The 263,161-nt window shown below is 36.8% G+C and overlaps 10 protein-coding genes across 33 annotated transcripts in view; 5 read left to right on the top strand and 5 right to left on the bottom strand.

The window, feature by feature from the left end:
• The window catches only part of LOC120770873 (cytochrome b reductase 1), a 90,035-nt gene extending 47,453 nt beyond the window's left edge, over nt 1-42,582 (top strand). For 4 of the 8 annotated variants that reach the window (XM_040098501.1, XM_040098500.1, XM_040098502.1 and 1 more), the window contains 4 exons: nt 38,740-38,963; nt 39,062-39,290; nt 39,507-39,671; nt 42,251-42,582. In XM_040098501.1, coding sequence (XP_039954435.1) covers nt 38,740-38,963; nt 39,062-39,290; nt 39,507-39,671; nt 42,251-42,392 — 760 coding nt within the window. In that variant the 3' untranslated portion in view covers nt 42,393-42,582. Of the gene's footprint in view, nt 1-1,479; nt 1,621-5,869; nt 6,044-38,438; nt 38,584-38,739; nt 38,964-39,061; nt 39,291-39,506; nt 39,672-42,250 lie in introns of those variants that run through there. The other 4 variants (XM_040098504.1, XM_040098505.1, XM_040098503.1 and 1 more) reach the window with 4 other exon arrangements.
• Nucleotides 42,583-51,660: 9,078 nt separating this feature from the next.
• On the top strand, nt 51,661-77,507 carry LOC120772143 (apolipoprotein D). 7 transcript variants are annotated; one of them, XM_040100573.1, is made up of 5 exons: nt 51,661-51,896; nt 58,951-59,424; nt 76,435-76,589; nt 76,657-76,729; nt 76,940-77,507. In XM_040100573.1, the coding sequence occupies exons 2-5, from the start codon at nt 59,269-59,271 to the stop codon at nt 77,210-77,212; spliced, it is 657 nt and encodes a 218-aa protein (XP_039956507.1). In that variant the 5' UTR covers nt 51,661-51,896; nt 58,951-59,268; the 3' UTR covers nt 77,213-77,507. The 7 variants fall into 7 exon arrangements, with proteins under 7 accessions (XP_039956507.1, XP_039956510.1, XP_039956509.1 ...); XM_040100576.1 differs by having other exon boundaries at nt 59,001-59,424; XM_040100575.1 differs by having other exon boundaries at nt 51,661-51,802.
• Nucleotides 77,508-81,888: 4,381 nt separating this feature from the next.
• LOC120770003 (glycine-rich RNA-binding protein 1-like) lies at nt 81,889-82,212 on the top strand. The gene has a single exon (XM_040097096.1). It carries the CDS (start codon nt 81,889-81,891, stop codon nt 82,210-82,212), a length of 324 nt encoding a protein of 107 aa, XP_039953030.1.
• Nucleotides 82,213-84,604: 2,392 nt separating this feature from the next.
• Nucleotides 84,605-87,883, bottom strand: LOC120772006 (tyrosine-protein kinase transmembrane receptor Ror2). The gene is made up of 5 exons (XM_040100366.1): nt 87,086-87,883; nt 86,737-87,016; nt 86,423-86,665; nt 85,910-86,358; nt 84,605-85,848 (listed from the first exon to the last, which is right to left on the bottom strand). Exons 1-5 carry the CDS (start codon nt 87,611-87,613, stop codon nt 85,045-85,047), a joined length of 2,304 nt encoding a protein of 767 aa, XP_039956300.1. The 5' UTR covers nt 87,614-87,883; the 3' UTR covers nt 84,605-85,044.
• A 100-nt stretch (nt 87,884-87,983) lies between these two features.
• On the bottom strand, nt 87,984-89,234 carry LOC120772007. The gene is made up of 3 exons (XM_040100367.1): nt 89,027-89,234; nt 88,747-88,833; nt 87,984-88,098 (listed from the first exon to the last, which is right to left on the bottom strand). Exons 1-3 carry the CDS (start codon nt 89,123-89,125, stop codon nt 88,063-88,065), a joined length of 222 nt encoding a protein of 73 aa, XP_039956301.1. The 5' UTR covers nt 89,126-89,234; the 3' UTR covers nt 87,984-88,062.
• Nucleotides 89,235-89,816: 582 nt separating this feature from the next.
• LOC120770840 (tripeptidyl-peptidase 2) lies at nt 89,817-100,966 on the top strand. Its single transcript, XM_040098436.1, has 18 exons — nt 89,817-90,295; nt 90,395-90,529; nt 90,908-91,106; nt 91,166-91,335; nt 91,402-91,534; nt 91,602-91,845; nt 92,373-92,503; nt 93,588-93,821; nt 94,352-94,541; nt 94,600-94,721; nt 94,787-94,943; nt 96,803-97,005; nt 97,156-97,319; nt 97,381-97,492; nt 98,179-99,177; nt 99,246-99,564; nt 100,401-100,563; nt 100,636-100,966. The coding sequence occupies exons 1-18, from the start codon at nt 90,119-90,121 to the stop codon at nt 100,843-100,845; spliced, it is 4,062 nt and encodes a 1,353-aa protein (XP_039954370.1). The 5' UTR covers nt 89,817-90,118; the 3' UTR covers nt 100,846-100,966.
• Nucleotides 100,967-110,762: 9,796 nt separating this feature from the next.
• Nucleotides 110,763-132,217, top strand: LOC120772148 (nidogen). Its single transcript, XM_040100581.1, has 12 exons — nt 110,763-111,008; nt 126,051-126,353; nt 126,419-126,595; nt 126,664-127,929; nt 127,985-128,258; nt 128,407-128,549; nt 128,622-129,019; nt 129,087-129,244; nt 131,047-131,301; nt 131,367-131,541; nt 131,606-131,890; nt 131,956-132,217. The coding sequence occupies exons 1-12, from the start codon at nt 110,763-110,765 to the stop codon at nt 132,215-132,217; spliced, it is 3,942 nt and encodes a 1,313-aa protein (XP_039956515.1).
• LOC120772149 lies at nt 129,241-129,826 on the bottom strand. The gene has a single exon (XM_040100582.1). It carries the CDS (start codon nt 129,755-129,757, stop codon nt 129,395-129,397), a length of 363 nt encoding a protein of 120 aa, XP_039956516.1. The 5' UTR covers nt 129,758-129,826; the 3' UTR covers nt 129,241-129,394.
• A 12,990-nt stretch (nt 132,218-145,207) lies between the features above and the next one.
• Nucleotides 145,208-226,981, bottom strand: LOC120771486 (potassium channel subfamily T member 2). 11 transcript variants are annotated; one of them, XM_040099527.1, is made up of 23 exons: nt 226,903-226,981; nt 226,656-226,750; nt 225,453-225,636; nt 216,927-217,190; nt 216,608-216,786; nt 212,185-212,325; nt 195,397-195,546; nt 194,943-195,151; nt 189,523-189,813; nt 182,182-182,496; nt 178,819-178,969; nt 169,426-169,531; nt 169,130-169,345; nt 167,072-167,235; nt 166,885-166,996; nt 166,575-166,760; nt 164,619-164,825; nt 153,710-153,877; nt 149,862-150,085; nt 149,565-149,777; nt 149,450-149,495; nt 146,281-146,469; nt 145,208-146,067 (listed from the first exon to the last, which is right to left on the bottom strand). In XM_040099527.1, exons 1-23 carry the CDS (start codon nt 226,906-226,908, stop codon nt 145,777-145,779), a joined length of 4,107 nt encoding a protein of 1,368 aa, XP_039955461.1. In that variant the 5' UTR covers nt 226,909-226,981; the 3' UTR covers nt 145,208-145,776. The 11 variants fall into 11 exon arrangements, with proteins under 11 accessions (XP_039955461.1, XP_039955463.1, XP_039955462.1 ...); XM_040099529.1 differs by having other exon boundaries at nt 149,450-149,777; nt 149,862-150,067; nt 164,694-164,825; XM_040099528.1 differs by having other exon boundaries at nt 149,450-149,777; nt 164,694-164,825.
• A 24,064-nt stretch (nt 226,982-251,045) lies between these two features.
• The window catches only part of LOC120770006, a 244,279-nt gene continuing 232,163 nt past the window's right edge, over nt 251,046-263,161 (bottom strand). The window contains exon 4 of the mRNA XM_040097099.1: nt 251,046-251,158. Within this exon, the coding sequence (XP_039953033.1) occupies nt 251,046-251,158 (113 nt within the window). The remainder of the gene's footprint in view (nt 251,159-263,161) is intronic.

The following is a 263,161-nucleotide window of genomic DNA, read 5'->3' on the forward strand; positions in this document are numbered from 1 at the left end:
GGTTGCAAGATACACGAATTTATCTACGACTTCAAACTTATGACTGTCATCAGTGGCGTGGGAGTCAAGTCGCGAGTGCGACGAATGTTTGTTTGATGACAGGAGATATTTCATCTTGCCCTCGTTCACTACCAGACCCATTTTCTTCGCTTTCTAATCCAGCCTGGAGAAAGCAGAACTGCGGGTGTTGAGGCCAATGATATTAATATCATCGGCGCGCGCCAGCAGTTGTACACTCTTATAGAAGATCGTACCTTCTCTATTTAGCCCTGCAGCTCGAATTATTTTCTATAGCAATAGGTTGAAGAAGTCACACTATAGGGAGTATCCTTGAATAAAATTCGCTTGGTATCGCACGGCTCAGAAAGGTTCTTCCCGATTCTGAAGGAGCTTTTGGGTCAGCTTATACATCCGTATTAGTTTTACGGGGATTACAAGTTCAGACATAGTGGCACAGAGGCAGTTCCTTTCCGCGCTGTCGAAAACGGCTTTAAAATCGACGAAGAGGTGGTATGTGTGGATCTTCCTTTCCGTCGACCCCTGCCGCTTTGTTTCAAGTTGCTTGAAATGCCGTCTCACAGTTCCCTTATACCGAGTTGCTGATGAGTGCTTACAGTAAGCAGGAGTACATGCCGAGTAGAAAACCATTTCTATGTCGGTTGTGATAGTACCTTTTCGACGTCGTACCCTCCGTGTTCCTTGTAATTGTTGACAGGCGTGCTTTGCTGTCTTCGCTACAACTAGACCTCGCTTGGCCAGTAATATAAAGTTTTATACACATATACATATGTATATAGTGAGTCGCTTGTTTCCAGAAATACGCCCGTTCGAAGCCGCACCTTTGGTGAACACATGATGCAATTAGAATTCAGCGAACCTTTAAATCGAATTTGTGGGATTGACTCCGCTGAAGCTTACTCTCTTTTAGCCGTGATCACAGGCTCTTCACGGATTGTCTGCTTACACAAGAGTTACTTATGTTTTCAGGAAGCGAGGTGAGGACGAAAGAGTAGACTATAAAAATGCCGCTGGATCGTATGAGATCTTAACCCTGCGAAAAGATTTCAGACTTCAGACGGATGGCATTGTGCTGCTTATATTGAACCAAAATCTATAACAATGACGAGTTTACATGTAATATCCATTTTCAACACTACTATAACATAAAAATACTAAAGTTTCATATGTTAAAATAATGCAGCAAACAGCACTGCTACTTAACAGCCACGATTAACAGCGAGAGAGCGCAAATTGCTGTTAGCAACAGAATAGTGATCAAAATGCGCTGTTATCACGCTCACAACGCGACCAAAACCCGTCCGTACAACTGATAAGTAGCTGAGTAAAATTCACAACAACAACAGCAGCAACAATTATAAACAGATTGCTCTTGCACATCCGCACAACCCAAATGTAGCCGGCATCAGCGCCAAAACCGTAAAATGAAAACAAAAGCCGACGAATGAACATCAGCCAGACACAGCCACATGAATTGGTCACACGACGGGCCACCACTTTAGTCGACGTTTGAAATTGGCGCTGATCGGTTGGCATTTAGTGAGTTGCAGTGATCGACGAGCAAAAGTGTGGTTTATTGCGATTAGAAGTGGGGAATAAGGGGTTAGATGAGTGTGATTTTTTTTTTACAAAAAAATAATTTTTCACTTTTTCACCAAAAAAAAAATCAAAGCAAAGTATGTAAATTAGCGTAAACAGAATAAGCAAAAGATAAAGGATGAGAAATCATTTGTTTAGAGTGCTGTTGTGAAGTGATGTGAATACTCGTATGTGTATATCTGTACAACAACATTACATATATACTACAATTGATCGCGTACATTCAGCATATCAGGACTTAGTGTTTACTTCTAGGAAAATAAAGCGTGTTGTGTTGTTTAAATGAAAAAAATAAGAAGCAACAACAATAGAAACAACCTGCGGATTAGCAAAAATCGTCGGCAAGTGAGCGTAAATTAGGTCGTCGATGCTATTTATTTCGGTGAGACTAAACGCATGCTGTCGGTCGGCACTTAAGAAATACAAAAAAATTTAAAAACATAACAAAAAAAAAAATAAATAAAAACAATCAAACGGAAATAACCACTTATAAATAAGAAATTGTTTCAATAAAATTTGTTTTGTGTGCAAAGTTCTGCTAGAAAGCTCAGTTTCACCGCAGATTTGTTTAATAAATGTAGATATGTATGTACATACGAATGTACAGTCGAAATCCAAAGTTCGCTTCACAAAATACTAAATATTGATATGCAATTTTAATGAAATTTTATTTAAAAAAAATATAAAAATGTTTAATAAAAATTTTTTGATTGCTAAAAAAAAATTTAAATGGTTTTTCGAATCGAGTTCGTAATATTTATAACAAAAATATAAAAAAATTCGCTTAAAATTTATTTATTTTTTTTAATATTGGTAAATATATTATTTAAAATATTATTAAAACAAATTTATAAAAAAAATAATAACAATATTTCTAACGGTAATGCTTATAATAAAATAAAAAAAATAAAAAAAAATCATTTATTCAAATGAAATTTTATTTGAATGATTTTACTAAAAATTTAAAATTTAAAAATATATTACGTACTCAAACATAATATTATTTGGTTCAAATGTTACAAGATTTATATGCAAAATATTATTTAATGCAAAATAGTTTAAAATTAAAAGGTTTCAGTAATTTTTTCGAATGGAAAAACGCTATTTCAAAATATAGAAAAAAAATTAAAATACAAATTTCGAATATTGAAAAAATAATAATAATAATAATAATAATAACAATTTCGAATATTGGAAGAAATAGTCTTTCAATTAAATTTGTTAAAAAAAATACTTTTAAAGTTAAAATTTCGAATATTGAAGTAAAATAGCATTTCAATCAAATTTATTATAAAAATTATTTGTAAAGTTTATTTAAAAAATTGTAAATGACTCCTAATAATAAAAAATAAAAAAATATGAAAGAAAAAAATAGATAATATTAAATAATAAAAATATTTTTTATTAGACGTTATTTTTTTTCTAATTGGATGTTATTTATTTCAACTAACTTAACAAATATTTTGTTATTTTTTTTAATTTTTTTATAAACTTTTTTTTTATTGAAACGATAATATTCAACTTTAAAATATCGATCTTAAATTTGTTTCATGAATTGACAAATGTTGAAATAAATAAAAAATAATAAAAAGAGTTTCGATATAAATTTAAGAAAACACGTTTTCATTTTTTTCGAATCCTTCATATTTATTATAAAAATTGTTATAAATATATTCGGATGGATCGAAAAAACCGAAGGTTTGTTTTTGCTTTGTACAAAAATTGGTTGATAGACAGCTAGATAGTTCTAAGAAAGGCGTTCCAAGTAGGAAAGGCCCTCTGTCTAAGGTTTTTCTGTTTTTTTCTTAATATCAGTTAGAAAACTGTGTATCTCGCTACCAACTACTTGAAGAAATATTTTGTTTTATGGATTTTATAGGAAATTGAATGTTTTTCAAAAAACTTTCAAAAAGATCTTTTCGTAAACGTAATAATTTACATAACATTAACCATTAAAACTTGATTATTTTTAGAAAACAACGAATTTTATAATTTTTGTTTATCCACCCTAATGCAGATACATACATATATGTACATATATAAAATGCTATTAAAAATTACAATGAAAAGTTTAGGGATCGTTAATGCGTACCTTTTAATTAATATTAAATATAAACATAAATTTATAATGGTATTAAAAGTTTACAAAAAAATTAAATATATTGAATATTAAAATGAAATTGTGTATAAAAAGAATATTGAAAAAATAATAATAAATAAATAAAAAAGACTAAAATTTGAAATTGAAAAAAGTGTAAATTTATTTTAAATATTATTTAATAAAAAAAAAATAGTTTAAATAAAATATTTAAAAAAAACTAAAATAAAAACATTTTGTTATTTTTTGGAATCCTAAAGCATTAATTCAAATTTGAAAAAAAAATATCGAATACTGAAATAAAATACTATTTCAATTAAAATTAAAAAAACAACTATGAAAGAGTTTTCTTGTTGAAACGGTAATATTCAAGTTTAAAATATTAACAATTTTTAGAAATATTACATATAGAAATTAAATATTTTTTGAATGAAATTTTATTTAAAAAAATTAAAAACACATCATCTATTGAAATATTGTTATGTATTATGAAATCTGAAGCAAATTTAGTTATTTTTTTTTTTCAAATTAGAAAAACTTGACTGTAAAATATTAAAAAAAATATATAAAATATGAATACTGAATATTAAATATTAAATATGAATGACAATTTTTTTAAAGGGTTTCATAAAAAAAAAAATAAAAACTGCCAAAAATTAAATTATTACCGACAAACGATTTTTATTTAACTTTTTTTTAATTAAAAAACATGTTATATATATATTGAATTAATATTATTATAAAATTTGTAAATTTGTAGAATATTTTTTTTTGTTTTGAAAACTTGGCCGTGAAGTATTTAGTTCCAGTAGAGAAAATATCGAATATGAAAGCTTACTTTTTTTAAATACAACAAAAACACAAATTTTAAATAACAAAAACTAAAATTTTATTGGAAAAATATTTAAAAGAATAAATAGTAATACAAATCAAGTAATACGAATAATCTACTAAACTATGAAATATTGTTAAAAACTTAAAAAAAAAAATATTTCCATATTTTAAAATAATGTTGCTGAGCTTGCATATCGAAAAAAATAAATCAGATATTTTTAAATAATATTTAATAAAAATAGGTATTGCAATGAAAAATTAATTTAAAATTTTTTTTTTATATATTTTCGAACCATCATAGTTTACAGATAGTAGTAAGTTTATAAAAAGCTACATTAAATTTTCAAGAAATCATAAGTATTTTTGTATTCGCAAATGTTTTGTGCCATCACATATTCGCAAAACAAATAATTTTTCTATTGAATTGTTCAAAATATATATATTTTTTAATCTATAATATATAATATTCCGCAAATAAAATATTTCATATTTCATAGTTAATTATTTAAACATTTTTTTAATCCAAAATTGCAAGTTGTGGCAAACAATTTTGTAAAAAAATAATTCACATTTAATTATTTAATATATATTCTTTAAACTAATATTGCAACTTTTGTCTAAAAATCTCGTAAAATTATTTTTATTAAAAACTCAGCAATTTACTTAATAAATTAGCGCATACTCAATAATTTACTTCCGATTACACGCGGCGCTAAACGAAACTTCATTTGTATTGAATTAATTTATCTCAATTTCCATTTGAATAATCAGTGAGTATTCGGAATTTCAGTGCAAGCAAATATTTACACAAATACAACCTTCAATAGGGGCTGGCAATTGTTTGTGTGCGCGCGTGTATTTACAATTTTCGATAAATAAACACATACGCACACATATAAAAAACATAAAAACATATGCGCGATTGTGTGCGTGTCAGTGCGCTAATTTCACAGTGTCAAGTGCAAAGCTAATGAAATTGTCGCAAAACATTTGGCTGGAGTTATCTAAAAGGCTGCAACACCCACAGGCGCACACATATATCGTACACACATAACACACGAAGCACATAAATAGAAGCGCTTTTCATTAGACACTTCGTGTCACAGAAGCTGCGCCCACGTTCGCTGATTTTTGTGTGTTTTTTTTTGTTTTTTTATTTGTGACTTTTTTAGATTTTTTTTGTGATTTTTTTTATATTTTTTTCGATTCCTAGTGTTGTTTTTGTGATTTAATATTTAATGACATGGAAAGTGAAAATTTTGTGTTTATCGGTGTCTATTTTTTCAATACAAAAACATTTTTGTTGTTTTCATTTCTCAGCGATTTGAACTTTTCAGTGCCATTTGAACTTGAATCGATAATTAAACTATTATTGTTGTTGTTATTCTACAAGTAAACAATAAAATTGTAGTTGGAATTATATAGACGGAGACTGGATCTTTACATGCGTGATCGCCATTTGAACAAAATGCCACGGGGTGGTACAACAACAGCGTGAGTTTGAATAAATTTGTAAATAATGAGCATGAAAAACAGTGCAAAACGGAATCTATGCCTCGCACAGCTTTTCAGATTCATTAATTTATTTAAATAGCGACACATACATACATACATATAGAATTCGCTGACAACGATTTCATTTGATTTAACGAAAATTGGCTTGAGTCATCTTCATTGAGAATTTCATTCGATGGCCACTCAACAGCAGCAGCGTGGCAATCGCTAATAATGTTACTAACTATTGCTTACTAATTATAAATTCTTTTTAAATTTATGGGTCGCAATTCATTAATTAATTTTTTTTGTGTATAAATTTATTTGGAGTACAATTTTTAGTGGTTCGTTACCCAAATCTAAGTTTACCTTAATATTGTTTTTAACAATCTTTCGCTTCATCATGTACTCTCGAAATTCACATCTGCTCAATACTTCAATATTTTTGCATAAGAACTCCGTTCCCCGACAGTCGTGTTTACTTAATTTATCTCTATTTATATCCGGCAAGGGATACCAAGAACTCTTCTCAAAAATAGGAAAGAGTATTTTATACGATCAACGATCTTAAGCAAGATTCATACTTCAATTACACGTTTCGAGAACTTTATAGAGGTTTTCACCTCTATACTATCAAAACTGTTCAAAGTACTGAGAAAAGAAGCTAAACGTCTTAGGACGAACGATATTTACTCCTAAATAAACGGTATACAAAGGCTGATGCTCTCAAGTATCGGCTGGCACTTCCATAACTAGAAGCAAAGAAAGAGTTAACTTCGGTTGCACGAGAAGTACCAACATAAATACAAATTATTCGCTGCCAGAACTTGAGTTTTGATCGGTCAGTTTATAAGGTAACTAGTCCTCAGCAGCACCACTCCATCTAAGAAGCCGTCGCCTACGCTGGAACTACATTTGCATTACTTCAAGGTGGCGTTCCATTTTCCTCATTGAAAGACTTACATCTGCGCACCTACGTCCAGGTCCCGCTTTGTGCAGAATAGCAAAATAGCTGCCAATTTCGGAATAATCCCCCAGTTTGCTTCACTCTCCAGCATAAGGCTGATTAAATTGTCTGCGTTTATTGAGCCAACCAGGTCATCTACGGCGGTGCGGTCTCATTCCCATCGTACACATTCAAAGAATGTGTGTTCAGTGTCGTCTACGACGTTGTAATGGCATGCCAGTTCCTCGACTTTTTCCCATTCCATACTTTTTGAAGAATTCGTGGTCGGATAACAGCTGGGTTGTGTAAAACTCGACTTTTCCGAATTTTCGGCTTGTCCGTGAGTTTAGATGTCTTATTAGTGTAGCCGTCCATCTGCTGGGACTTTCAATCTCCCATCATCGTTGCCATTTTGTTATTGTATCTTCCTTTATCTATTCTATTGCGCTCTTGTTATTTTCGCAAGTTTTCTTTGGATCCCACAACTTTTTTCTTTCGTATGCCAGAAGGTCTATTGGAGCATTACCGCTTATAACTAATATTGCATTAGCTGACCCCGTTCTGTTGGCTGATTCAACTCTGAGGGCTGTGGTGTCGTGCATTCTGGCCACTACCTTACGCCGGTTTTTCCTTTTTAAGCACATCTCTCCAGATCTCAGCTCCGTATTTTCTGACGGTGACGCTGATTGTCGTCAACATTAGCAGCTTTCTCCTTTCTTGGCTGGAGCCGCCTATGTTGGCCATTGGTCTGCTAAGTTGGGAGGTGATTTTCTCTGCGTTTGTCTTACGCCTGGGTAGTTTACTACTTTTTGTGTGCTAAGATTATCCGTAGTCGTTTGCATACTTGTTTCGAGGGGTATGTGCTTATTTCGTTAACAGTAGTAGCTCTGTTCTCCCGTAGCGAGCTGGATGTTCTGTAAGTCGAGCCATGCTTGCGTCTCTTTGCGCTTCTTCTGTGCCTTGTACTGTAATTACTGATGTAATGTCGTCTCGCCTAGCCGATTAAGTACAATTCGTCCGCCATTTCGAGTTTTATTAAAGCGTCGTAGCTGATATTCCACAAGTCTGGGCATATAATGGATCCGTGTGCTGCTGCTGACGTGACGGCTATCTGTTGTACACCCATCTAACGCTGCTGAAGGGGTTTCGCCAAGCGGCTTCTACAGTTTCAATGTCGCATTTTATATTTCCTAGAATTGATCTGCCGGATCTAAAGCCGCGTTGTCTAGGAATAAGTACTCCAGCTTTTTTGACAGCCGCTTCAAGTCTGCGTTTAAGTAGCCTTTCATTGAGCTTTCCCACTGTGTAATTGTACATGCTTAGTAGGCGGTATGCTGATGACAAGTTGTGACCTCCTTTTTACTGATTAGCAGCAGCTGTTGCTTTTTCCAGAGTTCAGGGATATTTCGACTTCGAGACAGGCGTTGTACATATTCAATAATACTGCCAGTCGCTCGGCAGCGATTATTTTCAGGATTTATACTGAGAGCACGTTCTGTAGACGGCAGCTATATGCTATTGTGATCCGATCGGAACAATTTCTTTAGATATTGCATCGTAGCATTAGGCATTGATCCAAATTTTTGTGAAGATATCTCCTAAAATGAAAAAGTTTTCTAAAAAAGCACTTGATCACGAGCGTTCAGTCGGTATGCAAACTAAATGCTATAGTGGTCCGATATCAGCGATGCCAACAAATGAGCAGCTTCTTGGGGAGAAAGGGATGTAAGCAAAATTTCACAACGATATCTCAAAACCCGAACTTATCGTTCGTGTATATATAGACATTTCAATGTATGAAAGACTTACAAATTAATTGGCTTACGAATTTAACGGACATTTCTACAGTAAAGTTTTAAAGTGTGATATACAAGGTCTGTCGCAAAAAAAAACAGAACTCGACCACAATACCGTGAGGCAGGGTCCTGGCGCCTGTTGCACGATAATGCGCCGTGTCATCGGTCGACGCTTGTCACTGATTTTTTGACAAAAAACTCCTTATTAACCATTAATCACTCACCCTACTCACGTGATCTGGCACCCAGCGATTTTTACCTATTTGGAAAACTTCATTTGCCCATGAAAGGACACTGGTTTCAGGACATTTCAGCTATCCAAAAGGCGACGACCGGTATTCTCAAGAGCATTCCGAACAATGACCTTAAATACTCCTTTGAAATGCTAATTGACCGGGCTAAACGCTGTATCGAAGCACAAGGAAACTACTTTGAATAAAAAATATAACTTTTGAAAAATATTCATTTTTTGTTGTTTTTTTTAAGAGTCCTGCTTCTTTTGCGACAGGCCTTGTATAAGTTTCCTTCGATTATACAAAATTTGGAAACTAGTAAATCGAAAAAACAACTGGTATAAGTGTAATTGACTAGTATAATCAAATACAAGTAAAATTGTATGCGATTATACCGCTTCATTGAGATTGTCATGTTGAGATGATAGCGTTAGACTTTTATATACCATTTAATTTAATATACATCAACTAAAAATATTTACAAATAAAGTGGAATTAATGTTCTCCGATGAGTGCTAGGATATAAAGTCTATCTTGTTTCATAAAAAATAGAAATTTTAATAATACAGTAAGGTAACCACTATACAAGTTACCACTATACTCCTATCTCATTTGTGTCTTGTGAAGACCTTACATTCTCCTCAAACGAATAATTATGTAAATATGTACAAATTTTATAATACAAATTAAATGCATTAAGAGCTAACAAAAGAATTGGCACGAATAGGCACACAATATTCCCGGGAAGTGACAGAATTACTGCTCCTGTCAGACACACGCAAGCAGAAGGCCTGTAGGAATTTTTGAAATGTTAGGTGCAGTGGTAGTAAAGGAACAAATTATAAGTAAAAAGTAATTTGTCTAGGCAAATATTTTTCTTTTACATGTACTTCAAATATTTTCTAATTAAAATTATTTAGAAATAATTATAAATTTGGACGCCTTCTTATACCAATTTTGCAAGCCCCAAAGCAATTTACGAATTTTTTGGCTGTGGTTGTTTGAAAATATACGTATTATACGATATATGTACATATATTCAAGATATTAGTTCCAATGAAAGTTTTTTTTTGTTTGCTTTTCAAACTTTTCCTTCAAGTCGATCATTTTTTATTCGGCCTCTTTCGAGTTCGATAAAACGGATGAGTTTGTGTTCGTTTATTAGACGATATTGTATTAAATTCAATTGATATAATGGATACATTTCATTATATCGTATGTATTATGTATTACCCCTCGACTACTACTTATATAATAATTTATTATAATGCAAACAATTTCAATTGATTAGTCTAATTTATTATTAAATATTTAATATTCAACATATGACTTGTTGGTTATGAATTTATTTATGTGTGTACTCCCGAGTATGCATCACACTTCCGAGGGGCGCACTCTACCAAGTCATGCAATGCAACAAATTATAAACAATTGACAATTTACTTAAATAATCGGGTGCTATGGCATTGCCTCACACTTGCAGCAAGACAACCACCGAGTCTCCATGCATACAAGCAGACAAATTCACAGGCAACTCCTCCATATATGTGAATGTTAGGGGTGCGACTTCATTATATCATATATAATTTCTAAAAACATGAAAATATTCAATAAAATAAATGAAAACACGAAAATTGGTTATGGTGCTCACCTTCCTGAATTCATAATTTATCTCCGTGCCACTTTTCTCCAGCGGTTCGATGAACTCATTTGTTAGTAACTGTAGATTTGCATTGTTGCACTTTTAGTCTCCACGCCAGAATCTGTAGCGTGGTTCTCGAAGGCTTTAAAAAAAAAGATCGCCCTACCGTAGACAGTTTTGAAGTATAGGCTCTACTAAGCTACGTTTTGCACTTGGCCTGGATGGATGTCTTTCGTGTCTACCACTTTCGAACTTAACTCCGGGGTATAGCTACCCAACCTTGGCTATAAGGGCTTAAGAAAGTTAGACAGATCTCTCGTCGTCGCAAGAAATCATCTTTCGTGATCTGTCAATTTTAACTTCGAGATCTCTCTCCTCCAGTAAACCAATGATAATACGGTTGCTGGCCACATCATAAATGATTTAGCTCCATTATTTGTGCCGGCTACTTTCGAGTTAGTTACAAACCCTGCGCTCTTCTGGAAACAACTAGTTCCCTCCGGGTTTTTCCAGGAGATGAGAACTCCCTTAACTATTTATTGCTTTTATTATTCTGCTGGGATACACTGTCCAGACTTAGGCATAAGGCAGCATTTTAAGATGCTGGACCACTGCAGTGTATTTCAAGCTGAGGCCCTTGCTATTGAGAAAGCCGCTGAACTGGCCTCTAATGCACCTGCAGGCAATTCCAGATTCAACATCTAAATAGACAGTCAAGCAGCAATTAAGGCAGTAACCTCGTATCGAATATCGGCCAGAAGTGTCTTCGGAAGCTGGATAGCAGGGAAAGTGTTGCCAGAAGCAAGCAACTTCACTTCTATTAGGTTCCAGGCCGCAGAGGCATCGAGGGCAATGGCTCAGTAGACAAATTGCCAAGAATGGTGTACCGCTAACACCCGAAAATGTGATCAATGTTGGGAAACCCATGCATTGTCTACACTACGATCTAGAGAGAAGCATTTTAAAGAAAATTAAAACCCGATGGAATAAGCTACCTAGGTGCAAAACTGCAAAAGTCATGTGCAAAACGGTAGGACTGAAGTACACAAAAATCATATTACCACTCGATAGGAGAGACTGTATTAACAAGATCGGAATACTCACTGATCTAGTGGCGACACACGTCCGCAGAAGGGAGCTGACATATCGAGAAAACTGCTGGTAAGCCTAGAGCAAGGCACCAAGGAAACAATAGAGCATCTCTGGTGCACTTGTCCCACATTGGCAAGACTACGCTGTAAGCATCTGGAGTCCCCATGGTGTGATACAGAAGGTATCGATAGTGAGGTCATAGAGTCTGTTAAAATTCGCGTTAAGCGCAGGCATCCTAAACGACGAATACTCCTCATGAACCTAGCAACTGAACTCCAACTGGTATCGCAAAGGACCAAATAATACGTTAGTACGAGTATACTGGTTGATGTTTTGGACCAACAATTGTAGGGGAAACTAGGTCTGCTTGCGCACAGTTCACGCTAAGCATGTAAGGCTATCTTATTACGGAGTGCGCCAGGTATCCGTTCGATATTGAGCTAATTGCGGGCTCTCACCCAGCTTGATGCTCGGCGTGGGTCGAACAGGGTTCAGGGGGGTTGACAGGGGCGAACTGTTACCAATCCGTCCTTGTCGTCGTCGTGATACTGTGGTATTTATTCCCAGTCGGTACCATCAGAGAGTTTTCAGCGAATATTTTTGAGTAATACTTTAATTAATAAATTTTTTGGTAAGTTTCGAAAAACAGTCATACCCCTAAAATGCCATGTTTGAAGTAGACCAATTTATATTCGCAACTCCGTCTGCATGCGTGCGTATGTGTGTAAGCAAAATAATTGTTTTATTGCCACTTTCTTTAATCGAGGGACGATCGTGTCATCGCAGACCACCAGTTCCACCGCAGGATTTCTATTTTCGTGCGGCGAACACAAAGGCAGACCGAAGTGCATGCAAGCAAACATATTCACACGCACCTACATACATACATACACATATATCGTGTGCATTTATGCTTGTGTGCGTGACTGATTTGCCGATTTGCCGGCAAACATTCGAGGGGTGATTGCAATTTGTAAACGCTCCCATCATATGCTAGGCTGGCAATTTAATCATTTATGTACATACATACATATGTTTATATGTACATACATATTTTAATATAATGTATGTATGTTTGCGTGAAACAGGCGGAGTGGGAAAACATAATTATTTTAATGCTTTCCCAGCAAAAGTTTCAGCTCACAAATGAAATGTAGCGAGAAAATGTGTTTAGCGGCAACTTTGTGTGTGTTTTTAAGTATGTATGTGTGTATTTATATAAATATGCATGTGTTTGTGTGAATGTGTGCGTATTCTCCGAATCACCCATCAACAATTAACAATGTCAAGTTGTCTGCCTTCAAATAGCACATTTCTATTGTCGCTGCGCTTGACTTATCGCCGATCTTGCCTCGGCACTTTGGTTGCGGCTTCACAGACTTCCTTCCAACTGTGGCTCGCTCATTCTTTTTTGATATTTTTTTTTGTGTTTTGTTTCTCATTTCACTTCGCTGATAAATGAACTTGACATGTTGATTAGTTTTATTTTATTTATTTTTTATAGCTGCTGAAATAATGAGTTTTAACAAACGAGTTTAATAGAATCAGCAGCTGATAAAACAATTACTTGCTTTTGAATATATGAAAGCAATTTCTAAGCACTTGTTGAAACGAATGCTCTCTGACTTTTCAATTAGAGTACTCAAGCCTAACACTCTCGTTAGCGTATGCACAGAGTAAACAATGAGAGCATTTGTTGTAGAAATTGAGCTCAAAAAAGGTTAACCTTTAGTGGATCCACTCAATATTTCGTTAAGGATCCATTGAAGACTGAAGATAACCCAAATTGTAAAATAAAATATCTCTCAAGAAAATGGGAACTTAACGCAAAACACAAAATTTTCTTTTTCGTCTTTATTGGCGTAGACAACGCTGACGCGGTTAAAGGCGAGTTTACAACAGCAGGCTGTTTTCTTCTTTTCATTATATTATTTTTTTGAGATGTAAAAGTGAATGGCACTCAGAGAACTTTCCTCACTTGCGTGAAGTTCTACACATGGTTCCATCCTATAATAAAAAATTACCTGTAGAAATTTATGGTGCATTGTTAGATGAAATCTTAGACAACGAGTTAGACAAGCAGTGACCTCGGCGGACGGTTCTGGCTCGTAATGGATATTGAGTCTAATCATTTTTATTAAATAATACCTTCATTACCTCAATTAAATACAAGAAAGTATTATATATATCGCTTTCATCAAATAACTAGATGCGACGGGTGTAAACGGCCTACAGCAAGCTTCAATACCGGTTGTCCTACAGAGGTCATTCGATTTAGGTCCAAATTCACTAAGTTCTAGTATGTTTAAATCGACTCTAAATCTTTAACAATTTTTCTTTTCATATCATATCCGCGGAAGTTTCTCTAATAAAACCCACAAATATTTAAGGGACTATGATCTTGGTAACGTCTTTCAAATTCCATTATATCTTGATTAAAATGCTGTGCTTATTCAGCCAACAAAGCTCTCATATTATATTTAAATTTAACTAAATGTGAGTGTAATATGTGCATCTTTAAAGGCATTCTACATCCATTGAGGGAGAAATTCTTTATCACGTCGTTGATTTAGTCGTCATAATTGTCAGCCCTATGGTTTCCAGAAAAACCACGCTCTACTGCCTTAAAACTGGCCCAAGTTTTTTTCTCTTCTCATTGAAACATTTGGAAAATAATTCTAAAAATATTTGAAATATGATCACCCGCTCTCTTTTCATCTCACAAACCCCGATTAAAGAGGGCAAAGTCAGCCGAATATTCGAAAATCTAGATATTGGTTATATGGATATACATATATTTTATCAATATTAGGCACAAGGACACATATGTGCAAAACACGTTTTCTCATTTTCATTGATATAACTCACATGTTTGGCCTATATTTGCGGTACAAAATCACTGGAAGTTCAAAAATCTTTATACAGGGTTACCCACTCGAAGTGTTACCAAATTCAAACTGCTATAACTACCACACTATTAATGACAGCGCGCTTAAATCTACACCAATAACAAATCATTCCATTGTTTACAAGCGTACAAAAACATTTTAGTCTGTGTCGTGTGAAAAAAAAGTTATACGTGATGGAATTTAAACGTAATAGTGTGATTGCTTTATATTTGGCTGGAAAATCACAAGCAGCAATTTTTCGTCAGCTAAAACATCTCGAAGTGAACAAAATGTTTGTCGCAGCATCGCAAAACGCCATGGAGGTGGTCATAAGAAAACAGCAACATCACCTGAGATGATTCGAAAAGTGAAGGCTCTTCGACTTGAACGAAATCCACGTCGAAGTGGCAATCAAATGGCTAAAGAGCTGAAAATTTCGCAAAGTTCAATGCAACGACTGTTGAAAAATGAGCTAAAGGTCAAGCCTTACAAGTTCCAAAAAGGACACAATCTTACACCGCAGCAAAAAAAAAGTTAGACTCGAAAGAGCGAAGGAGTTGTTACACTTGCACGAACGTGGCGAATTTCCGAACATTGTGTTTTCTGATGAGAAGAATTTCCCTATTGAGCAATTCATAAACTCTCAAAATGACCGTGTTTACTTGACCGAACGCACGTACGAGAATTTAAGCCTACGAATGGCCACCAGATTCGAAGTAATTTCCCATCGCAAGTGATGGTATGTACTGCCGTGACCGCTGATGGGCGCTCTCCAGTCGTTTTCATCGAGCCTGGTGTCAAAGTAAATGCGACTTATTATCGTGAAAATATTTTGGAAGGTGCTTTAGAGCCGTGGGCACGTAAACACTTCGGCCGGAAAGAATGGACGTTCCAACAAGACTCGGCGCCGTCACATAAAGCGAGAATTAACCAAGAGTGGTTAAAAAATCATGTTCCACGCTTCATTTCGTCGACACAATGGCTTTCGAATTCACCAGACCGATGGACTTTTCCATCTGGTCCATTTTAGAGAGCAAGGTGCGGACTAAAAAATACACCAGTATGGATGCGCTCAAGAAAGCGATTGTACGTGAATGGGCCAAAATACCACAAGCTCCCATTCGTGCAGCATGCAACTCGTTTTTTGACCGTTTGAGGGCCATAGTCAAGGCAAAAGGTGGCCATATCGAGCTAAAGTGAATGGATTCTAAATTTTTGATTATTTTCATACATTTTTGTCATTCGAATCAATGAAAATATTATCAAACTAAAAAATTATAGTCGTTTGAATAGGTAACACTTCGAGTGGGTAACCCTGTATTAGGTACGCGGGATTAAGTATTTATAAAACCATTTTTGACACACATACCCACTATTATTATCAGGAAAGGATGCTCTTCCAATTTCAAATGGATATCCCATACATTGACCTATATGTTCAGTAAAAAGTCAATTATAGGTACTGAGGTCCAAATATTCGGTAGCAATTTTTTTAAATTTATGTATATATTTAAATATTTTTCACCTTATTTTTTACATAATATCAAATAAATCCTAAATTTCAATAGTAATAATAGCAATTTTTTTCATTTTTTAAGATTTATGTTTGTTGAAATCTTTATATTCTGTTGGAAAAAAGGCATCACTATCTTAAGTCTTTTTAGAAAATACAACTAAACGATTGAAAAAACACTAGGTGTGCCCTTTAAGAGTGTATTATGTTTTATGCACAGTTTCGGCGCACATTGGTCCAACTATTCAAATTTTGTACCACATGATGTTGTCATTACATTGTGACAAAAGAGTACACGGAAATTGTAATTTAAACGCAAAATAATTAATTTTTCATCAATATTTAATTTGCCGCCTTTAAAGTAGTCCCCACCAGATTTAATACACTTATGCCAACGTTTTTTCTAGTTCTCAAAACCCTTTTAATAAGCACTTTTTGGTATGGCCTTCAGCACCTTCAGCGAATTTTGTTTTACCTCATTGATTGACTGAAAACGGGTTCCACGGAGCGGCAATTTCAGTTTGGGGAACAAGAAAACATCACACGGAGCCAAATCTGGTGAATACGTTAGTTGATCGATGGTATTCATTGTGTTTTGGCTTTAAATTCGATCACAATCGTAGCTCGGTGCCATGGTGCTTTATCATCGTGTAAAATCAATGAATTGTTCTTCCACAATTCCGGCCGTTTTCTATGAATGTTCCCACGCAAGCTCCTCAATTACTGTCAAATAAAACTCCTTATTGACCGTCTGCCCGACTTTCCCAAAACAATGAGCCTCACCTTCATTTTTGAGCGGTTTTGGCATGGTGTTTTTGGTTTCGGCTGGATTTCTTTACCACCATTTCGGTGATTGTTGACTTGTTTGCATGTCAAACCCATGTTTCATCGGCAGTTAAAATACGCACCATGAATGTGGGAACTGGAAAATATTTTCATTTCTTTATACATATGTTCACATGCACATATATAATACACATGTACATACATGTAACAGAGCCCACTTTAATAACATTGTCAAAAATGTAATAATTTCTGCATAAACGCTGCACAGTTATCACGCTACTTTAAAGTGGCTTAATGATGGCATAAAAATATTTGAAGAATGTTATTTTCTTCTTTCTACTAAACGGTTTGTTTAAGCCCGAATAAGAGCTTTTAAATACGATTTAAACAATTTATTAAAAACACAACAAAAGACCGGCTCATCTCGGCTTTCATGAATAAACTTCAGCGCATATGCTCATTCATGCCATACACTGATAATATATACATATTTACATCTACACATGCATATATTTTCTCTTTTGTTATCGCCGCGCTGCAGTCGCTTTTACTTTTTGCCGGTGCATGGAAATTGTTAAGCCCGTGGCAAGCCATTTGGCAAGTCAAAACAAACATATGTATGTATATATAATTAAATGTACATATGCACGCATATCTGCACTAGCTTGCAGCGAGATAAACAGTTGGACAGGCAGACGGTTGCATTAATGCTGAAGAAGCTACTAAAAAGCTGCGTCTATGCTTCAATGCATTCAGACTTACCTATTCATTTATGTGTGTTTGTGTGTATGTGTGCATGTAAGTTGTGTGTTGCACTAGCATGCGGATGCATGGCAACATTTCACCTTTCTTACAACAAAAATGCAGCCTGCAAACTCGCAACATGCCGGTAATGTTGCAACAACGCATTTGTGCTTTTGTTTTGTTTACATTTGGTGGCAGGCAGACGTGTTCAGTTCGCACATTTGTATTTATGTATGTACGTATGTAGATATATATGTGCATATGGGCAACCACAAATGCATATTAGGGATGTTCTTAACGATAGAACAACTTTATTAGACATTTTATAAAGGATAAGCCATCTCGAGGTTCCTTACTTTTTTAATGAAAAATTACAAAAACTTGAGATTTAATGAGGAAAAAATAATAATAAATGTTTATTATCATCCAAAAGAACATTATTTCGCATTTATATTTGAAGATTATCTCCTTCAAATGTTGGCCGTGGCCAACTCAGATGGCCCATCCATTCAGTCCAATTTTCAATTATTTAAACGAGCATTTCGACCGGTAACTGGCGAATGACACGCGTGATGTTTTGTTCCAAGGCCTATATCGAAGCGGAATTGTCCGCATTGACTTTAGATTTTACATGTCCCCATAGGAGAAAGTATAATGATGTGATATCACTCGTTCTTGGTGGCCAATCGAACGGGCCAAGACGTGAAATTATCTACTCACCGAGGTGTTCTCTCAATAAATTCATTGCTTGATGCGATGTGTGGGAAGTGGCGCCGTTTTGTTTTAACTAAATATCGCCGATATCACGAATTTCAATTTCAGGCTTAAAATAGTCGGTTATCATGGCGCGACAATGGTCGCCATTGACGGTTACGTTCTCACCGGCATAATTTTTGAAGAAAAATGGACCGATAATCCCACTGGCCACAAACAACACCAAGCCATTGTTTTGAAATGTCAGCTCTTGAATATCCTCAGGTTGTTCTTCGTATCAAATGCGGCAATTTCGCTTGTTTTCGACTGCATAATTTGTTTGACCATCGGTCCTACTTATGAAATATTTTTTAAAACTATTTACTATCCGATTTCACTTGGATTTCATCAATCTATAGATATAGTGGCTACCGGAAAGCGACTGAATTCAGGTTCTAGTCCACAAAGGCATTCCAGGAAACCAAATAGCTGCTGAGATTGCCAAAAGGGCCATCGTATAATGCAAGACGGTTGTTGACACAGTTTACAGGTCTCAACCTATTGACAGCACATGCGAACCGTATGGGCGTTATTAACGATTATACATATAGAAAAAGCGAAGAAGTAGGCATAAAAGAGGCTAGAATACCTCCTCTACTTCGGCCTAGATATCTAGAAGCTTCGGAGTTCAAGGTATTGGATGAAGTATCAGAATTAGATATCAAGTCTCCATTAAAATTCGCAAAAAACGTTGAGGCTCTGCACTTCAACTCGTATTCAACTGAACCTCCATTTGTCATTACAAATAACCTCTAGGTCGATGTAGTAGTGTGACAGCCAGCCATTCTAACCTTACACAATCTATATAAAATAAGAGAAACCATACGAGGGTTTTAACAGCAACAAAAACTACTGCCTCCGATAAAGTTTTTCAGAAAACATTAAGCGATTACATGGGTTTCCTCGGGTAAAAAACAGCCTTTTTTCAACAATATTTCATTAGAATTCTTTTATTTTTACGAACGAACACTATTAAAACAGAAATTCTGAAATTTTTGGAAAAAACTATTTTAAACTCGACCATTGCGACGCCATTTCCAATGACCCATCGAAAAAAAGATCCACCGGCGTTGGCAGAAAACTCCTTATAGGATCATCTAATGTGGAAAAATACGTGTTTTTGTGAAAGAAAAAAACTGAAAATTGATTTTTGTAGACATTTTTACAAAAAAATTAAGTTTCAGTGACATTTTTTTTCAAATAGTTGTTATCGAAAAAAATCCTTTGTCAAAGTCTTTAAAAGTTGTATCTCAAAGATCTGTAGAAAATTTAATGAAGGTCGATTGGGTAGTTGATGAATCTTACTTGAAATCCGTAAGCCCATGTAACCCCTTAAGGGGATATTCTGGTCTAGAAGCATGAATTTCAGGTAATTTTTAAAGTGTCGTAAAAAAAGGTAATTAATATTTTTACCATTCATTATTTTATTAGTTATTTGTTAATTTTAGAAGAGTACCTACTGGAAAAAATCAAAAATTTCAAAAATTATGAGTTGACGAAGTGGGGGGTCTCTAAAAATTTAAACGTTACCATACCCATGATTTCAACCCTCCTGAAACCAAAAAATAAAAACAAAAAAGATTATTAATCTCGAATAATGTCGCAATGGCCGGAACTACGGAAAAGTGGGAAACATTTTTTTCACAAAATGGCGACTGCCTGAGAAAAAAAGTTTTTTTGGATCACTTTTTCTGACAATTTCGAATTTTTTAAAAATAATAAAAATAAAAACTTGGGGATGGGGCTAGTTCCAACCATAGACAAGCCTATCAAGAAGACTCTATTAAAATTTCAAGTAAATCGGTCAAGTAGAACCTGAGAAATCGTGGGTATCGTTCCGAAAAAGTCAGTTTTGAGAAAAACGCGTTTAAAGTTTCGTATACAGTCTTTTGTTCGATTTGTTCCGACCGAACCAGTTTGGATGCCGGGTCAGAAAAATGCCTATATCTCCGAAAATAATTTGAGTTTTGGAAAACCCTCTTGTACACATATTCTTGAATAGTTAAACTTCGAAAATATAAAAAAATTCGATTTTTTTTAAATTTCTAGACTAGAATACCCCCTTAAATATGAACCATTATACTCTTCACAAGGTTTGCCATAAAGTTTGTAACAACCAACAATAAATATCAGATGCCCCTTAGTGTATATTTATAAATATATGTTATAAATTATCAGCGTGATGAGCTTAGTCAGTCTCTCTGTCTGTCTCTATGTATATGTATATGCACATAATCGAATCTCCCACTGTCCCTCAATTTTTTTGTAACTAATTTTAAAATATCTAAAGGTATATATATTTTAAAATTTTTTCAATGGGCAATTTAAGGAACCACCCTAATGTAACTCGTAAGCAAGTGCTGGTTTCACTCGATAGCGCAAGCCACACCTTACTACACCCACCCCCCTTACTAATCAGTCCAATACATCCGCTATAGCTATCTACAATGCCATGGATTCTACAGACGACACGTTCGCATCATTGTCAACTATCTAATCATTTGAAGACGAAGAAGCTTTGCTTTAGCTGTTTTGAGACAAAATTGAAAATTTGCTTTGACAACGAAGCTGTTAACGATGCCGAACATAAGATAACGACGACGGCGATGTCTAAATGATTAAAATTATTAAACAATTGCTATTAGTTGTAGTGTGCTGGTTGTTGTTTTTGCTTTTGCAATGCTCTTGTCGTTGGCCGCCGACGGGAAATTTCACTTTTAACTCAAACGCGTCAATTGGTAATTATACGCGCATGCGCAGGTGATTACCGGCCACGGTTGGTGCCCCATGGCATGGTGCCCGCAACTGTTAACTGACAACAACAACACTAGTAATAATAACAACACCAATAATAATAACAACATCAGTAACAATAACAATAACAGCGCGCTTCCTCTGGCGGTTGAAAACAATTGTTGCGGACGCCTCGGCAAGCGATCCGTTTCACCTTCGCACCCATGCACATTATGATCGTCGGTCATAAATAAATGAGGCAAGCAAAGTTGTTTATTAAGCCATAATGTCTCGCTAGTTTTCGGTTGCAAGCGTGACTGAGCTTTGCCACAACGATGCTGCACAATTTATGTTGTTGTTGTTGTCTGTTGGTTGCTGTAAGTGACGGCAAGCATTTGGTAATGATTAATAATAAAGCTTCGCGTGAGCACTTTCTTTTTCACATGCCACCACAAACACACAGCCGCAAATGTTCATGAACTTGAATGACCTTGCCGTGCAATGCAAATTAATTTCGGCGGAGAGTTTCGTTTTTCCGTGCATTTTATTTTTAAAATGCTTGGAATTTCCAACTTTACTCAAGTTTACATCATTTTTTATATTTTGTCTGGCGATTTTCTCCGCCTGCAACCGTGACGCCATGTGACATTCGTGCCACAGGTCGCCTGCCGCATGCAAAAGTTCACAGCTTGCACATCTGGGTGTTGTTGCACGTTGCATAATGGGAAACTCGTCATCTGTTGAAAGCCAATGAAGTGAATGAATTTTGGTTTAATAGAAATATCCACTAAATCAAGAGCCAAATTCGATTTGTAGAGGTCTTTATAGGAGCCGCTGCCAAAACTTGACGATGAGCATGGCACCGCCAACATTTAGGCGTAAACCCATACCTCGGGATCTGCTCGACCGATTTCAACCAAATTTGAAGGATTGCCTTGTTTTGATATTTCAATGCCGCAGCGCGAAAATGTACTACAACCACGCCCAAATCTCATAAAACACACTTTTAAATTTGATCTGATTATTTCCCTTTCCAGTAGACAAACTAAGCACCAATCTGGATAGAACTTGGCATAAATAATGCCTTTGAAGTGTGCCAGTTTATGACCAAAAACTATGCAAATCGGACCGTCCAAGCCTCTAGGTACCGTAGGATTGAGCACCTATAGTTGACTTTTTACTGCAAATATCGGTCAATGACTGAGATATATAATTAGAATTTTATGAGAGTGCTTTTCTGATAACAGTATATCTCTGTATTTTCGAACTTCTGGATGACTTTACTACATAGGATTGGAATTGTATATAATGAGGTACCTGTTGAAACCCTGCCATCATTTTTTTAGTACATATTTGTGGCCTACATATTAGTTGTATATAGTATTGGAGAAAAAATTATAATATCGAGTCAACACCCAAATTATACTATTTATAATGATTTTCGCTATTCTAACAAAGTGTTCTATGCCCAATATATCGGTCAGTGAGTATTACTTATAAGTACTTGTATATAAAACTGCTTCAAAATATGTTCTCGCGTATACCTGAGCGATGTCAAATCTTTTACTACCTCTCTGTCCCCAGTATGCACCATAAAAGGATTTCCATCTTTTGGGTTGGTCAAAATTGATATTTTAATGAAACTAATTGGACAAGTTAATTTTTTAATTATGTGGTTTAAAGCTGAATTTGAATATAATTGGTCTATACTTTGTTCTAAACCTCGTATGCCTAATATAATGAATTCCGATCTTCTGATTGACGTTTTCCACATCAACTCAATATTATATTAAGCCTCTTCGGTCAAGTTAATATCATATAAATATCACTCATTCGAAGATGTTTTTAATATAATTTTAACCTATAAAATAAAGTCCAAGTTTATGACCATCAATATAATCAAGAAGATAACAAATTTGATTGTAATTTATTCACGATTTCATCGAATTATGGATGCTCAATGCTTTTGTAAAATTTTTTAATACAAAGTTTTGGCAGCAACTGAAGGATTTCCCGGTCTTTGATTCTTGTTGCAAGATTATCAAGTGTTCGGTTACACCCGTTCTTTACCTGTTTGTTTTTGATTATTTGATTTGATATATTTTAAGCAGAAAAATCTTTCTGACCGCCACACACTTTTATTCGTAGGTCCTTCTAGTGCATGGCTACGGGATCAAGAAAGCGTAAAAAAAGTTACAAAAATTCTGACTGGCAATTGGATGTAGCCCCTTTAACAACTGCTTTTAGCACAAGTTTGTTTGTCGCTATGATTTGAATATTCATATCTATTCCGATATTTGCCATCTTCGGAAAATATATGGTATAAAATTGCTTTCCATTCTTAAAAACAATTTTTTTAATCATATTCTCAAATATTTACAAAAATTGGAAATGAAATCTTAAGGAATTCAAGATGAACGGGGAAAAAATAATAATTTGTTGTACTACCAGAGGCTTTATTCTTCGGTGCTGTCGATAAGAAAAATAATAACCACTCAAATGTTTTAAGATTCGAAAAACTACAAATGCTAATTTACTAATTTTAGTTATATGTTGAACCTTATAACATGTGTACCTTCTCTGAAAAAGTTTTGGATATAGTCATTAGTTTTTTTAGGCTTGGTATAATTTATTACATACATAGTTACATTTATTCTTAGAACCTTTCCTATGCTTCTAATACTTATTAACATTTGGAATGAAATAATTTGAAGCGAGGTAGACAGAGTGGATGTCTGACGGCGCACCTCGGCATTTAGGAGTCCCATTGTGAAACCACCGGAACTAAAACCTGCTCACTCTATTATGTACTCTCTGAATGACCCTGTGCTTATGTCGAAATTGATCAACACAAAAACTCTTATTAGTGCAACCTGCTGGACTGCATTAAGAAACCATCTGCCGATAGTTGTGACTTTTGTCTTAAACAAAACCTTGCATTACCAAGAAGTATAGCCTTTTCTACTTCTACCTCTTGATTCATTGATCCATTCATGCCATGTTTGTCTGCTTCTTGAGCAAGTTAAGGATTGGCACTAATGAGACTCAGATATATGTATGTATCTATGACATGTTTCCATTAAATACATATGAAAGGCAATTGCCCTGATACTGACTTGTAAGGAAATAGTGAAAACTGCTTTAAAGCAGTAAATTTGAAACACCTAATTGAAAACCATAAAATTTGTAATTAATGACTTGTCCCTATATAAACCCAGGTCAGTTACAATTGCTAAGACCCGACTGTTGTGAACAGCCGTCTGTGCTCTCTCTCCAACCTGAAGCTTCATATTGAGCTATAAATGACGGTAGCTGAAACCGTTGGTGGCGTCTGATTATAAAAGATCATATATCCGCCTTTCAGTTAAAATGAGATGAATTCAGGTGAGATGACTTTCTTGCATGTAAATAATTCGTAGTTTCGAAGAAGTCTTCGGGTTTCGAAGAAGTCTACGGGTGTACAAGTGAAGTTAATATATCATATTCATGCATTCAATCGTACTTCACAATCGTTCGTCAAAAATTGCATTTCAAAACAATTTTCCAAACTTGAAAGCAATATAAACACCGAGAGTGTTGTCAGCGTTGAAACTGAAAGTCAAATAACTGTTGTCAGAAATTGGTATTTGAACTTTTTGGAAAAAAATATTTTAAACTCGGCCATTGTGACGCCATTTTCGGCGACCTCTCGGAAAAAAGATACGCCCGTGTTGGTAGGCTAACTCCTTATAGGATCATCTAAAGTAAAAACAAACGTGCCTTAGTTAAAGGCTGTATCTCCGAAAATATTACTCGGATCAACTTGAATATTTAGGATAATATTCTAAAGGTAGTGTTGAGTTCAATAAGACAATAAAAAAATTCGATTTTTTGAAACCCGCAAACGCTTGTAAGTCCGTAAAGTCTCTAAACTTATTCTTCTGTCAACAATATCCAATATATGTATGTAAAGACTTTCGGGTGTAAGAGTGAAAAGACTGCAAACAGTGTGCATTATGTAATAAGAATTGAATTTATTCGTAAAAAATTTATTCGAAAATCGCTTAAACACGAAAACCGCTCTCCAATTAAGCTATGCTAGCAATTCAATTAGCATTTCGCTAAGTACAAATGACATAAAACGCAAAACTCTCTAATAATTAGCACAAATATTCTCAACTTATTTATATCTGTAGATATGTATATGTACGTATGTATGTATCTCTGTTTATATTTATATGCAGTTAAATGATTAATAAATGAATGTGCTCATATTTCATTATTTGTGGTGACATTAAATATTTGTGCAAAGATGCAAATACAAAAAAAAAGACACCTACATATGTATGCTTGTGTGTTTACAATTGGGCAGTATTTATACAGTAAGCACCGCCACATACGAAATATACGAGGACGGTTCGAATAGTCATTTAATTTTAGAAATATTTATTAATCTCTGCCAAAACTCTTCAAACAACTTCATCCAGTCTCTTGAACACCGAAGCTCCTAAATATCTAACCCTAGTTCCACAAAAAGCCTGACATAAGTAGAGGAGGTATTCCGGCGTATGTTTTAAGCCTACTTCCCTACACTTTATACAAATATCCTCCTTTACATATCCATCTTTATATATTCTCCTTTATATCTCCTCGTTATGGCTATATGTGATGCCAGTATGTCATGGCCTGTGACTAAAAAGCAATATTATTTTCCTTTCGTTACTTTGCATATGATCTTGGCGATACTGCATGCCTTTAAAACCTTCCAATTCATCTTGATTCGTCTGTCACGCCTTTCGGGAATTTTGTTGTTTATCGTTTTTAACAATTTGGCTAGTTCCTGAGCTGGTTCGGTAGCCAACCGGATGACACTTCTGGTAATCTCATTAGCAATTTCGTTTTCCGGCAGCCAGTATATATTCGCCTTCCTGCGATGTGAGCATTGCTTTAACTTGCGCTTGGTTATCAAGGTACATATTTATGTTCTCTATGTCGTTTCCTGCATTATTATTTAACTCAGTAGCTTTACTAAACGAAGCAAACGCAAAGAATCGTGCTTGATAGATACTGCAGTATTCCGGCAGCTTGAAGGGTTGCCTGAGATTTAGCTCTGTGCAATAGCTCCCGACTCTCCAAAATACTCAAAAGCACTTGGTATGATCTTTAATAGTTAAGTCTACTACGTTCAGCCACTGGAGTTATATACATATATGTATATGTATATAAAAGTCGGAAAAGTAGAAATGGAAGAGAATCACGGAGAATATAATGATGTTTTTTAGAGAAAACCATATTATATTATCATACCTTATGGTTTAGTGTGTATGTATATTCAGGGTATTATATTCCAAAATCTATCGCTATAGTTATAGTCATTTTATGCTCACATTTCCACAGAAAATAATACATTTTTTACCCTTATTTATCCAACGATGATTTCTCAATGCATCTATCTCTCTTCTCCGTCCACAAACTTTTCCAGATTCATGGTAAACCTGACACCTAAAATCTGTCTCTCTCGCTTTCTCTCTCTCTTTAGAACACCTGACATCTCTCTATCTCTTTCTCTCTCTCTTTAGAACATCTGTCAAGTTTTATTTTCTCAAAAATTCTCAGTTAGGATTTCAAAATATCACAAAATATCGCCGACTTATCAAACTACTCCTGCATTGTATAGGTATATCCATTTGCACCAATAAATATGTGCTTTCGTGCGATGTCTGTCGTGCATGAGAATAACAGAACTTGAAACGATGCGTTATTATTATTATTCTATGCCTTTTTTGCATGCTTGCAATTTAATTCAATTCAATTCAGTTCATTTCAGTTAAGTTGAGTTGACTTCAGTTGAATTTGTAGTTGCTGGCTATAGTTCACAGCGAAATAGGATCGCCAGAATGCTGGCACAATTTCAAGCTATACATTCATATATATAGATATATGTATATATATATATCTTGCAAGCAGACGATATAGATCAAAGATATGTATAGATAATACTATGTCGTCCAGCTTCATTTCTGGTTGAGAGTGAAAAGCTAAAAGAGATGAAATATGGAAATTTATAATTGACGCCGCCCGCCCCTTCACTGGCGCTAATGAATTATTGCGCATGCGTGTCTTCGCGGGGGAGGCAGGCTTAATACGCTTACCCATACCAGTATACATGTGGTATATTTACATACATAAAAGAGTCTACATATGTTCGTGACGACGCGGTTGCCGCACGAAGACAGTGATCTCACGCATGCAACAATATAATTAAATGAAAAAAACATCGGCACGAAAATTCGATATCACACTTGTTGGTTATTTCAATTCACTTTCATTTATGAATTTTTAACATCTGTTCAGTGAAGCGCATTTGTATATTGAGTCTCGGCATACTTACATACATACACAGTTATTATTGCCTAGACATGCATTTATGCAACAGAGCTCTTTTAAAAGAATTTATGACTGTAAAAATGTAATGAATCACAATTAAAAATATATAAATTATTTTTAAAAAATTTTAAACACGACTGTATGTATGAACTACTTATTATTATTATAATTTAAAACAGGAAAAACAGGAAAAACATGAACTTCGGTTGCACCGAACACTTAAAAAAGTTCCAAATTTTGTCAAGATACCTTGTGAAAAAAATTGTATTCCATACAAGAACTCCAAACTTAATTGGGAATCTTTATTATCATTCGAAAGAACATTCTTTGAAAAATTTTTTTAAAGACAAAGTCCACATTGTTGAACAAAATTTGTCTCGAAAAAGTCGGATCTTCTTGAAACTTTTCAAGAGCCCATAGAACGAAGCGATGTCGTTTGGGAAGGTTGAGCGACTTCAGTTCCTGCACAAGCTGTATTTTGTACGATTTCAATTTAAGGGGGTATTCTGGTCTAGACGCATGAATTTTAGGCACTTTTTAAACTAAGATAAAAAAAATGAAAAACATTTTTGCTAGCCATTTTTTTATATGTTTTTTATTGACATTTTAATAATATAAAAAAAAATTGCAAGGAAAAAAACAAAATTTCGAGGTGGAGTGGGGGCTTCAAAAAAACGGTGCGTCCTGGTTGACGTGATTTCAACCCTTGTAGAAATCAAAAACACAAAAAACAAGATTCTTCATTAGTAAGGATGTCGTTATTGGGTTGACTATTTTCAAAAAAAAAAATGACAATATGGCGTCGACTTGAAAAAAAAAAAATTTTTTGATCCGATTTTTTCGACCTTTTTGAATTTTTAAAAAATACTTCAAATCAAATTTTTTGGAAATCCAAGGCAGTCACGATAGAGAAATGTACAAAGAAGATATATACCAAATTTCAAAGGAATCGGTTGAGTCGAACTTGAGATATCATGTCAACCACCTCAAAAAAAGTAGTTTCGAGAAAAACGCGTTTAAAGTTTAGGAGACAATTCTGGTGCACAGGGACGCCACGTCACAAAATCGGCTGTATCTCCGAAAATAAGTCGAATTTTGAAAAATCCTTCCAAGGAAAGAAAGTCTAAACTTTCAAACTTTGGTAATGGCTCCAAGTATCCACTAGTATTGTATTTCCATTTGTGAATTATTAATATTTATTGCTTGAGAAAAACACCATCAGTAATTAAGGAAACTATTCTGTTCTCCTAGTATTCCCAACAGTATTTACCTTATTTTTCGACTCTTACTCTTAGATGCCCTGCTTCGGGGTTATTCAACTCCTTATCGAGGCTGTATGTAGCGAAATGATCGGCGTGACGAGCTCAGTCGAGTGAGCCGTATCTGTCTGTATGTGCGAACGACTTATGAGTACATTCGGTAGTTACGTTGGGTTTGTTGAGGGTAACCCAGACTTCAGATTTTGTCTCGGTCTGAGTTTTCTGCTTACGGAACGCATTTTTGCATGAGAGGCATGTAACTGATAGGTGGGGTTGTTTTTGTAGGGCGGGGGTAGAGAACTGGGTGCATGTAATTGCAGAATGCCCGATGTGCTCGGATATTAGGGATTTGGGTGATATGGGGATTAGCTGGACTGATTGACATTTAGATGTTAGCGGTGTAGTTTCCACTAGTAGGAATGCCGAACAGTTAGGGTCGTTTGCAAACGAACTATTTAGGTGGCGAACACGTCTAACTGAGAATTAGGGTTAGATTCTTGTGTGAATGGTGTGCGCGTATGGGGCCCAACCTCTGGTCACCAGTCCAGAGCAGTATGGAAATTCAACTGGCAGTTAGTAGTATGACCTGAGGCTCTATTCTGATTCCACGAGGTGGAGGAGCCCTTGGAGTTCGCTCCAACCTGCTTATGCGGACTGGCCCCTCAGGAAGTATCGTGGTGGTTGCATTTAAGTCCCGAATGCAGGAAGAACTGACACTTTGGTTTAGTTAAATATGGAGTTGCATGGCATCCGGGTGCCGTCCACAAAGTACGGCAGAGGTTTTCGATGTGTCTCGAACCCTACCAAGGGGGTTGGTGTGTCCATTTTACACTGACAACTAGCATTTTTGGGTCGCTTATCAACGCATTGATTTTATCCGCTGTGCTTTTGAGGGTAAGGCTGTCGTCAGCAGGTACCTACGTTGTCTGTATTTACTCGAACTTACCTCTAAGTTTATGAGAAATCGATATAAAATTTGAAACACATGCTTTTATATCCAAGAATCGGAACCAATGTGGCATGTATGTAACTGCCATACAAATATGAATGACTAAATTTAAGTTCTTTTATGCAAAACTTGATCCTTTGAAGTGTAACATATTATAGCCCGTTACGGCCGAAGTTAACCTTTTTTATGTTTTCATTACCGACTAAAAATTACCTTTATTCTACATGTTTAGATGCCCAAGGACTTACGACTACTAATGGGTGAACTGTCATTTCGATTCAATTCACATTTTCTAGGTATCTTTTTTCAAAAGCTGACACTCATCCAACTCTTTTCAAAGCTTGAAATCTTTATAAGTAAATTGAAAACAAGTAAGGAAGGGCTAAGTTCGGGTGTCACCGAACATTTTATACTCTCGCATGATAAAGTGATAATCGAGATTTCATTATCAGTGATTTACATATTTTTCAAATACCGTATTTGTGTAAAGTTTTATTCCGCTATCATCATTGGTTCCTAATGTATATATTATACAGAGAAGGCATCAGATGGAATTCAAAATAGCGTTATATTGGAAGAAGGCGTGATGTGAACCGATTTCACCCATATTTCGTACATGTCATCAGAGTGTTAAGAAAATATTATGTACCGAATTTCATTGAAATCGGTCTAGTAGTTCCTGAGATATGGTTTTTGGTCTATAAGTAGGCGACGCCACGCACATTTTCAATTTTTAGAAAAGCCTGGGTGCAGCTTCCTTCTGCCATTTCTTCCGTAAAATTTGGTGTTTTTGACGTTTTTTGACTTTTAGTGATTTTCAACATAATCTTTGTATGGGAGGTGGGCGTGGTTATTATCCGATTTCTTCCATTTTTGAACTGTATATGGAAATGCCTGAAGAAAACGACTCTGTAGAGTTTGGTTGAGATAGCTATAGTAGTTTCCTAGATATGTACAAAAAACTTAGTAGGGGGCGAACTTTATAGGTTTTCGGTTTCCGCCATTTTGTGGGCGTGGCAGTAGGCCGATTTTGCCCATCTTCGAACTTAACCTTCTTATGGAGCCAAGAAATACGTGCACCAAGTTTCATCACGATACCTCAATTTTTTACTTAAGTTACAGCTTGCACCGGCGGACGGGCAGACAGACGGACAGACAGACAGGTCACCCTGATCACTTTGGTATATATAACCCTATATCTGACTCTTTTTTTAGGACTTACAAACAACCGTTATGTGAACAAAACTATAATACTCTCTTTAGCAACTTTGTTGCGAGAGTATAACTAGTAGTAGACTTGTAATATAAATGAGCTTCACTCCTTCTATTACATAAATTTTACTTAAAATAAGAAAATATTCGAAAACTTTCAATTTTTTCTTCGAGCCTGTGTTAAATTTCATCCAGATACCTAACCTAACCTAATTTCCACTTGAGTTCACTTAAATTCCATTTCAGGCTCGCTTGTCTCTCAGTAATCTTTTTTCCATTTCAATTAATTACTTTAATCTGACACTTTATGTCTGCGAATCATTTAATTTTCCTAATAACAACAAAACGAGTACTCATTTGTATCTAGAATACTAAATTATCACAGACACAAATTAAAGCAATGCGGTCTTTCAAGAATTCGAAATTTTACTGTAATTTACGTTACTTGGACCATAAAAATTCACTTTCCTCATTCCATGTTCTATTAACACGACATTACAGGCATCTAACGATGTAAACAAAATTACAAAAATAAAGGCAAATTCCTTGTCTAGGCTAATGTGCGTTAAGTAGTTGTAGTTGCTTCGTTTGTTTACGATTTAAATTCAATTAGAAAATCACAATTTTGCGTTGAACTTCCACCTAAGTGGCGAACAATTGCGACAACATAGCAGCCAATGAATCGCTGTTACTTACAAAATGAGCTGCCCTGTAGTGAGTTTCGATCTTAAGTCAGCTGACTGATGACTTACGTGGCTTAAAACAGGGAACATAAAACAATTCTTCCAAGTTCTCTGGATCAAAAGTTTGTTGCTCGCAGAGAATTAAAGGTTTCTTAAGATTTTTGAAAATTTATAATTAATGTAAATTTCATTAAAGTTCTTTTTTTTTTTGTACTATGATGCCGTGAAATATTCAATAATTTTTAGTGGGGTAGCCTCTGGTCGAATCTTCATGGAACTTTTCAAGAGTCCATAGAGCAAAGCGATGAGAAGATTTGGCGGCTTCAGTTTTTGCACAAGCTATATTTTGTACGCTTTCAGTTTAAGAACTCGACGTCGATGCGCCAAGTCGTTCCATACGTCAGCCGAGTTGCTACGAATGGCACCGAATCGACTCTCCACTGTCTTCGTGTACACTCTCAGCTATGGCTGCTATATTTTCTTCACTCCACCAGGTCTATTCGGTTGAATATTATACTGGGCTGGGTCTCGAGATGGATCTCAAGATGAATGCTGGGTCTCAAGATGGGTGATGGTGTTGCGAGTAGAAGGCCAATTACTCATTCTTTACAGAATGTAGTGCGGCCACCCTGGCTTCAATTAGGGCTGCATGCTGCATTTTTATACCCTATCGTAAAACCTTCATGATCTTAGTTTCTTGTTTCATTGCTGCCATTTAGTAGTCTAAATCGAACTACTTGTATCCGTTATGCTTTTTGTGAACAACCATTCGAGGTTTGCTGCCTGATGTCTTTCAAGTAATCTGTGTCTGATTTGCTTTGAGCTGGTCGATCGTTCACAGAGGAAGTGGAAAACGATTTCATTATGTTGTTTTGGCTCGCAGCTGTGGTAAATATTGTTTGAGGTCATACCAATTTTCAGCACATGTTTTCCAAACGGTCTTTGTCCGGTTATAGTAGCTGTATGTAAGTCTGTAAATACTGTTCCTGGTGTTATGTATGTTCTTAGTTGTATTCTCATCATCCTGCTTCTTCGTTATCTGGCAGTTGGTTAGTGGTTTGCATCTGCATCCATCTGAGCTTAAAGCCTTCCTGCAATTGTTGACAGCGCTGCAATTAATTTGTGTCTTCGACAAGGCCAGCAATGTCGACTGGCCATCCATGGATGCTTTCTGTATCCTTCCGTATTTATATACCTAGTACTTTGGCTTGGAAGCTGCTGACTGAGTTTGGTCGCCGAATAGATAGAGATAAAGATGTCCGCATCATTGCAGTATACACCAGCTTCTATTCTGTAATGTATTTTGGATCCTCCCTATTTATATAGAAGTTGTATCATACTCCCCTAGTAATTATCTTCACTATTCACTCCTCCTAATTTTCTTCTCTATTTAAGTCTATAGGATATTCTCACCCAAAAGTGACTTTTGCAATCTAACCTTCGGAGGATATATTCTGACATATTTAAGTTTAGCTGGTTCAGAATGATGGTATCTCAATAATCCTTCCTTTTTAACCTCCTGATTCCTTTATGCTTATTGCAGAACTTTGCTGCTCTTTTCGAGTAAAGACGTCAATGGCCATTGATGCAGGACTTTTGTTATACAAGTACTTATATATATAATAATCTTCAGTCGGACATGACTTAACTGGCCCGGTAACCTATATAGGCAGCTCACTATGTTCCATTTAACTTCTTGATATTATATTGTTTCTTGTTTCAGTATTGATCTGTTGACGACCGTTTACATCCACAAGACTGTATTTGGTTTAAGACCCCAGTTCCCGCTAAGTATTCTTTTGCAGGTGTCAAAGGTGCTATATACGCTTTATTTGCTCGTTTTTTCAATGTTAATTTTCCAAATCAGATTGGGTGGTCGATTAAAGCGTTCTTCGGCATACATATCTCACAATTCATTTTCGATAAATACTAAAAACTCGGGAAAGTTATGGAACTGCTTACATAACTAACTCTCACTTACTATTTCCTACAGGGTGTTTGCTATTTATGTTTATATGCATTGGTTTAGTTGTAAGTACAAACATTTGTTTGGGTTGTATGTACAAAGATTCATTTATCTAGATCGTTATAGACCATCATTACTCCTACTCGCAGACATTACGCAGCATCTGCATCACGGCGTAGTCAATTGAGCAAGATTTATACGAAGCTCGACTCAAGCGAGCTCTGCTTGCTGTGAAGTCACTTTAATGATAAACACATTTCAAAGCACATCAACATATGTACTTATGTATGTTTGTATGTATGTACATTTATTTGCTTGTCACAAGTTGTTCTTTCAGCTGTCAATTAGCAATTCTAATATTTTCCCGAGACTTGTCTTCCAAAGCCACACACAAAAGACGCATAATTCGAAAGAATGCCAAAGCTCGAGCTCCTACGCTAAAAGGCACTATATTTACTAGACTACAAATACTATTTATCTGAGAATATACTCGATATACATACATTAGGGTGGGTCAAAAAAATATATACATTTTTTTCGCTTGGTACTCTGAAAAATTGGTTTATAGACTTTTTTCTTTTGAATTTTACAATTAAGGGCTCCAAATATGAGCCTTTCTTAAAGGTGTCTTTCAACAGATTTTTCCAGGATATAAAGCGAAAGAAAACATCAGAATTTTTAACCCACCCTAATATACATGTATATATGTTAGTATGTCTGTGCTCTTAGAAATATGTGTGTTAGTATGTGTGAAAGCTAAATTCAGTCATTTGGATAAGTGGATGAGCATTTTGATATTTGATTTGTGTCTTCATTCGTTACAATAAGATTTAGGGAAATTTATATGCAGTTGTTGTAGTTGTAATCTAATTGAAATTGTCTTGTAATTATGCATAATTCCAAAGATTTTTTAAATGAACAATTATCCAATAAAGAGTTCCCAGCCGGCGAACAACAGTAGGCAATGCCTATGTATGCTGGCATAAAAACTAAGACTTCGTTTTAGATTCTTTAATGGGAACTGTAACTGGTAATTGTGGTGACGAAAAATTTTACTTTATCTGTGAGGAAAGGAATTTTGTAGTAATGAAAAAAATACTAATATTTTTCTCGAATAACTAAGTTGAAATTTTAAGTGATTGACGAATCAAATATGAATAAATAAATTATAATATAAATCAAATAAACTTGTATAATCAAATAGCGATAGAATTCTAAGCGGTCATAGCACTTTAGTACACAACTCATATACTCTCATGCAATGAATTCAACGATCGCATTTAAAGATTAATTTTTAACAAGAGAGCAGTGCTACAACTTAGCGACTGGCTAATGGAAGGCAGCTCGCATAATATTATAAGTAAATTTTCTGAGAGCATGTGATGGTTTAGAATATATTTCCAAGCATTGCACGAGAGTAGGATACCCCCCGAAATAATTCTCTAAACTTCCATTCACGGATATTCTGCATAATTTTTGGAAGTAACACCTGTGTGGATTTGAACGATGAGCTATTGTATTTCACTACTTTCAGGCTCAGTTGAAACCTATAAAAAGACTTCTGGAAAAGTCGAAGTTAGCTAACAGTGATGCTGGCTAACACTTTGCTCATAATTTTAAAATTCTTAATTTATTATTTGAAACCTATGTCGTCCCCCTCAAAGTAATCCCTCTTGGCCACAATACACTTGTGCCAACGTTTTTTCCAATCCCAGAAACAGAACAGCCTTCAATACGAATAGCAATTCTCGTTGAATGTCTGCAATGGTCTCCGCAGCGGTCGTTCGAGTTTGCTGAATAGCCAGAAGTCAAAAAAGGAATTCGGAGTGCACTACACCTCGATAATCGAAGAAAACTGTCAACATAACCTTGATTTTTGACTTGCTTTGACGTGTTTTTTTCAACCGTTAACGTGACGCTGTTTTTGGAAAAAATTTAGTGATTTTGGAACCAATCGTGCTTTCACACTTCTTATGCCTAAACGATCTTTGAAAATAGTTTTCACTGATCCTTCCGATATTCTAATGATGCCCGTAAGATCTCTGACGATTAAACTTCTTTCTTCAATAATTTCACTCATAGTAAAAATCGCCGAATGCACTTCATGTACTTCAGAAACACTATAGTATACGAGTACTGGACACCAATGATTATTTTGATGTGACATTTGGCGCAGATGTCACTAGCAGTCCTACCAACTTGGAAAATAATATTCCGACGGATGATTGAATGATAAAATAAAAAGTCTAACTATTTTTGGCCAACAGTAGTATGGCTTTCCCGATACAGTAGAGGTACACTTTTATAATATCAACAACCATTGACTGTTCTGCGATCCTTAACAAAGTACTGATATATAAGTTTAAGCATTATGTGCTTCCAGAAAATGTGGCTTCTTATATTAAGGTTGCCTGTAACCTTCTTAGTTTTTCTACAACAGCCTTTCATGCCTGATAATACGGAACCTATTTAGATTTTCTATTATATTGTCTTACTAATTGGATTGAAATTAGGTGCTATAAATAATTGTCTCCTTTTATTCGAAAAAAGGTTATTTACTTTTCTAGTTACATATGTACATATGTTATATAATATATGTACTTACCAAGAAACTAAGCATTTGAAAGCATTCATGAGACTACTTAAAGTTCCGTTATATCATTCTGCTCTACCGTTTGCTTTAATCTACCCTTGCCGCTAGAAAGCTTATCGTTTTCATTCCGCCTCGATCAGCTTAAGCTGCTTTAAAGATAATCGGAAACATCTGTTCAACTTGCATTAAAGCCGTTTTAACTCCATTTAATTTGGGAATATGATTTTACCTATTTAAATAACCCTATTATGGCAACCATGAGGTCAGTTTGATGTATCAATGACATTTTTGTCTTAACATTTTTTGAGTGAAAAAATTTATTACAGTTTACAGGGTAAAGACAATATTTGATGAAAAAATTTATTAATAAATTCGGAATTTCGTATATAAAGAAAAATATTTTTTATAATTTTCCTGACATTGACACATAGCTTATGCGCTAAAAAAGGATGATCGAACCGAAATGAGTTTATAAAAACCCCGATCCGGAAAAAGCTTTGTTTCGACAGTTTTGGCCTAAATCATCTTATTCCTAAGACCTAGGTCATGAAAGTTATTTAAAAATACACCAGAGACCCAGGAGAAGTTAAACATAGTCGTCTCAAACTATGTATGATGTAAGCGAGATCTATTTCCGACTTAGGACTTTCCCTCGATAGTATTTCTCAAAATGATATCCAAAGATTATATTCTCAAATCCCATAGAAATTTTAATAACTCATCTCACTACAATTCGTAATACAATTTCCGAGATATAAGTATAAAATATGGTGCTTTGCAATGTCCAATAGGCATTCATGCAGTAAGTCTAGAAACTTCTTGGACACTTGTTTTCAAAGTTTTGTTGAGGTGGGTAAGGTAGAAAAAATCTGGCCCTTTCTTTACCATTCCAAACTTTACAAGACTGAAAACATCTCGGTAGCCTATTCGGCGTAGCAAAAGGCATATCCACAACTGGTATTAGCCGTCCCAAAATATTTGTGCTTGGCTCAAAGCGATGTGTCGATTTGTAAGAGTCTTACTATATATTATATAGGAGTTTTAAGGAGCCGACAGACCAGCGTTCTAAGCTGTCAAAATGAGATCCCTGTTAGAATCGATTTCTTAACCGAACGTAACCGAATCGCCTAACCGATAGCCCTATACATTTTTTCTTGCTTGTGAAAATATTCTCTTTCCGAGATCGAGGATCACAACCGTTGTAGTGAGAGATTTAAAGTACTTCCAGAACTCCTCACTGAATTAAATGTTTATTATGAGAAATACAAGAATATCAATTCTTCTTCTACTTTACTGGCGTAGACACTACTTACGCTGTTATAACTTAATTGCAGCCAAGTTCTTCTCAACCTGATCTCTCCAACGGAACCGAAGTTTTTCTCTTCCTCTGCTTCCACCGGCGGGTACTGAATCCTTCAAAGTTGGAGTGTACTCTTCCATCCGGACAACTTGACCCAACCAGCGCAGCCGCTATCACTTGATTCCCTGAACTATATCAATTTCGCCGTATATCTCGTATAGCTCATCGTTCCATCGCCTACGATATTCGCCGTTGCCAATGCGCAAAGAACCATATATCTTCCACCCATCTTCCTCTCGAACACTCCTAAAGCCGACTCATCATCCCGTTCCTGACGGAGCTTTTGCTGTTATTCTACGTCAGCTTACACAGTCGTATTAGCTTTGCAGGCACACCAAGTTCAGGCAAAGCTGCATAGTGGTAGTTTCTTTTCGTGCTGTCGAAGGCGGCTTTAGAATCGACGAAGAGGGGGATTGTGTCGATCTTCCTTTCACGGGTCTTTTCCAAAATTTAGCGCATTATGAAAATCTATTCTATTGCAGATAGACTATAGCCACACTGATCCAATAAAATCTTAAGAAGCAAAAATATATTTCAGAATAGAGAACACACTACGACTTGAAACATAAGATATTTGAGAGAAACCTGTTTCGCAAAAAAAAAAAAATTTTAAGAAAAACGTAAAAAAAACGAAAATCATTGACATCAAACTGCCCACGTAAATTTAAAAAAAAAAATTTCAAGAAATGCATTGCAAATGTTTACATAAGCGTTCGCCTTTTAACAAAATTCAAATGGAGTTAAGCAGCTCTTAAAAAAATAACAACAAATAATACTAAAAAATAAATAAAAATATAAAATAAGCAAATTTCAGCAGGCAACGAAATCGTTTTCGTTTTGGGGTTGAACAAAAAAACTATTGACATTTTCTCGCTTTGCAGACATTTGATATAATTGCTCTATGAGATTGAAGCGGAAAAAGGTTAAAGAACAGAATTCGATGACGATGACGGTTAATGAGGAGTTTATGAAAGAGTTGAATCGCCAAATAAAGCGGCGACCCGAGGCGGAAGCCAATTACAGACGGTTGTATCTAACTGGCAGACGGTTGTTGCCTAAAAACAAAAATAAATTAATAACTTTCATATACAAATATAAAAAAAGACAACAACATGCAAATGCCAACAATACTATTAGAGACTTGATTTAATGGCAAATAATACGAGAATTTATGCATTTCAGGCGCTACGAGGAGGACTCGGAGAATGACTGGAACTGTGGCTCGTGGTTCGAGTATTTGCTCATCGTTATACTCTCCACCATATTGTTGGTGGGTGTGTTGATACTCACGCTCTTCTGGATACTATTCTATCGCGATGGCTTCGCTTGGTCCGACAATCCAGCATTGCAGTTCAACTTGCATCCCACCCTAATGGTGGCGGGCTTCATAACGCTGTCGGGATTTTGTAAGTGGAAAATGTGTATTGTTTCTGTTTGTAGTTTTGTTGAATTAATTTTCATCATTTTTTTAATATTTTTTTTTTCATTCTCTGTATCGCTACAGCGATTTTGCTGTACCGCCTATGCCGCTGCCTGAAACACATCTATGTTAAGCTGATTCATATGTTCTTTCACGCCTGCGCCATACCGTGTGTGGCTTTGGGATTTCTGTCCGTCTTCGATTCGCACAATTTGTCGGAGCCGCCTAAAGTGAATTTCTACAGTATGCATTCGTGGTTGGGCTTCGTCACCATGGGAATGTTTGTTTTGCAGTTCGTTGTTGGCTTCTTCAGGTATGAACATATGTGCGCATGCGCTGTTTGTTGCAAGTAGAATATATATGTGCACTCCTACAGTTGTCACAACACTCCCATGTAATTATTCATCAACTGTTGCTTAGTTTATATTTTCTGTTGTTGTAAATTTCGTATATTTTTCTATTGCACATCTGTGTGTTGCTTCAGCTTGGCTTTATCTATGCTTTATTTTATTTATTTGGTCTCTTGCAGTTTCTTGGTGTTGCTGTGCTGTGAGAATCGCACCTACAAGTGCCGCAGCATTATGGTTCCGATACACGCCAGCTTCGGCTTGGTGAATTTTATGTTGGCAATTGCCACTTGCATCACTGGGTTGGTGGAATATGAGCGCCAGAATGCGGGCAATGCCGTTTTGAGGTAAGCTTTGATTATCTTTTACTACATTTAAGTAACGGAATTATATGCGAATGTCGAAATCTGATCAAATCAAGTAGTTGTCAACACAATTCTTATGAACTCTTATGTAATTTCCAGCGTTGTGACGGCATACATACTTACATAAATTAGTATATAATTTCGGGTGTAAATTATTTATTCCGAAACTTCTTAATTATAATGAGGGCTTAGGGTGCCACTTAAAGTTGAGCCGACTGTAAATTCGAGTGTTGGGTAAATGAGAAAAATGCGCTCGACTCAGCTTTAAGCGTCCATTCTGCGGGCACACTTGAGTATTTTCAATGTAACAGGTCAATTGAAGAGTCCGTAGTAAAGTAGAGAGTATAACACATTTTTTGTTCAATTCACCTTTAAGGGTGATTATAGCGACCCTTCAACTTTTCGATGTCATTTTTGTAATACGATTTGTCCTTTGCTTCAAAATTTCCCTTAGTTCCAATCATCATCTCTTCACTCGACGAAAATTTCTTCCCATCAAGCATTCTTTTGAGATATGAAAACAGATTTCTTTTGAGATATGGATCCGTATGCAATTTAAAGCCCAATTCATGGATATTTGCCATTGGTTTCATTGACTTCTGACACTTAATTTTCTTCAAATTTGGAATTTCAGCGATTTTGTCCTTCAAACAGTCCAATAACGCTCTGTAATAGTCGCTGTAGATGGTCCTTTCTTTTTCAAGGTAGTCAATAAAAATTTAATACATGCGCATCCCCAAGCTTTGAAACGGATTTTTGTTCTTGTTGTTGTAACGGATTACTTAGTTCCCCTTAGGATGGTAAGGATTAGATAATAATAATATGCCATCTAGGACATCCAACGGTAGACTCAGGAAATGTGCTGTTTTGGCGGGGCCGTTACTTAGAGAGAGGTGAGTCAAATGTATAGGGTTAGCTGGGTATGCAAAGAGGTATGTCGAGTTTGATTCTGGATAAGTAGGAGTTTAACCTTCTACGGTACCCAGAACGAACTGCGCTGGGATCACTCTCGATTCTCGCGGCAACTCGAGCTCTTTATCTGCAATGGGTGTTGGGTTGACTCCAAGTACACCATTCACTGAAAGGGAGTGGGTGACGGTGTTAATGACTCCACTGTGAATGGAGGTCAGTACATTTCTGAAGTTTTTTTGTGTCCGAAGTGTGATCGGCGTATTGTTTTATGTCGACGACGTAGTTGAAGAAGGATCTCTTGATGCTCCTAGGAAGTGGTTCCGCTACAAGCAGGTCACTGCAGGAATGATTTCTGCGAAATTGACTAGAAAGAAGTTCATTATGTGCAGCTGTTCGATGCAAGATATCAAAAGGCATCCTGTCGTAGTCCGTAGGGCAATGTTCTCACATGTCTGTAGCTTCCTCGTCTGCGTTTCACTTCATCCAGACGACGACCATATTGGTACGGCATAGTTAAGAACACGATATTCCTGTATCTCCATTTTTTTTCAAATAACTTCTTCACACAAAATTATTTAATTCATAATAATTCACAAACTAATAAACCGACGGCTGTCAAACTTATACACGCGTGTAAGGCCGTGGACTTTCCAATTGAGCTGTTACGGTTGATATTCCTTCGAATTAAAAGCTCCTACTTGGAATCAAATAGAAGACATCTTTGGTCACATTGTCCTTCTCTTCTGTTGGATCGTCTGTGCAAATCAGCGATATGTTGTAGACTTTCGCTTTGGTGCGGATTGTGACTAGACGTTCATCCACCGGGTTGAAAGCCAGGACACGGCGACGGCGTCCCCTTCCCATGACGAATCCCACACCGAATTTGCGCTCCTTTATAGAGCCATTGTAGTATATGCCACTCGAGTAAAAACGTATTTGTCTCAGTGCCTGCCCCATCCATCGCATTTCTTCGACGGCGGTAATGTCAGCCTTTACTTTTATGAGAACGTGAACCATCTGGGCAGTGGCACCTTCCCAATTAAGAGATCGGACATTTCAGGTGCATGTTCTTAAATCGTAATGCTTAATACGTTGCAGTGGTCGTCATCAAAAAGGGTGTCTCCTCCTAGGCTGTTGTATCCTTTTCATTAGGGGTGTTTTTTTAACGTGGCGGGCCCCAAACTCAGCGCACAACTTTGAGGAAGGATGATTCGCCTTCTCACTTTGGAACGCTTTCAAACGGATGTTTTTCGGCTACCCAAAAGATACTTGGTCTAAGGTTTAAACTGCTTGAGCCGTAAAAAAAACGTAAAAGAATCGTTTCTGACCAATCCCTAGTGAATGACGGCCAGAGAACTGTCCTCACTTGTGTGAATTTCTACACATGGCTCAGTTCTCCTAGTAGGATTGATATAGAGTTTGGATTCACGTTTGAGGTTCACCCTAACATATATGCATCAAATACCTCTTAAGCATCTATTATCTACAAGGTTCCGCTCTCCTTTATACATTTAAGAAATAAAGTAAATTACTGTCATTACTACTAAGTCTCATGCTCTTTATTATTTAATTTATATATTTCTTTAATTAAAAATAATTTCTTTAATTTAAATTTAATAACTCATGTATCATGCGCTTCTCCTTCAAAGCTCTCGCAACTCGGAAATCGAACATTACATAATCAACGCATTGGGCATCGTACTCGTCGCCATTGGTATCATAGTCTCCGTCGCTGTACGACGATCGAACGCTCCAGCCACTGCCAAGGTCTACGTTACCGAACGTTGCTGAACACATTTTTAGCGCGCTATAAATCAATTTCATATTTTTGATGAGACAAATTTATTTGAAACCTAAATAAGCTTGCTCGAAACAAAAAAAACATGCAAAATGAACGTTGCCAGATTTTCCTTTAACACTTTTATACATAAGTGAACTACTTTAATAAATAAAAATAAAAATATAAAAATTCTGAAAACCACTTCCTTTCCAAACTTTAATTTGTACAGCCGTGAAATATGCCAAATTGTCAGTGACTATTTTTACTATAGCAAAAACAATAACGGTAAATAGTGTAAACCCACCCAGAAGCCAAAATGCATGAAATAAACGACGCCAGAAAAGTAGAGAACAAATAAAACAAATACCAAAATGCAAAAGGAAGCACAAATTATTATAAAAATACTTACATATATTGTAGTTATGTATAAGCTAAAATACATACATACAATTTCATTAAAAAAATTAAAATAATCAACAACTCGTAATCAAAATTAGAAGCGAAAATCAAATGTTTATCATTAAAAGCATAAAAAATTACACACAAATACATATATACATACATGCATACAAATAAAATTTATTGAGAATATATCCTAACACTAAGTAGCCCAGTATTGCATTACTCATACGACGTGTAGTCCTTTCCACAACGATTATCATACGAAATGTGTGTACGTATTGGCAAAGTGATTGCCGAATTAATATAAATCAAATTGTATCAAAATTTTTCGCAAAAATTCATTAAATTATAAGTGATAAATGTAATTGAAGTGTTTGTATATTTGCTTTTGTTTTTCTTTTCTTAAGCTATGTGTAACTACATACAAACATATATCAGCATACATGAAGTTATGAAGCGCGCAAATTCTTTTGCCGTTATAAATTACCGTAACATACATACATACATACATTAATCTAAGCAATATCCAAATGTATGGAAATATTTCAATGGAATACAAATAATAAATAATAATAAAAGGCCCTTTTTGTAATTTAAATGTAAAATTCTTGTTATTTTATTCATTTAGGCGCTGATTCGGTAAGAGAGTTGAATACTAAAACGATCTGTATATGGCCTTTTGGCTTGCTCGCTGTACCACCCAAGCGGGTTAAGTGTTTGGGGTTGCCAAATGTTTGGCTATTTCGTGACAAAATGTTGTTGAGCTGAAGAAATAGCAAAAAACGAATTATTTTTTTGAAACAGGTGGCAACCTTTTACAGCTATTTTTAGCTAACAGTGACATTATAATATTCTTAATATCTATTTTTATTGATTTAATTTTTTGCCAAACAGGTGGCAACTCTTCTCTACTATTTTTAACTCACCGTAATATCAGCATTCCATAAATTTTGTTACATTGCATTTCTACTATTGATTTTTATTTTTATTTTTATTGATTTAAATTTTTTTAAAGATGTGGCAACCCTTCTCAACTACTTCTAACTCTGAGCTTGTTTATACTCGAAAAAATAAATATTAAGAATGGATTAATATTATCACTTTCCTATTATTTATTTTTATTGATTTAAATTTATTTAAACAGGTGGCAACTCTGCTCTACTATTTTTAAATAACTGTAATGTCAGCATTCCATAAATTTTGTTTTATTGCATTTCTACTATTTATTTTTATTTTTATTGATTTAAATTTTTTAAACAGGTGACAACCCTTTCAACTACTTCTAACTCTGAGCTTGTTTATACTCGAAAAAATAAATATCAAGAATGAAATAACATTCCAACTTTCCTAACATTTATTTTTATTGAATTAAATTTTTGTTAAACAGGTGGCTACTCTGCTCTAATATTTTTAACTAATATTGACAATACAGTAACCCTATATTTACTTTTAATGAGTTAAATTCATTTTATATTTTTATTGATTTAAATTTTTTAAACAGGTGGTAACCCTTCTCAACTACATCTAACTTTGAGCTAGTCTTTACCCGAAAAAATAAATATTACGAATGGATTAACACTATAACTTTCCTAAAATTTATTGTTATTAATTTACATTTTTTAAATAGGTGGCAACCCTGCCTTACTACTTTTAACTCTGTCTTTGTAAATACTCGATAAAATAAATATGTATTAGGAATATTATAATTTTCAATTCAAACTTGAAATAACTTGCAAAGATTTCTGTGAAGGGTTACCAACGCTTGCAATTTTTTATTTCACAATACAATATATATTTTTCAAATTACTGCCAACTGTTTAAACAAATTTTGATTGATCAGGCTAAGAATCACTAAAATATGGGTATCAAAGGATACAGCTTTAGAAAGCTATCTTTTAAAATATTTTTGGAGTTGCCACCTACTAAAAAAGTGTTATGCTGCAAAATTATGTAAATGTAGCCTGCGTATATTAAAATATGGTTATCCAAAAATATGATTTTAGAAAACAGGCTTTAAAAATATTTTTGTAGCTGCCACCTGTTCAAAACCTGTAATGTAGTAAGATTATACATATAATAATATGAGCACTATCATATTTGTATCAAACAATATGGTTTTCGAAAGAAACTTTTTTAGATATTTTTGGAGATGCCACCTATTGTAATGGGGTAAAATAATATAATTATACGCTAAGGACACCTAAAATGTAAGTATCAAATAAAACGATTTTAGAAAGCTAGCTTTTAATATAATTTTGGAGTTGCCACTTCTTCGAAAATTTTAATACAATATACATATATACATATGTAATTATCTGTTTAGGAACACTAAAGTATGGGTATCAAATAAAGCAATTTTAGAAACCTATCTAACTATTAATATAATTTTGGAGTTGCCACCTATTCAAAAATTGTAATGCAGTAAAATTTATCACATTATATAAATTTATTAAATAGGCATCTCACATATTTGTCACACAATATCTTTATAGGTACTGTATGTTATATGGTTTGTGCATGCGCTCGTCCAACAGCGCCATCTGTGTGTAAGTTTTGCTTTAAACCCTACAGTAGCGAACTGAAAAATAATAAAGTATTTGGGATATGTATACAGGTGTCAATTTATTTTTTTACTTAAAGATTTTATACTACAAATGAAAGGATCTGTACAATCAGTCAGAAACATGACATCGGGGAATGAGAGCGGTGCGAAAGAAATCTTGGACAATTATTAATATCTAAGGAGGACCCGATGCTCTGCAACAATTTTTCGCACATTTATGTCGCCAACAATTTGCTACCATCATCCCCAAAGATCATGCAGTAGTACACACTCTTCTAACAAAAAAACAAAAAAATTTGAAAATGAGTTAAACCGGCGGCAGTCGGTTAGACGACACTATCATCAAAACCTTTATACTATACTAAGTTGTTTGCAGATCTTTAAAGAATCAGAAAAAAGCCTGAGGAAATCATCGTCAGTACAAAGCCCATACAAGCTTAAACAAAACCCATTGACATAATCAGTTATAGTCATGATCCACCGACCATAATGCCAAAGATCATAGTCCCAGGCTCTCAACTCTTTAAGAAAAACCTCTTCTACATTCCTCCGATCAGCGCGATAGTTGTTTCTTCTTTTCGCAATGTGACACCAATTGGAGATTCCAAGCGAAGCCAGGTCCTTCTTCCTCTGCCCTTTCCATCGGAGTGGAGGTCTTCCTTTGTTCTGCTTCCATGGGGACTGCATCTAATACTCTCAGAGCTGCAGTGTTTTCATCCATTCGGACGACTTGACCTAGCCAGCGTAGTCGTTGTCTCTTCATTCGCTGAACTATGTTATTGTCGTCTTACATCTCATACAGCTCATCGTTCCATCGACCGGATATTTGCCGTTGTCAATGCGCAAAGGACCATATATCTTCCGCAGAACCTTTCTCTCAATTCTTGGTTGCACCTACTCGATAATTTGTTCTTATTCCCTAATGAATTCAATTGACAGAGCTTTATTTCTCTGCCTTATGAATAGTTGTCTCGCGTTCACTGGTCAATGACAGAGTCAATGACTCACTAGTCAATGACAGAGTCAATGACTCCATAGCACTAAATTTCTATTAACTGCTCTTGAGTTCAAACGTTTTATTAAATTTAAATGGAGGTAAATAGTTTTCAATATTTACTCGACACTTATTAGTAATTGCTTTGTATTGATCATTTTTACAGCTTAAGATCTGAGTACTCATAGATACTTCCACATACGAGGATTATCTTATATATGTATTTCGGGATAAGAGCACTAAAACAAATATTAACCATCGAAAATCGCTTTATTGTTTTTGAAAATATTATTTCAGTAAGACCTACACACTTCAGCACGCGTTTGAACCAAATGTTGAACCACTTTTGCCACTCTGATTGAGTTGTTTCCAAAACTGAATTCATCAGCCGCCTCTTCAGGTGTCACATCACATATATTGCAGTTTACGCACAGCATCAAAATTTCCGGAACAGCAATTAATTTTGTGCAACCTTCACGAAATTCGTCTTGGAGTGATACCATCGATAAACACTGATGCACTGTTGCTGAGTTAAGCCGAGTAGAAAATTGTAAAACATTATCGCGCACTTAATTCCTTTATTAAGCCGAGAGGAATATTTTAAGTTACTGTAAATAACGCCCGTATGCCCGAAGGTTCCGAGTTTACAATAGCGCGCCAGTCTTTCTTCCGTTTCGCTGTTTGGCGCCAATTGGAGATTCCAAGTGTAGCCAGGTCCTTCTTCACCTGGCCTTTCGAATGGAGGCGAGTCTTCATCTTCCTCTACTTACCCCAGCAGGTACTGCGTCGAATCCTCTCAGAGCTGGAGTGTTTTCATCCATTTGGACATGACCTACACGACATGACCTAACCAACGTTGCCGCTCTCTCTTAATCTGCTGCGTTCGATTTCGAGTTTTTGTTGGTGTTAATGCTGGTTCAATGACATACGAAATTAACCACGACTTCGAAGGCTATCAACACGAGGCCAAGTCGCATATGCGACGATTGTTTGTTTGATGACAGAAGATATATCGTCTTGCCCTCGTTTACTACCAGCCCCATTTGCTGTGCTTCTTTGTCCAACCTCGAGAAAGCACGGCCCGTTGGTTATGGTCAATGATATCGATGTCATCGGCGTAGAAGCTTGTACCTTCTCTATTTAGCTCTGCAGCTCGTATTATTTTCTCCAGCCATAGATTGTAGAAGTCTCCTTTTCTGAAACCTTGCTGGGTATCGAATGACTCGGAGAGGTCCTTTCCGATCCAGACGGAGCTTTTGGTATTGCTAAACGTCAGTTCACATAGCCGTATTAGTTTGGGATAAAATGAAATACATATAGATACATATGTATGTACTATACTATACAAAAGATCAGCTTGATGAGCTGAGTCGATTTGGCCATTTTCGTCTGTCGCTTTGTCCGACATCTGTATATAGGCGATATCAGTTTTTGAGATATCGATCTGAAATATCACACACGTTGTTTTCTTACCAAGAAACTGCTTATTCGTCGGAGCCGTCGGTATCGGACCACTATAGCATATAACTGCTATACGAACTGAATCGGATTGGATCGGAATCAAGTGCTTGTATGTGAAACTTTTTCATTTGACGAGATATCTTCTCAAAATTCTTGTAATGTAATATCCAAAAAAATTATTATTCAACTCAAATAACTATAGAATATAGCCGCCATACAAGCTTATCGGTCAAAATCAAGACAAATATTGTTTTATAGGCTTTTATGGTTTAAAAATTGCACCTGTCTCTGTGGGGTATTATAGCTTCGGTGCAGCTGAAGTCAACGCTTATTTTTATTTTTTTTGAATTCACAATGCATTTGTCTGAAGTTTACTGCATTCCATGCCTTTAAAATATCTATAGGTATGTATGTGTATATAGGTATGTAAATATTATTTGCCAGCCATTTCTATTTATTGCTGCAATTTATAGTCACATAAGGAGTTTGCAGCATTTCTAAATTGGGTGCGTCAAAATTAAAAGGAAATGTTATTACGGTAAATACTTAGTGCAAATCGAAAATAGTATGCAAATTGGATTCTTAACTACATTCCATAGTGCAAATCGCTTTGTCTACTGCCGCGTACTGCATTAAGGGGCTGGGCCAGATGAGGGTTTTCAATACATGGAACAATTATTTGACTTAAAGTAAACTTTTGAGTTCTAACCAACTTTTTACAGTTGATGGAACAGTAAAAAATATATACCTGAATTTTTTCAGTTTAGTCCCAGATTGAATAAACATTTGAACGCGTTTTCCAAATGAATCGGTAATGGAACTTCCAACGTACTATATAGGTGTCTACAGACAATTAGCAGTATTATGGCCACCACTCTCAATGTAAAAATGTGCATCGCAAGCGGGTCTGGAGCTGAATTCGTAGAAAACGGATCTGCTTTTGTTCACAAGAAAGCACAAAATTCCTCTAACGAGGTTCCCTTCGATAAATGGGAACCAACTACCTTGTAGCAGTCTAGCGAACTGGGTTCAGAGGCTCGCTGCGCTGTGCATAACGGGGGCTTTAAAAACAACTCCAACGACGGGTACTGAACTGGTACTAAAGCTGCTATATATAGACCTCTTCGCTGAAATCTTATCAGCAAAACCGGCGGGATGACTATTGGCAGCAGGATAATTTACATATAGAACCTACGGGCATAGCTCGGTAGGTAATGACGGTTGGGCAAACACCGACTACATGATCCCACTTTTCAACTGGGAAAGAAGGTTCAAAGTAAACATAGAAAAATATGGTTGGCGGTATGTTAGCTACGTGCAACACTCTAAACATCTATACGGATGACTCGATGGAGTTGGTGTGGGAATACACTGTCCAGAGTTATGCGTAAGGCAGCCTTTTAAGTTGCCGGAACACTGCAAGATGAGGTCCCTGTTATTGCGAAAGCCGCGGAGCTGGCATCTAATGCACCTGCGGGCAATTCCAGAGTCAACATCTACGTCAAGGCAGATCAAGGCATCAAAACAGTAACTTCATATCACATATCGGCCAGAAGTGTCTTGGGAAGCAGGGCGGCAGTGGAAAGTATTGCCAGAAGTAAGCAATTACACTTCTACTGGGTGCCAGGCCATAAAGGTAACGAGAGCAATGAAATAGTGAAAGCGATTGCCGAGAATGATGTACGGCTAACCCGAAAAGGTGATTTACATTGGGAAACCCATGCATTGTCTAAATGACGATCTGGACAGAAACATGGTAAAGAAAATTAAAACCCGAAGAAACGATCTACCTGGGTGCAAAACTGCTAAATCATGTACAAAATGATAGAGCGGAAGTACACAAAATTCCTATTTTCACTTGACAGAAGACTGTAGAAACATGATGCAAATACTAACTGGTCACTGTCTGGTGCCCGCAGGATGGGGCTGAGAGATCGAAAAGACTGCAGAAAATATCTAGAGCAGAGCACCAGAGAAACAATGGAGTATATCGTGTGCACTAGTTCCGCATTGGCAAGACTACGCTGTAAGCATCTTTGGACTCCACGGTATGATACACTGTAGGAGGTAACGATAGTGAAGACGCAGAGTCTGTTAAAATTCGCGTCAAGCGCAGGCATCCTAAAGGCTGACTCCTCTTGGACCTAGCAACTGAACTCTATCTGGTATCGCAAGGTTCCTGGTCTATATGTGTCTCATTGGCCTACCAGATTAACATAATCTATCCAAAGCAAAAAAACTTACGCACTTTACTAGCAAGCCTTATATAGATTAAGACCCTGTTTTTAGTATTTTTCAGACAGCACAAGTGCCTAGCATCACGTCGGTCCTGGCGACGCGCTTAGAAAAGATTATTCCAAAGATTCACCCATTAGTCTCCATTTTGCATCAAAATGGCAATACAAATATTTTTATACCCTGAACAGGGTATATTAAGTTTGTCACGAAGTTTGTAACACGCAGAAGGAAGCGTCGGAGACCCTATAAAGTATATATGTATATAAATGATCAGTATGTTGAGCTGAGTCGATTTAGCCATGTCCGTCTGTCTGTCTGCCCGTCTGTCTGTATATATACGAACTAGTCTCTCAGTTTTTCAGATATCGTTTTGTAATTTTGTAAACGTCATTTTCTCTTCAAGAAGCTGCTAATTTTTTGGAACCGCCGATATCGGATCACTATAACATATAGCTGCCATACAAACTGAATCATCGGAATCAAGTTCTTGTATGGAAAACTTTCACATTTGACAATGTATCTTCACCAAATTTGGTATAGATTATTTTCTAAGGCAACAATGTAATCTCCGAAGAAATTGTTCAGATCGGCTCACTATAGCATATAGCTGCCATACAAACCGAACGATCGGAAGCAAGTTCTTGTATGGAAAACTTTCGCATTTGACGTGGTATCTTCACGAAATTTGTCATGGATTACTGCTTAAGGTAATAACATAATCTCTGAAAGAATTGTTCAGATCGGATTACTATAGCATATAGCTTCCATACAAACTGAACACATAATTACTAAAAGAAATGCACCTGTGAAGGGTATATTAGCTTCGGCGCAGATGAAGTTAACGTTTTTTCTTGTTTAAACTGATATACACTTTAATAAAGCCTGATGAATAGCATTAGGAACCCATTTCCTTACCCCCAGAATAAATTGTTAAAGTTACTGTCTTTCCATGGGCCTACGCAATGTATTTCCAAAGCAAATACATATACATATGTACATACATACATATATGCTTGCCAGTATGCACAAAGTACACTCGTGTGAAATCAACAAATAAATTGCATGCGCAAGTTCACTGCACTTTCAGCACTTCAACACCAAATAAGTACTTCCTATTAATAAACGATCGTCGAGCCAAATCGAGAACTGACTTTTAATAAACACTTTAACTACTTAATATAAAGTATATGCAATTATTGTTGTTGTAGCGCTTATTGTTGCTGCAATTATGCGCATAAATTAAGTGGCAAAGTGCCAAGGCATAGAATTGATAGTGGTAAGGTGCCTTGTATGTAGGTATGTGTGTGATTATGCTCATACACGTGTATGAATGTGTATGTGCATGTTTATTTGCATGTGTGTGTGTGTTTATGAGTAAGTGTTATCCATCAAAAGAATCACTTGGCGCTACTAAATACATATTAACACCACGTTCAAGCCTCAGCGGCCAGCAAACATACCTGCAAGCTTACATACATGTATGTATGTATATATGTATTGGCAAGCGTGTGTTTGTTTGTGCGCTGAAGTGAGTTTGTAGAGCGTCTTGCGAGCTGAGCCAGCGGGCGATCGTACAATGTTCACTCGACCCAGTGCGCCCAACTAGCAGTTCTGTTGTGAACGCTGTAGCGGTTAGTTGTCTTGCTTGTGGCGCTCGCGGTGGCTCAATATACACATACATACATACATATATTGATTATGTGTATGTGTGTAAATTAAATATTGAATTGAAAAACGTTTTCTATTTTTTCTACGGTTTAAAGGTGCTACTGCTTATTATAATTTTATGCGTATGCCCGTCTTTCTGGCAAAGTGCAGCCAACATACACACACGCATACATACGTACATACATACAGGTACATGTGACGCTAAGAAAACATTGCTCGCTGAGTTTGTCTCATCAAAGTTTACTTTGACGCGTTGCGTACCGGTCGGTGGCAGTTCGTCGTAGTTGTCGCTGAAGAAAAGTGAATGTTATTGTTGTTGACGGCAAGTTTTGCACACAAAAATACACATTTTAACGTTTTTGTGATCTTTATTTTCGAAGACTTTTGTTGTCATGTTGAGTGCTAACAGCGTTTCTTGAAAAAGCGACAAGTGTTAGGTGTGCGCGGCTTTAACCGACATTTAGCGGCAAAAAATTGAAAAATAATATTTCAAATAACAGCGAATAGTGTGAATAATTGGCGAAGAAGGTGAAATAAAAAACTAAAAAAAAACAAATTAACAAAAGGCAATAAAAAATGAAAAACTTAAAAATATTATAAAAGTTATAGATTAAAAATAAGAAACGAAATAGTTTCATAGTTTCCTTCATTTTAGTAATTAAAAAAAATACAAACAAATTATTAATCGTACTTAAAATTTTTGAAATTAAAATAAACATACATATGTGTGGCAACTCAACAATGCCATTAAAAATCTACCAAAAAGCATGCATGAGGAACTGATTTCCAAAAATTTATAATATACATTGCATTAAAAAAGTACCTGGAAATTGTAAATAAAACGGAAAATATTTAATTATTCATCAATATGTATTTTGTCGCCTTTAAATAATCCCCACCAGATGTAATATACTCATTCCAAAGGTTTTTCCAGTCCTCGAAACACTTTTCATAAGCACTTTTTGGGGTGGTCTTCAGCTCCTTCATCGCATCAAACTCATAAACCCAGGCATCGCCAATTTTAATGCTCTCCATGAGAGTGGGATCGGAATTCGCACGATCAAGTATGTCCAAAGAGACCTGTTTAGGGTATTCTTTTTGAAAAAAATCAGCTTTATCGGAACGAGTTGAAGAAGAACGCGTTTTATAACCAAAGTATCCACCAACATCATTAGAAAGCACTCGCGAGAGTTCTTGAGCTCTCTTGCCATCTCTCTAATACGGCATTTCGATTTTCAAGCACCATATCCTTCACTTTTTTAATTTTTTCGCCAGTGGAAGGGGTTGAAGGTCGTCCAGAACAAGGCATGTCTTCAAAGATCTCTCGACCGTCTTTGAAGGCTTTGTATCACTCGTAGACTTGTGTTTTTCATAAAATTGAATCACCGCAAGCCTTTTCCAACATCCTCAACGATTCCGCACACGAAATTTGGTTAGTTATACAAAATTTGAGACAAGGTATTTGTTCGATATTTTTATCCATTGCAAAATTTGCAACGCACTACTGAGGTGTGTCGACTAAAGCAGCTGCTGTAAACAAACTGGTTGAGAGATGTCGGGTGCTTTTTTGTCACAATGTATAATGCCCTAGTAGGTGCATTTCTTAAGGTATAGGGTCTAAAAAATTATAAAGAGATATTTATGATGATTTTAATAGGTTCGTTTGTTTGGCTGCTTTATGCTATAGTGATTCGTTCTGAACAACTTATTCGGAGCTTTTCTTTGAACAATAAGCCATACCAAATTTCGCGCGGTTACTTTGTGAAATAAAAAAGTTTTCCATAAAAGGACTTGATTTTGATCACACAGTTTGTGTCAGTAAGCATTAGGCGCGATTCCTTAGATAATAATCAGTGACCACAGCTATTCTATATTTTATAAAGATAAATATAAGACAAGATAAAAATTTTTGCTAAATTTCTTTATAATATAGTACGTGAGATATCGGCGTTTCAGACAAATTCCGAGCAGTTTCTTGAGTAGAAAAGGAAATGTGTACAATGTCGGAACCATGTTTCAAAAACACAGGGATTATTTCGCGTACTTACAGACGCACAGATGGACATACTACTATGAGCAAAAAATAGTAGACTTTGCTCATACTATAATTTGAAAATTCTTAATTTATTCTTCAAAATCGATGTCGTCCCCACAAAGAAATCCCCCGTGTTCCGATAATACTTGTGCCAATGATGTGGAGCGATATGGGTTGACGATTTGGTGAAAAACCCACGCTGAATCAATGCAGTATGCGACGGTACATTATCATGGTGCAAAAGCCTGCAGTTTTTGACCCAAAATTGTCCACTCTTTTTACGAATAGCTTGACAGTTTAGCCGGTCGGAAGAAATTCGGAGCGCACCATACATCGATAATCGAAGAAAACTGTCCATAAAATCTTGTTATTTACCTCTTTGACGTGGGTTTTCAGCTTCGGCTCACCTTTGCCTCGATATTCGGCCGATTAGTCGTCTGCATACGGGTAGCAAGCGTAGATCCAAGATTCATTGCCAATAGTAACACATTTCCTGACATCCTGGTGGCCGGAAAGCATTGTTTAACAGATTGGTTTTAGAACTAATCGTGTTTTCACTTTTCTTTTGATCAAATTTTCTTTCAAAATTGGTTTTCCTGATCCTTCCGATAATCCAACTATGCCAGTAAGAGATCTGCTATCAAAAACATCCAGTGTCTTTGTGATAAGGCTGGTTTGGGCGCCAGAAAACAGCGGGATCTCAGGAAAGTGTAAAGCTGATGACATAGCAAGTAAAAGCACTCTAGAACCGCTATCGGTAGAATGGGACCGAACCGGTGCTACCGTATTCTCTAGCTGGGCTTCGCGGAAGCATAGCCAGCGCCGGGCTACAATCGGTACTTGCGCTGTCGCAAAAGAATTTTTGCCCAAGATCGATTCAGAAGCTGTATGGAAGAAGTTGAGGTGGAAACAATTCAACATTCCTTCTTGACCTTCCAGCGTTTGGGAGGTCAAGACTTAAACGCGTTGGAGTACAAACCTTTAGACATCCCACCGAACTGACGGAAATGGAGACGGGTATTACAGAAAAAAATTCAGTGTTAGACAGTAAAGATAGTAACCGACTCTATTTTTAGGAAATATTACAATACCATTGAAATTAAGTTCTTACTCCCTCACATGCCTATCGAAGTTGATGAAAGAATATCTTCATATGAAAAGAATATGTTGCAAAACAAGAACTAAACTTTCCTAATTGTACTACATTGCAATATCTGACAACTGTGTTTAGTGAGTATTTATTGGTTTCAGGAGCAAGAAATGTGAAGTTTTTTCTTTAAACTTGCTATCTGAGAGAGCCTATAAAGAGTGGCCGATCGTTTATTAATACGATAAATTTAATTGGTGCTGGACTTCATAGATTCATTTTCGAAACTTGTATGCTGTCGTTCCTTGTATGACGGACTGCTTTAATATGTGATCTGAGGCTTTGTGGTCAACATACAATACACAACATACAAAAGCCGCTTTAAGAGTTCAAAAACTCAACATAAGCTCCTGCTTCCCTCAAACATTGGCGGAAATACCCGTATTAGTTAAGGAAGTCGGATAATGACCGCCGTGGCACGTTCCAGTGGAAATGTCATAATTGTGCGCCAGCATTTCCTTCCTGTTCGCACATCGCAAAAGTGGAGTGATTCATGGGGCACGTCTTGTTTGCAACTGCCAATCGTTGTTGCAAGCTATTGCAACACGTTTTACATCAATTTTCTTGTTCCATCATTTTCTTTTCGATTTTCATATTGGCGTGTTGAGTGGAAATTCATGATTTTCCACTTTGCATTTGCTGCAACTATTTAAAACTGTTATTGTTATTTTTATTGTTACTGTTGTTATTATGTTGCGGCTTGAGCTATTGCTTTGTAACCAGCAAGTGCTTTCGCGGTTTTGCTTTCATTGCAAAAATCGTGTCTCAATTATTGTTGTGACACCACCACATCCTGCAGCGGTTTTGTTGTAATACCGTTATGGTTTCTGTTTTCCTTGTGCGCGCCTCCTACTATTTTCTTTTGCGGCATTTTTTCCAGCGCCAGCACTCGACTTTGTACATTTGCATTACAGCCGGTTACATAACGGCTAATCACCTGCCAGCCATCGACTCGATCGATGCGGTCGGCGGTCTGTCGTACTGGCGCGCCGTCGGGGCGGGTGGGCAATTTCGTGTGGCCAAAGCGCTTGTGCGGTTTGCCGGCCTGAATTTACATTTCACTGGGCCAGTCAAGCGTCTACGACGACAACGCGACACCCACACCCCGTCTGGAAAATATTTTGTGTACGCATAGTAATACACAAAAACAACAGTGATTTTTTTATGACAAAAATAAGTGCAATAACAGTAAAAATGCGCAAGTAAAACAAAACTCGAAGAAATTGCGTGATTTTTGACGTTTCGCATATTCAATGAACGGAAAAACTTGTCTGCTTCATATTTGCATTTGAGTGACAACAACAAAAACAAAGGAGGCATGATATTAAAAAACAAATATTTACACTTGTATTTAGTTTAAAGAGGCCAAATATTTTGATATGGAAAAAGAGGTGTATAACAGAATGTAATAAAATATAACAATAAAAATTGTTGCAAAATTTTATAAAAAAAAAATAATTAACTTATACTGTACTTTGTATATACTTGAATATAAATAATATATTAGGTTGTCAAATATCTCCCTTCCGCCTTTTTGGTCTTTATTCAATGCTTTATAAAAAGTGTTACAGTAATCGGATTTAGTTCAAATGTGCGCCGTTTCGTTCGTTAATCTGTTTCCATCTAGACGGCAACTTCAGAACACCTCCCTCGTAAAAGCCGCCCTCCTTATTTGCGAAGAACTGGGACAGCCACTTTTCACAAGCCTCTTTTGAGCTCAACTTTACACCAACAAGGGCGTTCGCCATTGACAGGAACAGGTGGTAATCACTTGGCGCTATGTCCGGGCTATATGGTGGATGCGATAAAACCTCTCATCCGAGCACACGTAGCTTCTGACGAGTCATCAACGAAGTATGTCGTCTGGCTTTGTCCTGGTGGTACACTACACCCTTCCTATTGGCCAATTCTGGACGCTTCTGGTAGATCGCCTGCCTCAAGCGGACCAGCTGTTCGTAGTAGAGGGTAGAATTAAACGTCGGGGCATATGGGAGCAGCTCATAGTGGATGATTCCCTTCCAATACCACCAAACACACAGACCTTCCTGGCCGTCAATCCCGGCTTGGCCACAGTTTGGGATGATTCACCGACCTTTGACCACGACCGTTTTCGCTTGATATTGTCGTATGTGATCCATTTTTCGTCACCAGTCGCCATCCGCTTCAAAAATGGGTCGAGTTCGCTCCGTTTCAGCAGCATATGGCAAGCATTGATTTAGCCCAGAAGGTTTTTTTGCGTCAAATCATGCGGCACCCAAACATCAAGCTTTTTTGTGTATCCAGCCTTCTGCAGATAGTTTAAAATGGTTTGGTGACTAACTCCTGTCTTCTGGGCGATGTCACGAGATGCCGCATGCCGGTCTAACTCGATGTTTTCCATGATTTGATCGGTATTCGTCATCACAGGTCTTCCGCCGGGTCGCTTATCCATGATGTCGTTTTCACCCGCTCTGAATCGTTGAAACCGTTCTTCCGCAGTTCGAAGTGATAGAGTACCATCCCTCAAATCACCTTTAATCTCACGGAACGTTTCTCTAGCGGATTTGCCTTTGACGAAGGAAAACTTTAAAATAGCGCGAATGTCGGCGTTAGTGAACTCCATTTTTACACGTCTATAAATGTTGAACGCAATATCCAAACTAATCATGCATAGTGTCGTTTTGTAGGTTATGTCAAGACACATTTCGATATTCAAAGTAAACTGTCAACATAACCTTGATTTTGGATCTGTTTTGAGGTGCATTTTCGGCTTCGGCTGACCTTCGCCACGATATTCGGGCGATCGACCAACTGTTTCCGGATCGTAAGCATAGATCCAAGACTCATTGTCAGCAATAATACGTTTTATGATATCCCGGTGGTCGGAAAGCATTGTATCACAATCGAATAGGTCCATAGATCTTAATAGATCTTTCAAAATAGTTTTCACTGATCCTTCCGATAATCCATCATTTATAACTAGGGAATGGCTTAACATTTTGAAAAAGTGGGAGCGATCTCTTTTTAGCTTAGTGTACCACTTAAACTACAATAACCAAATTTTCTCACGATAAACCACGCCACAAAAAGCACCCGTTTCGACGCAGCAAAAATGCATGACATCTGAAGGAAACCCCATTCGCTCTCCATATAACGGTACTGTTAAAAAGTACTAAAAGCGCAATGACTCAATTTCTAAATACTTCAAAGACATTAAATTTTACTCCCAAAATGGTATGAGAGAACCTAACCACAGCCGGAGTATAAATTGGACCATGAGCGTAACGCCCTCTTTTAGGGGAAATTACATATCTCGTGACCCGACAGACCGATTTTAACTAAATTTAGTACCAGGCATTCTTCTGACATTCCTATGTAGCAATGCGAAAAAGGGAGAAATCGGACGACAACCGCGCCTACTTCCCATATAGCACAATTTTGTAATCCCATTTGATTCTTTCACTTTCCAGTACACAAATCAAGAAGCAATTAATATAGCGAGACCTACCAAATGCAACCAAAAACTGTTCAAGCCCGTAGGTACCGAATATTTGGACCCCAGTACCTCTAGTTGACTTTTGATCGAAAATATGGGTCAATGTGTGAGATATATAACTGAAATTCAGGGAGAATCCTTTTCTGATAATGGTGTGTCTGTGTATTAAAAATGGGTTCAATCTGCCCCTAGGCCCCATATACCTGATGTAAAGATTTTCGAATTTCCTGGTGACTGTTTTAACGGATATATCAGCCAATATTAGAGTTTTGTCAATGAAAATGAGAGAGATAACATTGTGTCGAACACCCGGATGATTTTACTCTATATGATTCTTTTCTTAGTATGATAGGGTTTGATTTTTTTTTATAAAATGTAAATATACATATATGATTATGATATATGTACATATATAGTATAATATATATATAAATAATATATACATATATAATAAATTGTATATAAAAAATAATAAATTTAAAAATTTTAGGGCTCAAAAAATAAATTGGAACTAGTAGTAAAAACATACATACATACATATAAAAACAAATAACGATTTTTTACAAATTTGCTATCGCCTTTGTAGCTCAAAAGCGTGAAAGCTGTCTGAAATTCTGACAAATATTTACTTAACAGTTAACCACGATCAACACAAGCTGTTCCGTTATATTTCGTGCGCATTGCGGCAATAATTGTGAAAATTATCTTTGATAAAAAGAAAATAAACAAAACAAAGTAAAGAAGCGAGCAAGAAAGCAAAGTAAAGCAGGAAAAAAAATAAATAAAGTGAAATAAAATAAAAAGTGCAAAAAAAAATATATTAAGAAAAGACCAACGATAAGCTGCAAATTATCTTGTGCTTTTGCGTCTTCTAATTTACTGCGAGCATCTCTTAAACTCCAAAATGTCAATTTGGCTGAACAACAAACACGCACACACATTTTGCTGCGCATGCGCCACTGCATTGCTAACACTTTTGCTGCTGATTGACGGCGCAGAGAGTTATGGCTTCGGCAGGTGTCCGAAATATCCATCGATGCCGAAATTCAATATGAGCAGAGTAAGTAAAAAAATTGTTATAAAGCAAAATCAAAATTGCATGCCGTATGAATTAACGGCTTTACAATAAGAGCGCTAGAAAAGCTTTAAATAATATATCAATGATATCCCGGTTTGGGATTGAAAGTACATTCGATGCCATTATGTATGAAACTCGATTTCTTTTGCATGGTCACCACGGACACGCTTGCAGAAATCCAGACGCTGAACTCAATTTTGGACAGTTTTCAAGCATAAATCGGCAGATACTGCTGCAATTTCACATTCGTTATTCATAGGAAGTTCATCGATCTTCGCTGGCTTGTTGGCATAGGCCACAGGCTTGATGTAGCCCCATAGGAAGTGTGAGAAATAGTCTAACGGCGCCAAATCCCACGACCAAGGCGGTCAATTGACGGGGCCAATTCGTGAGATAACACGTTCACCAAACATGGTTTTCAATAAATCGATTGTGACATTCGCTGTGTGGCTTGTGCTGCCGTCCTCTTGGAACCACATATTTTCCAAGTCCATATCATCGAATTCGGGCCAAAAATATTCGGTTATCATTTTGCGGCGGCGATTCCCATTCACAGTAACGTGCCGGTCTTGATCATCACGGAAGAAGTACGACCCAATGATGCCGCCCGCACCAAACCATAATTTTTTCGGAATGTAATGGTGACTCATGGAGTACGTGTGGTTTGCCGCCTGACCAATAACGCATATTTTGTTTATTGACGAAGCCACTCAGCCAGAAAGGAGCCTCATCGCTGAAGATGATTTTTCAATGAAAATCCGGATCATTTTCAAGTTGTCGTTCAGCCCAATTCGCGAACATACCAGGAGTCTGGTGGTCAAGCGGCTTCAGTTCTGGCGTCAATTTGATCTTGTGAAGATGTAGGCCAAGAACTTTTCACAAAATTCGCCACAACGACGGAACAGAAATTAAGAACGGCAGCAATATTCTCGACACTACGGGCACTTCATTGTCTCACTGGCACGACAACATTTTTTACTGTGGCTGTGGTTCAATTTTTTCCACTAGTCGTTCAATGGATGATCTGACAGGGCGATTATACGACCATAAATTGGACGTAGCGCTCTTAAAGTTAAGGCCACTGACTCGGAATTTCGGTAGTAAATTTTAATAATTTCGACTCGTCGTTCGATCGTATATCTTTCCATGATGAAATGGCAAACCTTACTGAAGAGAAATGTCAAAAGAGTGAGAAAAAAGATGGCGTCGTTTTCTGTCCCTATCGGTCCGCTTTTGTAGTATCCTTATTGAAAACCCCGATTTTGTGAAAATGAAATAATAAATTTGAATGGAAAAAGTAAAGAAACTTCTTCAAAGTATTGGCCATTGTCTTTTATACATTAAGTGATCAACCTTTCTGGCAATTTGTCGATACCATGTCAAGAAAAATGTTCGTCTTTTGAAGAAATCCAATCAGACACCCAATTTTCGACTTCTGCGTAGCAGTCGCAGTGCTGCTCAGCCAATGCAGGCACCATCGATGAAAATAAATGGCAAACGGAAGGGGCCAAGTCTGTTGAATACGGCGAGTGGGGCAGCAGCTCTCAGCTAATTACTTTAATAGTAACCTGTACCGATTACACTTCGTGTGTGTTGTGCAACAAAATTACTTTGCCATGTTTTCTGACCGATTCTATTCTTTTTTCGTTCAAATTGATCATTTGCTGTCTATAGAGATTAGTTTTGACCATTTCAGGTTTTAGAAGCTCAAGATATACTACAACCTTCTGATCCCCCCAAACACGGATCATTGCCTTCTTATCGATCGATCTGTTTTGCAGTCGTTGTTGATAGTTATTTCGGATTATACCATGATTTTTTCCGTTTAGGATTCTTAAAATAAAGCCATTTTTCATTGCCAGTGACAATTCAATGCAAAACTGATTTTCATTCGTGTCTGTGAAGCAAAATTTCACAAGTATATTTTCGGTTTTTCATTTATCATTTCATTCAATTCAAGTGGCACCCATTTTTCGCACTTTTGGATATTTCCCACAGCTTTCAAACGGTCTAAAATTGTTTTTTGTGCAACATTTAACACGGCTGTCATTTGTTTTTGACTCAAAGTATCATCTTCATCCAATATTACTTGCAGTTCGGCATCTTCACACTTTTTGGTTGTGTTCAACGTTCTTCATTTCTCACATCAAAATCAATATCTCTGAACTGTTGAAACCTTATTTTGCAAGTTACTTCTGATAGAGCATGATCACTACATACATACTTCGACGAGTAATCGCTGTGATTCTACAGCATTTTTCTTCAAATGAATAAAAAAATATATTGTTTTCCGCAATTCATCAGTTTTCGGTACAAAATTTGATATTTTCAACACATCGAAAAAATGTCATGTTCTTTGTTCAATGACTGTAAAATTATTGAAAACATATGTTTGACAGAAGTCGTGCCTACATAATAGAAAAAAAGGAAAACTCGTTCACTACAAATGTTCCCTACCAACACATTCGTATCTTAACGCTCACTTCATACCACATTAACTTGCAAATAGTATTTTCTCTCCTTTTTCTTTGCAATAAAAATTTTTATTTCTTATCCAGCTATATAAGTAAGTAATTATATAAAATTCCAAACCAGCTGCTAAAACAACAAAAAAAAGCTTAATTTACTTGTGCATATTTTAAAATTTGCAATTACTTTCTTAAGAGTTTTGTTTTTCTACCTTCTAATAATGCTAATAAATTCTTGACAGTTACAAATACAGGGTGTTCCACATAGTTGATTTATTTTGAATATTTCAAAAAATTAATAAAACTTATATTTTTCCAGTTTTTAAATGTATTTTTATTAGAATGCGCACTAATGCCTATTATTTATAAGAGTAGATTGTTCACAGTCATGAAGTAAGTGTCGAGCTCCATTTCACGGTGGATAGCACAATATTCGGCTAAATAGATAGTATCATTAGCTCCCGGAATCGATTTATTTTTTTATCCATCTTTGAGGCGGCTAAGATATTCTTCATTTTAACCCGAACCCATGTAAACAGTTCCATAAATCTATGTATATTTACAACTGCAGCTCCTTGACATGTTAGAATGTCTCAAGTTTTTGAAGATAATATGGTATTATCTATATCTCCCTATATCCATCATTGTTTTTTATAATATCTATTCCAATTTATAATTTTGGATAATTATTCCTCGGAACTCTTTTACTTCTAAAAATAACCTGGCTAGTCCCTGAATGCGAGGAACCTAAAAATCAATCTTGTAACTCCAACAGTTTACAACAATTCCTACGCACATAACTATATAACGGGTTTGTCAGTAGGGACGCTATAAAAGTAGACCGATAGGGACAGCGAACGACGCCATATTTTTTCACGCTCTTTTGAAATTTCCCTTCAGTAAGATTTGCATTGGAGAAATATACGATTTAACAGCGAGGCGAAATTATTAAAATTTACTACTGAAATTCGGAGTCAGCGGCCTTAACTCTAAGAGCGCTACTGCCAATTTAGGGTCGTCATAGTCATTATGTCCGATCAACAATTGAGCGTCTAGTAGAAAAATTTGAATCCAAAGGCACAGTACAGAATGTTCCCGTGCCAGTGAGACAAATAAGTGCGATAATATTGCTGCCGCTAGCGCATCAATTAAAGAAGACCCAAATCAGTCTCTTATACGTCGTTCTCAGGAGTTTGGCATACCGTGACGTGCGGTTTATGGGCCGGCGATGGTATTGGGCCGTGCTTCTTCCATGATGATCAAAACCGGCACGTTACTGTGAATGGCAATCGCTACCGCTCTATGATAATAACCGAATATTTTGATGATATGGACTTGGATAATATATGGTTCCAACAGGACGGCGCCACAAGCCACACAGCGAATGTCACAATCGGTTTATTGAAAACCAAGTTTGGTGAACGTGTTATCTCACGAAATGACCCAGTCTGTTGGCCGCCTTTCTCGGGCGATTTGACGCCGTTAGACTATTTCTCACACTTCCTGTGGGGCTACATCAAGCCTGTGGTCTATGTCAACAGTGACGATTGATGAACTTCGTACGAATATCGAGTGTGAAATTTCAGCAGTATCGGCCGATTTATGCTTGAAAACCGCCGAAAATTGGATTCAGCGTCAGGACTTCTGCAAGCGTGCCCATGGTGGTCATGCACAAGAAATCGAGTTCCATACATAATAGCATCGAATGTACTTTCACAGGAATATAGAATTTCATTGATACCCCAAACCGTTGTAGTTTTTCATTGTTTGTAGCGCTCTTATAAAAAAACCCTTAGTATACCTATTTGCTTCCACAAATTGCTCATTATATTTCTTTGTGGTGTAACTTGTGTCATTTTGAACCATTGGAATTACATGATCACATGTTTTCGTCGCTGTGCAGTGAAAAATTGGTACACGATTACCAATTGTAAATATCGAAGTTGCTGAGTCATTCTCTAACATACTATAAGCACATTACGCTTGCAGCTTTATTGACACACACAATGACAAAAAGTAAAAAAAAAATTATAGTAAAGTAAAAACTAGTTATTTGAGAAACCAAAACAATTGAACTCAGAAAATGAAATTGTAAATCTTAGGAGCACTGCGAGTAATTTAATTCATATTATCGTTTCAAATTATTTTTAGAATAATACTTGCTAATTAACAACCTTAGCCTACTTTCATTTATTAGTAGCTACAATTAAATTAATAATTAATATATCAGCTACTCGTATTTTCCCACTCTCTAGATCAAATTATACCACGATGCCTATTTTATTAGAATACGAGGTGTAGTACTATAATACATTATAAAGCCCACAAGAGATTCCAAGTAATATAAAGAAATATTTCTTAGTTATTTACTGTTAACTAATGAGCTTTCAAACTTTGAGAGTAGGTTAACATCGAGGGGCGAGGCCCGAGTATAGCAATCTTCCAATATTTTGCTACCATTTCTGTAGTGCGATTTATCATCTGTTTCAAAATAGTCGCTGAATTTCATTCCAACGAGTCTGAGAACACGAAGAAGTCGTTAGGGACCAGATCCGGATAACACCGTGAATACAGAAACTATTCAAATCACTTTCTGGATTTTATAGCCTTATCATCAAATTGATATTTCAATGTACTGATTTCCTTTTATATGTATATAGTAATAATCATTGTCGGTTTTTGGTTTTCATTTGTCCCCATAAACCTTCTCGATTTCGGATTAGGATTGAAGGCTGTCGAATGGACTCGTTACTGAATTAATGGAGCCTTGTTTCAACCCTTATCATATATCGATGCTAAAATTTGCACGGAGTTCTCGCATATCCATAGACGATGTGCTCAACACCTTCCTTTAATAGCAAGTGCCAGCCATTTCGATCAACTCCATTTTCGGTCCCCAAAATCCTCTTTCGATCGTTGCAACTTTATTTGCCTGCCTAGTGCTTCTTATGTGGCAGGCTTAGTACCATAATTTAATTACCAACCCTCGTACTCTAGTTAAAGTGAAGCAATTACATACGAGTACCACCAGTAATTGCAGTCAACATGTCTTCCTTTAAGCTTCGAATTAAGTTCTTTAATAATAATAACAGTCGTTACAAGTAATTATTATACTACTGCAACATGTTGCTACAGAGTATAATTGTTTTGTTCACCTAACACGACCTAAAAATAATCGATTTAAATATAGGGTTATATACATATATATATACATATATATATATATATACAAGGCGGGTTCCAAAGTAAACAGCACTTAAAACAAAAAGACAGAACAAATGTTTTTTTTCGACAAAATCAATTAAATTTATTCAAATAGTCTCGAACGAGTGTTTTGGCTCGTTGTCCGGTATGGCCGTTTGTATGCCGGTGCAAGCCTTTTGAATGGCCTCTACGTCTGCATAACGCTTTCCTTTCAAGGGCAAATGCATTTCTCCGAAAAGGAAGAAGTCGCACGGTGCCATATAAGGTGAATACGGGGAGTGGTTAATGGTTAAAATGTCATTTTGGTCATATAATCGGTCACAAGTGTCCTTCGAATGTTCAATGATGATTTCGGCTGATTTTTAATGAATTCACGCGCAGTTTCGTTGGAATTTCCGGTGATCACGGATTTTAATTGGCCCACATGTTGATCTTCAGTTATGTCCTCACGACCACTTTGAAAACGTTGAAACCACTCGTGCACTCTGCTACGGGATAGGCAATCATCGCCATAAATTTGTTTCATCAATTGAAATGTTACGGTAAAAGTTTTACCAATTTTAAAACAAAATTTAATGTTGGCTCTTTGTTCGAAGCTCATTTTCGCGCCGATAATAACATACTGACACTTAAAACGCAATAACTTCACTTCCAGTCGATGAAATTCATGAAATTCTCACTGGACAATCGGTAATGATAGCAGATTCTAACGCACCAGTCGACATATTGCCACCAGGGGGCGCTAGATTCAAAAAGTCCTGTTTACTTTGGAACGCAACTTGCATGAATGTTCAGGATGGCAAGACGAGTTGAATTCCGAGTGACTGTCTGTATTCCCGCCTGTGCCAGCGATAACTTGAGTAATCATTAAAAATAATGAAACTTGGTACACGTGTTTCTTGGCTAAAAATATATGACGCGTTTGTAGATGGACATAATCGGACCACTGCCACGCCCACCCAACGCCATTAATGGAAAACTAACTGCCACAACTATTTGGTATATATACCATTATATATGATGTTGCTTTCATAATCCTATGTTGCAGTGCGAAAGTGGGCGAAATCGGACTATAACCACGCCTGCCACTCGCATTACGCAATTTTAAATTCCAGCTGTTCTCTCATTTTTCAGTATACAAACTAAGCAAAAATGAATGTATCGGCATAAAACTTTGCACGAATAATGTCATTGTGCCAGCTTACGATTAAAAATTATTTAAATCGGACCAAAATTGTTCAATCCTTAGGTACCTAATATATAAACCCTAGCACATATTGCAAACTTTTTCTCATAAATATCCATTAATATGTGTGACATATTATAGAAACTCAGAGAGAATCCTTATGTGACAATAATGTGCATCTGCGCCAAAAATAGGCTGAATTGAATCAATAATTCCCCCAGTCCCCATTTACCTAATATAAGAATTATAAAACCTGGCTTTAACGGTCCAAATCGGTCAATATGTTGGATATCTTAGTAAAATTAACTGAACATATAATATGTATACCCAGAGTAGTTTATTGTCGAAAATATCTCAAATTATATTCTAGTACATGTAATGATTTTCGTTACTCTAACAAGCCGGCATTGAGCCCTACAAATTGCAAGAGTATGAAATGTTTGATTACACCCGAAGATAGCCATTCCTTACTTGTTATATACATATATGCATATGTTCGTTTAAGAAGTAGTCATGCAGCTTTTACATTCAAGTAATTGAGTGCTAGTACTCAGTCAATTATAAAAACTTAGCCATGCTGAGTGATTACTGCAAGTCATGCCTTGTAGGAAAATAAAGAGATTTCTTATTTCTAAAATAAATTCATAAAAAAATTTCTCTAAGCAATTGTTAAAGATATTCTTTTGAATCCCTGATCTGCGGATACTTGAATTGCTTAAGTTTTATAGGCTTTTATTTAAACTATTATATGTGGTAGTTTAGTCTGATTCAGGTAGAGTAACCGGTTAAAAATATTAAAGAAGGTTTTCCTAAATGCAAAAGTTCCCCTGCACAAAAAGCCAAATTTCCGAATATAATTCTGACAATTATTAAAAAGTCTCATATAAATATCTAGACTTTCGGACGTTTAAAATTGTTATGACCTATCAAACAATATCGAAATAACAAAACAAAAAAGAAATTACAAATTCGGCCAAACTTATATCACGTTATAGAAACAATATTATTAATATTAGAAGTATAAGAGTGATTTACTTTAATTATACCTTTTTCATCAGATAATGGTGTAATTTTTCCTTTTGCTCCTACGAGTTATCTAGCTGACTTGTAGAAAGGTCGTTTAAGAGGGGCTCAATGCAAAGTTTTCTCAAAAGGTTAAGAAGGGCACTCCGTAGTGTAATCTTCCACTCCTTCGCTCGAAGAAATGGGTTTTGGTGGGTGAAGGAAAAATTTTTAAATACCGTCTACGAGCTAACCGAAGCTTGCTTAACGTGGTATCCAACTGGGCGAATAGAAGCCGTCAACCTTAGTAAACTGAAATAGTTTTATTTAAAAGGAGGTATAAGATTGCAGGCATCCCTGATTCCTCATTCGAAGGCTCACGTTATTAACCTGTTGATGAAATTAAAAAAAAGTTTATCCTTAAGAGGTTTCACAGAGGCTTAATTTGAGAAGAGAGTAAACAAGACATCGGTTACTGATATAGAAGAGCTATAGAGAAAAGATGGAACTCTAACCAATGGTTGTGTTTAACTCTACAAAACCGTAGTCGGTAATAATGTTTATGATGCATTTGCCTGGTCGAGAGTGCTAGAACGGACTACAACTAAGAAGCTTAAACGGGTCCAAAGCGCGGCTCTCACCGGCATCTCCGAGGCACTGCAGATTAGCAACAACCTTACTTAAATTATTTTACAGAAAGCACCTGTAGACATTGCTGGCAGGTGCATTGCTGCGAAGATCGTTCAAAGCCGCAAGGAAGCTGGATATATGAAATAGTCCGCACAAGGATACGCCAAAATTCTCTTCTCCGCAACTACATTCTTGGATCGATAAGGCTACTCGAGGCGCCATTTTCTCTGCTCATATACCGAAGAGGGATATGTTGGGAAGGTTGGAGCTTTCGGTCAATCTTAGCTTTAGGTTACCGGAACACTGTAGTATTTTTTAGGCAGAAGTGGCTGCTATTAAGGTGACAGTAGATATACTGCTACGCAGTGTAGCCTTTCGCAGAGAGATCAGAACTCTCTCCGACCCCAGATCGGCAATACCAGCGCTGAACTCGCTAACAGTGCTTTTAAAGCTTTTATTATATAGGATGTCGCTGGAGGTCTACTGAACTATCTGACTTGCCAGACGTAAGTTGTCGACGTTGTATTGAAAAAAGTGAGGTAAAAACATTCAGGCACTTTCTCTTTCATTGAGACCTTTGCAAGACTCAGATTGAAAAATATCGGTAATCTTACCTGTGGCGAACCAGGAGACATAGCCGAAACTGACATTCACATCTTAACAAAATTGTAGTTAGCTCCAATCGCTTCGTTGATTTGTGGGGGCATTATATTCTTTTTTATAAGAGTTTTAACTTAACCTAATTTAACATATCAACCTGGAACTACACTGCTACTTTGTATTCCCTTACTCGGGTTCTAAATAGTGAAACACACCAAAGAGTAATAAAGGTGCCTGAATTACATTCGTAAGATTTTATTTACCTCTGTTTATTATAGTTTTCTCTCCCCTACAATTTATATTCATAACCATATATGGTGTATATATTCTACTAAGTTCATGCCAGTATTTCCCACAAGGCCCATTAAGACTTATTATGTACAGCCATATGTGCATTGTTTTCGTTGTGAAACGTACTGACCTCTTGACGGGGCATATTTTAATGTTGATTCTTAAACCTTTGGACTGCTTTCAATAAAATGATTAGACGAAAGGAGGTCAGGCAAAGTGATTCTACAGAAATTATGTTTTTCTCATGAATATGTACTTACATTTTTATATCAAGAGTGTGCTGTTTGATTGGGCACGGTGAGCTCAAATGCGCTGCAACCAGGTTAACTTAATAATGTTTATAAAAACAATATAGATAATTAAATTAAAAGCTAGCTTCTTCTATAATAAATGTGTGTCCTTATGCAAATTATTTCGGCAAGTATCCGGCATTGGTTTCTAGATCAGTTCCACGAATGAATAGTAAATATTAATATACCGGTTGTATAGTCGAATGAGTAAAGTGCAGCACGGGCACGTGTTAGCTCGTGAATTCGCATCTTTCAGGGCCTGAATCTATAACTTTTGAACAATTATTCTCCCTCAACCTCTGGCTAACAATTTCAAATTTTCAGGTAGCGACCTTTGTATGTGTGGTTACCAATCAGAGACATATCAGAAATCGGTAAAGGGTTTCGATTAAGATAAAACTTCTTTATTAATTGTTTTAAAAATTTAAATTAAGTTTTTTGAGAAGAATTAAATTTTTCGAGTTACACCAGATCTCCAAGGCGCTAAAAATGGATGGAACCAAAAAATTTTCACTATTTTCATCCAGTATCGATCTGATTCTACCTTTTTTTGTCAATACTATACGAGTATAGCATGAATATGCCACATACTAGTAAAATGCTCCCTGTGAGTCATTGAGGTACCTCACATACCATAATTAATCATATGTAAAGTTATCCAGACATATAACATGTTATATGGGAGCTAGTTTAAGCTTTCGCTCAATTTTATTCATTTTAGGCTCTTTATGAGTAAACCACGATCTTTCATTTTCATTGAGATGACTCACATATTGACCGATATATGCGGTATCAGGTTACATGGAAGTTCGAAAATCTTTGTATTAGGTATAGAGATGTTCCATACAGTCTTCGATATATTCAGTCAAAAGTCAACCAAAGATTCTGGGGTCCACATATTCGGTACCTGGGAACCTGGGAAGGAAAAATCAAATGGAATTTAAAATTGTTCTGTATGGGGAGTAGGCGTGGTTGTAAATCGATTTCGCCTTTTTTCACACTGTGACATGTGAGAAGAATGCCTCGAACAAAATTTATTCGAAATCCGTCGGTTGGGTTCCGAGATATGAAATTTTTCCAGAAAGTGGGTTGTGCGAGGCCCTTCGTCCAATTTTTACAGTGGTTTTTTCAACTCATCTCGTCATTCTGATCATATATACATTATACATATGTGTATATAACCATATATCTACCTCGCTTAGTTTTAGGTGATACATATAACCGTTAGGTGAACTGAACTATTATACGGACATACCAAATTTATATGTACATATACTTTACTTACAAATAAAATCCGACAAAAATTATTTTTGGTCACCTTGTTAATTTTTGATTTTTTGGATCTCTTTGGTTTGACGATAGCAAACAATCAAAGATATATTTTTTAAGCATTTTCTCCTTTCCGTATATAATGTTCAAAACGAATTCATATTAAATGAATCACATAAAGTATACGATTATAAATACGTACGTACAGACATACTCGTACACATACATAAATATATGTATATGATCAGGTATAGCCAATTAGTAACACAGAGAAGAACGGCAAAATACTGCAGCTGTGCTGTTGATCAGTAGCTCAAGGATGAGCAGCTCAATAACTGTGTAGTCACATTTACAAGTATGCAGTTAAAGAAATAATTTATATATATGTATATATATAGATATTATTGACTTCAGTTAACTGTAATAATTTAAGCTATTATCAACAGTTTAAAAGAATCTCAATGACAAGACTCATCTAAGGCTATAACTCACTTTTGGAAGTTTAAAATTAAGATAAAATAAAGGCAAAAGAGTTTCCAAGATTTTCTGCAGAAACCAAAATATTTACCAACGCGTAAATCGACATAAGCTGTTTTAACATATTGCCATTGATATTTATTTATTATTGATAATTGTTTTTATTTTACAACTTAATTAACCCATTCATGCCTTATCTTTGGTTGTAATTTTAATTTTATTTTTTATACCCTGAACAGTGGTTATTAACTCGCCAATGAAGTTTCTAACACACAGAGATAAACGTTGGAGGCCCTATAAAGTACTTATATACCATAAATGATCAGCGTGTCATCAGAGTCGATCTAGCCATGTTCGTCCACCCGTCTGTCTATCTGTCTATATACGAACTTGTTCCTCAATCTTTTAGATATCGATCTGAAATTTGAACATCTTCTTTTCTCACCAAGAAGCTGCTCATTTCTCAGATGCGCCGATATCGACCTACTATAGCATATAGCTGCCTTACAAACTGAATGATAAATTTTTTATTTGACAAGATATTTGCACGAAATTTGGGAGATACTATTATCCAAAGCAACGCTACAATCTCCGAACATATTGTTCAGATCGGAGCGCTATAGCATATAGCTGCCATATATACTGATTGATCGAAATCAAGATACATATAGTACTATAGATATTTTATGATGTCGAAAATGCAGCTGAGAAGGGTATTATAGCTTCGGTGTAGTCTAAATTAAAGTTTTTTGTTTTTATTTGTTGTTTTCATTTTATAGCTCACGATTTAGATTTAAATACTATAGTCATAATAAACGTTTAAAAAATTCGAAATTCGATTTCGAGGAAATTACTTTTCTAAGTAAATATAGCTAATAAGAAAAGCCGACAACATGTGGTTACAGTTAATCAGTGTCAGGGGTTAACATATCAATTCGATTGACAGATGTCAAGATAATTGGTTATTAAAATATAATTCAAATCATATAAACATATGAAACAGGGTGCGTCATCTTTTGAGTTGATATGTTAGGTAAAATTTGCTGTTGTGTACTCTTTAATGGAAGATTTTTTTTACGTGGCAGATCCCAAACCCAGCGCACAAACCTGTGGAAGAGATGATTCGCCTTCTCACTTTAGCTCACTTTCAGTCGGATGTTTTTTGGCTACCCGGAAGATACTTGGTCTAAGAGCGACAGTCATGAGCTGCTTGAGCCATGTGTAAAAGTATCGTTTCTGGCCCATTCCAAGTGGATGGCGTTCAGAGAACTTTCCTCACTTGCATGGACTTCTACACTTGGTTCCATCCTTCTCTGTTGAAAACTCAGCTATAACCGCGTGATTTCTACGCAAAAAAAGAAGAAGAAGAAGGTAGTTTAAAAGGTCGATCGTAACAGGAATCTCACTTGTGGTACCTAGAACTGCCATTGCTGGGCAATGTAGAAGATGGAAAGAAGATGAAAACTACCTATACCTACCCTGTATTCCGATTGACGTCATTTAGTAGCTCTTGAGCGCTACTCACAGTCGCGGTTCAAAGTCATTGACTACTATCAGATATAAGCACATATGTATGTACTACATACTAAATATAGAGAGTGATCCATTTCGAGTATCCCTAATTTTTTCACGAAAAAACACAGAAACTTCAAATTGAATGGGGAATGTTTATTATCATCCGAAAGAAGATTTTTTCGCATTTATTTATTGAAGGTCATCTCTTTGAAATGTTTGCCGCGACTACGTTTCAGATGGTCCATACGTTGAATCCAATTTTTAATGATTCTCTCGAGCATTTCGGCAGATAACTTGCGAATGACCCAAGTGGTGTTATGCTTCAAGGCCTGAATCGAAAGAGGATTGTCCGTATAGACTTTAAATATCCCCACAGGAAAAAGTCTAACGGTGTGATATCACACGATCTTGGTGGTCAATCGACCGGCCCAAAACGTGAAAGGATTTGCTTACTGAAGTTTTCTCTCAATAAATGCATTGTTTGATGCGATGTGTGGGAAGTGGCGTCGTCTTGTTGAAATCAAATGTCGCCGAGATCACGAGTTTCAGTTCCAGGCATCAAGTAGTTGGTTATAATTTTAGAAGAAATGTGGACAGATTTCATCGGTCCGCAAACCACACTAAACCGTGATTTTTTCTAGATGAATTGACAGCACTTGAGTCTCTTCAGCTTTCTCTTCGGCCTATTTGTGGCAATTTTGCTTGTTTACATACCCATTGAGTCAGAAATGGACCTCATCTTTACTTCTTCTTCATTGGCGTAGACACCGCTTATGTGATTATACGCGATGGACCTCATCACTGACCTAAATTTGGATCGAAAACGTCGGATCTTCTTGGTATTTTCAAGAGCCCATAGAGGGAAGCGTTGTCGCTTTTAATTTAAGATCTTGATATAAAATTGGCCAAGTCGTTCCATACGTCAGCCCGTGTTGCTGCGAATGGCGGCGAATCGACTCTCCACGGTCTTCGCGTACACTCTCAGCTACGGCTGCCATATTTTCTTCACTGCGTGCTGGACGCAGTCGAATATTATCCAATAATGAAGGCTGTGTCTCAAATGGGATGATGATGTTGCGAATAATCAGCTCAGTTGGCCGATTATGTTGACCATAAGTTGAGCGAATCGTGCGAAACACATTATTTAGAGAATGTGAATTTTCGTAATAAAGCTGAATGATTTGTAAACGCTGTTCAGGCGTAAGTCTTTCTATGATCTAATGCTAAGCAACTCTGAACAAAAGTAACATGACAGCTTGACACGACTCACGATCTGTCAAAAAACGGCTATTGAAAAAAATACTTCTACTATTTGGATCACCCGTTATAATGAATACTCATGTACTCATATGTTATCATTTTAGCCCTCTACCCCCCGCATTGTTTTCAAATATTTGCACTGCGCTGATCATCTGCTGTCGCCTCTAGCTCGTTTATGACTTTGAACTAATTTTAACAGCGATTTCTGTTTACATTTTTTTCTATAAGTTTGTATGCATATATGTATATATACATATATCTACTACATATGTATATACATACATATATATGTATGTAAATATGAAAACCAGTTTCTCTTTGAATCGTAACTCAAGCGTTGAAGCTCACGCTCATGCGTATACGCGAATATTTTTGCGCTTGCGCATTGCACACTCAGTCGAATTCGTATTTCTGGTTGTTATTATCATTATAATTATTGTATTATCTATATTTATTATAATTTGCATTAGTATGCAATGTTTTGTCTTGACGTCAGCATATTTGCCACTTACAGATTTGCTAACTTTTGACGCCTAACCTATAATAGGCAAATGCGACAACAAATAATTGTTTGACTATTTCTGAAATACTACATTTAAATCAATATAGACATAAATACATGTCTTTATACGCTCACATATACCCGGTAGTATAGCAACTGGTTCGTAACTACTATACAATTGGTATGAATTGGCCCAGTACGCCAATCGAATGCTTGGTGAATAATATTAAATGAAGGAAGTAGCGGTTTTAAGTATAAAAATTTGTGGTCTTAAGAAGTTTCAGAAGCAAAAATATATTTTTTAATAGATCCACATGCCCAAAATATATGGTATTGGTTGGCTGAAAAGGGAGGCGCATAAGCGTTAGATCGCAGGCGGCCGCACTTAGGCCATCCTTAGGCCCTTTCTGCTCAAATTAGCCTCATCTCGCTACTCAGGTTTGGTAAAAATAATTATTTGTTCCCCACTCCCCCAGCTGCCAAATGTTTCTTAAGTTGTAGCATCGGGAGCCATGGAACATCTCCCGTCTCATCTGGCTGAAGGTTAAGCATTCACATTCATCATCATCTGCGCAAGCTCTGCATTTCGCCGAATCCACTTTTCCAGATTTCAAAATGTGAAATCTTCAGAGTAGGTGCCCTGTGATGTCCCCTATGTAAGTAAGAGCTTTATGGCTTGTCCACCTTCAATACTACCCCTATTTAACTTTGTGGTATTCCCCTTGTTGATAGTATTCCACCATCTTTACGGTCCTTTGCTTCAAATAATCCTTGTAGGAACAGAATGATTAAGAGCAGGTTAGGTTAATTGGGTTTCCAGTCCCAAGCGGGCCAACATTTTCATTTCCTTCTCCTCCTATATGACTAGGTACCCACACTATATTAACCCAGTTAGTTATTACCTTTGACGTAATTTAACGCATTGAGACTTATTTCTCTTCAGTAGGGTTTGCCATTTTATCATAGAAAGATATACGATTCAACAACGAGTCGAAATTATTAAAATTTACCACCGAAATTCGAAGTCAGTGGCCAGGACTTTAAGAGGGCTACGTTCAATTTAGGGTCGTCATAATCGCCCTGTCAGATCAACAATTGAGCGTCTAGTGGAACAATTTGAATTCACAGTACAAAATTTTTCGGTGCCAATGAGGCAAAGAAGACCCAAATCAGTCTCTCACACGTCGTTCTCTAGCGTTGGGCATCACTGCGACGTCGTTGTGGCGAATTTTGCGAAAAGATCTTGGCCTACATCCTTACAAAGTCAAATTGGCGCCAGAACTGAAGGCGCTTGACTACGATTCTGGGTCGTATGATCTGGATTTTCATTGAAAAATCATCTTCAGCGATGAGGTTCAATTTTGGCTGAATAGCTTCGTCAATAAGAAAAATGGGAATCGCTACCGCTGAATGATAACCGAATATTTTTGGCCCGAATTCGATGATATGGACTTGAACAATATGTGGTTCCAACAGGAGGGCGCCACAAGCCACACAGCGAATATCACAATCGGTTTATTGAAAACCAAGTTTGGTGAACGTGTTATCTCACGAATTGGCCCAGTCTGTTGGCCGCCTTGCTCGGGCGATTTGACGCCGTTAGACTATTTCTCACACTTCCTGTGGGGCTACATCAAGTCTGTGGTCTATGTCGACGAACCAGCGACGATTGATGAACTTCATACTAATATCGATCGTGAAATTGCTAGAGTAACTGACGATTTTTACTTGAAAACCGTCGAAAATTGGGTTCAGCATCTGGACATCTGCGAGAATGCTCGTGGTGGCCATGCAAAAGAAATCGAGTTCCATACATTATTGCACCGAATGTACTTTCACAGGAATAAAGAATTTCATTGAGGTCCCAAACCGTGTTGGTTTTATTTAAAAAAACTTTTGTACTGTTCTTATTTGAAAAACACGTTATTATAAGGATTTCGACGTGGCAAACTTAATATATCTTCTTCAGGGTGGGGTTTTAAAATAAATGACATGATACAATATGGGTATCAATGTGAATAGGCTTCTAAGAATAGAAGTATTGCCAACTCTCTCAAAAGTTTAATTGAAGAATATTATTAATATATCCTGGCATCAAATTAAAGGCTCTTTAGAAGATAAAATATTTCGGAACAGCTCTACTAATTCCAAAAAATCGCCGAAGTCTATATATCTACTTAAGTCTACACCAAGTAATAAAGATTGTTTTATAGCACTTTACCAAAAACCTCAGCATTATTTCCATATTTTTAATGTTCTAGAAAACTATAAAGGTGTTTTTTACTTTTATCTCCTCAGGTACTTGGTCAATGGTACGAAGTGGAGCGTTCCTTTTATCTGCCCGAAATCGCGTCTGGTTGCACGCTACTGGAATTTCAACCACTACATAAGGAGAAACTCTCCAAGTTTAATAATTTTGAGCTCGAAGTGGCAATCAAAACGATAAACAGATTGTAAGTTGAGTTTGTAAATAAATAAAAATGTTTTTAAGCTAACAGTTATTTTTAATTTATTTACTAGAACCGGCAATCCGTCGGTGAATCTGGGTTATGCCACGCCTGAGAATCGAAAGTCTTCAATTATGGATTTTAAGGTGAGCATTTGTTTGAAAATAATGAATCATATAAGATTGTGTTATATTACAGTTATGAGAGAAACTTTTGGACTATATACATATATTATAATTGTAATCAGTTAAAATTAATATGATTTTGAAAACTTCATGAAAATATTATATTTTTGTCGTTACATTTAAAAATTCTCACATTCAATACGTAAATGTTGTATATTTCTTCTCTCACAGTTCAACACTCGCTTCCCGGACGTTATCGCACGACTACTGCCTGGCTCTGGCAAATATCAGGTGCTCTACACGGACTATGAGAATTTTGCGATTCTATGGTCTTGTGGCAGTCTAGGCTCGATCGGTTATTCCGATCAAATTTGGGTGTTCGGACGCGATCGCGACTTCCCCGTAGAAGTTCGTACAAAAATCTACGACGCTTTAAAGAAATTGGGCTTGGATCCGGAGCGATTAGTGTTGAGTAAAAATAAAAATTGTCCACAAACATTATAGTTAACTTTGCCATAAAAATTCACACAAAAAAAAATAATTACTTATATTTAAATAATAAATAACTGTGTATATACATAATTAATTTTACACTAAACTCAAAATAAGTTATAGGAAGAAATTGGTAATTATTTTAAAGTAAAAAATGTGAAATTAAAAAAAAAAAGATTATAGCCTAACATAATTATACTAGATTAAGTCGCTGTGATAATAAGAAAAGTGCATCCGAATGATCATTCCGAAAATTGTTTATGTATTAAGATGTAAATAAACGACAATAAATTTATATATAATATAATGTGATAATATTTAGAATTAATAGAATTAGTTCTGGTCTCTTTTCTTCGGTGCCGGATTTTCAGAAAAGGACATTGACATCCGCATTCCAACAAAAATTAGCCTAAAGAAGTCAAATCAAATATTCCGGCACCATTTTCCAAACCGTCTTTATAGGTGACGCTCAGCAAAACTTCTTAAAACTTAAACGAGTGGTTCTTGCAGGTGTGACCTGAACTGTTGTATCCTTCGGGAGCCGCTATTAGAATGATTTTATGATTTATCAGTTCAAGTCTGCTTATGAGCTTGCGACAATGAATTGTCTTTATGGAAGGAGGTAAGCTTTCTTAATAGCATTATGTACGAAACGACTAGCTAAACTAACTTTTTAGACAGATCATTCGAGAGTCGAGTCAAGCTGTCATGTTATTTTTGTTCAGTATTGTTTGGAATTTTATCCTGGAAAGACTTACGCTTGAACAACGTTTACAAATCGGTCAAATTTATTATGAAAATTCACGTTCTGTACAGAATGTGTTTGCACGAAGACCGTGAAGGGTTCATTCATAGTAACTTGGACCGACGTTTGGAACGACTTGGCGAATTTTACGTCGGGATCTTAAATTGAAAGCGTACAAAATACAGCTAGTGCAAGAACTGAAGCCGCTCGACCTTCCTAAGTGACATCGCTTCGCTCTATGGGCTCTTGAAAAGTTCCAAGAAGATCCGACGTTTTTGAGCCAAATTTTGTTGAGCCATGAGGCCTATTTCTGGATCAATGGGTATGTAAACAACGAAGAGGAGAAACCTGAAGAAATTCAAAAGCTGCCATTTCATCTAGAAGAAACAATGGTTTGGTGTGGCTGTGCACCGGTGGAATTATTGGTCCATATTTGTTTAAAAATGATGACGGTGGGAACGTAGCCGTCAATGGCGATCGTTATCGCGACATGATAACCAACTATTTGATGGCTTTCAACAAGACGACGCCACTTCCCACACATCGCATCAAGCAATGCATTTATTGAGAGAAAACTTCAGTAAGCAAATCCTTTCACGTTTTGGGACGGTCGATTGGCAACAAGATCGTGTGATATCACACCGTTAGACTTTTTCCTGTGGGAATATGTAAAGTCTAAAATCTATGCGGACAATAGCGCTTCGATTCAGGCCTTGGAGTAAAACATCACTCGTGCACTCGTGTCATTCGCAAGTCACCAGACGAAATGCCCGAACAAGTCATCGAAAATTTTACTCAACGGATGGACTATCTGAGACTTAGCCGCAGCCAATGTTTGTAAGAGATAATCTCTAATAAATAAATGCCAAAAAGTGTTCTTTCGAATAATAATAAAAATTCCATATTAAATTTGAAGTTGCTGTATTTTTTTTATTTTAAGTAGGAAACCTCGAAATATATCACCCTTAAGTTGACTGCGTGTTTGAAACAAACTTTGCTTACGAGCTGAAGGCTAATCAGATGGAAAGTTTTAACAAGCAAATGGAAAATTTATTAAATTGGTGACACGCCCGTAGTGAATAAAAGGAGGTTATTGAGAAAGTTCTAATGAAGGATTGTATTGAGAAATATTAAATATTTTCTTTTTTTACGGTCAGGATCAAATTTGGAGAGTTGTTATATAACATAACATAATGAAATTTTCTCCCAAGAAAGCATAATCAGGTCCTACCACCGGTTTTAGAGATTTCCGCAAGAGCCTGTTCTATGTCACCGGTACATCCAGTCCGAGAGCTGTTATTTTGGCTATCTAGCCCTGTTTGGATCGATAAATTCTAGTTTTTTTTAAGCTATTTTAGCCATTCTCTGGGAATGCAAAAACTATTCCAAAGTATTGAACAAGATGTCACAAAAAGTTGCTTGTAGCCATCATCTGATACTCCACACCTTTCGACTAACCTCAAAAGAAGTGTAGAAAGTTAATTTATCATAAAAATACTTTTAATTTAATTGATTAGCTATTCCACGTCAGTCTAAAGCTTGTAGAAATGTTTCAAATAAAATTAATGCGCACACCAAGAAATGGAAACCGAAGCTCGGCAAATCATGAAGCGGACTTAAAAGTATAAGCGATTTTAATAACTGGTTTCTATCTGATCCTGATAGTTTGAAATTTGAGTAAATAGTATTTTTCCAAATTGGACTCTTATATAGAGTAGATTCAAAATATACTTCCATACCCCGTTTTTTAGTGTGTAGTATATACCTGTATACCACATACGAGGAAATTTGTTGCCAGTTTTCGTCCACAGTTATTTTTTAAACAAATTTTTCCGTATTGAGTTATTCAAGTATGTCTTCTAAAGCTTTTCGTGCTTTTTTCCACGGGCGAGATATAATATTCTTCGTCTAGTGGTTCGATGTACAAAGGAACTTTCGGTTTTTTAATGTTATATAGGTATTTATGGAAGAAAAAACCGTGACCCATCTTGCGAGAGTTCAATTATGTGCGACCTAGTCCGTTTCGTGGACATGTATATTTCTATACCGTCTTTGTTCCATAACCAGAGTTGTCTTATTTTCTTTGAGAGTAAATCTATTGGAATGACGCTGCTTACCACTAGCACTGCGGATTCGGATACAGTGCAGTATACTGAGCCGCCTCCCAGGACTGTTGTTCTCTGCACCTTAGAAAGTACCATATTTTCCATCTATCTTGCACATTTAATGGTAATGGTCCATATTTTCCTACCATTTACGTGGCCGACTGGGTTGGATCCATTAACAGTTTTCTTCTACTAGCAAACGGACCTCCAGTATTTGTGATAAGTTCTGACAGTGATAGATTTTTTAGCAGCCCAGCACGTGACTTTGTTATCCACTTTTACCCCTAGGAATTTCAGTGCTTTTATCGTTTATGTTGGCGGTGATGTCGTCTGCATAACTGAAGACGTAGCACACACCTGTCATTTCAACGTTTAGAATTCAGTCATGCGTAGCATTTTAAAAATCTGATCCAAATATGTATCCCTGCGCTGCTGCAGAGGGGATTTTGAGTGCGAGTTTGTATCACATTATAGTTCACTTACTTGAAGATAGCTTCATATTATGTTCGTCAAGTAGGGAGGCCTTTTGAATAGATTTTTTAGTGCGCCCATCATAATGACCCATTTTGCGCTATTGAATGGGATTTTTTTTATCATACAAATATGTTGCGAGTTGTTTTGATCTCGAGAATTCGTTCTTCCGGCGCGCTTCTTCCATGTTATTCACGCCCATCCTGTTTTTCAGATAAATTGTCAACGAGGTCATCCAGCGATAGGCCTAGGAAATGTGCTGTTTTTACGAGATTGGAACATAGGGAGAGGGGTGTCAGATGGGTACGGTTAGCTGGGCATGCAAAGAGGTAGTTAGAATTATGAGGGGACTCGTTGCATGCTGGACATACGTTTGATATGTCGGGGTTGTTTCTGAATAAGTATGAGTTTAACTACTACAGTATCCAAAAAGCTGCGAAAGGGTTACGCACGATTCCCGCGGACACTCGAGCACTTCGTCTGCAATGCCCACGACAGCCGGTTCTACGTTACCGGAACTGAGCCGGATTTTATCCGACCAAGAGCTTTTTTTTGGAAATCTAACTTGTTGTTGTTGTTTTAGCGGGTACTTAGTTCCCGTTAGGATGGTAAGGATTAGCTAAGTTGTCGTCACCGTTTCGACGGGATCGGACCATAGGGAAATAGGAGTAAGATTTGTATGGTTAGCAGGACATGCAAAGAGGTAGCCAGTACCATGCGGAGACTCATTGCACGCAGGACATATATTGGATATGTCGGGTACAATTCTGAATAGATAGGAGTTTAACCTGCTACAGTATCTAGAACGAAGCTGCGCAACCTCGTTTTGATCGGTAAGTTTTCACTCCCATCCTCTTCTACAACGGCTCCGAGGGTGTACCTGCCCTCCTCCAGCCATGCATTACACATATATGTATAACAAACTGGTTCCGAAGCTCGTTCTAAACCATTTCAAAAGTGCTCAGCGCCGAACTATTAGTTTGAGTTTTCAGGTTACCGAATGTTCACTGTACACTTAACAAATTAAACGGGGAATACCGCCAAGATTTTCTTACTTTTCACATACAGTTAACACAGTTAATAATATCTTAACACTATTGAACAATAAATTTACATATAAACAAATAGCAGAAAAGTCCAAATAAATCAAATATACTCGAGGCGAGAGGGGTACCTCGAAATCACAACTCATTCATCGTCATTCAATTAGAACACCTGTACTAATTGGTAGATCACAATAATTCTTTGTCAGGCTAAATGACTGTAGAATGGAATTTCAGTTGAAAACAAGTCGTTGCAATTTTAAGATGTCTAAACTGGTTCTCAAAGTGATCCTTTCTATTTTGCTACTGTTTTGGATTTGCGAAATGGTGGCCGCTAGAGGAGGTGGCGGTGGCGGTGGCGGAGGTGGTGGACACGGTGGTGGTCATGGTGGATTTGGTGGTGGTCATGGTGGATTTGGTGGCGGACGTGGTGGATTTGGTATTGGTCGTGGAGGTTTTGGTGGCAGAGGATTTGGTCGCGGTGGTGGCGGCGCCATTTTTGGACCAGGATTTGGCAGATTTTATGGTGGCGGTTATCGAGGTTATGGTCGAAGAGCGCCCGTTGTTGTTGGTGGAGTGGGCGTTGTGGAGTATGAGCGGCCCTACTGTTATTACCATCCTTGGGCGTGTTATGATTACTACTACTGAATGTTGAGTTGGAAGTTTAATAGGAATTGTTTACAAAATTTAAGATAATTATATTTATTAATATTAAAAAAAAAGTATTTACAGTAATAAGCAAGGTTGCGAATTTTTCGATGCAAATTTTTGGATGCAAAATAAAAAAAAATTTAATTTCAGAAATTCCAATATTGGGTTTAATAAATTAATTTTGATATAAAAATTATTAATTAATTGAAATTTAATTATTAATTAATTGAAAATTAATCCAAAATGTTTTGAACTAAAAAATTAATTTTTAATTAAGTTTTGAAAATTACTTTTTTATTATTTTTCATTAATGTATTTAAGATTAAAATGTGTTTTCAATACTTTAGTTGGGTTTAAAAATTTTAAAATTATTTTTCATCAAGATTTTGGGATTACAAAAAAACATTGAATACAATTTGTATGAAATTATTTTTTGATGCATTAATTGCAGTCCTGATGATACATAATATAAAAAATATATATTATATTTATTATAAAAATAATAATACAAAAAAAAATTAAAAATTATATTTTTAATAAAAAAAATAAATCAAATGTATATTAAATTGTTTTGTGATGCATTATTTGCAACCCTGATAATAAGTATTATTCAAAAATATACATATTTATATAATACAAAATATTAATAATACAAAAAAGTAATAAATTATGTTTATAATAGTAATATATTATATTTATAATAAAAAAATTAAATCATATGTGTCTTAAATTATTTTTTGGTGCATTTTTTGCAACCCTGATAATAAGAAATATAAAAAAATATGTTTATATAATTTGAATTATAAAAAAATATTATTAATAACAAAAACAAAATAATAAATTTTATTTATAATAAAAACTTTTTTTGAGTGCATATATGTATGTATGTAATTGCATACACAAATGAGCATTATTCCAATAAACATTTTCCTTTACTTTTTTCACCAATTTTTTATTTATTAAGAAACTACATATGTATGTATTTATAAACATGATACGCTCTTACTTAATATTTAGTACGAAAATTTGTAGTGTCTTTTTTTAAATTTTATTTTATTATTACACAAACATCGGTTATTTGTTATACAATATGCAATTAAGTATCTATGTATGTTTGTTTGTTTCACTGTATATTATGTACAAGTGTATATATTGACTTTAAATATTATTTATGGTATATATTTTCTCAAATAAATCTCTTTTTTTTTGCTTTGCGCATAAATTATTAAAAAATATTGTACTCATAGCAAACAAAATTACTTTTTTATTGTAAAAGTAAATCATTAAATATGAATTTATTTAAAAATCCATCAGATATGTTGAATACTGATGCATTATTGTATGTGTATATATGTATAAATATATAAAAATTATCAGTATAATTCGTTGAGTTAAATAGTGCAGACTAGCGCTGCTCGATGATTGGAACGTGTTTGAGGAGGATTTTTGTTATACAAAAATATTAGATATTTAAAAAAAATGAAATTTTATACCCTTAACAGTGTGTATTGAGTTTATCACGACGTTAATAACGCTACGAATGAAACGTCGGAAATTATGTAGAGTACATATACTCGTAAATGATCAGCATGACGAGCTTAGTCGATTTAGCCATTTCCATCTGTCCTGTCCTCTCCGCTCGTCTGTATATAGGCGAATTAGTCATTCCGTTTTTGAGATATCGATCTGAAATTTTGTTTATATGCTTTTCTCTGCAAGAAGTTGCTCATTCATCGGAACCGTCGATATCGGACCACAATAGCATATAGCTGCCATACAAACTTAACGATAAAAATCCAGTCTTTGTATGGAAAACTTTTTCATTTGACGAGATATCTCCACGAAATTTGGCATGGATTACTAGATAAAGCAACGGTATATTTTCCGCAGAAATTGTTCAGATCGGACTACTATAACATATAGTTGCCATACAAACTTAACGATCAAAATCCAGTCTTTGTATAGAAAGCTTTTTTATTTGACGAGATATCTCCACGAAATTCGGCATGGATTATTAGCCAAAGCAATGATACATTTGCTGAAGAAATTTTTCAGATCGGGCTACTATAACATATGGCTGCCATACCAACTGATCGATAAAAATCCAGACTTTGTATGGAAAACTTTTTCATTTGACGAGATATCTTCACGAAATTTGGCATGGATTATTAGATAAAGCAACGGTATATTTTTCAAAGAAATATTTCAGATCGGACTACTATAGCATATAGCTGACATACAAACCGACAAACCGACAAATCAAAATCAATATTAAGATCTTTTATATGCTCTTATGCTGTAAGAAATGCACCTGTGAAGGTTATTATATCTTCGTTGTAGCCGAAGTTAATGTTTTGACTTGTTTTAACATAAATTTTATATGATTAAAATAAATATTAAATATATCTTATATTAAATGATTGAGTATATATATTTAATAAAAATATATATAAAAGTAAGGAAACTTTTTGAGCTGGACTGCATATGTTGCACACAACTACATAAATTATTGCCTGAACACAACTTTTCTGAGTACTCGTTTGTAAATATTATTATATATTAGCTCCATATAAATGCATAATTTGTGCTTATTGTTGTTGTTACACAATTTTTTATGTGCAAAACTATTGCTATGTCTTATGAACTTAATTTTTAAACCAACCATTGCTGAGTATTTTCGAACGGAAGTGTTTTTCTTGTTGCACTTATACTAAAATATTTCTTTGTATATATGTATATGAATGGATGTATGTATGTATATGGCCAGTTGAAAGTAAGTACAGCTGCTGTTTCATTACCACTTCACTTTTTTTCTCCACCATACGCGCTCTACATCATCGTTTTGCACTCGTACTCCACCAAACTGTGTTGTATACAATGATTGATTTCCGCAAAACTGGGACGTTCATTTGGTTTACGATTCCAACAACGACGCATTAAAGCATACACCGATAGTGGTGTATTGTCCGGACAGCTCAGCACGTTGCCTTCTTTGATGAACTTAATCACCTCTTCGTGTGTCAGCCCAAAGTAGGGTTGCAATGCGAACGAGAATATCTCCCACAAGCATATGCCATATGCCCAGACATCCGATTCAATGGAGAATTTGTTGTACAATATACTTTCGAGTGGCATCCAACGTATCGGTATAACATCATTCTCATCACCCTTATAGTAGTCTTGCAAGTATATTTTATGTGATAAACCGAAATCGGCAATTTTCACTTCCATTTGTTCGTTGATTAGACAGTTGCGTGTGGCCAAATCGCGATGTACAAACTTACGTTCGGACAAGTAAACCATACCGGCAGCAATTTGTGCCGCTATCTGCAGTAAGTGACCCTCATTCAATTCCTGACGATTGCGTTGTTGTATTTGATGCGTGGCATAGGGTGAACAGGCGCGTAAAAATTCACTTAAATCACCCGGTGACATGAATTCGAAGAGCAGACACATGGGTCGCCCCAAAGCGCATACGCCGAGCAGCTTAACAATATTGGCGTGGTCGAATTCAGCCAAGAGGCAGGCCTCACGTTCGAAATCCATCTGCATTTGATCGCTGGCGTCGTCTTTCAGCATTTTCACGGCGACCAGATAGTCATCGTTGCCGGGCACAAGACCAGGTGCTTTAGCCTACGCGATTATTAATTCAAATGTATTAATTGAATTATGCATTTTTTTATTACACACTTACCTGAAACACCCTACCGAAAGCACCTTGCCCCAACGAACGCACATACACGATATCGCCGCGCGGATATTCCAATTTCTCCAATTTCGTGTTTAAATTTGTTTTGGGCTCGGCTACACTGTGTACTGTTGCTGTACTTTTAATTGTGCCACACTTGTTGCTTATGGCCACCGCATTGTTCGAACCTAAAGTTTCTCTGCTCTCTGTCAAATTGCAATCGCCGCCGCCGCGCACCGAAACATTGCACTCGGAAGTTGGTACTGGTTGGCGTTGTTGTTGCGACGAAAATTCTTTGTGCTTGGATATCTTGTGTACTAGTAAAATAATCAAATGTAGCGCCACAATGCCAACGAAACCGATGCCGGCAAGTAGGAAGATCATGGATGGGGTGAAAAAAGTTTCCATTTTTATGGGTGTATTCAAATCTTTGGCAGTGAGATCAATATAATCAGCTGTAAAGAAGCATTAAATGTTTATTAATAATATTTAATCTAAATTTATTGTATATGCACTTACGGCAGAGTGGTATATCGCAGTGCTGCCAACGGACGGACTCATCGAGCGTGTAACACCATGGATAGGGTTCTTCGCCACCGGCATTACGGCAGAAATTTTCACCATTAGCTATTTGTGGAAACACCTGTGGCGGTTGGATATGTTTGTGCGGATGTTGTACGTCCCAGCGTTGACATGGCAAACCCGTTTTCGTTACATTTACCGTGCCGAGATAGTAACGGCCGTTGCCATTGCGACAATCGTCTATTAAAATTTAGTATAGTATAAGAAGAAGTGTAACATAAATATTAAGTTTATGTGTATGTTATACTTACAGCTTACTTCATCTCCTTTGAGCTCCGTTAATCCAATGTACGAGCAATTCGGTTTCTTTGCGGTGGCATTGTGTCTTGGTAGTACGCTACAGTTGGGTAAACGGAAATGCAAGCGACTCTTCAGAAATATATTACGCTCCTTCTTCTCCTCAATCAACACCCAATCGTTGTAGCAGAATTGTAGATGTGTCGCTGTACAATCCTCATAGCATAACGGCACTTTTATTGTACGTCCATTTTCCCTCTGACAATGTGGGAATGCGTAGGCGCACAGCATTTTCTATAAAGAATGAGCAGATTAACTTCCTAAGCTTACGATAATAATTGTATTACAGGTGCGGGCACTCACCTCTGCCGCTTGTCGGCATAATCCCGTCAAGTCGGCAATTAATTCTTCCCACAATGCGGTTGTAATTTGCTCGTTCTTCCAGCCGCCCGTCGGATCTTCACGACTATACCATACCTGTCCGCTTATATATTGCTTACAAATTATACCATTGTATGGCGCACAATAGCCCTTCTCCTCGTGCTCGTATTCGTGCAATCCAGCGGCATTCACGGCAGCGTGCTGATGTTGATGTCGCCCTCCCGCTGTTGTCCCACTATCTCCTTCGTGTGGCGTTTTCGAGGAAGTAGCGGCGGCATTGACGCTGTCGATTGTAAACAAAAATACCGCAGCCACCGCGAGCAAAACAAAAGTCCGAATAAAAAAACAACAAGCATCGATAAAGTGGCCCACAGCGAAATTGCCGCTTTTGCCACATTTCCTCTTAAGCTTAACACTAATAGGCGCACTGCTCCCCACACCCAGCGCCAAATGGCTTCTGGTGTTTTCTGTTAGTTGCGCCCCCTTTTGCACAATGCACGACCACTTCATCGTATCGCCTTTGCGTTGGAAAATGTGAAAAACCGTACTTTTCACTTATTTTTATGATGCCCTTTTAACATTTTAACTACAGAGTAGCTTTAATACCACTTTAATAATAAAATATTCTATTTTTAACAATTTTTGTACAATTATTTGCAGTTTAATTATGCTGAAATTATTTTTCTGCCTTTGAAGACGCCTTATGAAGTGTGACTGACAATTGGGAGGATAATTGATAGTAGGCAATGTTAAGGGTGGTTTTTCCTTCAGTACAGGGATGTTTCACTGCACATAAAGGACTACACAAAGAGGAAGAAAAATACAGAGACTCAACAGCTGACTCCGCTACATTACACTATCAAGGAAATAGGAAGCAATATTTGTTTTACAAGTTTTATTTGATATCCTTCATTAATGTTACACTATAAATGTGATTAAATTGCATATATACACGACATTTAATTACTTTCTTTATCGGGAATGGATTCCAAGCCCTGTGGGAATGAAAAAAAAAATATTTGTATGAATATCCAATAAGGGTGCCTATTTTTCAATTGTAACTGATAAACTAAACTTTTTCGAGTAAGTGAAATATTTAGAATTAAAGATAAAATAAATAGGAACCAAAAAATATATATTTGTACACATTTAAAAACATTGTTTTGGCAGGAAATTTAAAAAATTAGATTCTCTAATAGGGAAAAGAATGCCCTTTCTACCATTTTCTATAAATGTTTTATAACAAAAGTAATATTATCAACGATATACATATGTATGTCGTCATGTGAAGACTGGAAAATATATGGATATATGTATATGTACATTCATTGATGACATATTTTTATAAATTCGATTAGTAATCATGAAAATTTAGTTTTTATTAAGTTACTGATTGGCGCCCTTTAAACAATTAACAATATCTACTTGCTATTGCATTTTGCTTATAAAATTGTCGGTACGGTAAATTGCCAAATCGAATTTGTAGTTAGTAATTTCTTTTTTGAAAATCGGAAACTTTAAATATACCAATAAATTTTGAAAATATTGCAAAAACTAATAGCACTCGAATCCTAACTTTTGCTTTTGTTGATAAACAAGCACTCGCTGAAACTATTATAATTTTCCAACTAGTTGATACTCACATTCTGAATGTATGGATTTTTGGTTAGTCTGCTGTCGCGTTGATACAAAATCCGGTCGAAACGTTCGTCCATATTGCGGCGGTAGGACTGTAGGATAGTTAAAAATACAATTTAATTAATTGATGTAGGAACAACTGTCATAAAGTGAACGAAATTAATTAATTTATAAACTGAATTAAAATACTAATATGTTGAAAAGATGCGAAGCACTACGATCCAGCACACAGTTATATAAGCTGACTGTGTCATCCGGAATATACTTCAACCAACATTTACTTACATTGCCAAGGGTCAATTTGTTAAGACCCCACATAGCGTACACAGGAACTGCAAGTACGACTGTGATAATGCCGGCTGAAGGTAAGATTTCGTACCACATTTTATTAAGTTTGTTACTTTATGATTTGTAAAAGAACGAAACAACTTTCAACGAAATTTCACGCACCAACACAAACTTTTTTCACAATACTTTGACAGCGAGTAGCAGATATGACATTTCGATCAGCTGGCTGTGAGCTGTCAATAAAAAGACAGCAACGCTGCACACAAAGAATTTTAACGCCGACCAAGCAGAATTTGAGCTTAGTTATCGATAACACATCGTGCTATATAGGAAAAGTTTATTTACCCAATTCGAAAAAATTTTACTCGGAAATCAAGATACAACTGGATTAGTTGTGATATCTCTATCATTCTTCAACCAGATTGGAGTTAAGCAATGTTTCAAAGAGCATATTTTAGAAATTAGCAAAGCTATCCATAACAAAAAAGCTATCAAAAATACAGCAACAGTTCACAGTATTTTCACAAAAGTTGCGACACTTTTTTGTCTTTTTTTTTTTGTACTACTTTTATATATACTTATTTCAAAATTCTCAGTGCGTTATTGAATGTTTATAACAATAAACTTGAGTTTAGAAATAATTGTTACGAAAATTATTGGGCTAATTAGAACAGCAGGATTCTCAAGGCGACATCTAGCGTAATTACATCCCAATTTTACCTGTCACCGGCCGCTATTTGTAAAACGGCAATTTGCAAAACAACAACAAATACAGTACCAACAAAGCTGACATCTACAAAACGGTGACAATTGCTTTTCATCGTTCGTTTCATAGACGGCAGAAAAAATTGTTGATTAGACATTTCGGACGGACAATTTATTGTCAATTAGGTTTAAATTAGTTAAAATCAACATTACTATAATTTATTGCTTTTTTGCCCACACAAAGGTGCTTTAAAAACGGCATCAAATTCAAGCAGATTTGTAAAGAGCCTGCGTACAACCAGAGGATACGTAACGATTAGTACCGTTGTTAATCAGCAGCTAACTAAAGGTGAAAAGGTAGAGCAGGAGCAGCCAGAAGCAACAATGGCGGCGAGTAATAGCAGTGGTATCATTGAAGCCACTTTCCCGAGCGGCGCATTGGTGCCCAAAGCTGAAACAGGAGTTTTAAATTTCTTGCAAAAGTATCCCGATTATGATGGGCGTGACACCGTGATCGCCATTTTCGATTCAGGCGTTGATCCGCGTGCATCAGGTTTGGAGGCAAGTAATTTTTTGTTTTAAAATTTAAAATTTAGAGGTTAAGATTTAGTTTATTAATTAAACATTTTATGATATATATTTCTTTCATATCTTCAATAGACTTTATGTGACGGTAAATCTGTGAAGGTGATCGAGCGTTTTGACTGCACGGGTTGTGGTGACGTTGACATGTCCAAAAAAGTTAAAGCCAATGATAAAGGCTTCATCACGGGCTGTTCTGGACGCCAACTTAAAGTAGGTGCATATAGTTTGGAATAAATTAATGTTGATTAGCTGTCGCGAAAAATAACAGTTATACAAAAAAAGTAATATTAATTTTGTGAAAATTAAAATGCGTACGTATGCATATTATATGACACAAAATAATGTCGCGTTAATAAAATTTCGAATGATTAAGCATTTTAACACTAATAACCGGATCGGCCTGCTTAAAATTTATATCTACTTAAGTGCATTTGCATATGTGTGTGTACTTATCTGCTTATATCAAAAATCTAATAATACTTCATTCGCAATTACATGGTGCTCTTTGTTTTGTTTATTTTTGTCATTATACGCTTATAGTATATTATAATTGCAATTCATCTTATCTATATCTGATCACTATTGTAGTTGTCACCGCAAATGACTGCTTCTAACACTGCCAGTGGCGAATATCGTATTGGTATGAAAAACTTCCATGACTTGTGCCCATTCAAAGTGAGAGAGAACATAACCAATTTTTACAAAACCAAGGATTGGGATGGCCCTAATAAACTGGCCACTGCGGCAATTGCACGCAAAATCAGCGAATTCGAAGCGCAAAATTCAGGTTTCTGGAGTAAAATATAACGTTTTCATATTTGATCTATAACATAAACTCAACCGTAGATTTAACGAAATTGAGCTGGGATAAGAAATTGATTAAAGAAGATTTAGATAACACTTTAGAAATGTTAAACAATTATGAGAAGATATACAAGGACATAAGAACAACCTATGACTGTGTTTTGTATCAGACCGCCAACGGTTGGCAAGCAGTCGTGGATACTACAGAAAAGGTGCGAATAGAAAGTGATGAACAAAGAAAAGTTTCTAAAATATTTTTTTTTTTTGATAATATTTAGGGTGATCTTGAGAACGCGTTGCATCTTGGCGAGTATACGAAGACGCACGAAATAAAGAATGTTGATGACTTCTTCTCCATATCGATGAATGTGCATGATAACGGCGATGTGCTCGAGATTGTGGGCATGTGCTGTAAGTGAAAATATAAACAAACGTATTTTAATTCTTATTTATTCATGCCTTCGGCCAACATTTTCAGCATCACATGGCACACATGTCGCTTCCATTGCCAGTGGCAATCACGCGTCCAAGGATGTCGACGGCGTTGCGCCAAATGCACGCATTGTCTCGATTACAATCGGTGATGGGCGTTTAGGTTCGATGGAGACCGGCACAGCGCTTGTGCGTGGCATGATGAAAGTTATGGAATTGTGTCGCTCCGGTACCAAAATAGACGTGATCAATATGAGTTATGGCGAACATGCGCACTGGTCTAATGCCGGGTGAGTTGCACGATTCGTCGTTTATGTTTATAATGATATTAAATTATTTATTATACCGATTTTCAAAATTGTACCAAAACGAATCTACTTTGAAATTTAAATTGAATTGAATTTTACAAAAACAAACACCATAAATATCAAAAAGTCAAATATATCAATATGAAAGTCCTTTGATTGTCGATAAGAAACGTAAAAGGAAACGGAAAGCCTACATGAGGTAATATATTTCCAGCCTTTTCTTTCATTGTTAGACGTATGCGCACACATTTTGATTAACATTTTTAATTGAATTGTGATTAACAGTGCGTTTTGTTGCACGCAACCACAAATACTAGCAAAATTTCAAAGTAAATTCATTTGTTGTTGCCTTAAAAGCAATAGCTTCTGTGTTAATTGATTAATAAATAATTAGATTTTTTTTTTTTTTGTTATTGTTGCCTCATGTTGATTTTCCGTGCTCGTAAATACTAAAATTCACAATTTTTTTAATGTTTATTCTGTTTCTTTGTTGTTTTTGTTTTATTTAGTCGCATCGGTGAGCTAATGAGCGAAGTTGTCAATAAATACGGTGTTGTGTGGGTAGCCTCTGCCGGTAATCATGGACCAGCTTTGTGTACTGTTGGCACGCCACCCGATATTAGTCAACCTAGTTGTATTGGTGAGTAAAAAAACACAGTAAATTTATGTTTTATATTGAATTTTTTAATGTTAAAAAATATTAAAATGTTATGAAACAAGATTAATTTGAATTTTTTGATAAAAAATTAAAAACTAAATTAAAAAGGTTTTATGAAAATTTTTAATTAAAAAATTATTAAAATTTTATGTTCAAAAAAATAAAATTATTTTTATAGTAGCATAAAATTTTTTGTTACACATTTAAGTTAAAAAAAATAAATAAAATTTTACTTAAAATAAACACATTTTATATTAAAAAATTCAATAAGCATTGATTAAAAATTTAATTTATACATATGTATATAAAAAAATTATTAAAACTTTTATGTTCAAAAATAAAATAAATATTGATTAAAAATTAAATTTATATATAAAAAAAGCTCTTAAAAATAAATCACCCGATATAAAAAATGTGTATTAAAAAATGTAAAACTTAAATTTTATTAAATAAATTAAAATGACATATAATAAAATAATTTAAATTTTGTTCAAAATTGATTCAAATTTTATAAAAAAATTAAAACATGATTATTTTTTATATAAAAAATTTCATTTAAAATTCCACAAAAAAAAAATTAAAATTTTATATTAAAAATTAAAGTAAAAATTTTATAAGAAAAGTTTTAACTAATAATTGTTTCAAAAATTGAAAAAGAATATTAAAAAAATTTAAAATTAATGTTTTATATAAAAAGAAAAAAATTTAAATACTATATGAAAAATTTAGATTAAAATGTAAAGAAAATCAAAATTTAAATTTTTATGTAAAAAAATATAAATTGAAAAATTTAGTTTAAATTAAAAAAATTAAATTTAACGTAAAAATATCAAAAATTAAAAATCTTTATTAAAAAATCTGAAAATAATATTTTATACCAAAAATTAAATTTTTATAAAATAATTAGAATTTTATTAAAAAAATAAAATAAAATGTTTATAAAAAAGTTTATTAAAATTTTACAAAAAAATTAAAATTGTATAAAAAAATTAAATTGAAATTGTATATTAAAAAAAAATTAATTAATTAAAATTAATTTTGAATAAATTTTGTTATATTCACCTAGGTGTTGGCGCTTACGTCTCGCCGCAAATGATGGAAGCGGAATATGTGATGCGTGAAAAATTGCCAGGCAACGTCTACACATGGACATCACGTGATCCCTGTATTGATGGCGGTCAAGGCGTAACGGTTTGCGCGCCCGGCGGCGCTATCACATCAGTGCCACAATTTACAATGAGCAAATCGCAATTAATGAATGGCACCAGCATGGCAGCACCGCATGTGGCGGGCGCAATTTGTACGTATATAATTTTTAATAAATATTTTTATTTTTTTTTTAATATTTTACAAATTTTTTTAATTATAATTTTTGAATGTTTTTATTTTACATATCTAAAATTTTTTAAAAATTATTCAAATAATTGTTTAATTAATTTTTTGGAATTTTATTTTTTTTTAGTATGTAAAAAAACTAGTTTTTAATATTTTTAAATTTTGTTGGTTTTCAGTTAATTTTTTTTAATGCTATTAATTTTTTTGTTAACATTTTAAGAAAAATTTAATTATTATTTTTAAATGTTTTAATTTTTTATACTATATATAAATTTTTTAAAAATATTTTAAAATTTTGTTAATTAATATTTTTTAATTTTATTAATATTTTATATTAACTGCCTTAAAATTTATTAAAATTTTTTTAATTATAGCTTTCAATTTTTTAATAAATTTAAAATTGTTTTTTAATTTGTTTAATTAATTTTAAAAATTATAAGTAAAATTTTTAAATCTTTTTAAAGTATTTTTTAAAATTTTTTCACCTACTTCCAGCGATTCTAATTTCCGGTCTCAAACAAAAGGGCATTAAGTATTCCCCCTACAGTATCAAGCGTGCCATCACCAATACTGCCACCAAACTCGGCTACGTCGATCCATTTGCCCAAGGCAGCGGTTTGCTGAATGTGGAGAAGTCGTTTGAACATCTCACACAACACGCTGAAGCGTCTGAGAATATGCTGCGGTACGAGCACTTAATTTATTTGCACCATATATTTTGATTTATTGCCTTGAAATTGCAGATTCGCTGTGCGTTGTGGCGCACAAGCCGCTAAAGGCATACACCTACGCCAGGGCGTGCTGAAGAAACCAATCGAACAGGACGTTTCCATCGAGCCAGTATTCTTTAATGACCTGGAGACTGGTTGGTTTATTTTATTTTTTTTAGATTTAATTTAACATCATAAATTGTTGCTTTATTTTCTTTAGAACCACATCAAAAGTTCAACTTTAATATGCGTTTGAATTTGATATCCTCACAACCGTTCGTGCAATGTGGCGCTTACTTGGATTTGAGTTATTCATCGCGTTCCTTGACCGTCAAGATTGATCCCACAGGCCTGCCGCCCGGTGTACACACGGCAAAGTGAGTGTTTTGAGCAACGGAAGAGGGAATAGTAAAGGTTTTTATACTCTTGCAGTTGCTACAGAGTATTATAGTTTTGTTCACCTAAGGGTTGTACGTATCAAATAAAACTAAGCGAGATAGATACGGGGTTATATGTATATAAATGATCAGTATGACGAAAAAAGTTGAAATCCGGTTGTCTGTCCATCCGTCCGTGCAAGCTGTAACTTGAGTAAAAATTGAGATATCTTGATGAAACTTGAAATGTAGGTTTATTAATACAAAAAAAAAATCGAGTTCGTAGATGAGCGTAATCGGACCACTGCCACGCCCACAAATCGCTATTAACCGAAACAAAGTGCTATAACTATTCATTATATTAGGATATAAAGCTGTAACTTGGTACAGAGGATCCCCGTAATCTGTGGATAAAATTTTTTGAGAAAGTGGGCGTGGCTCCGCCCTCCAACAAATTGAATGTACATATCTCCTAAACCACTTAAGCTACAACAACCAAATTTGTTGAGTAGAAATGTTATAGAACTTCTATCGACAGTGTGAAAATGGATCGGAGGATAATCCCTTTCACTCCTCATGTAACGGTACTGTTCAAAACTACTAAAAGCGCGATAAATCAATAACTAAATACATCAGATATTAAATTTTACCAGCAGGATGGTATTCTAGAGCTTTATAGGAGCTAATGTGAAAATTGGACAATGGGCGTGAAACCGCCCACTTGTTGGTGAAATCCCATATCTATAGACCCGACTAATCGATTTCGACAAAATTTGGTACATAGCATTCTTATTACATTCATGTGTCACGTTGTGAAAATGAGGGGAATCGGACAATAACCACGCCTACTGCCCATATAGCACAATTTTAAACCAGTTTCCAGTACACAAATCAAGAAACAATTAATACGAATAATGTCTTTAGTGTGTTCCACCTTGCGACCAAAAATCGTTTAAATCTAACAAAAATTGTTCAAGCCCCTAGGTATCAAATATGTATTTGAACCCCAGTACCTATAGTTGGCTTTTGACCGGAAATCTCGGTGAAGAAGTGAGATATATAATTGAAATTCAGGGATATTAATTCTTTGACAATAATATGTCCGTGAGTCAAATATGGGTTGAATTGAACCAATACTTCCCACAGCCCCCATATACCTAATATAAAGATTTTCGAACTTCGGGGTGACTTTGTACCGCATATATCGGCCAATATGTGAGTTCTCCAATGAAAATAAGAGAACGTGTTTTATTCATAACGGTCAGTTATTTTGTGTGCCTAAAATACTTTTATATATACATATGTACATAAATATTTTTTAATATTTATTTTTTTAAATTTTTTATTTTTTTGTTTTTTTTTTTGTTAATTTTTATTGTTTTTTAATTTTTGTTTTTTTTAATTTTTATTTTTTTTTAAATTTAATTTTTTAATTTATTTTTTTTTTTTAATTTTTATTTATTTATTTTTTAATTTTTTTATTTTTTTTTTTTATTTTTTTTTTTTAATTTTTATTTTAATTTTTTTTTTTTTATTTTTTTTTTTATTTTTAATTTTATCATTTTTTTTGTTTATTTTTTGTTAAATTTTTTTTATTATTTTTATTTTTTTTTAGTATTATTATTTATTTTTTTTTTATTTTATTATTATTATTTTATTATTATTATTTTTTTTTTTATTATTATTATTTATTGTTTTTTTATTTATTTATTTTTAGTTTTTATATTTTTTTTTATATATTCTACATTTTCTTTATGTATCCGGTTAAGACCTATTGGTCTCATTACAGCTTTTTTATGTGCATTTTTAGAGTTATATTCCCATTCCTCATTTAATTAAAATTGTATTTATAATCTCAGCATATCTGCTTACGACTCCAATTGCGTGCAGAAGGGTGTGCTGTTCCAAATACCAGTGACCGTAGTGCAGCCACATGTCATCAACTGTAATGAGTCGGTCACCTTTGAATGCACATCAACCAAAAGCGATGGCAGCATTGAATTCCAACCAAACACCATACAGAGAGACTTCATTATGGTGCCACGCGGTGCTACATGGGCCGGTAAGTGGCTAGTTTGAGCATAAATATGTATGTATCTATATATTTTTTTATTATTACGTTTTGGCTCATATGCCTTTTAATACATCTAGATTTGTATCTAGATTTCTAATATCTGTATATATTTTTCTTTTTTGTTGTTGTTGTTTGCAGTTTTGCGTATGCGTTCCACCGACAAAAATCGCGAAAATCTTATTGGTAAATTCTTCGTACACACCATGCAAATCTTACCACGGTTGTCCTGTCGTGTCTTGGAGACTATGAAAATTTTGCCTGTGAATTCGGAAAATGACACCACTTTGCATTTTCTATGTCAGGTAAGCCCAGCACATGAAATTATTTTCATTATTTAAATTAATACTGCTTGCATAACCTTAGGAGGACAACATACTGGAGCTGTGCATTGCCAAATATTGGTCCAACTATGGCACAACGCATATCAAATACAGTTTGGAATTCCATGGCATCAAAGCGAACAACACGAATCCTTGTAAGTTTCACTTTAATTTCTGGGTGCTTGTAGAATTTTATACCGAGAACAGGGTATATTAAGGCTGTTATGAAATTTGTAACACTCAGAAGGAAACGTCAGAGCCTCTATAAAGTCGATTTAGCCAAGTCCGTCTGCGCGTTTGTATATAAGCGAAATAGCCCCATAGTTTTTAAGCTATCTATATGAAATTTTGCATACATCCCTTTCTCCCCAAGAAGCTCCTCGTTTATCGGAACTGTCGATATCGGAGCCTACAAACTGAGCAATCAAAATCAAGTTCTTATATGGAAAACTTTTTATTTGGCGCGATATCTTCACACAATTTTGCTTGGATTATTGACGAAAGTACTGTTACAATATCCGAAGAAATTGTTTAGATCGGACAGCTATATCATATAGCTGCCATACAAACTGAACGGTCAAACTTAAGTCCTTATATGGAAAACTTTATTATTTGACGCGATATCTTCACAGAATTTGGCATGGATTATTGCTCAATGTAACGGTCCAATTTCCGAACAAGTTTTTCAGATCGGACCATTATAGCATATACATAGTTGCCATAAAAACTGAGAAGGTTGTGTTTTCGTATAGCTTCGGTGCAGCGGATGTAAACATTTTTTCTTGTTGTTGTTTTTTATTGATTAATTTTTTAATGTTGCCATCTCGATTTCTCCCTTTAGACATCATGCCCGCTGCGCGTGGCATACACAAGCTTGATTTTGTCGCTTTGAAGAGCGAAGACTTGCAACCACAAATCCAACTGAAGACTGCCGCCGTTGTATTACGTCCCACTGAAGCGAAAATCACGCCACTCAGCGCACTGCGCGATGTCATACCCGAGGGTCGTCAAATCTATCAGAACATGTTGACGTTTGTGCTGCAAGTTGCGAAAGCGCAAGAAGTAGCCGTCTATGCGCCACTCTTCAATTCGCTACTCTACGAAGCCGAATTCGAATCACAGCTCTGGATGATGTTCGACGCGAATAAAGCGATGGTCGCCTGCGGCGATGCACACTCACACAAGGTCTACACGAAGTTGGAGAAGGGCGAATACACGATTAAATTGCAATTACGCCACGAGAAACGCGATCTTCTGGAGAAAGTGTACGAGGCGAATATGGTGGCGCTCTTCAAATTGTCCAACGCCATTAATATGGACTTGTATGATCATTATAATAATTGTTTGACCGGTCGGCGCAAGTTTACCAACTGTGTGCTCAAGGACACACCCGCCAAGGTGCTCTACGTGGCACCCTTGCCGCAAGAGAAGCTGACCAAAGCGAATTTGCCGGCAAACACTGCTTGGTTGGCCGGTACAGCAACCTTGGCCAAAGATGAGGCGGTGCGTCGTGTCGATTCATATGACTTCACCTACTACTTGAATCCGCCGGAGAAGAAGAATGGTAACGGCAGCGCGGGCGGCAATGCGGGCAGCGGCAATAACTCCGCAAATGCAAGTAAATCAAAAACCAATATCACCGTGCCGAACGCATCGGTGAACACATTGAGCTCGCTGAACACCGATGTTGGTGACACGGTGACGGCGTCGGGCGATGGCGCGGCAGCGTCGGGTGCTAACTCCAGCCCCGGTGCGGGCACTTCGTCGCCGAAGAAAATGACCACGGACGAGTATGCCGAGGGTCTGCGCGACTTCCAATGCATGATGATCTCCAAATGCGGTGAGTGCCCGGCCAAAAGCGCTTTTTCAACTGTTTGTTATGCATTATATGTATGTTTTCGTTTTCAGAGATCGGCAAGGCTGAGGACATTTACGACGAGGTGATTGCCGCGCATCCCAAGTATTCGTTGGCGCATGTGCTCTTCATGCAAAATATCGAAAGCACTGAATACAAACCCTTGCTGCCGCACGCGTTCGTCAAAACGGTGAACTCGAATGTGGACGATGATGCGCACAAAGAGGAAATGTTGAGAATACGCACCGCCTTGGAGCGTGTGTCGCAGCTGGGTGGCTATGTTATAAATGACATGAAGAGCGAATATGATGAGTTGCTCGCCTATTATGGTCTCAAGAGTGACACCCGTCCGGATGCTAGTAAAATTAAGACGTAAGTGTGAGCGGTTCTAACCTCAAATACTGAAAAATTTTACTTAAACGTGTTATTTTTTTTTTTTTCAAATTTTTTGTTTTTTAATGTTTTGAATTTTTTTAAACTCTTTTTTTTAATTATTTAATTTTCAAAATTTTTATTTTTTTTAAATTATTTTATATTTTTTGTGTTTTTTTTTTTTTTTAATATTTTAATTTTTAAATATTATTTTTTTAATTCTAAATATTTATTTTTTAATTTTTTTGAAATTTTATTTATTTTTTATATTTTTTGTTTTGTTTTTAATTTTTTATTTTTTAACCTTTTTTTTATTTTTAAATATTTTTATTTTTTTGTTTAATTTTTTTTAATTTTTTAAATTTAATTTTTTTATTTTTGTTATTTGTTTTAATTGTTTTTAATTTAATTTTTTTTTTTATTATTTACTACTTCAATGTTTTCTTTATTTTTTTATATATTATTTTTTGTCTTTTTGAATGTTTTGAATTTTTTTAAACTCGTCTGTTTAATTATTTCATTTATCAAAATTTTTATTTCTTTAAATTTAAAAAAAAAAATTATTTTTTTATTCTTTTTTTTCTGTTTTTATTTTATTTTTTTATATTTTTTAATATTTTTTAATTTTTTTTATTTTTTTTATTTTTGTTTGTAATTTTTTTTTATTTAATAAATTTATTTTTTGTATGTTTTATTTATTTTTTAATTTTATTAATTTTTTTAATTTATTTTAATATTTTTGTTCTAAACTTTTTTGAATACTTTTTTTAAATTCTGTATTTTTTCAATATTTGTTTTTCTCATTTAAAATTTTTTTTAATGTTGTCTTTATACAGAAATATGGACAAGAAAAAGGCGAATTTGTTGGAGGCTTTGGCCAGGAGGGGTGTGGCCAAAATCAAGATTAGCATTATCGATGGCAATATGAAGGATCACTTGGATGAATTCAAAGACATCTATGTGGAGATAATCAAGCTGTCGGATCCCACTGATTCAAAAGTGCGTATAGCAGTACCTTGTCAAATTTTCTGTAGGCTTATGATAACATCTTTCATATTTCTTTTATTTTAGGTCATCAACTTCACGCTGTGGCACGCCTATGCGAATGCTCAATACGGTCGCATGTTCAAAATATTGCAGAAAATGTACGATGATAAGCGTCAACGTGAGATACTTGAAGAGTTGAATGCGCTGGCTGGCTCTTTAGGTTTCGCGCATGTGCAGACTGCCATCCAACGTATAACTGTAACCGCATATCCGAACAGCTTCCGTATATTCTAAAAAAAAAAAATAGCAAAACAGCAAAATATATAAAACAATTTCAGTAAAGTAGCAAATATCCTGCTCGGCAGAGCGAAGTCTACGCACAGCATAATTCAATACGTTAAAATAATTAAAAAAACACAAGGAATATACTATCAACTTATATATATATATATAGTTCATATGTTTTCATCTATGTATGTATGTATGTAAGATTATCTTTCTTAAGAAAGTGTGTATTAAGTTTCTCTGTTTAAATTGTTCTTCAGCACTTGTATTGTAAACGTAAAATTTAGCCCATGAATATACTTGTAAACTCCTCAGCAAGCTAAAAAAAAGTAAAATTAAACAATTTTTATTACTCAAAAAAGTAGTGGTTTTTCATTCCAATTATAAGATTGCTACTAAGTGGTTTTTACAGAAAAAATTTTCATCATTAAGATTAATATAATATGTGGAAGCAGTCTGAAGTTCAACTCGTATTTCCGAAACGCTCTCCACGCTACGTTCGCATTAATCATGTTTCGTGATCACCTAGCCAGTGCAGCTGCTATCTCTTGATTCGCTGAACTATGTCAATGTCGCCGTATATCTCGTACAGCTCATCGTTCCAACGACTGCGGTATTTGCCATTGCCAATGCCCAAAGGACCATAAATCTTCCGCAAAAAAAAATATTTTCCAAAATTTGGCGCATGTTGAAAATCTGGTCGGTTATAGATTTTTCAGATCTAATACCACACTGATAAGGTCCAACAGCTCGTTGAAAGTGAGCTTCAGTCTTTCACACACTACGCTCAATAAGAACTATGCCATAGTAAGGAGGCCTATCCCACGGCAATTGGCACAGATTATGGAGTCCCCTTTTCGCAGAGCACACTTAGGTTCCAATCGTCGAGCATGCTTTCATCCGACTGTATCTTGCAAAGAAGCACTGTCAGTTCTTCGCCACCGCATTTGAATAGCTCGGCCGGTAATTCATCGGAACTTGCTGTTTTGTTGTTCTTCAGGGTAATTGCTATTTGAACCTCAAGACAGCAGGGTAATGGAACATCTATTCCATTGTCACCGCTTTCTCTGCACTGCGACACGACAGTGGTCATCTTATCAGCTGTTCTTTCGGCCTTTCCGAAAACCAATGGTTTCGCTTGCAGCTGTACGTAAGGTGTTTGAAATGCCATCCAACAGTTCCGATTTGCGAATGAAAGCTCTCATAGAGCAGGAGTACAAACTGAGTTGATCATGATGACAAAATTAGATCTAACGGCTTTGGGGGCAGCTGTGAACATTTTCAAATGGTTACGATGTTGGTTACAGCTAAAGTGAATCTGTCAATAAAAATGCTGGGATGAAGGCAGAGATAACCTCTTATAAATGTTGGTAATAGATGAGTACGAAAGGCTTCTTGAGAACTATAAACAAATTTATCGTCTCCGAAATTATCAATTGCCGAAAGTATCGATAAAATAATGAAAACCGTTGAGTGATGAATCTTAATTCGGATTTGTACTGTCAACAGTTGGACCGTCTGAAAGCATCAATCGCCTAGAAGTGATTAGCTTTTGTCAATAGGAGGGGAATTGTGTTACATCAGGACCAGACAAGGCCACATAAATCTATAGTGACTCGACAGTAGCTCCGCGAGCTTGATTGGGAGGTTCTTTCTTAGACATCCTTATAGCCCGGACCTGTCACCGAAGTAGTTACTAACGGGGTTTTCAATAGGGACGCTACAAAATTGGACCGATCAGCAAACGACGCCATATTTTTTCATGTTCTTTCGACATTTCTCTTCAGTAAGATTTGCCATTTCATCGTGAAAGATATACGATCCAACAACGAGTCGAAATTATTGATATTTACTACCGAAATTCAGAGTCAGTGGCCTCAACTTTAAGAGCGCTACATCCAATTTATGGTCGTCATAATCGTTCTGTCAGATCAACAATTGAGGGTGTCGTGGAAAAATTTAAATCCACAGGCACAGCACAAATTGTTCTCGTACCAATCAGACAAAGAAGTGCCGTACTTCTTCTTAGATGATCTATACTTTCGGTAATTTACTGTGATTGGGAATCGCTAGAGCTCAATGATAACTGAATATTTTTGGCTTAAATTGGATGATATGGACTTGTACTATACGTGGTTCCAACAGGACTCCACAAGTCACACAGCGAATGTCACAGTGGATTTATTGTAAAGTAAGGTTGGTGAACGTGTTACCGCACGAAATGGCCCAGTCAGTTGGCCGCATCGGTCGTGCGATTTGACACCGTTAGACTATTTCCTGTGGGGCTACGTCAAGTCTATGGTCTTAACCAACAAGCCAGCGACGATTGATATCGAACGTGAAATTGCAGCAGTATCGGCCGATTTATGATTGAAAACCGTCGAAAATTGGGTTCAGCATCTGGACTTCTGCAAGCGTGCCCTTCGCAGGAATAAAGAAGTTCCTTTTGAAGTGCCCTTATCGAAAAACTCTTTATGTGTTCCTGTCTATGCCGCAAGATTTTGCTGTTGAAAAATTCGTTTTCAAAAACGCTTGAGAAAACCGGCTATCCCAGTTTTTGGTCAATGGGGATGAGAATGTCTAAAAGTGGCATTATAAATTTTGAAAAGGCAACGAGTTATCGGTTAACATGTGCATATTTGACCTAAAATGATTTTTCCATATCTCTAATCTTTTTATTTTTCTGTAAATTCGTATAATTAAAAAAACTATCAAACACTTCAATTTCAACTATGTCATTTCCCAATGTTGTTCATTATTCCATAATTTAATTAAAAATATAAAAATAAGTGTTTCTCCCAAGAACACATTCAATATCTCCACGCTGTCATTCAAACTCATTATTATCCAACGCTTGGCGAATGCAACGCGTTGCCAAATGCTGCTTCTGTGCCGCAATTCGCCGCGGCCGCGCTCGGCATGCTTCATTAGCGACCCCGTCGATGTTCGCGCCAACTTCGCTTCCGGTTCACATGAGCATCGAAATGAAAGTAATTAAAGCAAGAACCCCCAATTTTTCTTCACCAACTCAGCCGAGCAACCGAGAACACAGGAAAATGCATGCATAAATAATTAGTCCGTAATATTTCGTGTAGCGTTTCCAAGAAATCTCCACTCCATGTGCGCATATGAAATGCTGCACGGCTGCACATCTGTGTTGCGGTGTGTCTTCTGTGTGCGTAATTAACCGAAAACCCAAGATAAATGATTCAGCATTGTGATCACTCGGCCGACCTACCTACCTATGCGCAGCGCCACTCCTTAGTCCGTTAGCTGTTGTTGTTGTGGCTGTTGCTTTTGTTTTTGTCGTGTGGCAGAAATTTTGGGCACGTGTGGCAAATAAAGCGAAACAATGTTGTTCTTGTTTCTTGAGTAATGGACAATCGAGTTGGGTATACCATTCAGATCTTCTTTAACGCGTGGCTGCCTTTCTGGATCAATCGCAAAGAAGGTGTACTTATTTGTGGGGAAGTAGAAGTTAATGTTCATTGCAAGTAAGTTCATTGAAAAAAAATTACTTTCGACTTAGCATTTTCTTCGTGTTAGGAGCGCTATGTTTCTTGTCTTGGGCACTGGTGAAAAACATCGTTACCACCTCCATTGTATATTCGTGGAAATAGTATCACAGTTCAATTAGCGTCGGAGGTAAATGATTCGTTGCCTCGTTCTGAACAACCTTCGACCTCTTCAAATATTAAAAAGATGAAGAATATGGTGTTTTCAAATCGTCAGGCAGGTGTTTGATAGATGGCAGGAGAGCTCGACATCTCTCGCGAGACCGTTTGAATGATTTGGTGGATATTTTGGGTATGAAACGTGTTCTTGTTCGACTCGTCTCGATAAAGCTTAACTTTTTTCAAAAAGAGTACCGTAAACAGATCTCTTTGGACGTGCTTGATCGTGCAAATTTCGATCCCACATTCATGGGGAACATTATAACTGGCGATGAGACACGGGTTTTTGAGTTTCACATGCAAACAAGTAGAAAATCATCGGAATAGTAGGAAAAAACGAGTCGAAACCAAAAAATTAACGCCAAAGCCGCTCAAAAATCAAAGTGTTGCTTATTGTGTTTTTCAATATTCGTGGTTTGGTGAATTTGTTCTGGAAGGACATACGATCAATGAAGAGTTCTATTTGGCTGTATTGAGGCGTTTGCGTGAGAACATTCGTCGAAAACGGCCGGAATTGTGGAAGAACAATTCATGAATTATACACGATGATAATGCACGATCGCATCGCGCCGCAATTGTAACAGATATTAAAGCCAAAAATGCAATGAATACCATCGATCAACCACCGTATTCACCAGATTTGCCTCCGTGTGATTTTTTCTTGTTTCCCAAACTGGAATTGCCGCTCCGTGGAACCCGTTTTCAATCGATAGAAGGGATAAAACAAAATTTGCTATAGGAGCTGAAGACCATCCTAAAAAGTATTTCGAGGACTGGAAAATCGTTTTCATAAGTGTGTTACATGTGATGAGGATTACTTTGAAGGCGACAAAATATCGGAATTGATGAATAATTATAAGTATTGGATCTATAACCATATTCGTGCTTTTTGCCAAGAGATGGCGTAACTTGATTATTTTTCCATTGTTCCAATATTCCGAAACAGCATTGGAAAGCGATAGTCCCTCTACGACATTTTTAGTATAATGGTATTCATTTGAAGGATGAACTTTACTGAAAACATGTTTTCGCTGGGAGTTTTTCTTCATAAGCCGGAAGTCAGAACATTTTAGTGGAGGTTTATGATGAACATGCTCTAACTGAGCCAACCTGTCAAAAGTGTTGATTTTGGCTTAGATAACGAGGTTTAAACAGGACAAAGTACATCCTGGGCGGCTAAAGAAGTTTGAAGTTGGGAAACTGAAAGCATTACTCGATGAAGATTGTTATCTAACACAAGAAGAGCTCACAGAATATTTGATAGCCACTCAGTCAGCTATTTTAAAGCGCTTCAGAACCAAGGAAATTGGTTACTATATTTAAACCAAGAGACGGTGAAAATACGAAACTCCTCAGAGAAAGAAATCATATGTAAATCTTACCTCATTATGAGTTTCAAAAACTGTGTGCAACCATCAAGCTCATCAAATGGAAACGAGCGATTGCCGAAGCACACCCGGAATTTGCGATCAGGTGCGATACAGTAATTTTCCAACATGACAATGACCGACCTCATGATGCAAGATCGTTTCAAATTTATTTGGAAAACAGTGGCTGGGAAGTTTTGCCTCACTTGCTTTATAGCCCAGATCTTGCCTCTTCTGACTATCATTTGTTCCGGTTGATGCAGAACGTCATGACTGGAATATGGTTCACGTCATAACAGGGTATCAAAATTGGCTTGATTCATACTTGCCTGCCATGCTGGTGCAGTTCTCTTAGGATGGAATCCACAAATTGCCACAAAGATAAAGAAATGAAAAATACTATTATATATGTTTTCTTAGTTATATACCCAATACATATATCAAATCTTGGTTATAGTACACGTTGTGCTCTTGTTCTTTAGCAGAATAATACCACATGCCATTGGTCAATAAACCGCTTCCGCTGTGAAAAAATATTCACATCAACCTAGTTATTTCTATCTGTCATTAGACCAACAACCTTTTCGAGGCTGTGTAAGTAAAAATCATGAATTTTTTCTTTCAGTGCTCTTGCACATAATTTGTGTAATCCTGCATGCCCCTACGGCTTCCAACTCGCCCTGATCCGTCTGTTAGCCCTTCGGGAATATCATTTTTATGATATTTGGTGTTTTCCGCATTTCCTGTTCTAATATTTCGTTTCCTGGAATTCCTTCGTGATCTGGAACACAATATACATACATCCAGCCGTTTTCCGCCAGCCTGTACATCTACTGTCTACTTGCCTCTAAGGACATTCTCTGCTGTAATGCGATTTGAGATTATTGCCTTTATTGCCGCCTGGCTAATAAGAAGTATATGCTTAAGTAAATCTATATACTGGTTAGGCTAGAAGGCTGATCCATCAGTCCACCTGGAGTTGGATAACAGTTAACGGCAAACAATCTGAACTTATCACTAATCTTAGGTGTTAGATGGTTAGGTGTTTTATTTCTATTTCCTCTATTTAACCTTCATGTCTAAATGTATTACATTCGACATATGATTGATCTGGCAAAAGCAGGGAATCCTAGAGGAAGTGTTGTGATCATTCTATCTCATTTTCTTCCCAAGAGCTGATGCAGCTGCTTCCGGTAAGATGTTCAATCTCCATCTTCAATAGAACAGTGTCCAGTTAGACTCATTCAGATATTGAAAGGTGGACCTTGCTGAGTGCGAAGAGCTCGCCAGAACTCTTACGATTTATCCTGGGCTAGAATGACCTTACGACTGCATAGCTGTACAGCTGCACAGCTGGTTGACCAACTCTTGCTGAGCTGGTCTAAGTCCCAATAGTGAAGAAGTGAACCACAAGATGCCAACGGAGCTCCCACCAATTCCCATTTCGCAGTTATTGAGATTGAAGTACCTGTCCTAGCAAACTCATCAGCCTTACAGTTTCCTACTGCTGTGGTCTGGTACACAAACTTTTCTAATCATATAACAACTCGATGCTAGAGATCAGGAGTCTAGACATCCCTTCAAGTGTCTTGAGCGCACGGTCAGCGAACTCAAAGCTAATATCGCTCCCCTACCATAAAGATAATAAAGAAGATAGTAAGCACTTTGAAGCAGTAGATGTACTGCTACCCTCAGCTACCTCCGATTGGAAGACGCTGCATTGGTCAGCAGCCTAAAATTGGAGCTGAGTTTCCGACAGTGGACTCATCTACCAACTCTTCCCGCAAGTTTTGATCCATCCATAACAAAGTTCACTAACCTCGAAACCGAGCCATATTATCCTTATAATATATATTTTTATTTATTATAGTATATATTTATATTATATGTATACCGGCTGTTTACATAAAAAATACTGACTGAGTCATTTATTTTATTATTTTCTACCGAACTACCCGAAGTTATTAAAAAAAAAATATTTATTAGCATTGAACAGTGTTTTTCCGCAAAACATTTTATAACTGTTGTTTAATAAAAACATGATTTATAGAGAGATTTGGAAAATACCTATAATTAGTGTGGAATATATAATTTCACAGATTGTCACCAACAATGTCAGCCGCAAGAAACACGTTCCCCCGTGACGCAAGCGGCAACGCGCCGGCACGACGCCGCATAAAACATAAAATATATCACCAAAGAAATGACTGCATCTAAATTTAGACTTTGCGACTATAATAAAATATTTACTAAGTGGTCATAAATAAGTGTGTGTGTGTGTGCGCCATGCGCCAACAAAAATGTAGCTAAAATAAAGACGAAGTGGCAACACGAATGAATTTTCATAGGCCTACACATATGTATGTATATGTATTTGTGTATATAAAAATATATCAATGTTTATACATATACTTATGAGAATGTAGAGATTTCAGGCCCTAAAGTTCGTTACGACATTTTCCCTATAACATTCCCGGCATTCCTTTTTGTCATATTCATTAAGGGATTTTTGAGTGAGTGATAATGACTTTCACGGTATACTTTGTCAGCCAAAAACTTGTAGCTGAGGTGGATTACATTTATATGGTACATATGTACATTTATTCATATATATTTCCTTTAGGAAGTGCATTCGAAGAACCGCATTTGCTTGCGATCCACAACATCCGAGATAATATCTACTGTGGGCAAAAAATAGTATGACTTTTTAATTGAAATTTCACGCGAAAACCCATTCGTCGAAATACGTTTCTAGGTTGGTATGACTCTCAGAGACATCTGTGCCAAAAATCACATCAGAATAATCATTAGTCTGAAGTACATAATGTCCATTCGGCGATTTTTACAATGAGTGTAAGTATTCAACAAAGAATGTCCATTAAGGGGTTACATGGGTTTCCTCGGGTAAAAAACAGCCTTTTTTCAAGAATTTTTGTCTCATATTAAAATTGAAATATTTTATTAGAATTTTTTATTGCTACAAACACACATTATTAACAAAGAAATTCTGAAATTTTTGGATAACAAAATTCGGCGATAAGTGTTTGTCACGAGCAAGTGTTTTTGATTGATACAAATAATTCCAAGAGGGTCGATAATGCGTTGACGACGAACCACGATCAGGACGGCCATTAACATCAACTGATGATCAACACGTTAATATAATAAAGCAACTGGTGCTTGAGAAGCGACGATTAACAGCCAGACATCTTACTAACATCGTTGGAATATCGATAGGATTAGTGAAAACCATTTTGAAAGATCATTTGGGGTAAAGACAAGTGAAGGCACGACCATCAATATTTTTGAAAATAGCGTCGTGTTAATGTCTGTGAATTAAAGCTTTCCCACTACCAGAATGTCATGAAACGTACTATTATCCGTACTAGCGATGAGTCATGCTTTCGACTCGGAAACAGATGATCAATCGGCCGAATATCGTGGCAAAGGTGAGCCGAAACCGAAAAAGCCACGTCAAAGCAGGTCAAAAATCAAGGTTATATTGACAGTTTTCTTCGATTATCGACATGTGGTGCACTCCGAACTCCTTTCGAACCGCCAAACTGTAAATAAGGTATACTACTTGAGTGTTATGTGACGTCTGCGGGAAGATATTCGTAAAAAGAGGTCGGAATAATCTTAGTTTTTGCATCTAATTTTGCATTTGCACCTAATTTAGCTCCGTGTCACTTCTGGGTATTCAGTAAACTCAAATGACCGCTCTGGTAAAACCGTTTTGCGTCAATTGAAGGCATTGAATGTGACTCACTAAACGCATGCAAGGCTATTCCGGAAACTGACTTTAACAACTGTTTCGCGAATTGGAAAAAACGTCGACACATGTATATTGAGTCCAAGGAGGATTACTTTGAGGAGAACGACTTAGATTTTGAAGAATAACTTAATAATTTCAAAATTATGAACAACGTCTTACTATATTTTGCTCATAGTAGTATGAGCATTCGAAAGATCTATCCGTATATCTGCAAGTATTGTTGTTGCTGTGTGTTGCACGAAAAACGCATATGCATCATCGGATGCGTACGCAACAACGAAGTTTTCCTTCGTTTTCCGCTACTTGCCATACCGAAGACACGCCGAGCGTCCAACGTCGCCGTCGTCGACGTGCTTGACAGCGACAAAGTCGCTGCCTGCTGTAAAGCGTTAAAGTCAAATATTCACACATTCGCATAACTTCTTGCCACTGCCAACGCGATCACTCCAACGAAGCGGCGCGTACACGGTTTTTGATCGCTGATCTGATCGCCGCCGCTGATCGTGTACGTCTTGTCTGCGCTGTCGGTTTCGTGGCTCAGGAGGATACATTCGCCACGAATTCGTATCAGTAGTGAAAGTGTAGCAAAAGCGAACGGTTCGCCTAACGGGTTCTCTACAATACTTTCCGGCAGATACGTCGAGTCGTCCGATCTAAAGTGCTTGGCCCCAATAGCCTTAGCCAAGTAGACTAAATATATTAGAAAACATATCTCCAACATCTTCATTGCCCAACCGGCAGTGAAAATACTTAACTTAAAAACAATAACAAAAACCAAAATAGATGAAAGGAAGCAAAATTAAAAACTGAAAAGTGAAAACTCTGATTTCAGTAGAGAGGTTATTTTTAAAAAATATATTTTTGGAATTTTAATTTCTTTCGCGGTTGCCGCACTGCCGCTACTTGCAATCATGCACAAGAAGAAGTGCGAGCGAATGTGTTGAAGTTTCGAAAGTGTGTGTTTTCATATTGAATTAAGGAAATTGTGAAATATTTGGAAAAAAAATAAATTTCTGTAGGCTGAAATTCTTGTGTGAAAAATAAAATATTTATAAGCTTACAAATTCTAATTTGTGTACGCGCGCAAAAGTGTGCTTTGTTTTCGTGAAAATGTGGAGAAAATCCAAGGATAATATTGCACAATATTTGTGCGCGGCGCTTTTGCTATGTGTGGCCGCCAGCGCTTCCGCTCAATATCAACATTTCGTGGATACTTTAGGCGCCGATATATTCTATGAGCACCAGGAGGGCTCGGAGTCGCCAATTCATTATTTGAATGATGGTGATAGCGAGTTCGTCGCGCTGGATTTGGATAAACCCATCAATTTCTACAGTGAAAAATATGATAAACTTTTTGTGAGTATTTTTTGAATTGTATATATCATTAAAATTCTTTGGAATTCTGTGCATTGAATTGTTGTATCTGCTGAAAAATAGGGACTTATTTGACTACATTTTCCGAGAAAATATCTTCGTGCATCAAGCTTTGCTGTACTATTGAAATTTCTATTTGAAACTGTGGTGCGAAAATTGGTCTATGGTATAATTGATTTTTTTTCCAACTAACGGTAGTTTATAATACCGCAAAATGTGGTTCCAAAATTCTTAGAAAATGTGTTTGACTATAAAAAGATTTAGTTAAAACAAGAAAAAACTTTAACTTCGGCTGCACTGAAGCTAGAATACTCATAATAAATGTGTTTCTTATAGCAAATATGTGTATAATTCGGTCTAAAACGGTAACAGCTAATCATGTATTCTCATATGTAGTCGAAAAAGTCTTTTCGTATTTCTAATCAAACTTCAACTTATTTTATTATATTTATGACAAACTTTAATGAACCAAATATGTACCATTTTAGTCGACCACTTTTTGTCATTTTTTCGCTAGACACATTATTCCATCAGTGTATAACTTTTCTGGTTTCTTGGCGAAAAACTGCGACAAGTAATTTTTTCTTGAAGCCAACTTTACTCCATTAAGGGAGTTCTGCATTGCTCGAAACAAATAGTAGCTCGATGGTGCAAGTTCAGATCTATATGGTAGATGCATCAAAACTTCCCAACCAAGCTCTCCTTGTTTTTATCGACTCATTAAAGATGTGTGTGGTCTAGCGTTGTCTTGATGGAAGACGAAGCCCTTTCTGTTAATCAATTTTGGCCATTTTTTTTGATTGCTTGCTTCAATCTTATCAATTGTTGACAGTAAAATGTATAAACAATCGTTCGATCAGGCTGGAACAGCTCATAGTGGATGATTGCTTTCGAGGCGTCAATCCTGGCTATGCGACCATTTGTTGAGCTTCATCACGTTTGGACCATGATCTTTTTCACACATTATTGTCGTATTTGATCCACTTTTCGTCTCCTGTTACCATTCGCTTCAGAAATGGTTTGATTTCATTTCATTTCAACAAAGAATCGCAGATGTCAGGCCGGTCCAACAAATATTTTACAGATAATTCATGTGGTAGCCAAACATCGAGCTTCTTTTTGTGGGCAGCCTTTTTTAAATGGTTCAAAGCCGTTGATGATGAATGTTAAGTTCCCTAGCCATGTCATGGCTGCTTATGTGATGGTTCTGGTAAATTTTTTTCCGTAATTTCATTGCCGTTTTCAACGATCGAAATTTAAAAAACGGAAGCGAGCGAACTATTGTTGTGCTACACGAACTGATACACCAGCGTCTCCGTAAACTTCACAAATTTCATTGGTGGCTTGCGTGGCATTCTTCCCTTTTTATACAAAAATTTCAAAATATAACTAATTTCTTCATTATTTTCACTCATTTTTGAACAGCTTTAACTTTTTTTCAATTTCCATGCATTTAATTTTTTTTTTGGTTAAATGAAGAAGAGAATCTCACCTTTTCAACACTATATGGTGCAACACAATGTGGTTGGAAGTACTGTACGGAGCACGGTTTCTGACTTGTCATTAGACTTTGAAGGCAATTTACTGAAAAATAACGCATTTTCAGCCTTTTATTTCCTTTCTTCGTTGTAAAGACGAGTTCTTTTCATTAATTTGGAAATTTTCTATATTCTGGTCTCGATCGATTTTAGCTGCGCCAGAGTGTGTGGTTGCTGAGCAGTATTGAGAATGATTATTAAAATATATTCTAATATAATAATAATAATGGCCATTTTGTTGTTGTTTTTGTAGCGGCAGTCGAGTTGACAGTCCTTTGCCGAATACAAATCGGGTCCATTCCAGTTACATAGACCCGACTATCGTGGGTAAGGGTTTTCCGTTTTCTCAAACTCTGGTTAGCAGATATCCCTCAGTAAAGTTCTCGTTAAAAAAAGATTTCTTACCGAAAGAAGGAATCTTGGTTATGTTAACCGTAACTTAACTCACAGATTTCTGCTAACCAGTCATTGAGAAAACGGCCCTTATATAATATTACTATTTTATATCTTCATATTCCTACATTATGATGAAGAGATATACATAGCTAATTTCTTTTTTAGCATATCAAATTATTTGAAATAGCTTGTGACCTTCTCTCTAATAATCTTTTGTAACATTATAGAACAATGTAAAAATATTAATTTCTTGATATAGGTCAGTTCGGACATTCCTCTCTTTGTATATTGAATGGGTTTACTTTGCAAGCCAACTATCGGTTAAATAACCCGTTATTTTACTACACCGGTATCAAAGATTTATGTTAAAACCTCTAGGGCTTTCGTAGTCTAGAGGCATGAGTTTCATGCAAGATTTGGAGTGACGTAAAACAAGGCAATTAATATTTTTACTATCCATTTTTTATTAATGTGACAAGTATGGAGGGAAAAGCAAAAAAAAAGTTAACAATTGCAAAAACTTGCAGCTGCTGAATTCAACCCTCTTACCAATCTAAGCCAAAAAAAAAATTATTAATGTAAAATAATGTCTCAATATCTGGTTATAGGGAAAAGTTTGAAAAAAAGTTTTCACAAAGCAGCAAATGTATGAAAAAACACTTTTTTGAAAGTTTTGAATTTTTCGAATATAGTAAAAAATTAAATTAGAGGATATACATAGTTAGTTCCAGATGTAGGTAAGTGTATAAAGAAGACTCTCTAAAGACCCGAAGTAAAACGGTTTAGTCGAACCTGAGAAATCGTTGGTTTAGTTTTAATACAAACAGTTTCGATAAAATCGCATTTAAAGCTTCAGTTCCCGCCGAATCAATTTGGTTGCCGGGTCAGAGAAAATATGATTTGAATTTTGAAAATTCTTTTGTAGACATATTATATTCTTAAATAGGTAAGCTTTCTAGACTCATAAGCCAATTAAGGCATACTTGACCAATCTAACCGAAACTCTTGTGTACGTGTGATCTTTTACCATTTTCTAACGCATAGGGCTTACTATATTAGTTGCATGGTGTGGTTGTGTTTATGGCACGGTTTGTTTCCGGCATTCCACTTCAATTCTTTTAATGTATTGAAGTTTCGCTGGTCTTAAATTGATCGATAGTACCTTAATATTCATTGTATAAATCTCTTGGGAATTTGGTAATATCTATCGAAAATAGTGGCTTCTTATGATGACCAAAAACGTCTCTTAGAGGATGTTTCCAAATATCAAAATTCTTAATCTTGTGGTATCACGTATTGACTTCTCTCCGTTGGTATCTTGTATGCTCTGTTACGAACTGTCTGAATGATTTGAAATAGTTTCCACGTACTACTTTATACGTAAGAGCAACATGTTTCCAAGCACGTCGGACGGTATATTCTTTCGAAATATCCAAATTTCAATTATATTTAATTATAAATCTATATGTATATATGTATATATTTATGCATACTCGTATAACATATGTATATGACAATGTCGCCAGCTTTGTTTTTGCCGACACTACTTCTTCAAAGCATTTTTTATTTAAAATAAATCAGAATTAATTGTCAGGTGGTACAAGAACTGGATGCTTAACAGCGTGCTGTCACTGACACAATATCTGACAGCAGACAATAGAATTCCGTGGGGTGCCACCCACACATACACTTTGCGACATGATTAATCACAAAATTTAGTGTTACAAGCGGTAAAAAACAACTTAATTAAAGCGAAAACGTTCACAAAAGAATTCCATGTTTTTCGCGCCATAAAATTCTCCGAAATATTATTAATTTAAGCACTTCGCGTGAAAATTGTCACAAAATAAAAATGCCTAAAAAACGATCATATTTTTCGTGAGTTGACAAGTCGCAAATGTTTGGCTGACGGCCAGCGGTGTCAGCCTTCTCGAGAGTAAAGAAGAACTCGTATATTACTGATGCCACATGTGGCCATTAAATATAAAGAATATATGGCGAATGTCCTGTGCGATAAACAAAAAAATCGAAATATGCGGGCCAATAGCCGCTTCGCCAAGCAATATGCGACTAATAAAAGTGAAGAGCGCGATAATTTTTTCCTGACAAGTGTGTCACTAAACTGTCAATATGTGTGTGGCGTCGCATTCAATTAAAGTCACCAAAGTAGTGAGACCCATCTATATTTGTATCTTGTATGTGTGGCCAAAGTAATGTTGACAATGACTGCATAAAAAATGTGGCGCTAAAGTGGCCGACATAGTTCGAATTTGCCGCCGTTTTAATGACTGAAATGCGGTAAATTCTACAGCTAAACACATTTACATCTCGTGTTGCCAATATACGAAGACTTATTTGGTTTATTTTGGTTCACTATATTTTTCATGTATGTAACGGTTATATTTTAAAGAATCCTGTATTTAGGCTTAAGATTCCTTTAGCCTTGAAAGTACTGTTTCCAACGATTGCTCCACGCTAGCTTTATTAAATTTTTCCTGTACCATTCCATACTAACAATGGTATATACATACACAAATTTGTGATTAGAAGTCCAAACATACTTGAGAGCTTTTTCCAAGCCTTTTGTAATCTTGCAGATCTTAAACAAAACTATTCTGGTATTCAAACCCACGTCCCATCGAATAACGAGGAGGACATACTCAATACTAAGCTAAATTGTGGTCGGATGAGGCTTAGTAACTGTGAAATACCGCAGATATTCTTTTTCTTTATTGGCGTAGACACCGTTTACGTGGTTATAGCCGAGTTTATAACAGCGCGCTAGTCCTTCTTCCTTTTCACTGTTTAGCGCCAATGGAGATTCCAAGTGTAGCCAGGTCCTTCTCCACTTGGTCTTTCCAACAGAATGGAAGTCTTCCTTTGCTTACGTCGGCGGGTACTGCATCGAATACTTTAAGAGCTGGAGTGTTTTCAACTATTCGGACGACATGATCTAGCCAGCGTAGCCGCTGTCTCTTGATATGTTTAACTACCTCATAATCGTCGTATATCTCGTACAGCTCATCGTTCCATTGACTTCGATATTCGCCGTTGCCAATGCGCCAAGGGCCATAAATCCTCCGGAGAAACTTTTTTTTTGAAAACTCGTGACGCCGATTCATCAGATGTTGTATAGCAGGACGCACAATAGGGTGTCGCCTTAGTATCGAACGGTTCGGAGAGGTCGTTCCCGATCCTGACGGCTTGTGGTATTTTGCGGCGATATCCAATTCAGACATAGCGGCATAAAGCTGTTAAAAGCTGTTTTAAAATCGACGAAGAGCTGGTGTGTGTCGATCCTCTTTTCATGGTTCATTGCCAAGATTTGACGTATTGTGAATATCTGGTCGATTGTTGATTTTCGAGGCTTGAAGCCACTTTGATAATGCCCATTCTGTTCGTTGACGGTGTTCGTTGACGGTGGATTTTAATCTTTCACACTGTACGCTCGATATAACCTTATGTGAGATGTTGAGGAGGTTTATACCACTGCAGTTGACGCAGATTGAGCGGTCTTCTTTCTGTGGATTGGCCAGAACACATTTAAATTCCAATCTTCGGACAAGGTTTTGTTATATACTACAAAGAAGCTGATGCATGCTCCTTACCAGTTCATCGCCACCGTATTTGAATAGCTTGGACGGCAATCCATCGGTCTCCACCGCTTTGTTGTTCTTCAGACGGGTAATTGTTATTCGAACTTCTTCATGGTCTCTATAGTCTAATTTGTATGCCGATAGCAAATGCCCTAACCCTCTTAATGTCTGTTTGATAATCTTCTGAAATCGCGCAGAATTTCCTCGAAAAAACGGGGGCTCCATGTTGACAGCGGAACTTCTTCCAGGGTGATCCGAAGTAAAAAGAAAAAAAAATCGTGTTTTTTAAATAAGACTATAAACTAGGTTTCGGACGAGGAAAAAAACTAAAAAGTACAAATTATATGGTTGTTAGACATTAAAAAAAAATTGCTTCGAGAAAAACGCGTTTAAAGTTTTAATTGACTATATATGTAGCTGAACTCGAGCCCCCAACTTTTCAAGGAGGTATCTAAAAAACTATTACTCGGTTTAACTACAGCATCCAGAGATGTTATAGAATTAAATAAGACCATAATTTTTTTTTTTTGAAGTCGTCTACCCATGTAACACCTTAAGGAAAACTTAACCCATCCAATGCTTCAAAAAGTCCAAAAATTTGAGTTCATTGAATTCATTGAATTCATTTCGATATAGGTACATAAATACTCGATTGAATAAATTCATTGCAATTTCCGTGCTCATAATCAGTGCAGTAAAGCCTCTTATCAACCGATACATATGTATATTCATATACAAATATACATGCATGAAAATAGATGCTCGAGACGATGTAAATAAACTCGATTTGATCTCGTGCTGCCTTCCGTGCCATCCGTGCCTTTGCACTCTTTTCATACCGATCTACCGAACAACCGATCAATCACTCTTTTTATGTGTGTCGGTATTGTTATTGTATATTGGGTATTGGGTATGTTTGAGTGAGTAGTCTAAGGTGTTCGGTTAGTTGTGCGGAATTTGCTGTACGAAGTGCAACAACAGCTGCTTTGTCTCATTTAGGTCTGTGATCTATTTTCTCTGGGCATTATGTTGTACGTGTGCATGTGTATATGTGTGTGTATGCAAATAAATTGTTGCATTTATAAGCAAAGCCGAACGCTCGAAATTGTGTTATCATGTCAATTGTTTACAGATGTACAGATTAATTTGAATTGCTTTCGCTTCGTCTTGTGGTGTGTGCAATTTGAGTATTTTATTGATTACGTAGAGAGTTAATTAATTAAGAAAATTAGCGTTTATAACAATTTTAAAATAATAATTAATAATAATACTCCATTAGTATATGATTTGATAAGCGGAGTGGATTAAGTTAGAAAAAAAAATACCTCATTCAACTGAGATAAAGCCTAAAATTATAGAAAACAGAGTTTACATCTCGTCAAACGTTGACGACGCTGCTAGTGCCTTTTCGATTTATTAGTACGTCTTTCGTCAGCGACTGAGTGTATATTCCTATTAGATTTAAGTTTATGTGGTGATTATTGAGATTCCTCTCTTAGAGGTCTTAAATAGTCAGAAAAACAATTGAAAACAAGAAAAAACGTTAACTTCGGTTGCACCGAAGCTAAATGCCCTTCACAGGTGCATTTCTGTTAGTAACGATGCGTTCAGTTTGTATGGCAGCTATATGCCATAGTCAGCCGATCTGAACAATTTTTTCGGAGATTATATTGTTACCTTAAGCAGTAATCCGTGTCGAATTTCGTGAAAATACCACGTCAAATGGGAAAGTTTTCCATACAAGCTCTTGATTCCGATCGTGCGATTTGTATGGCAGCTATATGCTATAGTGAGCTGATCTGAACAATTTCTTCTGATATTACATTATTTCTACAAACAATAGTTCATACCAAATTTGGTAAAGATATATCGTCAAATGAGGAAGTTTCCCATACAAGAACCTGATTCCGATCGTTCAGTTTGTATGGCAGCTATATGCTATAGTTAACCGATCTGAACAATTTCTTCGGAAGTTACATTGTTGCCTTAGAAAATAATCTATACCAAATTTCGTGAATATATCTTGTCAAATGTGAGAGTTTTTCATACAAGAACTTGATTCCGATCGTTCAGTTTGTATGGCAGCTATATGTTGTAGTGGTCCGATATCGGCCGTTCCGACAAATGAGCAGCTTCTTGAAGAGAAAATGACGTTTACAAAATTTCAAAACGATATCTTAAAAACTGAGGGGCTAGTTCGTATATATACAGACAGACGGACATGGCTAACTCGACTCAGCTCAACATACTGACCATTTATATATATACTTTATGGGGTCTCCGACGCTTCCTTCTGAGTGTTACAAACTTCGTGACAAACTTAATATACCCTGTTCAGGGTATAACAATTCGCTAGAAGTTTGGCTGGGTAGTCTTTATATTTGTATATTTCATTTATAGTTCGAATCTGGCATCAAATGATTACAGTCAATGTCAAATGATTTTGCTAGGCTTGCGAATATGAACTGCCTTGTTGGTTGCCAGGCTTAGGGTTAGTGTTGCCAATGCGCCAAGGACCATAAATCTTCCGCAGAACCTTTCTCTCGAAAACTCGTATCGCCGCCTCATCAGATGTTGTCATCGTCCGTGTCTGCACCATATAGCAAGACGGCGATGATGAGTGACTTCTAAAATTTGGTCTTTGTTCGTCGAGAGAGGACTTTACTGCTGCCAAGAATTATTTTGCGTTTAATTTCGAGGTTGACGTTGTAGTTGGTGTTAATGCTGGATTCAAGGTGGAGGAAATTATCTACGACTTCGAAGTTATGACTGTCAATAGTGACGTGTGAACCAAGTCGCGTGTTCGACGACTGTTTGTTTGATGACAGAAGATATTTCGCCTTACCCTTGTTCACTATCTGACTCAACTGCTTCGCTTTTTTGTCCAACTTAGAGAATGTAGAACTAAAAGCCGGGTTGTTATAGCCAATAAGCCGGTCATCTACTTAAGTCATGTGTTGTGGTTCTTTAAGCCTACTTTTTGAAGGAGGTATTTTAAGTCAATAAATAAACTAATAATAAAGTACGAACAGGCGGTAATTTTATTAAGTCCAATTCAAAAGAACATATTGAATTCCAATAAGAAAATTTTCATTTCATATTTACCTCTTGAAAGGAGTTAGAACTCAAGCGGGCCTGACTCAGTTATTAATTTATGAGGCGGCAAATTGTGAATTATTAAAGCGCCAATTAGCTCTAAAATTTATCGGCACGCTGCAGTCTTAGTTATGTTGTAATAACAAAAGTCGAACAAAAACAAAAAACAAAAAAACTTCACACTTGTGTTTCTATTAGAATGGACGTATAAAAGACGTCAAGAGTTGCTTAGGGTCTCTAAGTGGCACATATGGATATACATTGTATATGTATCATGCATACATATGTACAATTCACACAATGGCTTGCACTTAAGTACGTACTTAATTTAATGAGCATAAACACTTTATTAAGAGATATATGCTAGAGGATCCTTGCGGAGGGAAGTTGTCGGAAGAAAAGTAAAAATAAAAGCGAAAACAAATGTGCGGCATAATAAAAACAAACCACTTCATTGATCGCACACCACATACATATGCACTCATATACTATACATATGTGTACTCTGGGCGATTTATGTCGACCCATGCACTTGTGTGGGAGCCCTAGTGTTGAGTTTCCACATTGCATTCTTAAGTACACGTATATATATGTATATATAAGTACATGTATATATATGTATATATGCGTGTAGATGGTAGAAGATTGTTGCCTATCTAATGAGCTTGTTAATTGACTTGCATCGCAACATCACACCCTACAGCTGGTGTGATTAATTGTTTGAGCAGCAACAACGCCCGTTAGGGAAAATACCCAAAAAGATATGTGGATATCACTGAGTTCTTTTAAAATATTGCCTCAAATCTCACTATTGAATTGTAAAAACTTTCGATCTAATAATTTAGAGAATTCTAATACACTATCAGCCTACTTCACTTCTTAATAAGCTTTCTGTTAGCTGCTGGGGAATGCTGTCGGTTTGATAGTGTTTAGCTGGATGCAAATCTGAATTAATTAGAGTTATGTAATACTGACTGTTTACGCAACGGAACCGAACGAAATCAATGGTCACTTTGATCCAATCGCTGGCAAAATGGTAACGACTTCCAGCGCTAAACATAAACGATGAAGATAGGAAAAAGTCAAATCCGTTGATTGCGCTGAAATCACGATTACGAGGTTAGATTAGATGGCTGATCAAATACTGCATGTGAACTGATATGTAGTCCTTTGTGAGGCCATATAAATTCGAACTTATAAATTAGTAAAATGCTTAGTAGCCAATAAAAATTTGTATGGTTTGTTTTTAATTTCCATTCCCACGAGTTTAGTGAAGTTATGAGCACCCAAGTGTTTGAATCTTGACCTCCCAAACGCGGGACAGTCAAGAAGGAAGAGCTGAGTTGTTGCCATCTCATCTTCTTTCATACAGCTTCTGCAGATGGCGTCTGGTAGGATTCTCAGTTCTACTGCGTGGACGCCAAAAGGACAATGATCTGTTAAAAGCCCCACAACTAGGGAGAGGTTAGCTTTAGTGAGACCAAAGAGATCACTAGATTTCTTGCGATTAATCATGGGCCAAAAGGTTTTTGCGTCAGCGCATGTACCGATGGTCACCCGGCCAACATTACCCGATCCGGAGCACCGACCCACTCATCAGCTTTACAACTTCTGGCGACTCCGCTGTGGCTTGGCACCCGTACCAGTCTTATCACAGAGATACTCGATGCTATGGTTAGCGAGGTTAGGCACTCCTTAACCAGACCGTAACTCGCTGCTATCCTATCCTCTGCTGTCTGAGTGGATGGTCACTTCAGTAAAGAAGGCTGCACCATAATGGCTGGAATCTCGGCCTGTAAAACACTGTAATAGTCAGGAAATCTAAAGCTGGATTCGACAGAGAGAGAGGGAGCCGCCAGATTTTGGTTTGGCGACTCCATAATCCAAGTGATCCAGTATGAAGTGAAAGTTCCCCACTCACTTTTCGAGAGTTTTTTTTAGGAATACAAATTTTCTAAGTCTGATGGCCAATTTCGCAGCCATACACCTACCGACGATATCTACGTGCAATGTGTGCAAGATAGCGTTAAATGCCATGGCTGGAATGAACCTTAGTGCACCACACATGCTGATGAGCGCCGCTTGTTGAACGCGCTTGATTTTAATTGCAGTGTGTGGTCTTTTCTAGAGCCCTACACCACATAAAGAGTTCATATAACGTAATGGGCTTGACTATGGTGTCGTAGAGCCAGAAAACTACTTTTAGTGAGATTCGTAAACGGTACTCATGAGCTTTCCTTTGACCATAAGCGCTACATCGTTAGCAGAGGCAATCACCCGGCTGCCACGATCTTCAAGTGTTTTAAGCAGGTCGTTAACGACCAGGACCCTTAAAAGAGGAGAGAGAACTCCTACTTGTGGGATTCCCCTACTCACATTTCGCACATATGCATATGCATCTGAAGATGAAAATCACGTTTGTATGACAACTATAGTATATAGTGAGCTGATCTGAACAATTTATTCGAATATTGTAGAGTTGTCTTTGGCAATTCATGCCAAATATCTAAGAAATTAAAAGAGTTTTGAATTCGAAGTTAAATATTAAGTAAATGTCTTGCAACAAACGACTGCCAGCAGATTCGGCTCATCACTACAACACAAATCATGCGTCGATCGTACGCATTCCAACCAGCGCTGAACCAAATCACCCACGGTTCACTTCACAAATAAACACAAGGCGCTGAGGGAGCAGCATTCCAATGTTGTTGTTGTTCGTTGTCAATGATTTACTCCCCATAGTGTTGCAAGCAAAGGCGGGCTGTGGCATTGCGAATGCATGTATGTATGTGAAAAACGGCCGCCACAATAACAACAATGTTGGCATAAGCTCTAAATTTAGTTGCATTTAGTTATTGCTTATGTTGTTTTTGCTAAGCGTTCAACATTTTGTGTATGATACGTGTGTTATTGTAATTAAGAAGTGTTGTCTGTTTTTGTTGTTGTTCTGCAAAGCACTTATTCATTTCTTATGATGCTGCTGCTTAATTTTGCTTAATACACCAAGGCACAGACACACTCATATATGTATATATATATATATTTATATATACATATACTTATGTATATATGTATGCGTGTATGCGCCACGCAGCGGGCGCAAATGTGTTGCATCAGTAGCTGCCACACGCATGCAGTTACTCTCATACATGCCATATGCCTCAGCTGCGGCAGCTGTTTGCGGTTACTTTAATGTTTTTGTTTTTATTATTTTTGCTGTGTTTGTGTGGCTGCTTGTGGCAAGTTTTATTCCCCATCCTGGAGATACGCTTATAAAATTTTACAGTTGTATTATTTCCCCATAATCCACACTTTACACAACACCGAGTCGTCGCAAGAAAAAGTAAAAACAACAACAAAAACAAAAATAGAAATACCACAAAAACAAGAAATGTATTTTAAACTGGAACACAAACAAATATTGGAGTCGTTGCAGCGTTTACATTGTTGTTGGTGTTGCATGTGCGTATATTTAACCAGAATTTGGAGCAAATGCATTGCTTTATTAAAATTATTTGCAAAGTGATGGAATTTTTATTTTTTGTGTAATAATATTCTTTGGAATTTATTTCTGGGGGATTCTTCTTCTTTACTGGCATGGAAACCACTTACGCGGTTATAGCCGAGTTAACAACAGTGCGCCAGTCGTTTCGTACTTTCGCAAAGTGGCGCCAATTGGAGATTCCATGCGAAGCCAGGTCCTCCTCCACCTGGTGCTTTCAACGTGGATGTTTTCCCCCGGCGGGTGCTGCGTCGAATACTTTCAGAGTTGGAGTGTTTTCGTCCGTAGCGGCTGTCTTTCAATACGCTGAACTATGTCAATGCCGTCATATATCTCATACAGCTCCTCGTTCCATCGAATGCGATATTCGCCGTGACCAACGCGCAAATGACCATAAATCTTTTGCAGAACTTTTCTCACGAAAACTCGCAACGTCGACTCATTAGTTGTTGTCATCGTCCAAGCCTCTGCACCATATTGAAGGACGGGAATTATGAGTGACTTATAGAGTTTTTTAGCTTTTGTTCGTCGAGAGAGGACTTTACTTTTCAATTGCCTACTAGTCCGAAGTAGCACCTGTTGGCAAGAGCAATCCTGCGTTCGATTTCTTGGCTGACATTGTTGGTGGTGTTAATGCTGGTTCCTAAATTAGTTTTGAAATTATACTACAACTTCATAAACGTTGCTCTCTTATCGACTGTCAACAGTGAAATCGTGGTGCCTAGTCGCGAGTGCGACGACTGTTTGTTTGATGACAGGAGATAATACGCTCTAAAGCCGCACTGATAAGGCCCAATAAGTTTTTTGACGATGGGCTTAATTTTTCACACAATACGCTCGATAGAACCTTATACGCGATGTTGAGATTGTGAGATTATGGGATCTCCCTTTTTGTGGATTGGGCAGAGCACACTTAGATTCCAATCGTTGGGCATGCTGTCATCCGACCATAGTTTGCAAAGAAGCTGATGCATGCTCCTTATCAGTTCTTCGCTGCCGTATTTGAATAGCTCGGTCGGCAATCCATCGGCCCCAGCCGCTTTGTTGTTCTTCAGGGGGGTGATTGCTATTCGAACTTCTTCATGGTCGGGCAATTGAACGTCTGCTCCATCGTCATCGATTGGGGAAGAATTTTGGGCGATTACCTCTTTCAAATGTTAGTCGAGACTACAACATCCGTTGAGTCCCATTTTCGGTGCCTCATTCGAGCATATAGACTGCTAACTGGCGAATAACACGCATGATGTTTTGCACTAAGGGCCGAATCAAAGCGAAATTGTAAGCATAGACTTTAAACTTTACATATCCCTCCAGGAGAGAGTTTAACGGTGTTATATTACACGATCTTGGTGGGTCAATTGACCTAAAACATGAAATTATCTGCTCACCGAAATGTTCTTTCAATAAATCCATTAATTGATGCAATGTGTGGGAAACCAAATGTCGCCGAGATTACTAGCTTCAATTTCAGGCTTAAATAGTCGGTCGCTATAACGGTCACCATTGACGGTTACGTTCTCTCCGGCAACATTTTCGAAGAAATGTGGACCAATGATTCCACCTTACCGCAAACCAAACCAAACCGTAATTTTTTCTGGATGGAATGGCAGCTCTTGAATCTCTTCAGATTGCTCTTCGTCCCAAATGCGACAATTTTACTTGTTTACATACCCATTGAGCCAGAAATGGGCATCATCGCTGACCAAAATTTGGCTCGAAAACGTCGGAACATCTTGGAACTTTTCAAGAGCACATAGAGCGAAGCGATGTCGCTTGGTAAGGCTATTGAAAAAAGTACCTCTACTTAGATTACTCGTCAGATGTGTCAGGATAGATTCGTAAGCCTTTCTATTTTTTTTAAGACTAAATAAGAAATGCAAATGTTCGAAGAAGTTTTTAATTGTTTATACATAAATTCCTCAGCTGTCGCTCAAAATCGGGCAATTATTGGTAAATATACCTTAGTTTGAGATGACCTAATACTTAAATTTGAACTTCGAACCTGTATATAACAATCTTTCTTAAATTAATGAGAGCGATAATCTGTTCTTCGCTCCCCCACTGTTGAATGGTAAAATTTCTTTAAAATAATACCGACTTTTTAATCCACTTGCTCTGTTGTAACTGTTTATTTTCGTATTACATCATAGTGGTTTTCAAACTTTGGATTTCCTGGTTTTTAGTTGACAAGTAGATTATCATTAGCTAAATTCTTTCTGGTTTACGGTTGGTAGCACGAGTTCTGTTTACCTTTTTGATCTACCATTAGTACTTTACGAAGTTTTCTGCGTTATACTGAAGTTATCGCCCGCTTCGTAGCATCCACTAACATGGAAGGACCCGAACCTTTCATTGTGGTGGGTCCCCGTACTATAAAGTAGTTGCTCCGCAGGGATTAAGGAGTGGGCAGTGAGGGGTATTGACAAAAACTCTAAGACATGCACCTTGCCAAATTGCTAATGGGTGGTTCCCCCTTAAAAGGTTAAAATATGTAATCAATCTCCAAAGGGAGAAAACTCGGGCTACGTGTCGCCTTCTACACTAGTCATTGTAAGCTCTTATATAATATAGACTTAGTTTTTTTTGCGAATTGCCGGGTCTGAGAACTGGAGCTTGAAGCTCAAGAACACCTGCTAATTGCCGCTGTAGGCGCAGGATAAAGGCCCTTGGAGCCATGTTTCCGAATAGGGATCTCATCGCCTCAATAACACCTAGCAGTATATTGAAATTTATCAATACACTTGGGCTAAGTGAATCATTGTGACTTAGGAAAGGGCACAATAGACCTTAGGTCGTGATGCAATCCTAATTTATTACTCTAATCTTATCTAATATATACCGAAGCTTTGTTAATGGTTCTTCCAAACTCATATCATAATATTTCATACAATTTCAGATCAACACAAACGGCATATTGACTTTCAACATCGAATTTCCGGAGTATATCAATCAACCATTCCCGCTGGAGTATCCATCGATTGCGCCCTTCTACGCCAATGTCGATACTACGCTCGCCTATAATATCACCTCGATATCGGTTTTTGAATCAAAAGATCCGTATCAACTGCAAAAGGCGACCAATTTGGTGAATTATGCATACCCCGAAAAGGCGCAATTCGTTGCTGATAAACTGATTGTGGCCACTTGGAAGAATGTGGGGCACTTTAGTGCCAAAAATGATAAACTTAACACCTTCCAGGTTAGTGGGAAAAGTCAACTTTTATTGAATTCTATTGTACTTCATAATAAAATGCACGAACATAGGTTGCGCTGATTGCCAATGAGGAGGAAACATTTGTGCACTTCATCTATGCTTATAACGGTATAAATTGGCTGCAAGGTGAGACTGGCGCTTTGGGATTGCCGGATATACGCGCACAGGCCGGTTTTGTCGCCGAAGATGGACGTCATTATTACATCGATGGCTCGGGCACAGATAGTGTGAGTATTTTGTCGCCTCATTTGTTGAAAAGTATACATATTTTACTATTTTTAACAATTCTCTGTAGGCGCGTTTTACTTTCACCGAGAACTCGAACATTGGTGTGCCTGGTGTTTGGTTATTCCATGTTGGCGCTTTGAATGAAACAGGAAATGTTGAGGTGCCCATTGACCAAGAAGATCTCAATGCCATACCACAGGCGGAGACTTGTGCCGACAGTGGCCACAAAACTTGTAATTTCAACGCGGATTGTCATGATAAGCGCGACGGCTTCTGTTGCGTCTGTCGTGAGGGTTTTTACGGTAATGGTAAGGCGTGTCTCAAAAATGATTACCCAATACGTGTAACTGGCACCTTGGCTGGTCAAATTAATGGACAAGTGATCGATGAACGCGCTAAACTGCAATCGTATGTCGTGACAGCTGACTCGCGCAGTTACACAGCCGTCAATCCGGTTAGCGTGGAGTTGGGCGCACAGCTGCGTTTAGTGGTGCCCGTCTTCAGCGCGCTTGGTTGGCTCTTCGCCAAGTCGTTGAATGGTGTTGCGAATGGCTATCATCTCACTGGTGGTCATTGTGTGCATGTGTCGAAGATACGTTTTGAAACTGGCGAATCTTTGACTGTCAATCAGACATTCGAAGGTTTGAACTACTGGGATCAGTTGTCTGTGAAGCTTGAGTTTTTCGGTGATGTACCCACGGTGAGCAGTAATGCCAAGTTACATATGGCCGATTATGTGGACGAGTATGCGTATGTGTCGCCGAATGAATTGCATTCCGTACATGCGCATTTGATTGAGATTCCAGAAGAGAATCGTGTCATCAACTTCCAGTTGGATCAGTCAATTTACTTTGAACGTTGTGTGCTCGACGATGAAGTGCTACCGACGGGCACAACTGTGCTGCAGAAGGCTTCGAAGATTGTTTTGGATTATTTCGAGCGCGATCAGGCTTTACGTACCAGTGTGTTGACTAAGATCGGTGTAGACGCTGAGTCGAATGCTTGTACCGATGGCACAGCCAATTGCGGCGAACACACCGTTTGTGTGCCCTATGAGGATACCTATCGTTGTGACTGTCGTCATGGTTATGGCCCACAACTGCAGGAAGACGGCTTGGAAGTGTGCGTCGATATTGATGAATGTCTGCTACAAACGCATGCTTGCGATGACAATGCTATGTGCACCAATAATGAGGGTGGTTTCACTTGCATCTGTTTTGAAGGTTATGAAGGTAATGGTTATCGTTGCTTGAAAAATGATACGGCCACTGAGGAGCATGAGCAATATATCCCAGACTACATTATTGGCAGCAACTATCAAGATGAGTGTCAGGTGAGTAGATGCTCAGTTGAATTGTGCTAGTCTAAAATTCACTCTCTCTTCCCAGCGTTGCTCTCACGATGCCGATTGCGTGGAGAGCCGTTGTCAATGCCGTGCTGGCTTCGAGGGTGATGGTTACGTATGCAATCACATCTGTGGTCACGATCAGGTTTTGGAAAATGGCCGCTGCGTTCCAATTTTGTTAGATGAACATCCGGTTCAACCTCAATGCAACTTCATGGGTGAATGTGAGTGTCCAAGTGGTTACGAGTTGATCGAAGACTCTCAAACGTGTCGCTACACCGCGCACTACACAAGTGACTCCAAATCTGAGGAATTAAGTGAGTAGTAAGACAATTAGCACTAATTTATTACATGAACTGGATCACAAAACAATATATACACGAAGTGGGTTGTCCATACGCCCGCTTTAGTTAACTACCACCTTATCAATAGTATATTTTACAATATCCAAATTTTCGCTTTCAGTACCCTGTGATGTGGATGCCAACTGTCACATAAACGCCACATGTGAGTGGTATGAGAATGAGATGCGTCACGCGTGCACCTGCAACCAAGGCTTCCAAGGCGACGGCTACAACTGCGAACTCATCAATACATCCTGTGCCTACGTAAGTACACAGAAGCAGACAAAATAAAGGAAAATACTAAGTGCATGTTCCTTTACTACTTCCATCCACTAGAACGGCGACATTTGCGATCCACATGCCTACTGCGTTTACGAAGAGTCACGTTGCGTTTGCGAGGATGGTTACGAGGGTGATGGCTTTCACTGCCAGCTGGCGCCCGATTGCCGCGACAACTCCAGCTGCGGTCAGAATGCGTTCTGCATTGTGGGCGTCTGTCAGTGCTTAGCCGGTTATGAGCGTGATGTGTCCGATCTTTGCGTGCCAGCCGGTCGTTGTGGTCCTGTCTTTTGCGGCGCAAATGCAATCTGTAAGTGGGACGCGCAACAGGGTGTGCAATACTGTGACTGTATTGAGGGCTACGAAGGTGACGCCTTGGAGGGTTGCCGCAGCATACCGCCGCCCTGCAATGTACGCAATAATTGCGGAGTGCACGCGACCTGTGAGCCGACTGAGTGAGTATAAAGAAATAGATGTAGAGAGCTTATTTTTATTAATGAAAATTTTTATTTCTCTGCACAGCGATCCAGCTAGATATGAGTGCCAGTGCAATGCCGGTTTCCACGGCGATGGCTATGTTTGTGTGGAGGATAAAAACTGTCTCAACACACCACAGATGTGCGATATGAACGCCAAATGTTTGTCCACCAACAACGGACTTGTCTGCGTATGCAATCAAGGTAAGGTTAACTAAAAGACAGTTCCTGTCACTCCCTATCACTCATCACTTTTCCCGCCCTCTTCGTTCCCACTTAAAAAGTAATACACTTCCTCTTTGGTTTTTGGTTTGCTGTTTTTGAGGTCATTCAGGCATATTAAATGTTAAATATTTATTTTTTCCCCTTTTGCTCATACGAAACTGTGCGTGACCCCTCGCTCTTGCAGGCGGTGCAAAAGCAGTAACCGAAAATGGCCAAACCGAGTAATATGTTGAAGTAACCATTATTGCGATCCCAGGTGAGCGGATGTAGTAGAAATTCACGTAAGCCACCAAATGTTGTCATTTTTGGCTTCGGTGCATGTCCACCACTGATCTGCGGTCCACTTGGTCTCATCGACGGCGGCACGGTTGCGTATAGTCGGCTTTGCTTCGTCGGTTGCGGCAGTGTCGGTAGCCCCTTTGCAAAGAGGCCATGCTTTGCTGATAATTTTGATAAATAATGTAATTTACAAATCGAATTTTGAGAAAACATTTTCGTCGTCTATTGAAAAACTTCCTTCACCGAAAATATTGAATTGACACTGACAGTTAAAGCGCTGTGTATTTGCTATAATTTTTATACAATAATAAATATTAGACATCACAAGTATTTGGAGGAGGTTTGAAGGGTCTTATCTGCAAATGCGGTGTTCTGTACTAAAAGTGTTGGATATTCTTATGAGCTTCTACTAATTGGCAGTCGAAGTTGGATATTCTTATAAGCTTCTACTAATTGGCAGTCGAACCCCTGTCCAATAGAGTAAACACTTTTTGCGAAATATGAAGTATGCGTCAGCCCAAATTCGAACTCACAAATCTTTTGGTGGTCATTTGGAATCTCCAATTGGTGTCAATAGCGAAAAGGATGACCGACTGGCGCGCTGTTGTAAACGCGGTCATAACCGCGTAAGCGCATTCTACGCCAATAAAGAGGGAAAAATTGATAGATACTTGGCAGTTTGAAGAAGAATCAATGAAGAAAAGCTCCTCTGTGTTTCAATGTAAATATTTGTATGGACAATTGTTGACGGTGTTAATGCTGGGTCCAAAATAGGCGAATTTATTTTCGACCTCGAAGATGAGATTGCCAACAGTGACGGGGAGCCAAGTTGCGAGTGCGACGACTGTTTGTTTGATGATAGATATTTCATCTTATACTCCAGAATGAAGAAGTCGCAACATAGTGAGACCCCTTTTTTAAAACCTCGTTTGATATCGAACGGTCCAGAGAAACCCTTCCCGGTGCTGGCGAAGCTTTTCGTATTGCTCAAAGCCAGTTTACACATCCGTATTATTTTTGCAGGGATACTAAAGTCAGATATGGGGGTATAAAGGCAGTTTTGTTTCGTGTTGTCAAAAGCAGCTTTGAAACCTACAAAGAGGTGGTGTGTACCGATCCTCTTATTACGGGTGTTTTCCAAGATTTGACGCATGGTGAATATCTAGTCAATTGATCTAAAGCCACACTAATAAGGCAAAATCAATTTGTTGACGGCGGGCTTCTATCTTTCACACAGTACCCTTGATAGAAGCTTATATACGGATGTTCTTTGGCCACCCAAAGCATACTTGGTCTAAAGCCGGAAGCCGTGAGCTGCTTGAGACATATGTAAAAGATTCGATTCTGACCACTCCCAAGTGAATGGCGCTCAGAGAACTTTCCTCATTTGCGTAATATTGTACATAGGACTCCATCCTCTGCAAACGCACTTTTATCTATTATTTCTTATAATCATCTTATAATCAAATATTTCTTATGATTCTTTTCCATGGCACTACCAGGCTTCTATGGCAATGGCTCTCTATGCTTGGAACGTCAACAACATGAATCCGGTTTTCTACTCGTCAGTCAAGGTGTTGTCATCGTGCGTGTACCCCTGAATGGCAAGAACGTGAAACCAATCTCGGTGGCTTCAATGGCTATTGGACTCGATAAGGATTGTGTAGAGGGACGCGTTTACTGGGGTGATATTTCTTCAAAGAAGATTGTTAGCGCCAAATACGATGGTACAGACTTAAAGACTTTCATTTCTGATGGTGAGTAAATGAAATCAATAAAACAAATAATAGAGTTTTTTTACAAACTTAACTACTTTTACCAGATGTAGAGTCACCTGAGGGTATTGCAATCGATGTCATTTCCAGACGCATCTACTGGACCGACTCGGTAAAGGACACAATTGAGGTGGCCAGTTTGGAAAACGCTACACTACGTGCCGTGCTCATAAATAAGAATCTCGTCAATCCACGTGGCATTGCCGTGGATCCGTATAGAGAGTGAGTGCGCGTATTCTTTAGTGCTGATGCCCAGGATACTTATTTATATTTTCTATATTAACAGAAAACTTTACTGGTCCGATTGGAATCGTGAATCGCCAAAAATTGAAATGACCGACTTGGATGGTACTGGACGGGAGTTGTTGTTGGGTAGCGATGCTGTCATCCTACCCAATTCACTGGTCATACTCGAGAGCAGCGGTGAACTGTGCTATGCCGATGCAGGCACCAAGAAGGTGGAGTGTATCGACTCATACTCGAAACGGCTGCGTACTATCTCCAATGATTTGACATACCCCTTCGGCTTGACATTCACGCACAATCAATTCTACTGGACTGATTGGACAACGTAAGCCAATACACATATATAATCTATATTGTCCTTCAAAACGTCTAACCTTATTTTTCTTCCAGTAAAAAATTGGAAAGCGTCGATACTTTTGGCAATCGTCAAAAGGGCATTCAGACGCCTTTCTTCGGCAGTCACAAGATGTACGGCATGACCGCCATCGAGGACAGTTGCCCGCAACTGAACAGTCCCTGTCAGATCAATAACGGCGGTTGCGTAGACGCACGCATTTGCTTGGTGAACAGCAAGGCGCCATCGGGCAAGAGCTGCAAGTGTACAACCCAGTCGAAGACCTGCAATGTGCCACAGTTCGGTGTGCAGTTTTAAGGCGTCGATGCGTTCTTTTCTTATCCATTAAATACAAATATTAAGTGAAAAATTTTATTTATTCGATTTCCTACAGCAGCACACACTTATTGCACAGTTTTCTTACTTGTAAGCACATAATAGAAGCAAAAGGAAGAAAAACAAAATATTTATAAATACCATATAAGCTAAAAACACCAATGATTTTTTTTGTAATTTTTATAAGCCGAGTATATTGTCCATAAAATATAAATATATATGTATGAGTATGTATGTGTTCGATATATATTTTTCGGTAAATCTAAGTAATAAAGAGAAATACATATCCACATATGAATTTGTATTCCAATCGAGGTTCCCTAATTTTTTAAAGAAACTTGAAATTTAATTTTTAGTATCATCATATCGAAAAAACATTCTTTGGCATTTATTTTTTGAAGATTATTTTATTTAAATGCGTGCTATGTCTCAGAACCCTCCGTTGACACCAATTTTCTGTGATTCGTTCAAGCATTTCGACTGGTAACTGCCGAAAGACACGCGTGATGTTTTGCTCCGAGGCCTGAGACGAAGCAGGACTGTTCGCATAGACTTCACATACATATAGTATATCTATAGGAAAAAGTCTAGTGGTGTGATATCATACATTCTTGGTGGCCAATCTAAATAAATCCATTGTTTGAGACAATGTGTGGGAAGTGGCTTCGTCTTGTTGATACCAAATGTCACCGATACTACGAACTTCAATTTCAGGCATCAAATAGTCGGTTATCATGGCGCGGTAATGCTCGCCATTGACGGTTACGTTCTCACCGGCATCATTTTTGAAGAAATATGGACCGATGATTCGACCGACCCACAAGCTACACCAAAATTTGGCTCGAAAACGTGAGACTCCTTGAAACTGATGTCGCTTGGGAAGGCCGAGCGATTTCATTTCTTGCACAAGCTGTATTTTGTGCGCTTTCAATTTAAGATCTCGATATGTCAGTGTTGTTGCGAATGGCACGGAACCAACTCTCCACGGTCGTCTTATGCACTCACAACTACGGCTGCAATATTTTCTGCACTGTGTGCTGGACTTCGGAGATCGATTAATGTACGTATGTATAAGTGTTCGTCTGTCCGATCGACCGGACAGTCCCTAAGTTAATCATAATATCGCACTCAAAATTTTCCACACTTCTTTCCAACTCCAAAAAAGCTGCTTATTTAGAACCACCGATATCGTTCCACTCTAGAATATATCTGCTAAACCAACTTATTAAAGAAATTTAAGTTCATGTTTGGAAAACTGTTTTATTTGTTGAGCGGCCGATCAAAATCAAGTTTTTGTTTGCAAAACTTTTTTCGAAATTTTATATAGAATAACGGATAAGGCAGAGCTACGATCTACGAACATATCTTTCAAACGGGATCATTATAGCATATAGCTGCAATACAAAATCAGAAGACGCACCGCTACTAAGAGCATTCTCTTTCATTGAGGTCAGCATTCAGTCCTATAGCAGAGCGGTATTCTTAATGTGCGATTGCGAGACTCTACTGACCTAGAATAAAACGTAGGAGATCTATTGAACTACTTGCTTACTGAACATTTTTCAATAGAAATTCATGCTGTAATGCTAAATATCCAGGGGAACGCAAACGTTTGAAAGAAAGAAGGTGAGATGGAAAAATCTAGACACTTCTTCTCCATTGTCTAGCTTTCGGCGAACTATAAGACATAACCGAAACTGACATTAGGGACAATAAGAAATTTGTGATAGGCTCAAAGAGCTTTGTCGATTTCTGAGGGTCTCTATTATATATTAGTTTAAGCACCACAACGGACCGGCATTCTTAGCTGTCCCGGTGACAATCCTGTTGACCTCTTTACATAACCTGTTCAACATTTACGTCAAAAAATGGGGCTAGGAAGAAATAGCAAAACGTAACCGTTGAATGAAAAGTTTTACGTATTATGTATTTGATATAAGAAATGCTTCGTGACGAGTATTATTTTTCTAATCATTCTTCGGAACATCATTATTTGTTGGATTGTTTCTACTTCTCTTCTTCCTATTTACTGGACACCGCTGAGTTTACAAAAGCGCGCGAGTATTTCTTTTTTTCGATGTTTGGCGCCAATTGGAGATTCCAAGTGTAGCAAAGATCTTCTCCAGCTGGTCTTCCTTTTACTCTGCTTCCCCCGTTACTAAAGACTTTTTATTTATTCGGATGATATGACCTAGCCAGCGTAGCCACTGTATTTAAATGACTGTACTATACCGATGTCGTCGTATATTTCGTACAGGTCATCGTTCCATCGGAAAAGTCCTTGCCCATCTTGACGGAGCTTCTGGTATTACTCAACGTCAGTTTAAACAGCCGTACTAGTTTTGCAGGGATTAAGACATCGCGGCATAAAGGCAGCTCCTTTTCGTGCTATCAAAGACAGCTTTGAAATCGACGAAAAGGTGGTGAGTGTTGATTCTCTTTTCATGGGTCTTTTCCAAGATATGGCACATGGTAAATATCTGGTCAGTTGTTGATTTTCCAAGTCTAAAGCTACAGTGCTACTACTTCAGGGTTGGACAATGGAACGTCTGCTCCATCTTTATCGGGCCCACATGTGTTTTATTTATAATTTTAGTATGATTCGGGTATTAGTCTACAAGAGTATACTCCGGTCTTGAAACCTTCTGTTAGTCGCCGCAACTTTTCGTACAATTTTCAAGCATAATCCCTGCTGACCAGGATGTCAAGTTCTTCAAACTCATGCATATCGGCCTCTCTCTTTTTTTGCCTGCAAATGTGTCTCGCTTCCCCTCTTAACTCTCGGTATCTATCCCATCCCACACGTGTTGTGGTCGATTGTAACGTTGCGAGTCTTGCAAATGCTAGACAATGAAATGCTTTGATGTTTCGATCTCACCTTTCTCCATACAAGCCGAAGCTTCTTTTAAGGGGTGAAATCTTCAAAGATTTTGTGAAAATTTCAAAAGAATATATTTCAAGCTCGCCATTAAGACGTCGTTTCCGTCAGGAAAATGTGCCTCCGAATTGACAGCAGAACTTCTAGCAGGATCATCAAGAGTAAAAAAAAAGTACGTATTTTAATTAAGACCATAAACAGGGTATTGGACGAAAGGAAAATAAAACAAGTAAAAATTATATTTTTGATAGCTGTCTTTACAAAAATGCAAATTTTGGTCATAATTTCTAGATGCTATTGTTTTTACTTAGTTGTAATTCAAAAATCCTACATTCGAGTCCTTGTAATTTATATTTCAAATTCTCATTAAGATCAGTTGAGTAGCTCGCGAGAACTACAGAGTTTTTAGAGAAACGCGTTTAAAGTTTTAAGTGATTATATAGCGGAAGTCGAGACTGCTGCTTTTTAAGATTGTATTTCAAAAATTGGTTACTCGGATCAACTAGAGATCAATAGTAGTTTGCTCAACCTTCCCAATCGATACGAAATCGTACAGGAATAAATAAATACACGCGCATGTAGGAAACTTCAATGAATATTTTTATTTAATTTAATTCTTTTTTTCATATATGCATGTATGTATACTTCAAATTACATTTTAATCGCTATCAATTAAAATTTAGTTTTCTCAAATTTGGTTTTCAATTGCATTTTGTAGATTTACAACTTTAACGTGTTGTTACTGCTTATTTGTATTTGTATTTGTATTTTTGTTTGTGTTTTTGCTTTTTGTTTTTTTTTTTGTGTTTATGCTTTTCTTGAGATGAACTATGTAGAATGTTACAGTTACAGCGGCAACAATTACAGTTACTTATGACTTCAACATTTTATTGCACTTTTTCATTTTGTTTTCTTACATCCTGCTTCTTGATGCTTTATGATATATAGTATATTCTAGTTTCATTTAAATATAACAGTAAATATAATTAACTAGTTTATTCATATGCTTATGAATTTATGTTATATTCATTATTTAACAGCTATTTTTTACATTATACAATTTGTTAAGCGTAAGGGCCTAATGTGCTGTATGAAAATGCAAAGTAAAAATGGCGGAAAATATGGGCGTGTTCATACAACGAATGGCGTCCAAAGCGCCAATTGGTGCTAAGGTACTTAAATGAGTTTCTTTAAATCCTAAAATTAAACTAAGAAATATATTTTTGGTTTTGATCTGTTATTTTCTACTTTTATATCATTTTAGCGCTTTTTGAATTTTAAAAATGGAAAAAAAGAAACTTCGCGTGTTGAAAAAATATTACTTTTTGAAGAGAAAAAATGCAGTTGAAGCTAAAACTTGACCTGATTATGAGTTTCCGGACACTACCCCATAAAAATCAACCATCAAGGATTGTTATTCTAAATTAAGACGTTGTTGAATGAGCACCGAAGACGGTGAACGCAAAGGACGCCCAAAAGCGGTTACTAGAAACGAAAGCATCAACATCATCACAAGTTTTGGATGACCATAAATGAAAGTTGTTTGAGATAGCAATCACTCTAAAGATATCAACTGAATGTGCACATCATTCACAAATATTAGGGTAAAGAAAACTCTTTGGAAAGGGGGTGCCGCTCGAGCTCACACTTGAACAAAAACAATGACGAGTTGATGATTCGAAGCAGTCTTTGAAGATGTCCAAGCAAAATAAGCCCGAGTTTGAAAATGGATGAATCATGACTGCACCATTTCGCTCCGAAGTCCAATCGAGAGTCATCCGAGTGAACTGCACATGATGAACTCGCTCCAAAGTGTGGAAAAAGGCAACACTCTCTGTATTTTGGGATGCGCAATGAATAATTTTTATAGACTACCTTGAAAAAGGAAGAGCCATCAACAGCGACTATTACAAAGCATTATCGCAGCGTTTGAAGGACGAAATCGCCGAAAAACGGCTGCTTTTGATGAAAACAGAAATGCTATTTCATATCAAGACAAAGCTCCGTGTCTCAAGTCAGTGGAAACGATGGCAAAAATCCTTGAATCGGGCTTCGAATTTCTTCTACATCCACCGTATTCTCCAGATCTGCTCCTCAGCGACTATTTCCAGTTCTCAGATCTCAAAAGAATGCTCAGATATGGGGAAAAATTTTTGTCTAATGAAGAGGTGATTGTCGAAACTGAAGTCTATTTTCCAGCAAAGGACAACTCGTAGTACCAAAATGGTATTGAAAAGTTGGATGGTCTCTATTATCAGTGCCAAAAAAATATGTTTTAGTATAGTAGGCCGAGGACCTTTTAATTAAACGTATTTTTTAATACTATAATTTAATTATAGTCCCATTGCTATCAGACTAAAGGAGTATACTAGCATAGTTTTGAAAAAATGGAAATTCTTTTCTATACTTTATTAGTTGGCGTATTCAAAAAATATCTCTCAAAAAGATTTTTTAAAATTCAATTTATTTCATAATTTGTAGTCGTTTTATTGTCGACGACCAAACTTTAAGGGATCGTCTCAGTGTGAAGTTTTCGAAAAATCGATTTCTTTTTGTTGCATTGTCGGATAGAATACACTTCAATAAATATTCTCTCAAATTTTGAAATCAAAATTCTAGGTATTACGTTCGCTACCACGTTTCTTGTAGAAAGGCAACAGAATGGGGAACGCTACAACTCCAATCTTTAAACGCGTTTTTCCCAGAATGGTGTTTTTCAAAATGGTTATCGCCCTCAAAGGAAGAGTTTTGAAGATATCTAGTTCCAATGTGGAGAGAACACTTTTAGTCATTCTCTATCGCGCTATGAACGCTCTTTTTTTTAAATCTTCCTAATTTTTTCAACGAAAAACTGTCGAAAAATAGAGCCCAATTCGATACTTTGTATGTTAAAAAACTTTTGCCATATTAAAAAAAAACTCGGCGTGCAGCCAAATCCAGTGCAAGTGACAAACAGCGTTTTTAACTCTGAAAGGAGAGAAGACGACGGTTATAAATAGAAGCAGGACGGAATGGATATATACATGTTCGCAAAACAACAGTCGAGGGAACAAGCGTTTGAACTCTGGTAAGATCGGTGGATAAGACAGTACAAAGGCAGATAGACTGCTAAAATTATGAAGGATGCAGAGATGTGGTACAGTGGGAGGTGAAACTAATACATAACATACTTCCTTCCTGATTACTAGTATTTTCGAGAATACTTTACAACATGGGATAAACAAAAAGTCCAACGTGTATTTATGGCGACGAACCATGACGAGACGAAGAAAATCAAACATTCTTTGAGCGTCGTCGATGCAAAGAAGCACGAATAACTTTAGAAAACATGACACGGCAAATAAAGACGAAAAGTTTAGAGGACAAAGTGATGACAGGCAGCAAATTTCATCATTCATTTCAATGTGTACTACAGACTAAAATACAAGTGCTTAGGAGAGCTATTTGTGTTGATTACAGTAACCTAAAATATTCTTGCCTAGCAAAATATCGAATTAAAACGAGAACATTTCCGAGCGACTATTTTCTACAACTTTCGACGTACAATAACTCTTCAATTGTGCACAGATGAACTTAAATCAAGTTTTGACAATGAAACTCCTTGAAGGACCAGTGTCCATCGTTGGTATGGTGAATTCAATAGTAGTCGTAGATCGCTCTAAGAGGGATTTCGTGAAGGTCGTCCTAAATCAGTTGTTGCAGAAGCAATTGATGTACGTACAAAATAGTTTAACGGTTCAACGTTTTGCGACAACTGAAGAGGCGGCTGATACGTTCAAAATCCTTGTTTTGGAGATACCTCAATCAGAGTGTCAAAAGTACTTCGACAATTGGTTACAACGAATGCAAAAGTGTATAGGTTTTAAAGCAGAATATTTTGAAAAACAATTGACCTTCCCAGAAGCATTGCTTCGCTTTATTGGCTCTTGAAAAGTTCCAAGAAGATTCAACGTTTTCGAGCCAAATTTTATTTAGCGATGAAGCCTATTCCTGGCTAATGCTTATTTAAAACAGCGGTTTGGTGTGGGTTGTGGATTTCCAAAAATTAAGCCGGTGAGAACGTAACTGCCAAAAGATGAAAGATCTGAGACGTAGGCACGGCTAACATTTGAAAGAGATAATCTTCAAAAAATTAATTAAAGAATCTGGTTTCGAATGATAATAAACATTCTCAATTAAAGTGTGTTTTTTTTAAGAAAGTAGGGCACTCGAAATTTATCATCCTTTTATGATTTTGTGTCTTCTAATTAATTTAAACATTTTTTTGAACTTAATTTTGCTGAAAATATTTCAACTGTGTTATCTTAAATTTTGGGAAAAATTATAAATTGTTTTCGCAGTTAAAAGGAGAGCTGGCAAATTTATGCAAAACACTTCATATAGTCAAACAGAAAATTTCTCCCTGCATAGTGCTATATTTCGACTTTGTCAGTGATCAAATTAACAATTTTTTGCTTATTGAAAACAACAGTTTTTCTCCAACACGTATTCTAATTGCGCTTATCAACTTTATATATATACATATGCAACAGTGCTAAATATTCTAATACAATATTATATACAATATATAATACGTCTTAACTTAATAGCTAATTTATTTACGGGTGCTCATATACTTAATTTGTTTTAATAAAGTTAATCTAAGGCTAATATACTCGTATGCATTTAAGTCTAGTGAATTTACTTAAAATTTGTTTGAGAACGTGTAAGGCCTTATGAATAAATATAGGAGCAACTACATATGTACATACATGTACTCATATACCTAACCTTCATTACGCGATACTTTGCAGCTTCGAACTTCAGCTTCGAACTGTCACAGCAGTCAATAGTTTTAGCTCGCGACCCTCACTTATGCCTAATAAAATTCATTTTCTAAAGTTTCGTTTCTAGCAGTTTACTTACAGTTTTTGTAATAGATTTAGTTTCTTTTTTTAAATGAAATTTTACACAATTCAGAATTTGTTAGTTTTGGATCTAGACTTATAAATAGCTCTTCTTCGCCTTGTGTCAGCTTGTTTTCATTTTACAAATTTATTCTCCGTTTATATCGTCCCTAATTCACTAATCTCAATTCTTGTAAAGCATTAATAGTATACCAAAGCGTTTATCAGTTTTACTAAAATGTTTCAATTCTCTCTTAGCATAACCTACAGACGTACCTAATTCTTGCACATTCAATACTCATCTACTATATTTGTATATATGTACAGTCTTATAGATCTACTTTTTTTATTAAGTTGTCTAAAACTATCTTCATGACGCCAATTATTTGGTATTTAGCTACAATTATGCTACATTATATACTATTGGTGCTTGTACATACATTTCCATGTACTTAGAAGTGTCTAAAATAATTTACTAAGAAATATCTTTTTTTTAATTATCTCAATTAAAATTGAAAATTGACATTATTTAATTTTATAAAGTGTTATTATATAATATGCGACTTGTAATCTGCATAGATAGTTGAAAGAAAACAATAATGTCGTTTAACGAGTTAAAACGAACAGAATACAATGAGTAGACGAGTCAATTAGATGGAACAATTAAGATCTCATTTAACTGGATAGCTGGGCTTCGAGGGAGCTTGGCAGCGCTAAACTACCATCGATGCTTGCGCTCTTTTTGGCCTGGCCCTTGATCGTAAGAGATACAGTAAGCTCAGTAAGCTATAACTCTATCGGTGTACACGCTGTAAGAAAGCGAACCTTACCGGATGTCAAAAACTACCGTCGTCCGTTTTACAAAGTAAAGATCTCTTCCGTTCTTGAGGTCGCTAACGCTTGGTGGCAGGGAGTGGCAGGAGGGAAGAGGTCCTAGGCCTCATATTAGACTCAATCTTACGGTGGAATATGCACATGGAATTAAAAAGTGGTTTAAACTGTCCAGAGCCACTACGGTCCTTATGATTTGCAGATACCTAGCCGGTAGATCCAGGGGCTGCAATTCAGGTATCATCAGATCACTGTATACCATGATCATAAGACCTATTGTCACTTATGGAGCAGTTGCTTGGGCATCGAAGGCAACGCAGTTCCATGCTCGACCTACGACTGAGAGGTAGTACTATCCAGTTGAACACTGAAGGCTCCAAAAAATATCAGAAGGCATGGGAACAAGCATCGCGGGACCGCATACCGAACTATCCAACTAATGGGATGTTTTCCGATCATGTTTGAAACAGAAGTCTTTGGTGTCTGTCAGTGTACAGGCAACAGGAATGCGCCACGCCAATTATTACTGGGTGGTTACAACTTGGTAAAGTTTAGAGATATAATCGACCTCCACCGAGACAAATTCCGTTCCCTAGGATCTTTCTACGTGAACAGGGATCACATCACCTCGGTCGAGCCCTGCAAACTCCTGGAATTATTCAGAGTGGCTGACCTTTGTGATCATATATGATATAGCAGAGGGCACAATAGACCACACGTCACAAAATCTCAATTATTTGCCAGTTGCAGAAGCTGTATGGAAAAAGACGAAATGGAATGAGTTCAACACTTCCTTGTTACTTGTGCCTCATTTGTGAGATCAAGGCTTAAATACTTGGTAGCTCATACTTTTAGATATCAAACCGAGCTGATGGGAGTAGAAATTAAATGCCTAACCAAATTTGTATTTTGGCTATAAGTTGCGTTTCCGATATAGTTGTTTTATATTTAAGAATTTACAAAGGACTACATAGGACTGTCCAAATGCGACCCTGAATCAGAAAACGCACCTGACCTAAACTAATATTACTTTGATTAACACTACTCCTGAGCTTTCCTTACTGAACTGGCGAGGTACAAAAACTATTGTGCTTTCGCAGTGAAACTATTGCCCAAGGCGCCAAACTGAACCAGCTAAACGTAAATAAACCAGACTATAAGCTCCAAAGGTTACATAGATAGAAGGTATACTCACCAAAAGGGACTATTTACTTTTGGTGAGTATACCTTCTAGACGTAGATGAAGAAGAGGTTTTGTAGGGACGGAGAATACTGCCTCTATCTAAACCGTGTGTCCACTACAGACAGCAGAGCAGGAGCGATTGTATACTTCAATGATCTCTTTTTTTGTCCGCACAAGTAGCATCTTCCAAGCGGAAGTACTAGGTGTACATAGAGAAAGCCTAAGGAGTTCTATTGAATAATTACGGGAGAATACGCAAAGCAACCTTAATCATGGATTGCCAGACGGCTATTATCACTATTAGATTCACTCCACTTGTCCATATTTTGGGTTCCAGGGCACAGGGACATTTTCGGCAACGAAACTGCAGACAAGTTGACCCAGCTAGGAGCCACTGTGGACGAATCCCAGGCGGAGTCAATACCATGCTCGCTGGAAAAGATCAATAGTGAACTTTATATACATTTTGAACAAATAACCTAAACAAACTGCAAGACAGCAAAGCAGAAATGGCACAAATATGACACGAATAGAACCAATATCAGACTTACAGCTACTATATTGGGCCACTGGCCCATCATGTGCTAATTACTATAGAAAGAATAACGGTTTCTATCGCTCCCTTAATAGTTCTTGTTAACAAGTCAGTAGAACACATTACATTTGCGATTAGACAGCATGATCCCAAAGGGTCCGAAATCGACGAAAGGCTTATGTCTATTAGCGCCGTAATTTCGTTAATAGAAAAGTTATATTCAATTCGAATTTGTGGTGTCAGGAAATAAAGCAACGGAAAAGTAAATATCTTAATTGCTACCGATATTATTATAAATACAGTTATATCGGATGTTTTCTACTTACATTCTAGTAACTTACATTATAGTTTGTTTTGTGCTTTGGCTATTATTATTTCACCATTTGTTTGTACAATTTGATAACATGGTTTTTATAATGATTTTTTATTTTTTTTTTAAGAACCTTGTGATTTTCTATAATTTTTTTTTATAAATTTTTATATAAATAAATAAACATTCAAAAATAAACACATATTTTTTATTATAAATAAAGTTTGTATGAAAATAGTCTAACGGTTGTGAAAATAATGTGACGTATTTTGGTTCCTTTTGGTATCTGTTAGAGATTTTAATTATGTTTTTGGGAGAATTATGTAGTTTTCTAGTGGAAAATGTGCTATGATGATTCTACTACAGTCTCAGAAGCGAATTCGAATTACTGTGCTACTAAAGGTTGTTAACTGTTGAGCAATACCAAAAGCTCCGTAAAGATCGGGAAGGACCTCTACAAACCGTTCGATACCAAACGAGGTTTTAGATAAGGCGACTCCCTTTTGTGCGACTTATTCAATCTACTCTTGGAGAAAATAATTCGTGTTGCAGAACTAAATAGAGAAGGTGCCATCTTCTATAAGAGTGTAGAGCGGTTGTGGTTGTTAACTGCTTCCAGTGGTACATATATAGGATATTCTTCATAGCTCTTATACTTGTATATGGATGGAGGCAGTAGCGGATCTATGAGTTATTGCTGGAGGACTTTGCCTTCCAAAATATTTTTAATTTTGATGTTAGTTGATAAATTCCTCTGTATAGGAATGAAATTTCTCCAATTGTGGGGTTCAGGCAGCTAAAACGAGTGGTTTTTGAGACCTAGAACATTGTGGATCCGCCACTGGATGGAGGTGTTACTATTGTGAGAAACATCAACTTCAACTATAGTTCCAAAAACGTGATTAAAAATAAAATTCTCTGCCTAGTGCTGGAGCACGCTTACATAATTTTTTGCCCTTTTGGGCTCTTTGGCCCATGCGAATTCAGACTAAATTTTCGTATGTGTGCACTCAGTTATCGCCTTGTTGTGTTGCGGGCTAACTAAAATATAGACTGTTGCCGTTCCAGAATATATATCTAAGTAGCTGGCCGTTTGAAGAAGTAAGCGCAAGTTGTGGACTTGAAAAGTGGTTCCTTTGTATGGAAGTTGTATTACAAGTTAATTTTTGAAAACGAATATTAGTTTACTAATGTCTACTCTACGCCCGTGAGGATTAGGTGTACACCAGGGACGGATCCATAGAGGGTTTGTCTGTCAAACATGCTCCAAATTCCAAGACTGAGGATTCGGTAATAATTAGAGACTGACGCAATGACAAAGAAGTGCGCGTAGTGTCAAAAATATTGCTGCCGCTAGCGCTTCAATTGAGGAAGACCCAAATCAGTCTCTCACACGTCGTTCTCAAGCGTCTGTGACGTCGTTGTGGTGAGTTTAGCGAAAAGCTCTTAGCCTACATCTTTACAAGATTAAATTGATGCAAGTACTGAAGCCATTTGACCATCGGAATCGTCGTATGTTCGTTAATTGGGCTGAGTAACAAGCTGAAAATGATCCGCATTTTCATCGAAAAATCATCTTCAACGAGAAGGCTCAATTCTGGCTTAATGCCTTCGTCAACAAGCAAAATATGCGTTATAGGTCAGGCAGCAGCCCACACGTATTCCATGAGTCGTCATTGCATACCGAAAAAATTAGTGTTTGGTGCGGTTTGTGGGTTGACGACGTCATTGGGCCGTACTTCTTCCATGATGATCAAGACCGGCACGTTACTATGAATGGGAATAACTACCGCTCCCTGAATTGAATGATATGGACTTGGACAATATGTGTTTCCAACAGGACGGCGCCATAAGCCACTCTTCTCTACGCTCGTGAGGGTTAGGTGCGTACCAGCAGTGGATCCACGAGGTTTTTAGGTATCAAACAGGTCCACAAATCAGAGTGTGATAATTCGGAATAATAAATGACTGACAAAAAGTTATTATGAATTTCTTTACAACGTTTAAGCCTTAGAGAGCGTATTGGAAATGCTTGCCTGTAGTCGGATGTTTTAACATCTTAACCTCGATGAGCAATATTCTTTTATAGCACCCCCGCGCGAAGAAAATTTTGGATCCGCTACTGGTGAAGGTAAGTGGGTACCGAATTTTGGTTAGGACACCCCAAATTTAGATAGATAAATAAATAATCAACTACAGATCTTACAAAGCAAAAAAATAAATATTTTTCAAAATAAATCAAAATATATTTTTTAAACAAAATTTTCGAGAAAATTATCTAAAGAATTATAATTTTATTACCTAATAAATAAATAGGTATTATTGGTAATTAAAAATTATCTACAAACTCAAGAATATATGTATATTCAATATTGTACATTCACAATGCATGTAATACATATTTATAATGAAATAACTTTAGGCTTACCCTAGTACTACAATTGAACGAGTCACATTATTTACAGCTGATCAGCTGATCACTACAAACGAAACTTAAGCTAAGTGATTAGATATACATACATATACTATATATTTTGAAATCGTTGCACGTTTAACGCATTTGCATACGACCACCTGACGTCCGATTCGGCAATATTAAGCGTTTTCCCACTTACGCTACAATTAATAATCTATACATATGTACATGATGTGCGAAACTACTTTGTTGCTATCTCTGCTGCAGTTAACTACGTACGTGCTTCGGTGTGTAAGCTGTGTTCGCCTAACTACTCGTCTTTTGCTTTGGACTCCGCTGCAGTAACGATAGCCGACACTCGTGGCATTGTGACGTCATCGCGATCGTCACGTCGTGTTGACGTTTAGACGTCTTAGCACCGCTCCGATTTCTACTTATATTATATCCATTTATTTTTCTTCGATATCGACGAGCGGAGTCTGCGACCCCACATAAGGTTGTATCATACAATTGTCCCTTGTAAATGTTGCGGTGATTGCATTGGTCCGGATTGTTGTGAATCCTGTTGTGGCACTTGTAGCGGTGAATTGTTGTTACTCGATGTGGGTGATGCGCCCAAATCGGCAGTATTGATGGCCAGTGATGAGCCGCCGCAAAGCGTGGCACCACCTAACGCCGAGGGATTAATACCACCGCCGGGACCACCGGCCACTATGCAGGGTACACCTAGTATGGGTGTTGGTTCTTCGGGTGGTGTGACCTGATATTGAAAGTACAAAGAGTTAGGTGTGGACTATTAAGGCGGTATAATAAATATGATAGTGTGTGTTTATTTTTTGCTTTTATTAGGGTGGTGCTTAAAAAATTAAAAGGCGCAGTTTTTTAAGCTCAACTCGCTTGGTTATTTTTATGCATTTAGTTTTGTGAAGTTTGGAAAAAAAATATTGGCAAAAGTTTAGCCCAACATTTAAGTGCCACCCTAATGTTTATACATAAGCACACTGACCTCCAGTCCTATACTGCCGTTGAGTGCAATTTTAATGGGATTCGTGTGATTCGTTGCTTGCATTAGCGTCGTAAAATGGCTAATGCCGATCTCCTCTAACGAGGATTTTCGTCGGCCATGACTAACACCAACACTGGGTAAGCCTTGCCGCAATGATGAGGAACGCCGTAGCAAAATATCATTGTCGATCTGCAAGTGAAAGTAAGCGGAACGAAACCGATTCAAAAACGGGAAATTCACCAATATTTCAAAACAACAACAAAAATAGGGGTGTCGTTTTTGAGTGAGCGCAAAATACAAAATCACAAAAAATCATTAATAACCACATAAATCGTTCAAAACTCTTCGTATTGCACAAAAATTAATATTTTAAGGTGAATTACGTTCCAAAATGAAAACGAATTAAATTAAAAGTTGCAAACATTTTTTTTTCTTTTTGTTTTTGTTTCTTGCTTTTATAGCAATATTTTGATGCAGATACAAATGTGATGGTTGGGCGACTCCACTGGCTGCCGCATTCCCCACTGACATCAAGCCATCAACAACCGGCAGTCTTACACATCTGTGCAATCACACATCGGTGACGGTGGTTGTGCTGGTGTTAGTTAGTGATTGATACAAATGTAGCTCACAATCGGTGATCGGTGAACGGTGATGCGGTGTCGATGGTTGCAGTTGTGGTGGTGATGGTGGTTGGTGCCACACTGAGTAGTTGCTTGCGGTTATAAAGTGAGGTTGGTGAATATGGGAATGAGGGTAGTGATGGTTTATAGTATTAGTGGGATGTTAGTAGTAGGGCTTTGAGTTATTTATACTATTTTTGTTTACTTATTGACTAACTAAAACAATATCCACAAAATAACCATAATATTTTAATGATTCCAATAATTTCGCAAAGATAAAATATTTTATGGTGTAAAGAAAGGTTACAAAAATACACAATGCAATAAATCTTTTGGCTATCCCTACATTTATTTGTGGTCTAAGCCTCAGCAATGTCGGACAGAATGGGAATTCTCTTACTTATTCCGAAAGAGAGGCTGATGGATTCTTATAAGAATATTATCTAATCTATTATCACATTTATAGCATAATTGGTACTGCGGACAGAAAATCTAAAATCTATAATTACACTGTTACACTCTGTTGGCTAAACTAATTTTTTCATTCTAGAGACTGAATATTACGTAAAGCATAATTTCTCCGTTTTTTGAAGATAGCTTTTTCTATTGATTCGCTGAACTATGTCAATGCGGCAGTATATCTCGTATAGCCCATCGTTCCATCGTCTACGATATTCGCTATTGCCAATGTGCAAAAGACCACAAATCTTCCGAAACGCATTTCTCTTGAACACTTCTAAGGTTAACTCATCCGATGATGTAATTGTTCATACCTCCACACCATACAGCAAAACGGGAATAATGAGTGACTTAGAGAGCTTGGTCTTTGTTTGTCGAGAGAGGACTTTACTTTTCAATTGCCAACTCAGTTCGAAGTACCAAGAGTGATTTTGCGTTAAATTCAAGGCTGATATTGTTAGTGGTGTCATTCTGGTTGAAGAAGCTTCACAATAGGAAATCTCCTTGTCGGAAAACTTGCTTTGTATCGAATGGTCCCTACTGATCATGACGGAGCTTTTGGTGTTGCTAAACGTCCATTCAGAGCTTCACAATTAGCTTTGCGGAGATACCAAGTTCGGACAAAGCGGCACAGAGGCAGTTCCTTATCCTGCTGTCAAAGGCGACTTTAAAACCGACGAAGAGGTGGTGTGTGACGATCTTCCTTTCACGTATTTTTTGCAAGATTTGGCGCATGTTGAAAATCTGGTCGATTATAAATTTTTCAGGTCTAAAGCCATAATGATAAGGTAATTGGCGTAGGTTATGAGGTCCTCCTTTTTGTTGATTGTGCAGACCGCACTTAGGCCCCAATCGTCGGGCATGCTTTCATCCGACCAAATCTTGCAAAGAAACAAATGCATGCATTTTGTCAGTTCTTCGCCGCCGTATTTGCATAGCTCGGCTGGTAATCCATCGGTTCCTGTCGCCTTTTTGTTCTTGAGACGGGTAATTGCAATGGAAAACTCACCATAGTCGGGCAATGGAACATCTATTCCATCGTTATCGAGGGGGATTGGATCGTCATCGCCAGATCATTGCCGTTCAGCAGGCAGAAAAAGTGTTCCCTCAATAACTTCAGTATGGTCTGAACATCAGCCACTAGATCGCCATTTTGGGTCTTAGAAGAGTATGCTTCGGTCTTGAAACCTTCCGTTAGTCGCCGCATATTTTCGTAGAATTTATGGGGTTTTTTTTTGTCTGTAAATGCGTCTCGCTTTTCTCTTAAACTTTTGGTGTCACGCCGCTCGTGTTGTGGTCGATCGAAACGTTGCGATGTAAACTCTATTCTTTATCTCTTCTGATATTTTGCTAGAATCGATTACTAATATTCAATCCAACATTTTTGGGACAAGTTTCATGAGACATATGTTACAAGGTTTCAGAGTAAGTTTTTAAATTTAGAGAAACCTTTACTTACGTACCAATCTCAAGAAAAAAATTGGTTTGGTCCAAGGATCGTGATAGTATTGAAACTTGGTGTGAAGAATGACATACAAGGGGTCTAGTGATGGTTTAAATACGGTTAAAGGTAGAAAGGTCTGAATATCGGTTTACCGGTTCTAGATAATCTCATATACCTAATATCATAATAAAGAGGAAAATGGAAAATCCATTCCTATGTTCCTATTATTCCACAGCTTCCTACAGCTTCCGAAAAACAATTGATTAAACACAGCTATAAATCTGATTATGCTTTTTTCGTCTTGAAACAACCCATTTCAGAACAAATGTCAAGCCCCCCTCCACTATAAAACGACTATCAAACATTAAATATTAATAAATAACAAAAAACTGTGAAAACATTAAATTGTTCTTGCTGTACATGGTGAGGAAAGAGGATGGTGAACAGTTAAAAGTGAAAAATACGAAAGGTTAAGTGTTAAACGAATATAATGAAAACACAACACAAGATACGTGATACGTGACACGAGAGATACGTAAGACCAACGACAGAGAGAGAGAACATAACAAATAACGGAAGTAGAAAACGAAAAGCAAAATAGTGTGTTTAACGCCAATGGATAAATGGATAAATAGTAGCCAACCCGCAATGAATTGCTCCGGCCGCGCTGTGTGCCAACAACCGTCGGACTGTCGGGTAGAGAAAGAGAATTGGATTTAATTTGTTGTATGGGCGGCGAGCAGCGTGGCGAACCATACCCGGCCAACGTCTGTACGCTTTGCATTTGCATCGGATTCAATCCAGCTATGCCGGAGCCACGACGCGAACCCGCACCGGCCGCGGCACTAACGGTTGGACCGCATGCGGCACCCAAATTGATGTTCGAACAGAAGGATATGTTTGATTTGCGGCGTGAATTGTGACGTTCGAAGGTCTTTTGCGCTGAAAACGGCGACGGACGCACCAAGTAGCTGTAAAAAGAAATATTTTAATATTTTTGAAGAGACTTACATATACTATATGACAAAAAGATATCTTCGTTTGGTGCAACTTACATGACATCGCCCTCCTCCAACTTCAGATCACAGCTCGGATTGATTATCACATACGATAGATGATTGCGCTTCTCGCTCACGTCGTCATAGTCGATTGTTGGCAGATTCAGCGACTCCATGCGACTGCGCACCAAATTCGCGATCTCGGCGCGTTCGATTTGTTGCGCATGATTGTTGCGCGCCTCATCGGCCAAATTTATCGAGTACTGAAAAAACATAGAAGACTGCTTTACGATTAGTCGACTTAGTTCGGTTTTATCAGATGGCAACACTACGTTTGTACGAGTATTAGTAGGTGTGTGCTCCAGCTACGGACGTTATATATATAGACATTCGGATGCAAATACGAGACAAGAAGCGCTACAGAGCTTAGTAAATACATATGCAGTTCGTTGTTGTTGTTTATAAAGTGAGTAACTAAGGCATCGCATTGTGAGTTGCTGTGGAGTATTTAGTAAAAATGCAGAGAATTTTCTACGGAATAGCGCTCGAACGAATAAATCTAGCATTTCGGTTTGACAGTACGTGGCATTGCAGAGATTTGAATTTCGAGCATTTTCTAAGTAACTTTTAAATTCTAGTTGCATAAATCGAGCAATAATTCTATTTTATATATATTATGCATATTTTTGGAGAGTTTTGTTTATATACATAGTGCTTTAGCCTATTAGATATAACTATCTAGTCTAGTTGCAATTCAAAGCGTTGGAACTCATACAGAATATGTTTTATTTTTAGTTTTTATATTGTTTTATAATATTTTAGAGGCATATTATATTGTTCAAAAAATAGTCAATACCTACCTTTTTATATTAAATAATAATTTTTTTTACACATATTGTAAAAGTAAAAGAGCTTAGTGGTATGTGTTTGATTACCAACAATTTTCCAGTTTTTAGACAGTTGCGTTATTTAATGTCAACCTTTGAAACCTGAGAAGTTCCACTTTGGACTTAAAAAGTACCGTGTCGTTTCAGTTATATTATCGGTTGGTCCAAGTAGAGGTATTTATTTCAACAGCCTTTTTTTTGACAGATCACACGAGAGTCCTCTCCAGCTTTCATGTTATTTTTGTTAAGTATTGTTTCGCATTTTATCATGGAAAGACTTACGCCTGAACAGTGTTTACAAATCGTTCAACTTGGTTACGTAAATTACGTTCTGTAAACACATTATTTCGCGCATTTTGCTCAACTTATGGTCAATATAATCGGTCTACTGAGCGTACTATTCGCAAGATCATCACCCATCTTGAGACCCAGCATACAACATTGGATAAAATTCAACCGAATAGACCACGTGCAGCATTTAATAAAGAAAATATAGCAGCCGTAGCTGAAAGCATACACGAAGACCGTGGATAGTCAATTCGGCGGCATTCGCAGCGCACTCGGACTGATATATGGAACGACTGGCACATTTTACGTTGAAATTAAAAGGGTACAAAACTGCTTGTTCAGGAACTGAAGCCGCTCGACATTCCCCAGCGACAACGCTTCGCTCTATGGGTTCTAGAAAAGTTCCGTCATTTTCGAGACATATTTTGTTCAGCTATTAGGCCCATTTCTGCCTCAACGGATATGTATATATGTATAAGCAAAATTGCCGCATTTGGGACAAAGAACAACTTGAAAGGATTCAAGAGCTGCCTTTTCATCTAGAAAAAACAATGGTTTGGTGTGGTTTGTGGGCCGGTGGAATCATCGGGCACTTTGTGGAAGATGTTGCAGAAGGATGTAGGTTTGCGGGCTTACAAAATTCAACTCGTACAAGAATTGATGCCAAACGATCAACCAAAGCCGTTTCCCGTTCGGTGAATGGTCCAAAACGAGATGGTTACCGATCCCAATTTTCACAAGAAAATTGTGTTCAGCGATAAAGCTCACTTAGTTGAATGGGTAGAGGGAATCATTGGTTCATATTTCTAACAGTGGCCTTAGTTTCCAACAAGATGGCGCGGCAATCAATACATCCAGTGACGCCTTTGAAGAGAATATTCGACTTGTTGTTGCTGAAATACGGCTCCAATGGCTACGAAATGTGGTCAAAATTGAACATTTTGTGTATATTCGACCAGCCGCGACGGTTCCTTGCCCAAATGTAACGGTAAACCTTTTGTTTATAATAAATCTAAATTCTTAGCAATAACCTTAAATTATATGCGTTTTATTGCTTCACGAAAACCACATTAAAAAAAATACCCTTTACTGAAGAAACATAAAACAGTCGTTGAAGACTTTGAGATCACAAAAACTTTGCTTTACGCGAGTTATCCGTGGCATAAAGTCAAAGGCAGTTCTTGACTCAGGATAGGTAGGATACATATAGCTGTAGATGACAGCAATTATCAGAAAAATTGACATCGGCGTGACTCATTCTTCTTTTCGGATGTGCAGTAATATCGATTTTAGATTTTGTAAATTAAACTTTTGTACATTTTTATAATTTTTGTCAGAAATATCGCCAAAGCAAAAATTATTGTGGTTGTTGAACTGCTACGCTAGCTATTCTCAAGGGGATGACATCTGATTGAAGAGCTTTTCGTTCGCATCTGAAGAAGTTCTTTACGATCTTTGAAAGCTCTATTGATTTATCTGTTTCTACTTAGAGGCTGGTCAAACTTATTGTTAGGTTAGAAGGCTGATAAAAGATGGCACGTGGACTACTATATGTAGTCTTTTATGAGGCCATAGAAAGGAAAAACTCATGTCTTCGAACTTATAAATTAGTAAACCGCTTAGTAGTCAATGCAAATAGTATATTTGCACAGGCGTTTAATTTCCATTCCCGCCAGCCCGGTGGGATATCTGAAGGAATGCGCTCCCAAGTGTTTAAGTCTTGACCTTCCAAACGCGGGACTGTCTAGAAGTAAGTGTTGAGTTGTGTCCACCGCATCTTCTGCCACACATCTTTTTTAGATGGCTACTGGTAAGATGCCCACTGTTGCTGCGTGGACGCTAATAGGGCAATGGCCTGTTAAAAGCCTCGAAAGTACGGAGAGACTAGCCTTACTGAGGGCAATGAGATCATTAGATCCCTTGCGATCGATCGCGATGCTTTCGCGACATTGCATGTACCGATGGTGGTCCAGCGCTGGCCAAGCCAAGATTTCGCGAAGCCCTGCTATCTAGTAGTAAAACAATAGGTTAGGTCAGGTAAAATGGCTGATCGCATGGCGGGGTTACACTTAGACTACTATGTATCGACAAAAAAGACCAGAATCTTTCACTTCTCTGCTTAGGTTTGAGATTCGATTTTATTTTTGCCTTGATCTGGCGACATTCCAGGAGGAAGATTCGAACCGTTGCGCTACCAGATGAAATTCACTTAGATGGGTGAAATCGGATCATTGCGACTTTGTTTTGTTTTGGAGAATGTACTATGGATCTTAGTTTAAAGTTAAACTTACGAAGCCGCCATATTGCGGTTAGCAATTTGATGCTTTTCCGAAAATAAAATTTAGTCAAAATGTTGGTAAATAGAAATAACTTCGTGAAGGTAAACTATGAAGTTTTTGATCATGACGACTCATACTCAGTATTGTATAAATATAAGGGTGAAAATGTTTTCAAAATTTCAACTGATGAAGATATTTTGTTATTTTTTCATCTTCTGAACCAGTTTTTACTACAACAAAATAAAATGTAAAATATAAAAATGTATTTTTCGTTTTCTCCATAAAAACTTATAGCTTACAGTCTAACACTTAAACACACACAAAAACGAGTAAATACCTGCAGGCATACATCTAGGCGTTCAGGGCGCTTGGCATAATGTGCAATTTACACAATTCTGTGATCGGGATTTTTTTTTGCTAATCGTGTTTTAATTATACGTTTTGTACTTACTGATGAACCCTTCCGTTCCGAACAGCCACCCAGACAGGTGGTCGACTTGTGTTGTGATGGATGGCTTTGATGATGATGACCAGAGGCCGATGGTGGTCGGTAGGTAACGCCACGAAGGACTTCGCTGCTGTCCTTCGTCGAATCGGGTGTACCCGCTTCTTCGTCGTACTGTACCGGTACCGTTCACGTGGGCGATTGGTCGTTTTGTCGGTTTGGGCGATTTGTAGTAGTTACACATGAGCGTGTGTTTTATTTTATTGTGGAAATGTGGTTTTTTTGTAGCAGTAATGCAAATGTTAGATACAAAATGAATTTTTAATTGAGTTTCAATTCCATTCTTTCATAAAATATGTAGTTCGTGTTCTTAATAAAACAAATGTGCTTTTATTATTAAAATTAAAAAAAAAAATAAGTAAATAGAGTATCGTTTTTGTTGTAAATATGCATACCATATACATATGCACACACACACATAGGTACAAAATAAAGTAGACATGCATAGCGGATTTTTAAGGGGATATTTTTTGGATTATTTTTGAATAGTTTTGGGGAACATTGTTGAAAGTAATAAGAATATTTTTTGTATTAGATTATTACTTAGAAAAAGTAGTAAAAAGACATTAAGATATACAAAAAGTTTTGTTTCGGTTTTATGACGCCGGGAAGGAATTTGGAAAACAAGCCAGTATTAACAAAAAATTTTTCTTTTCAAACAGAACGTTTTGTCCTAGTTTTAAAGAAAATATTTCAGAAAAATTCTCGCACATACATACATATGTATATGTACCATATGTATGCCAAGGAAGTTATCAAATATTATTGATTTTAAACAGGCTTTAAACTCTTTCAGAGAACCAGAAAGGTTAAACAAAAAGTAGCGTTGATTCATCGGATAATATTTACATGAAGAACATCGATCTAGCGATAGGATTGAATCTCACTCTGGATGCCATTAAGCTTTGATAAGTGCTAATGATGACGTTCGATCATCATGACAACTTCATTCGAGATCTAACATATTTAATGGCGAATTATAGAAGCCATTTATTCGTTGACAAATTTTGCTACCTTTGAAATGGCCAAAGAAGTGTATGTGATACTAAGATGTTTTTGATTTGGTAGTTTGAAAAAGTTAGTTCTTAGGAATTAATATGTTCACAGTGATTTTATAAATTCAAGTGGATATTTTTCATGAGTGAGTAATATAACAAAGTAGTCAGGTTACTTGAAAAAGGGCAACATTTTGAGTATTTTTTTGGAAACACATTAAAAAGAAAAAGGAATGGCTAAAGTGATATAAAATGAAATTCTAAAGAAATTATCGAAATATGGAATGGATGAGCTATATATCAAATGAATAAGAGTCCCTTGGAACAGTATGGAAGGAAATTATAAACTGAGATTGAAAGAATGTATAGCAGCTATACGCAATAGTAAACCGAACTGAACAATTTCTTCGGATATTTTGCCGTATTTCGCAAATAACCCTTGTCAAATAAAAACGTTTTCCATACAATGATTTTAGTTTGATCTGCTAGTTTTTATGACAGCTATGCTATAGTTGTCCTATATTTTCTGTTCCGCCAGAAGAGCACTGTGTTGGAAGTTTAAGGACATATCCAGATCGATATTTCGAAAGCTTAGGTATTAACGGGTGATCCCAGTAGATGTACTTTTGTAAATAGTCGAAGCTGAGAATATACACGAAGACCGTGAAGAATTCATTCTGTGCCGTTCGCAGTAACTCGGACTGATGTATAAAATAGAGCTTGTGCAAGAACTGAAGCCACTCTTTCGTCCTAAGCGACATCGCTTTCCTCTGTGGGCTCTGAAAAAGTTCCGAGAAGATCCGACGTTTTCGATCCAAAAATTTTTCAGCGATGAGGCGCATTTTTGACTCAATAGATACATATGTGAACAACCAAAATTGAAGAGATATAAAGGCAGTCATTTCATTCAGAAAATATAACGACTTAGTGTGGTTTTTGGGTCGGTCCATAGTTTTTCAAAAATGATGCCGGTGACAACGGAATCGTCAATGGCGGTAGTTATAGCGCCATGATAGCCGACTATAGCGTTCTCGGCTACATTTGGTTTCAACAAGACGGCGCCACTATCCCCCCCATCGCATAAATCAATGGATTTATTGAGAGAAAACTTCGGTGAGCAGACAATATGACGTTTTAGGTCGGTCGATTGACCACTAAGATCGTGTGATATTATGTCGTTAGACGTATCCTGTTGGGATATGTAATGTCTAAGGTCAATGTGGACAATCCCGCTTCGAATCAGGTCTTGGAACAAAACATCACGCGTGTCATACGCCAGTTACCAGTCGAATTGCTCGAATGAGTGATCAAAAATAGGGCTCAACGAATAGACCATCTGAGACGTTTCCGCGAACAACATTTGAAAGAGAAAAACTTCCAAAAATAAATGCCAAAGAATGTTCTTTCGCAATTTTAGTTTAAAAAAAAGATCTCCGACGTTTTTTTTGGATGTTGTAAACGTCGTGGCAATCTTAATATGCCCTGTTCGGAGTATGATAAGCATAGATATACCATATATATATGACGAACAGTAAGTATGACATTTGAGGGATACGAACACGGAATTGAAACAGAGCAGAGTAAAATATTGGTGGTCAAACGAAACTGCCATTGAATATTCTATAGAAATTTTGGAGGAAAAAATAAGGAAACAGCGGTTAGAATTAAAAATTCAGTGGAAGAGAAACGGATAGTAATGAAATGGAGAGGCTAGTATGAAAAAGGAATGACACAGTAAGGAGGTATGACACAATAAGGACAGAAAGGGAATGGGTCTAAAATCGTGCGACAACGGAGAGACCTGATATAGAACGCCACATATGTACAATAATATTGCCAAATTTAACAAATGAAAGCGGAGGAAAATAAATGGAAAGAGTAATAGGGAAGAACAGAGTTTGTAAACTGATTTTACAAAAATGCAGAAAAAGAAGAAAGATTATAATGGGATGAAAAGTGAAATGACATAAGGTAGGAGATTGTAATGCGGAACAATCAAGTGGAATCGGGTGGAATGGAAGCATATGATGAGACGTACTGTATATGAATGATCGACATAAAGTGGAATATAGAATGTGATACGATGTTATACACAAAAAATTTTATTATTGTATTCTTTGTTTCGAGTTTGTTTCATAGAACAATAAACCTTTAGTAATGATTGATTTGAATTACATATATATTTTATATTGAATGTATGCGGTGTGGAATGTTTGTTGAATCGTCTGATGAATCACTATGTATGTATGTATGTTCAACTAAGTAACTTTCTTCTACCAGGCAACGTCTAATTTAAATAATATCTACATTGTATTACAGTAAGGACATTCTTTGTTTTTGAGTTTGATCTAAAAAGCAATTCCAACTACGCCAATTTATAAATTATATTTTAAAAATAAAAAGTAAGAAGTTATTTTTTGAATATATGTTAAAAATATTTAATTTTTTAAATTGTGGTTGGTGTAAGAGAAAACAAATTATTTAAAAAAACTTGAAAGTATTTATAAATAAAAAAAAATATATACACGATGGTACTTTTATAGAAAAATTTTAAAAATGTTAGAATTTTTACTTGAATTTCGAAACAACATAAAATTAATTTAAAAAAAAAATGCTTAAAAAATTGTAAAAAAAATTATTAAAAAATAATTAAAAAAAAAAATTTAAACAAAAATTTAAAAATATTTTAAATAATTAATTTTCAAAAAAGAAATTAATGAAAATCATATAAGCAAGTGAAACATGCTGCGGTTGGCCATGCAATTAAAACGGTACTAAATATTTGGTGCATGCAAAGTTTTTCTATTTTATTATTATTTTTTTTTAATTTTCTCTCCAACAATTCGTTAACTCCATATTGAACACAACTAATTAACAGAAGCGTAAATATTGTTGTTTTATTTGTTGTAAATATAACTTTAAATTATTTACAAAATACGCAATGGCATTTGTTAAAACAAAGAAAGAGAGAGTAAGAGAGACTCACTGCGTGCGTGTGCGCAAGTTTCGGGTCAAGTCCAATATACATTTTTACTTAAAGAATTTGTTTTAATTATTTTCAAATCCTTGCTCGCTTTATAAGCTGATGAATCAACTTTTTTTTGTTTTTTTTTATTTTTAAAATGTTTTATATTTTTTTGAATATTTTTAAATGTTTTGTTTAATTTTTATATTAAATATTTTTTGTAATTTTTTTATTAATAATATGTAAGCCACTAATTCATATTTTTTATTTAAAGAAAAAAAACAAATCATAAACATTTGTTTTCCTATCACCGTTATTCCTTGCTTGTGTTGTTTTATGTGTTGCGAATGGTAATCGGCAAGTTTAAGGCGAGATGCAATATAGATATGTATGTCCATATATTACATATGTATGTAAAGTCATTCGTACATATGTACATACGTATTTATGTACAAAAATAGTAAGTAGAAATAGTTTATGTGTGTGTAAGAAACGCCAGAAGCGTGCTTTTAGAATGCTGCGCAAAATTTTGCAAATCAAATATAATTTTTGAAAAATAATTTCGAACAGCTGTGGAAACATTTGTTAAAATAAATTTAAAATTCAGAAAAATATATATCACAGAATTTTGAAAAAAAAAATTTGATTAAAAAAATTTTAAAACAAAATTCGAATACCGACAAGAAATTTTCCAGTTGTGGATTGAAGAATTGAAAATTTTAAAATATATTACAGACTTTCAAAATCATGGATTCTAATTAAAAAAATTCTGAAAAATAATTCGAATTTCGAAAAAAAAACTCAACCAGTTGTGGGAAATATTGCGAAAAAAACTTCCAAAATAAAAAGTTTAAATTAAAATATATAAATTTTCGAAATAAAAAGATTCGAATTTCGAAAAAAAGTTTAACCCGTCTTATTCAAAATGATTAATCAGGAATTGGTAATTAAAAGAAAAATTAAGAATTTATTATAAAATTTGATATCAAAAAATTTAATTAATAATAAATTTCGAACTTCGAAAAAAATCAACCAGTTGTGGCAGAAATTGTAAAGAAAATTTCAAACTTAGAAATAAAATTAAAAATATACTAAGGAATTTTAAAATAAAAATTGTAAGTCAATAATATTCAAAAAAAAAAAAAATCGAAATTCGAAAACAAATTTAACCCGCTATAGGAAAAATTATTAATTTAAAAATTGCAAAATTGAAGAAAATTATGAACGTATTACAGAATTTTGGATTAAAAATTTCGAATAATAATATTTCGAAAAAATGTTAAACTTCGAAAAAAATTCAACTAGTTTTCGGCAAACTTGTTAAAAAATAAAATAAAATTTACAAGATAATTAAAGGTATATTAAAGCATTTCGAAATAAAATTGACGCTTATTCAATAAAATTTCGAATTTTGGAAAAAAAATTTATCAGTTTAGGTCAAAATTCCAAAAAAGATGCAAACCTTACATATATTAAAAATATATTACAAAGTTTTGAAATTAAAACTTCCAAATAAAAAAGTTTTGAAAAAAAGTTCGAACGCGAAAAAAACAGATGCGGACAAAATTCTTCGAAAATTTTAAAATTTAGATAAAATTTAGAAAAAAATCAAATTACAAATTTTGAAATAAAAATTTTTAGTTATGAATACTTCCAAAAAAATCGAACTTCGAACTAAATTAAACCAGCTTAAAAAATAAATTTAAATTTAAATTATTAGTTAATAAAATTTCGAAAAAATTTCGATCATTGTAGAGGATATTCAACTACTTTTGGGCTAAATTGTTAAAGAAAAATGAAAATTTAAGGGAAAATTTAAAATATATATTACAACGTTTTGTAGCGAATATTTTTAGTTAGTAAAATTTCGAAAAAAATTCGAATTTCGATTAAAATTCAACTACTTGTGCGTAAAATTAATAACAAAAAACTGCACAAAATTTAAAATGTATTACAGAATTTTGAAATAAAAATTTCTACCTAGCAATACTTCGAAAAAGTTTCGCACTTGGAAAAAAAATTTAAATGAGTCAATTTAAAAAAAAATTATAAACTAAAATTTGGAGAGAATTTAAAAAAATATTACTTTATTTAAAAATACGAATTTTTAATTATTAAGATTACACAAAAATTTCGATATCAAAGAAGATGTTCAAGAAAATAAAAAAAGTGGAAATCTTGGAGAAAATTAAAAATATATTACAGAATTTTGATATAAAAATTTACAAATAATTAAAATTCCGAAAAAATTAAAATTTCGAAGTTCGACAACAAATTCAACTACTTGTGTAAGAAAAAAGTGGAAATTTTGGAGAAAATTTAAAATATATTTCAGAATTTTGATACAAAAATTTACAATTAATAAAATTTTCGAAAAAACTCAAATTACAAAAAATAATTACAAAGTTGTGGGCACTTTCGAAATAAAATTAACCACTTGTGAACAATATTGCTAAAAAAATTAAAATTTAGGAGGAAAATAAAAAAATATTACTTCGGCTTGAAACAATTTAATTAGTAAAATTTTGGAAAAACTCGAATTTCGAAAAAGTTCGATCGCTTGGTGCTAAAACTAAAGAAAAAGATTAAAATCTTGAAGAAAATTGAAAATATATTTCAGAATTTTGATACAAAAATTTTCAATTAATAAAATTTTCGAAAAATTCAAATTACGAAAAAAAAATTGTGGGTATTTTCGAAAAATATCCAATTGTAAGCAAAATTGGTAAAAATATTATTAACTCATATTTATGAAATAAAAAAACATAATAACTGTAACATCACAACAGTTTCGGTTGCTAGATTTTTTTTCAAAAAAGCATTTGAGATATTTCTTTTTAAATATATGTTTACATTTCTTATAGAAAAATGCAGTCTTGTATATACATATGTATGTTAATATATATTTTCGATAAAAGTCAGCTAATTGTTATTCATATATGGTATATATATATATATATATATAAATATATTTATCAAACCATACCGCTAAATATAAAAATCTCAAAGTCTCATACAAAAACTTTATAAATATTTCCAAGTAATTGAAAGTTTTCAAAAATATGTAATGGAAAGTAGTTAAAAGTGGCGATTTAGTAAAGTCAGGAAAAGTTTGTAAGTTTGGCTAAAGTCACAAGGATCATTGAGCTAGCGCAGCACAGTGGAGTTATTTTGTTTAATTTTTCGAAAATAAGTTACAGCCATATGAATATGTATGTATATAAACTACGAGAAAATACAAGCAAAAAGTATTTTAGTTGGCGTTTTTGCTGGCTTTGCTTCGTGTTACATTAAATGCTTTTTGGAGTTTTGGTAAAGTTAAAAAAATTATTCAAATCAATCAAATAGTATGGAAAAGAAACTATTTAAACTATTTTGAAATATTTTTAAAATATGTAAAAAAATATATTTAGTAAAACTAAGGCAAAATGCAATTAAGAAATAATTTTTGTTAGTGTGCAGGTTTTTGTTTTCTATTGCTAGTATTTGTATTCGAGACATTACGCAGCTAACTAATAACTAATACTTTACTCCTAAAGCACTTCATTATTCGGGCAAGCCATATTACTAACTTGAAAAAGATTTCAACATACGTTTTTCACATTGTGGAGGGAGCGAGAGAGAGAGAAAGTAGTATGACAAGAGCAATATGACGCTAGGTAGTCACTTCACTGGAATTCTCTTTTCTCCACGCGTCAGAAGAGTGTTTGAACTTTGTCTTAGCTTTCGAAATCTACTTAGCTAACTTTCAGGGCGCTAAATGTGTTGGGGTTCTACTTCTTCTTAGCATGAATATACACTTGGATAAGAACTTATTTTAATTAAGTATCCGCAGTACAATAAATTTTTTTTAAGTAGGATCTCCTCTTGCAACAAAAAATAAGGAAGGTCTCAGGGAACTGGGATAGGGGCAGTGTTCCCGAGGGTATACCCGTTCCTGTCTATTTCGGAACCGGCCACCCGCCCACCTGCACACGATGCGCTGGTAAAAACCAACATATGGAGATTAACTTGAGAAATAAAAGTAATGACAAAAACAGCAGCAACATTTGAGCGATGATGATAATAAAGTGCTTAACTCTTCCCAAAAGGCGACGATTGTGGAAACATACGCTTTAAGAGGGCTCCAAAACTAGGTAGGCCCTCGATAAAAATTGTAGTGTTGACAAACCTTTGAGAGCGAGATCATTACCACCAGCATTGGGCGGCACTACTTCTCTAGCAAAGGCGATCCAACCTCGTGGAGACTTTGTGACTGAACTAGCGGTTGCGATTAAAAGGCTGTTTGAGACAATGTGCCCACCCCAGTGATCTATCAACATAGCATGAGAGATGTTCTCGATGCGATATCAAAATTACACGGAAGTGCTTAAAAGAGTATACGACAGGTCCACAAGACCGGGCAGGCGATTAACGGTGGAAGAGCGGAAAGATGAGAGGCAAAGAAGACTCAATGAATGACAAAACGATGGGATGCAAACACAACGGGAAGATGGACTTACAGGCTAATTAATAGTGTACAAGCATGGTTAGATAGGAACCATGGAGAAAAAGATTTTTTGAGAGAGTAACTATACAAATATAGCAATGACGATGGGACGAATTGTAAATTATGAGACAGCAGCGGAGAAAACACGCTGTATATCTTCTTTCTCTGTCGGCGTTATCAAAAGATTAAAGAAATTGATAATGGAACGAGTGACATCAGATAACATATGTAGTCCCGTTTATGACCGAATCGAAACTAGTGTGGGATAGTATAAGAGCGTGAAAGAGCTAAGGCCAGAATGGCGTGCACACCGTCCGGACTGTTCTATGGTAGAGGGAATCATTGGGTCATATTTATTCAAAATATTAAACCGGCGATAATGCTGGGATTGGGAAAGACCATAATGCCATGATTAATGACTTTTTCGTGCCTGAATTGGAGGATGCTGATGTGGACGACCTTAGGTTCCAACAGCGCGACGCTCCATGCAATAAAGCCAACGAAGCAGTCAATTTATTGAAGGAAGCTTTTGGTGAGCGCATTATCTCACGTCGTGGGCCTGGGGTATGGGCTCCAAAATCATGGCATTTACCACTGCTGAATCATTTTTTGTGTGATTATGTGAATTCGCTTGTTTACGCAAACAAGTTCGAGACGATTGACGTCTTGGACGAATACTTGTATATTCGGCGGGTTATTACTGACATACGGTTCCTATAGCCGTAAAAAAGTGGCCAAAAATTGTGCCTTTCAGTAGTAATACATTATATTCAAGGCAGCATCGGCGGTCATTTGCCCAGGCGCAAACCCTTATGTTTATACAAACCACATGTCCAATAAAACACGCTTTTCTTTACAATACATTGCAGGCAAAGCGAAAAAAAATCCTTAAACAATATCAAGTGACTCTTCTGAAGTAATAGGCAGTATGATGCGTGCGAGTATACAAATTATCAGAGCAGTACATAGGAGACAAAAGAGAAGAGAGAGTCAAACGATTAACAATATGGTGGCAGCAAAACCATGCTCAAAGAACGGTGGATCCACAGACTGATACTAGGCAACCATTCAGGTATCGACAGGCGACATGAGGACCTGGATTTCCACCTAACCCAAATACTAAGTGAACATGGTTGCTTTAAGAGCTACTTGTTCAGGTTCCAGCTCGACACGACATTAATCCGAATCGCCCGACGTGTTCAGTGTGCTTTGAAGACTCTGAGCAAGTATTCATTTATTGCCCACGCTTTATAAGTACAAGAGAAAATCTCAAAACTACACTCGGTGGAAAATTTGACGTCATTCATGTGTTAGTCCACTGAGACATGGCAAGCTGTCAGCGAAGCGGCAGCCTCAATCATGACAAAACTGAGATTTGATTAGGCGTCCATCAGACTGTGACATGTCTTATCACTTCCATGAAGTAGTACTTAATCAGGTGGTTCCGTGGAAGAGCTGTCAGTTGAAAGTGCCGCAGAAACGGATTCAACGTATTTACTGTGACGAAAATTCCCGATAAAATATCTGTCACAAAGCGTATTGCCGCTCTAGTACAAGTTTGGAATCAATTAAGAGGCAGTTTCTGGAACATTTAAATGAAATATGACTTATCAATATTAATACTTTAGAGATACAGCCATAGATTCCTAAAGCATATACTCATACTAACAAAAAGCTTTTTTCTATTATTTTTTTTTCTATGTAATCTAACTGTTATTAGAAAACTTCGCGACTATTTCTTAAGGAATTGTTTCCAATAATCAAAAGGGTCCAGCTTTTGGACATTTCACCGAGAGCTTTCGCAACATTTAACGTAGAAACTATTTTAATTATCTACTCAAGAACCAGAAAGGCGATAATCTTAGTAACTATAAATTCTTCACAATGCAGCAGCTAAACTTAAGAAACTTAGTTATTGAGAAATAAGTGCGAGAAATGAGGCAAAATATTCCTGTAAATCTTTTATAGGCAACATTCGATATAGCACCAACAGTTCACTCATCTATCGTAAAGACCTATTCTAAAAAGGTACCTTTACTAAACTAAAGTTGTGTAGCATAAAATTTCTTCTTTGGTGCTATTTTAAGGTTACGTTTTGGTGAGAGGCTATGTAGGTATTCAAAAAGTATATCAATACAGATCTATTGTAATCAAAACAAAAATTATCTCTATATTGATAGTTGTTTAATGCTAGTAGGTTGTATGTAAGAATGTATGCATGTATGTATGTTAGTAGTATTTAAAGGGTGCTCATCATTACTCATTCAAGTTATTATGTTGTAATTAAGCAAGTAGTAAGTAATAGTTATAAGTAGTATTTGTTAATTAAAGTCACTTTGAATTTTTAAATTTTGACATTTTTTTTGCATTAGATTATTCTTTGTTGTTGCTTCGTTATGGACTCACCGATGGTCGCAAGCGCACACAGTGCTTTCCAAAAGCGGAAAACGGTCCCCACTTCTCTACAGGTGAATTACTCACATGTGACGCTTCCGTATTCGATGTGTCCTGAGTACGATAAATGCCGATCGGTATTTCGCAAGTCGTCGAGCAGAGTTTCTGATACAAACGACCATAGGTGCGTATCCACATGTCGTCTTTTGTGATGCGCATCTGTGTCAAGAAAAAAGAATAAGTTTTTTAAAGCAAATTCACCAGGGCTTTCACTCAGATATTTCTAAATTGGGTACTTTGTAATACCAGAAATCTCCTAAAAATGGATCTTCATACATCCCTAAAATATCAAATATCGACTAAGTGCTTTGAGCTTATGTTAACGAAACTAAGTTAGATTCCCACTCGCCCGGATGACTGAAGGAATGAATCCCAAGATAGTTCGACTTTAGTCTTTCAAAAGAGGAAAAGTTCTGAAGAAAGTACTGTGACAAATTTTTTTCAGACCAAATGGATTCATATATATCTATTGCGATCTAGACCAGAAGGATATGGGAATCGCGTAAGTGCTGGTGATAGAATATGCTTACCGAAACTCAGATCTTTAATATTAAACCCCAAGAAATCTGCGAAGCTCTGAGTCGTTTCCTGTTTGATGTTAATGCGACGCGAGTGTTCTTCCTTTCACGATTATCAACAGAACGATTTTCAACGACGCTACCACAGCCATACACCCATGCAATTGTGAGAGAGCTGAATGCAATTCAGCCATATAAGCGGTGTTTGCACCAATAAAGAAGGAGGCACGGCTGTGAAAACTGACTTTGAGCAACACGAACAGCTCCGTCAGGACCGGGAAGGATCTCTCCGAGCCGTTCGATACCTGGAGTGTTTTCAGACAAGGAGTTCCCTTTCCCATAGTTTCTTTAATCTATTTCTGGAGAACATACATGTGATTGGATCTGATTGTCATCGAGGGCAAAGCAAAATATCTACTGCCATCAAAAGAACAGTCATCGCTTTCTCGACTTAGCTCACATGTAACTGTTGACAGTCATAATTTTGAAGTCGTAGATAATTTCGTCTATCTAGGAACCAGTATTAACATCAACAAGAATATCAGCGTAGAAATCTCACGCAGAATCACTCTTGTCAACAGGTTCTACCTTGGATTGAGTAGGCTTTTGAAAAGTAAAGATCTCTATCGACGAACAAAGACCAAACTCTACAAGTCCCTCATCATTGCCGTCCTGCTAAATAGCACAGACGCATGGAAAGTTACAACAACTGATGAGTCGGTGTTAGGAGTGGGCGAACGAAAGGTTTGCCGCTTTTGCAGCGTCGAATATCACAGTCGATGGGACGATGAGCTGTACGAGATATACAGCCGCGCTGGCTATGTTATTTTTTATGGATGGAAGGCAACACTCCAGTTTTGAAGGTATTCAATTCAGTACCTTTTGATGGAAGCAGAGAAAGATCTCCACTCCGTGGGAGCGGTCAGATGGAGAAGGACCTGCCAGCGCTTGGTATCTCGAATTGAAGTCAAACAGCGAACGGAAGAACGGCTGGGGCGCTGTTCTTAATTCGGCTAAAACCACGTAAGCGGTGCCTACGCCAGTTAGAAAGAAGAATGTACTCTTTGACTAATCATCGGAGGGAATGTCTTTAAAAGAAGCTGCACTCGCGGGAAGTAGATCCACTATTATTTTGCTGACAATCGTTTCTGTTTGAAAGTCGCAGTGGCAGTGGTTTGGCTGCAGCAACAAACTGTTGTTTATAGAGAGTTTCTGACACAATTTTTCTTTACAAAACTTCTACCTAACCGTCGATGATACAATTCATATATGAAGAAGCTCATTTCTCTCCGATGCACTCATATAGTATGTTAACATGTTTTGATTATTGAGAATGAAATTTTTTTGGCCTGCCAATCAGTTTACATTTATCTTCACATTGTCTACTTACCGATGTCAGAAAACCGCTGCCCGGCGCCTGATCGATGCCCAACAGCAGACGCACAAATGTGATCACATAGTCCTTGACGAACGCCTGGTAGAGCAGCGTGTCCAGCATGGAGGCGCTGAAGACGGCACCGGCAGCGAAAGGCAGACGAAACATGTAGGAAATATGAGATCCGCGCTCCTTTTCACGCTGGAAGATATTCAAAGCAAAAATTGTGTAAACATATGTATGCCTGTTAATTTTATTACTAATCATTTGCTGATGTTAATAACTTTTTGTCATCCCTAAAAATATTTACATTTCATACTCGTACCTTCTCCATTTTACTCAGGTGCAGCGCATATTTGTCGTGCGCACGAAACTGCATGAAACGCATGTTGGAGCTCTGCGACAGTTCGGTTATGCTCTTGATGCTCGGAAAGAATCTGACAATCGCAAGGAGAGGAGAAGATTCTTTTATTATATGTATATGTATGTATTTTAGGGGACTTTATACTCACTTGAACATTGTCTGCACGGCGACGATGGTGTTGCAATCGGCCAGCGAGTCCTCCTCCGCCGAGTTGGACAGTTCCTTGTTCACCACCACCACACTCTCGGCTAAGGTGATGCCGGCGCGCAGCAGATCATCCAAGCAGTCGATGGAACCGAGCATCCAATAGACCTATGTGAACAAATGTGGGGAAATTATGTTTTAAGCATGAAAAAAAGTCAACTTCGGCTGCAGCGAAACTACATATGGTACCGCTCACAGGTTGTTTTAAATATTAAAACTTGAAAGCCTTGCGTAGTGCTCTGGGTGAGAATTTCATCAGAACCAATAATGAATAACTGTTTTTATTTATAAGGAGGTATAAAATGCCGGATGCATCTCTTCCTTATTTGCCTGGCTCTGGATTTCGCCCGAAAGGTGAAGTACTTAGGCCTCATCCTAGATAGAAAGCTATTATGTAAGTCCCATGGTGAAGAGAGGGTGAAGAGGACATAGCCTTATATTGTCAAAAAAGAACTGAACTAAAGAAGCTACTGGGAAGCCGTTGTGTCTCTCACAGAAAGCTGTGATTTTGCTTTACGAAATCGTAGTTAAGCCAATACTGTTCTATGGTATATTTCTCTGTTAGAGGGCGCTCGGTAAAGCCACACTCACTAAACGGCTAAAACGAATTGAACGAATGGCTCTTATTGCTGCACTACAACACCAACGATGTCACTTAACCCGTGGACATAGCCAGTATTTGCATTACTGCTATCAGTAGCCAAAAAACTGAACACATAAAAGGTCTCAGAGGGCAACATTCCGAAATTCTCTCTTACTTGGACTGCAACCCTGTATCCCTGCATAGCGGAACCCACTCCTATTGGCTTCCTTTTCGCGCACATATTTTCGCACTATATCTGGGTGGACGATAATTCTGGAGAAGAGGAGCAGTGAGATTTTTTACGAATAGATCACAAAGCTCAAGAGGAAAGAGAGGAAGCTTCCTGTCGGGCGCATTCAAAGAAAACTCTTGTTTCAGACTTGCACACCACTATAGTGTCCTGCAATCGGAAGTGACAACCATCAATTTACTTCTTTGAAGTGTAGATTCTTTTAAGGAGGTGCGCATTCGTGGACCTTGAACTCGCTGACATTGAGCTCAAAGCTGGTCAAGGAGTGTACGATCACTCTTTAGCAGTAGCACCAAACTACTTTCATATTCAACTTGCCTGGATGCATAACCACAGCTGAATGATCAAAAACTCTAAAGCCGATGAGCTTGAAAGAAAGAGCAATCTTACCCAAGTCAAATTGAAATGGGAACGAGCAGGGGTTTCCATGTCTATTTACATCCGGGCGTTGGAACACTAATGATTCTAAATAAAGGGGTTTTCGAAAGGGGTAAATCGATTGTCACATTCGCTATGTGCCTTGCGTCGCCGTCCACTTGGAACCACATATTGTTCAAGTCCATATCATCCAATTTGGGCCAAAAATATTAGGTGCCGGTCTCGATCATCACGGAAGAAGTACGACTCATTGTCGCCGCCGGCCTATAAACCGCACCTAACCCTAATTTTTTCGAGATGCAACGGTGACTCATGGAGTACGTGAGGATTGCTGCCTGACCAATAACGCATATTTTGCTTATTGACGGCGCCATTCAGCCAGAAATGACTCCTAATTTCGGTAGTAACTTTTAATAATTTCGACTAGTTGTTGGATCGTATAACATTCCGTGATGAAATACCAAACCCTACCAGAGAGATATGTCAAAAGAGCGGAAAAGAGTATGGCATCTTTTGCTGTCCCTATCCCATAAAATATTCGAGTCGCTACTCATCACTCTTAGATATTTCAACTTAAGCATCAGCCGATTTAATAATTATTATGTTTGGGCAGAAAAGCGTAACTTTAAACAAATTTACTCTACAATGTAAATTTTTTTATGAAAGCCGTTCATTCCTTCATTTTTCGCTTTCATTCAACTCATCAATAAAACTTTCCAATCGATTGCCAACTCAGCTGTGAATATCGCCAACAATCTGAATGCAAGGCGGCTGTGAAAAGTGACACTCACCAGCGGAAAGTAGGAGAGTGCATCGAGAAAGGCCACATCCGGTCGACGCTCCAACAACAATATAATCGGATTTAATGACGTTTTCGAACGAAAGTGCGCACGTAACGGTATGATAAAGTTGTAAATGCCATTCGATGCATAATCCGCCGCCAGAATAATCGTCTTGTTTTGCCATTGATACTCCTTGGCATTGCGATAGCTGCAGTGCTCGCACACCTACAAAATATAAACACATTCGTAGATATATATGCAATATACATTTATCGTGTATGTGCTTATTGATTTTTATGTCTCACCTGTGCCAGCTGCAGACAGCACAATGGTTTTTTCTCCTTGAGCAAGTAACAAAGCGTCGGACTAACACCGATGAACGGCGAGACGGGCGGGAAACCCTTGACGATGCTGCAATAGATAGGAAAAGAGACGACACATATTGGATATGGCATGAGTTGTGCTTTAGCATTTTCTACGTTTTCTTTTCCAGTAATTAACGGCAAACTGCAACTTGTCTTAATTTATATTATATTATATTGATTTTCGAGTAACTGAAGCGTTAATAAACAGTGCATTTAAAAGGAGCGGAAAGGAGTGTGTTGCGGATTGGTTTGATTTTAAATTAAGTATAATTTTAAATTTTCTTAAGCAAATTCATTAACAATTAGCCACATCGAACGGTAAATTAACACATATCATATAATATTAAAAATACATACAAAGGCAAATAGTTGTTGTAATTTAACGATAACATTTTTCGAAATCACTACACCGCAGCCTTCTACAACTGAACTGATCTATATATATACATATCATATAAGCATGTACATACATACTTATTTCTATGTCACACTTAATTATTTAGTATTTTGCTGAGTAAATAACGTAAAGCTCACAGTCGCCTCTCGGCACAAACCTTTGCTTTTCGTGGCATTTGTTGCCAATCTTACCCTCTCACTACTTCTGAGAGCAGTTTGAGAGTTTTTCCTTGCATACATAAATTATTGACACAGTGCTCGTTAATTCCATGCAATTTAGGTTTTATTTGAGTCACATGAACTAATCTTATTTCATTAAAAAATAACAGCTGACATCATATTTACTTACATTTTTCGATCATCAAATTGATTTTTTTTTTTGATAAATATACCTTACAAGCTAATATAATATAATTAATATAACTGTATGATGAAATAAATTATAATGTAGTTAAATTAAAACTAAATTATTTTCCTTAAGTAATATATGACTTTTGATATGGTAAATGGAGTTCAATTATTTCTTAATTGAGTAAATTATTGGTATGTGAGTAAGTTTAAATATATTTTTAACATTCTCAATGAAGCGTTGATTGAAGTTACGGCTAGTCCACAAAAGATGATTATGGCATTAGGTTTGTTGAAACGAAATGAAAGTGTGTCCGCGAAGTTACTCTCTCAAGTAGATATGTTTGTCCACTCGCGGACAAAGTCTGGATCCATTTTAAGACTAAGGCAACTAAGAAATTCTGTTGCAAAAGTGAAATTTTTATAATTGTTTATGGAATCAGTTTGAATGATCTACTTTTCTTTTTTCTCTGAGAACACAACTATTGTAAAATATACATATCTTAAACTTGGAAACACAGCTCGGTTCAGTGGAAAGTTACGAATATCTATATCCATATGTATGTATATTTAGCTGTCTCAACAGAAGCAACTTTAGACCTGTGTAAAGTCAAGTTTATGGTGTTGCTAACTAAAAGAAAAGGTTAACCGACGTAGTGAGTAATGTGAATTATGACAACTGTACAATCGGAAATTTGACTATGCTACCTAATACAAGATAGATGCGCAGTCATCAGTCAGAAAAAAGTTAGTATGTAGCCATTCTTCGGAGGTTATTCTAGTCTAGAGAAATTGTTTTTTTTTCAAAGTTTAACTATTCAAGAATTTAAGTAGGTAGGTAGGAGTGCATACCTGTTGTCTTTTGGTCTCAATTAGCACTGGCAATGTCATTTTGATGCACTATTCGTAGACCTTTTATATTTGCTAGCACGTTTCACCTTCTCTTTCAAACCATTTTGAGGTTTCGATGAATCTACTTATGCATGTCCGATGGGCTTTTTGTAGACATCCATTCAAGGTTTGGTGCTTGCTGGATTCCAAGTGTTTTGTGTCGTTTCTGCGATAGGGCTGGGCATTCACAGAGAAAGTGGAAAATTGTTTTTTTGTTCCATGCTGTTTCGCAGCCACGGCAGATGTTGTTGTAGGGCATACCCCAGTTCCAGTGCCATGTTATGGTACATAGCTATTATTCAAGAATATGAATGCAAGAAGTTTTTTCAAAATTCAAATCTTTTAGAGATAGAGATATGTATATGTAGGTCTATTGCTGACAGGCCATTCAAACTATGTATGCCAAACTTGAAACGCGTTTTTTCGAAACTGTCGTTTTCAAAATGATGCCCACTGTTTCGCAGGTTCTACTGTACTGATTTTCATACTCGGAGTTTTCAGATAGTCTTCTCTATAGACTTGTCTTTGGTTGGAACTATTCTTATCCCGAAATTTCAATTTATACTAATTTAATAAAAAATCGGTGGAGGGCGTTCCTAGCTAACAAACGAGCGGCTGGTTAGTTGTCACCGAGCACCTGGAGAGTCAGGACAAACATTTTCGCGCGACGTGCTTCTGTGAATGGTGCAAGTCGAAATTGCAGCGTTCGTTAGAGCAGAGGTACCCGATTAAATTCTGCGTGAAACTCGGTAAAATTGCGAAAGAGACGTTGGATATGATCAAGTAGGCTTTGCCAGATGTTGCTTTAACAAGAAGTGCTGTGTTTCGGTGGCACTAGGTCTTTTTGGAGGGCCGCTGATGAAGACCGTGCTGGGAGGCCTGCGACTTCGACAAACACCGACAATGTGATTCGTATGCGCAAAGTTTTGAACTGACACCGTCGACTAAGTATTCGTTTAATTGCCCGGATTTTAAATTTATTAAAATCTGTGGTTGATGACATTGTGATGAAGAACTTGAACATGAGCAAGGTGTGCGCGAAGATGGTCCCAAAAGTGTTATAACTATTTGACTTAACATCTATAATATTTTTGGCTTAATTTCAACATAGTTTTGTGATTGAAATGGTGTTTTGCCAGCGTTTTCTTTTCATTACTCTACTTACATATATGAAGAAACCGAAAACGAATCCAAAATGTGTCCATTCGGGCAAACTTATATGAAAAAATGAAATATGTAACCTGACCAACCAGCCAAATTTACGGTGAAGCCGAATATATGACGCCAAGGTAATGCTCGGTATTATGTGCTTCCAAAAACAGCTGAAACCATTACTGGGGTATACCGTCAACAAACGTACGGTTACCCGGAATTCGATTTTTAGTTAGCCCGAACCTTCAGAAGGCGCGTGCATAAGTTTAACGCAGGAAAATCCACATGAAGTCCACTATGGACTTCCAAAAAGGGTTGTTACCGACGAAAACTTAAAAAAAAGTATGCAAAATAATTTTAGATGACCGTAAAGTGCGGTTGTCCGAGATAGCAGAGACTCTAAAGTTATCAACTGAACGTGAACATCATATTGTTCGCGAATTTTTGGGTATAAGAAAGCTCTGTGCAAAGTGGGTGGAGCGCCAGCTAATTTTTGCCCAAAAAACGACGATTTGATGATTCGGAGCAAAGTTTGGAGCTGTTCAACCCTAATAATAACGAGTTTTTGCGTCAATATGTGACTCCGAAGTCCAATCGACAGGTAACCGAGTGGACTGCACACGATTAACGCGCTCTAAAGCGTTGAAAACACAGCAGTCGTCTGGCAAGGTTATGGCGATTGAATTTTGAAAAAAGGAAATATTTTTAAATAAAATATAAGAATTGCATACTTTTTTCCTTAAATAAACGTAAAAATACAAGGAAACTTCGGAAAGCTTATAAAATATATATATACAAGGTGCGTTCCAAAGTAAACTGGACTTAAAATAAAAAACAGAACAAATGGTTTTTTCGGCAAAATCGATTTTTTTTATTCAAAATAGTTTCCTTCTGCTTCAATACAGCTCTTTGCACGGTCTAAAAGCATTTCAAACGAGTATTTTAGCTCGTTGGCCGGTATGGCCGCCAGTATGCCGGTGCAAGCCTTTTGAATGGCCTCTACGTCTGCATAACACTTTCGTTTCGTGGGTAAATGCATTTTTTCATAAAAGGATGAAGTCGCACGGTGCCATATCAGGTGAATACGGGGAGTGGTTAATGGTTAAAATGTGATTTCTGGTCAAATAATCGGTCACAAGTTGTCCTTGGGATGTTGGATTCTGAGCAATTTTTGGTCATCAGTCAATTTAGGCGGAACAAACCGTGCACACATCTTTCATAAGCCCAAATGTTCGGTCAAAATGCGATAAATCGATGTTTTGGAAATGTTCAATTCCATTTCCATGAATTTCAATTGTCCTCACGATCACTTTGAAAATGTTGAAACCACTCGTGCACTCTGCTACGGGATAGGCAATCATCGCCATAAACTTGTTTCATCAATTGAAACGTTTCGGTAAAAGTTTTACCAATTTTAAAACAAAATTTAATTTTGGCTCTTTGTTCGAAGCTCATTTTAGCAACGAAAACACAAACATACTGACACTTAAAACGCAATAACTTCACTTCAAATAGATGAAATGTCATGAAATTCTCACTGGGAAATCGATAAAGATGGCAGATTCTAATGCACCAGTCGACATATAGATGGCGCCACCAGGGGGCGCTAGATTCAAAAAGTCCTGCTTACTTTGGAACACACCTTGTACAGAATTGATTAGTTGGACGAGCTGATTTGATGTAGTCATGTACTTATGTTTTTTTTGGCACAGATTATTACCCAAAGTATTATTATAATATTTGAACAGAGTCTTTATATCGGAAGACTATAGCATAAAGCTCGCATACCGACCTAGCAAAATCAAGTTCTTTTATGGAAACTTTTTTAGTTGTGATTTTTTTTCTTTCTCTTAACCAAATTTAAATAAGTGAGTATGTGTGTATATATATAATACGATTATTTTGCGGACCATATCGTTATTGTAATAGAATATAAATATCGGGTGATTTTTTAAGAGCTTGATAACTTTTTTAAAAAAAAAAAACGCATAAAATTTGCAAAATCTCATCGGTTCTTTATTTGAAACGTTAGATTGGTTCATGACATTTACTTTTTGAAGATAATTTCATTTAAATGTTGACCGCGGCTGCGTCTTATGTGGTCCATTCGGAAAGTCCAATTTTGGGCAACTTTTTCGAGCATTTCGGCCGGAATAGCCCGAATTTCTTCGGAAATGTTGTCTTCCAAAGCTGGAATAGTTGCTGGCTTATTTCTGTAGACTTTAGACTTGACGTAGCCCCACAAAAAATAGTCTAAAGGCGTTAAATCAGCATGATCTTGGTGCCAACTTACGGGTCCATTTCTTGAGATGAATTGTTCTCCGAAGTTTTCCCTCAAAATGGCCATAGAATCATTGAGCTGTGTGGCATGTAGCGCCATCTTGTTTGAAACCACATGTCAAGCCAAGTTCATGCTAACAAACTTTTTTTGCCAAAAATGGAAGAACTGAACTTGGTTGACATGTGGTTTCAACAAGATGGCGCTACATGCCACACAGCTCGCGATTCTATGGCCATTTTGAGGGAAAACTTCGGAGAACAATTCATCTCAAGAAATGGACCCGTAAGTTAGGCCACCAAGATCATGCGATTTAACGCCTTTAGACTATTTTTTGTGAGGCTACGTCAAGTCTAAAGTCTACAGAAATAAGCCAGCAACTATTCCAGCTTTGGAAGACAACATTTCCGAAGAAATTCGGGCTATTCCGGCCGAAATGCTCGAAAAAGTTGCCCAAAATTGGACTTTCCGAATGGACCACCTAAGACGCAGCCGCGGTCAACATTTAAATGAAATTATCTTCAAAAAGTAAATGTCATGAACCAATCTAACGTTTCAAATAAAGAACCGATGAGATTTTGCAAATTTTATGTGTTTTTTTTTTTTTAAAAAGTTATCAAGCTCTTAAAAAATCACCCGATATAACATTGAGGCATTACTGGACTTACTAAAACTTAATAAGCCCTTAGGGATACATTATGTGAATTTCGCAAAGTAACAGTAATTTTATGAATATTAAAATGAGCGCCTAGCTAACTGTAATGATATTTGAAAATATTTCGATACTTACACAGAAAAGTTAATTACATTCAGCATACTAAATTACGTGCCAGCAAAATAATTTACATACAAACATATGCATGTATGCGTGTATGACGGGTATGAGGCACACAGACATGAACTTAAACAATTAGCATATTGGATAATTAACACCAGAACACACTGGACCATAAAGTAATGCAAATGCAACAAACAGTTATGCTTAATAACGGAAAACCAAGTAACTCGTGTCCATGTAAACAGAGTAGGAGCATGTGCGTGTGTATGTTAGTCTGTTAGAGTAACTGTGTCAGTGTTGCGTAGCAGCCGCAAAGAGCGCCAATCCCAAAAATTAGAAGCGCATCCACTGTTACATATGTTAGATATATATACGAGCACGTTTATGGAGTTAGAAGTAAAATCGCAAACGGAAACGGCAAAAAACGCAAACTCCAGCAGGATTCGCGGCAAACAAACGATGCTTACGAGCAGATGATGATATGCTGATTGACTGATGCAGATACAGGTATGTATGTTTGTATATATGACGCCGCATGCCACATTATTACTTACCGCAAATAATCCATAGCCCAGATGGGACGCGCCGCCTTGCCACCACTGCCACCGCCACAGCAACCCGAAGTCGAGCTGCTCGAGGTGGCTGCAGTGCGCTGAGTGCCCGTTGTCGAGAAGGTGGTTGTCGTCGCCGTCGTGGCCGGTATCCAAGTGTTGGTGGAGCAAAGTGAACAATATGTGTCGCCAGCATCGGCGGCAGCATCGACGACTTGTGCGAGGGCACGATTGCGACGCACGAAATTGCAGGGCAACACGCGCCGACAATCGCTATCGCAGCTGAAACTTTTCGCTAGCATGCGATAGCGCGACTCGCTCTGCAAGTGCGGCTGGCTCGTGCAACAACACTGATTATTCGAATCCTCCGACGAGCTCATGATCAGCGAATAGGTGCGCGATTGCGGAAAATGACCGCTCAGCGCACTTAAAAGTATGGAAGTGGTTGTGCGGCGGGTGAAGGGGAAGTGCGAATTCGTAATAGAGTGAAAGAAATATAGAAAGTTGTTTGAGAGGAGACCTCCACTTACAAATTTGTAAAGTATAAAAAAAAAGTGATGTTTGGAATTTTGTAATATTTCATGATAAAAATTAATTTAATAATTGGAAATTAATAAAAAAATTGTATAATTGTCATGGGTCCAATATAACAGGATTTTATTATCCTTGCGTTTAATTTAATTTTTTTATTTTATATTTATTTTATTTTTTTAATTCTTTTTTCCTTAGTTTTTTATAATTGTAAATAAATTTAAAGTTTCTTTCTTTTTTTAATATTAACAAATAAGGAAGAGCTAAGTTCGGGTGCAACCGAACATTTTATACTTTTGCAACTTGTAAGAATCAAAACCAGGGAAATACTTTAAGGTGTAAAACCAATCGTATAGAGTAAAGTCAACCGGATGTTCGAAAATCCTGATATTAGTTCTATAGGGGCTAGGCTAAGTTTTCGCTCAAAGATATCTATTTTAGACACAGAGATACACTGTTATGAGCAAAACACGCTCTGCTGATTTTACTAAGATAGCTGACATATTGGCCGATATATGCGGTACAAAGTCTCCCCGAAGTTCCCCGAAAATCTTTGTATTAAGTATATGGGGAATAAGGGAAGCATTGGTCCGCTTCAACCCATTTTTGACATACAGACATGCCATTATAAAAGAAGGATTAGCCCTTAATTTCAGTTATATATAAAAATCAAAAGTCAACTATAGGTACAGGGGTCTAAATGTTCGGTACCTGCAGCTTGAACAGTTTCTATTGGATTTAAACAATTTTTGATCATTAGTTGGCATATACTAAAGACATTATTCGTACAAAGTTTTACTCCGTTACATTAATTGATTCTTGATTTGTGTACTGGAAACTGAACGAATCAAATGGAAGTAAAAATTGTGTTATGTGGGAAGGAGGTGTTGTTGTTGTCCAATTTCGCTCAGTTTTACAGCGTCACATAGAAATATAAAATAAATACCACACACCAAATTTTGTCGAAATCGGTAGGTCGGGTCTTGAGATATGGGATTTCACTAAAAATTAGGTGGTGCCACGCCCATTGTCCAATTATTACACCGGCTCCCATAAATCTTTCTCATACCATCGGTGGTAAAATTTAATGTCTCTGGCGTATTTAGTTATTGATTTATCGCGCTTTCAGTAGTTTTTAACAGTACCGTTATATGGGTAGTGAGCGAGGTTTTCATGCGATTTTATTCATTTTCACACTATCGGTAGGAACTCTTATAATATTTGTGCTGGACGAATTTGGTTATTGTAGCTTGAGTGGTTTAGGAGATATGTACGTACATATGTTAAACTTATTAGAGGGCGTGGCCACGTCCACTTTTCCCACAAGTGCCCCTTGTTACTCTGATTCTTTGCACGAAATTACAGCTTTATATCTTAAATGAGTGCTTAGCTATGTCATTTTATATGTTTTCAGTTAATGACGATTTATGGGCGTGGCAGTGGGCCGATTTTTCCCATCTACGAACTCGATTTTTTTTTGTACCAAGGAACCTGCACACCAAGTTTCATCAAGTTATCTCATTTTTACTCAAGTTACAGCTTGTACGGACGGACGGACGAACGGACAGACAGATAGTCAACCGGATTTCAACTTTTCTCGTCACCTTGATCATTTTTATATATGTATATAACCCTGTATCTATCTAGATATTTTAATGAAATATATGAAATATAAATATGAAATATAAATAATAAATGTTCGGCTAAAGGAACTTAGCTGTTCCTTACTTGTTTATTGTAATATTTTATTCTTCATTACGATTTTATATACTTTTCCATTTTATAGTCTTATTTTATTTATGAATTTTCCCTTTCTTCAATTAGTTTATTTCATATATTGTACAATTTTTTATATTTTATTTCATAATTTCTTACTTCTAAATACCTTCTTCAACGTTATTTGTCAACAGTTTTGTCCAACACACTTTACATCAAACTATTTTCAAAACATTTTACACAAGCACCGACTTTAGCGGGGTTCACAACCTCAGTTAAGACACAAATGCACTTATCATAACTGTAGTTTACAGTGGGTATTGGACAACAATTAGGGAGTAAAACATATACACACACACTATAACAACTGTAAATATCAAAAACACTTTTTCGAAGACACTAAATCACTAAATATGATTACAAGTAAGTGAGTGTGTCGATTTTGCATAAAAAGTCACAAATAAAAAAAAATGCTAGAACCAACGTATTGCCAGGATTAAGTAGTAGGTATTTACGAAATAGAGAAGTAGTTCTACTATTTTTTAAATTAACATATGTAAGAGAAACAAATTGATTACATGGATATCGGTGAGTTTATGGATTTGGGTGCATACGGGAATATACATACATATACCATGTACAAATATATACATACTTATGACACGTAGTGTATAAATTGTCTATGGACTTACGCGATTTTCTCAGACGGCGATCGCCACGGTACATCATCGTCAATTTCATCTTCGCTCTCATCGCCTTCTTCGCCGTCGTCGTTGCCTGATATGCTGAACGATGATGAGGTGAACATGTCCGGTACGGGTAGTATGGATGGGCGACGACTGCCTAGTAGGTGACGGGAAAGTTAAGAATTCTTCGAGTTAGTTTTTTTTTTTGCTTTTTTTTAATATATTTAAGGAAAAGGATGATAAAATATTTAATAAAATTTCTATCAAAAAAGCTGCGCTCTTGAAATTATTATTTAAGCTGGGTTCCCACTATGTCATTTGAATGTCAGTAAACTGTTATCTCGGACAAAGATATATTAAGGTGTCCGCTTCCTGAAGTTAACCAAGTAAACCTACATCTTTGAAAGAGTTACAGTTAAGTTTGGTTAAATAGTCTGATTTCTCATGAAGCCGCAAATAATCCCACTTTAATTGCTAGAGAGGCCTGTCCGTTGTGATGCGCAGAACTTCCAGATATGAATAAAAAAAACCAACGCTTGATGAGCTCGTGCCAAGCCCATAGATCCATCGCCCGAATACACGGAGACAAGAGGAATCCCTGTTCTTGCCCATCTTAATGGAAATTGGATAAGAGTGCCTTTTCTTACAGGCGTCGACGTAAAACATTTGATAATTTTTAATTAGCTTTGAGCTTACTGTCAACGAGCTCATGGCATGTTTAGCAGGTCTGCCAGCAGATCGAATGCATACTACCAAGGAGAAGCCGTACTTCGGAGAAATACCACTGCTGTTAGCTTGATGTTTGCCACTTCTGCTTCAAAGCGACTGCCAGACCACTGGGCAGTTGAGAAATTATTTCGAAACAAATGGATACCGAATGAATGTCAAGACTGTTTCGAAGCGATCTCCACTTAAAGGCCTACCGTTGGTCAACTGATAATTAAACCAAATTAGGCTCAAAAGTTGCAAGCTACTTCAAAAAGAGTGAATGTACGAGTATTAGGCAACAGAATCTATTCAAAAGCTTTCAAAGACGTGCAGAAATGTTATTGCAGGGATTCAACGTGGTTACCACCCAGCTGCAGTAAGAGTTTAATATGAGTCTCCTGTAAATGAGTCCGGCTACAGCGAAATTGCTGGAAACTGCAAAGCCGATGAGCTGGATAGGGAGGGCACTCTTTTCTCAATTTCATCCGATTAGAGTCGAGTCGGTTCGCCGATATCTGCTTGCGTGTTGGCGTCGAGTCGGTTCGTTGAAGTCTGTTTGCATTCTGGACTATTGGACCTTCTGTGAGCTCAGTAAGCGCTGGTCAACAACCAGAACTTATGCGACTGCGAGATCCTTCTGTCCCAAAGTGGACCATGAGAGGTCATCCGAACTAGTTGCTCTCAGCAAAGCTAAGCTCGCCGAAATTGTAGGTATTCTGACTGGAAACTGTCTAATAGGTTCACATGCGGTACAGCTCCGTTTTCTGTCAAAAAATGTATGGAGGAAAGCGAGGTGGAATCATCTTGTCTCTTCCTTTTCTATTGTCCGGCTTTTGCTAGACTGAGATTGAAATAGGCATAATTTTGTCGAAATTAGCAAAGTTGATAGGATTGATATTAACCGCCCTATTAAATTTGTTGAAAGGACATAAAGGTTCGTCGATCTTTGAGGATCTGATGATCTACCTTTGGATCTTTTGGGTAACACAAAGGACGAGTTTCTGTCCAACTGAGATTCAACGAGTTTGGGTCATCTCCACGACTTGAGCAAACCTAACCGTTGTCCTCCATTTCTGCACAAAAGAGGTTAAACCCGGCATAGAAATATGCTAGTAGGATATTCTAGAATGCTTGGTAAAGCAGTTCAGCAATAGTCTCTTCGTTGGAAAACATTTGATCTTGCAGGAATATTCTGCCACAGTACACAAGGCTGCTTCTCCAGATGGCGTCTGGTAACATTCCCAACCTTAAAGCATGGATGCCAAAAGCCCAGTCAGTGGTACTGAGTGTAAAGAGATCACTGGAGTGATCGATATTGACCAAAAAACAGCGCAGGCCAAACTTTCGCGAAGCCCAGTTATTAAGTAGTAGCCACCAAAAGAATACGGGAGAACCGACCCGCTTTTATTCTATTTTCTGCTATTCCGCAGTCTTATCCCAGTCTTAGCACAAAGACAATTGATGCTACTGATGGCGGGGTTAGGCAGTACTCGACTAACCCTTATCGCGCTATTAATAAGTTCAAGGCTAGTATTGCCGCTCTGCTATCTAAATAATTGGTCACTTTTCTGAAAGACACTGCACTTCGGAGCAAATTCGGTTTGGCGGCTCCATAATCCAAGTGGTCTGGTATGAAGTCAAAATGAGTGAGGGCTTCGAAGTGTTCAGACACGTGTTCTGTTAGAAACCCTGGTTCTCTGAGTCTGGTAGCAACTTTCGCAGCCATACACCTTCGACGATGTCCACGGGCACTATGTGCAAGATGACGTTAACAGCCATGATTGTGTGTGTTGGACCTTAGTGCACCACACATGTTGATGAGCGGCGCCCATTGAACGCTCTTCTGAGTTTCTTTGCAAGTGTGGTTTTTTCTAGAGCCCTCTACCACATAAATACTCCATAGAACAAAATAGGCTTGAATACAGTGTCGTAGAACCAGAGGACCACTTTCAGTGAGAGACACCACCTTTTGCCAATGGCTCTTTTACAGCAGTATAAGGAGATCCATACATGTTTTGCTCCTCGATATTCGGCTTCCGTGGTCTTATAATTTCTAGTAATAAAACCATCTTGGTTTTACTGGGGTAGATGGCGAGATCACTTCCGACTGCCCAATTTGTTACGACACTGAGATGCTAGTGCTTCAACTTGTACACGATACTTTTTTAAGAAGGTCGTTAACGACCAGGATTCATAGAAAAGGAAAGTTAGAAAACTCCACCTTATGGGGTTCACCTACTCAGATTTCGTCAAGCGCGTGCTTTGCTCCATTTCGTTTCAATCTCTCTGTCGCACAGAAGACTGATATTGAGGTATTTGCGGGCACATGACAAACCAGATATAAACTTAATGTAGATAGTTAAATGAATATTTTTTTCGCTATAAAAAAGTATTAACACCACACGGTCATATAATCCGCGGCACTTCATCAAGGCGCATTATAAAACAAATAGTTGGAAGATATTCCTGCCACTTTTTTCACACTAGCCATTTTGAAAAATATTACAATAAAAGTTAATGAATTAATATTGCACAATGAAATTATATATTGCACAATTTGATTGTCTGCTTTTTATATGAGCAGCGTTTATTTAACAATCTTCAAATCTTGCTGCTAGAAATTTGTACATAAACCACACAACACCTTTACACCACACTCACCTCTACGCTGATTGAGCACATCGGGGCTGAGCAAATTTGGATTCCCCGCTTGCGGCACATCCAAGTGATTGCTGGTCGTTAATGTGGCGGTTGCAACACTCAGACCGCCACCGCCACCACCACTACTGCTGCCACCGCTGTAGCCTAAGCCGTTGCCGCCGCTGCCACCGCCACCCAACATAGGCGGTATCGTTGTGGTGACGGTGGTTGTTGTCGTGGCCGAGGGTGTTTGCGTTGCATTCATCGATGTCACCGTTGTATCCTTGAGATTCTGCTTCGAATCGGAGATTATCACAGACGTTAGATTATCAGTTGCTATTTACGGAATGCACACAGAGAGAACAAAGAGAGAATTATTTGCTTTATTTATGGCTTTTTGAGTATTAAAATCGAATATAGGTTTAGCAGCAGCTTAGCTTTCATATTTGTTAACGAGCACGCGGGCGGTAGCAGAGCAAAAGGTGGCTCGTTCAAACAAAAGTGGGTACACACATATATACAGGAATGTTTATTTACAGCGCAAGGCACATTTATAGTATAAAATTGTCACGTATTAGGTCAAAATTGTTGATATGCTTAAATAAAATGAGTATTTACAAGAAGAGCCCCTAAAAGTATGCTTCTCCATATATATATACACTTATTTGTTAGCTACAGCATTTTAAAGAAAGCATGGTAGTTTTCATAATAAATTTATGCAATATGAAAATATGTATGTATATCAGCGTGCAGGTGGGGCAGGGTTGAAGCAGTTATGTAAATATGACAATTTTTACAATAATCTAAAATTTTTGTTAATAGCAAAGATGTTAGAAAATATCAAGCTAAACTAAAGGCAAGTAAATTTGCATTTTTAAACCAAAAATTAAACCACAGAATGCATTAAAATAAATTAAATTTGCATTTAAACTGATAAACATGACATATTACGCCATACACTCCTTGCAGCAAGTCAATTTTTATGCATTTGCTTTGTATAAGAGTTTCACTGTCAGCGCAGTGTTCCTTGAAGCGCAACGAATAAGTTGTTTGTTTTGTTGTTACGTTTGCGAAATTGCATTTTAAATTAAGGTTAAACATGTTTCGCTTATCTTTGCGGCTATCGAAGGTGTGTTTTGTTAGATAAGCTTTTAATTAGTTACTCATACGCCCCAGCGGACCAATACATCTGTTACATATGACAACAATTATTGATTGGAAAACATTAGCAAAGCAAATAAACGATATTGTTGTTTAAATTAACTGCTAATTTGTTTAAAAAAATGTCTGTTGGTCTTTTTGCTAAGTTAATTGTAAGTTAATTTTATACTATTGCAATATGTTGCTACAGAGTACAATAGTTTTGTTCACATAACGTTTGTATGACGAGTTGAAATATGGGTGATTATCTGGCTGTCTTTCCGCAAGCCTAAACTTTTATGGGAGCAGCAGTGAAAATTGGCCGATGGGTATGGCACCGCTCACTTTTAGGTGAAATCCCATATCTCGGGACTCGATCGACCGATTTCGACTAAATTTGGTACGTGACACTCCTCTTACATTCTTACTTCACAGTGCGCAAATGAGCGAAATCTTTAATCAATCACGTCTACTTTCCGTATAGCACAATTCTAAATTCCATTTGGCTCTTTCACTTTCGAAAACTTGACCTAGACTCCATATAACATCCATATCGACCTAGCCGGACCATTTCCACCATCCAAAGGAAATCGTTATTGTCGCACAATCTTGGCTAGATTTAAACGCTGGGCAGAAATGTTACCTATATCAGATATAACAGCTCCAACTGTCGTCAAAGAACTAAATTAAATGACTGGATCTGAAGGTTTGTTGTAGCTGTGAACGTCACTTCAGACTTAGGACGTCAGTACGGAGGCGCCCAATTTCAACAAGTACTGCAGATCTTGGGAACACGCCATTTTACAACCAAGCCTTAACAGCAATTGGTGTCGTCGAAAGATGGCATCGTACTTTCAAAGCAGCACTGCTATGCCATAACACTAGCCAGTGGACTTCATACTCACCTCTTACAAACCAACAGACAGCAAAGCTGATATGGTCAAACAACTATGTTCATCTATGCAGGATCTACGACTATTCGACACCGCTTGGCACGCGAAACAAAAAGTATCTGTCTCCTCTGGGTTCAAAACCTGCCAACAAGTTTTTATTAGAGGCGATCTAGTGCGACAATTGCTATCGGCTCCATACAAGGCTATTCAACAATTTCTCAAATACTTCTTGGTGAAAGTGATCAACAGCGCTATTAAAGTTTCAACAGATCGTGCCTTCATCGGCACCCCACAAGGTGTCTGGGGGGGGAGTATTGCGTAATCTTAGGATTATTAAGACATTGATGGATTTGCATTTAAGGAATAGTATCCCAAAAAATAGACTTCCAAGAGCAGGGTACTCCTATTGCAAAAGTAGGTCAGTGGACCCTCTCTTGCTCACTCTTGTCTCCCGGCTCGAGAGGACCCTAAGGAACAAGGAGGTTGTTATGGGGACCTTCCTCGATATAGAGAGTCATTAGAGCTTGGTGCTGAATCGAATCTTAAGACCCTCAGCGTCAAACCTGTCTGCAAAAGAACGATCATGGCGGAATGGATTATACGTGGGCACGGCGGATCATGTGAAAAGGCACCCCACAAGAGAGAGTTTTCTTTCTAAAAGCTTCAGAAAGTGGGCCGCTAGGCGATTTCTGACGAGGACGACGAGCACTCAAGATTGGGGGAAAATTTCTGAATGCCTTGCATGAGATAACCCAGAGGTATTTTAGATCTTCTGCAACTGGACTGCTAAAAGCGGCCTCGCCATAAATTCTAGCAATACCGAACTGTTTTTATTCACTCGGAAATACAAAACATCGTAGGGCATCTACCAACAGTGAAAGGAGCCCATCTTCGTCCTCTTGACAGAATTGAGTTCCAAGGTCTAGCCTACACAAGAAGCTCAACAACGAAAAAATAGCGAGATTGCCCTATGGGGTGGAGAGTCCCCGTTTCATCAAAGGTAATTCATTGGCTCTATGAAACCACAGTGGATACTTTAATAGTCTAGTGAATTTTTGTTTGGTGAACGGCACTGGAAAAGGTTACTAGCAAAAAGTTAGCGAGAGTTCACTGAGAGGTGCGCTACGAACCACACCAACTACTGAATGTCTTGCTGCATATATACTAGCATAAGCGGATATACTCAGTCGCGAAAACTGTTCCAGACAAATAGAAACCGGGTATTTAGATGACTGCGAGCCTGGGCACTTTTGAATCCTTGCACACATTTCATTCCAAAATATTTATTTGGATCACCAGGTTGCCGAGCCCAGCCAGGGCTTTCGGTATTCTGAACACATACCTTTGTGGGGGGAATGAGAGAGAAGGACTCGATGGAGGAGAGGGGTGGTGAGCTCTTTTAGGTATTTATGGAGGGTTGATAGAGGAATACACTATCGGGAACCTCCCTTCAGTTCCAGTTTTAGGCTTCTTGACCTTTGCAGCGTTTACCAAGTGGAGGGGCTGAAGTAAAAATAGCAAAAGATCTGCTGCTTCAAATCGCAGTTTACTTCACAGTGATTACCATCTGCTCCGATTCAGCGATATTAATCTTGAGTTTACTGACTGTACGAGTATGCTCAATACTACTGAAAAAATATCTTGATTTCTAGACTTTTACGAATAGACTAGTTTGTGCATCTAGCCACAGGGGTATTGCAGGATCAGGCAGCACGGCTCGAAGCGCAGTCTTCTTCAGATTGCTTACTATCCACTCCGATAGTAGCGCGCGCAGCGATATAATACTTCAGTTTGCTGCCTCTGCCCCCAAGACTAGTGAAAGGATACCTAGATTTCTAGACTTTCTTACCGGATGCCAGCTGGATCAGCTGTTTGCAAGAAGATAAGACTTCTTTCCAAAATGTTTTGCTTTTGCCGAATCAAGGCAAAAACTCTTCGGATCTCATACTTGTACACATCCAGGTAAAATAGCGGAAGCAGAAATAAAATATCTAAACTAGATCCAATTACAGGAGTTTCGTTTGGCTTTCCCAAAGACTTTGCTTAATACCCCAAGTGTGTTACTCCGTCATACTGAGCGATCAGTAATCTTACCTATCTTACCTACCTTAACCGCCAGTTTTTTTTTTGTTGAAATCTTTGGCAAAAGAAATACCCACATTAGTAAGTGAAAATTCCCAAATTAAACATCCCAACATTAAATACCTAAAATCATATCATATCGACAAATAAATTCTCTATCAAAATTTTAAAGTGATACCAGAACTCTTTTTTATAAAACGCTGAGAGATACCTAATTCGAAATTTCTGTTATCGCATTTTCCACTATTCACAATTAAAATTCACGAAAATTGCCAATAGTTCAGCAATCTGGCTCACTACGCGTGACATCATTTCATGACCCCGTAATACTATGATATCAAGCTTTCTATGAATGACTGATTTACAAATAAAAAATATCAAACTGTCAGCGAACGCATTCAATTAATTTAAATTCCATTTTAAAAATAATCGAAATATATGCCAAAACCAATTTAAAGAAGTAAGGATGAGCTAAATTCGGGTATAACCGAACATTTGATACTCTTGCAATTACCAAGGATTGAAGCCGGAGGAATACCTTCAGGTACATAACTAGGAATACGAACGAGGTTTCATCAAGATATTAAAATTTTTACTACAGTTACGACGTGCATGGACGACCGGATGGACAGATAGGCAGTCACCAGGACTTCAACTCGTCTCGTCATCCTGATCATTTATATATCCATAACCCTGTATCTATCTCGCTTAGTTTCAGGCGATACGTACAACCTTTAGGTGAACAAAGCTATAATACTCTGTAGCAACTGGTGGCAAGAGTATAAAAATAATAGTCAGCATTTTAATTATTGGCTAACACGATGAATCTGCCATCAAATGAAGGGTCAGGTCAGTGCGGAACGAAAGTACGGCAAAAATAACTTGATGAACGTAACGTGAATATGTGTATATCTCTGTATTCCAGCAGTTATGTATTGACATTTTGACACGTGCAACGCAGAATTGCACGCAACGTCATATAACGGAAGTGCAAGCAAAGGCGTGGCAAGGCGTTGACGCTGAAACAGTGATTAACGGATCAAACGACAGCACACATGCCAGCAGCGATATTCACATGAACGCTTCAGTACATGCAATTAGCTAGTAGAGGCACTAGTACTGAGCCGAGAGAGTACTAGTTCGGAACCGGTGCTGGTTTAGAATAATTAATGTCATTTTTTGAAAGTCTAGGAAACTGATAGTGACTAACGAAATAGTTGGATGGAACAAGCTAAATCGTTTTAATTTAGATGAGCTCTGTCGATTTAGCCACGTCCTTCTATCCCAACAGAATGATATGAATAAAGTGGTTGTATGGAAAAGTTTCTCATTTAATGAGATATCTTCACGAAACTTGGGATGAGTTATTGCCTAAAGAAAGTATGCAATCTTCGAAGAAATTGTTCGGATCGCATCACGATAGCATATAGTTGCCATACAAACTGTACGAGCGACGTCAAGTAGTTATATGAAAAACTTTTTCAGTTGACAAGATATCTTCACAAAAATTGGCATGGATCATTGTTCCAAGTAATGCTATAATCTTCGAATAAATGTTTTAGATCGGATCACTATATCATAAAGCTGTCATATGAACCGACCGATAAAAATCAATTTTGTGTATGGAAACTACTTGATTTATTAAGGGTAGTCTAACTTCAGTGCGACCGAAGTTAACGTTTTTTCTAGTTTTAATAGCATTTGGTCCGTTTCCTGGCGGCATTTAAAAAAATTCCGTTAATTTGAGACTTTGTTAACCAAAAAAGTTATCGGGAGTTACCTAAGATTTTTAATTGTCTGCACCGAAATTTCACCATACACCTTTAGGTAATTTCAAAAATTACTGCTCACAACTTCGAGTTATCGATATCAAACATTGTTGTAGCCTTGCGAACACCAAAAAAGCTTGCTTTCTGTCCCTTCTTCGAGTCCGGTATTACTCAAAAGTTATACATTTTGGAATAACATAATACTTTTTATGAAATGAAATGAAATTTCGTCAAAAAGTTAGCAATATTACTACTGGTCCTTAACATATTACAAATAAACTAGTTCGGTACTACTCAAAATTTATACATTTTCAGATAAAATAACACTTTTTATGAAATAAAATGAAATGTCGTTATAAAATTAGCACAAATGCATTGGTCCGCTTTACATTACAAATGAACCAGTACGGTACTACTCCAAAAGTATTCCCTTTAGTATAAAATAACACTTTTTATGAAATGAAATGAAATTTCGTTGTAAAATTAGCAAAAATGAAACTGGACCTAAACACATTCAGTTCGGTCTACTCCAAAAGTTATACAGATAAAAAAACTCTTTTCATAAAATTAAATTTCGTTATAAAATTAGCAAAAATGCAACTGGACCTAAACACATTACAAATGAACCAGTTCGGGAGTACTTCGTATACTAGTATAACTATATATACATGCACATATAATCAATAATTTTGTGTGTGCGCAAAAAAGCGCGAGCATGCAATACAAATTACGACGCACACATACAAAAAAACACACACACACACATATGCAGTTATGTAATTACACGCATGCGGATGCAACAACATGCGTATGTACAGACGTATGTATGTATGTGTGTGCGTGTTAATAATGACAAAATGTGTCAACATAAGTGGGAAATGTTGTGGTCGCTGATTGTTGATTGTTAAACTTTGTTGCTGTGGTTGTTGTCGGTTGGTGAGCTGGTGAGTTGGAAAATGGTATTTGTGGATATGAGGCAGCAACAGAACTGGTGTTTGGTGGCGGTGGTAATGGCAAACAACAGGTTGATTTGGCGGTCTATTGGACATGGCCAGAGGATAGCGGTCACTACTGGAAGTGAGGTGGGGACGAAAAATTCAACTACATACAAGCAAAGCTACGCGATTATTTGGTTACCATATAAAAAAAGAAAATAAAATTATAGTCGCAAAACCGCTAAGTGGGTATTTACAGTACAGGGTGGTGGAGGTGACGAGCTACAATATTCAAAACAGAGAGGACTCTTCGGTATGGAGCAAAAATTATTTAAAAAATTAGATTTATACATATCTCAATTAATGCGTTATATTTAATTTAGCGAGCGAGTGGCGTATAGAACAAACGTGCAACAAAAAACGAAGTTGAGGGGTCAGCGAGCGAGCGATCGAGCTTCGGTTCATGTGAGCGTTGCAAATAGGAAATTCTTAGCAAAAATATATAAAGAAATGTAAATGATGCTTGTTGTTGGTCACACTCACGCACGAATAGTGTCGTTAAGTCACTATCACTATATGTTGGCGGATATCTTTCGGTCATGGTAGGTGTACCGCCGCCAAAGACGCCGCCGCGTCCCGAGTCCAGGCTGGGACTGTGCGGCACGCGTACACAAACCGATGGCACCGGTGCTGTGCGATTCAATGATGTTGATGTTGTTGTTGTACTAATGGTGGTTGCCGGTGTGCTTGTTGTTGTTGTTGTTACATTCATATGGACATTGATGCTATTCGTGGTGATGGTAGTATTGTTGTTGTTTATTGTTGTTGTGCTAACTAAATACAATGGTATGATTGTATTACAAATACACAGCTTTGTCTAGATGAGCTACACATAATTTGTTTCTAGTTTGATCTTTGTTTGGTTTAGTAGAGTTATTCGTGTGTTGTTTTATAATTATTTTGAATTTTGTTTTTGTATTATATTTTCTAAGCCATTAGTTTTAGTTTACTTATATTACTAATCAATTAAAAAATAACGTTAAAATAACGGTTTATATATATTTTAACCGTTAGCTAGATATCCATATATTTATGAAATTCCCGGGTGCATAGTCTCAGTATGTTCTATTAAGGAAAAATTATGAAACACTAGTTGACTGACAAAAAAGCACTTCAGACATTTTACTTGGTGCCGAAGACAACCGAAAGACCTAACAGTTCTGACTTTTTAGGGCTCTTTAGAAGAAAGTGCCTTACCGAAATTCAAATAAGATTAGTTAACTGAAAAAAGTGGTAAAATCTTGAGTGTTCCATCAACTCTATGAAAGGAGTTTGTCAAAAAACATAAAAGTTCATGAGAGGAATGCTCGCTGTAAACTCATTACTGAAGTTTATTGAGCTCCGCTATTAGTACTATAATAAACTCAAGATAAGATTTGATCCGGACAGCTCCAGAGAGAGAAAAAATATAAGAAATTAAAAAAAAAAAACGTTTTGGCCATTGATGAATAGCAGCACGCTCGAGCCAACGATTTTTTGAAACTCTACGGTTTCTGTGCGGTATTCGACAGGTCATGTTCCTCAACTATGAAAACTCTAGTCCAATTATTTAGTTGGGTCGATCCATAAGATTTGTTGAGATCCTATGGATTCAAAAGCTCTTTGGATGTGACAAAAATTTCTGAACTTCTAATAGCCAAGCTGGGTAAGAACTTTCAACATAAACGGATAAAGGCGGGCCTATCAAAGAAACAAAGTTTTACCTGACCTTTTACTCAGTCTCAGTACAGCTCTTAAAAATATAAGAGAGCTAAAAGTACAAATACAATGGGCGTTCAGGGTATCGAACTATCTTTCTGATTTTGTTTAGTCTTTGGTTTATACTTTCAGCAGAAAAACGACTACCGAGATACTAATAGTAATCTACTGTGAATAATGTAAAAAAGGTGATGCTTCTTGGGACAAATTTTAGGCAGAAAGCTTTCATGGAACCCAAACTTAGATGCTAGGTTAAAGTAACAGCTACAGCACTTCACATGTAAAACTATCGTGGGGCTCAAATGATACCAATGATATGTATGGCAAGTGGTCACTTTCTGGCAGAAAGTTTTGAGATTGAACAATTGATTGATGAAACGCCGTTCAGAGAATGCAATAAGGTTAACTTGAGTCAAGGTTAACTTAAACTTAAACTTCGTTTAAAGGCTAATAAATTTTGAAAGTCAAAGTGTACCAAGTCCTAAAACTAGAATCGATTCAATATGATTTTTAGTTCTGTCCTAACCTTCAAAACTTGACAGCTGTCAAGACGTGGTGAAATGAGATCCGAAGTCTGTGAATGCAGTAGAACCCAAATGTGATTTTTACCGTCGAAATCTTAAAAAAAAAGTCCACAAAATAATTTGGATAACCGTAAAGTGAAGTTGTACGAGATAGTAGACACCCTAAAGATATCAAGATTTCTCTGTACAAAGTGGGTGCCGCGCGACTTCGCTTTTAAGCAAAAGCAACGAAAATTTGATGTTTCAGAACATTGTTTGAAGATGTATGAGCGTAAGTTTTTGCGTCGATATGTGACAAAGGATGAAATATGGCGCCATCATTTCACTCCGAAGTCTAATCGATAGTCATTCGAACTGCATAACATGAACCCGCTCCAAAGTGTGGGAAAGCTCAACAGTCGGCTGGCATAATTATGGCGTCTGTATTTTGAGATGAGCATGGAAAAATTTTTATTGACGTCATTGAAACAAGATGGATGATCAATAGCGACTTTTACATAGCGTTACTGTACCGTTTGAAGTATGAAATCGCCGAAAAATGGCAGCTTTTGAAGAAAATCTAAGTGATGTTTCACCAAGAAAATGCATCGTGTCACAAGTTAATGAAAACGTTGGCAAAAATTCATGTATTGGGCTTCGAATTGCTTCTGCATTCACTGCATTCTCCAGATCTGGCTCCCAGCGTCTATTTTCTGTTCTCAGATCACAAAATAATGCTCAGATCTGTAAGGAAATTTTTGTCGAATGCAGAGTTGAGCGCCGAACCTGAGGCCCATTTTGAAGTAAAAGACAAATCGTGCTTTAAAAATGGTATCAAAAAGGTGAAGAGTTGCCATAATCTGTGTATCACCCTTGAAGGGAACTATGTCTAATAAAAAAGACGAATTTTGCCAAAAATATATGCTTTAATACGGTAAGCCGGGAACTTTTCAATTGACCTGTTAGAATTCGACATTTGAAAGCCCGCGCTCATACTTGCTATATCCTTCTCAATATCGAACGCCAACCGAAAATGCCTTTTAACCTGCATAATAGTGTTGATTACCTTCCAGGGATAAATCGCTAGCTTAAATCCCTAGCTTCACATAATGACCAAACTGCGGTGCATAGTTGTGTTTCGCATCCAAACTCTCCTTTTCTATTCCACTTGACCTGCTTTAATCCGGTTTGGATGCAATGACTTTAATAATCACTATTTGGTCAATCAAGGGTTAACTTTTAATGAACATAAAACCTGCATTAACCATTTTATTCACCTCCAATTAATGTTTTGCTCACTAAAAATGCGCTTTGTTTAAATAAAATGTGACAGCGTTGCCATTTTGCTTTAATATGCGCACTAAATAATATAATACATATATGGATAAATGGATATTTATGGTGTTAGAGCCGTTGTAGTTAACTTAATGGACGTTTGACGAATTTATGGCAAAATCAAATTTATGCGACAATTTATTTTAATTTTCGTAAATAACAGCATCGCAACAGTTCAACGGCGAACATGCATAATGGATGACCAAAACGAGGGAAAATAGAAAAAATGAAATCACGACTTTGATTTATTTCATTTGCACATTTTCATAATTCACTTATGAAACAACGAAAAAGTTAAAATATTGCGAATAAAAAACGCAAAAATCCGAACGCGCCAACAAGAGACAGAAAGAAAAAATGGAAAGAAGTAGAAAGAGAGGGACGCATCTGAATGAATTTATAACCAGTTTCAGTGTAAATTTGGGAGGCAGTTGTGAGAGAAGGAGGTATATAAAAAGAGCCAGAGCGAGAGTGAGCGATCCAAAGCGATTGAGGTGGCTGTGTGACGTTATTAAATCAAATGCAAATATTTATGCCGCGACAAGTCAACAACAGAGTAAGCGAATGGACAAACAAATGAACAAAGACAGAACGAAAACATGGACCGAGGCAAATGCTTACACAAATTCCGAAAAAAAATTAAAAATTAAATTGAATAAATTATAATTAACGCACACACTGACACACATTGAAAGCGTTACTATTTGATTGCAGCAGCCAAAACAGTTATTTATTTAGCTATTGTTGTTATTTGTTGTTGCTGTTAACTTTATACTCAGAAATCCAGTATGCAAATAGTAGAAACAACAATGCAATTAATTTAAGATATGTGTGTATGTTTGTATATATGTGCTGTGCGTATTAGGGATGTCCTTCATTTTTGGAATTTTGTTGCTATTATTTCAAGTGAAAAAAGGGTCCCCAGTGTTGCGCGCTGGGTTTGGGACCCGCCGAAGATAATAGCCTCGGATGAGAGGCTCCCCTTTTGATGACTATCACCGCAACCGTATTAAAGATTATGATTCAAGGGCATGTGCCTGGAATGTCCGGTCACTTAAATGGAAAGGGACCGCTGCACAGCTGATTGGTGTCTTTGCAAGAGTAAAGGCTGACAGATAGCTCCTGACAGTAAGCCCCTTCACTAACCTTCCCAACAAGTTCATAGAGCCGAATGAAATTCGCGTCAAGCGCTGGCATCCTGAAGAATGATCACTGCACATGCAATACGTAACGGAAGCCTGACAGACTAACCGCACTTAACCTATATGTAATTAAATTTGAAATATAACCTAACGGTATGCGTCTATTTGAAAACATTTTAATAGTTCTTTCTTGCATTTGGATGGAAAGATTATTAGTAAAGAAAAATAGTCTTTCTGAAGATCTCTATCTTGATTTTGACCGATCAGTTTGAATGACATCTATATGTAAAATTGAAAGCTAGTAGTAAAATTTTGTCAACAAAGTTTGCCAAAAAAAAATTTCTTGTTTAGAACTTAATTTGTATCAGTTAGTTTGTTTGAATATCTGCTACAGTAGTCTCGGCAATTAAATGACATCTTGGGGAAGAAAGCATGTAATTTAGATTGATATCTCAAAAATCTAGCTCTTCGACTGCGACTTGTATTTATAGAGACAGGCAAGGAGTTCTATTCCGTATCTCTATTGGAAAATGTTTTCTATTCGAAATTCGGTTTTATCTTGCAATTACAGCCTAAGGCCTCTGCTGCCAGTGCTGCTAGATATTTATTTGTAAAATATTAAGTATTGTACAAATAATTTATAAAATAAAAAAATAAATAAAAATCTTGCAATTATGCGAAAATTGTACCACCCTGTGCCAGAATATAAACAAAAATCCTGGAAAACAAGAACATCCCTAATATTTGCTTTTCACTTAATATTTTCGACATAAATCCTTGTTTAATAGAGTTGTACATAAAAAATGAAAAATGTAAGGACATCCCTAATGTATGAGTAGTAAATTTCTTTATGTACTATGTACTTAAATATATATATATATGTATGTATGTATGTATAACATACTTTTAATTAGCGTTTAGTACACATGTTCATAAAACTATAAAATTTATTGCTCACTTTGTGCATAAACACACAAACGCACAGCCACTATATACCACTATATACTATAAATGTAAACAAACTATATAAGAAAGCGCACACACACATACGCCTATTATATAGTATATCTAATGCTTTAAAGACTTACAAATAAAGTTAAAAATAATTTGAAACGAACAAAGATGAACAACAGGCTTATTATTATTTGCCTTGCTGCCTGAGAGACTTAACGGTAATGGTCTGTAAGTGGTGAGAGAAAGGTAGTACATATGTAAGGGCACTTACCACCGTCCTTTGTCGTCGCTTGCGTATCCAAATTTTGATTCTGATTTTGATTGACAACAAAGGCCGAATTCTCCTCCTTTGTTATGCTCATATAATAGCATGTGTCGTCCTTCTTCATGATGTGCCGCGGCCCCGGATTCAGCAGTATGGTGTCCTCGTAGAATTCCGGCAGCTCAGCTGGACGTACACCCACCAATGCAACGCCATATCTGACGAGCGAAAGACAAATGTGAAAAAATAAATTGAAAAACTCCGTCAAAGCAATAAAAAATGAAAAGTGAGTGAATGTCCAGCAGTGAATTTGAAAATCCAATGTTGGAGAGCACAAAATTCAATCAGTGCTAAATTAAATTCACTTCAATTGTTGCTATTAGTCCATGTCCATCAGTCAGTGTTAAGCGTCGCTGACCAAGCGACAGCTTTTAAGTGTGTGTGTGTGTCATCGTCTACTCACTTTCGATGTGAATGAAAGCTGGCATAAGTGAAGCTTTTGCCCTCGTACTCGCCGAAGAAGCGACTGTCGCCGAGCACAATGTGATAGATCTCATTGCCGGAACATTTGCCGTAGAGGCGATGCCATTCCTCCGGTGACTGTTGACCTTCCCTGGAAAATGTTCAATGAGGAAAGCAAATGTAAGTGAAAAATAGTTTTTTGTTTTTGTATCAATATGAGCTGTATAAGTGTACTTTCAGTTAATTGCTAATATGTTTTTAACTCTCCAGTATGTAATGTTTTGGAGGAAAATAGATAAATAAAGTAACTTGCAGCTTTTGCGGGCTTTTTAAAGCTTTATAGGCATTTTTGGACAATTTCGAGAGAAAAGAAAAAAATATGGTGCCCTCATTTTGTGGATTGTGTGGTGCACACTTTAATCTCCATCGTTGCGCATGTTTTCGTCCGACCATATTCTACGAAGAAGCTGATGCATGCTCTTTATCAGTTTTTTATATTTGAATAGCTCTGTCGGGTTTTGCTGCACAAGGGCGGGTTCGTATTTTGGCTGTAACAAGATAGCGGTTCGAGTCAATACTAGAACCTCGGAGCGTACGCACGTCTAAAACACCATAAACCTGTATGCCGTCTATCACAACATGAACGATGGTCGGTGAGTTTTCGATCCGGAGACTGCCAGTTAGTTCGATGAACTTTCCTATGCTGGAATCTTGTATTTGGACCTTGGCGAAGTCGATCAGCATCAACCCATGTTCATCATAGAGGCTGAATGGACCAACCATTGTGACGAATAAACCTTCTTTGCCCACCTTGGCGTTAAAGTCGTTAAGCACGATTTTGAAGACATCTTCGATCATATCGTCCCTCTCTTCCGTCGGAGGATGGGCGCAAATAAGCGATATGTTGAAGAACTTCGCTTTGATGCGGATTATGGTTAAACGTTCATCCACTGGGGGGATTGCGATGACTCAGCGACGGAGTTTCCGCCACCAAGCTGTTGTGTCCTTTTCATAAACATCAATTTAGTTCTTATAACAAAACTTAGCAGAAGAAGGCTCAAAAATTGTCGAAGTCGGACTATAACCCATGTGCCAACAATGGCTAAAATCGAGTCAATACCTCCCTCTATATAAGTATTTTCGAACCTCGGTTGACTTTATACCCCGTCTATCGGTCAATATGTAAGAAATATTAATGAAATTTAAAAGGAATCTCTTTTTAAAACCAGTGATTCTCTTGTCTCAAATAGATGAAATCAGGGCATTCTATGTAGTTTAATATAAGGGTTTGCCAAGTTTTGTATTTCTCGGGTTTTGAAGTTTGAAATTTGACTTTGATCTTTTTAATTTGCGAGAGCATAAACCTTCGTTACTTATTTTTTCATATTTTTGTTTTCTTCTCAATTCGACAACTTTTCCTTGTAATAGGATATCTTTCAGTGATGTAAATAAAAAGTTATGAAAATGACTATATATTTGAATTATATACAAAAGTAATCTACTGTGAGGTAAAATTTCGATAGAATTTCACTAGCACGATATATGTATCTCAAAATATCAGATGAGGTTCCTAAAAGTTTCCTACTGTTTTAAGCATTATCTCCATGGTAGTGGTTTCATTATACAATGGCTGTTCGCAAATTAACTGGACTCTTCATATTTCAAATGGCACCAAATAACTCCCAAAATAATAAAGAAAATTTGCAAAAAGGTTAAAGAAACCTGCGAAAACCTAATTCTAATATTATTTAAAAAATTTTAAACTAAAAGTGATAATTGTCCATTAGAGGGTTAACAAACACTTTGTCTACACATCATTCCTGAGTGCATCCATAAGTAATTAGGTTCTTGAGTACCCATTCTTGAAGTGTTGCTGCCAAGTGTTGTTACAAGTTTGAATTGGCTTGCTAACGTTAGTGGCAACTAGTAGTTAGTTGGGACCCTCCGTTCTGCGTCTTTCTTTTCCCTCTTTTTCTTGCGTTTGCTTTTCTGCACAGCATTCTTTGTTCATTTTGTTCATTTTGCGCTTTTTAGCTTTTTGTTCATTGTTCAGCGAGTAAGAAAGCACACTTTCTATTGATATCAAACAGTTTTCTTAGTTCGTAACTAAATAAGACTTTTCTTGGAATTTCTTTGTCTTCATTTGTGCAATAAGTAAACTAAAGTTTAACATGTCAATTTTGTTGTAGGCGAAGTGGAGTCAGAACGCAACTTTTTAATGGTGATGAAAGTTGGAGGAGTGCTTTAAGCGAGAACATGGTTGAAGTGGTTCATGGATGCCATAATTTTTGAATTTGCTGAGAATTGAAGTCATCCGAAACTGTGTTATGATATCTGCTTTACTAATGAGATTATTTGGAAGGCACGACAAACGCTGCCCTTTTCAGAAGAAGCTTAAAATAATTCCGCTGAATTCCTCTTTATGAGATTTTAGTGATGATAGGCAACTCTTTGGTATGAAAAGCTCACAGTGTTCTTTAATAAACCTTCAAAAATCATGAAACCCTCTCATGAACCCTTTTATGGTTTCCAAAATATGGTGTTCTTTCGATAATATTTAGTTTCTAGTGGCCCAAAATATGATTATGTGTAGTACTAGACTCCTGCACGGGAAAGCACAACACGTGCGAGAATCTATCCCATCTCGAGAGAGCTGATAAAGAAAACGAAACGCTTTTGTAGACGAAAAAGAGAGAGGCCAAAATACATGAGTATGAAGAGCTTGACAAGCTATCCGACAGGAGTAATGCTCAAAAATTCTACGAAAATATGCGGCGACTAACAGAAGGTTTCAAGACCGGAGCATACACTTGTAGAACCCCCAGAGGTGATCTAGTGACTGATGCTTAGAGCGTACAACATTTATGCAGAGAACACTTCTTCAGCCTGCTGAATGGCAGTGAAGGCATAATATCAGGAAATGCCAAACCCGATTCCCCAATCGATGGATGCAGCAAATGTTGCATTGCTCGATCATAAAGAAATTCGAATAGCAATTACCCGTCTGAAAAATAACAAATCGAATTGTCGGCCGAGCTATTCAAACATGGTGGCGGCGTAGAACTAATAAGTAGCATGCACCAACTTCTTTGTTGAATATGGTCGGACGAAAGTATGCCCGAATATTGGAATTTAAGTGTACTCTGCCTAACCCACAAAAAGGGTGCTTAAACTCTTCCCCACTAAAGCTACTAGGGTTATATTCACGAACTGGACGAAGGAGCACAGTATGGATCTTCATATCGCAGTCGGTGACATTAAATTGTGACTAATAACAACCATCACTTCCCATACGATCTTGCCAAAGTACGGAACTGCAACAAACCCCTCAAGTTGCTATTTAGTCGGCAGTACCACGCAAAAAGATAAAGATTCGTTGTTGGCAACTTACAGGGCAACTACGCAAGCATCGATATCGGCACTGGACGTCATTCACAGTGGAGCCATTAAGATGTAGACTGAATATCTCCCAGTAGATAGCGTACTTGGACTCAAAGAGCTCGAATTGCTTCGCGAATGTAGACTAATCTTTGCTTAACTTTGTTCTGGTTGTTGTAGCAGGTTTAGCCCTTTGCAAATCCAATAAATTGCAGTCAGCTAACAGACAAATCATTATGGTTTGAATCTGTTGAAGCAGCACCTTACCTAGGGCTCTCGTTAGTTGATTTGGAAGACAACTAACTTGCGGAAGTAGTTATGTTATTGACTAATATTGTAATGAATAGAGCAAATACTTTATTAAAGCAAAGTGGCTTTATTTAAGAGCATATTTTATATTGTTTTCTCATAAAAAATTCATACTATTGATATCTGTATCTCAATATTATTGATTATTCATATTAATGACAGAAACCATTTAAGGACTGCTTTATATCGGAAGCTTTGTATGCAGTTATATTACAAATCCGTAAATATTACTTTAGTAAGCGGATTATGTCGGCAATTCCACCAACCTACAGATATATACATATATACGTGTTTGCCTCTATTTTTTTTGTAATCTACAAATATATACCGGTAATAGTAATGCGCTTAGACAAACACACCTACAGAACTTACATACCCGATTTGGCGTATCCCACAGGAAAGTCTATTGTCACAGAAATCTAGTGGAATTGTAGAGAAGCAAAGACTTTATTAAAACAGTGATGAGAAAATATAAGAAGTGTAGATCCGAGATAAGCTCTGTTAGGTAAGAATAGGTTTTAGCATTGATCCAAAAGCAATCGATTTTCACTTGGTCAGATATTCGTCCTTTGTGTTACCAACAAAGTCCTAAAAGTAGATCACTAGAACCTACTTGTATTATATACAAGGTCTGTTCCAAAGTAAACAGGAATTTTTGAATCTAGCGCGCCTTGGTGACGCCATCTGTATTTCGACTGGTGCGTTAGAATCTGCTATCTTTATCGATTGTCCTGTGAGTGAATTTGTGTGATGGTATTTAATTGATTAGAAGTGAAGCTATTGCGTTTTAAGTGTCAGTATGTTTGTGTTATCGATGCAAAAATGATCTTCGAACAAAGAGCCAACACTCCCCGTATTCACCTGGTATTGCACCGTGCGACTTCTTCCTTTTCGGAAAAATTAATTAATAAAAAAAAAAGGCTTGCACGGGCATACTGGCGGTCATACCAGCCAACGAGATAAAATACTCGTTCGACATGCTTTTGGACCATGCAAAAAGATGTATTGAAGCAGAAGGAGACTATTTTGAATAAAATAAATTGGTTTTGCCGAAAAAATCATTTGTTCTGTTTTTTTCTTTAAAGTACTGTTTACTTTGGAACGCATCTTGTAGACGAAGCGTTTTGAGCTTACCACAAATTTATTAAAACGGTTAATATTCATCGCAGCCACTTTATTAAGTTCGCCAAAGTGTGTCTACCGAGATATTTCCATTTTAGTCTGACAAAAGCTGCATAATAGAGGAGGACGCGAAAATATTATTCCAACACGTCTTTCTCCATACAGCTTTGATAGAGAGTGTCCGACAGAATACATAGGTGCGGCAAACTTCTTGAATGGTATCTAGTCAGAACAGCTAAAATTGCGGCGAAATTGACTTTGCTATGAGCCAGTACTTCTGAGGATCTCTAGTTCTGGTTGCTGGCCAGCGTTTGCCAAGCTCATTGAAGATTTAAAGATTCGACACCAGTATGCAAGAAGACATCGGAAAAGAGACTCGAATCGGATGAAATTGAGGAAAGAATGTCTTTACTAGCAAGTTCATCGGCTCTACAGTGACTGTGACCGGACAAACAGACTAGTATTGAAGAGGTGTGATGTTATTTCTAAAGAGATCATGTACTCCTTGACTACTTTTGAGTATAGCGAATTCAACATGGCACAGCCGCTCGGCTATCAGAGTGAACGCACAACTCACTGAAGGAAGCTGCACTTCATAGCAGTACATCTACAGCTGCTACATCCGCTTAAAAAACGCTACCATGGTCTCCATCATCTCCATATTATCACGATCTATCCTATCTCTTAACTTCTACCCATACTCCCATGCCTTCGCCCAGCCCACAAGTCTTTCGCATGAGATGGCATATGAGATGAGAAATAACCGATGGGAGAGGATTTTGCTATGAAGTGATCTCGATTGTAGGGATTGCAATCGAAGCAGTGGGTAATTTCAGTGTTTCCTACCCAGGCCATCTCATAAACCCATCGTCCCATGTCTAAATGCCAATCACTTACCAGGTACATATGTATATCTAAATGTGCAACGCCTAGGAGTATGAATTGTGTACAGAAAAAAATCTAATAAAAATTTCATCAACTTTTTCGTAGAGGGTCTTCAGCGGATATCCACCTGTTGTTGGCGAATGTGTTGCGCTCGTTATTTGTAATACGAAATTGTGGAATTTAATTCAATTACATTCTTGGATAGATTTAATAACAAAACAGTAGCACCGCCCATGTGCCAGCCGGCGGCCTGAGTCCACATAACACAGTCACTCCTTTGTATCCATGGCCAACCTGGCTCGACTAACAATGTGAGTACCCTTAAGTACATACAAAACTAGTATGTGTGTGCTCACGTGTGTGCCAGTTTAGCTCGGTTGCAAATAATACCAAAGTTACCCATTCACAATAGTACCTGGTAGTGGGGCCTACTAGTGGGCTATTCACGTGGCATTATGTCATGGCCTTAAATTAATATCCACCCATTTGGTCGTTGAAATGGTCTGTTTGAGTATTAAAAGGACGGATGTTAATCTATGTGGTATACTATATATGTATGAATAACGGTATGTGCATATATCTATATGTGGGTATGTATTGCTGAAGTGTTTACGCTGGCGCAGGATAGTAAGTCATGCGGTGCTCTGGCCACGGCTGAACATATAAAGCGACAGCCGGGCGTGAAATAAATTAATACCGACACAGTTACACTAACAAATGCATATCATTTACAAGCTTACAGCGACATGAACGCGCACATTCAGAGACAACAATGGCGCTGTTGCGCTACTCTACCGCTAAATGGGAAGAGCTGTGTGATTGTTTGAGTTTTTTTTTGTGTTCTCTGACTGTATATGGTTGAGTTTATGTGTGTGTGCGTTGGCAGTCGCGTAAAAATTGCGGTTTTGACTGAAAGGGCACAGCTTATAAGCAGGAGGGCCGGAAAAAAAACTAGGAGCTTCTGCTGAGTGGAAGCTATACCCTTCAACTGCTAATTTTTTTTAGCCAAAAAGGTATAAGAAGATATTTTTCTTCGACTGCACCGAAGCTATACCTTTCACAAGAAGATATTTTTCTTCGATTACCACCAAGTTATACCCTTCACAGGTTAATTTTTTTAGCAAAAAAGGTTTAAGAAGACAGCAGGAGGGCCGGAAAAAGAAGAAAAGGGTATAAAAAGATAATTTTCTTCGGCTGCACCGACGCTATATCCTTCACAAATTAAGTTTTTTAGCAAAAAATATTTAAGAAGATATACTTTACAGGATAATTTTTTTAGCAAAACAGGTATTAAAATATATTTTCCTAGATTTTGTTCTGTTGGTTTGTATGACAGTTTCATGCTAAAGTGGTCGGATCTGAACACCTACTTCGAAGATGCCAAATTTCGGGAAGATAGCTCGTCAAGTGATAAAGTTTCTCATACAAGCATTTATTTCCGATGGTTCAGTTTGTAAGACAGCCGTATGTTATAGTGAACCGATTTCGGCGGTTCCGACAAATGAGCAGCTTTTTGAGGAGAGAAGTATGTGCGTGAAATTTCATATCGATATCTCAAAAATTGGACTGTGTTACGCTTACTGCTTATACTTTATGGCCTCTTCGTCGTTTCCTTTTGGGTATGACAAACTTCGGCGCAAACAGTATATGCCTTATTCAGGGTATAAAATACATATATTATATATACAGACACAGCAACAAGGTTTGCAGGCAAGCGCCATTAAGCGACCAATGCATCTATCTTTCAACGGCTTCGAGTGTGAAAGCTCCAAAAGATATGCGACCTCTTGATTCGGAAGAGAAAACAAGTTGTATAATAAAGGCGGAAGAGCAAACGTTGACGCATTGACAGTAAGCAAATGGGTTATCAGGCGATTGTGACTCTAATGTCCGTTTAATGTCTTCCTGGAAAAATTTCGCTGTGGCTCGAACGCAGTTGTGTAAGTATATATGTATTTATAGATATCTACATTTACATGACTTGGCGTAAGGGTGTTACTACAAGTATAAACCTATATACATACATACTCAGTAGAAATATATATCTGTTGACTGTCGGCTTATGGGCAAAGGTCGTGGCATTAAACTGACATTAAAGTGAAGACAATCGTCGCCATGAATATGTAAAGGGTGATAGTAAGGCTCAGCGGTTACGACGAAAGTAATTTACGAGTTACATTTCGACCAGAAACAATTGTGAAATTGCATAGTAAACAAAGTAAAACTGTGTAATCCACATTTTATACTAAAAAAAAAAAAACAAAAAAACGGGAATCAGTATCTTCGCCTCAAAGACTGACAGAGCATGGTGTTATATGTATCACCTAAAATGCAAAATAACGTAACATCACTTTCCATAAGTTTACAGGCGAAGAAACCACTCATATTGAACAAATTTTGATTTTTTGCTTATAAAGTGGTTATTAATTGGTTATATATTATATATATTGGTTACATATTGGTTATATCTGACTGTGGAAGCTGAAAATTTTATACTACGTATATGTAACATGATTTATTGAGTCGTAAGCAATAAAAAAATTAATTTAGATTTTTTTATGTTACGTCATTTTACATTTTAGGTGAGAATATTTGCTTAGTTGAACCTAACCATTTCAAGTGCAATGAACTCTGTTTGGTTTTTGTGCGATTAAAGTTGACACTGTTAGGTCGTCAAATGTTTGGTATTTAAAAGGCTCATACAGGATTTATATTACAGTCGTACTGTTGGCTTACTAAAGGTCACTTTTATATAGAAACCAATAGGTATATTTTGCGCAATTTAGAAAAGTTTTAATTGAGAGTATAGATTGACAAGTTTATATAATACAGTAGGTCTAGAGTAAACCATCCTGATGTAAAGCATGGTTTAACAAAATGGAGACTAGTCATGGCTAAATAAATAAAATTGTCAATTAATCTAATAGAGACTGCCATAGGCAAAGAACGTCACAGACGACATTAAAAGCGTAATACCATATTCAGACCGACACTTAATCACACAATTTCGGCTGTTGAGTGGTTTATCCCACTAATCTTATAAATTTATCAAGATTTCGTCATACAAAAATGACAGTTCGAAATCACTTCATCGGAGTGATTTGAAACTGATCTACGCTAAATCTTTCTGTGCGACTCTGATTTTGCGCCATCTACTTGTCAGCATTGGAAATCTGTTACATTATCACAGCTGATTTAGACACTACAAAGGGAAAAAAATGTAAACAATCAAATTTTTTTTAAAGCAAGGAATCTAATTTCACCCGAAAATCGACTTAACAAATGAAAAAATGCGCTCATTATTTCCATTATATGGAAAATATTTAAAAGAAGACGGCTTTTATTGCAAAATATTATATGGAAATGTTTTTTTTTAATAAATATTAAGCGATGTGAATTATTGAATGGCAAAAACAGCTGTTTTTTCATCTTTCCAACGGCAGTGAGAACGGTCTGATTAGTGAATGTGATTAAATGTAATCTAATCCCTTTAAATTTTCGGTCTGAACATGGTGTAACTTCACTTAAAGTCTATGGCACTGAAGAACTTTATGAAATGAGTAAGCAAAGATTTTAAATTAGATATACTGTGGGCAAAAAATAGTAAGACTTCGTTGATAAGTTTAAATTCTTAATTAATTCTTTAAAATCTATTTCGTGCCACTCAAAGTAATCCCCCAATACATTTGTGTACACGTTTTCTCTAATCCTTGAAACAGTTTCAAGGGTTTTCAATTTTCTCATTGTCTTGTTAAATTCTACAACACCTACAATATTGTGCTAAACCTTTAAGTTGATTAAAGTAACAGTTTCGGAGATACAGCCGTGAGAATTTCTGCGCTCGAGACTAGTTAGGCTTAAGCGTCTTTAAGCGAGTTTTCTTCGAAACTGTGTTTTTGCAGCCGGTTAATAAGATTTCTCGAAAACTATTTAACCGATCTACATAAAATTTTACACAGTTCTTTGAGATACAATTCTTAAAGGCTTGGACGAATTATTTTTTTCGCTAATTTTCAGTTTTTGTTTTTCTTCGTCCGAAACTGTCGAAGAATTTTGGCCTATTTTCATGAATACCTTCACGCAAAGGACCCATAATACTCAGACAATATTCCGTGTTCACAGTTTGGCTGGTCGTAAAAGAGTCGGAACGCACCAAACCTTGATAATAACTGTGAACATAACCTCAATTTGTGGCATGCTTACATGATTTTTTCGTCTTCGGTTCACCTTTGCTACGATATTCGGCTGATCGATCTTTTTTTTCGGGTCGTAAGCATAGAAAGACTCATCGCCAGTCATAATACTAAACGTTTCATGATATCCTAGTAATCGAAAAACATTGTTAAACAGAAGTTAACGCGACGTTGTTTTTCGAAAAAAATTTAGTGACCTTGGAATCAATCGTGCTCTCACTTTTCTTAGGTTTCAAAATGTTTTTCGCTGATCCTTCCGATATTCTAACGATGCCAGTAAGATCGATTCTCAATCAACTGTCATTTAACTTCATTGTCAACTTTATTGTGCAGAAGTGTTGTTGGCCGTCATGGATGTGGTGCATCGTCAACGCGTTCTCGACCATCTTTGAATAGTTTGTACCAATCAAAATTACTTGCTTGGGGCAAACAATTATGACCGAAGGATCTTTTTCAACATTTTGAACCTTTCGGCACCAGAAATTTGATTCCGCACACAAAATTTAATAATTTTCGCACAAGATTTAAACTAAAAAGTCTTACTATTTTTTGCCCACGGGCAAATTTTTCATATTTTCCAAATTTGCTGAGAGAGTTGTGCAACTGTTTAACTCTTCCTCTAACGACTCAAGTTCGAATTAGTTTAAGAAGATGAGATTAACAAAATCATCCAACTGTCCTTCTTAAAAAAGATGGCGAATCTAGAAATAGGTAAGAGGTGTTCGCTGAAGGTTTTATGGTTTGAATAGTACCACATTCCGGCATTTGCCCAACTCCGGAAATACTCGCCAGCATATAATATAATGTGTTCCAAAGGTTGGATATGTTATCGATATTAAAAAGTGAAGTATTTAGTACCTGCCAACTGGACATCAACACACACAGACAATGAAACCTGTTATCTATGTTTCCCAGTTGGAGTAATAATCAAATTGATTATGATCATAATCGTTATCGGAATTAAAAAGTCACTAACTGCATTCCAAACTACTATCCCAGTATAGACATCTTCGATTCGTTACTTGTCACTATGCGTGAGCTCAGCTTTTTTCACTTTGAGATAGCGAAGGATCTCAATATCGCCTATGTATCGTCGATCGAACGAAGAAACGTTCATATAATGTGTATAAAGATGCCAAAGCTAGACTTGGGCTAAAAGACCTGAAACTTTAGCAAAAACGACTTCGAGTATCGGTTGAAATTGAAGACCCTACATTCAACAAAAGCATCATTGTTTGTGACGAGACGTATGGTTAGGTATACGACCACCGTATATCGCTTCAAAAATGAGCCGAAACCGAAAAAACTACTTCAAGTAGTTTAAAAATCAATGTAGTGCTAATCGTTTTCTTTGGCTACCGTGGTGTGGTTCACCATAAATTCGTTACACAGTGTCAAACTGTCAATAATGAATACTACTAAGTCGTTTTGGAAGATCGAGAACATTTGTGGATTTAAAATATATGGATATTTCATTCCGACAACACGTTTTCTTGTGTCTTCTTAGACTTTTAAAAAGTGAAAAATTCATTTCGAGAAACCCGGCATGAGTCCACTGTAGACATAAAATGTCATACGCTGAATTCACTGAAGGTCATCATAACTCGGGGATCTAACAAGTGTATGCCAAATGGCATTGCCGTGCTTGTTTTGGCAGTAAACGAGCCTATTTTAAAGCGATAATAAAGATTTCTTTAAAAATTTGTCAAAGCATACTTTTTTTTGAATCTGAATTAATTGTTTTTGGTATACGTAACTTATACCAATTTTTGTTTTATTAGAACCGATACTATGCATCTATTGCATATTATTGGATTATATAGTAACTATTGATGCTACCATATTTATTTTGCTAAAATTTTTTCTACGCTTTCCACCACTGTACGCTGTTATATGCTTATTCATCGTAACTTTTCTTCTACAAAAAAACAAATATAATAAATACAAAATTACAGTTAGCGCCATGAGTATGACAACTATTGTGTAAATGCATGACTGTTAGTATTGTTGTTTGTGTAACAGAAGTACATAAATATTTACACACACGTTTCCGTTTGACCCGGTTTCACGCGTCCAGTGGAGGTCGTGTCCATTAGCACAGCTCTTTTTGTAGACATGCGTGGATCTTGCTACACGTGTACCTTTAAGCATATGCAGGAACACAAATAGTAAATTTCGCAGTTTATACCAGTATTAAAACATATTGGCATGCTAGTCAATTCAGGTAATATCTGGTATAGTTAGACTAAGCATGAAGTTTACCTCAATAAAATAGCAGTAGTTTGCTTCAGCTCATGGTAACTCTATAATATCAAAGAATTCTTAAACTCTCGCAACATAATATAATAGTTTGTTTTGGGCGAAATCAGATAACAACCATGCCTACTTTCCATATAATAAACTTTTAAATTCCCTATGGTCCATTTTACAGTATACAAATTAAACTACCAAGTTATCAAATTAAAACTTTTAAACAAATAATGCCGTCAAATTATCTCATTTTACCCAAATAGCAAATATGTGGATGCAGTGAATATGCCTAATTTTTTACTGAACATATCGACCAATCAGTCAAACTTTATATTGGAACTCTTTGAAAATACTTCCCTTAGCCACCACACATTATGGCAAAAAAATAACCGTAAATTGTAGTTAAATTCCACTGGTTAATGATATTAAAAAAAAAACAAGTAAGGAAGGGCTAAGTTCGGGTGTCACCGAACATTTTATACTCTCGCACCATAAAGTGATAATCGAGATTTCATTATCAGTTATTTACATATTTTTCAAATACCGTAATTGTGTAAAGTTTTATTCCGTTATCATCATTGGTTCCTAATGTAAATATTATACAGAGAAGGCATCAGATGGAATTCAATTATATATTCAATTCGTTATATTGGAAGAAGGCGTGGTTGTGAACCGATTTCACGCATATTTCGTACATGTCATCAGTGTGTTAAGAAAATATTATATACCGAATTTCATTGAAATCGGTCTAGTAGCTCCTGAGATATGGTTTTTGGTCCATAAGTGGGCGACGCCAAGCCCATTTTCAATTTTTAAAAAAAGCCTGGGTGCAGCTTTCTTCTGCCATTTCTTCCGTAAAATTTAGTGTTTCTGACGTTTTTATACTCTCGCAACAATGTTGCTAACGAGAGTATTATAGTTTTGTTCACATAACGGTTGTTTGTAAGTCCTAAAACTAAAAGAGTCAGATGTAGGGTTATATCTACCATACCAAAGTGATCAGGCGACGAGTAGAGTCGAAATCTGGATGTCTGTCTGTCCGTCCGTCTCGTCCGTCCGTCCGTCTGTACCAAAGTGTCCGTCGAGTAGTCGAAATCCGTCTGTCTGTCCGTCCGTCCGTCCGTCTGTCCGTCCGTCCGTGCTTTCCGTACATGCAAGCTGTAACTTGAGTAAAAATTGAGATATCATGATGAAACTTGGTACACGTATTCCTTGGCTCCATAAGAAGGTCAAGTTCGAAGATGGGCAAAATCGGCCTACTGCCACGCCCACAAAATGGCGGAAACCGAAAACTTATAAAGTATCATAACTAAGCCATAAATAAAGATATTAAAGTGAAATTTGGCACAAGGGATCGCATTAGGGAGGGACATATTTGGAAGTAATTTTTTTGGAAAAGTGGACGTGGCCCCGCCCCCTACTAAGTTTTTTGTACATATCTCGGAAACTATATGTCTATGTCAACCAAACTCTACAGAGTCGTTTTCTTCAGGTATTTCCATATACAGTTCAAAAATGGAAGAAATCGGATAATAACCACGCCCACCTCCCATACAAAGGTTATGTTCAAAATCACTAAAAGTGCGTTAACCGACTAACAAAAAACGTCAGAAACACTAAATTTTACGGAAGAAGTGACAGAAGGAAGCTGCCCCCAGGTTTTTTTAAAAAATGGAAAATGGGCGTGGCGCCGCCCACTTATGGACCAAGAAGCATATCTCAGGAGCTACTAGACCGATTTCAATGAAATTCGGTATATAATGTTTTCTTAACACCCTGATGACATGTACGAAATATGGCTGAAATCGGTTCACAACCACGCCTTCTTCCAATATAACACTATTTTGAATTCCATCTGATGCCTTCTCTGTATAGCACGAGTACATACATTAGGAACCAATGATGATAGCGGAATAAAATTTTACACAAATACGGTATTTGAAAAATATGTAAATAACTGATAATGAAATCTCGATTATCACTTTATGGTGCGAGAGTATAAAATGTTCGGTGACACCCGAACTTAGCCCTTCCTTACTTGTTTGTTAGTCGGTTAACGCACTTTTAGTGATTTTCAACATAACCTTTATATGGGAGGTGGGCGTGGTTATTATCCGATTTCTTCCATTTTTGAACTGTATATAGAAATGCCTGAAGAAAACGACTCTATAGAATTTGGTTGACATAGCTATAGTAGTTTCCGAGATATGTACAAAAAACTTAGTATTGGGCGGGGCCACGCCCACTTTTCCAAAAAAATTACGTACAAATATGCCCCTCCTTAATGCGATCCTTTGTGCCAAATTTAACTTAAATATCTTTATTTATGGCTTAGTTATGACACTTTATAGGTTTTCGGTTTCCGCCGTTTTATGGGCGTGGCAATGGGCCGATTTTGCCCATCTTCGAACTTAACCTTCTTATGGAGCCAAGAAATACGTGTACCAAGTTTCATCATGATATATCAATTTTTACTCAAGTTACAGCTTGCACGGACGGATGGACGGACGGACAGACGGACGGACGGACAGACGGACGGACAGGCGGACGGACGGACAGACAGACATCCGGATTTCGACTCTACTCGTCACCCTGATCACTTTGGTATATATAACCCTATATCTGACTCTTTTAGTTTTAGGACTTACAAACAACCGTTATGTGAACAAAACTATAATACTCTCCTTAGCAACTTTGTTGCGAGAGTATAAAAATTTGCTAAGTTGCTAGGCCTGTCCTTAATTACTAAACCAAATATGAAGGCGATCTGTCATCCAGTTTGATTTCAGCAGCAATGGATAAAAATATCGATGAAAGAATTTGTCTCCAATTTTATATTTCTAACCAAATTTCGTGAGCGGAATCGTTGCGAGTGTTGGAAAAGTTTAACGGTGATTCAGTTTCATCAAAAAAACAAGCCTACTAATGGTACAAAGCCTTCAAAGACGGACGTGAAATCGTTGAAGACATGGTTCATTCTGGACGACTTTCGACCTCTTCAACTGATGAAATTAATAAAAAATGGTGCATGCAAATCGTCAGGCAAGTGTTAGAGAGATGACAAGAAAGCTCGACATCTCTCACGAGTTCATTCGAATAATTTTAGTGGATATTTTGCTTGAGTCGTCCCGATAAAGCTGAATTTTTTTCAAAAAGAGTACCTCAAACGGGTCTCTTTGGACATGCTTGATCGTGCGAATTCCGATCCCACATTCATGGAGTGCATTTAAACTACCGATGAGACATTTACTTGTTCCCCAAACTGAAATTGCCGCTCCTTGGAACCAATTTTCAGTTGATCGAAAAAATAAAACAAAATTCGCTGAAGAAGGTGAAGGGCTTATGAAAAGTGTTTCGAGGACTGGAAAAATGTATGGCATATGTAAGTAGTTTTCGTCAGGATTACCTTGAAGGTGATAATAATGTTTATGTAAAATTTCCGGGTACTCTTTTATCAGAAGGTATACTTAATATAAATATTTTCGAATTACCGATTGACGTTATACCCTATCTGTCTGCCAATATCTAAGAAATTTAAATTTTAATCTTTTTAATAATCGATTGAATCAGGGAGGTACTTGGCAATACTAATCCGCATATACCAAATTTCAAACATCCGGTTCACTTTATACCTTATATATTGGTCAGTCCGTGAGATTTATTTTTGTTCCGCGATGTAGCCCGTTTCTGGCTCAATGGGTATACTTGTATAAACAAGCGAAATTGTCGCATTTGGGACAAAGAGCAAGCTGAAGAGTTTCAAGAGCTGAAAAAACAACGGTAATGAGCACCGAAGACGATGAAAGCAGTGAACGCTTAAACGAGCTTGTTACTGACGAAAAATCAAAATGTCCACAAAATAATTTCGAATGACCATAAATGGCATATAATTCAAGAATTATTGGGTATGAGAAAGATCTGTGCAGAGTGGGTGCCTCGCCAGCTCACTTTTGATCAGAAACGACGACGAGTTGAGGATTCGGAACAGTGTTGGGAGATGTCCAAACGTAATAAACCCGGGTTTTTGCTGCGATATGTGACAAAGGGTGAAACGTGGCTCCATTATTTTCCTTCGAGTTCCAATCGATTGGCATCCGAAAGGACTGCACAAAATAAACCAGTTCTAAAGCGTGTAAAAACGCAAGCCGGCGTTGAATAATTTTTATTGACAACCTTGAAAGAGGAAGGATCACCAACAACGACAATTACATGGCGTTATTGCATTATTTGAAGAACGAGATCTTCGAAAAACGGCCACATTTGAAGCTAAACAAAGTGCTGTTTCACCAAGCCAATGCACTGTGTCAGTGACAGCGATGAAATTGCTTTCGAATTGCAGTCACCGTGTTCTCCAGGTCTGGCCCCAGCGACTATGTCCTGTTCTTACATTTCAAAAGAATGCTCGCTGGGAAGAAATTTTCGTCGAATAACATGTTGAAATGTGTTCTTGTTTATAAGTAGTTTTCAAGTAAAACTTATTTCTTAAAGACAACTGTATAACAATATATAAATATAAACTAAAACAATGTAAAACGGACTTGGCCAAATGCCTTCGAAGTCTGGAAATCGTGCGCTTAAATTCTTTGAAAATCTTCATACACTTAAATTCTAAAAGCTAAAGAATATTACGAAAAATTATAGCATTTACTTACTGTCCTCGTGACGTGTGCAACAGCAATGTGACCAGCGTACTCGCGCCGGGGCAAGTGCAGTTATTGGCTAACAGCGCGTATTTGAATTCGTCCTCGCAGACGACGTGCTCCGCAAATTTCACATGAAGCTTGTGCTCTGGGCTGCGGTTGGCGGTTGGCGGTTTGGCGGTTTGACGGTTTGTAGTTCGGCGATTGAACGGTTGAACGGTTACCCACAACAAACAGCGAACCGAGGACGACAAGCAACAATAGCCGCCGCATAAAATCGAAATGAGTACGAGGCGATTGCGAGTGGATCGCCATGCCGCGTTGAGTTGCCCGAAATCCATTTAAATCCCAGTCATTGTTGCGTTTGTTGCAAGCCACAGCGTCGCATTGTTGTTATTGTAGTGCATTAGTTTAAGTGGTGTGACGCGAAGGTTCAGTTTACGCGCGTCGAATGATGCATGCGGGGGGTTCCATGTAAAATACACAAAAACAAAAGCAAACATTTGGGTTGAATAAAGTTTCTAATTGTTGTTGTTATACGGTCATAATTAAAAAGCAACTATAAGCATAATTACACCACCAACAATAACAATAAATACAACACGTTGTCGTTGCCCACCCCACCATTCCAATTAACCTTTCCCGTACTAAAATTTCATTGTTGCCCAACAATTTTGCGGACATTCGAGCTGAGCGCCCATTTATCATCGTGATGCGCCTTGCAGCTTTATTTTGCATATTTTGTTCGCGGTGCGTGTGCCGAAGCGGAGCTGCTTAGCGAGATTAATGGCTGCCATTTTAACAATTCGAGCGAGTGTAGCAATGCGCTTTCGGTGCGCTCAAATTTTTATTTGCTTAAATCGAGGTCACGTTGCTTATCAATTTTTCTCGGAAAATTGGTGAATTTAGTGTACCAAATGAAGCTTGTATTTCTCTTGTAGTATCTAGTTTATCAACTTAACGCCCACGTGTCACACGCTGTCTTCATTTTGGAAATTGAGAGGAACATGCATTTGTGTTTTGAAAGTTTGGATGAGAAATAAGAAACCACTAGGCGACCCATTTCAAAAAATCTCTCTCTTTCTCTCTCTTTCTATTTCCTTATTTCTCTAAATGCTATGAGAAAGGAGTTCAAACGACTACCCATGCCGACTAATTCTTATAGATTCACATCCAATTGTGAAACCTTTCTATCCTATGTTGGAACGGTGAAATGGAATCAGACTAATCGTGGAGTTTGTGTGAATACGCATATAAGACGTAAAGTTTTCATTTTCGACTGGTGAACGGTAGAGGATTCTTTCTCAAAAATTTTCTTCTGGAAGTTTCGACAATGATTATAAAATCTTTCCTTTCCAGAATAGAAATTATTCGTTTTAGGCCAATAAAAGCAAAAGCTCTAATCGTGCGTAGTGTATGAAAGACTGAAGCCAACCTTCAACCTCAGGATTGGACCTCACACACCGGCTTTACATCTGGAAAACCTACTTTTTTCACCATACCCCAAATCTTGTAAAATAGCCGTGAAAGGAAGATCGACATACACCACTTCTTCGTCGGATCTCTTCGAGCCGTTCAATACAAAAAGAGGTTTCCCACAGGGAGATTCCCTAACATGTGACTTCCTCAATCTATTGCTGGAGAAATTGATATAAGCTGCAGTGCAAAATAGAGAAGATACAATCTTCTATAAGAGTGTACAGCTGCTGGCGTACGCTGATGATATTTATTTTATTGACCTCAACAACCGCCATTAGTTCTTTTTTCTCCAGACTAGATAAGGAAGCGAAGCGTATGGATCTGGTTGTGAACGAAGAAACGACGAAATATTTCTTGTCATCAAATAAGCAGTCATCGCATTCGCCTATTTTGGAATCAGCATCAACACCAGCAACAATATCAGCCTTGAAATCTAACGCAGAATGACTTAACACAAATTAACACTCATCGATCCAAACGGCGTTAGATCGCGAAAAAACAGCCCTTGGTCGGATAAAATCCGATTCAATTCCGGTACGTAGAACCGGCTATCGTGGGAATCGACGCAGAATCACTCTTGCCAACAAGTGTTACTTTGGACAGAGTAAGCAATTGAAAGTAAGGTTCTCATCCGACGAGCAAAGACCAAACTGTACAAGTCCATGGACAACGACTTCATCTGATGAGTCAGTCTTAGGAGTGTTCGAGAGAAAAGTTTTAGGGATGATTTATGGTCCCTGCGCTTTGGCAACGGCGAGTACCGAAGTGGATGGAACGATGAGCTGAACGAAATATGCGGCGACATTGACATAGTTTAGCGAATCAAAAGACGCAGTATTCGCCGGTGGCAGATCAAAATCCACATCATTGGAAAGATGAAGTGGAGAAGGACCTGGTTGCAAAAAACAATTACCGCGCTGTTTTTAACTCGGCTCCAAGAAGAAATCAATGGCTATATACCTAAACTAATCACTTAGTTCTTGAGATATCTACCTGTACTTTGACGTATGCTCGATTTTTCCCAAGAAATTTCTCATTTGCGGGTACCACCGATATACTTGTACATATGTGAGTTCCCTAAATGGTATGGCTACAATAAATGACCTATGAAAATCAAGCCCTTGTGTGGACAAATTTATATTAACAAGATGTCTTTATATTTTAAAAAAAACTCAATAAAAGGCGTTTCTTTTAAACATGTGGTTATGTTTGGTAAAAACTTTAGCTTTACTAAAAAGATAAGGGCTTGCCATTGTGTTTTAAAAAAGATTTCGGTTTGGTTGTCGTTAAAAAGTTTAGTTGGCTCAAATAAATTCTAGCCCAGAGTTCCAATTTTCAACTTTATGCAGCAATTGGGGCCGTAAGTTTATTGTTTTGTTGGTTGTATGGGATGTAGCGCTATCTTGTTGGAACCGAAGGTCATCCACACCAACATCCTCCAATTCAGATACGATAAATTATTATTGATGACCTTATAGTGTTCTTCATTGACTGTTACAATATGGCCAACTTCATGCCTGAAGAGATATGGACCAATGATTCCCTCTGCCCATAAATCATACTAAACGATGAGTTTTGGAAGACATAACGGCCTTTCATTGGCTTCTAGATTATCATCACTGCTACTGTGGCAATTTTTAAGGCAGCCATTCAACCAAAAGTGAGCTACATCGCTGAAAATAATTTTCTTGTGAAAATGATGCTGGTGGCAACGTATCCGTCAGTGGCGACCGTTATCGCGCCATAATAACTGACTATTTGTTGCCTGAAATTGATATTCGTGATCTTGGCGACATTTAGTTCAACATTTTATTTATTGAGAGTACACTTCGGTGAGCAGATAATTTCACGCTTTTGGCAGGTCGATTGGTCACCAAGGTCATGTGTTAACACACCATTATAATTTTTCCTGTGGGGATAGGGAAAGTCTAAAATCTATGCGGACAATTGCGCTTCAGGCCTTGGAGTAAAACATCATGCGTATCATTCGCGGGTACCAGTGCTCCAACAAGTCATCGATAATTGGACTAAAAGGACGAACCACCTAAGACATAGCTGCGTCTAATATTTGAAAAATATAAACTTCAAAAAATAAATGCTAAGGAATATTCTACCGAATGATAATAAATATTCCTCATTAAAGTTGAAGTTTCTGTGTTTTTTTCTTTAAAAAAAAGGAGAAACTCGAAATGGATAACCTTTTATATATGGATAGTTCAGGTCTTGGAATCATTCGGCTTTGATGATTGAGGAGTTCTGAAGTAAGATATGTTGAAAAGGAGGGGATCGTTTTACATATTAAACTTTTTGACAAAGTTTCCTAGCTTAAGGTTTAACTATAAGAAAGGTGTTAGAGAACAGAACATCGATTCTGGAAGTCTATGCGGCATTTATGGAGCCAGTACAAACAAGGGATTGCTACAGCAGTTAATCTTCACGTGCCGAATTTGTTTTCTGACTTTTGTGAGAAAGCTGTTGTATTTGACTCGAGAGCGAACAACAATCCTGCCGATGAATTGCAGATATGATAAGAAGGGCCACATTGTGGGATCGTATACAAACTTACGTAAAACCTGTTAGTCAATTTAAAAAAATTAATCGAAGTTTTTTTACAGAAGTTAAAAGAAAGAATTACTTGGTTTAGGAGACATAAGGAGAAGAACACCTTGCATTCTGTATCTGCAAATCAGCGGTCAGCAGTTTTCTTGTACTTGCAAAATAAGATGTTTGTTCCCTGCTGATGATCACAGGTGATAATATGGTAGAGTCACCGCCATTCGAAATTCGTACGAAGGTTTTATTAGGCTTGAGATTTATGTAGCAACCCCGGTTCTTTTGGCACTTACAAGCATAGATTTGTGCGCTGATGCTTCACGAATAAACCTTTCATAAGCTTGGCTAAATCTCGTCGTCCGCATTATAATTACCTCACAAAATAGTTCACCCGCATACTTACCGAAATATCTGCACATATTGCGGCACACTCGGCGCAAAATCCTTAACCGCCCACGAACGCAATATCGTGTGCTCGTCGGCTGCAGTCTTATCGGCGTAATTACGAGCGGCGAGTATGAAACATGCCTCGGCCTCATTCATGCGCGCACGTGCCAAATCACCATCCTTTAAACAGGAACCCTGCGAATAAACAAAAAAAAAAAGAAACGAAAGAAAGCGAATGCGGATTAAACGCTTGATTTGATTAACGAAAGTGCGTCGCATGTAACCGAATATCGACGATTGCTAAATCACTGGTATGGAATCCAGCGAGTGCTCACCTGAATATAAATGACCCGTTGCGCCCAAATCGGCACCTGCAATATCATGCGCATCGTGGTGTCCAACTCCATGGGACTGAGCAGCACCACATAGTAGTCCTGTAGCAGTGGGTGCGCATAAAATTCGTTGAGGAAGTCCATGATTGTGTCCGCGTGCAGTGTGGTCGAGCAGACGACGACGTGTTTTTCGCTTTGCGCGCGATGCGATGAATAGCTGCCGCCCAACTTCTGCCGCTCCATCCAAGTGAAGGCCAATTGCTCGAACTAGAAAAAAGGCGTGAGATTGCAACAGTCAAATTTTTTTGAAATTAAAAAAAAGAAAAAACTGGTATATAGAAAAAGAGGTAATCTAGGTGTGTGAGTGGTTATATGTCAGTGGACTTGGCGTGTTTTCGCCCAAAAACATTTCTGCATGTCAAATAGCGCCGCCAATCAATAGCAGCACTGCAATAACCCCGCCGGTCGGCTAGGTCAGTTATGCCGGTCACTCGACACTCGGCTGTTTGACGGTTGACTGGCGGGCCGCATGACTTTCGGTGACAGACAAAGCTACAAAGCTAGTTTGCCCAACGTTTCGCTTACTTTTTTGCTTTTGTTGTCACTTCAATTAGTCGCTTTTTTTGCTTTCTTCCCGAAGAATTCTCGTACACTTGCCAATCAAGGCTTCTTTTCAGTTTTCAAAGCTCTCAATAGTTTGCTGAAGTTGAGTTTTCGCAATTTCTTTTATGCGTGCATTTGCTTGGGAAAGCACTTATTGTGCTCGCCCACACACACGCACACACAAACACATATAGAAATTACTGCGGAGCTTTCATTATTTAGAAAAGAGTAGAAAAAATAAACGGAACACCAAAGCCAAACGCAAAACGCAAAACTTTATACATTTAACGTTCGAATGCAATTTTCTACATGTTGCCAGAGTTGCTTTGTTTGCTCAGTTAACGGTCCAATTGACCGCTGCGACATAAAACCATGCATGCTTAGCATGAAACCTTCCATAGAGCTTTCATTAAAAGTTTTGTTGATGTTTAAAAGAGTTGTGCGTTAACTGCTCTTTTGGTCTGAGCAATCAACTGATCATTATTAAAACCCACGATTTCCTTATCTCTGTGACATAAATATTTTTTGAATATTTTCTTATAAAATCTCTCTGATAACCCTTTTTTTTTATCACCAAACCCGAATTTCAGTGCAGCGGTACAAAGACAACCGGTTCTAGACCAGTCGATTTAGTAACGTACTTTTGAGATACTGTGACCTACATAAGTTTACTCTGATTTCCAAAGGAATTGGAATGACTGAGCACTGCTTCTGAATGAATTGTATAAACAGATATAGTTACACTTGATCCTCCGCAAAGGATGGGAAAGTGAATTATAGCCATAATGCTGTCGACATATGTTTTGAAAGTTGCTTTGCCTGCTTAAGCATGCATAGCTCACTGAATTTAGGATATGTTAGAAACACAAAGATTAAGTTTACGAAAAACCTGACATCTAAGTTAGAAGACACTTCATCAAAACATAAAGCATTTAAGTCCCAAAGAGTAGCTTATTAATATTTTGTATATAATATACTTGTAGATAGTCAGGTTCACATTCTTATACGAGTGGTGTGGTTATCACATTAGAGGTAGAATTGTACGTCAATTAGCTGTGAAAATCCTATGTATCTGAATTCCCAACAACAGCTGTATTTTATATAAAATTCACGCTTCGCTCAACTTATCGTCAACATATTCGGCCTACTAAAGTAACATCCGCAACACCAGCACCAAGAATACTAATTATTCGATAATATTCGACTGAAGCATGTTGTGAAGAAAATATAGCAGCCCTGAGAGTGTACACGAAAACCATGGAGAGTCGATTCGGCGCCGTTCGTAGCAACTGGGACTGATGTATGAAACGACTTGGCACGTTTTACGTCGAGATCTTAAATTGAAAGCGAACGAAATACAGCTTGTGCAAGAACTAAAGCCACTCGACCTTCCCAAGCGACATTGCTTCGCTCCAAGTTCCAAGAGGATCCGAAGTTTTCGACCCAAATCTTTTTCAGCGATGAGGCCCATTTCTGGGCCATATTTCTTCAAAAATGATGCCGGTGGGAACGTAAGCGCCATGATAACCAACTATTTGATACCTGAAAATGAAGCTCGTGATCTCGGCTACATTTGGTTTCAAGTAAACGGCGCCACTTTCCACTCATCGCATCAATTAATGGACTTATTGAGAGATCACTGCCGGGAGCAGATAATTTCACATTTGAGCCCGGTAGATTCGTCACCAAGATCATGTGATATCACAACGTTAGACTTTTTCCTGTGAGGATATGTAAAGTCATATATTTAAAATTTAGTAGTATTCCAGTATACTGGACTGTGAGCCGTCGGCTAAATATTTTAATTAATGCGGTATTAAACCTATTAAAAGGGATCTCCCGAGAAGAAAATGAAAATGCAATTATATTTATTGTTATAAAAATATCTAAAGTGGCGACGAAAAAGTAGTTTGGTCGGAAGGATTTCGTAAACTTCTTTGCAGTGCTGTCATAAATTTAAAGTTCGATATCATTTAAAACTAATCGAGGTAGATGTTTGTACATATATATAGATGAATGGAATGTCAAAAAGAGTTCAACTCCGGGTGACTGTTCGTTGGTATGTGTTTAATGGTATATGGTAGGGGAATCGAACCGTTGACACGCCCAAAGCATCGTCATAAATCGAAAAGCTATAAAGTGACATAACCAAACCGGTATTTAGCATAGAGCATCAAAACAGAGTTTATGTTGAAAATCAATTAAAGCAGAAAAGCTCAATAAATAAATGCATTAGAAATATTCAGTTTTACAACCGAGATGAGATAAAAGGTTTCATAGCAAGTGATTGCGATATTGGAGAATTTGCGTGGCACCACATACCTCTGCATGAAGGTTCGTATTGCAGAACCTGCTCGACCAATGTTAACCAAATTTGGTATGTAGCATTAACCAGTCAAAGCCGGCGAAATTCCTTCAGGTGCTTTCAAATCTTTGTATTGAAAATATTGCCAAAGAATTAAACATAAACATTGACCGATATTTTCAGTCAAAGGTCGACTATAGGCACTGGGATTCTTTTATTCGGCACCTAGGGACTTGAATAGTTTTTTTTCGATTGGTAAAAGTTTTGGTTACCACATCATTTTATATAGGTGCTCTCTCGGCTCTGTAATGCAATTCTTAGTTTTGGATACTATCCAATTTCATGGAAAAAGATCGCAGATTATTCTGATAGATAAACCTTAGAAAGACTTAACACTGCCGTCTTCAATCATAACAATCAGTCTTCTACCCTGTCTTTCTAAAATATTTGAATATGTGTCACTATTAAAAATGTATTTTTTCTTCCACGAGAATAATGTCATGCCAACGCACCAATTCTGGTTTCGTGAAGAACAAAGCACGATGGAGCAAGTAAATAGAATTGCGAAAGAAATTAGAAAAGCATTTGAGCACAGATAGTAATGTACAGTTATATTTCTAGACGTAGCTCAGGCGTTTGATAAGGTATGGCATGAAGGCCTTTTATATAAGATTAAAAAATTCCACCTTTAGAATTGTAGAAAACATTGGAGTTTAATTCAAAAAATTTACAATTTATGGTTAAAGTATAATATTTCATATCAGATGAACGACAGATAAGGGCTGGTTCGCCACAGGTCAGTGTCTATATATCATATCTACAGCATACCTTCCAACAGTTAATAATGTATTGACATCAGTTTTTGCGGATCACACAGCTTTAAAGGGCCGTAACAAATGCCACATTATAGCGTCAAGAAAGGTAGGCGAAGCACTTAACTTCGGCCGAAGAGTGGCTTGACATATAAATGTGAATGAACAAAAGTGTAAGCATGTTACATTTTCGCCAAGACCAAAAATGTTTCCGGCAGTAAAAATGAATAATATTTTAGTACCCCAAGCGAACAAAGTAACTTAACTTGGCACTCACCTAGATAGAAGGCTCAGGTAGAGAAAAGATATATTGGGTAGGTAGTTGGAAAAATTATTATCATATGAGGAAATTCGCTATATTTTGAAATTTTTGTATAAAAAAGGGAAGAATGCCACGCAAGCCAGCAATGAAGTTTGTGAAGTTTGCGGAGATGAAACTTTAACAGTTCATGTAGCACAACAATGGTTCGCTCGCTTCTGTTATGGAAATTTCGATGTGAAAGATGCACTTCGCTCTGATCGACCTATCGTTAATAAAGTCGATGGAATTATGGAAAATATTGACCAGTACCGTCACATAAGCAGCCATGACATCGCTAAGGAACTTAACGAACGGTTTTGAACCATTTAAAAAAGGCTGGCTACAAAAAGAAGCTCGATGTTTGGGTACTACTTGAATTGTATGTGAAAAATTTAATGGACCGAATTAATATCTGCGATTCTTTGCTGAAACGAAATGAAATCGAACCATTTCTGAAGCGAATGGTAAAATGAGACGAAAAGTGGATCAAATACGACAATAATGTGCGAAAAAGATCATGGTCCAAGCGACGTGAAGCTCAACAAATTGTCGCAAAGTCAGGATTGACGCTTCGAAAGGTTATGCTGTAAGTGTTTTGTGGGATTGGAAAGAAATCATCCACTATGAGCTGCTTCAGCCTGGTCGAACGATTGATTCTACATTTTTACGGCCAGTAACTAATGAGATTGAAGCACGCAATCGAAAAAAGAACCACCAGAACTGATCAACAGAAAGAGTTTGGTCTTCCATCAGCACTACGCTAGACCACACACATCTTTAGTGAATCGGCAAAAACTGAGAGATCTTGGCTGGAAAGTTTTGATGCATTCATCATATAGCCCTGACCTTGCACCATCGGACTACAGATGCAGAACTCTCTTAATGGAGTAAAGTTGGCTTCAAGAGAAGCCAGTGAAAATTACGAAACGACTATTTCGACTACCCAATATCTAGTAAAATAATAACTCTAGACTTATCCTGGTCTAAGTTAATGTTAACATAACTGGAAAGTGTTTGAAAGAGATTTAAATCATCATCATGAAAGCAGCTTTCAAAATGGAAATGAAAACATATGATCTTATAAGTTTGAAACCGGTTCGGATATCAAATGGAACTCATACTATATACTATACTTTATATAAGTATATTGCAGAAATACGCGATTTAAGCATTGCCAATTCCGCCTGGTTACAACTCTAAGTGATTGCAATAATTTAAAAAGTCCAATATCGACTAATTTTCCATTGGGACATAATGAGACACTTTGATATATATTCTCTACGTATGAGCGAGCGTTCAGCTTTTACGCTTTAAAAAACGAACGAGCTATTTACTGAGAAATCCATTAGATAATTAAATGTTAATGCAATGTACATACATATAATGTGGCGCTTTCAAAACTTTACTTGCTATTAGCGTCGGTCTGGACCTTCGCGCCGTTAATTAAAGTGTCAAAGCAAATTACTGCAACATTCATGCAATTGAAATTACTTATTATGGAAAAGCGCTTAAATTAATTTAAAAAGCAAACACACACAAACGCTCACATACATATAAATATATAAATTGTGTATGTAGTATATGGCGGTTAATTATATTTAGCTATGTGTTTACTACCGATAACCGCCACTGTCATTACCATTAAAGGGCAATGTCAGTAAATATAAGAACCATTAGTCCGGCACAGAAATGCGCACATGTGGCAGCATATACCATACGTATATGTGTGTGTGTTTACAGTGGAAGTACTTTAAGTAGCGCAAAGTATTTGAGCCAAATTGAAGCTCCAAACATTACCTATAAAGGGTGAACTGTTAGCATAAACAGGTGCACAGTTGTGACAGTTGTCAAAGTCAGCAATGACATTCAGCTGTCAGAATATTGACGAAGGTTTGACACTTAATATTGAAGTATTGGATCTATTTGAGTTATCTTGGGAGAAGTTGCTTATATGGAACAATATTTTATTTTAAGCAGTTCAGCAAGACCGGTCGGGGGTAAAACTAGAAAAAACGCTTATTTCGCTTAATAATCTGTGCCAAGTTTCATGAGAATATCTCATTAATGAAAAGAGTTTTCTAAAAAAAAACTTTACTTTGATTGGTAAGTTTCTATTGCAGTAATCTGTTATAGTATTCCGATCTGAGCAATATATTCAGTAGACGTAGCCTAGTCTTTGGCTATAGTCTGTGTCATATTTAGAGACGACATTTTGCCAATTAAAAATGGGCTTGGTTGTGATCGATCAGTTTATATTAGCTATTACCATAAAGGCGCATCATCTTAAACAATTGCAGATCTATATCTCAAAAACTGAAGGACTTTTATGAATATACAGGGTTTGTCCAAAAAGTAATAGGATTTTCTTCCGCCGGGACTGGACAGGAATCGGTAGAGGGCGTTCCTAGTTAACAAACGAACGGCTGGTCAGTTGTCTCTGAGCACCTGGAGAGTTTCTGTGAGTGGTGCAAGCCGAAACTGCAGCGTTCGTTACAGAGGGACCCGATTAAATTCTGTGTGAAACTCGGAAAATCTGCGACAGAGATGTTTAATATGCTCAAGCAGGTTTAAAAAGATGTTGCTTTGGCAAGAAGTGGTGTGCTTAGGTGGCACCAGGTTCTTTTTGGAGGGCCGGGAAGAGGTCGCTGATGAAGACCGCGTTGGGAGAACTGCGACTTCGACAAACACCTACAATGTGACTCATGTGCGCAATGTATTCAACTCAGACCGTCGATTAAGCATTCGTTTAAGTGCCCAGATGTTAAATTTATCAAAATCTGTGGTTCATGACATTGTGACGGAGCACTTGAACATGCGCAAGCTCACAGCGCCTTTCTTGTGAACAGCTACCTAACCAAGGCCAGCATCCCAACGCTTCCGCAACCGCTCTATAGCCCAGATGTGGCCCCCCTGACTTTTTTTGTTGCCTGCCTGAAAAGGCCGATGAAAAGCAATTATTTTGAGACGACAGAGGGGATCTAAGCGGCATGCACCTCGGCTCTCAAGGCTATTCCTGAGAATGCCTTACGTTACGCCTTCTATGCTTGAAAATCGCGCTGACAGCGCTGCATTGACGCAGAAGGAGGCCAATTTGAAAGTTTTTAAAGAACTGTAACGATTGATTCAATAAATTCTTTTAAATCGACTCGGTCCAATTAGTTTCAAATCAGAGGCAGTAGAAGTCAAGCACCAACCTCTCCGACACTCATAGAAAAGGTGGTGAAAATTTGTTTTCCAACACAATAGCCCCAATTGAGCAGAAAGATACCATCCATGCTAGAAGCCTCAACAGTCGACGAGAAGGAGGTAATGGAAGCATCCCAAACAAGGCACTGAAAATCGCCATCACACATAGCAATAGAGTTTCACAGAACTTTATACAAGCTGTCTAAATAAAGGAGTTTTTCCAAAAGTTTGGAAGAAACAGCTGCCGGTTATTCTTCAAAAGTCAAACAAACGATGACCAAAATATTGGAAAGACTGACTTGCACACGCCTAGAACGTCACCTCCTGAGTTATCTGAAATATTTGGAATCAGAAGACATCGGTTCACAGTAGATGCAATCGGAAAAGTAAAGAGCATTGCGACCTAGGTCATAGAGAGCACCAAATGCATGACATCCATATTATCATGCTTGAAGTAAAGAAAAAAAATTAAAGACAGTCTTATGAAAACTAAGCTGCAGCTTGTCAGTGAAAAAACAGAGGCAGTGCTTATCACGAGCAGAAAATGCTAAAAAGGATCAACCTGAAAATTGATGGCAATAACATTGTAAGACAAAATTCATTGAGGTACCTTGGCGTTATGATCGATGACCTGTATGAATCGGTCAATGTAAAAAGTCTGAACCTTGTTCCAAAAGTTTTCTCATCAGTGACCATAAAAATTTAAGACTGAAAATGGTATGTTATGGATCCCACAGCTATAATGTCTACCAGATACGAGATTAAATCTGTTTTTATACAATTTTTTTCGTTAAGTTTATATATTTTTATCAACTTTTGAATCGTGCTTTCATCTGAGGAATGATTGTTAGACATGATGTAGCAATCATCATTACAGCTTTTTGTTGCAAAATGAGGACTTGTTCTGCTATTTTAGTCAAAGATCCTCAGCAGGAAACAATATTCATCAACAAAGTGTGTCAGATCTAAACAAAAACACTTTCTGGCTCACAGCTATTTTTCGACGAGCTTACTTGGTCAGGCGGCTGAACAGTCAATGATTTACTTCATGGCCATTATTGGAGTCTAAGCTATACTTGCTTAGTCTACGTTATATATAGTTTTTTGTTTTTACTTTGTAGACGATAAAGTACGGCGAACGGAGTACCTGAGCAAATGATGCTTCGAGGGTTTTATATAATTATGCCTACCGACATTCCAGGAAAAATATTATTGTTCATGTGCCTGTTAGCATAAATATGCCTTTGATATTTTGTGAGTCTGTTCAGTTGCATACCACAAATATATATATACATATGTATATGTAATTAATCGGTACTTACCTGCGTCGGCAGCACTATAAGTGCTACGCAAATCATAATCACCATATAAAGCTGTGAGGGCCATATATCGGGCACGAAATCGCCATAACCGACTGTTGAGAATGTCACAACCACATAATACGTGCTCTGGAACAAATTCAAATGACGATGACCGGCGCGTTGAAAATGCTGTATGCCACAGACGCTGCAAATGAGAAGCCAATACAAAAGTACAGTGTGTGTGTGTATGTGAGAAAGTGAGCGAATGAAAATGTGGTAATAAGTACTGACAACAAGTTAATAAGTGCCGTAAAGGACCAAAGGTCAAACGAGTGGGAAGGGGAAAACATGAAAATCTACAAATGACTTCAACAGCCATCAGCTTATGTGAAAATGTATACACATACATGTATGAGTTATGTATGTACGTTAGGGTGTGCGTTATTTACAAAATTTATGGTTTGCTGAAGTTTCAGTTCATAGATCTGACTCGCATGTAGTGTATTACATGGAACTTTTTGACATATCATTCTGCGTTGCTCATACGACATGGCATACCGCTCATGTGAGTGCAGCACATTTGAGGCATAACTTTAACTGCGTATAACTTTTAAAGCATTATATTTATGAAAAAACAATTTAGACCAATTTTGTAGAACAGAGAATTTTGTATTAAAATAATACTCTTTCAAAGTTATATGATTATTAGCTTTCGCGAAAAAAAATTTAATACAAAAATTAAAAAAAACCGCATATAAAAATTGGAAAAATAGAAATATATTATAGTTCATCTCTATATGGGAAAATTTAACGATTTTTGTGCAAAGACTGAAACTTCATCGTCGTTTTCAAAGAAATAACGGACACGCTAATGTACATATACATATACACATACATATAGTGAGTTTTGACTGAATTTGAAGGTTGTGTTGAGCATACTTATGAGCTAAGAGCACCTAAAATTAGATTGCCGAAAATTTGCAATGGACACTTTCTAGGTTGAACGCTACTAAGTGCTGTCAACAGTTTTATGCATATGTGTGTTTGTATTACCATATGTTTGAATTAGTGTAGGTTTGTAATGAGCCAAAGTAACTGCAGCGTTAGTTTCGCTTAATTGCAGCAGCTTCTTGTTATTGCATAAATGCCGCTACAAACGTGCCATTAGCTCGCTGAACGTTCTTTATGAGTTAATTTATAGTTTTTGAAAGACTTCTTAATTACCTTGTGAACACCAGACATAGCAGCGTGGCAGAGAGTATAGTGAGTTGCTGCGAGAGTGCGGATTGTGACTTTTGCATGGCGCGATGCAGATCGTTCTGCGAAGAAAAGAATTAAAATATATAAATATGTACATATATATTATACATTATATATATTATAAAGAAAATATTGTATATACATTTAAAAGGAAATATTAGTTTTTATGTTAATAATTAGTTGTCGGCTTATTTTTTAATAAAATACTTACGAACATATTCTCCAACGATCGCTTCGCCAGCCAGCAATTGAGGAATATGGGTATGAATAAGTTTCTTAAAGGCGACCATAGTATCTGGAAAATTAGGTGTTGTTTGTTATATATTAATCGATAAATATTGATAACGTTTTATTGAATATTTTAGATTTATCGATATTTTATTAAATATAAAAATTAAATCCTAAATTCATATGCAGAAAAAATGCTTTCATATACAATTTGAAAATGAATATAGCTCTAAAAAATGTGTTATTCAGCCGGAAACCTAATCTAAATATCATTAAAGTCTGAAAATAGTCCACAGTTTCACGATTTCTTTACTAAAGCCACTCGATCTCATGACTATTCTGGTTGTCGCTTGTTAGGCCGCAGATACATCGATAAATAAAAAAGTTTGTGCTTACAAGCACTTCATTCCGAACTCCGTTTGTATGGCAAATACTACAAGCTAGTGAGATCCGATATCGGCCATCCCTAAAAATAAACTGTGTTTTCCGGTCTGGTTTATAGCGATATTTTCCTCTCCTCAGAATTCAAGCGAATGATCGCTCGAAATAAATCGGATAACACATCATTCAAATGGGCAGTCCTACTGTGGTTGAGGGTGCGGATAGAGCTGGATCAACGAGTCATGCGTGCCCGTGCCCAGGATCAACCTGGTTGGAAACCAACAGTCCAATCTCAAATAGTGCTTACCGATACCAGACGCTCTACGAAATAATATTGTATAACCCAACTTGCGTAGTGGGGCTATGCTCGAGCGAACATACTATCTCATAGGGAAAAAAGAAGACAAGATATAAGGAGGAGCGATGTGTCTCCTACCAATTCCGTAAGGTACATCTACAATGCTAATTGCTTGCGGAAAGCAGCTTTAATGGATCAATCTTTAACCGCCATTAGTGCCAGCCAAGAAACAGAGATCTTCTGTAAATGCTTAGTCATCAGCCATAAGACCGAAAACAAAGGGCGTGACGCCCGCAAAATCATTTGCTGTTGTGGCCTGTAACCGCATTATTATTGGTGTGAGGTGTGAGCGAGATCCCGAAGGAAAAATTCCAAGAGATCAATGGAAATGGGTACAAGTATTAGCACTATTATACTCTGTATCAATGAATGCCTATGAAGAAGTAGATATTTTTTAAGGCCTTCGAGCACCACGTAACAGAATCTGGCGTGGAGACCAAAAGGGTACGATGCAGATCCTACTGTTACTGAATAAAGAATTCATCTAACCGCTGGCGAGGAATTCATTTGAGGAAAGTCAGAATCACAACCTGCAAGTCGAATGGCGATGCTGCAGGCAAACTGATATCAGAAAAGTAGTTGGCTGAAGTCTAGAAAAAGCTTATGGATTCCTCGAGTGTTGTTGAAAACATCGATTAAGGTAGGTGTACTTCGGTGTCTGAGCTTGTGGACAGATTCTCAAAACTATTCACTGCGAGAGATCTCTTGATTGACTCTCATTAAGATGTGGATATTACATTTTTTAATGCGTCTTCCACAAATGATTCTCCATCACAATAAATTAGCTTCAGTGCTCTTAATTAACAACGTGGCCACAAAACAGCCTGATCACACACTCAATCAGGAGCCATTGGTTAATGGAGGGCATATTTACGTTAGAATATCGGAAAATAATTTAGGCCTAAGAAAATTGAAAGCACGATTGGTTACAAAATCACTAATTTTTTTCGAAAATCGCTGTCTCGTTAACGTCTGTGAAAAAATGCTTTCCGACTACCAGGATACCAAAAACTTATTATTATTAACGATGAGTCTTGGATCTATGCTTCCGACTCGGAAACAGACGCTCGATCAGCCGAATATAGTGAAAAGATAAGCCGAAGCCGAAGACACTACGCCAAAGCAGGTCAAAAATCAGGGTTATGTTGACAGAACAAGGTGTGGTACGTTCCGAATTCTTTCTGGCCGACCAAACTGTGAACAAGAAACACTGCGTCGTTTGCGCGAAGCTATTTGTAAAAAGAGGCCGGAATTATGAACCGACAACTCTTGGATTTTGCACCACGATAACGGTTCGTCGCATACTACATTGATTCTTGGTGAGTTTTTCGCCAAAGTTTCATCCAGTATCGTGCCGCAGCCACCGTATTCGCCTGATTTAGCGTCATGTGACTTCTGGCTATTGAGCCCGCTTCGAAGAAATCGTTTTGAGTCTATTAAAGACATTAAACATGGTTCAATAAAGAAAATAGTGCCTAAGTTCCTATTCTGAGCGTATTTATATCTCTATCTCGCTCTCTTCGCTCGCTATCTCTTACTCCTTAGTAAAGCGTGGCCAATAAGATAATATATAAACACTAGAAACTTAATGCTTCCACATATAACTATGTACTATTCTACAATGTAATCATTACTTACCGTTAATGCAAATGGTATTGTCGTAATTAATTCTAGAATGAAATGAAACGAAAGAATCTGTTGCCAGATATTACCCTGTGAATGAAAATAATTCAGTATTAGAATTCAAATAAATTAATGTTAAAGTAATTGCTTGTAATTTTTAGTAATGTGCAAAAAACATATATATTTATTTAATATGTATGTAGCCGAACTATTCACAATGGAATTTAGCGTTCAAGCTTAAAGCATACATGTATGTAAGTCATTATGAATACGAGAGCAGAGGTGCATTAACTCTCACGCTATTTGCTCATTAAGCCACTTTTTGCATAGTAGTTTTCAGCATGTATATAAGAGTACTTGTTGTATTTGCTTTACTCATACAAAAATAGAATAACATAAGTAATAAGTGTGGCCATATGAACTCATGGAGCTGTCCACACGTTCTATAGTTCTTCAAGTTGCTTTCCTACTTTAGAATAAAGTGTTATTCTTATATATAAAAATGAACAGCCAATTCTTTTTTCTAAATGTTCGCTGAGGTTCAAAGATGGTTGTTACGGCGAAAATATTCGAATAATTGCCACCACTAAAAACATCTCTTTTCTTTTTCCCATACAAACGAATGAATGTTTGTTTGTTAGTAACGCTAATGCTAGAGAACGGCTGAACCAATCTTCATGAAATTTTCAGAGGTTGTTCGCTGTGGATCGGGGAAGGTTTAGAAATAAAGAAAACCGTATGCTTTTCCTGAGGAAAAGTCGGAAAATTGGACAATTCCAAAAAAATAATTTTTTTTCATATACAATTTTTTTTTTCAATTATTTCAATCGTTCAAATTTGTCATTAGCTTTCTTTACTCTGGCTTTTCAGAAAAAAAAATTATTGGAAATTATTCAGCGAAAACGTTATGTGTTTTTCACACAAAGTGGCAAATTACAGATTGAAATTTGTTACGAAGCCACGAAGAGGTCGCGCTCATATCGGTCGGCGTTCGTTTTGCTATCAACATATTATATATTGGCAGCCCAGGGCACATGACAGAGTACTCCCAGGATGCGATGACATACGTGCGGTATTATGAATCGCGGTCAATCAGCAAGCGATCGTCACGATGTCACAGCACGACTTTTCAAACAAGGTTACACCAGATCAAATTGATTAGAACATTTCTGCGGAAATTCCTGATGCAGAGAAAGATCCAGTATTATACGAAGTGACGAAATCCGATATGGTTCATGGTACTTGCGAACACCATATTCCTACTTCGGTTTGTATGTCTGACCATAAATTTAGAAGAGTGAATATCGAAGTTGACAACACATGGATCATACTATGTTCACCATTTTTGTCTAATTCACATTCAAAACTCAAATCAAGGTTTGGTCAAATCGATAAAATACGTTTGTAATTACGTCACCAAAGGAAGAAACATGGCGGTTATTGATCTTGAACGATATGGTCGATATGTGAACTGCAATAAAGCGCTTTGTAGGCTATTTATTTTTGCAATTCATGAACGTTTTCCGACTGTTGTGCGTCTCACAGTTAATTTGAAGAATGGACAAAGAGTGAATTTCAACCCAGAGAATACAGAACAGCCGGTGAAAACAATGCCAGCAACAAAATTAACATTGACGAGTTTTTTCTCAATTTTCTTTCTCTATTCGGAAATACCTTGATATTATACGTGGAATGCATCGTCGAAGAAATAGCTACGCAGAATGCAATTCCAACCAGTAGATGGACAACTAATGCATTAGGACGAATTTACACAATCCAGCCGAAAAACGATGATTGCTTCTACCTTCGGTTGCTATTGATTAATGTACGCGGTTCAACTTTATTTGAGTCATTGCGTACTGTGAATGGTACGGTGTGTGCAAGTTTTGGAGAAGCAAGCCAGCAATTACAATTGCTGGAACATGATAATCACTGGAATCAAACGATAGACGATGCGATAGCCACTTCGCATGCCACTGAAGTTCGCACACTTTTCGCGATGATCATTTCGACACATCAGCCTTCAAATCCACGTGGGATACGAGCAAAAATGACATTGCCGAAGGCATTTTATATCGTATTCGCTAAGAATTGTAAATGGGTCAATTCCGGTTGATACTTCCAGTGGTTTGACATCAATTCCATCTGCCGTTTATCAATTCACGAAAGATGAACTTATCGCGAATGTTCGGACATAGGACAAATTATCGTAACTACGATTCCTTAAGTGCACGCGCAATCTTAGCTGCCAAAAATATCGATGTTGTTGACTTAAACTGGAAGATTCAAAGTAAAATTCCGGGAAACTTGCGCTCATATAAATCGATCGATCGTCTTGACAATGAAGACGACGCAAAAAATTAAATGATAAATTCAACTTTCTTTTCATTTCAAAGCACGTAATTTCACGCAGAACAACGGCTGCGGCGTAAGCTAGTTTTAAATAAATTGCCATAAATTTTGTTTAAACAAAATGTTTTTTTTTTACATTTTTTGTCTTAAATTTTCTTGTTGTACTCACCTTATAGCCTAGATATGTTAGTAGTACGGCCTCTGTGAGAGATACTAATGCTAATATTAATTGCGCTGCCCACAATATTGTGGGCCGATTCACCCATAAGATAGCTTCCCAATTTATAATGGGATTCTCCTGGAATTCCTCTTCCGTTAGTTGTGCCGAAACGAGGAACTCTGTTTTATTGCTCACTGAGCAGCCATAACTAAAACGGGAAAGAAAAGTATTATGCATGTTTTGAGCATGTTATTTGTCTAGGCAGTTATATGAGTTCTAAACAAATGTAGCACAACTAATTTTTATGCCGAGCTTATTTTATTTTCAGAAATAACGAATATCGTTTATTGTGTTTATAATACCATACTTTAAGGTTTGGTGGGCATTTAAATTTTCTTTGACCTAAACAATTTTATTTGCCCAACATTTGCAGAGTTTCTTTAAGTAAAATTAATCTCAAAATAGCTCTGTATATTATTTGGGCTATTTCTTTTCTGTGAACTTCTCCGTAATATACCTTTCACATATCTTTAGAATGCTTCAAGAACAATTTGGTTATCTGAAATTGGGTACCAAAGTATGTAGTATTCTGTAAGTCTTTATTTGTTTATCAAAAATTCTAAATCTTAGATCCACTGTGGATGCAAATCACTGTGCTTTGTATTACGACATGTCATTACTAGAAATAGAGGCTCTTTATATTCACCTTTTCACAGACTGATCAATGCATAAGATATAAATTCAAGCAGATTTCTGAAATAAGGTATATGAAGAATAGAGGAAGTCTTGTCCTGATTCCATTCATTTTTGTGGAGAGGATATACTGTTATTAGAAAAACATTGCTTCAGAATTTCATTAATATTTCTTGAATTGAATTTTTAATTGGTTTTTAGAGGCTAAGAGAAATATGAAGTCGATATTACCCATTTTAGGTACATGAGCAAAATATGCTTCTTGAATATTAATACTGGACTTCAAAATTTGACTGACATATTCAGTAAAATGTTACCCATTTGCAATCGGGTTCAGCCCTGAGGTGTCCATGCCCCATCATTCTGATCAATTAAGTTCTGAATATAACATCATTCAAATGATATCCAAGATTTCTTTTGCAGATTCGATGAAGCCAATTTTCGAGTACTTTTTCTACTAAATCAAGTCATATGCCATGTTTATTGCTAAAGGCCAATGAAGACCAATGACTTCAAATAACCCCACAAGAAGTAGCGTAACAGTGTTAAGTAGTAACCTCTTGGAGGCCATTCAATGTCACAATTTCTTGAAATAAGCGAATCTCCAAACTTTGCGCGCAATACTTCGGTTGTTAGACGTGTTGTGCGGCACGTAGTCCCGTCTTATGGGAATCAGAGGTTGTCTAGATAAACTCATTCCAATTGTGACCATAAAAAGTAGGCTATCATCGATCTACTTGTATACCATTCGGCATTGATAGTAACGGTGTTACTAGCACATTTGGAAAGTAGTACTGACCAGACCAAAATCACACCATACTGTCAATATAGGTGAATGTAGTAGTTGATCATGAATAATTTGTGGATTTTCTTTGTACCAGCATCGACAGTTTTGTTTATTTACTGCACCATTCAGATGAAAATGAGCCATATCGGTGAACAGATTTTTCTTTAAAAAATCATTATCGTTTTCAAGTTGTTCCAAGGCAAAATTTTATTGAGGAGGTTGGCCCGACAAGTTGTGGTTTGAGACTGTCCTAATCCTTGAGAACGTCTTGGAATCGACAAATCGCGGTCTTCAGCCACACTTCACTGATTGGCAGCAACATTTTTATTACTTCGAGCGTTTCTTAGACTTATTGGCACTAAAACATTAGTATGTAAAGAAAACGTACCCTCGATGAAAAGTGAGCAGAGGTGGACGATGATTCGACCATAAGATGGCAAAGGAGCACGAAAAGTTGCAAGGGGAGAACGATTGCTTTGATAATAAAATTTAACAATTTGTAAGCGTTGTTCTTGTGTATATCTTACTATGATGATATTGTAAGCATTAATGAATACAATGAAAAAAAAAATACAGACTATGACATACTAAAATCTCCAAATGACAGTTCCTTCATAACATCACTATTGGAAAATCCGTCATAACAAAGAACCTTTAGGTGAACCAAACTATTATACTCTGTTGCCATATATTGGGGGGTATAAAATTAACCTAGATAACTGGAGACTAATTCCTTTACTAAGTAAACAATCTGTCTTGAATATCATAAGGCAGTAGTCCTGTAAATTTGGGAGCCATATTTGGTCTTATGTAAAAGTATTGCATTGCCAGAGAGGGCGATGAAAATAGAACGAGTTTGGTGGAGTTCTGTTGGCAGTAGGGTCGGTTTAAATGGGAAAAAATAACTCTTATTTCAAAATACTCTACTCTACTACTCAAGTGTAGAAATTTTTCAAATATGGGTTGTAGGGTTCTCGAAAAATTCACACATCGTATTATTATAAATTATAGTGCTTTGTGGTATTCCTGCAATATCATTCAACATATCATCTAAGAATTCCAAACTACGTAGAATACACGAGTATGACTGTTCCAAAACAAAGCTTAACATTAATCTTGCAAAACTTTCGTAATATTGAATGAAAAAATAAGATGTCAGAAAAGAGTCAGTATCCAATAAAAAAAAAGTTATTTGACATATTTATATACATAGCTATAATTGAAATTTAGGTCAATATTCAAGAAAAAAAAAGATTTTAGAGAATTTCACTTACCACGTTGCAAAGGTTGGATTCGTATCCGTTATCACACGTAATATGTACAGAACACATGCTAGTAACTTAAAAAACAAGTCGGCAATTCGTATTCGTAGGCCTGAAAATAGATCAGAAAGTAAGTGATGAGTAACTAAGAGAGCGCATATTGTTATTGTAGGGCGATTAAGCGAAAATATACGAATAATAATAACTATTACAAATAACAAATATATTACAATTATCCGTACATAATTGCCAGCGAATGTTACGGCAATTATGTTTTGTACACATGTGTGTTTGTGATTACAGTGAAGTTGGACAAATAGGTCAAGAATTTTGTATGTAACCCAATAAGATTTTCAAAGTACAAAGAAGCGAAATATGGAATTATTGTTTATTTTAGTGTTAAATAGATATTTGAGTTACAACAACTGCACTGAAGTACAAAATAAAAATATTTTTCTGAAAAAGTATATTATGTTTGATTTTGTTCTGTCTGCAGGGTTAGTTAGCTTTATGTAGGGGGAGTTCGCACACTCAGTACTATGACATTAGGAATATCGAAATTATTTCAACTATTCAGTGTGATTGTGTTGTGATAGAAGCTAAGTTGTGCCCTTGACTGAAACCACGATTGGCATCGAGCGGCTCGAAGAGTATGCCGATAACCCGATCCGGACGGAACTTTTGGTGTTGCTCACCATAGCACCTTCAGACATTATGGTCTGTTTTCGTGCTGTCGAAGGCGGGTACAAAATCGAGGTAGTATTTGTCGATCTGCCTTTCGCAGTTCTTTTCCAAGATCTTAAAATCTGATAGTAGATTTTCTAGGTCTAAAGTAGAGGGCTAATCACTTTGTTAACGAAGTTTATTAAGAAGGCTTATGCCACTGTAATTGCCGCAGACTATGCGATCCCCCTTTTTGTGCATTGGACAGAGCTCTCTTAGATTCTAATCGTCGGGCATGCTGTCATCCGACTATATCTTGCAAAGAAGCTGATACAGGCACATTGTTAGTTCTTCGACGCCGTATTTGAATAGATCGCCGGTAATCCATCGGCCCCTCTCCTATTTGTTGTTTTTCAAGCGGGTAATTGCTAACTGAATGTCATCATAGTTGGGTAATAAAACATCTATTAGGTCGTCAACGATTGAGGAATCGTGTTCACCATCTCCAGATGTTACAGCTTCACTGCCGCTTGGCAGGTGGAGAAGTTTTCCTCCAAATATTCAGTATGCTCTGAACATTAGGCACTAGATCATTACTTTGGGTCCAACAAGAGTATGCTCCGATCGTGAAACTTGTCGTTAGTCTTCGCATCTTTTCGTAGAGTTTTCGGGTATAACCCTTGTCGGCCAGCTTGCCAAGCTCTTCATACTCGATGTCGTACCTTCTCTGTGTTTGTTGACGAGCGTGTTGCTGTACATAGGAGGGTGCGTATGTTCGCTGTAAGAAGATAGTGGTCCGAATCGTTGTTAGGTCTTCAGAGCATACACACGCCAAGGTCACTGAACACCGACCATTTATCACAACAAGATCGATCTGGTTGAGAACTTTTCGACCTCAACTCATTTGGAGAGGTTTTGTCATGGAGGTTGAGTTTTCAGACCATTGGACTAAAGATGCCGTCTTTGCCCACTCTAGCGTAAAATCGACAAGCACAGTTTTTACATCGACGTAAGGGCGTGGGCGCAAATCAGTGTTTTGTTAAAAAATTTTGCTATGGCGCGGATTGTGGTTAAACTGCAGGGAATGCCAGAGCTCGACGACTGAGTCCACTATGAATCCCACACTCAACTTGCGCTGCTTTAAATGTATGTCTGCTTCATTAAATATCACAAGGACCTACTCGTCTCCGTCCTTGTCCCGTCTATTGCATTTCTCGGACGGCAGTGATGTCAGCCTTTACTTTTACGTGGACATCAACCAGGCGGGCATCGGCACTTTCCCAACTAAGGAACCGGACATTGCAGGTGTATGCCCTTAAGCCATAGTTAATGCTTCTACTTGGTTCGTCATCAAAAGTGGCGTCTTCCATATGAGGCTAATTTTTCGTTTTCATTGGGAGTGGCTTCCTTGTGGCGGGTCCTAAACTGAGCGCACAACCTTCCTAGACGCGTAGCATAAAGCTTTATACACATTTATATAGCGAGCTGTTTGTTTCAAGACCGCCGACCGCCCGCAGCTGCCTCTATGGTGAAAAGACGCTGCAATTAGACTTCAGCGAACTCTTAAACCCAATATGTCAGAGTGGCTCCGCTGAAGCTTCCTGTTACTTAGCAGTGACCCAAGGCTCCACACGGATTGGCTACCGCATCTTACACAAGGAATACTCATGTTTCCAGTGTGAGCCGCACCGACGTAAAAGTAGGAATTGGGTATAGTTCTAGAACTGTAACTGCTTACCCAGAAGCATAACTATACCTCAGTTTAACTTCTTCTTCTTCTTAATTGGCGTAGACACCGCTTACGCGATTATAGCCGAGTTAACAACAGCGCGCCAGTCGTTTCTTCTTTTTGCTGCGTGGCGCCAATTGGGTATACCAAGCGAAGCCAGGTCCTTCTCCACTTGGTCCTTCCAGCGGAGTGGAGGTCTTCCTCTTCCTCTGTTTCCCCCGGCGGGTACTGCGTCGTGCCATGGTCGTCATCAAAAGGGGGGTCTCTCATCCGAGGCTGTTTTGTCTTTTTATAAAAATATTTGAAAATATTAATAAAACCAAGAAAATATTAATAAAACCATAAATATTCTCCAAGTGTATTTTGTATTGATCACGAGTGGGACCAAAAAAAGAAAATAACATTCGGATCTGTATACCATAATTCCGACTTTATTCTGACTTTTGAAAGATGCGCCAATTGACAAGTAGGTTGTTTCCTTTAAAATTAGACCAATATTTAGAAAATAATCTTTTTGAGATTTATTGCATTAACTTTCGGATGTTCTTGCTTTCTTTTATTATCCTCAGTACAAATATAGGTAATGTGTTTCTTTGTTTGAGGTTAGCAATACTCACAGTTTAATCCTCATTAATTAAGTACTTTCCTAAATTGACTTAATTTATTCTCTCATTTAAAGACAGGTTAACGCTAATTGCTTTCTATATGCATACTGTGTATATGAGTACAGCGCCGATTTGATGCGATGATTACTTAACTGGAACAGTTCTGCGACTGCATTCACTTCACCTCACTGATTTGCCGGCATTAGAAATACTTCATCACATCATTCGCAGTCATTGTCAGCTCATTATCGGCTCATTATCAATGCAACCTCAAGGAAAATTGTTCATGGAGAAGCGAAAGTAATATGATTTGCTTCACCAGTGTACGAGGAATGCCATCGGCTATGAAGCGAAGTAATGGCAAGAGGGCAATAAGCATACATACATATAGCTACGAGAGCCTGGACTACGCTCAAGATGTTGCGGCGGTAATATAATAGGAAGATATGTGGGGAGAGTGGCGAACGCAATGACAATGAAATAACTAAATATTTGCTCGTATTTGCTGGCGGCATTTGTGTTTATAGTCAATATTATGTGGGCTTGCGGCTGAAGGCTTTAAGCGGGCAATTAGGAATGTACATAAGCAAATAGTGCAAGCCACTTATCGTTTATGTACCATATATATCGTTTATTTACCATGTTTATACTGGTTATTTATCATAAATATACTGGATATGTAGGTACGTGCTCAAAATACAAACGTTTTTGTAATAAAAAGGCATTTATTTAGTCTATGTGGATTGAGAATAAAGGATATAATGCCGAGATTTCATCTACTAACTATTCTATTTTTGCTATAGCAGTTGGCTTATTATGAACTTGAATTAGTGATGGAACAGTATGCGTTATGTTCACTTTAATGAGCTATATGTTATACTATCTTCTATAGTAATGAACTGTATAGCTTGACCATATAATTTTTTGAAAATGAAGAGCTGACGGTTTAAAGTTTATCTATTTGATATGTGAGCTTCAAATAATAAAGAAAAAAGGACAAACAAATGATTTTTTACTCAAACATTGTTTATATTGATTAAGTAATATTTGTTTTGTTTTTAGTAAACCGTTGAGTAACGGTAATGGAGTAAAAGTAAGCATGAAGTAACCATAATGGTTTGTAAATACTATTTGGAGGGATTTTTTAACACGCTTAGTTGATTTTGACTATCTGCTTGCTGGGCATAGAATTTACGGATTTCATTAGTTTTACATTGGCGGTGGGTTTGCAGCTAGACTACAGCAAAACACAAAGAAAATATAATTCTCTAGTAGCCAGGACCCGGTAGACAATGGTGAGCTTTACAGTATTTCGATATCAATCAAAACGTCGCTCACAAGACTTTGATTGTAATAAAAAAGTCGGAAATCGCGAAATCATAGTTTAGTCAAGTCACACACCACATGCGAAAGAAAAGAAAAATTTATTTCATCATAAATTTTTTAATAAGCCAGCAGCCGGTAGACAATGTCAAACTTTTCAGTATTTCCATATCAATCAAAAAGTCTCTCACAAAACTTTGAGAATAGAAAAAAAGTCGGAAATCAAAAAAATTATAGTTTAGTTAAGTCACACACCACATTCGAAAAAAAAGCAAAATTGATTTCTTCATATATATTTAATGATTGTTGTTTATGCTATATAAATATAGAGTATCTTAAGAAAATAATTTTGTGTTAAAAAGACCTCTGAATTCATATATACCTTATACGCCCAACTCATGTCGTTATATTTCACCAAACTTATTTACTTTGCTTCACTTTTCTTTTGCATATAATTCGTAATTTCGTTTGGCTTTCATGTCATCACCTCATAACTGAACATTGCTCGTATTTCTAACACTTACTCTTTTATATGTTTAATCCCATAAACCTCTAATTTGTGTCGTAAATTTATAGGTGCTCGACATGCAAACATGCTGACAAGAGAATGCACTGGAGAATGTGTGGGAATTTAACGTGTTTTATAAACATTTTCTCAACTTTGCTATGAACTTAATAAACTTTAGCTGGTAAGTTGCTTTTGAAAATATATTTTTCATTAAAAGTTAAAGATTTGTAGACGGGATTATACTCAAGCACCCCTTGACAGATGGTAGAACCTTTCGACCTACTTTTTTATGAAAGTAGTTAAAATGAAAGTATGCAAAGGGAGGTACCACAAGCAGTTAATGAATCTTTAGTCTTTAGAGGCTCTGGAGTTAAGAGAGTTTGTAGAAGCGCTTGAAGAATCACAAAGCCCCTGAAGAAGACGAGATATCTACATAGCCCAATCTGCACTTGTGCTATGTTTGCCTGCGCCATACGTTTAAGGTCATAATAATATGACCGTTGTTTAAAGAAATTAGACAAAAATATCACAGCAAAAATTATAAACCAATCACACTGCTGAAAACAGTCTATAAAATATATATTTTAAATGCGGGGAAATAATATCAAGATTTCACTTGTTTATAGATTTCAAGGCGATATACGATGGATCATTTCTTTACGAAAGTGGCTTAAGATAATATAAATAGATCGCTTCTCGGCAAAGCCTTATACTCGTATGTGTTGGTAGAGCCAATAATGTAGTACGGACATAAAAAATTTGTAACGAGACGGAAACTCTATAAATTGCCCAAGACAAGGGGAAGGCCTTTCATGCCAACTATTCAATCTTGCGCTTGAAAAGGTAAAAATAGACTCTGGAGTAAACACTAAAGGTCCAAATTTTTCAAATCGACTCAAATTTTGACTTACGCTGACGATAAAGACATTAGTTCCCCTAGCGGAAGAGGGTGAAATTTGTTCGTGGTAAGCTATGCTTGTCGTAAGAGGCCACTAAGATCCAATATGCACTATGTCTGCTATTTAGCTTGCCTCGAGATTTCAGCACAGTCTTGTCAGGAATACTGCTATAATATTCAGCTTAACCTTGTATTATAGGCTTTGAATGAGATGTCTCTTATGAAAAAACATTTGAAGTTTGAGCGACAAATGTAACCAGTCATTGAGTTTGATAGGTGTCCAACTGGTTGTAGCAAAAGTTAGAAGGTCTGACCGGAGACTAATTGGGTTTGATCCTTTGTGGAGATTCGTGTTTTTTGTGATTTAAACCAAAAGGCAGGAGGAATTGAAAACTCAGGTTTGGAAGTCGCAAGGTGAAAAATGTGTCTTTTCCCCCTGACCAATTGGAACCAAATCATACTTGCAAAAAGCTTGTCTTATTTGGATCGCTGCATCAACACATTCTTTCTGTTCTATGTACTCTTAAGCCACATAAGGTAAGGCCATTATCGGCAAGTACTCACTTAAAGACATGATGCTGTTGTTTCGAAATGGGACAACAGAATGCCATATCTTTTAAAATTGACTCGCTTTTTCAGAAAATCTAAAACTAAAAAGTCGAATTTCCATCTATTCACAAGAAAATACGCACCAAGTACCTTGTGGTAGACTTGGATATCAAACTGCTGTGTGCATGTAGGTAGATGCTTGGCATAATCTGAGAACTTCTTCCCTCTCTCATGCACTGCTGCTACACAGCTATTGTAAGACTAATTCTACACTACAGTGCAGTAGTACGATGGTCTTGCGTACAGAAATCTACCTATTGGAAGTCAGTGGAAAGCGGGTAGAGGCTCGCTGCGCTATGTAATACAGTATAACGGCAGCTCTAAGAACGATTCCAACGACAGCTCTTGAACTTTTGCTAAATCTCCCTTCTAAAGATCTACTCGCTCAAAACTGCTGCTCCCACTTTTCAATTGAGAAAGAAATTTCACAGTAAACATAAGAAAAGGTGGTTGGCGTAAAGGTAAGTTAGCTGCGCGCAACACATTAAACATCTATACGGATGGCTCGAAAATGGCGGACATAGTTGGTGCGGACATATACTATACAGACTTAGACATAAGGCAGCCTTTTAAGCTGCCAGAACCCTACATTATATTCCAAGCAGAGATCTTTGCTATTAGCAAAGCCGCGAAGCTGGATTATAATACATCAGCAAGCAACTCCACAGTCAACATATACCCTCGGTACGCATAACAGTCAATTGTGTCTTCGAAATCAGGGAATAACTTATAAATTGTGGAAAAACTAATTTGATTGTAAATCGTAAGAGTTATTTGGAAAAGGCTGTTCGAATAGTTGTGGTTGATATTTTGTGTATGAAACTCGTTCTTGAGATGCGGTAACCTGATAACTATTTCAATGTTCCAATAATTCAAACATGCGTCAGAAAGCTACGGTCCTTGTGCGTCTTTTGCGGTATGTAGTATACCATATTATTCATCTGAAGCGTGAACAACATTTTGTCACTCAAATATGACAAACTTCTTGCCTGAAAAAGTGTTGGTGGGAAGTTCTTCACCATTACTTCAACATTAAGTAAACCTCAGCCGAAAGTCTTTGTGATTTTGTGAGAGTTTATAATGAACAAGCTCTCGCTGAGGCTTGAAAATTTTGTCAAACCTGCCTTATAGCATAGTTCTCGCCCCTTCTGAAAATGAAATTAATTACAAAACATATGCTTCTTCCTCAGTCCACAAAAGCAAAGAAAGGAAGTTTTTCAATCCCTCTACATTATGTCAATAAGACCACTACTACTTAGTGCTAGCTCTGCAAGTGTTTGTAATTGTTTGTTGTATTCAATTGTGGGCATTTCTTGCTTTCGTAATTTAAGGCGTTCTAAGCGCATGTGGCTTACCAACAACAAATACTACCAATTACGATTGTGTTTACACACACGCACACAAATATTGACGGCTGCGTCTATGTGGTTTGCGGTTAATGGTTTACATAAATATTCAAGTTTAGTTTGGTAAGTTCAGTTGTGGTGTGCGTGTGCGTGTGGCGCAGTTACAGTTATGTGAACCCGATACTTGTTGACACTTGCCATAGGTTCTTTGTATTTTGCCTCCTGCATAATAATTAATTAATTAAGTAATTATGTTGTTGTTATGATTAAGGCCTGCCCACTTGAATAATGACAGCGCAAAATGGACAAGCAAAGCAGAGTTGCTTTGAAGAGTAAGCAAACAATTTGATTTGGAATTACTTAAATGCGCCAAAGGGTTGTCTTAAATATGTATATATATTGGTTGTGAGGAAGCATTAATTGTACATATGTATTTGAATATACTTAGCGACGGATGACCTATAAAGTATGTATATATATACCATAAATGATCAGCGGGCAGAGCTGAGTCGGTTCAGTCATGATCGTCTCTCTGTTTGCCTGTGCGTACACTTACTTTTTGAGATATAGACTTTAAATTTTACACAGTTGTTTTCCTTACCGAGCAGTTGCCTTTTTGTTGAAACCACCGATATCTGACAACTATAGCATATATGTAGCTGCAATATAAACTGATTGATAAAAATGAAGTCCTTGTATGAAAAACTTTTTTATTTGACAAGATATCTTCACCAATTTGCTTACAGATTATTATTTGAGATATTGCTACAATCCACGAAAAAAAAATTTTAGTTCTAAGAACTACAGCACATAGCTGTCATACAAACTGACCAATACAAATTAAGTTTTTGTAAGGAAAACTTTTTTATTTGACAAGATATCTTAACCAAATTTGACACACATTATAACTTAAAGTATTGCTACAATCTCCGAAGAAATTGTTTGGATCGGAGAATTATAGCATATAGCTGTCATACAAACTGATCGATCAAAATTAAGTCCTTGTATGTAAAACTTTTTTATTTCACAAACTATATAAACATAGTTTGGCATGGCTTACTACCAAAAGTAATGCTGCAATTCCCGAAGAAATTGTTGGAATCGGAGAACTATATCATATAGCTGTCATACAAACTGACCGACCAAATTCAACTGTTTGTATGGACAACTTTTTCAATTGGCAAGATATCTTAACCAAATTTGGCACAGATTAAAATTTAAGGCATTGCTACATTCCCCGAAGAAATTTCTTAGATCGAAAAACTATAGCATTAGCTGTCAACCAAACTCAACTCTTTTTTTCTTTTCATTTGAAAAGATGTCTTGACCAAGTTTTACTCAGATTATTATATGCGCAATTGTTACAATCCCCGTAGAAATTGTTTATATCGGAGAAGTGTAGCATATAGCTGACCAATCCAAATCAAGTCCTTGTATGAAAAGAACTATAGCATATAGCTGTCATACAAACTGATCGACCAAAATCAATATACTCAATCAATTCTTATACTCTTTTACATTGTAATAAATGCTCCTCTGAAAGGTATTATTGCTTCGGTGCGGTGATTATTTCTTTTTGATTCATCTTCATGCAACAGAAAACAGTTATTTGCAATATTTATATGTTTATTGCTAGTTTGCTCTTCTAGCTAAATATTTGCGTTGTCAGACTGAGTAGCAAATGTCACAGCTGAAGCAAGCAAAACTTTGCAATACTCACATACATACACAAACAAATGAAAAAACGTTGTATATTTGCACGCTTAGTTAGTATAGCTGTCCAAGTTGCCAGCCTTGTTTGCAAAGTTTTCCTAGAACTTAGTTTAGTTTTGAATTGTACAATTGGGAATTGATTCCCAAGTTGCTTAAAGTGCTCACACGACTTCCCAACATTATTTGTGCAAAATATTTTGAACTTGCTGGCATAAAGTTTGCACAGTTGTGGGTGCAACAAACTTCAAAGGTCACGTGCTGGCGTGTAAATATTTGGAAAATTTTCTTAGACGACCGCAGAAGGCTCAAGCGTGGCTAAGAAAACTCAAGCGTGGCCAAGAAGACCCAAGCATGGCAGCGCAAGTCGAAAGGGAGCGACATCAGCCCTCGTGAATTATTGAAAAAGCAATTTTTGTTGTGGCAAATTGAAGCTCTTAAAGTTTTGTAATCTAAATATTAGTTAGCTTGTCGTATTTTAAATGAAGTTTTGAATGAAAATTGTAGCAAAGTGTTATTAATAGTTAATCTGTAGCTAGTAAGTAAATAAATTTTAAGGCCAAAGTGCTCTAAAATTATTGAAAATAAATATTTCTATGAAATACCATTATATAACAAGCGTACTCATGTACAATATTTATAAATTCTGAAACATAAATTCAAATTGGCGCTTTTGTTTGATAATTTCATGCTCAGTGAAGCACTAAAGGCCACTCGCTCGGTGCATAGCTTCTGCACGCTCACAAATGCTTGTAGTTTACAGTTATTGCATATCGTTATATGGCAGCTGGTATATATTCGCTGTATGACGCTGCAGTGTTGCTTTAGAGCGAGCGTAATGTTTATAAATAGAAATGTATTCGCATTTGCTTATGTATTAGTCATTCGTATTGATTGAAATGCTGCCGAGTGATATATTTGTGGAAAGTAGCTCTGAGAAGTACCGATTGAACAGACTGCTTTAAAGAATACAGAAATGTGTTTTTATTTTGTGCAATTAAATTTTTAAAAACATTAGATATGCATTGGTGTGCCATGACGTATGAGTAACAATTATGTTTGCTTTGGGTTCTTAGAAACCTGACCGGCGTATGGGTAACATTTATAGTTGCTGTGCGCTATAACTGTAGCACCATTGCGTATGGAGAACACTTTCGTTGAAGGAAATACTGATGTGTCATGGCGTATGAGTAACAATGTTGTTCGTGTTTAGGCGGCACTAATCTGCCACTGCGTATGAGTAACGTTAATGTGAACGGAATTACCCATTCATATGTTCTAAAATGTTACTAGGGTGACGTGTCGTATGAGTAACATTTAAATTTGCTCATACATATTGTTATTTATAGTTATTTATTTGAGTAGCAAATCTGATTTAAATTCAGCTAAAATCTATTTTTATTATTTACTGTATATTAAGTGCTATGAGTAGCAGTGAAAATATTGAAAAAAAACCTTGATAAATATAAGGTAATATAATATAATAAGGTAAAATCGATATTTAAACAAGTAAGGAAGGGCTAAGTTCGGGTGTCAGCGAACATTTTATACTCTCGCATGATAATCGAGATTTCATTATACGTCATTTACATATTTTTCAAATACCGTATTTTTGTAAAGTTTTATTCCGCTATCATCATTGGTTCCTAATGTTTATACTCGTATTATACAGAAAAAGCATCAGATGGAAATAGCGTTATATTGGAAAAAGGCGTGGTTGTGAACCGATTTCACCCATATTTCGTATATGCCATCAGGGTGTTAAGAAAATATTATATACCGAGTTTCATTGAAATCGGTTGAGTAGTTCCTGAGATATGGTTTTTGGTCCATAAGTGGGCGTCGCCACGCCCGTTTTCAATTTTTAAAAAAAGCCTGGGTGCAGCTTCTTTCTGCAATTTCTTCCGTAAAATTTAGTGTTTCTGACGTTTTTTGTTAGTTGGTTAACGCACTTTTAGTGATTTTGAACATAACCTTTGTAAGGGAGGTGGGCGTTTATATTATCCGATTTCTTCCATTTTTAAACTGTATATGGAAATGCCTGAAGAAAACAACTCTGTAGAGTTTGGTTGACATAGCTATAGTAGTTTCCGAGATATGTACAAAAAACTTAGTAGGGGGCGGGGCCACGTCCACTTTTTCAAAAAGATTGCGTCCAAATATGCCCCTCCCTAATGCGGTCCCTTGTGCCAAATTTCACTTTCATATCTTTGTTTATGGCTTAGTTATGACACTTTATAGGTTTTCGGTTTCCGCCATTTTGTGGGCGTGGCAGTGGGCCGATTTTTCCCATCTTCGCACTTAACCTTCTTATGGAGCCAAGGAATACGTGTACCAAGTTTCACCATGATATCTCAATTTTTACTCAAGTTACAGCTTGCACGGACGGACGGACGGACAGACAAACGGACAGACAGACAGCCGGATTTCAACTCTACTCGTCACCCTGATTACTTTGGTATATATATATACATAACCCTATATCTGATTCTTTTAGTTTTAGGACTTACAAACAACCGTTATGTGAACAAAACTATAATACTCTCCTTAGCAACATTGTTGCGAGAGTATAAAAATTTGGGGGGGGAAAAAATTTATTCAAAATATGGATATCTTAAAATCAAAAAAAAAATGTTTAAGAACTAATAAAAAAAATTGTTAGAAGTGTGTGGTGTGCCCTTGATTGTCTAATAAAGATGCATATCTTCTAGGCATAGACCTAATTAGTTGTGTGGAACAGAATACCACACCTTTGAATCTTCTCTCAGAGTTCCGACTTAGTTGTCAGTTTAATGGGTCTAATATTTTCCTAAACAATTTTCCTTAAGTTTTCGATCGGATTCACATCTGCTGATTGCACTGGCCAAGCGATATGTAACGCTAACACCATGACCTGAAAATCATGTTTTCTGATATCCCAAAAATAGAAGAAACAGACCCAAACCGTTAGATTGCCACCAAGGGGTTTGAAGGACTTATGTAGGTATAGCGAACGCACATTTCTTTATGCTTCGGATGTCGTACTCACGTCCAACTATTATGCCCTATCGTATTGATTTTTTTTTCAGATCATAAGTACGATTGCATATATGCTTTGACACCTTTCAGGATAATGTGCAAAGAGATTTTTCTGTCGGCCTATTTTTCCAACTTTATTTCTAAAATTTTGAAGGCACCAAACACATATTTTTGGAACATATGCAATATCTTTGCAATTTTTCTTTGTTTGTGACCCATTTCATGCAAATTTTGGACGCACAAACTCTCCCCCGCTGACATGTTTGTTTCGTACTAATATTAAATACATTAGGCAAGATAGTGTTTAGTCATTGTTTAAGCTCCTATTATTGGTTAAACTGATTTCACATCAACTCATAAGTATACACTGAACAAATGTTCGAGTAAAGTTTTACTAACATATGACAAAGCAATAATTTTGAAAATTATAGTTATGTATGTATATATAAACATAAATGGAGGTGATGGATACATATTTGTAGCACAAAGAGGTAAAACAATTTAGATCTTGCTTTTGATTGACACATAATTGGCACACTTGGTCATTGATTTAAAAATGCATACGTTTTATTATGAAAATTATGCACTTTTATATTATTGAAACACTAAAAAAATGCATTTTATATTATCTTAAAAAAAATGAAAACACCAAAATTCTATATGACAACTGGGACACATAATTGCTAAATCTGAAAATGATTTACAAGGGTCCATTTTACCAATTCTTCTAACAGTTAACTAGACGCCATGCCATGCAAACGCGCCCCTGACCATGATACTTCTACCGCCATGGTTAATGGCTTTTTTCGTATACCTAGGGTTAAGGTCTTGACCTTGTGGATGACGTACAAATGTTTTTTTCACATTAATCTATCTTATTTATCTTGATTTCATCGGTCCAAAGCACGTTCCTCCAAAGTTATGCTGGTTTGTCTCGTGTGCCCATTTTGACACGAGTCGTTTCTTCTTGCCAATTTGTCCAGAAAGGTCAGCGTCGTTTTCCTACAAGCTTTCTGGACACGTCCACACTATATACGTCATTAACTTTGATCATAATTTCTCTGACAGACTTAAAAGGATCGGCTTTGTTCTTGCGTACATTGGGTTTGTTAATACTAATATCGGTTTTATGTGATCTTGGCTTTCTTGGCATATTTTTGTTGTTACGGAAAGAACATTGTATACTAGTTTTCGAAGGAAAAGCATTACTTCAGCAACTTAGGTAGCTGCTTCTCCTTTTTTGCACATATCATACAAAAACGCTCTTTTTTTTTGTCCGGTGGTTTTCCCTTTCCATCTTAATGAAATATCGACGAAGTAATTATTGATTTGCAAAATGTAATTAAAAAAACAGAAGAACCTCACACAAAATTCATAATAAATTGTGAACTTAAATATGTGCTATTTATGTGTTCACTTCAACTCAATACTATGAACAATATGTTAGAAGACTATGACGTTGCCGTGGGAAAAAGTTTTCGTATATTAAATATCGTGAAGATACCTTGACATTATCTGCAAAATCTACAATCCAACTCAAAAGACGGACACTTCATGCAAAAAATATTCAAAATTATGAACAAAGTCTTACTATTTCTTGCCCACAGTAGTACTTATAAATAATTATTAAAATTTACTGACAATTAAATTTTTTTTTGCATACTCACTTGATCTCTGATTCTTAATGAAGTAAAGTTGCAGTCTTTCTTTGAATGTGTTTTCGTTTACGTAATATTCCACACGGACTCTGAAAGCAGAAAGCAGAAAATCCCCACGAAATGGGGAATTACAGCAATTAGTGGCGATTAGCAAGAAATTGTAGCGCTAAGTGGTGAAATAAGTACTTTGCATGTGCGCAGAAAATCTTCCAAAACACATGTAATTTAATTAGTACGATAACTTACTTACAAAAATACAGTTGCTAAGTACAGAAATAATTATTTCACTTACATATAAGAGTTAAACACATACTGACGCTTAGCTGGAGATACAGAAGTAGAAAGAATTTGCTAAATATAATTGTCAAAGGAGTTGAAATTCGTGGTATAGCAGTGACAAGCGTTGGGTAGGTGTGGAAAACTATTTTCGCTGCGCGTGTTTTACAAGTGGCAAGTTGTAAACTTTTTACTTATGATTGCTTTAGCTGCTTGTTAGCAAAAACGTGCAAGTATTTGAGTAGTTTTTCGTTATTTCGCACATTTTTGCAATTGTAACACTTTTTGCTGTGTTGCACAGTGGGACGAGAGTGGTAAAAAATTTAATAGTAAAATGTCAGAATACAGTAGCTCAATTTTCAAGGAAAAATACTTGACTAAGTGTATCGCAAACTTTTCTTTTATATAAAAGATTGTTAATAGCTTTCGTAAACAAAAGTACAGGGTGTTCCGAATACATGTAAATTTTTTTAAAGTTTGTAAAATTAGGTTTAAGTTAATTTTTAGTTTTTAATTTGGATAAACAATTATTTATTTACTAGGAAGATATATAAATAGTTTTTTTCTTCAATTTATATAACTCGCAGTGATTTTTGGCGACTTGCAGCAGAAACTTTCATAAACTGCTAAAGTTTTTTGCTTAAAATTTTTCGCACTTTACCGCGAGGATGCCGAAAGCTTTATGTCCTCATGTTGCATATTACTTTTGATCAAAACGGGATTACCCAAGAAATGCAACGGTAAGTCATTAGTTGGAACCGATGAAGATGGGTGGTGATGCAGCCAATAGGTTTTGAAAGTACTGTTTTATTATTTAAAATTAAAAAAATCGACACCCTGTATTTAAATTTTTTTCTTAAGAAATCATACAAAACTTCTGGCTTTAATATATTTAAATTGTAAACAAAACTGTTTGTTAATTTGGTTTTTATATTTTGAAACAAAAAAAGTTGGTTCACCCTGTATTCAAAATTGGCTGCTTACAATTACAAAAAGCTGGCACAAGTGTGATTTATTTTATGATATTTTACTTTAATTTTGTATGCTATGTGCAATAAAAAATATTCGCTAAAACTTTTTAAGTGTTTGATATTAAAAATAATAATGCTGATACACCCTGTACTTAAGTTTTTTTGCCTTGTAGAGCAGAAACTAAAAATTACATCATATTTGCTATTTTAAATTAAAGTACACTAGATTTCAGGCGTATTCTCGCAAAGAACCGCGTTTCCCCGGGATATCTTAAGGACGCAAATGGGAAGTGGACTTTAAGCAGAGAAGATACGCTTCAGATGCTTCTTGATGGTAACTTCCCTAGCAGCACGTCCTTTGGGGAATATCTCTCGAAGTGTTGCAAGATGATAACCTTTGTCGACCTTTTGGTTGAAATACTCTTGATCAATTCGTTCAAATCTTTGAAGTTCCCGAAACCGGATGTGAACATTCCAGCGCATCTGCAGCCGGCTGCTAAGGTGCCATACAGCTTGTTGGCACATTTCTATGCGAACTGAATTATATTGGGTTACATCCTGGTGGCATGGAGACGAGTCAGACTTACGTTCATCCCAAAGGCTGGTAGGAGCTCCCACCTTACGGCCAAGGACTCTAGGCCAATCAGCCTATTCCCCTTCTTACTAAAAACTATAGAGAGACTGATGGAATGGCACGAGGGAGCTTTAAATAACATCCAGCAGAAAGTCATTACTGCTCTGGATGGTTTTAGGGTTGAATGAAACCTCATTCTCAGTCTTATGTGCGACAAAAGAACTACTCATCCGATCAATGAAATGTGAGTAAGTGAACCCCACAAGGTGGATTGGAGTTCTCTTCTATGTATCCTGGTCGTTAACAACCTGCTCAAAAAACTTTAAGATCACGGCTTCCGGGTGATTGCCAATGTAGACGAGTAGCTCTTATGGTTAAAGAAAATTTCCTGAATACCGTGTATGAGTTGACGCAGGGGTATCTTAGCGTCTTAACAAACGGGTTCGGAAGTGGTCTCGATATCAATATTATATTTTATAAGATCCCAGTGACACCGCTGACGCAAATGGGAGCCATCAATCTGCAACTGGCGGATACAGCGAATTATCTAGTCAAGCTCTAGAAAAACCGCACTTGCAAAGAAACTCGAGAGCTTTGGACGGTTCATCAGCATGTGTCTGCACTAAGGTCCACTCCAACTATGGCACTTCACGCCATCTTGCACATAGTGCCCGTAGACATCATCGGAAGATGTATGGGTGCGGAAGTTGCTATCAGACTCAAAGAATTGAGGTTCTTAAAATAACAGGTTGCAACTCAGATAGTTGCCATAAGACTCAGGGAATCTGGGTTCTTAAAAGTACACGTATCTGAACACTCGGATATTCTCAAACAGTTTGACTTCATACGGGATCATTTGGATCACGTAGTCGCCAAACCGTACTCTGGCGATTCTCTGCACATATACCGACGAAGGAGGTGTTGGTTGGAAGAAGCCGTTGGAGGAGAGGAGCAGTGAACTTCTTTACGGATGGTTCAAGGCTTGGTGCAAGGTTGGTGTAGGGGTTTACTGTCAGGAACACTATATCAACTCCAGCTGCAGACCTCCTGACTATCGCAGTGTCTTCCAAGCCGAGGTTGCTGCTACGGAGTGCTGCCTCCTTCAGAGGAGTGACTATTCACTCAGATAGCAGAGCGGCGATACTAGCCTTGAATTCATTTACAGTGCACTCAGGATTGGTCGGAGTAGAAGTGCCTAACCGCGCTGTCAATAACATCGAGTGTCTGTGTGTTAAGACTGCTATGGGTGCCGGGTCATAGCGGAATTGCAAGAAACTGCAAAGCTAATGAGCTATAGGTAGATTAGGAGCAGGTCGGTGCTCCTGTATGCTTTTGTCTTCTACTACTAGATAGCTGGGCTTCGCGGAAGCTTGCTACATGCGCTGTCACAAAAGCCTTTTGACCCAAGGCAGATATAGTGATCTCTTTGCTCTCCGTAACGCTAGCCTCTCCCTAGTTGTTGGGCCATTGTCTTACTGTTGTAAGGTTGGGATTCTTACCAGACGCCATTAGCAAAAGCTGATATAGTAGTTCAGTATTCTTTACAGCATTTTTTTTTGCTCAATGTGCACCATCTTGCCACTGACTGCTGTTGAAGTGCGAATGTGTTTTTTTTTTCAATTGTAGCGATGCTTGTACAAATATCACACGCGCACACACACAGTGCCGCACTTGTACACATGTTCTCAAAGTTTAGCCTGACTTACAAGCATAATAACTAGCTGTGGCACGCTTTCGAGCTGCCGCCGGCTACTAAGTGTCGCTACAACTTGTATGCACAGCGCACACGGGCCAACGGGAGATTTATAGTTTTCTTGTTTTTTTCGAACGCCTTCGCAATTTTTTGCCAACTTCGCCTGCAGCCACTGCTCAACGCGCACGTTCGCAAGGGCCACTCTTGTATGTGTTGTTGTTGTTGTGATTTGTATGCTCACCCCGCACTACGAGCTTATTTTGCTTGTAAATTTAGTGTAACATTTCACTGTCGCACGCTCGCTCTGCAATCTTGCACGTGCCACACGCGCATTCTCATCCGGAACAGTGGCAGCGACAACAACAAGACGGGCAACAGCAGCTCAGCGGTATTTATCTTTAGCATTGCACTTGAAAATGTCAAGTGGTTGCTTTTCAATTGATAATAGCAGCAGTTAGTGTGCTCTAGCCCGCCGCTCATTGCAACTAACTGAGTGCGCGTGTGTGTGTAGGTGTACAGTGGCACTTGTGTTTCTTACGTAAGCTGCTCTTAGCCGCGTCCCTTTTGCGCAGACGCTTATCCCTGTCTTAGCTAGCAGCGCGTGGCACAATTCGACATATGCGTGCGTATGTATGCATGTATGAGTATATATACAATTTATGTGTGAGTGTGGTTTGCATACCAAAAAGCCTTAACGCTTACTACATTGCTTGGAGCTACGCTTTCGTTGTGCTACTTTGAATGCCTTTCGTAGTTGCGCCACTTCAAATGCATGCGGCATGCAGCAGCTGCGCGGCTTGCGGGGCACGCTTGTAAAATACAGTTGCTAAGCATTGTAAAAACACGCAGATAACGGCGAGATGAAGTACTAAAGGCAATGTCGTCATCGTTTGTATTACAACATATTTTTTATCTGTGTGCGTGTGTTTGTGCAGCAACACTTTTTGGCATCTTTTCGCCTTTGGTGTTGAAAACAGTTGTCAATGTGTTTGACAGCAGCTTTAAGGCAACACTTTTATAGCACTGGCTTAGGTGTTAGTGTGAATATTTTGCGAAAAGTTGTTTTCTTTGATGATTTCGGCGGAAAAATAACGGCATTTAAAGAAGGTTTGTGAACAGTAACTTTTTTCTATAATATTTTTTCCTTGTACTTCAATATTTCTTGATAAATTATATCAAAATGTTCATACAATTTTTTTATTCAAATTTTTTTTTTTAGATTTGCGCATATTTGCAAGCAATATTGGGTAGTCGAAAAAGTCTTTTCGTATTCTGTCAGTAGATGTCTTACTAGTCGTATATCTCCAGTGCTACTAATCACATTGTATTACACCATTTTGTGTTGGAAGCTTTCATTTAACCAAAGCTTCTTTTAGCCAAAAAATAATAGTTTCGGGGAAGTTAGAAAAGTTAAAGCTGTTCAAAAATGAAGAAATTCGCTAATTTTGAAATTTTTGTATAAAAATGGGAAGACTGCCACACAAGCCACCATTGAAATTGAAGTTTACGGAGGCGATGCTGCATCAGTTCGTGTAGCACAACAACGGTTCGCTCGTTCTGGAAATTTCGATTTACACTTCCATATGAAAGTTTTACACTGATGGAATAATGTCTCCAGCGGAAAAATGGCAAAAAGCGGTTGACAAAAATGGTATATGGTATGTATATATTGGTATATATTATTTATAATAATAAAAAATAAATTGAAGTTGATTAGAAATACGAAAAAACTTTTTTGACTACATATATACCGAAATCAAAAAATCTCTTCTTCATCTTGGTCAATAATATGTTAAAATTACTGGATTTAGATAATTTTTTTTTAAATTAACCCAAAATTTTTGTTATTATTTTTATTTTTATAGCTGACATTAAAAATATCTTAGAACAGAACTTATAACTAATGACTATACTAAATTCGAAGAGTTCTCTCGTTTTCCTTTCGAATGCCATTCACCAAATTTTTGACGTCTCTTCTTACTTTCATAGGTGTCTCTGCTAACTTTTTCTTCTCTTCTTTCCTACGATCCTCTTTTTCTCGCATTTGGTCGGTGTATATTGAAAAACTTAAGGAGTTTTGGATTGGTGGTTGACGTGGGGTGTTCGTGGAGATATTACTTTGTATCCTCATTCTGAACATTTTCCGTATTTATAGATTTCTTGAAATTTTTTTTGAGGTTTTTTTGCAAGTTTTCTGGTAGCTACTTAAGCGTTCCGGTGCTCAACTGTAACTGAGTTTAATTTGCCATGTGCGCCGAATTTATACCTTGAGCTGTCAAGCAGGTACATAACGGAGAAGGCAACGCCTTACCTGCGGGGACATAACTTGTAGGGCAGTGGCACCGCTAACCTTCAGGTCGACCGATTTCAACCAAGTTTTCTTGCATAACATTATACCGACATTGTCACCTATATAAGCTAGTTAAGAAGAGCTAAGTTCGGGTAAAACCGAAAATTTCATACTCTTATTACTTACTAGGATCAAAGCTGTATAAATACCTTATGCCCAACAATACTCTGTTATTAGAAAAACACGCTTTTTCAATTTCATTAAGGGGCTATACCAGTGTGACACTTTCAAAAAAAAAAATTTTTTTTTTATGCTTTTTTCGATAGCTTATATATTCAAAAATATCCTGTGAAATCGGCGAGGTCGTATTTTAAATAGTTTTTGAATGGCAGCGTTCTAAATAGCGACCGCTCAGAGGTGCAAACATATATAAGTGAAACTTTAAACGCGTTTTTCTCGAAACGACATTTTTCAAATTTGCTGACATTATAACTCAACGAGAAATTAACCGATCGACTTCAAATTAAAACTGGATATAGTTGAATACATTTGCTATACAATAGACTACGATCTTTTTGATTGGCTGAAAATTGTCAATTTGGCATTAAAAAACGACAATTTTTTTCGTAATAAAACGATTTTTTTTTTCAAAATGGCGCCATTTTCTTAATTTTTGATATTTTTCAAAGATCGTAGTCCATTGTATAGAAAATATATTTAAGTTTATGTAGACATTTAGACTTGACGTAGCCCCACGACCAATAGTCTAAAGGCGTTAAATCGCATGATCTTGGTGGCCAACTTACGGGTCCATTTCTTGAGATGAATTGTTCTCCGAAGTTTTCCCTCAAAATGGCCATAGAATCACGAGCTGTGTGGCATGTAGCGCCATCTTGTTGAAACCACATGTCAACCAAGTTCAGTTCTTCCATTTTTGGCAACAAAAAGTTTGTTAGCATCGAACGATAGCGATCGCCATTCACCGTAACGTTGCGTCCAACAGCATCTTTGAAAAAATACGGTCCAATGATTCCACCAGCGTACAAACCACACCAAACCGTGCATTTTTCGGGATGCATGGGCAGTTGGCCACCAAGATCATGCGATTTAACGCCTTTTAGACTATTTTTTGATGAAAAAATACGTGTTTTAGTTAAAAGTCTTAACTTAGAACATCGACGAAAGAAAAACAAATTTAAAAATTGGGTTTCTGACAGACGTTTTTACAAAAAATTAAAATTTCTGTAAAAATTTGGAGACGTGCTTTTTTAAGAATTGTATCTCAAAGACTTGTCTAAAATTTGAAGAAGATCGGCTTAGTAGCTCTGGAGAAATCTTGCAACCGACTTCAAAATTGAGTTTCGTGAAGAACGCGTTTAAAGACGGCGCACTTAGCCTAGCTTGTTCTCAAAGCTGTATATCTGAAAATATTACTCGCATCAACTTGAAAACTTAGGACATTATTCTAAAGGTTATAAAACAATAAAAAAAATCGATTTTTTGAAACAGGCAAACCCATAAACTCCATAAATTAACACTCACTTTGACCGACATATGTTATATAAAGTAAACCGTAGTTCAATAACTTGTGTATTAGGTATATGGGGGCTAAGACAACTATTGATTCGATTCAACGCATTTTTGACACAAAAACATATTGTTATCAGAAAATAGTTCTTTCTCAGTTTATATAATAAGTTTATAGTCTCACAGATTGGCCGATGTTTTCAATAAAAAGTTTGCAATAAACACTGGCGTCCACAGATTCGGTACCTGGGTGCAAAAAAAACAGTTTTAGTCCAATGTGGGCAAATTTTTGTCATAAGATGTCATACTTGATGGATCGTGCAAAGTTCTATGTCGTTATGTTAATTGTTGCTTGATTTGAATACTCTAAGGCGAAATAATCAGATATGATATTATTATTTGGTTGAAAACGGGACAGTAGATCCCAATATATTGGTTTTCACCTAAGTTATGGGCGGTACCACGTCTATCGTCCCAATTTGACACCGCTGCCATATATTTACTTTCGTTATAGCATACTTTATAACGAATAGTATGAGTATCTTCGTAAAACTGTGTGGAAACATGTACTTTAGAAGTATGTAAATCGATGTCATTCATAATGAGCTTAGACATTCAATAACACTGGGAAACAGAAATGATAGCCACTTTGAAGGCAGCTCCCAATTTGACACCGCTGCCATATATTTACTTTCGTTATAGCATACTTTATAATGCAAGAAAACCTCTTATATTTAGAATAAATTATTACATGTTGAAGTGCGGCAATTACCCCGCCTTAGATGCGCCATGACGAGTATAATCCTAAATGAGCACTTGACAAGTCAACGCCATGGTAATCTCCTCCCCGGTTTTTGTTATCTTTTAGCCAGATCTATGCACTTATTTAATTACTTGTCTATAACTGCATTAGACGCTGCATAGATGTCCTTGCAAGCCTCAAGATATATTTTTGATTTGTAAAATTAAAATATTCGGCGCAAAAGGCAAAGAGATGAGTTGTGTTTTTTAGAAAACTTAAACTTAAAAACTTTGTGTGGTAGAGTTTGTAAAGAGAGAATAATGCAAACAGAAATTGAAATATTTTTTTAATCTCAGTCCAATGCTTTTCCTTGCATTTGATGGTTTCTCTCCCCGCTCTGTAAGTTGTTCCTTGCAAAGTTTTCTTTGACTTCTTTCTGCATTCTCTTGCCATTGTTTGAAAGGTCGAAAGTAGAAAAAGCGGCGCTTAGAACTCTAAAGTGTGCTGAAAAAGTGGTTTTGTTTTTGCAATTTAATATAAATTTATTTTTTTGTAGCCAAAATTGAAAAAGGCAAACCAAAAACTACTTAAAACGCTCTTCTGAACCACTTTTATTCATTATAGAAAAATATGTGCCAATAAAAAGAGAAAGCGAAACTTTCTTTCCCACCCTTCTGCACCTGTATGAGCTGACAAAGCAGTGCTCTGCACTTGCTACAAATATACCTAGAATACCTACTAATCAATTCTTCATTTCGAATAGTTATAATATTTAATTTATGTATTTTTATATATATATATTTTTTATATTTTCATTTATATATGATTTATTTTAAATTAAAAAAGTAATAATAAAGTTAATTTACAAGTTATATTTATTTTGATAGCTGAACTTAAAAATAATTTTAAAGACTTATGTCTATACTAAATTCGAAGAGTCCTGTCGTTTTCCTTTTGAATACCATTCACCAAATTTTTGACATCCCGTCTTAATTTCCTAGGCGTCGCTGCTAACTTTTTCTTCTCTTCTTTCCTACGATCCTCTTTTTCTCGCATTTGGTCGGTGTATACTGAAAAACTTAAGGAGTTTCGAATTGGTGGCTGACGTGGAGAGTTCGTAGAGATATTACTTTCTATCCTCATTCTCAACATTTTCGTTAATTATATTTTCTATATTAATAGAATTCTTGAAATATTACTGCTCTACTGTTTCGCACCAAGTTTTCCGGTAGCTACTTGAACGTTCAAGTTCTAAACTGTAACTGAGCCTTAGTTGCCTTGTGCGCCGAATTTATATCTTCCAAAATCAAGCAGGTAGAGAATTTAGGTAGGACTAATTCTTATGGAATGCCCAAGAGGGAATCTGTCAGGTACGTGGGCGATTTAAGCATACCTGCGATTAAGTACAAGTGAATTTGAAGGGAGCAATTCTGGAAATACAGGTACAAAAGTAGGAATAATTACTTTCTAAAGAATTTTAAACAAACAACTATGTATGTATATTTGTCGATAGTTGATCTCGTACATTAATGAGGAATCCAAATTTCAATACTGCGGAAAGTTGATAAATTCAAAAAATTCACTAAATGTAGTTGTGTGAAATAATATTCATATAATGTTCCCTTAAATTTTTAAAAATATTACGCAGCTCAACATTATAGAATATTTGGACTATAAGAGCGCTTCTAGTTACTATCGATATATTATATTATAGTTTTGGTAATTAATCTATTAAAAGAAGTTCGGCTGTTTTTCAGAGGTAACTAGTTAAGCCCGTAACCACAATTGCAGATAGAAATATACTTGCGGTCAATTACCGTTGGGCGTGATTCAAGTAAAGTAAGTAAAACACGTAATTTATTTTTCAAAGAAATTTATTTGAAAAAAATTATGTTTTTAATAAAAGAAAATTTATTGCCCAAGAAGCGCGTTCCACTCTCTTCTTTTATGTATAAATCGTCACCTAAAATGCAAAATAACGTAACGACACTTTTCATAAGTTTACAGGCAAAGGAAAAACGTTATAATAGAAAAAACTCATATTGAAAAAAATTGAGTTTTGGTTATAAAACGGTTATTGATTGGTTATATAATGGTTAGTAATTGGTTATACAATGGCTATATATTGGTTATTCATTGGTTATACACTGGTTATATATTGGTTATATCTGACAGCGGAAGCTGAAAATTTTATGCCACACATATATGCTATATGATGCAGAGAATTGTCAATAAAAAGTCAATTTCGATGTTTTTGATGATACGCATTTTGCATTTTAAGTGACGAAATATAAAAGTGATTTTTACTACAACTTCTCATGAAAGAGTAAGGCTTGTGCCAAATTTAAAAAAACCATGTATTCTGCTATATTATTCTCTACTTCAGTTAAATTATTTAACACTTTTCGCTTGTAATATTAGAGTAGCATCCATTATATGAACTATTATGCAATGCACCGAGGGCATTAAAAATGGATTAGCTCTGCTTTTTGTTTGGCATTTCATTGGAGTTACGTGCGTTTTTTGTTTGAGTGAAAATTTCGCGTGTTTCAACACAATTTGGTCCATTTGCCATAAATATGCTCACGTGTAGGCGCTCATAATGTAATTCTATTCAGGTGAGTTCCTACACTTCACACTCATTAGCGTCCTTCTAACAACCTGCCTTTGTTATGTTTTACACATGCGGTTGCTTATTCCTTGAATACAACTCATAAGTGAAGTTATTTGTGGATAGTAATAACATATGTGCTTTAATATAATCTTGTATTGTGCTGTGGAAATATGAAAGTAGTAATTCGATAAATAAACTTTGTTGTGTTTATCATAAAGAAGCGTTTACATACAAGAATATGAACTACATAAATCGTTTTTTACATTATAAGAAGAAAAACAGTTAATATATGTTACACCCATGATGGCGTACCTTTCATAACTAAAGAAGTTACCATGCAACACTTGCTGCTACTCATTTAGTTTGTATGGCTGCTATGCATATGTTATAGTAGTCCGAGATCTAGAAAATTTCTTTCAGAAAGGATCTGTAAAATCTGAACTGTCAAATGAAAAAGCTTTCCATAGAAGCACTTGAATTCGAACGTGTGCTGTTTGTATAACAGCTTAATGCTGTAGTGGTCTGATATCAGTGAATCCGACAATGTGGTACTTTCTAAGATAAAACAACGTGTGCAAAGTTTTAGATCGGAATCTTAAAAATTGAGGTACCAGTTAGCGTTTAGTTAATATATTCATTATTTAGAGGCTTCAAAAATCGCTTTTTTTGAGGGTATTTTTGGGAGGGAAAGAAATAATTGATTAAAGCGAAATTTCTGGGGTTCATAGTTATATACAAATATTTCCCTTCCGCCTTTTTGTCTTTTGCGGCTATGTATAAAGCACTACAGAGCTCGTATCTGGCAATAGTATTGAATTGAAAGGTTTTGACATAACCTACGAAACGACGCTTTGCATGAGTTTGGATATTGCGTTCAACAGTTATAGACGGCTAAACATGGAGTTGACTTACGCCGAAACTCGCGCTATTTTAAAGCTTTTTTTCGTTAAAAGCAAATCCGCTAGAGAAACGTTCCGTGAGATTAATGGTATTTTGGGGGATGGTACTTTATCACTTCGAACTGCGAAGGAATGGTTTCGACGATTCAGAGCGGGTGAAAACGACACCCTGGATAAGCCAGCCGGCGGAAGACTTGTGACGACGAATACCGATCAAATCGTGGAAAACATTGAGTTAGACCGGCATGTGCCCTCTCGTGACATCGCCCAGAAGATGGGAGTTAGTCACCAAACCATTTTAAATCATTTGCAGAAACCTGGATACACAAAAAATCTTGAGTTTGGGTGCCGCATGATTGGACGCAAAAAAACCTTCTCTACCGAATCAACGCCTGCGATATGCTGCTGAAACTGAACGAACTCAATCCATTTTTGAAGCGGATGGTGACTGACGACGAAAAATGGTTCACATGCGACAATATCAAGTGAAAACGGTCGTGTTTGAAGGCCGGCGAATCGTCCGAAACAGTAGTCGAGCCAGAATTGAAGGCCTGGAAGGCGAATAATGAATAAGGAGATGAATTTGTATATTCTAAATACAGAACTGGCTGACTTCGTGGACGAATGCGCCAATCCAGCTGAGCATATAATTTTCCAACAAAACGGCGAACCGAAACATACGGCGAAAATTGTCCAAGAATGGCTACAAAAGAAAAGTTTTAAAACTTTCGAATAGCTAGCACAAATTCTATATCAAATAAACTGAGCTTTCAGAGAAGTGCCTGTAGATTCTGTGTTGCTCATACGACATGGTGTACTCTAAGTGTATAGTACTCGTACAATTATTGAATAATTTTAACTGCGTATAACTTTTGAACGAATATAATTATGAAAAAAATATTTTTTTTTTTGTAGAATGGAGAGTTTTCTATTAGAATAACCCTTTTTGAATGCTATTCGCTTTCGAAATAAAAGATTTATTGCAAAATATCAAAACATCCATAAAAAAATATATGGAAAAAGTGAAATGATCTAGGTTTAAACGAAAATAGAGAATAATAGAAACAATACAGGAAAATAAGGAACTTGATTACGTGGGGTTCTTTTTATATAACAAAACCCGAAACTTCATGAGCTTCTGCCAACAAATCAGCACACGAAATAATATATATATGTATATAATATATATATGTTTATATATATCTAATTGTATACACATGAATTAAATTTTCCACTATATTTTCAAGCTTTAAGTTCTCAGCTAAACGTTTTTAATATAAATCCCGCACATTAGCGTTTATCAAAATATTATGGCTCCGTGAAAGCGCTGCAATAGCTTTATAAAATGAGAAGCACTTGCCGCAGCGCTAGCCAACTGTCCACTTAACTTTATTAAGCGACTGAAATTGAATATATAAACGGGCAACGCCAACGCACACGCCAACGCACACGCACAGCCGCATTTTCATTTCATACCGAATATACCATTCAAGATTTACAAGCAGCGTGGGCAATGGAATGCTTTATGCTTATGTCTTATGCCTTAAGGCATTAAATTTAACAGCAATGGCAGCATAGTAGTAACAACTAAGATAACAACAACAAACGGATGTGCCATTCAAACCGAATTACAAGATTGGACACCTGTGAATTGAATTCGAGAATGACTGAGAGAGGTCACTAACAAATTTATGATGCCGCCACAAGAGCAAAGCAGAAATAACGGTACACGTTGTAAGTGGAAAGAAGGCAGCAGAAATGTGGAAGAGAAGGTGCCGAGTGATATAGTTCTATGGAGTTCTTTGGAGTGAGTGGAAGTAGATCTAGTTGGTTGAACTTCAAAGGTAAGCGAAGATAAAATAAAGTGGCGGGAAGAGCCGAGGATTTCAGGTAAGCAAGGGAAGGAAAGGGGGTGGTGAGTGCTACCCCTCAATGGTTAGGGCAACAGTAGCATAAGTGCGCTGTTGTGGAAGTCACTTGGAAGCCGTACATTAGCCTCAAAGGCAGTGGATGAAATAAGGAAAGGAAGATGAGGAAAAAGAGGCAACGCAGAGGAAAGCTGCAATAAATACACGAATGAATGCCATAGAAAAAGCAAAACGAAACACACAATAAAATAAACAGGGAGACAGTTATAAAGCGAAGCGAAAATTGTATTAAAGCACGCTGCAAAATGGCGCTGAAAGCGGTCGCTCGTGCAAATAATTTAAGCATGAAGATCTGTTGCAGCAGAAAATCGCTTAATGCCAAGGAAAACACAGAGCGAAGCTAGGAAAGAGGCAGAAAGAGAGAAAAATAAACGGTATTTGCTGGCGCTGGCAACAGCTTTAACAATTTTGTACTTTTCACCGCAGCTTGTTGTAGAATTCGCGCTATTTTGTTGTTGCAACAACTGCTTGCCACTTAAGTTGACCGCTAACTTTGCCGCGAGCGGCAGCGTCAAGTGTTGCGAATGTCAGCGCCGCGACGCGCAGTGTCACCCAGCCTTGTGTGGCGATGTTGTGGCATGTGGCAAGTGAGATACAACGCGGGCTATGCAGCTTTTTACAGAGCACAGCATGGCGGCGACATTTGTAGCTGCCACTGCCACATGTACTAACACAGCCGCAGACACATACTCCAAAGCAAACTTACAACTGTCCGCATGAGTGTGTGTGTGTGCGTGCGTGCTGTGGTTGGCACACACCCGCCGCCTGGCGTGGCATCAAAGAGATTTCTATCTGCATTTGCGTAAAATCCGTCGCATTTTTCCTTTGCATATTTCATAATATTTCATTTCAGCACTTCTGTTGTGTCCTCTAGTAGCATTTTGTGGAGAGAGGGAGGTAGGGAGGGCGCGCTGTACAGGCAGGCCGCTGCTGTTGCACAGCAGGCATGGCGCGACGGAGAGAGATTAAATGCGTTAACGCTTGAAAAGCTTCTTAAGCTCATGGCGGCCAACGGTATCAGTTGCTCGCTGTCGATGCTGGTGAG

This window comes from Bactrocera tryoni, chromosome 3 (assembly GCF_016617805.1).
Source record: "Bactrocera tryoni isolate S06 chromosome 3, CSIRO_BtryS06_freeze2, whole genome shotgun sequence".
Taxonomy (NCBI): domain Eukaryota; kingdom Metazoa; phylum Arthropoda; class Insecta; order Diptera; family Tephritidae; genus Bactrocera; species Bactrocera tryoni.

Coding starts and splice junctions, on each gene's coding strand:
- LOC120772143 (XM_040100573.1), top strand. CDS start 59,269: ATGTCAATTTGGCTGAACAACAAACACGCACACACATTTTGCTGCGCA. Junction 59,425..76,434: donor CGAAATTCAATATGAGCAGA/GTAAGTAAAAAA, acceptor TTATCTCCTCAG/GTACTTGGTCAATGGTACGA. Junction 76,590..76,656: donor ATCAAAACGATAAACAGATT/GTAAGTTGAGTT, acceptor TTTATTTACTAG/AACCGGCAATCCGTCGGTGA.
- LOC120770003 (XM_040097096.1), top strand. CDS start 81,889: ATGGTGGCCGCTAGAGGAGGTGGCGGTGGCGGTGGCGGAGGTGGTGGA.
- LOC120772006 (XM_040100366.1), bottom strand. CDS start 87,613: ATGAAGTGGTCGTGCATTGTGCAAAAGGGGGCGCAACTAACAGAAAAC. Junction 86,666..86,736: donor CAAAGGAGATGAAGTAAGCT/GTAAGTATAACA, acceptor AAATTTTAATAG/ACGATTGTCGCAATGGCAAC. Junction 85,849..85,909: donor CTTTCGGTAGGGTGTTTCAG/GTAAGTGTGTAA, acceptor ATAATCGCGTAG/GCTAAAGCACCTGGTCTTGT.
- LOC120772007 (XM_040100367.1), bottom strand. CDS start 89,125: ATGTGGTACGAAATCTTACCTTCAGCCGGCATTATCACAGTCGTACTT. Junction 88,834..89,026: donor ACAAATTGACCCTTGGCAAT/GTAAGTAAATGT, acceptor ACTATCCTACAG/TCCTACCGCCGCAATATGGA. Junction 88,099..88,746: donor AAAATCCATACATTCAGAAT/GTGAGTATCAAC, acceptor TCATTCCCACAG/GGCTTGGAATCCATTCCCGA.
- LOC120770840 (XM_040098436.1), top strand. CDS start 90,119: ATGGCGGCGAGTAATAGCAGTGGTATCATTGAAGCCACTTTCCCGAGC. Junction 92,504..93,587: donor TAGTCAACCTAGTTGTATTG/GTGAGTAAAAAA, acceptor ATATTCACCTAG/GTGTTGGCGCTTACGTCTCG. Junction 99,178..99,245: donor CATGATGATCTCCAAATGCG/GTGAGTGCCCGG, acceptor TTTCGTTTTCAG/AGATCGGCAAGGCTGAGGAC.
- LOC120772148 (XM_040100581.1), top strand. CDS start 110,763: ATGTGGAGAAAATCCAAGGATAATATTGCACAATATTTGTGCGCGGCG. Junction 126,354..126,418: donor ATAAACTTAACACCTTCCAG/GTTAGTGGGAAA, acceptor GCACGAACATAG/GTTGCGCTGATTGCCAATGA. Junction 126,596..126,663: donor ATGGCTCGGGCACAGATAGT/GTGAGTATTTTG, acceptor AATTCTCTGTAG/GCGCGTTTTACTTTCACCGA.
- LOC120772149 (XM_040100582.1), bottom strand. CDS start 129,757: ATGTTTTCTCAAAATTCGATTTGTAAATTACATTATTTATCAAAATTA.
- LOC120771486 (XM_040099524.1), bottom strand. Junction 189,814..194,942: donor AGCGACGACAAAGGACGGTG/GTAAGTGCCCTT, acceptor CATTGTATTTAG/TTAGCACAACAACAATAAAC. Junction 150,086..153,709: donor CGGAACGGAAGGGTTCATCA/GTAAGTACAAAA, acceptor ATCGTAAAGCAG/TCTTCTATGTTTTTTCAGTA.